Source organism: Panthera pardus, unplaced genomic scaffold (genome assembly GCF_024362965.1).
Source record: "Panthera pardus isolate Hobbes unplaced genomic scaffold, ASM2436296v1 HiC_scaffold_7, whole genome shotgun sequence".
Taxonomy (NCBI): domain Eukaryota; kingdom Metazoa; phylum Chordata; class Mammalia; order Carnivora; family Felidae; genus Panthera; species Panthera pardus.
The window spans coordinates 72,700,549-72,944,341 of record NW_026527002.1 but is presented as its reverse complement, the minus strand read 5'-3'; the positions used below and the strand labels follow the sequence as shown (position 1 = coordinate 72,944,341).

The 243,793-nt window shown below is 44.6% G+C and overlaps 2 protein-coding genes and 1 long non-coding RNA gene across 5 annotated transcripts; 2 read left to right on the top strand and 1 right to left on the bottom strand.

Annotated features, from left to right (window-relative positions):
* The first annotated feature begins 347 nt into the window (after positions 1-347).
* Positions 348-30,648, top strand: OC90 (otoconin 90). The gene is made up of 15 exons (XM_053896169.1): positions 348-390; positions 4,473-4,514; positions 6,873-6,938; positions 8,239-8,295; positions 10,170-10,344; positions 12,858-12,970; positions 14,843-14,971; positions 15,136-15,177; positions 16,668-16,718; positions 18,681-18,728; positions 20,589-20,642; positions 24,488-24,604; positions 25,627-25,798; positions 28,255-28,361; positions 29,793-30,648. The coding sequence occupies exons 1-15, from the start codon at positions 348-350 to the stop codon at positions 30,125-30,127; spliced, it is 1,551 nt and encodes a 516-aa protein (XP_053752144.1). The 3' UTR covers positions 30,128-30,648.
* Positions 30,649-34,232: 3,584 nt separating this feature from the next.
* EFR3A (EFR3 homolog A) lies at positions 34,233-139,695 on the bottom strand. 3 transcript variants are annotated; one of them, XM_019459830.2, is made up of 24 exons: positions 139,462-139,695; positions 101,479-101,555; positions 96,705-96,832; positions 95,077-95,227; positions 92,333-92,454; positions 87,479-87,628; positions 86,774-86,911; positions 83,911-83,989; positions 79,416-79,551; positions 77,563-77,730; positions 72,561-72,675; positions 71,561-71,612; positions 68,838-69,010; positions 68,317-68,392; positions 63,387-63,548; positions 62,372-62,503; positions 60,934-61,001; positions 59,837-59,964; positions 58,809-58,859; positions 51,486-51,577; positions 46,568-46,616; positions 42,633-42,736; positions 41,599-41,648; positions 34,233-36,636 (listed from the first exon to the last, which is right to left on the bottom strand). In XM_019459830.2, exons 1-24 carry the CDS (start codon positions 139,469-139,471, stop codon positions 36,531-36,533), a joined length of 2,517 nt encoding a protein of 838 aa, XP_019315375.2. In that variant the 5' UTR covers positions 139,472-139,695; the 3' UTR covers positions 34,233-36,530. The 3 variants fall into 3 exon arrangements, with proteins under 3 accessions (XP_019315375.2, XP_019315376.2, XP_019315374.1); XM_019459831.2 differs by lacking the exon at positions 139,462-139,695 and having other exon boundaries at positions 101,409-101,533; XM_019459829.2 differs by lacking the exons at positions 58,809-58,859; positions 139,462-139,695.
* Positions 139,696-187,793: 48,098 nt separating this feature from the next.
* On the top strand, positions 187,794-190,482 carry LOC128775301 (uncharacterized). Its single transcript, XR_008419931.1, has 2 exons — positions 187,794-188,426; positions 189,082-190,482. It is a non-coding gene; the product is annotated as an uncharacterized LOC128775301 (long non-coding RNA).
* Positions 190,483-243,793: the final 53,311 nt, after the last annotated feature.

The window sequence follows — 243,793 nt, the reverse complement described above, 5'->3', positions numbered from 1 at the left end:
GCGATGTGCCTGTCGCAGCACAATAAGGGACCATGGGGAAAATGAATAAATGACACCAGATCTGTGGCCTCAAGGAGCCCGGGTTCAGATTCCATTTTACAGATGGATGAACTGAATCTCAGGGAGAGAAGGTGATCTGCTGAATGTCATTAGTTGATGCTGGTTAGTGGCGAAGCTGGGACAGAAACCCTCCTAGGGCTTTCTCCTGCTACCTCAATGCGCTATGGGACAAAGAGCTCGTGGGCGTTCTTCCTGGGATTTCCGAAAGCGTACTCATCATCTTCCACCGACTTCTCTCCCAGGAGGCTGTTCCCTGGATGCCTCAGCCCCTCCTTTGCCCTCGCGCTATGATCGTGCTTCTCCTGAGTATGCTGATGGCCCCTCACGGCGGTGAGTAACGGTATTTTCCACCGAATTTCTGGCTTGTTATGTAATTAACATGAACACTGGGGAGTGTTGTCAAATGTCATCTTATTTGCTTGTTACTACTTTTATCCTCTTGCCTGGGAGGGATGGAAGTCAAACAGTAATGACGGGCCACAGATTTAATTCAGCTGATATTTGAGGACTTTGCCCGGGGCACGAGGTGCGGGATGGGCGATGAGGAGGAGATCCAGGGAGAGCAGAAGGCAGGGTGGCCACTCAACCATTCCTCCCCCACCCCGGATGGTACATCTCATCTTGCCTTTGCTCACCGGCCGCTGGCCCGTGTTTCGCTCGTTTCTTCGGAGTGTGTCAGTCCTCTCCACATGCGACAGGAAACACCCCTGTGTAGGTGTGTCTGCTGCAAAGGCACCTCCACCCCGCACCGGGGTCCCGTACCACCAGAGCCTGAAGACATCTGAGCAAGCTCCCTGGCAGCCCGGGCACTCATTTCCAGTTCACGTGCAGTCGTGATGATTCCGAGACTTCTGGCTCCCTCCTTTCTTGTTTGCACATTGGTGCAGCTCTCGAAGCCCCCCACCTCCTTCTTTCCTTCCTACGACTGCTCTGGCTCCCGAGTGACTGACGTCACCCGTTTACCCAGCCATTTCTTCCTTCCCTCCTCATGTTCGGGTAAACTGGGGACCAACACGCTGAGCCTCCCTCTGCAAGGTTCCTTTCCAAACACAGTAGTGAGGGTGTCAACATTATTGAGAATTGGTCTCGACCGTGACCCGAGTTAGAGGACGCGCAGAGATCTGCGTGTTCCCCGGAAATCGGTGAGCACCTGTTACAGGGTAGGCACTTCACGGAGGACCCCGAAGCTCTCCTGCAGCTCTGGGTGCTCCTGAGGTCTGCCCCAGACCTTCCCTGCACGACAAAAGAGCACTCCCACTTCCAGAAGTTGACGGGCTGCTATTGATTATTTAGCTCCTTCGCGGATGATTTTTTTTTCCTCATTAAAGCCATCTTGTCGTGATTTGGGTCCCCAGGGCCAGCGGCTCCACCTTTACCCAGACCCTGACTGTCTTCTTCAAATTCCAACTATGGCCTTGGTGTCCGTCATTTTTTATGATAAAACTATGAAATATTCTATAGCTTTTCAATCTCTTCCCTATCCTTTAAAATGAGATCACTTCAGGGCACCTGGGTGGCTCCGTCAGTTAAGCGGCCGACTTCGGCTCAGGTCATGATCTCTTGGTCTGTGAGTTCGAGCCCCGCGTCGGGCTCTGTGCTGACAGCTCGGAGCCTGCAGCCTGCTTCAGATTCTGTGTCTCCCTCTCTCTCTCTCTGCCTCTCTCCTGTCCATACTCTGTCTCTCTCTCCCTCTCTCAAAAATAAATAAACATTAAAAAAAAAAAAATAAAGCCATAGTTGGGGCACCTGGGAGGCTCAGTCGGTTAGGTCACAATCTCCCGGTTCATGAGTTTGAGCCCCACATCAGACTCTTTGCTGTCAGCATGGAGACCACTTTGGCGCTTCTGTCTCCCTCTCTCTGCCACTTCTCCGTGCACACCTTTGCACACACACACTCTCTCTGACTCTCTCTCAAAAATAAATAAACGTTAAAAATTTTTTTAAAAAATCAGAGCCATAGAAAGTTGCACACACACTCTCCCTCTCTCAAAAATAAATAAACGTTAAAAATATTTTTAAAAAAATTAGAGCCATAGAAAGTTGAAGTGCAAACATATACGTGCACGTGTGGATTTAAATGTCCCATACCTGCAGCCCCGACTTTGCAGGGGTGAGTGTGTGACCACCACGGATTCTACGCTACCCAGCCAACAAATTCACCAGGTTTTGGTCCAGGCGTTGCGGGGCGGGGGGGGGGGGGGGGGGGGGGGGGGGGAAGGTCTGTTTTTTGTTGTTTTGTTTTGTTTTTTAATTTTTTTAAGTTTGTTTATTTTGAGAGAGGGAGAGAGGGAGAGAGCACGAGCAGGGGAGGGGCAAAGAGGGAGGGAGGGAGAGAATCCCAAGCGGGCTCTGCCCTGACAGCATAGAGCCTGACTTGGGGCTCGAACTCACGAACCATGGGATCACGACCTGAGCCAAAACCAAGAGTCGGGCGCTTAATCGACTGAGCCACCCAGGCGCCCCCGTCTGTGCTTGAGGCCTCCGCCTGCACGCCTAGTCTCAAAGAGGCAGGAGTGGTGCCTTGGTCTGGGTCGTCTGGGAAACGGATGCCCGGACTGCAGACGTCCTTGGAGGAAACACCTGGGGGATGGCAGGACTGCAACCAGGACAGGAGAGGTGGGTGCGTCCTTGACCACAGCTGGGTCTGAGGAAAGTCTGGCAAGGCCGCTAGGGAGGAGTCCATAAGCAACGTCCCGTGTGCCCCAGGAAGCTGGGCCACTGGGGTACACCTGCTGGGTCATGGCCGGGAACAGCCATGGGGGACGTGAACTCTGTGCAGACACCCCTCGGGCTTTCGAGCACCGCAGGCACAGAGCCGGAACTCTGCCGGGCGCCTTCTCGAAGCCGCACCCCCAGGGCCGTCTGACTCAGACGTCGAGGCAAGGCTTTGGGGCGTGCGGACGGGGTGGAGTGTCTCTGTGCACTTCCACGGCTCTCTCCGGGGTGTTTCTTCACCCCTGTGGCAGGGGTGGGAGCGGCCCCCTCAGCACACCCGGGGCCAGGTTGCCCTCTCTCTTCTCTTCGCTGAGAGCTGGCTCGTGACTCCAAAGTGTTGGCCGGTGGGATGGTGGTCAGGCCTGTTAGGAGAGGGAGATACCCTTGAACCTTCCCTACCAGGGAGCTCGACACAGGCCCCCATCACACAGCAGAAGTGGTGCCCATTCCCCACCGTCCTCTGTGCGTCCACCTGCCAGAACCTGCGGGAGAGGCGGCTGGACACGGGTGGGGTTTGTGCATTCCCGGCTGATCTTCTGGGCAGAACACTTCATAGTAGGAGACACCGCTCATAACCGCCGACAGACCTCACCCTTCCACTCTCTAGAGATGGCTAATTTTGCTTAAAGGTTACAAGGCGATTCCACTGGGCCGTCACTCACTGGCTGATAAGTTGGCCATTTGATGGCATAGTTCAACCACGGGCTGCTCATTCGTTCACTGCAGAGATATCTGCTGAACCGTGCTTACATTTGTCAGCGTTCTTACCCTCAGGAAGCCCCTGGTTTAGTGGACGCAACGGTCACCGACACAGGTCATTGCAACCCGGGGTCACAAGGGCAGCGAGAGAAGGGCGTCCCGGCGTTACGGGAGCCAGGGAAGGTGTCCCTAACCCAGCCCGGTTTGGGGGTCGGGTAGGCCCTCTGGAACTCTGGGCAGGACGTGAAAATGTAAGGGCCAGTGACACAAAGGGGAGCAGGCGTCTGAGGCTCGGGGCACCGCACAAGCAAAGCCAGGACAGCAAGAATTCGTTTGGGGTCTGGAAAACGATAAGCATCCTGGAAGCATCAGCTTCAAAGTCGGAGACGTTTTGGCAGAGTGAGGAAGGGGCAGATCCAGGGAAGCCGTACGTGTCCGGGCGGAAGCAGCTAGACCTTCCCTCCATGGGTCTCGGCTTCGGTGTCTGTGACACGGCCACAGCGAAGGGGGCCCCACGGCCCCGGGCGCAGCGCCGGACTGGAGGGGATGCCTGCAAAACAGATTCCGGAACAGAACGGATGCCAGCTGCCTTCCCTTCGAACAGCGCGCTCACCAAGCCAGAATCCATTTTATTCTGCCGAGTGTTGTCCCCCTCGTCCCCTCGGACCCCCCACCCCCCGTCTCCCCCACTGCCATCCCTCTGGAGTGGGCGAGTGAACGAATCCAGTCCTCTGGGATCCACAACTGAAGAGCCACGGCGACTTCTGCAGCTGCTAATGAAATGTGTGGGTGTCGACACCCTGAGAGGACTGGGAGTGGGGGCGGGGGGCACGCATGCTTGGGAGCACTTCTCCGCGAGCGGAGCACCTCTACCCGCCAGAACACCATGAGCCAGCGAGCGAGGACCCAGCGGCACTTTACTGTTGCCGCAGAAGTGGGCCGCAGATGTTCTTAGCCGTCGGCTGGCACACCGGTGAAATCGTGTCCGAGGCAATTAGACCAAACGTGGAATGTGCCAGAGCAATCACGTGGGCTCCTCGGTAGGACCCACCTGGAGCTGAAGGAAGTGCTGGGTCTCCCCAGGTCGGAACGTCTGTCCGCGGGTCAAGTCCTCGTACAGCCCATGGCTCTCGGGCTGGAGGGAATGCCCCTCGGTGGGAACAGGAATCCGGAGGGCTGGAGAGGACACGCCTGGCCACAGCCACAGAGCACGTCCCGCTGGGAGTTGGGACGAGCTCATCGTGCTGAAGTTCGTCGTGCGAGGAGCCAGGGAGCCAGGCTGCGTCCCCTCCAACCCATCCCTGGAGGGCCTGGCCGCAGAGGGACCCAGCGCGAGCCCACGGGGTTGGTAGTGGGGGGGGCTGCTCCCCCGCAGACAGGCACCTGCTAACGATGTCCCTGGGATAAGTCCACGGGGGCGATGATGAGGTCGATGATGAAGGTGAGGGCCAAGCAAGGCAAACCACTTGTTAGTGTGGAGGGGAAAGGGGGCAGCGAGGGGAAGGAGTTGCTCATAACAGCACTAATGGTAATAATTAATAATGACGAATGGCTGCCGTGACATTTGAGCGTCCACGGTGCACCGGCCAGTAAGCCACGTTTTCCAGGCTTCACAGCGCCTCTCTGATCCACGGGGTCAGATCTTGCAGATCCAAGTTCATCTGCTATCACGGCCTTTGCTTCCACCCTTCCGGAATCTCGTAGACCCCCTGCTTCATAATGAGGATTCCAGGCCCCTGGGGAGACAGCCAAGGCTGGGAAAAGGCCAAGTCCAGCTGGCTCCCTGCTGAGTAGCTCATGCAATTCAACATTTGCATCCCTTCACCGTGACTCCCCTGTGGATAAGTGCAGGGTCGGGAGCTGAGTCTCGGGGTGCACAGACCCCTGGCAGTCATTGGTCATTTTGGTTGCCGACAGAGAGGGAAAGCCCTGTCCTTGATTAGAGGCTTCCTGGGGTGGGGTCCTTTCCTTGCCTGTGCTTATTTCCCCCTATTTTTCATCTCAAGGCACTCCAAACGTGCAACCTAAATCAAAATGGTATGCTTTGTATGCAACAAGAGCTTCGAGATGAGTCCCCAAACCTCTCTATCCCGAGCCAGAAGACCATTCTTTTTTTTCCCCCTTTTTTTCTTTTCTTTATTTTTCATTTCAGGAGCAGACTTTAGTGATTCATCACTTACGTATAGCACCCAGTGCCCACCCAACAAGTGCCCTCCTTAATGCCATCACCCATCTAGCCCATCCCCCCCCCAACAACACCCCACCAGCAACCCTCAGTTTATTCTCTTCATTTAAGAGTCTCTTTTGGTTTGCCTCCTCTCTTTTTATCTTATTTTTCCTTCCCTTCCCCAATGTTCACCTGTTTTGTTTCTTAAATTCCACATATAAGCGAAATCCTATGATATTTAACTTTCTCTGATTGACTTATTTTGCTTAGCATAATACACGCTGGTTCCATCCACATTGTTGCAAATGGCAAGATTTTGTTCTGTTTCATCACCGAGTAGTATTCCATTATATATATATATTACTATATCTTCTTTTTTTTTAAATGTTAATTTACTTTTGAGAAAGAGAGACAGAGTGCAGATGGAGGAGGGGCAGAGAGAGAAGGAGACACGGAATCTGAAGCAGGTTCCAGGCTCTGGACTCTCAGCACAGAGCCCGACACGGGGCGCTCACCCACGGACCGCGAGATCATGACCCGAGCCGAAGTCGGACGCTACATCTTCTTTATCTGTCCATCAGTTGATAGACATTTGGGCTCTTTCCATACTTTGGCTATCGTTGATAGCACTGCTGTAAACATTGGGGTGCATGTGCCCCTTTGAATCAGCATTTTTGTATCTTCTGGGTAAATACCTACTACTGCAATGGCTGGGTCATAGGGTGGTTCTATTTTTAATTTTTGAGGAACCTCCGTAGGGTTTTCCAGAGTGGCTGCACCAGCTTGCATTGCCACCAACGATGCAAAAGGGATCCTCTTTCTCCGCATCCTCGCCAACATCTGTTGTTGCCCGAGTTGTTCGTTTTAGCCACCCTGACAGGTGTGAGGAGTATCTCCTCGTGGTTTTGATTTGTATTTCCCTGATGATGAGCGATGTTGAGCATCTTTCCATGGGTCTGCTAGCCATCTGGATGTCTTCTTTGGAAAAGTGTCTACTCACGTCTTTTGCCCATCAGAAGGCCATTCTTAAGGCCAACCAATGTGAGACAGTAGGGCCACCTTATTTTCAGCAACAGCTACCCCAGAGACCCGGCATAGAGTAGGTCCTAGAAAAATATACGTCGAACTGAATTTACCTGCGTCCCCTCATCCCCTTGCCTGCTGGCCGCCCCTCCCAGCAAGTGGGTTATGACACTGCCCCTGCTAACACTGCTGTCCTCCTCGATTATAGGGGGCCATCCTCTGGACACCCCACACCTTCCACGGGAGCTGCCTCCAGGACTCGCAAAAACTATCAGTAAGGATTTTTTGAACTTTTCTTGGGAGACCTAGCTGGGAAGGAAGTTGTCTGGGATACTGGCAGAGAAAATGACCCTTTCTAAATACACCACTTACTGCTGTGGCTCTTGTAGGCACAGTGATTCAAATGGGGCTCAAAACCTCTCCCTCAACTGTCTCCCCTCATGTCTGACCCACCATGGCTCTCTCTTTGGAGACAGAGCGCTAAAGCTCCCATCAAAAGATAAAGGTCAGCTGAAAGGGGGACAGGAGATGGAAGTAAATGGGTTGATCATGGGGGTAATATGGTCACGGTATTTTAGCTCCAGGTTGAGCTCTGAGACTCCTAGAAGGCAAGGTAAAGAGAGAAAGAAAGACAATGCATTCCAGGGCTCAACCTATAAGAAAGGAGGATCCATAACTGGTTTTTTGGGAGGGGGAAGTCTTCCTGGTGAGACAGGGTAAAGATTTCTCAGGTGGGCTCTTAAACCGGGTACCGCTGAAGGACACAATGCATAGCGAACCAGCCGGCCACACTCGCCCCCACCTCAGGGTTCACTTCCAGCCTTTCAGAGAGGCGAGCTGAGTCAACCAAATTATTTGTGCATGAGCCCATGCGAGCAAAGCGATCGGTGCCACCCAGACCCAAATGACAATCTGGCCCCTGTCCAAATGCCATAACCCCGCGGCCAAGGGCGATGCCCAGTCCGGGGAGAACTTGTCACAGATGCATAGACTCACAGCGCATGCTTGGCACTCGATGGGAACAAGGCCGGGAAACCCCGTGTGGCAGCAGGCCGTGACAGCCCTTTCTCTCCAGCGAGAGCATCCCGGGCGATCTGCGCATCAGGATCCCAGGAGCCCCCCCAGGTAGCAGCTCAGATGCAAGGGAATGGGGCTCACGGAGAGCGCCCACAGGACCTGCCCCGGCCTAGAAGCTTTATTCTCTAGTAGAATTAGTATCTCCAGTAACGATTTCATAGGTACTGTTTCCAGGATGCCCAGAAGAGACATGCTCGGTGGCAAGGGTCATCACACCGAGGGAGTCCCCACACGATGACTCCCCAGTAGGTATTTATAGTTCACCCGGGGTCCCCGCCCGTCCAGATACACCTCGTCCTCCAGGGGCCGTGTTGCTTTACTAACACACTTCCATTGCATCTCCATGGTAACCCGCATTACTAGAAAGGTAGTCCGAGGTCAAATCCATCCTTAGAGAAAGAGAAAGGGTTTTACTTACTCTTCACAGGGGCGGGGCGGGGCGAGGAGGCAGGGCAGGGGAAGGGCCCCCCGACTTGTTTCCTCTGCTTTCCACTTAGATCTCACAGCCTTCCAAGGGGCGTTTAGAAACGCGGAAAGTGTGGCCGACATCTTTGGTAAGTGAAATGCCAAACTGCTTCTGTCTGCCGGGTGTCAGGGCGTGTCACTGGGTTGCGAGGTGCCTGCATCGTCCTGACTTTGTTAGTCCTGATCAGTCCGCAACCCGGGCGGCGGGGTTGGGGGGGAGGGGGCGGGGAGAGAATGGCGCCCCTGTTGCCCAGGCTAGGAATCGAGCCTAAGAGAGGTATGTGACGTGCCCAGGTCACAAGGGGGACGCTCCCCTCTGAGTCCAGAGATTAGTGGTTGGCTCTTCTCTCCCCAGCTAATAAATACACGTAAAGCCTAAGAATTTCAAAGAGGGTCAAGGGCTCCATTTATCAATTACGTATCTACCCCGTGACTATCGATTGCTGGGACCGTGATGGTTCCCACCATTGCTTGCTGAAAGTACCCCCCAAATAAGGCTATCCTGTGATTGACAGGGAGCAAGGAGCTCTGCACTGCTGTGGGATTAGACAACACGGGCAGAGGACTGCACTGGAGGTGTGCATGTGACCCGGTGCAGGTGCCTGCTGTTTTTGAGTGAAAATGCATATTTATATAAACACACACACACGCACACACGCACACACACACACGTGAACTTTAGAGTAGCTTTTTCCCTCCGTACAGAATCATTTCTTCGTTTTCCGACGAGGCCATGTGAAAACAAACCATGGGAATGGAAGTTTGAATGGGGTAGGAAAAACGCGAAGAGCCTGGGAGGGAACAGTCCTCACAGACCCCTCGTGGACCTCCCCAAGCTCCCACGGGTGACCCTGTGCATTAGAATCATGGCTGTGGGGTCACACCCCCTTTGGTGCTTAACCGTCTTGCAGCCAGAAAGGCAGAGAATGGGGAGGGGGGGTGTGCCGCTCGAGGTCAAAAACCTGGAAATTGCTCTCTTGCCAGTTTTGCTCGCAGGAACGTTCGTGTTTAGGGCAAATCGTTGGTTGCTGGTTGGTACCTCGGGCATATCTCTGACCTTCAGTTTCTTTACCTATGAAACAGAAGTGACAGAGTGGCACTGCCTTGTCGGATTAACGGGAAGGTTATGGGATCGTGGGCCAAGCGAATGCTTTCTAAGGCATGACTCGCTCTCTCTCTTAACTATTGTCCTATTTAAAGCACATAGCAGTTTCTGGCACATAATAGGGGCCCCCAAATTATTAGTGTCTGTATCCGTTCTCTAGGGCCACGACTGTATCATTTGGGGTCCACTCGTCAGACTCATAGTGACTTAAATAACAAAGGCATTTAATCATCTCACAGAAGCCGTCTGAAAGCCCCAGATGTCGGAGGTATCAGCAGGTGTCAGAGGCCCATTCTTCCTCCACCGCTCCAACTAAGCACGCTGGCTTTTCGATATTAGGCTTGGGGCCGCATGGTGACAAGGTGGTTGCCACAGCCCCAGCCAACATATCCTTACCCATATTCAAGGAAGGAGAAAGGTGTAGATCCAAAGGATGTCTTCCATGCCTTTGTCCCTTATTATGAAAGAAACAATTCCCAAAAGTCTCTAACCGACTTCCCCTTGTTTCAGCCAGATCTGGGTCACATGCTCAGCCCTAGGCCGCTCACTGTAATGGAAGCCGGGATTATTAGCATGACGAACCCAGAATGAGCATGACACATCCCCCAGGGATTGGCGGAAGGGGCTCACCTTCGCTGAGCGCCTTTCAGCTTTGTGGGTAAGGAGGAAAGTACGTGACTATTGGAGGTGACCGGCAGGGACCACGGCTCACAAACCTGCCTCCCTCCCATTGTCCAGAACGACCCTGAGTACACAGTAGGTGCTTAGTAGGTTGCCGCGGTGCAGGAAGTCCTGGGCACAGGGGCTCCTTCCCAGACCCCGGTCCCCAGCGCCCGGCCTGCTGTCCCCTCCCCGCAGACTGCCTGGGCTCCCACTTCACCTGGCTGCAGGCCGTCCTCACCAACTTCCCCGCGCTCCTCCAGTTCGTGAATGGCATGAAGTGTGTGGCCGGTCTCTGCCCCCGGGATTTCGAGGACTACGGCTGTGCCTGCAGGTTTGAGATGGAGGGACCGCCCGTGGACGCGTCTGACAGGTGAGCTCTGGGAGGCCTGGCTGATACTTGGGAAAGCTGTCAGGAGCTTAGTTCTCCCCTGCGAAGCGACTGGTTTCCTCATCTTTCCATGGCTATGTATCACGTCCTGGGAAGTTGTCAGGATCCTGGCTCTGTCTCACATGCAAAGCGTCAGAGTAGTGACTCTCCGAGTGGGGTCCCCCTGTATCAGAACCACCGGGATGCAGATTCCAGGGGCCCATCCCAGACCCACCGACTCAAGACTACCTTTACCTACAACCTGAAGTCTGAATTTTAAACAAGCTCCCCAGGAAAATTATTCTTTGTTCAGAACAGTCCTGGCCAGCAGGGGTCAAGTAACTACGAAGGTTTCCGTTTAATTTTCGCACAAACGTGCGCCAATCCCATAGGGACACTCTGCTTAATGTAACAGAATCCTAGCGGCGCCTGGGTGGCTCAGTCCGTTCAGCATCTGACTCTCGCTTTCGGCTCAGGGCTTCTTGATCTCACAGTGGGTGAGATCGAGCCCTCCGTCAGGCTTCCCACTTACAGCAGGGAGCCTGCCTGGGATTCTCTCAGTGTCTCTGCCCTTCTCCCGCTCTCGCTCTCTCTCTTAAAATATATAAATAAACATTTGACATATACACACAGACAGAATCCTATCCCTGCTTCAAAGACGTAGGTGGCTAGTGGGGGTTATAGAGGAGACACAAGGGGCCCCATGACAGTGCGTGCCCTCCCTGCACACAAGGGAGGGGAAATTACAACAAATCCTCTATTTTTACACATCAGGTTAGGAAGAAAAGTTAAAATGTTAGATGCATCAGGTGTTGGCAGGGATTTGGCAAAAGGTTTACTGGCAGCGGGAGGGCACCTCTACCCCGGGATCCATGTCCCCACCCACTCGTGTGCACCTGTGCCCAAAGCCAGCGTGACAGAGTGTGTGCTCTCATAGAAGTGGGAAGGACTCCCCTTAGTAGCAGATGGGACAGCCCGTTGTCTGCCCCGGAGTCTCTCCATTAGGACACCCTCTTTGAATGCAACCTCCATGCTCCCCAAACCTGCCCTTCCCTGCCCTGCACCCGCCACGTGGGACAGCGCGTGCGCACGGTCTGTCTCACGCTCCACTCAACAAACTCTAAGCGGGAGGGTGGGGGGGGGGTGGGAGCTGCACCATGTCATGTCTGTGCGCCCCCACTGCGGACCACAGCACTGGGCACATAGTAGGAGCTCAGCAAATTAACTCCAATTGCTTTTCGGAGATTAAAAGTAAGTAATTACATAAAAAGTGAAATATCCTTGTTGGAGCAGGAAAAACAGCTTCGGAATCAAGCAAGAGATCTCTCTCATTTCCACGTCTCCAACAGAGGATGTCAGTGGCCTCTGCACCAGAAGGGCACTTTCCCAACTTTGGGACCAGGAGCAAACTGACTCCCAGAACCAGCTCACTGACATTCCGACAGAAAGAGGCTGATCCGTGCGGCATGGTGCTCGGGCCACTTCTGGGAACTTATTTTCCTTTCAGGTTCTCCCTTACCACTTCTACTTATTAGAATTATTAGAATGCTTAGAACACCTAGCCAGAAGTCAAAGAAATGAAGCAGCATTCCACCACAGTCTCAATGATGGAAGAAGTGATGGCCCCCGAACCGGTGGAATGACGGGCCACACCCAATTTCAGTTACTTTACACAGTTCAGTTGACGGGGGTGGGGATCTCCAAACTCCTGGAGGACTGGATGTTTCTACTTTGAACCTTCATAGCAGATTCCAAGAATAATTGCTATCATTTATTGAGTGCCTACCTCACGGTAAGATCTATATAGATGTTTTCTTTTTTTTTCAACTTTTAATATTTTTTCAGGTTATTTACTTATTTTGAGAGAGAGAGGCAGACAGAGAGAGAGACAGGGTGCAGGAGGTGCAGACAGAAGAGAGAGAGAGAGAGAGAGAGAGAGAGAGAGAGAATCCCAAGCAGGACCTGCCCTGTCAGTGCAGAGCACAATGTAGGGCTTGAACTCACGAACCATGAGCTCACGAGCTGAGCCAAAAACAAATGTCGGTTGCTTAACCAGCTGAGCCACCAAGGCGCCCCTGATGGATGTTTCCCTGAATCCCCCAAAGTTTTGAGTTAGGCAGTTGGAGAAATTTCGTAGCTGGCCCAAAGCTATGAGCTGCCTGTGTACTTTTTTTCTTCTTTACATTGGTCTCCACTGACCTCCTGTGTGCATTGCAAGAGCCTCCTGGCCCCCGTTTTAGTGTCAGCCTCACTCTGAGATTGACTTCGACCTTGGCAAGTTACTGAGCCTTGTACGGCTCAGTCCCCGTGTATATAAATGCTCATAATGATAATAGCACCTGCTGCACGGGTAACATAACCCAGATGTATGTGCACGCATGCGTATGCACGTGTGTGTGCAAAGAGCTCTATCGGAAACATCACCGCCAGGAATCCTCCAGAGACACCACAATGGCAGACTCCCCTCTCTTAACCTTCCCCCACGCTCTCACCTTGACCTCCCCCGCCTGCCGCAGCTGCTGCTTCCAGCATCGCAGGTGCTACGAGGAAGCCGCCGAGATGGACTGTCTCCAGGACCCTGCCAAGCTCAGCACAGATGTCAACTGCGTCAGCAAGACGATCACGTGTGGTGAGCATCCCCCGGTGTCTCGGGGAGCCGGGCTGAGAAACGACAGCTCGGGAGTCCCAGGCCCAGGGCTCCCAGGGTCCCCCCTGATCATCACTGCCACGGACAACATCATCGCCTCTGCTCCGAGCCCCTCGAGGGCTGGATCTATGGCATCCGTGCCTCGCATGGAGTCGAGGCACCATAAATGCTTCTTGACGTGAAAGAATAGCCCATCCGCAGGTTGTGTGATTTATGATTTTATACTGTAGCCACCCTGGGAGCTTGGGAAAGCAGATGGCTTGCAGCTCCCACACTGTGTGATGTTGGAACAGTCACTCAACAAGTCAGAACCTCTGCCCGCGGAGGAGAAAACCCCGTGCAGAGATCTGTTTTGAGAATTAAGTTAAACAATGCTTCAAGGTAAAACAGGGGTACCTTTGTTAAACGTAAACAGTGCTCCCGTGTGAAACAGATACCACGGTGACTGGCCTATGTTAAGAAGTCAGCAGTGGAAGCGTAAGAGAGGCAGTGATGGACGGATGAGGTTTGTGGTTGCTGCTGAGTCGGTTCAAATCTCAGCTCGCCACCCTGCTCACCATGTCACTCCAGGGATTGTATTTCACGTCCCTAGATGATCCCGGCAGAAGAATTAGAAGAGGCAAAGGCATGGGGGGGAGCACGGCACCTTGGGGGCACGGTACATTGGAGCCGTTCTTTACGGGCACCTATCATGTGCCAAAGGCTTTATACCCAGGAGATGCGATTGTCCTAACAATCTTATGAGATGGACTCATTATTCCCTGTTTTCAAATAAGGGCAGGAAAGCTCAGAGAAATTAAACAACTTGCCCAAAGTCACATAAGCGGCTAAGTAGCAGCGTCAGGGTTTGAACCCGGGTTCCACTGACCCCAAAGTCCAGCTAGCGAGGACTGGCTGAAGTGTGGCGCGTCGGGAAAGGAGTGAGGAGGGGCACGAGCCTAAATCCCTGCACAGTGAGCACGGAAAACACCGTCCATCCATCCATCCATTCATTCGTTCAGCAGGTGCATACTGAGCACCTACCTACACTGGGAGCACCTACCTACACTGGATATCTAGGTCCTGGGGATACCCTGACCTTCTCAAATCTCCTCGTGGCTGCCAGGCACTGTAAAAATACCAGAACCAAGTGCTAGAGTGTGTTAGCGACAGGAGCCGTGGAGGGAGATAAAGCAGGGGAAGGCACAGGGAGGGCTGGGGGGGGAAGGCCCCCTGAGAAGATGCCCGCGGAGCCAAGACTGAGGCACAGCAGGAAGCAAGCTGGCGGCCGTCCCGGAGGTGGGCACCGCCATGCCAGCGGCTTGTGGGTGTGCCTCGATGTACGCGGTGCCCCCCGTGCTTGGGAGATAGGCCAGACAGTCAGAAAGGGGGTGAGGAAGCAGGAAGGAGATGAGCTCCGAGCGCAGCTTTTACGTCCATTGGGAAGTTGTCGGAAGGTTCTAAACCCCCGGAAAGACATGGTTTGCCCTGAGTCTCGAAAGGCTTGTCCTCAATGAGCGTGGACAGGGCAGTAGGTTTGGGGTCGGGGGCGGGGGGAGGTCACTGACAGAGCCCAGGCACGAGCAGATGGGGGCTTGGCCCAGGGAGGGGTGTGGAGGTGGGGATATGTGGTCACACTGTAAACAGGTCGAAAGTAGAGGCCCGACGGTCGGGGGTGAGCGTGAGAGGAGGGGGCACAGAACCCAGGTTGGGCCTGCGCAGCCGAAGCTCACGGAGCCAACAGGGTGAGAGCAGGACGCCCACAGGGGGAGCGGGACCCTGGCAGGCAGATCGGGGTCAGGGTGGAAGGTCGCATTAGCTCTTGGGATTCCCAGTGACATCCTCCCACCTGCTCTGCCCTTGCTCCGTGCACAGAGTCCGGGGACCCTTGCGAGCACCTGCTGTGCACCTGCGACAAGGTTGCCATAGAGTGCTTGGCTCAGTCCAGCATCAACTCTTCCCTGAACCTTCTGGACACTTCCTTCTGTCTGGCTCAGCCTCCAGGTGGGAAGAACCGGGCCCCGCGTCGGTGGTGGGGCCTGACAAGCTGGGGCGGGAGCCGGCACGGGAGCCTTAGTTGCCGCGTGTCTTCGGATGCGAGTCCGGCCCCTTCCGACAGTCCCCCAATCCGCTGCCCTGAACAGGCTTCCCAATGTGTTTCTTTGCAGAGACGCCCAGCACGGGAGAGCGGACCACGCTTCCGCCCAGAGGTAAGGCCTCCTAGGGAGGCTGCTCCTCGGCCCACAGGGGCCAGGCTACAGCTGGAACTAGGAGATACCCCCCCACCCCCCCGCCGGGCCTGCCTGAGTGACCCGTGGCACTGGAGATGTCCCCCCCCTACCTTCCCCTGCCCAGGAGACAGCATGACTGCTGAGAAACCCAGTTCAAACATCCAACAGCAAACGGCCCTCATGCAAACATCGTTCTTTGCCACGTGGACAGGGGTGCGTTTAATCCAGTTAAGGTGTAGACCCCGGGTGCTTTCTCTCTTGCTCTAGAGTCAGGGCCCTGGTGTACAATGAGGGCAGGACAGGGTCCAGTGCTCTGTAGGGGAAAAGGCTCCTCGTGGCTGGGTGAGCTCCTGGCCGCGGAGGCCTCCAAAGAGCAGACAGGCTTCCTCCCTCCTCTGCCTTCCAGAACTTACCGCAGAAAGGGCAGTCTGGGCCCAGACAGGGGCTCCTTGCAGGGGAGGCTATTTTTTGTCCCTCCTCTTAAGACAGGCCGCCTACTGAAGCCAGCAAGTATTCATTCCTACTCTAAAACATGCGTCTTACGGGAAAAGCGAGGGTTCAGCTCACGCCGGGCGTTCCTCGTTCACCAAAGATTGCACGGCCTCTCCGTCCCGACGCCACGGGTGCCCGGGGATGGGAATTTCGAGGTGCGCTTTGGCAGAGCGCCCCTCCTTTCCTGGGGCTGGGGTCTCCCTCCCAGCCCCGCAGCGTTTGTCAAAGAAGCTGAGGTCAACGCGCCCGCGCGTGTGAGCGTGCACGTGCGCAGGAGTGTGCTGGTGTAGGGCGTGCGCACATGCGTGGCTATGGGTGTGTGTGTGCGTGTCCTATTTCGATGTATCTTCTGAGTCTGGTTCGCTTTCGTCCGTGCCGTCTGCCTCCCTTTTTTTTTTTTTTTTAATTTTTTTTTTGTAACGTTTACTTATTTTTGAGACAGAGAGAGACAGAGCATGAACGGGGGAGGGTCCGAGAGAGGGAGACACAGAATCCGAAACAGGCTCCAGGCTCTGAGCCGTCAGCACAGAGCCCGACGCGGGGCTCGAACTCACGGACTGTGAGATCATGACCTCAGCCGAAGTCGGCCGCTTAACCGACCGAGCCACCCAGGCGCCCCCGTCTGCCTCCCTTTTGAACGGAGGTCTTTCTAAGTCGGGATATCACAGTTCACAAACCTTCGAGGTCTGTAGGCCTTTCACTGCCACAGCCTGGGTCTGCTAGGGTCATCTTCCCCGGCCAGAACCCAGCAGGGGCTGCAGTCCCTCCTGTGCTGGGGCCCCGTAAGCATCCCATGTCCCGGGAGGTGTAGGGGAGACAGGGAAACCCTGAGACAGGACGAAAGCCCTTGTCTGGCAACAGCTCTCGCGGCCCCCTCCCGTCTCGGGCCAGCAGTCCCAGCCTGTCCTCTGAGACCCGAGGCACTTGGTCTGGGCACAGTGTTCCATCAGTCATTGCTTCGGGGCTTTCTGTTTCAGTGGTTCCTGTGGACCCCGCAGACACCAGTGCGATGGCCGTTTCGGGAGAAGGTGAGCACGAGGGGCCAGCGTGTAGCCCAAATACCCACGCTGTGGTTGTGCCATCTGCCTGCCTGCTGGGACTACTTCCCCTAAAATGCCCCCTGCCCGGGATTGCATTGAGACTGCTCAAGAACATTCCAGAGCCACTCAGTTCCTCCCGACCCCTGCATCTCTTCTCTCTTCACTCTGCTTTCTCCCACACCCCTCTTCCCACCTCGGTAGAATTGTCAGATGCAGGATAGTCACCCTCGGTCCCCTGACGCTGAATTTCAGATGCGCCACAAATACTGTTTTAGTAGAAGTATGTCGCAGAATTTGCACGGGATATACTCATACCGAAGAGTGATCTGTCACTCGCGTGAAATCTGAATTTAACTGGGCATCCTGTATTTTTTATTTGCCACACTTGGCAATTCTATGCCTCAGGGGGATCGCCCTGCACCGCCACCTTCCCAGAAGTTTGAGCCTTTCTCTCCTCCGCGGCTGCTGCCGTGAGAGAAGACGCACGAGCTCACTGTGCAGCTGATCCCCGGCTGCCCTCCACGTCCAAGGGCATCTCATCCCCAACAGCTCTCGGGCAGCCCGTGCCTTGGACTCCAGGTCTAGGAGAAGAGGCAATGGCACCCGAACCCAGCCAAAGCTTCACCATGTGCCCCGCCCGCACGGCAACCATTCCCCGCATGACCCACAGTGGCCACTTCCATCAGGAACCGAGCCTGCGCCTCGGGCTTCGCTGCCCACGAGACAATCTCCGAATCACCCTCAGTTGGCACATTTTCCACTTTCTGCAGCCTCAGCCATCATCACCCTGGGCACGGTGCAGAGAAAACACGCTTCGTAAGGAACCTAGAGTCTAACTGGCAAAAGAGAGTTCGTGCCCTCACACGTCGGTCCCCCAGCACTTAGGCACACACACCCATGACCTAGCAGTGCCCACAAATGCCCTCCAGGAAAGGAGGGAGCCTGAATGCAGGAAGAAGCTTCAGTCACAAGGGGAAAAGACAAAGGGCCCGTGACTGTTCTCACCATCGTGTCATGCGACAACCATGCTTTGGAGTCCAGCAGCTTTGGGATGGACTCCTGGCTCTCCCATTTTTCAGCTGTAGGACTCTGAAAGCATGGTTCGCCCTCTCTAATCTTCCATTTCACTTCAGAGAGCCGCGACTGGCCTTTTTTTTTTTTTTTCTGTCAAGGGCCAGATAGTAAATATTTTAGGCTTTGTGGGCCATATGGTCTCTGTCACAGTGACCCAACTAGGTCATTTGGACTGGAACCATAACATCGGTACCTGGATGGGTGTGAACGTGTTCCGCTAAAACGTTATTTGCAAAAACAGGCTGAGGGCTGAGCCAGGGTTTACCAGCCCCTGGAAAGGGACGGTTACACCAGTCCTCCGGGGTGACAGGGGATTAAATGAGAGAGAGCGTGGGAGGATTCTGGGCCAGCGTCTTCTTCGGAAGTCTGGTGCGGCTGTGAAAAAAGCAATGCGGGACACTGGACAATTTGCTTCAAATATTAAATCTCATTTAACGCTCACACAACCCGATGAAATCATCAACCCCACACAGAGATGGTAAAGTGAGCTGGAGAGAGAAATTGTCCGAGACATGGAGCTGGGTGGCGGACTGGGGTTCGAGGCCTGTATGGCGTTCTGTCCTTACCGCTAGACTGCACCCCTCCTTCGGGTGCCTTCCCCCGTGGACCTGCTCCAGCAAGGGGACATAGTGTCTCGTTCTCCCAAAGGGGCCATTGGCTGGTCTCTTTGCCTACAAACAGGCCTGGTGCTAATGTGGCCCCTCGTCCACTTGATGGAGACCAGCGTGTCCATATTCCTCATCAGACCGCCATGGGCTTCCTCTCCTCAGCCCCCCAGTCCCTCGGCCCCCAAAGCTGTTTTGTTTGCAGGCGACCCCTGCCTGGCTTACGTGCTGAGCTGGGCGGGTAATTGAAGTGAGTGGTTTCTTTCCACAGTGGCTCCTGAGACCAGAGCCGACCCGCTGACCACGCCCTCCAGGACAAGTAAGCAGAGAAGACCCCGCAGGAGGACAGCACGGGATCTGGTGGCGACATGCCATCTAAATATACATGCTCAGTTCTGATGACGGCTCTTTGACGGGCCCCGGAAGACACATTAGTATACCCACTTTTCAGATGATGTAGGAAACGGGGGCTCCGGGAGGTTAAAAGTTACAGGTGGTTCAGCACCAGACTCGCTGGACTGGTCTCTAACCCAGTCTCGGGTTGTAAGACTTGTCCCGTCTCGTGTCGTTCCGTCTTGTTCCGTCTTGTTCCGTGTCGTGGTGACTCACGGAGAACAGCCTCGTCCCTAAAACCATCTAGGCCAATGTGTCCTCGGAAGAAGTAATCCAATCATTTACTTTGCTTGTGGTGATGAATAACCATGGACTCTTTACTAATAAGCATATATCTCTCATAATAACCATTGACTAATTACTAAGAATGAATAAACAGATTCCTTGGTTAACAGGCAGTGACATCACAGAGGACTTCAATGTGTCGGCCCGTTCCTAAGCCCCTACGCCCATCCTCTGGGTTCATCCCCCTGGTCCTAGGAGGCCCCATTTGACAGGTAAAGGAGGCGCTCTGAGGGGCAGTCGTTTGCCTGGGGTAAGACAGCGTAGTAGTCCGTTCGTTCTGAACCTGCGAATTTTACTTTGAAGGGAACCATCTTTCCGGCTTAGAACCTCGGAGGTTCTGTGTCCACTTTTCTGTGTCCACAGCAGTAGACTCGCGAGCCCGATCTCGACGTATCACCATGGCAATCTTGACCCTTGACACACTGAATTTAAGGCAGTTTCCTTCCTTCCCCCATGGTGCTGGGAGTTACCACCACTGGCTCTCTGTAGTACGGCCAGAAGTGCAACAGCCCCCTAGCTCAGTGGTTAGGACAGCCACCTCTGGCCAAGTGGCCCGGGGAACTGCATTCTGTGACTTCCTGGCTCCATGACCTACAGTAAGTGACCTGTCTTCCCTGTGTGCCCCCGTTCTCATCTCTGAGTGAGGGTGAGCACAGTACTAATTTGTGGGGTTGTTGTTTAGGACGAGCAAAGCACTGAATACTGTGTCTGGGTTGTAGTAGGTCTTAGTCTGTTCCTGCTGCTACAACAAAATGTCAGTAGCCTGTGAACAACGCAATTTATGTCTCATGGTTCTAGAGGCTGGAAGTCCAAGCTCAAGACACCAGCATGGTCAAGTTCAGGGACGCCTGCTTCCTAGACAGCCACCTTCTTGTTGTGTTCCCACATGGTGGAAGGAGCCAGGGAGCTCTGTGGGGTCTCTTTCTAAGGGCACGAATCCCATTCATGAAGGCTCCATCCTCCTGACCTAATCGCCTCTCAAAGTCCCCAAGCTCATCCCGCTGGGAATCAGGTTTCAACACATGAGTTTGGGGGAAGCACAAACACCCAGTCTATAGCGTAGTAGGAGCCTAATCGCAGTTAAACGACAACAATCTCATTTCGCAGGGAACCGGGGCTCAGCCGTCTCCCGGAAGCCACATAGCAGGCAACTAGAGCCCTTCTGCTGCCTTGTTCTTCTTCGTTCAAAAATACGTGGTTAAAAAAAGGTTTTTGTTGGTTGAAACTCTGGAGAAGTCTGCTTTCCTCAAGTAGCTCAAAGATGCACCTGCTTCGAGACCTGCAGGTCGCGGCTGCTTTTGCCAGCAAGCCCGTGTCTGGGGAGGGCAGTCTCTTTGGCTTAGCAGCGACCCAGCCATCACCACCAGCTCCTGGGAGGTAACCAGGGGCAGAGCAACGAGCACATTGCCTCCTGTGCCCCTGGGATGGCAACCACTTCTGGAAGCCAGGGTGGGACAGACGGGAGTCAACACTGATCCTATCTCTCTTTTTTTGTGGGCAGGCGCGGGCCAAGGCCAGCAAGGCGCAGAAGCCGCTCGGACCATACCCGCTCTGGGTAAGCACACCGGGTCCTCCCGCCTGCATATAACCGTCATCCCTATACGTTTATGAGATCTGGTGTCTTCTAAAACATGGAAGAACCATGGAAACCAATTCCCTTTTACACCCTCTCCCAAGAGCAGACAAAGGAAGTTAAAATGTAGGTCCATTTCGAAAGAAAGGGAAGAAAAGGTAGAAAGGGAAGCCTACCTGATAAAGAGATGCTTTTAGAAAAATATAGAAAACTGTGTATTGTTTTCTATTTAAATCACCTGTAATTTCACATTATATAGACAGCCACTTTCAACAGCTGGAGGCATTTCCCTCTACTGTCTCCCCAGCGGCAGGGCAGCTCTATGACCTTAATTAACATGAATTAACATGAACCAAGATCCCTTGGTGCCACGGCTTTGCAAGTCTGAGCTGTTATCACTTAAAACATGAGGTGACGGGGCGCCTGGGTGGCTCAGTCGGTTAAGCATCCGACTTTGGCTCAGGTCATGATCTCACGGAGGTTCGTGGGTTCGAGCCCCGCGTCGGGCTCTGTGCTGACAGCTCAGAGCCTGGAGCCTGCTTCGGATTCTGTGTCTCCCTCTCTCTCTGCCCCTCTCCTGCTCATGCTCTGTCTCTCTCTGTCTCAAAAATAAATAAACATTAAAAAAAATCTTTTTAATGAGGTGATACTCCCCTGATATTAAATATGTTCCTATAACATGATTTTGAGTGGCTGTACCACAGTTTCTGGTACGGAAGACCATAAGTGTATTTAGCCAATTATCTCTAACATCTGTTATTGTGAATAATAGATTTAGGCTTTAAACCCACTACTTTGGATTCATTTGTCACCACAAATGCCGAGAAGCTGAATTACTGAGGGCATGATCCTTGTAGGGCTCACCCCATGTTGCCAAATTGCCCTGGAGAAAAACTGGCCCTCACCTGTGGATCCCATGACTAATACCGTGTACTATTATTTAAAAGCAAGCAAACAAAAACCTCTATTGTTTTAATAGAAAAAAAGACCCACGGTAGCTCATTTTTCCTCCTTCTCCCCTCCGAGGAAAATTGAAAGGAGTGGTTTCTGTACCCAAGAGTGGCTGGCCTCTCACTCCGGGAGCTTTGGACCAGGCCTGGACAGAATTCTCAAATCTTTTTTTTTTGTTTTAAGTTTATTTATTTTGAAAGAGAGAGAGTGCAAGAGGGGAAGGGGCAGAGACAATCCCAAGCAGAGCTCTACGTGGGGCTTGAACCCATGAATTATGAGATCATGACCTGAGCCAGGATCGAGTCAGACACTTGACCAACTGAGCCACCCAGGTGCCTCCAGAATTCCCAAATCTTAACCGAATTTATGGAGGTGGGTCCCCAGTGTCAGAGCTGAGGGCATTGAGACTTGGACCGACTTTGCCCTCAGGTGCACAGTGACCTTCTCAGCCTGGGAGTTGGGGAGCGAGAGGCATTTGGGGTGGCCGTTCAGGCAGGGTGAGGGATGCCACAGGCCCTCCTCTAAGGGGATGAGGTGGGGGTCTCATGTTTGATTAGCACCAATGATCCAGAAAGTTCTTCCTCAGAGGGGGAGGGCTTCTAGCAGGACGCTCAGACTCAGCAGAGAGACAAACGGGCTTCTGGGGCTCCATCTGCCGATAGAGTTTTCCGCCTGGAGAGCCTCCAACCCCAGACCAGATGTGTCATCACCCTCCCCGAGCGATTCTAACGGCTGCTGTAGACCGTTGCCTCCTTGCTAGGCATTCGGCTAGAAGGATTATTCACACACAAAACAGGTATCATTGGGGCGCCTGGGTGGCCCTGGGTCCGACTCTCAGTTTCAGCTCAGGTTATGCTCCCGCAGTTTGTGAGATCGAGCCCCGCATCAGGCTCTACATTGACAGCTTAGAGCCTGCTTGGGATTCTCTCTCTCTCTCTCTCTCTCTCTCTGCCCTTCCCTTACTCGCATGCACTCTCTCTCTCTTTCAAAATAAATAAACATTTAACACAGGTATTATTAACATAGTTTTAGAAATGGGGAAATTAAGATTGAGAGAGGCTAGGGATGCCTGGGTGGCTCAATCAGATTAGCATCCAACTTCGGCTCAGGTCATGATCTCATGGTTTGTGGGATCGAGCCCTGTGTTGAGCTCTGCACTGAGTGGGATTCTCTCTCTCTCTCTGTCTCTCTCCCTCTGCCCCTCCCCACCCCCCACCAAATGGATAAATAAACTTAAAAAAGTGGCAAGACAAATTTTATTCAGGTTTCCGCAGCGGGGAGGGGAGACTCCAGGGTCCCTGAGCTTGGCTGGGATCTGGGTGGAGGTGAGAGGGCCTTTGAGAGGGCGAATGGGAGGGCGGACAGCTATTGGGAGCTCCAGCAGAATCAGGGAAGCAAAAAAATTCCAAAATGGGGGGAGGGGGCTGTTTTCTGAAAACGTAGGCAAAGGCAAGTGTTGGGTCAGCGAGCATCTCAAGCTGTTAAGTTCTCTTGGCTGCCCTGCGCTTTCTCAGGCAGGAAGTCAAGGGGAAGTGGGAGGCTGGGTCATCCTGGGGACACCAGGCTGGGGTTGGTGAGCGTCTCCTTAGTGTGGGGGCAGGGCATGGATGGAAGAGTTTGTGCCGTGAATTTGAAGTTCTCATAGGTCAAGGTCGAGGCCTGGCCGAGAAGAAGGCCCAGAGGAGGCCGGCTAGAGGCTGGTCAAGGAGAGAATCTGTCAGCTCCCAGCAGTTTGGAACACGATGGAAAGAAACCCGGTCGTGGGTTTCTGTTTATGGGATTGGAGAGGGGGCCACGATGTTAGACGGAGGTTACAACAGGGCTGCTAAGGCTGTGTGCCCAACCCCCAGGGAACGGAGTGCTGAGCAAGGACACAGAAGCCCAGGGATATGAAGCAAACCAGCATGGAGGGTCTGGGGAAAGACTGCAAGTCAGGGGGCCCTTGAGATGCCCCAGCCTCACCCAGCGCTCTGGGTCCACAGAGGGTGGGGGGCGGAGCCCACGAGGCTCCCTCTGTCTGGACCAGACTGGGTTGGAGACATCCCCACCTCTGGCCAAAAGAATAGAGGGGGCAGACACAGAGCAAAGGGGGATCTGGATGGTGCCAGGGAGCCTGGGGGTGGGGGGATGGGCAGGGCCAGACCCCTGGCCGCCTCACGGCCACAGCAAGGACCTGGCACCTAACTCTGAGTGTGGCGAGAAGCTGCTCCCGTATTCCGAGGAGTCCGAGGCGGGGTCCTGCTCGCCAACACTGCTGAGGACCAGGGGCTGGCTTCAGGATCCACTGTGCTTGTTACCCCTTCATTTGTTGTTGTTTTTTAATTTTTTTTAAACGTTTATTTTTGGGAGACAGAGAGTCAGCAGGGGAGGGGCAGAGAGGGAGGGAGACACAGAATCCGAAGCAGGCTCCAGGCTCGGGGCTGTCAGCACAGAGCCCGACGCGGGGCTCGAACTCACGGACCGTGAGATCGTGACCTGAGCTAAAGACGGACGCTTACCCGACTGAGCCCCCCGGGCGCCCCACTCCTTCACTTGTGAACACCATGCCAGGCCCCCCCAGCTTGGCAGGTGCATGGCGGTTAACACAACACACACAGGCCTGGCAGGCTGTGACAGTCCTCGTTGTGGGAGGTCATCCACGTGGCATGGGCTCCCGTCCGCTTCGAGGTTATCGCGGGGAATTTGGAAATTCCCACGCAACATCCGCGGATCCCCAAGACTCAGCCCTGACGTCTGCAGACCCAGATCGAGGACACTACCCGAACACTTTGTTCTCCTGAAACGCCTGTCTGCATTTGGCCTTGATCGTGTGTCCACCTGCAAATGTCTTCTTGGGCCACCTTTTGAACATGAGCCGTCACGCTGTGCGTTTGCAGGATCCGCAGAGACGGCTGCCTCGGCACCCGGTGTAACCATCGTCCCCGCTGGCTTGAAGTCTCTGGGCTTTGCTGCGTCATCCATCAAAAGTGGCCCAGGGGAGACAACTGGAAAAGGTAGGCAGGAGCAGGCAGAGAAGCACGTGGCCTCTCTCGGCCTTGAGATCCTCCGCGTGGGTCGGGAGCAAAGCCCTTCGGGCCACGGTATCACGCTGTGACCTCCTGTCGGTGCTACCTCAAGGGGCCGCTCCTTGCCAGGTGAGCTCGGGAGACACAGACGGGCCCTGACCTGCCTGTGGCCACTCAGCTGCTGAGCCGGGGAAAGGGGCCCGCTGGTCTCGTGCTCCCACCCCTCACGCTGGCCCCCGGGGGAAGAGCGTGGGTGGCACTACCCACACCGCGGTTGTTGGAAAGAAAGAAACACCGGGGTGTTCCTAACCGTCCCTTTCTCTCCCCTCCTCCCAGCAGGGCAGTGGAGAGAGCTGCATTTGAGAGGGAGCCCAGGCCGGGAGCCCTTCGCAAGGCCCCTGGTTCCTCGGTCCCCCTCCCCCCCGACCATGTGGTCGCGGGGTTTGCACGGTGGACCGTAGCCTAAGTTGGCCAAAGCTACAGGCAGGGGAGGCAGGGAATGGGGTGGGGAGGAGGGTGCAGGAGGAGGGCAGAGGCGGAGGCAGAGAAAGAAATTCCAGGCCTCTGAAGGGAGAGCCCTGGCGGAAGGCGGGGGTTCCTGGTGGGGTCAGGAAGCCTGGGAGGCCGGCCAGGACGCCCCCAGGACGCTGGGCCCCTGCCAGGGCCTCAGGTGGACACAGTCCCTCCACTCCGTAATCAGATGTGGCCGAAAAGCACCTGGAGTCCTGACCAGCCCCCTTACCCCTCAGGGGGATTTGACCAGGAGCCTGGGCGAGGGCCGCAGAAGCCTGGAGGGAAAGGCTTGTTCTCTGAAACACAACTCGTGCCACACAGCAGACAGGGCGGTGGAGGGGGCATGGGGGGGGGGGGGTGTACTGGCGGTGGCGATTTTCCCAGGAAACGCGGGAGGCGAGGACACAGAGTTTCCCCGGACCCTCAGTACCCACGTGAATCACCGTGAATGCTGTCCCAGTGTTTCCTGCTCTCCTGACAGTCCTGCGTCTCGCCAGCCTGTGACAGGGTCACCTTCCTGCACCTGGGAAGCAGGAACATCACGTGGGCGATGCCTCAGCTGGGAGAGATGCTCTTTTGTCTGACGTCCCGATGCCCGGAGGAATTTGAAGCTTATGGCTGCTACTGTGGGCAAGAAGGACAAGGCGAGCCGAGGGATGCCCTGGACAGGTAGGGACGAGCGAGGGTGGCGGGACAGCGGTCACTGAGAGGGCCCGCTGACCGCGGCTTCACAGAGAAGCACTAGCCCACTCAGGACGGCTTGCTGCCATCATGGGCCCAGTTTCCTGATGAGCAGTTGAGGCTCAGCCTTGACTGAGGCCGTCCAGCTACGAAGGGGCAGACCTCCACGGGTCCGGACCTTTCCAGGTGGGGAGTCTAGAGCTCTTTTAGCTCTGCCCCAGGTACTGCCCTGCTGCCCTAAGAGAGTCCATCTGCCTATTTTGCAACGACCCCAAATCTGCCTATTGTGCAACGACCAACACGTCACATTGGCAGCCCCCCTCCCCCCCCGGCTGAGGGTGCCCTGCAGGTGGCCATAGTGAAATTCAGCTTCTCAATAACTTTGAAGTCTAACCGCTACGTTTTATAGCTGCCACTCCTGGAAGAATTTTCAGCGACCTCGTGCATTGATGAGTATGTCCATTCCCTCGCGTATGCACCCAGCCCGCATTTCTTGAGCTTTTGCTCGGTGCCAGGCACCGTGCTAGGTGTGGGAGACGCACAAATGGTTACACCCGAACCAAGCAGATCGAAACACGCGGCCAGTGCCATTACAGCAAATGGTGCTGCACCGGGCATGAGACGGGCAATGCAACAAAAAGACCAGCAACGCGATAAATGCCACGGAGGAGACGGAGGAAACGGGGCAGGAGCCGACCTAGACAGGAGTTGCAGGAATATTCTGAGGGCAGAGTTGATACGGCGTTAACGACTGCACATGAGGACTGCCCAGGCCCATGGCCGGCCAGTGGAGAGCTCGGCGCTCAAGAGGCGTGGGGCCCCTTGGGATGGGGGGCCACCGAAGGGAAATCGACAGCCACAGACCATCCTGGAAGCAGGGATGGCAGGCACATGGGGCATGTCACCTGTAGGTGCGATGGTGTCTGGGAGCCCGTGTCACTCACCTCCACAGGCCCTTCTGCCCTCACCCCGTCATCGAGCTCCACTGCAGGGAATCTCGTGGGGAGGAAGCGAGGGGCTCGGCTGCAGAGGCCACCTTCCGAACTTCCTTCCCACCGGGTGACACGGAAGACGTGTTTATTCCAGCAGAGTGTATAACAATCATAGATTGTCTACACTCGGAAGTTCAACAGCTCGCCCTCCGCTCTCCAAGACAGAGAACAACGTAAATACTACTGTCCCTGAGGCCACAGCACTCAGGCAGATGGGGCAAGGGGTAGAAACCTAGGGTCCCATGGAAGGATAGGGGGATGCTTTTGGAGGCCTCCTGACCACCGGCCATATTGCACAAAAACATGAGGTACGACCAGGCATATTGACCAAGGAAATCAATATGGCTTCCTTGACATTCACAGGGAAGGAATCAACACTGCCAGCCATAGTCTTGACCGAGGAAGAGGTTCTCAAATTGATACCATTTTCCGCAAGGGGGTCTTTTCAAAACCACGTATGCTTTACATTCTGGGCAACTGGGGTGACTTTTAAGGGCATTTTGATCATACGTGATTTCTGATTCATTCACTCACTACCTTCAGATTTTAACAATTATTTTAGCTACCCACCACCCCCGACCCCGGGCAGGTGCACGCACCAGACAGTGGGGCTCAGCTGTAACAACAGCTGAGTGGGGCTGCCTACGTGGACCTCCAGCCACCAGCTAATGTGACGGGCACACTGGGGTTGCTGGCAACAGGCACAGCTGATACCTTGGCTGAGCACAAGCGTTACCAAAGGCTGTGACTGGGCCCTGCTCTGGCTGTGGTCTCCAACAGCACGTGAGCACCATTTAAGGATGGGACGAGTTGCAAAGGGAGGATTTCGGGGGAGTGGCATCTCCTATGGGCTGGAGGTGTCACAAGATGCTTTCAGATGTCCGTGTGGCTAGAGGACACTGGCAACTGTGAGGCTTTATCAGGCTAAAAAGCAAGACACTGTTTCATTCATTCCCATATGGTTACCGAGGTCTTGCTCCGTGTGGGACACTTTTCTAGATGCTGTTTTTTATTTATGCTCTGCTCTCTTTCAAGGCTGGGGGCCAAGGGGGTGCCCTATGGATGTGGGATTAATTATTCTATTATGTAAAAGGTTGGAGGCAGTGGGGTCACTGCCATGCGGTTCCTTTGTGTAAACGAAAGACAGCACCCCTTCCTCAAGACTATTTCCATCTGTGGGCAAATTATTGTAATAAAAAGGAAAAGCTTTGCAGTCAACAGAGTTGTGATAAAAATACAAAAAAAGAACATTTTTAATAGTAAGATGCATACAGCGTGACTGACACGGTCTTAGATGTGGCATCTTTGTGCAGTGCACAACTTAAACAGCCACACATGGTGGTCCTATGTGCGTTGGAAAGGCGGCCTTGGCTTCTCTCACTGCTGTAGGGATTGTGGGAGAAGCAGGCCTTGAAGGAGCGCCTTGGGCAGCTGGGTTGTCTTTGGTCTTAGGTGCTGTTTTTCCCACCACTGCTGCCTGGAGCAGGTGAGAAGGCTGGGCTGCCTGCTCGAGAGGCTTCCTCGGTCACCGGCGGAGTGCGTGGACGGTACAGCCAAGTGTAAGTGCCGCGGGCCCGTGCAGCGAGCCGTTCCCTTCGTTCACGTCAGCGTCACGTACGGCTCATGCCTACTGATGCTCCCCCCATCACGTTTTCGTCTAGAATGTGATTTAACACTCTTAACCGTGAGGCACAGTTAGGGCCCTATACTGACGAGGGCCCTGAAGTTCAAGAGGCTAAGTCACCAGCTGCCCGCAGAGCTGGCGAGGAGGGGACCGGGGATAACATCAACAGCCCGTGCACACGCAGTGCCTACCACGTACTGGCCTGAGCTCGCAGGGTGTGTTAACGGTTAATACGCCCAACTATCCTCTGAAGGGGCGCCGAGTCTCCCCTTTATGAGGCGGTGGCCAAGGCCAGGGTCACACAGGCAGAAACAAGTCAGTGGCAGGAGTGAGGCCCGGAAAACCATGTTGCCGAGGACCGAGGACAGAGTCCTCGTGCTCGAGTGCTCAAGGGTCTCGTGGCATTTTTCTTCTCTTCCTAAGAAGCAGAAATCTTTCCCCAAGTGAGACCCCCGGGGAACCCCATAAAAAGGGAGAGCCCTGGCCGATGGGAGAGATGTGCCTACGGCCCCCTCCCCCCTCCCCCGGGAGCCTCGGCGGGGACGTCTGAGAACTGGCGTCCCTGTGAGCGAGCGTCACTCTCACGCGCCTCGAGCCCGCTTTTAGAACTGGCTTCATTTCCTCATCACACACATGATATCCACCCCCAACCCCACGCCATGCAACATTTGAGAAATCGGGTGGGGTTGCCAGACCTAGCAAATAAAAATCCATGAACTTGCATTTCAGATAAACAAATAATTGTTTAGTGTAAGCATGCCCCGAATGGACATAACTTATATGAACACATTTGTCTGAAATGCACATTTAACTGGGCATCCCGTATTTTGTCTGGCAACGTTAAAACAGATCGGACAACAACTACTTCCATTTGACGAAGGCAGAAAGTCTGGCCCAGAGAAGTAACGGTTCCTTCCAACAAATATTTCCCGAGTGCTAACTCGGCAAATGGGTATCAGGGATCGACTTAACTTAGGTGCTTGAGCACATGGGCTCTGCCAGCAAGGTCCTCTGTCCAGCAAGAGGGGAAGGTGGAAACAGATGATTAATGCACAACGTCATTAACACACAACGTGCTGGAAGGTAGAACCATAGTTAGGATTTGATGAGTGTCCACAGGAAAGACCCCCCCCCCCTTTACTGAGGGGCGTCAGGGAAGCTTTCTAGAGGAGCGGATGCCAAGGGGAGTCTTGACAAACGGGTAGGAGTTAACCAGGAGGAGAAAGCGAGAACATTCCCAGCAGGGAGATCACGTATGCTGGATGCCAGGAGGTAACAAGATGGCGGGTGGGGGGACAGGGCCGAGGGCCAGACAGGCCGGCCACGTCCTTCCCTCACGTCCGCTACTCTGTTCTTGCCCTCAAAGGTGTGGGGCAGAGCCTGTGCGCGAAGCTGTTTTGTGCCTGTGACCGGACGGCGGCCGAGTGCATGGCCTCTGCCTTCTTTAACCGAAGCCTCAAGTCCTCGGGCAAACGAGAGTGCCAGGGCCACAGGCCGTCCTGTGAGGACAGCTCGCACGGAGGGCCTGCGGCCTCCTCCCTCAGCTCCAGCTCTGAGGAGAACAGCGAGGAGGCCACGCTCCACGTGGAGGGCCTGAGAAGAAGCAGAAGGTCTCCGGGGAAGCCGCCGGGTGGTGTGGGGACCAGGCACCAACATGGCCCCAGACAGATCCCCAGAGGAAGTGACGAGCACACCCTGTAGTTTCCTCCCGTTAGGGCATCCTCCTCTCTGTCCTCAGCACAGGCTCAAGGGGAAGAGGGCCGGGGCGACCCTGGCACGGCAGTGTCAGCCCGCATGGGAATGCGCATTTAGAGGGGGCGGACGAGGGCTCTGTATTTCCTTCAGCCCACCTTGGCATCTCAATAAATACTCCCATCAGTGTTGGTTTTGGTTTGGTTTTCATGACATGTTGTAGATACCGGTGCACGGGTAGATGTCAAAGGTAAGAAGACAGAGCCACGGAGCAGACAATTATTATTATCTCCACTCTATGATAACTGAAGATGACTTTTTCTTCTATTAAAAACAAAGGAGCGTATTTAATCGATCTTATGACCTACGGGACACCAATGACCCGCCGGGGATGTCTACGAAGAACTGAGATAACACACCTTCCGGTAGGAGCCCTGAAAACATACCTGCCGTTCTAGTTGTTACGAGTGGCCATGTGTCATGGGCCGTGGCCACCACCAGGAAGGATCACTGCTCACGCTTGTCTCAGGTCCTGGACTTTTTGTCTGTTTGTTTTTAAAGGGTTTATCCCAGTGGCTGGAAGTTTTGGGGGTTTAACTGCCCATGCTGACAGAGGCAAATCAGTATCACGGTAGCTGTAAAATTTCTGAAACGCTAGCCATCCTTCCAACCACCCGCTCACCTGACCGGGTACCAGGCAGAAGGCAGTGTATTACCAGAATCCCCCCCAATATTTGGTAGGAACACAAACTCCTTGCTTCACATCACATCCTAGGTTCCCAATCCCCCACCAACCACGTGTCTGGTAGGGAGATAAGAGTCCCTGTCTGCTCCTCAGGACCCGCTAGAGTTCAGCGCTGCTGACCTTCTCACGGCAGACAAATATTCTGAAGTTGGGAGGCCAGGGTAAGAAATTGAAAGGTTGTGGCGTGAAGCCAACAGCGGACATCCTTCCCTGCCTTCCAAGGCAATCACGTGAGGACACCTTTTGATGAATCCAACACACCGGCACCTTTTCAACCAGGTGACTTTAGCTAGCAGCCAAAGTTTGGGTTCTCCCAAACTAAACTTTGGGTTCTCAAAGCGAACCCTCTGACAAGAACTTGAGAGCAAGTTCCGTTGGAAAGTGAGGGAAAGCCTGACCGGAGACCAAAGAAACAGGACAGGAAAGATAATGAAAGGTGCCTTAGCAAACCAGGTACAGCTGGAAGTAGAATACTTGCACGGAGAGAGGAGCGAGATCAGGACGTCAGCTTCTAGCAGATCAGCCAATACTCCTGGGGAGGGGGAGACTGCCCTCTGGCCTGCGGCACGTGGGAGCGAAGTGGGCTCCGGGGCCCAGAGAAAGCCTTCAGGCAAAGAAGTGCAGGTGCTAGCGGCTGGCATCGGCCAGCACGCATTCGATGGCAGAGGCAGGCCGGTCGCTGATGGCAGTTTCTCCAACTACTACGTTGCTGGCTTGTTCCTCCTTCCTTTAGCCCAAAGCGATTTACCAACTGTCTGCTCCCACTGGCAGTCGTGGTGCCAGCCTACCACCTGTATGGCGACCATCTGCCTTCACATCTTCACCGGAGGCGGCTGGTCGTTGCTCAGGGAAAAGAAAAACTGACGTGACCCACCTCACTCTCGTAGTTCACAACCTTTAAACCTCATGCGGGCGCTCAACCTCTTCTTAAAAAGTTGATGTTCCTGCTCTCCAGGACAACTGTCTGGTTTTAGCTCCTCTCTTCAGACCTCCCCACACCTTCCCCTCGCACTCAGCTCATGACTCTGGAGGACCGTGAAGGGCCTGAGATCTCACCCTCTTTGCAGCTTAGTTGATGTGCACTGCAAGGGTGCTGGCAGAGGACACGAGACACCTGGGTCAGAGACAAAGGACTTCATTACCTACAGTAAAGGCAGTAGCCCCAGCAGCATTTATGCTGCTCCCTCGAGCCCTGATGCAGACCATACACACACACACACACACACACACACACACACACACACACACACACACACACACACACACACACACACACACACACACACACGGCTTCATTACATGGGAGAACCCTGAGTTTAGGTAACCTAAAACTATCCTGGTTGTAAGCCCACCTGACCTTTATCCCAGAACACATTCTCTTTCTACATGAGAGTGAGCAGGCCTGCCCTTGGCTTCAAAGGGAGACACCATCCCTACCTTCCCATGGTCTGTTTGCTATACTACATTCTGGGGGAGGTGGTCCAGGCTAAATAAAGGCTGTTGGTGTCTGCATGCTCACAGGACAAGCACGGACACAAGAGGCAGAGAGAATCGTCCAGCAACAATGGTCTCAGCTGACACTCCACTTTGAAAAAGTGAAGGTTTCTAATGGGAACGCCCTCACTTTCCTGCCAAAGCTACAAAATTACCTGCAGTCTTTCTCTTCCGTCTCCTTACAATGAAGTGTTCCTTAATCTGGATCAAAGGTCAATCCCTCCCGTAAGGCCCTGTGTACAACACTCTACAGCCTTCTCCAGGGTTTGATCCCTGTACATGCTTCCTTTTAAAATCAATTTATCCCTTTTCTTCTATGACAATCTAATCAACATGCAAACGTGCCCTAAAATCTCCCATCTTTAAAAGTCCCTCCCTTGACTGATTTAAAGGAAGTGTAAAATTATAAATCTGATGCTCCCAGCTTAAATACCAAACTAGACAGTACTCTGTTGAACACCTTTTACCTGACTCTACATCATCCAACCCTACCTCTTAACCCGCACACCGCGGTGACAACCGGTTCCACACAGGCTTGCTTCCACCTGCCTCATTCAGAGAGGTGGGGGTCCGACATCTGCCTTCCGAACTTCCATTCTCCTCGCGATCTGACACAGTACTCCTCTGAGAAGGAAGCATGGGGCACCGTGGGAAACCACTCGGTGCTCAGGTACACATTCCAGAAATGGGGGCGGGGCAGGGGGTAGTTACTGCCCACAGGCCACCCTGGAAAATGAAAGGCACGCTTCCCCGGCTTTCATCACCTGGGTGGGCAGTGCTGAGATGGACCTCCGGTCACCTACAGTGACACACAATTCATAAATGAATCCCCCTAACGAGCTCTTCTCCTTGCATGGCACTGTTCCGGGCCCTGGCCGGGTTTGCTGGGACCGCGGCCCAGAACAATCCCCGCGTGTAAGCCTGTGTCTTAGCCCGGGTTCTCCTACAGCAGCCTGTGACCGTGCCCTCCTCAGAGCCTGCCTGTGACTCAAAGCACAAGTACAAGGCAAAGACAGCGGAACAGAAGGCAGGGCTTGATGCTCTGTCTTGGCTCTGCTTTTTCATTCATTTGAACTTGGTGCTTGAGATCAGTATTCATCAGAACGGCTGACAGGATCCAACAAGTTAGGGCTAGAAAGAAAAGCAAGTGACACAGCACATAACACAGGCTGCTCCTTCTATGCAGCAGCTTCCCGGAAGTAGCATCAGCGAACCAGGGGGCGGAGGGGCCTGGAGCCGCTCTTTTTTTCGGAGAGAATTTACACGACAAGGAGAGATGCAAACCAGAAGCCTGGTGCAGAGAGGGCAGCGAAGCTTTCCCGGCTCACACCGAGAGCTCCACCTTCGCCGCATCTCGTCACGACTGGCAGTTGCCGTTCTGGTTCTTCGACGTATGTGAGGATGCGGCCCCCTGGCAACCTGATTCCTCCTAAGAGCTCTTCATTTTTAACGAAAGCAAAATATTAAACAAACTTGACTTGGTAAATGCAGTCACTATTATACATATGTACTTATACGGAAGTAATCTGATTTTGTTTTACTGCTTCCACAGGAATTGCAAAGGGAATTTTTACATTACAAGAAGCTCACTTTGTTACATTTGCTACATATACTGGCATGAATAAGACAAATCGGTTCCATTTTTGGACAGAAAGAAGAGAGATGCTAATTGCTGGTGAAGTGTAGTATTATTCTAAAAGATAACGAGTACAGAAGCATTATGGGGTGTACCGTGTGTGTGTGCGCACGCGTGCGTGTATATTCAGGTCAACTCCAATGACAATCAAACTCTAAGCAGTCAGAGGCAACACAAATCTAAGGAACATTTATATGTTAGCTATTCAATGTCAAGGGAAAAAAAATGAGGCAAGTGTATACAGCAAAAACAGAATGATTAACAGTTTATTAAGAGTTTTAAATATCTACAAAAATATAGCCATACAAGTGAACTTCAACAAATCGTAAACTTTCAGTCTCCAAACTGGCTTGGATGTGACCCCCTACCCGCAGGATCTCCTACGGTCTCCTAGAAGGGACAAATAAAGCAAAGATCCACTTCTTGGGAACCATTATTTATCTAGGATATATAGAAGTCTACCGTGATTTAAAAACAACAAGAAAAAAAAACCCCGCAAAACCCACATCAACAGTTTACAAACAGACCAAGAGAAAGGGGTGAGAAACATTAATTCAAATGGTTTCCCTTTACATGCAATGCATGCATTTTTAAATCACAGAGAAACATGAAATTTTGTAGAGCAAAGTTTGTTTTGCACTGAGTGCAAATGAATATATAACTCCTTTACTTATACCACTAAATTATATATATTTTCATACAAAAGCACACAGTGTTCATCTATAAAATGACATCCAAGTGGATGATGGTTGTTTCTGTGTGTCCCCCTGCTCAGATGTTTTTAAATGCACAAAAATTAACACCCTTCTTTAAAAATAGAGAAGAAAAAAAGGGGAATAGAAAACATACAACTTGGCCTATTATGTGGTGACACATTTTACCTGATCAAGAGGCAAAGTCCCAGTGACAGCTGAAGTAAGGTCATCCAACCCCCGTGCCGACTGCACTGCTATCCTGCAGATAAACATTCACGACACCGCCCGGGGAGGCCCGAGTATCATTTTATGGGTCTAGACAGCTAGGACCTTTTGCAAGAGGCTTCGAGACCCCGTACGTCAGTTTATTAAAAAACTGGAGGCATGCTTGTTCTTTTGCCACTTCCGTACATTTTTCTGTTCCTTGCAAAGGTGCCCAACAACCATATACACAAACCTCTAACATGCCATTCTCAACTGTAGTTTTTCAAACAAAAAAGGTAAGAACTGAATTGTTTTTTGAGCTACAATGTTTGATATGTATATTGTTCTTCGTAAAAAGAAACTGAATCTGAAAAGGCAATATAATTATAAACAGGTTATTCTATAAAAATGACCTAAGAGAATTTTATATGAGTTGCAAAGAAAGTTGCTCACTTTCTCTGTGTGATGGAATTCACTAAAATGCACATAATTTTAAGGAAACACTGTGGGGCTGGGAGCACATGTTACACGTGTAGTCTCGGTGGCCTCAATCAACAGAAGCTTCCGCTGACAATCCTTAGCACGCTTGATCACTAAAGCCATAGGCACTCTTTTGAAGTGTAATATAACAAATCCTAAACAGATGCATACAAGTTACAGTTCAAATCTTACAAATTAAAAGCCCATTTGGAGAATCTTTTGACTACGAAGATTTAAAACAATGCACAATATAAAAATGTAAATAATGCGCTTTGGAAGAAATCAAAATGTACACACTCTTCACAGGTGAACTAGTAGCTGTTTTAAATGTCTTTTTTTTCTTACACTAAATACAGATCTCATTTAATTAATGGAGCCACAGCAAAATACTACTATAGTTTCAAAGTATATTCTGTAAACTAATACATCTTATGATGTAAAAAAATATTGCACGGTTTGGTATGCCAAGAGTAAGCTCTAAGCTTCTCTCAAGTAGAATGGTCAACTCTCGGCACACAACACAGTATTACGAACACTAGACGCTTTTTAAGTATGGCGATTTTAGGGTTGGTCATATTCTAGGAATATTATTCAAGAGATGTCTTCTTACCATAAACACGTTGAGGTATGCCTAGCACATGTTACTACAGGTCACAACATCTAAAACATGGGGACAACAAGCCACAGAACAGTTTTGCAGCCCCAAGATCAGCAATATATTTGTACGTATTTGCTTTTGCAGATAACCAGACACAAAAGCAATTCTATTTCTAAGCAGTTGTGTAGATGTTTAAGAAATACAGTAGACACCTGATGCATCTTCAACCCTCCGAAAGCACAATCTTTTAAAATTACCTGTTTGTGAAAAGTTTAAAATACACTGTTGAACTATGGAATGATGGGAGGCCAATACATGTCCAACTCTGGAAGCCAACAGGAAGCTCAAAAGAAACTATCGTGACAGAAGCCGGCCCTCAAAAGGACTCTCAGCCATATACAGCTCCACCGTTTCTAATGCGGTATGTGCCAAGATTTGGCTGAAGAGAAGTCTCACCGTTATTCCCAGGAAGCATGTTAACACACATTAAGTACCCTGAAAACTCAGCGGGGCCTTCATTTATAGGCTTTAGATCCTATGCTGAGGTCTTCATGAGCCACTCAGTACACACACAGATCTGGAAACTTCATCTCATAGACTGGGACAGACTGGTACTGGGCATGCCCAGAAGTAATGGTCAGTGTTCCCGACGGACTAGGAGGAGGGCTGTAAACAGAAGAACAAGCCACTGTCAGCAGGTGCATTTAAAGGCCGTTCGTTTCACCGAGCATCCCAACAACTACCCGCGAACAGCAGAGTAAGACTCCTCCTGTCACACTGCCGGCCAGCTACAAGGCTAGCTGGGAAAAGAGGTGGGGATACCAAGCTGGTTTTAAGTCTCAGCCCGACGTGGCCTCTTGAATATATGCGGATGTGATTTTTAATAACAGCATGACACATGCCCATTCTGGTTCAAACTTGCTCTGTTTCCCCAGCAGAAAAATCTTTCTTATGTACACATGTTGTCCTCTTTTGCTGACAGCACGGTATCTCATCATGTGGATACGCTGCAACTGATCGAATCCGGTGGATAAATGCAAGTTCATTTCCACTTTCCATTACTATAAATAATGTTCACAGGTCGTATACATACACAATTTTATCCTGTCTCCAGGTTTACAAGGAGAATTTCTTCATCAAAGCGTACTCACAATTCTGACTTTGATACATATTGCCAGAATACCAGCAATTCGTACTTCCACCCGGAGTGTACCTGTTCTCTTTTGCTTCTGTTGTTCTTGGTTTTAAATCTTTGCCAATCTGGATTTTTAATTTTTGGGTTACTACCAGTGCTAAGTATCTTCGTAGATTTTCTGTTTCCTTTAAAATAAACTGTCTCTGTGCGTGCACAGCCTGTTGTACTCAGATGTTTTTGTCTCTTTAACATGGGAAACTAATTTTTTGTGTGTGTGGAAAACAAACACTTTTCCACAGTTTATTTTTTGAGTCTCAACCTTATGTTTTGGGTTTTGTTTTGCTAAATGCTTAAAAATCTTACCAAAGAAATCAATACGATTTTATGACTTCCAGGTTTTGTGTATGCTAAGGAAAACTTTCCCTACACTAAGATCATAAAAAAAATTAGAGAAAGACAAATATCATATGACTTCACTCATATGAGGACTTTAGGAGACAAAACAGATGAACGGAAGGGAAGCAAAACTAATGTAAAAGCAGAGAGGGGGACAAAACATAAGAGACTGCTAAAGCTAAAGAACAAACAGGGTTACTGGAGGGGTTCTGGGAGGGGGGATGGGCTAAATGGGGAAGGGGCACTAAGGAATCTACTCCTGAAATCAGTGTTGCACTAGATGCTAACTAACTTGGATGTAAATTCAAAAAAAAAAAAAAAAAAAAAAGTTAAAAAAATTTCCTGTATAAATTCTAGTATTTCTATGTGTATTTCTAAACAATGGGTTAAAATTTTCTATTTTGGTAAAACTCGTGAAGAATGCCCCCATGCTCCCTCCTTTGCTGGTCAACAGTCTTTAGCAGTTGCCCACACAGGATTTATTAAGCATTTTGTTCTTTTCCCTGAAAATCTAAACTCTTGTCTTTGCCACGGATATTTGTATTTCCAAACCCTTCTCTGGAATTCCCCCTACCTGCACACAAGTCCAATCCTCTGTCAGTACCAAAGATCTAGATCATGTCTTCCTACCCAGCAAGCTCCCTGTTTTCTTCCACAGCATGCTCCCCACTGCTTTATACTGGAGTCTTTCCACACTGTCTTTGGCATCATTTGTCCAAGAATAAAAAAATGACCGTGTGAACATTTCTGACTGAAACTACAGGTTCATCTGAAGAGAACAATGTCTTTAAGATACTAACTTTCTATTCAAAACAAGTATGAGTTTCCATGTGTAAAGTGCTCTTATGTGTTTTTCAGAGATTTATAATTATTTCATATAAGTCATATACAGTTCTGTTGAGTTTGTTAGTGATTTAGAGTCATGAACATACAGAAATAAATTTTAATTACATCCACATGGTAATGAATTTAGTTAACGTACGCACAAATATTATCTAACTGTAAACAGTTCTCAAGTTATTCAGTTGATTCTATTTTCCTGGTATATTATTCTATTTCTGGGAACTAACAATTACTTTGCAATCACCATTCCAGAGTTGGTGACATCCCTTTATTTTTTACTGAGAGTTAATTTTCAGAGTGAAATGCAGGTTTTAAGTGTACTGTTTAACAAGAATTGACAAATGTATACCGTGGTGTAAGCACACCCCAGTAAAGATACTGAACACTTTTGTCATTCAACAAAAAGGTCCCCCGTGTCCCTAACCAGTCAGTTTCTCCCTACTCCCACGTGCCCACATCCAACAACTATGTTCTGATCTCTGCTACTGAAGATTAGTGTTGCTGGTTCCTGAATTTCACACAGCCTGTAAAAATGGTCCACACAAGCTATACTCTTTTGTCTGGTTTCTTTTGCTCATTTTTGTTTGTTTAAAACCAAAGAAAACGCGTTCCTTTTTACTGAATAGTACCGCACTCTATTAAAGATAGCCCTATTTGTCTCTTGTCTCTCCGCTCTCCTGTTGAGGAACATTTGGTAATTATGAAAAAAGCTGCTAACACATTCACGTACATGTCTTTCTGTGGAAATAAGTTTTCATTTCTCCCGGTAAGTACCGAGAAATGGGATTACAGGGTCAAGAGCAGGTATATGTGTAACTCCGTGAGTCACCACTAAAGTCTTACCCAGTGATTGCACATTTTCTCTCCCGTGAGCAACGTAGGAGTGTTCTTCTATAATGTCCAATATACTGTTAGCTCATCCTATGAAATTTTGTCTTTCACATACTGTGTCACTCCGTTCTTGCATTACAATCTGGTTCTTTTTCAGTTTCCTTTTCTCCGCTCAAACATGTATATCTTTTCCTTTAAATTCTTTGGCGTGTGTGTGCGTGTGGCACGTGTGCATGTGTGTGTATTTTTAGGTTCTTGTCTACTAATTCCAATAACTGGATCACCTGTGGGGCGATCCCCACAGGTGTATTTTCACACTTCTTTGCATTTCTTGTAATTTCCTTTCATTGCACTAAGGTCAAAGGGAACGAAAGAACGATGGAGTTTGAAGTGTAAGACTGTCCTGTTTCTTTTCTTGAGAATACAAATCCTTTCCCCTGTCCGGTGATTAGAGTAGGCAAATGAACAAGGAGAAATATATCAAACAAGACCAAAAACTCTGGGGGGTGCCTGGCTGGCTCAGTCGGCGAAGCGTGCAACTCTTGATCTCGGGGTTGTGGGTCTGAGCCCCACAGTGGGTGCAGAGATTACTTTAAAAAAATAAAATCTTTAAAGAAAAACAAAACCAAAAACTCTATTGTGTAAGTTATCCAGAAGTACGCCTTCCTAATTAGGTAATCTTGGATGAATTACCTAACTTCTACGTGTCTCTTTCTATACTTGTCAAGTAAAATTAATCACTAACCTTTTAAAGGTCTGTTATAAATATTAAATGAAATAATGTACTTAGCACAGTGCCTAGAACAGCATAAGCGTTCCATAAATTTAACTATTAGTAAGGGTTCAATAAATGCTATTAGATTTGCAATGCCAATGAAAGAGAATTAGCCATAATCATTATTCTAAAATATTAAAGCCACACAGCTAGGACAGTGTGATTAAATGTAATATGGTGGGTCCTAGCAACATTCCTTTTAAGAACATGAGTTATGGATATGAATTCTGATTTTTCCACTCAGTAGCTGGGTGACCTTCAGCAAGTTACTGGATTTCTCTAAAGCCTCAGTGTTTTTACCCAGAAAATGAAAAAATAGCCATTTACCTAAGCTTTTCAGGGCTGTCGTGACAATTAGCAAAAGGAACAGATACAAAACATGTAGTGTAAGATCAATTACAGTCTAGACAGTTACTGTTATAATTAACAGGCAGCAGGTAAGTAAGTGCCCACATACATCGATTTTCTCTGAATCTAAGGTATGTCACATACTGCATATTACTGTCTGAGTCTCTGCTCTGAAATTCTGTGAATGAGGAATTCGTCGCTTAGTGAGGGTGGCAGGAATGGTGGGGGGAATGCCTAGAATGAGATGTGATACTGATGACAACATACTTTGCATACAATGGCAGAAAAAAGGCTGAACTAAAAGAACACGTGGACCACACAGCACGTACCTGCCTCTCCTGTTTACAGAACACTGGAGTTGAAGCAAAGCAGGCTTAGCTAATCAAGTTAAAATATAAATTATACCGCTGATGTACAAAAAAAATTCCGAAAGCACAGCTCTGAACTCTGGCTCCAACACGGTGCCACGTCAGACAAAGGTCCCCTTCCACACTGAGGTCAGCAGAAGAACGTGAGTAAGCGCTTTTGTCTGCTTAGACCGAACCTGCCACTGCCTCTCTGAACCTGCCACTGCTTCTCCGTCTTGGGCTTTGCGACTTAATAACCAACACAAGCAAGTAGCCGAGTGACCAAATGTGTTAGGTACCAAATGTTTAGGACATAAAATAACTTATAACAGGACTAAAAGGGATACGACTTAGGACCACCCAAGGAAACTTTAGCAATTGTAGTGAGCCATCCACACAGGTACAATCGGTCTTGCCCTGGAAAGAACTGTGAGGTTGAACCGTATGAAACTGCAGTTTTTTTGCAGATCAAAATGGTTAAATATGACAAATTATCTGGTTAAGTTTATCATTAGAATATGAGTCTCCCAAATTACCCAGATCTTTTGGGACCACGGGGAGGGAGGAAGGAAGGAAGGGAGGAAGGAAGGAAGGGAGGGAGGAGGGAGGGAGGGAGGAGGGAGGGAGGGAGGAAGAGAGGGAGGGAGGGAGGGAGGGAGGGAAGGAAGGAAGGAAGGAAGGAAGGAAGGAAGGAAGGAAGGAAGGAAGGAAGGAAGGAGGGAAGGAGGGACCTAAAAAGGGAAGCTAGGAGAGGCAGAAGACACTGGAAGCAATGCTCCCAAGGTCTGTCCAGGGAGCAGAATGGCTACCAAGATGGAGGCACCTCTACGATCTCATGTTTTCCCTGAGTGAAAAGCACAATTACTTAAACATAATCAGCCACAACTCTACAAGGGTTTAACAGTTTCTATTTTGTTGTTACTTTATTGCTCTTGTAGTAATAAAATCCTTACCGTATGGTGAGTTCCAGTATTTGAGCAAGTCTGTCGTGAAGCAAATTTGCCTATAAGGGAGAAAAAAAAAAATGTTAAGAAAGGATTATTTTAGGGGCGCCTGGGTGGCTCAGTCGGTTAAGCGGCCGACTTCGGCTCAGGTCATGATCTCACGGTCAGTGAGTTCAAGCCCCGCGTCGGGCTCTGTGCTGACAGCTCAGAGCCTGGAGCCTGTTTCAGATTCTGTGTCTCCCTCTCTCTGACCCTCCCCCGTTCATGCTCTGTCTCTCTCTGTCTCAAAAATAAATAAACGTTAAAAAAAAAAAAAAAAATTAAAAAAAAGAAAGGATTATTTTATTTCCCCAATACCCACCTGTAATAACACAAATGCAATTTAAAGGACAAAACATATGGGGCGCCTGGATGGCTCACGTGGTTAAGCATCTGACTCCTGATCTCAGCTCAGGTCATCATCTCATGATCTCATGATTCATGGGATCGAGCCCCGCATCGGGCTCTGCGCGGTCAGTGCAGAGCCTGCTTGGGATTCTCTCTCTCCCTCTCTCTCTGCTCCTCCCCCACACGTGCACATACTCCCTCAAAATAAACAAACATTTAAAAAAAAAAAAAAGACAAAGCATAAGTACAACCATGAGGCTCAGGGCACAGAAGGCTTTCATGTTTTGGTTTTATCTCACATGCTGGAACCAAATGTAAAGTTTCTTTCATCCGTTTCCTAGTCTCATTGGTAAAAACAAACCAACAGACGCACAAGACAAAATACCCACAGCAAAATCCCGGAGAGCCACTGCACAACAAGTACCGCGGCCACAGGAACCACCCATGTGTGGTTTGCGATCTGCCATTTCCATCAGTTTGTGTTACATGAAGACATCACTTAGGCTTTGTGGCCAGGCTGCCAGCCCTCAGTCCCTATCTGACACATTACCCCGTGCCCCACTGATCTGCGTAAAGTTCAGAACCTACCAACTAATTACCAAAACGTCACAAAAATCAAACCCCACCCCCAACCCCTTTACCAACTGTTCACTTACTTTGGATTCACACTGTGCTGCTATTTCTTCAAAAGGTGCTTTCTGGAATTTCTCTATCACAAGACGCCTCTTTTCCTTTTCCTGTTCTTCCATTCCACTGGTATCTATAGAAATGTTTACAAAGACCCATTAAAGGGAATACAGACTTTTATTGAAACTTGTCAATAACCAGAAAAGCAAATAATCTATAAATCAAAAATAAAGGTAATTTACGGGACTAATTTTAAAAGAAAAAAAGCAAAAACCCAACCTCCATGAAATGTCTAGAAGGCTAGAAAGCGCATATATATAATTGTTTTTTCTTAATCTAAGGGTTAAAGCCACATAGTAAAAGACCCTTTGTCAAAGACTCCCTTTGTCTCTCTTACCAAAATAGGAGGGTGACAACTCCCTCCATGTGAAACAACTTCAAGGTCCTTCCTGAAAGATGATCCCCTCACGAATATTCATGCCCTCATACATATGAGATACGAAATTAAAAGTCTGCTATACTTGATACTGAATGGCACAACTGAAATACAGAGTCCTTTGGAACCACACTGTTGTAGCCTTTTCCATTTATTTACAATTTGGAAAGACATTTTATCTTAACATGCTGGGTGGTCCGACCAAAGTTTGTGAGACAGTCAAGTAAATAAATGCCTGCCTTGATACTACTGATTAGTGTGTATATTTGCTGAAGAATATGAAAATAGGGACACTTTATGGCTTCTTATTAATGGTCTGTTTAACGCCCCATCAATTCTTCAGGTTGTTGTTTGGCTCCCCTGGTGGAGAATTTCATAGAACGAAATGCATTGTCTTCAACATTCTTTAAACCAGCCTGCTTTTCAGGTAGATAACTGCGGATAATAATTAGCTAGTTTTAAAAAGTGGAAACAGCATAAAGAGCAGGTCAAAAGGAAACAGGCATTACATACTTTCCTTTGAAATTGTGGTAGATTAACCAAGGTGAAGAATGTATATACTTCTGAATGACTATCAGCAGAGAACTATGACCACCTCTCTGCTGTTCGCTAGACTGGGGCAAGCAATTCAAATGTGCCAGAAGCCAGGCAGGAGACATACATGTTTAAATCAGGTCAGGTAAAAGCAGCAGAAAATAAGGGGGACTTGGGCAAGATGAGGCATATACAACCTGGTCTTAAATATTCAATTTCTGCGAATATTTCCACCTAAACTTGGCCTGGAGACAGCAAGTTTGTTTTCCATGCTCATTAGGCAGTTCTCAAGCTTTCTGGCTTCAAGAGTCCTTTTTACATCCTTGAAAGTTACAAGGAAATCAAGTAGTATTCTAAAAATGTATTCTATCCATTGATATTTTCCATGTTATAAAACTGAGAAACTTTAAAAATATTTAATTCATTTAAAAATAAACCATTTAAAAATAATGAAACCATTATATGTTAACATAAACAAGATTTGCTTAATGAAAAAAATGACCATCCTTTTCAAAATGAAAAACTGAGTGAAGAAAGTGGCATTGTTTTATATTTTTGCAAATCTCTTTAATGTCTTGGCTTAACAGAAGGCAGCTGGATTCTATCTGCAAATGCAGCCAATCCACTGCAATGTGTTATTTTCGTTGAAGTATGTAAAGAAAATCCAGCCTCACACAGATATGTATTGGGAAAGAGTATTTTAACAGCCTTTCACAGAACTGTAAGAATTTCTTCTTGCACACTCCAACAGTCCTCGAGAAGTGGTAGTTTTCTTAAAAGTGAGTTGCGATATGGGGTTTCTAGGTGGCTCAGTTGGTTAAGTGTCTGACTTGATTTTGGCTCAGGTTGTGATCTCCCAGTTCATGGGTTTGAGCCCTGCATCAGGCTCTACGCTGACAGCACACAGCCTGCTTGGGATTCTCTCTCTTGCCCTCTCTCTCTGCCCCTCCCTGTTTGCCCTTCTCTCTCTCTCTCTCTCTCAAAATACATGAGTATGAAAAAAAAAGTGCAATATGAAATGTGAAATCTTACTAATACATTTCTTGTAACTGGTCATGGTAAAATCTATTCATCTATTTTGCACTCCGAATAATCCTCATTTATGCACGACTTTGTAACATCATGCAACGCTCATTTGGAATAATGACCCAGTGATTTATGCAGGTTCTCTAAATACAGACGTGTTTCATTATACAATTTTAAAAATCATATTTGTTAGTTATTACAGCTGATCTCATTGGAAATGTCTTTAAATAACGGGGACCTGTCAAACTCTCCAGCGTAGACAAAAGTTTCAAAATTTTAATTTTGTTCAAAGTGCTGATTTTATCATAAGAAGCAAATACAGTGAGGATGGTTTTGTGTTTTCTCTTGACGTCACAGCTTCATTTATTTTCCAGAAAATGTCTGCCAAATACCACAGGTTTTCCATCAGTCTTTTTTTAAGTAAAAATGGTGTTCCTTATAAAAATCGACTAGCGTAAGCTTGCGTATCAAGGCAATCCAAGTGCTCTATGTGTACTTCCCAAAGATACGTACCCATGCGCTGAGATTTAATAAAATAATTTATAATTAAGAGCATTCCTAAATAAAATCTCGTTTTAAAATAACCGTGTGTGCTGAAGAATACGACCAATGCCGGTCCAGCGTAATGCCACTGCCTGTACTCATGTTGACCGATGCAGTATGAGGCTAACGGTGCCTTAATGTTAGGATGAAAATACTTTTTCACTTGAACGGTCCCCTGAAAGAGCCACCACTGGCTATCCAGGAGCCACAGTCATACTATGAGAACCACTGCCCTAGACTGTACATTTCCAATGGGGGTTCAAAGTCGCTTACGGAGTTCAATTTTATTTTGGCAAATCTGCCATGGTCTTACAGTCACAAAAAAATCCTCTCACGGATTAAGCCAGGAAAGGTCAGATTTCATGTCATGTATGATGGGTGCTAGAGCACTCCACGTTTCCTGGACACCGATTTTCTTAAACTAACATCTCTGAGAGCCAATTCCCACTCTATACTGCTTTGCCAATTAGAAATGAATTGTGAACAAGGCACCATTCGCCTAGTGGTAATTTATATTAATACCTAATTTAGGGGCGCCTGGGTGGCTCAGTCTGTTAAGCGTCTGACTTCGGCTCAGGTCGTGATCTCACAGTTCGTGGGTTTCAAGCCCCACATCAGGCTCTGTGCCGATACCTCGGAGCCTAGAGCCTGCTTCAGATTCCCTGTCTCCCTCTCTCTGTCCATCCCTCCCAAGCTTGTGCTCTTTCTCTCAAAAGTCAGTAAAACATTAAAAAAAACAAAACTTAATTGAAGGAACCACTTCAAACTTTTAAAAAAGAGGCAAAATACCAGATATAATTTATTTCCATAAAGGCCAAAGAGGAAAAAAAACCACAGTACTATGTTATGTGAAGTAAAAAGATTAATCAGTGAGATGTGGGTATGAAAGCTGGCGTCAGCATTTACTAGCCATGTGACCTCAGGAGAGTTTAATTTCTCCGCCCCAATGTTCTCGCCTAGAACACCGCACGAGTTAACATGGTGCTATCGTGCCTGCTGACGACCTCAGGCCACTTCTTTCTCTCACCCTGTTGGAAACACGCTTGTCATTACATGACAGGCCTGTTACAAGTTACTGTTTAATTTTCTCAGGTCTTTTCAGAATTTTCATCCCTCTCTCTCCTACAAAAGGAAACATGCTGTTTTCGTGAAGTTCTTGAAGCCCGCAAGTTGGTCACCAGGCAAGGGTGGCATCGAAAGAGTGATGTGCTTTCAGAATTCTAAGAAAGTCACTCTTTGCAAAGAAAAGAATAACCTATGACAAGACAGGACAAGTGTAAAAGTCTAAAAAACGTGGCTGAATAAATCCATTACACAACCACACAGAAACGCCATGCCGTGTGTGTTCACACTGGCACCTAATCCAGTAAGGGGACAGCGGTGAGCCAGCCGGCAAAGCATCAGGACAGTGAACGAAAATCTCACCAATTGCTTTCTTCAGCGCTTCAAAGGTGATTTCTTCAGTGTTACTAACCTAGGGAAAAGTGATTTGACGTAAAACAAAGAGTTACGAAAGGTCAATACAAATAATACCTTCACCCAGTTACAAGTATCTAAGAACAGATTTCAACAGATTTTTTCCTTCTTTGTGTTCGCCGGGTTTGTGATTACATCCACTCTGTCCCTGGTGGTGACAAGGGTCTACTGCAGTGACTACTGCGAGGCTGGCAGCATCAGCCCCCTCCCGGCAGCCGAAGCACCCCTGAGTCACAGAACTCAATCCCCAATCGCCGCGTGGGCAAGGCCCGAGTCCCGCTGGCTGAGCCAGGCTTCGTAGGCAAACAGTGCTTGGAGGTATTCAAGGCAGAGACCATGTGTACATACGGTCCAGCTATGTAACACATGAAAACCAAGGCCTCTCCACTGTCTAGATTATCGGTGCCACGTACAGTTTACTATTCAAAAATAAACTGAAAATTTTAACATGGTTTAAGAAAAAGCAAGAATCGCTACTCGGGCAAGTGTTCAAGGAGTATAGCTAATCAACATCTTAAAATAATTACATTCTGGATGTTCTTAGGTCAACCACCAAGACCTACTCTCCAAAACTACCCTTTATAAAAGGCATGAAATCAACCGCCTTATGATAAGAAGGCAGTCATAGTTTTTATGGCACGAGTGCATTTTCGGGAGTAACACACCCAGCTACTACGGTACCTCCGAATGAAAGTGAAGAAATGATACCTGCGTACTTGCCTGGGCCTCTGGTCGTCCCTAATTTTAGCTCACGAGCGTCTTTCGCTAAGGCTAAGGCGGCAAGACTAACGAAAGCAAGACTTCGTGCCGGGCACCTGAGCTTCTCTGTAACTCAAAGGCTTTAGCGGGAAATCAAGCAGCAAGGGCTCCACTACCTCCGTTTTCCCACTGAGGGCTCATATTTCTAGGTGAAGTCAGATTAAACTTGGGAATCTTCAGTTGCTTTGTTCTAGATATTTGGAGCAGAGACACAGGATTAGGCTCTGGCTCGTTCATTACTGGTACTTAGAAGCAATCTAATATCTCAATGAAAAAAAAACAACACTGTTATTCTTACAACTGGTCAGGAGTTTTAGGCTTTTGAGGAACTGCTACAGTACAGGGGAAAGAACACCGAAGAAGATACAAGGCCAGCATTCTTGTGACACATAATTGGTCACGATTACCTGTCTGGTCCCAGGTACGTGAAAAGCTGAAGTACTTTATTCCAAAAACCCTTCTTCTCTGTGGGTTCTTGTCTTCCCGAATTCACGTGATCATGATGTCCCTCTCCTTTCTTTTTTTTAACCTCCTTTCTCCGACTCCTTTTAAGTCACCTCTTGGCCCTGCCCATTCTGCTCTAGAACAGGCGACTGCCCTCCTGCCTCCGTATCTCCAGCCTGCCTACCCCAGGCCCTCCTTACCCAAGGTGGAGACTATTAAAAGGATGTACTAATTGGCCTCTCTACTTCCAGTCTCTTCTTTCCAGTTCAGCCTGGTCACGCTTCTGAGATTCCTCTCATGAAAGCATAGCTCCGATAACGACACTGCCCACATTCCAGGGTCTCCCTACTTCCTGCCAGATTACATACAAAGCCCTCAGGTGGGTGTCAAAGCCTTCTGTAATTTGGCTTCCATCTTGTTTCCCAGCTTCCCTTCTGTGAATCTGAATCCTATTTAAAAAGGAAAAAGGACCAACCGCTTTATACCAGTGTTTAATGATTCGTATTTTTCACACAGTTAGTTCTAGCCTAGAAGGGAATGTTATTTTGCCTTCTCGTACTTGAACGGTCATTCCTAATATGCAAAATCAGATTCCATAATGGTAAACGAGCCTGAGACTCCAATGCGCTCAAGTAGCTGTTGAAGACGAGCCACCCCTTCACCGGCGCCCAGCCAAACTCCAGTGTGTTTGCCTTCGCACACACGGCTTGCACTGGGGCTCTGCAGAAACGGTGCAAAGGCACCAGCCTCGGGGAGTTTCAACACCCCTTTTACTCTTGGTAACCTGAACCTTATTCACGATCTGTAACTCTACCCTAGACTGTACAACGCCCTCGGGGCTGCGTGAAATCTGCTGTTTGTCTGGTCTTCTTCCAATCGGTCCAGGTGCTCTGTTACTTTCACGGACACCTTAGTAATTTTATGGCACCTAGGAGAGCAGCCTCTGACTGATATTACACCAGACTCGTTTTGTTAGCACACATGCAAGCTTCTTTACTTGCATTTGGGAAAAGGCAGGGTATGAATATGTAAAATAAGGGTCTGTTGTTGGTCCTGGACTAAACAAGAATTCTTTGCAGCCAGCCAGCGACTTAATTTTGTATGAAGAAAACTTCGATATGCACTCAAAATGCAATGTTACACATACAGCCTCCCATCCATTCCCCCAAATAATCAAGCACCGACTATTATCTTTTAGAGAGAAGAACCAAGTGGTGATTTCAGGTTCTACTCATATCCATTATGCATATCAGTCATGCCCATAATGCTCAGAGATCAAAGAATCATGTCAATGCTGCTTTATGCTATTAGTCAAGCTGATAATTTTATCTCAGGAGGCAGAGGCATTTCTATTCCATGTTAGCCATTTATCTTCTTGAATATTTTTAGATATCTCTCCATCTATAGATCTCCATCCATATATCTATATAGATATATAGATTTCTATATAAATATACAGGTAAGGATATATAGATATCTCTAATCTATCTATCTATCTATCTATCTATCTATCTATCTATCTAGGGCAATTTTTAGATAAAGTTCACTATCTATCTATCTAGGGCAATTTTTAGATAAAGTTCACTAAGTGATTTATGGTGGGCAAAGGTTTGAATTGCAAACATTACTAGTGACAAACCTCAAGTAGCCCAGGTATTTCAATAGACTACTGCTAACAATCTGAGTCCTTATTTAGGGAAACAGAAGTTTGCTAGGATCTCAGCTATATAATCTGACTTTCTGAAAAAAGTTACAAGCTCTAAAAGCAGACATGGGATATATCTGAGGATGAACCGAGATTATGTACATAAAATTTCAAATAATTATGATCAAATACAAGAATGTTTTTTAATGAGCGATTTTCTTATTTGATTGTTAGCAAATATATTTAACCATAGTTTGATATTTTGTTACACCATCAACTGTTAGGTGAACATGTAACTGATGCGAATTTCTCCTGTCCATACTATGAAATTAATTAGTTCTGGCCTAGAAGGGAATGTTATTTTGTCTTCTGGTATTTGAACAGTCATTCCTAATAATGCAAAATCATATTCCATAATGGTAAACGAGTTTGAAACTCCAAAGTGCTCAGGTAAATCTTCTAATAACCTGTACTTAACTTTTGAGCTCAGTGTGTAGCATATTTGACTTAGGACTTAGAGCAAAGAGAAAACAGGATCTTTAACAAGTTAACACATGTATTAATGGACTTTTAATTGCAAAATTTATGTGTAAGAATCTTACTATAGTTAACTCTTTGTACAAATGCTTCTTCAGTTCATTTTATCAAAACAGATGGACTCTTTAGAATAATCTGAAGTGCTATATATATACGTTTTTAAATAAAAATGGTTAACAAAAGGAGGATGGAATACTAGTGAATAAAATGTATTGCACACTCTTGATAAAATATATAAACTAAGGCTTTGGATTGATTTCTTCCCTCAAAAGGTAACAGCAGGAAATTCATGATCATTAAAACACAGAGCTAGCACAATACCTTCCTGACTAGTAAAAAGTATATAAATTAAAATGGCTTTGAAGAGGTGAATTTAGAAAAGATGATTTTTCTTGAGCCTTAAACTGGCAAGAAATTACACGTGCCACATTTCAAAATGAATACTAACTGCCTCTTCAATTGCTATTGACATTCTGCTTATAATTTCTTAATGAAGCTGATTAATTCTACTTACTGTGGGGCACTGAACAGCATAAAAAGATGTAAGCCAGTCAGCTGTGGCCTGGCCACTAATAAGTTTTAATTCCCGAAGGTGAGCTGACAAGGATTGGGAGGGGGAGTGGGGAAGAAGGAGGTGAAAGCATGAATTCAGGCAAATTCCTTCCCCCTTTCTGAGACGGATGATCTCTTCTTTATACTGTATCATGAGAAATAATGAAATACCTAGGAAGGCAAGCAAGCCCCAAGGAGGAGGCTGGCTTGACATGCTGATATTCCGGCATTTCTATTGGACTATCAAAAAATTCTCTTGGCGATTTGTGTGGAGTAAGTCGTAGCCAATACTAGCTGCTTTTTCTTCCTAAAGCACGGGAGGGTACACTTTTGTGCTCCATTGAAACAGGAGGAGAGCATCAAATCTGACATTTCAAATAAGCCACAGTCCTTACATCTGGCATTGACACAGCGTAGCCTAATGAAACTCATTACAGTTACTCTCAAATGATAAAAAAACTTTCCCTTATAGATGAGGCTTTGAAACCTTTCAGGTATATTTGCCTTCGCATGAGATTGTACAATTTCGTTTATTCTCAAAATTTGTGTTTCATAAATCTTTAAAAATAAACAGGATCTGGAGAGCTTCCTAATTTATAATAACAGTCCTTATGTGGTATTTTTTACTGATAAAAAAAACTTAGTTCTGTTTCACGGATCCTTTTAGCACACTAAATTACAATGTAAGATCTAATGACATCATAATACATACTGTTAAGTTTATGCATCTTTACCGATAGCTGAGTTTCATAAAATAAATAAAAAATAAGCTCAAGGCTAAATCAGATTAGTGTACTAATAGTTTTGTTGAGTTGGGGGGAAATTTAGAGTCCTGTTTGCTCCTGTTCAAAAGTCTGGAGGGGCACAAAACTCTTTTACACTGACGTCTCTCTCAAGAAAGCACTCTGCCGGACACCTTCAGCAACTTACCACATCATCAGAAGGGATGCTGTTGGGCAAAATATCCACCTGAATGGAGACGGTGTCCACAATACTTTTTCTTCTAGAAAGTCGATCTTCATCTAAAATAAAAATTGTATTTTCCCCGTTATTTGCTAGTGAGAAATAGTATGTCCTTTATAAATTCTACTTCAGATTTCAAAAAACTTTAGAAAGTTAAAGACAGTCTGTTTCACTCTTTCTAAATAAAAGCACTGTGTTCTCAGACTCCTAAATTTCAACAAGCAGATTAAAAAAATAAAATTGGTGGGGTGAACTGAAATAAGGTTAATAGTTTTATTTTTCAATAAGGGGCCTTCAGAACAGCAACAGTACCATTATCTGATAATGTAATCAAAACTAAAAGTCAACACTGAAGGGAGGGATTACAGAATCTAAACGGGGTATGTTCATTTTTACTGAAAACTCCCAATACTGCCCCTGTAGCTCTCATGTTTCCTCAAAAGCGCGAAAGCTGTGCACTAACTGGTTCCAGGGGGCAACTCGGGAGCCCACGTCTGCGAGGATGCCACGTGAACCACACTTGTGGACCAAAAGGGCCTGCTGCCCCGGGTAGGAGCTCCTTGCCACCCTTCCCGGCCACTCCACTCCACTGGCTCCTGACCTGTTGCTTAAGGCAACCACCTGGTCCGAAAACCCTCCCTTGGCTTCAATGCTCCAGCGCAGCCCCCTGCCCCTCCCTTCTGCACACCGGCTCACTTGCTTGGTCTCGACCAACTGTTCTAATCTTCCTTCCGCCGCCTCCTCTTCTTAGACCGAGTTACAATCCTGCCCTCAACTGCTCTTCTCGGGAGGCCTTTTTTCATAAAAATCCTGTGTCTTCCTAACCAGTCAGTTCACCGGCTACTCCTTGGCCCCCTGCCTGCCTAATTACTTCATGGAAATTTCAATTTTTTTTTATTATAATCTCCTTCCACACATGCTTTCCTACTTCCATTTTCTCTTTCCGCATTCAGCACATCTATTAAGTGATTAGGCACCATGTTCGCCGTGAGGGGCAGACCGCCGAATGAAGTCCACTCCAGACTAAAGGCGAAGACCGAAAACAAACAATTACACAAATGATGAGGTGTGATGGACAAGCACAGGGTGCTAGGAGAACATCCGATAGTCATGGCTTCATCAGAAAAACGGAAGCCGCTTTGAGGATCCCGATACACAGAATTAGAGGTTTATTCGACCATGGCTGGAATTGGACAAGTACATTCTCTCTTCTGAGCTCCAGCTCACTATTTCCAATTTTCTATTCATCAGTTCTATTCCACATGTTCTAAACCCAATTTTAACATCTCTAATAAACTGTCTTTATCTCACACTGACCTGTGTATTTTCAAGAGCGCCGTCATTAATATCCTTCATCTTTTTCGCCTCAATTCTTAGGATGGCTTCCTAGATGATCTAACTGCTCTCCCTTCTATATGAACAGCTATGAGTGCTGTTTCCAGAGTAAATCACTTTCCGTCTCTATAATTTTAAAACAAATACGGCTCACTGACTAACGTAAAGCTTCCCAAGCTTTTGAAATTGGGCTTAAAACATGTCAGCGATAGGCGGAAGAGGCTGCCTCCACCGCAGGCTCTGGTGGCCCCAGGACCCACTCAGCTACCGGAAGTGCCGAGGAGATCAAGATCCACACACCGGGAATGTTCCCAACAACAGCTGGGAAGCTCGGGTCTAGAGCCCATGTCCAGCAGCACAGTCACTTCATATGCTGGCAATACCCCATCTTTCCAACCCTATTTTGTACAGACTGTGGTTTTCTTCTACTGAAAGGGTCAAGAATGAAGAACTAAATGAAGGCCGGCAGAGAGGAAGAAACTGCTTTCTCTCTTGGTTTCTCTCTTACCGACTACTCTTCTACTCCAAGGGAGCTTTCCACGGTAGTAATTAACAGTTAATCCCATGTGGTAGTTCACCCTCTTTGTAGGCAGATAGGAGGACTGCAATTCCAGCTTCTCTGTGGTTTGGAGGGACCACGAAACTAGTTCTGGCCGATACAGTACAAGCAGTGCTCCAGAGAACAGCTGCCCCATTCGGCTCGGATTCCGAATGGGATCATGAAGTCGCACACAGTCAGTCTGAGCAACACATCTTTACTTTAAACCACCAAGACCCTACAAGTTTGTTACCACAACATAACTTAGCCAGGGTTCAGCGCTGGCGCCGACACTCTGGGCCAGATAATTCTCGGGCTGGGGTTTCTGTGTATTGCACAATGTCAGCTTCTCCCACTAGAAGCCAGTAGGGCTACCCCACCCCTCCTTGCCCCAGTGGTGAGAACTAAAAATGTCCCCGGGACTCACAAATATTCACTGGCATGGGCAACATCACCCTCAGTTGAGAATCACTGACCCAGTCCATCCTGACCGATCGCAGCCCTTTCTGCAATGTTCCCTGTATGTCACCATCACATAAGCTCCTTAAAACACTAACCACATCGCTCCGCCAAGCTACCCACCTCTTGAGGAATTAAAAGGCCGTTCTGGGCTTACCAGCAGTAACTTCAACTGCCCCCTAATTTATCTAGCGTTCAAGTTAAATGTGCTATTCTCCCATCTCCGAGCATACTTTGGCCTATCTACCTTCCATACTTTCCTACAAACAGAAACCCCTACTGAAAATACTTTATTACCTGCCCTTCTTTATATCCTCACCACTATACAAATTCTCGTCTTTCAAGGCCTACTTGAATATCACTTCCTTAAAATATTAAATATTACTCCAATTATTTCTACTTACCCCTCTTTCCTCTACCTATAAAATTTACTATCCATTACGACTGCTCTTTCCCCATCACCCTTCAGTCATTATTGCCCTTCTAACATTTCCCGGGCCTTGTACTAAGACATGTAAACAGACACCTTCTCTCATCAACCACAGCAGGGCTCAGTGACAGACTCTGTGCTTTGCATCTGCCACGCAGATATAAATTAGCAAACACGATGGCATCAGTGGCACTGTCACGGCTGACTTGCTTTTGCCCTCGAAGCTGGCCAACTGTCAAGGTCTCCTCAGAACTCACAACGAGGAACAACCTGCTTCTCACAAAGAACCCCATAAAAGGATTTCTAGGTTAAAATATACAGGCTGATACATGGTATGGAAGAGTCAGCTTTAAGCCCAAGATAAAAATAAAAGGGGGAGAGAGGCATGGGCGCAGGAAAGGAATCACTGAGTGGCAAAATCAATGAGAACATAGTCCAGAGGGAGTGGATTTAAGAAGATTAAACATTTTTAAAGGGAAGAAAAAAAAAAGTAACGGGAAACTCTAATGCTGTATATTCACAACTTTTTTCTTTGGACCTACACAGTCACCTGCTTACAGGTGCCAACTGTAATCAGATCTCATATACAAAGTTCCCAGGATGGAAGCTGACAGGGATGATGCCCTCGTTCGTCCCCATGGGCCACCTGCATCTGCTCCTGACCCTTTCCCAGCCTCCTGAAATGCTACCTCACCGCAGCCTCTCGGACGGACTGTTCTGCTGACTCCAGAGAACCGCCTTGTCACCACCTCAGTGTCTTGATATATACACCCTTTGGAGAGGCCCAGGCTTCCCCTCCTCAAGGGGGGCTGGGGCGCTCCCAGACACCGTGCCCTCTCCACTCCCCCATCCCGCCTGCTACTCTGCACCCTGGATCTGCTACTCACGGTGGTAATCATCATCTCTTCTTTTTGTTTTTAACTAGAACTTGGATGTTAGAAGCAATTCTCAGAGCTATGCCCAATTTCCTTCAGTGATGTTTTGCCGCCACTTGGTTTATCTGTGTATAACGTACGTAACTGCACTGAAATGGCTAAGAAACAGAGGAGACAGTGTGAATGCAAGAACGGCACAGAACTACATGAAACTGTTCTCAATGTAATTTCCCATGGCTCTATAAAAAAGTAAGACACAGGAACTGACTTCGCTGTATGTATTAAGTCACAAATGTAATTAGAGCTGCTATACCACTCAGATTCCATTACAAATCTACCTGTGGCAAAATGAAATTTCACACGTAATTTACACAAAATTCAAAGTGTCACAGTTTAATGCTAATACGACTCATACAGATACAACTTTCCGGGCCCTAAAGAAAAAACACAAAATTCCATCTAGAGCTGATGCATATTTACAGAATAAAAACAACTAAAAAGTTACTGTCACCATGGAATAAAAAGTCAGTGTGATATAGAAGACAATCCCTTTTTAAAAAAAGATTTTAAACCAGAACCTCTACTATTTCTCCAAAGGAGAATATACTTTTATAAGCATATACTGATTGATACATAACAGGTTTTGATAACGCAGATAAAGGTATTCTTGTGTTATAAATGCTTTTGATCAATAGGACAAATTAACAAAATTCAAAATCCCGACTAAAAAATGAAGAAATTGAAAAACGACTAATACTATTCTTATGTTTATGTGGCATTTTGTTGTTTTTAAAAGTGCTTTCACGTATCTAACCAATTTAAGCCAAAAGGCTCAGCTACAGTTCCTGCTTCACAGATGAGAGACGAGTGGACAAGCCCAAGGCCGTGTGGCGAAGGCAGAGCCAAGCCCGCGTCCTCTTTTTCTCTTCACTCCTTCACCCCGAGAAGGCCTCCTCCCTGGGCCTCCTGCAAGCGTCCCCTATTCTGCTAATTTCAAAATTCTCATTACAACCTCCGAACTCCCACACAAACCCCAGCCCTGACTCCGACTACAGGGCCCCCGACTGGGATGGCGTCGAAGATACTTGACAAGAGGCCAATCCCCTAAACTAGCCACTCTTTCCTATTCGTTTGTTAATAAAAACTCCTTCCTCCTATCATCCGAGACCCAAAACTACACATAGACAGTTACATCTGAAATGCATGGTTTCTTCTTTCTTTGCTTAAACTCAGTCATATCACCCAACCCTCCAAAACAAAAGCAGATGACAAAAATAAATGAAGCAGCAAATTTGCTCCACTCTTGCCCTCAGGGGGGTGCCACCTACCCAAGCGTCCAAGGCAGAAACCCCGACAAAATCTTTGGCTTTCTCTTTGCCCCCCTGTATTAATCGACTGCTTCCAAATTCTTTCTTGTACGTTTTTCTAGAATCCACCCACTTGGCTGTACTCTGTCATCTCTCCTGGAGATTAATACAGAGCATTCTAAAGACGGTGCTCCGTCTCCACTGTGCTAAGCTACAACAGAGGAATACTTCTACAGTGCCTACCCCTGTTGACAATCACTCAATGACTCCCCACTACTCACAGAAGAGTGCAAACTAGTCGACCTGGTTCTACAATTTCCAACTCTATGCCGCCAATTCAGTCCAAGTAGACTTATTTCATACTAATTCCCTGAAAAAGCCATGTTCTTGCCTCCCTCCACTCTTTCATGCGTGCTGTCACTTCTGCGGGAAACACGTGTCTAACACTCGCTTCAGGCTCAGCCTAGGAATTTCTCCCTGTGGAAGACATCGCTGGCCCATCGAACCTGGACCGAATGCTCTCCTCACTGCTGCCTGGGACCCCTGAACTTCTCTGATCGGAGCCGTTAAGGTCTGTTGTGACTGCCCAGTTATTTACCCTGTTGGGAGACAAACTGTATCATGAATTAGCTTCTTTCCTATGCACGTGGCACAAAACTGGTAAAACACCATCTTGGGAAAACTGAGAAAAGAATCACTCAAATCCTCTTCCATGTTCTGTGGTCCAAGATGAAGAACCCCATTGAGGAAGACTATCAGTTTTGTGTAAGTAGAGGCTTCTACCTATCTCGTTCATTCCTGTTTCTGTTTGCACAGAAGCTAGAACTGTAAATACTCATAGGTACTTAATTAGACAAGTTTACTACAGCCACTGGCACCTCTGATTGATCTAGCTGAGGGGTATTAGTGTACCCCTCATGGAGGAGCATTTCACACATGCCTAGACATGCACTATTCACTCAAATTCTGGGTTGAGATAGAAGAAATATGCTGTAACTACCTAACGTTCATTGACCGCTTACTAGATGTCAGTCACCAATGGTTCGACAAACTTTAGGCAGACCATTCTTCTTTCTTTCAAACCAGCTGCCATTCCATTTCAATCATGTGTCTGCCTTCTCTGCTAGATTTTAATCCTTATATTATCACTCTATCTTCAAAAATCCCCATGTTTGGTATATAGTAGGCAATCAGTCAGGGTTTGTGGAATGCATGAAAATCTGGATCAACAGGGATGACTGAACAATGTTGATGTACGTGGAAAAGAGTTAGCAAAATCAAGAGATTAAGCACCTAACTGAATAGGCAAGGCAGTGCATTCTAGTGGTGTTACCTCATCAAATTATTTCATTTCAACCTCATTATTCTCATTTGTAAACGAAGATAATGCTACCCTCTTCATCATTTTTAAGATTAAATGAGAAAATGAATACAAGCACTTATCTTAGTGACTGGCATGGAGTTAATGCACACTAAACAGCTGCTAATATTTTAATGATGACAGGTATACACGCATGGTACACAAGAAACTAAACACGTTTTGCGTTCTATTGAAGGTATTACTCTTAAATCCCCTACTTTTAAAAATAAATATCAGATGGTTACACAACACAAAGAAATTTTAATAACCAATTGATTATACCAAAAAGTATCCCTGCATCTTCGGACTCTTTCTGCACTAAGGCAGGACGTATGTGCCACAGACTGTTTCTAAACCATCAAAGTCTTGGGACACCTGGGTGGCTCAGTCGGTTGTGTCTGACTTTGGCTCAGGTCGTGACCTTGTGGTTCGTGAGTTCGAGCCCCGCGTCGGGCTCTGTGCTGACAGCTCAGAGCCTGGAGCCTGCTCCGGATCCTGTGTCTCCCTCTCTGCCTCTCCCCTGCTCACACTCTGTCTCCCTCTCTCTTAAAAACTATCAAAATCTTTATAAATTAAAAAATCTTATTCATACTGAGGGATTTCTATGCAGTTACATAATTAAGTATACACTGAAATATATTCAGAATTCTTCCAGTGAATGGTAGCAAGGCATTAAGAAAGAGAATATGTCTCTTGGAGGGTTAGGGGGGAGAGCAAACCATCTGTTAAAAAAACCAAAAAGCACCGTAATTTTCATTAAAAATTGTTACTCATTACAGAGTTAAAGGAACATGGTAAAAGGAAATAGCAGGGGGTGAAAATACACTATGGCTACTGGGAAGGTGAAGGGAAACTTAATAACTGAACTTATAACCATATAAAATGTACAGGCCACTGGCTCCATTTCTACAAGGGAAATTTTACGAAGCTATTTTCCTAGAGGACGGGGAGGGAAGGGCAAAAGCCAGACTGACACTTGGATTTACCTTTGCGCTTGTGCCTGGGTTTGTGAGGTTTTTTGCCTGAAGGAAAGAGAGCTAAATCCAAGTTATAAGAATGAAATATTTTAAAAGTCTTTTTAAAAAAAAAATCTTTTGAATTACAAAACGGTACTGATGTTTTATTCTTAGCACTTTTATATCCGCAAGGACTACAGAATGAGGTATAGAATCTTTTACAGTACAGAACGTAAAAGAAAATGCAAAAGCATTCATTAACATCTCAGGGGATCATGAAATATCCTTGTAATAAATGTATCTATTTTGGATCCACATTATAAAAAAGACAGCTGGTTACCAAGATTGTACTACTTTTAGTGACTAATCCAGAGAGCTACCTAACTCAAACCAAACAGTTCTCATATACAAGAGAGGCATCTCCAAAGCAAGAACTAGTTGTGCTAGAAAACTGAATGTTCATCCAATTATCAAATGAAAATGGAGGCATAGGACAGAAATGCTTGGATTTCGTTTTTAAGGTAAAAATTAAATGCAAGATACCATGCAGTTTTGCCTTCAAAACAAGAATTATTTCAGGCAATGAGAGGAACAGAAAGAAATATACGGCACACACAGGAAAACCTATTAAAGCGTCTGAAGGTTTCTTCCACAGCAAACAGTCTGCACTCTTTCCAATAACCACAGTTGGCTAATTCATTCAGCTCAACAGGCACAGATCGCAAATTAAACAAGTTACATAAATTTCCATAAGCCAAACACAATATGGGCTAATGAGGAAAGATTTCCATTTGCTTCTTCGTCTGAAGTACGACACTGATGTATTAAGTATAGTCACAATCACGTGAGGCCTCAAACCGCTCATGATAAAATCACAGGGCTTTAAGAGATTGGCTAAAGGTTTTCAAGCGCAAAATTCTAAAGCGAAAATAAAACCTCTTAAGCATTTGAGAAACCTCTTAAGCGTCTGTAACGTGAGCACCTTGCTAACTGAGTTCATGGAAACGTTACTGAAACGTCATCACCAGAGTCGGGTTCGAATTGCCCTCCCCTTTTACCTGTTACTTGCGGCACATACGGTACCGACAACCTCTCGACACTGTAACCGCTTCCGCCTAGTGACTCCGCGATCTTGTTGGTCAAAAAGCATAAACTTTTGTCATGCTTCTCTAAAGATTTCGGAAGCCTGTCAGGGTGATCAAAACAAAAGTCGTGCAGAATTATTTAAATTACTGAGCACAAATAAGTTAACACGCAAGCACTCCAGATCAATGCCTAAAGACAACGATAAACACAACTTAAACTGTAATTAGTAACAGAAAAATCGGTGTCGTTTTGGTGACTAATTGGACCATAAGAACACACGGCCTGTGGTCCCATATGTTAAGCATTCGGCTGGGATTCCTTCTCCAGTAACATCCCAATGGGGCAAGTCAGCCTTAATTATTCTGTGGGTCTTCACACATCAGATGATGAAAAGGAATCAATTCATCTTTAACTTCCATGCTAATTAAAACTGAGAGAAGAAAATCAGAAGTGCAGCTCACTGATGATGAGTGAAGCACGTATTACGATGCTAAATGCTAGGAAGCACTTGCCCAAGAGGAGCATCCAGGTTCACTTTCTGTTCAAACTGCCAGATACTATCTTATGCTAACGCTTTCAGCATCGCACTGCTTTGGCAGCCTCAAGTTTGAATAAAGTATTGTTCGCATATATCTTTCATTTGAAGAGCAAGGGAGAATGCAGGGCATAACACTGATTCTCCTTAAAACATTCTCTCTCCCACCATGCGACGAGTACTGTTATCTTTTACTGAAAGTCTCGAACAGGGTATTGTATTCACTTAAAGGCTGGCTTATTTATCTATGAGAACATGTTATATTTTAGAGATATATCTCCATATTAAAAAAAAAGGCAAGGTAAGGTTTTTCACCAAGGATAGACTCCATGTGTGCATGAGTCTACATTTATAATGTACAAGAACTTTGTTATAGCAAAGGAAGAAGTCAGATGCGTTAAATGACAGAAATCCAAAACGACTGTTATAAACCACCAGAAACCATCCTAGCAGGAGTGTAATCCTTGACAATCGCCATTGGTTGGTTTCTAAGTCAGTAGTACCCCTTCCTTAAAATGTAAAGAATCAACATACATGCACTTCTCTCTGAAAATATGCTCTGGTAGAAAATAAGGAGCTTCCATAGTTCGAATTTCAATCACCTGAAAAATATCCAAAAACAAACCAAAACAAAATGAAAACCTTGCCCCTCACAACCTGGCTCTGAAAATTCGGGAAACTAAAAACAGAGAAATTAAACATTTATTAAAAATACTGGCACTTTATTTTGGAATTTAAGCTACATTTTAGAGCCCAAATGCTCATTTTATTTTCACATTTATTATTTCAAATTATTTCAAATTATTTCACATTTATTATTTCAAAACTTCAGCTGGTCTCAAAACCATGAGAATAAAATAATACACATAGTAAAAAACAACAAGAACATATTACATTTGATTAAGCCTACCACAACAGGATAAGAACACCTATTTTCTCAAATGCCACTGCCCTGGACCAAGCACTGGGCCCTCAGCACCCTCACTCTCCTGTGCCATCTTCTGGGGCCCGTGCATGAGGTCTCAATGCGCTTCTGGGATCTGTCCCCTCCACCCCACTGGGGGCAACTTGGAGGGGGCAATCTGCTTTTGTAACATTTGTATCTCTCATGACAGGCATCAAATATTAGCTCAAACAATTGCTTAACAAATCAATGTTTTCTTTCTTAGAATGCACTGAACACCTACATTTTAGCGTGGACTGGGAGATGTGCTTCCAATATTATAAAAATAAGGCTCTCCTTGACCGATATCTTTAAAGAATAAAAATTAGAGTGGACTCTCTCTGCCAGGTAAGTGAAACATGTATTAAATTGTGCAAGTAGCTATTAAATGAGGTACTGCTGAAAAAAGCTGAATATAGTTGAACGTTTTCTCCAATAATTCAACCTGTGGAGGCACACCTGGGTGGCTTAGCTGGTTAAGCGACCGACTTCTCACGGTTCGTGAGTTCGAGCCCCACACTGGGCTCTCTGCTGACAGTGTAGAGCCTGCTTAGGATCCGCTGTCTCTGTCCCTTCCCTGTGCATGTGCACATGCTCTCTTTCCCAAAAATAGACATTAAAAAAAACATTCAACCTCTGAGATCTGGCTCAAACAGATTGGCTTAAAACAATAACTAAAATAGTATAAACCAGTATAATAAAAAATGATTTCGATGCTAAGATTCATAACGGTTTAAAGGGAAAACAATTATGTAAGAATTCACATGACTTATTCTAGAAGAAAACCACGTATTCTACTTGACCACCACACAAAAAAGTTCTAATAAAACGACAGGCACCAAAGAAAATATAAACACTAGCTGTAGTTTGAGTTTCAATTAGTCACTACTAAAAAAGTGATGCATATTTTTACAGCATTATCTTTATAATTTGACACACGATCATCAAAATCGAAAATCATCATCTCTGGAAGAAAATCAGTCATTTTTATATAGAAATCAAGTTGAAGAACTTTCCTAAATACGTTACCTTGCTGACGTGCTGGCAAAACGCTGGGACGGCTATCATCTGACTTACAAAGTTGAGATAGGCCGCAACCAGAGCCATGATTCCACAGCGATGGAACATGGACAAATTATCCTCATTGATAATCGCACTGTCCTTTAATAAAAAAACAAACACGGCTGACAGATCAAGGTCTTACGCTCCACCAGCATTTTCTCTATGACTATGCTGAAAAACGGCAGGTCGTCTGGAGTGCTGATAAAAATGTCACCTTATAAGAAGTTATTTTTTAAAGAATTCTAAAAGGAAAATAAATGTCCATATACAGAGGCGTTAAATCTCTCAAATAGCTCTGTCTTAGGAGAGTCTTTTGGGGTCGGGGGCAGGAAATACACAAAAAGACACACGTGTATATATATGCACACATACACGTACAAGTATCTTATATTAAAATACACATCTGATACGTATTCCCATTACATGCCGTCCTTTCAATACATAACGCTTACACTCCGATTAAACAGCTACACTCGTAACGGCTATGGACTGACCCTCTCCCCCGCCAGACCGAGAGCATGAGCAGAGGGACCGTGCTGTTCTTTCATCACCGTATTCCCATGGCTTTGAACAAATTTAGCACACAACTGATGCTCATTCGGTATTTGTTAAAAGAATGAATGTGATCATAACCTTGAGTATTTCAGATTTAAAAGTAGACGCCTCCCTTTTAAACTTCATGTCCTTGCGGCACCTGGGTGGCTCAGTCGGCTAAGTGTCCGGCTCTTGATTTTAGTTCAGGCCCTGACCTCACGGTTCATGAGTTCGAGCCCTGAGTTGCGCTCTGCGCTGTTAGCACAAAGCCTACCTGGGATTCTCTCTCTGCCCCTTCTCCTCTCCCTCCAGCTCTCAGAATAAATACACAAACTTAAAAAAATAAACATGAAATTAATGACGTTGGATAAAGGCAACACCACTATAAAGATGGTATCTGGTTCATAAAGCAAACTGTTTTCTTCAGTGAAAGATGACGAAAGCATACCTGTAAAGCAATGGCTAATCGAATGAGATCAATAACCACTTCCTCATTGGCCAATTCAATAGTGATGAGAGCAAGAGAAGTATAAAGTAGCTCATAGTTTTTCTGAACATTGTCTTCCTCTTTACAGCCCAAATATATGTGCCGATATAGTTGTTGCCCGTTCTGAAAAGGGAAATGACAGAGGAAGAAGGTGACTTTGCTTAAAGTGTAGTACAGACAGATGTCCCATGCCCAGAACCGCGTACACAGTAGCCCTTATTACATAACTGAACATGGAAGAGAAACTGAAGCTGATAACCAGATGATCATATTGTATCACGACTATCAATACCAACAAACGAACTACGAGCTAACATCAGAGTTGAAGAATGAATCATAAATAAAAACAGCAAGTAGGAAACAGTTCTAGTGTAAACAATGAAAATGCTTTTAGTGATCATTTGAAAAGACAAAAGCAACTTATGGATTGATTCGGGAAAAAGGTGAAACGGCTGACAGAATCATGGGAGAGACTTCTGCAACGCAGCCTTGGCAAGGATAAAAGAAAACAAAACATCTGGCTCCGGGGAAATGCGCTCGGGCTCCTGGCCTTCACAGGCAGTCTCCTGTGAGGCGGCTTAGGGGCTGTCAGGGAGGAGCGCCCGCAGGTTCTGCTGTACTCTGGCATGGAGGGACCGTGGAGGGACGACGGAGGGACCAAAGGCCAGCCCAGAGCCCTATACGAGGGAGAGGTTATCCCACTCCAGGGACTGCAAAAGGGTCCCCCCAAACGAAACTAATCTAAGTAAGTTGATACAGGATACGGAAGCTTTCCCTATCCAAAGCATTCCTGGGTACGGGGCCAACTGCTAAGTGAGAGTAACAAAAACGGGAGCGTGTTTCCCATTTAAAGTCACCGTGTGGTAACGAACTCAACTCGCTGCACTGATTCTCCACACGAACTGCAGCTACAACCCCTGGGAGACTGGAATGACCACTGTGTTTCTACCCTCCCCGCTGCCCATCCCAACATGGTTTATGGTTACGAAGCCCAAGCCTCGGTATTTTTTTTTTTTTTTTTTTATATTTATTTTTGGGACAGAGAGAGACAGAGCATGAACGGGGGAGGGGCAGAGAGAGAGGGAGACACAGAATCGGAAACAGGCTCCAGGCTCCGAGCCGTCAGCACAGAGCCTGACGCGGGGCTCGAACCCACGGACCGCGAGATCGTGACCTGGCTGAAGTCGGACGCTTAACCGACTGCGCCACCCAGGCGCCCCCCAAGCCTCGGTATTTTTAAAGCACAGGGCTCCCCGGGTGATTCTGACGTGCAGCCGGGATTAAGAACACTAGGGGCTTAGTCCTTCAGACGTGGAGGGACTTGACCTGAACACTCCGGACTTGTTTCTCAGCAGATTCATCTGGTTGTTCACGTCGGGGAAAGAGCCGATGGGCAAGACCAGCACAGTCTCCTGAGTCCAGAGTCTGTCTCTCTCAAATGGTTCTATACTTGGGCGTGTGACAATGGTGTATGCACTGGGCCCTCCCCGACCCTTTCCGGAATCCTGTGGCTCCCGAACACGATCAACGTCAAAGCTCGCACACGTGGGAGTTTAGATACCGGGCTCCTTAAGTGATTCAAGGTGGTTTTCGACCTACTGCATACGCATCATGTTAGATAACTTGAAAGTCGAACAGCACGTACTAGGATAACAGAGTGCAGATCAGCGTGAGGACTTCACGAAGCGGTTTGGCAGGGTCTAGCAAATCTGAAGAACCCATGACCCCTTACTTGGCAAGGCCTCTCCTACGGGCCTCAGAGAAACGGGCTGCCCACAGCACACCACGCGTACAGTAACGCTCACGGCAGCCCGGTCCACGACAGCCCCAAACTAAGGACCATTCAAACGTCCCCGACAGGAGAACGCGTAACTTAGTGCGTTCGTGGTCCGCAACACTACGCGGCTACGCATGTGAACAAAATTTACCAAAGCGGAGCTAAACGAAAGGAGACCTAACAGTACACGTGACACGGTCTGGTTCCTTTCCTACAAAATACAAAAACTGACAAAACCCTACTACTGTATTGTTCAGGGAGCTACAGATGAACACGTAGGTGGCAAACCGTGAAGGGGGGGGGGGGAAGGCAACGAGTCCGTTTTCATGAAAGAACAGGGATTTCCCGCCGAGGAAGACACGGGGCTGTGGCGGGCCGGGCGCGGCGGCGCCTCCGCCGTTGGGCCAACCGGGCGGTGCCCGCACCTGCTACATTGCAAAACAACTCGTACTTTCTTCCTCCGCGGGATTCCCTGAGCTGCCGACACCGTTCCCGAGAGCTCCCCCGTGTGGCGACATTCGGTCAGGAGTAGAGCTTTGGGCACCAGATACCGAGCGGCGACGGCTCGTCCTTGTGCCCGGAAGCGTCAGGAAATGAGAGGCGAAGGAGCGCCTCCCAACGTCAACTGTGAAGCTTCCTGCCTGGGACGCGGTTCTCCAAACACAGACCCAAAGCCTAAGATGTCCCTCAGGCGCGGGGATGGAGCAGTCTTGGGCTGGGTAGTGCTATCCAGAGGGCGATCCATCATCCCCTGACTAGACAGCCCCAACTTTATTCCCTTTAGGCCTCTGCTGATATCGCCACAAGGTGCCAGTTAAAGCTGCATAAGAAACCAAGCAACATTTTGACTCACAGAATAAACTGGAAGGTAAATGAAAAAGGCTGTCCAGTTATAAAAATAAAATTGAATTTGACAAAAATGAACAGATCACACCGCGATACACCAGAAAGAAAAGGTTCATACTAACAGTACCAAATGCTCTGCCAGTTATTTAACATTATAAAATGGAAGGATAACTAATCCAGAGAACTTTAAAAATTCAAAACTTTTAATAATTTAGACATGGAATAATAGTCTAATCTTTCAGTCCAACTGGACCCTTCCAAACTGGTTGGCTCGCAAAATTAAGCAATGAAAAGGAGTATTTGTTACTGTCATACTAGATAAAATAAAATGAATCCAGTCCTTAAATTCAGGATTGCTTAATGTCATTACATAAAGTCAAAACCTAAAAGTTAACTATCAATGAGTTTTCAAAATTCATTCTATTTATCATGATTAAAATTTCTTCAGTGATGAGAAACAACTTCTTTCGTTAACTGGATAATATAAAGAAATACTGAAAAAGTAAAAGCTGGAAAGAGTTAATGCCTTTGCCCTATTTATTAACCACTTTTTTCATATATAACATAGCCAAACAAAGAATCATTTTACTCACATTAATTCAGTGACGGTATTTCATTAATCATTTTTTAAATTATTTTAGAAAGAGCATACACATCTGTGAGTGGGGGAAACGGGCAGAGGGAGAAAACAAGAGCGAGAGCGAGAGCGAGAGAGAGAGAGAGAGCGTGTGCAAGTGGGGGAAACAGGGAGAAAAAGAATCTGAAGCAGGCTCCATGCTGAGCAGGAGGGCTTGACACAGGGATTGACACAGGTCAATCCCATGACCCTGGGATCGTGACCTGAGGGATAAAGAGTCGGACGCTCAACCGACTGAGCCACCCAGGCACCCCTATAAATCATTTTTCAAATGAAGGGGTTTTTTTCAATTTTTAAAATGTTTGTTTATTTTTGAGAGAGAGACAGAGCGAGCGAGCCCTCAATGAAGTTTTAAACTGTAGGGGCATTAACTTGAAACACAGCAATCAACAGTAATAGCAAAACAAAAGATGGTGACAGGGACAAAGCATGGCCTAGTAATGAGCCAAAAAAAGAACGGGTGTTATAGACGTCTGCATCTATCTTCCTATGGGGCTGTCTGCTGTTCCCTGCACCTCTAAAGACCAAAGCACTTATCCACCATGACTGGGATTATCTTGAAGCCAGCTGGCATGTTTGTGTCATGGAGACTGTTGTACCTCTCAATGTGGAGCTCAGAATCTAGCAAATACTCAAGCTTTGGATGAAGAATACACAGAAAAATTATTCACTATGCTAAATAACTTTTAAGTGTCATGATTTTCTAAATTCAGCTACCAGCCAAGAAACCTACAAAATTTAAGCGATCGGGGGGCGCCTGGATGGCTCAGTTGGTTAAGTGTCCAACTTTGGCCTCAGGTCACGATCTCAAGCTTTGTGAGTTCAAGTCCGGCATCGGGCTCCGTGCTGGCAGTGCAGAGCCTCCTTGGGATTCTCTGTCTCTCCTTCTTGCTCTCTGCCCCTCCCCCACTTGCACGTGCGCTTGCTCTCTAAATACATAAATAAATAAATAAATTTAAGTAATCATAATGAAAATCTAGTTAAGTATGATTTAGAAGGGCAGAAATCCTGCCTACCTCATCTTCATATCCCAAATCATGCACAGAATAATGCCTAATACAGTAAATACTCATTATATTTATTTCTTCAATAGTGATAAGTATTTTCAAAAACAAGCCATTAAAAGTGGAATCAGTGTGTGTGTTTGGGGTGGAGAGGAGTGTGGGACAGAAATTACAGAGAGACATTTTACTCAAAGGAAGAATTTAGAACTACCGTAGCATCCAACAATGCTTAAACACAGGCTAGAAGAGATACCCTCAAGATAGGTGTGGTAAGGTGGGAGGGCTAAAGATGGCTTGGGGGCGCCTGGGTGGCTCGGCCGGTTAGGCATCCAGCTTCGGCTCAGGCTCAGGTCACGATCTCGCAGTTTGTGGGTTTGAGCCCCGCACTGGGCTCTGTGCTGGCAGCTCAGAGCCTGGAACCTGCTTCGGATTCTGTGTCTCCTTCTCTCTCTGCCCCTCCCCCCATCTCAAAAATGAACTTAAAAAAAAAAAAAAGATGGCAGCTTGAGACTTCCAACTCCAAACCTGAATGGCTTCCTTTTAAGGTCACAGATCAATGTATAACTACCTAACAAGTCAAACAGCTATAACTTTTATCATGCATTATTTTTATGAAAATAATCTTACCTTTTTCATGAAACTTGTGTCTTGTCTACAAATTTTTTCTCTTTTTATCTTTAGGTCAGCTACATCTGGTATTATTCTAGAGACAACAGATCATTTTTCATGAATAGCATATTTAGTTATAAAATTGTACCTTCTAGGGCATATCATAGTTATACTTAGGAATTCGAACTTTTCAACACATTTCAATGAGCATTTGAAATAAGCCTATATGTAATGATACTACTGAATTACCAACCTCAATTAAGGGGAATTTCATAAAATCATCTTGACTCCTGTCATTCCTGAGTTTAAAGCAAAGCCAAAATAAAAGTCACATGACTAGCGATTACTAATAGACAAGATCTCTGCAAATGCATTAAAAGACCTTTAAACATTTCCTCTCTTGATTAATAATTAAATTGCCTCAATACCAATTAAACTTTGAATAAATCTTAAAAATCTTAGATTAAAAAAAATCACAATATTAAATACATTAAATTTAAAAACATTATCATTAAGCCTATTTCAAAATGGCCCAATACCTGATCCCTCGAAGTTTTGCCCTGTTGTCATGGCGATCCATGAGGTTATGCATTACTTCCAAGACTAACTGTCTCAGTTCATAGTCTTCCATGAGGGATGGTGATAACAAAGGATCCAGAAAAGACCCAGGCAGTGCAGTAACAATGGTCTTTGCTTTATATCCAGAGGTCACCTGATTACAGGGAGGAAAAACAAAGCAACAAAAAACCTTTGTCATGAATCCTTCTTTGATAAAATGCTCAAACTGTTTTATAAGAACCATAAACTTAGGGAAACAGCAATTATGAACATAAGCCTGAATGAAAAACAACGAGGAAACTTCTAAGGTAGTGAGGATTTTACTGAATTTACAAAAATACCATAATGAAGAGAATAAAATTAATACAAGCACATGCTTACCATGTGCCAGGCACGGATCTAAAGATGCACTGTATGAGTATTAACCTCATCTTCTCCTCATCCCTATGAGCAGGCATCAGTGTGTACCCCCATTTGGTGAAGAAAAGAGGCTCAGAGAGGGTTAAGAATCTATGGGACAGGTAGTCAGTACTAAATGGACACAAGGTATTAGGTAGCAAATAGTACAGGTAAGACCTCAAAATTTTGAATTTAAATTGGCAAATTTTTCTTCTAAAGTAAACAGTTTAGGTTAACAGGAATACATTTTTATTTTGGAAAGCTGTACTTTATTCATTACTTGCTCTGACATTTCCGGATGTTATCTCCATGTTCCAAATTTAAAGCTTTTAAAGAGAAAATACTTAAATGCTATTAAACATTTTAACCATACCACATAGGCATTCATTCGGGTGACTAAGTGGTACAATTAGGATTAGAGACAAGATGATTTATTCAGGGTACTTGTTTTTAATGAAAAGGCTTAAAAACAAAAGAAACTCCAGGTGGGGAATCTCTACATTCAGGATTACAAATATGAACATCTGACATTTACATTTGGGGACTTACTACAATTTGAGGTGATTTTATTTAGTTTTAAATGTTTATTTATTTATTGAGAGAGACAGAGAGACAGTGAGAGGGAGGGAGGGAGGGAGGGAGGGAGGGAGAGAGATGGAGGGAGGGAGGGAGGGAGGGAGGGAGAGAAAGAGGGAGGGAGAGAAAGAGGGAGGGAGAGAGGGGAACGTGGGCAAGAGAAGGAAAGAGAGAATCCCAAGCAGGTTCCACACTCAGCTCAGAGGCCAACACTGGGCTCGATCTCACCAACCGTGAGATTATGACCTGAGCCGAAATCAGGAGTCAGAGGCTTAACTGACTGAGCCACCCAGGCGTCCCTCAGACGGAGGGGATTTTATAAGTAAGCAAGGAAATTGGTAGGACATGCTACCCACCTAGAAAAGTTAAAAATATATCCAAGTCTCACATCACAGACAAAAATCAACTTCAAAGATGCAGCTATGGAAAACTAAATTTTAGGGGCACGTGGGTGGCTCAGGTGGTTAAGTGTCTGATTCTGATTTCGGTTTAGGTCATCATCTCATAGTTTGTGCGACTGAGCCCCACACTGGGCTTTTGCTCTGACAGCATGGATCCTGCCTGAGATTCTCTCTCTTTCTCTGCCCCTCCTCTGTTTGCTCTTAAGCACGCACTTTCTCTCTCTCTCTCTCTCTCTCTCTCTCTCTCTCTCTCAAAATAAATTTAAAAAAAAAGAGCCAAATTTGAGAAACTTTCATAAGAAAATATAAACAAAATGCATTAGTATCATAAGAGGGGGGTAAGGGTTCTTTTTCTTTTTAATTTTTTTAATGTTTTTATTTATTTTTGAGACACAGAGAGACAGAGCATGAGCAGGGGAGGGGCAGAGAGAGAGGGAGACACAGAATCCAAAGCAGGCTCCAGGCTCTGAGCTGTCAGCACAGAGCCCAATGCAGGGCTCAAACCCACGGACTGTGAGATCATGATCTGAGCTGAAGCCGAACGCCCAACTGACTGAGCCACCCAGGCGCCCCGAGGAGGTAAGGGTTCTTAAACAGCATACAAATAAGAAGGCACAAAACATATGAAAGGACTGATAAATGTTGGCATATTTTGAAAACTTCTGTAAGGCAAGCACAATAACCAGAATTAAAAATGAAACACAAAAGATATTCCTAATCTCTAGGTATGAAATATTTCTTTTAAAAACTGGGATCATGTGTATAATGAAGATTTCCTAAAACAGATTTTAAAGATCTTTAAAGATAAAGATTTGGAAAGGACATACATTCCAAATAATCAGCTCCTAGTTTGTTCTAGATAGTCAAATCAAAGATGAAAATAATTACTATAAAATATTCAGAGGACTTCACATATTAGGTATGCTTTTCCTTTTTAGCTATTTATAGCTGAATTGCTATCCAAACAAGAAGTCATTATTTGGTCAGTGTACGAAAGAAATGGCCTGATTTGTAACAAGAACATGGTTTCACATTCGAGTTCTAGTCTTCAGCTCCAAGCCTCTGGGCCCAAGCATCTTCGTGTATGAAACACAATACTTTCTACCCTTTATATGTTTTGTCATTGTGGAGGTCAAAATAAGATGACAGAAGTGAGGAATAAACAGTAAAAGAATAAAATAAAATATTTAAGAATATAAGCCATAGGGAAAAGACTAACCATAAATAGATAGTATCTTACAGTACAAGAAAATGTTGATAACGTCAAGCTGTTCTTTTAACCTCTTCAATAATGGAAGTGTATTCTTCACTTATCTTAAATGCCTTACCATAAGTAAAGATCTCAGCAACATTATCTGAATCCGCCTGGTTCCCAAATCCCTAAGATATACAAAATACTGGTATTATCTTATTAATAGTTATCGACATTAACATTATTTCCTTTATTGGTTAATTTTAAAACTCTATTTTGGTTACAGACTGTTTTCATACTAGCTAAAGTCATGGCTCACTTTATATTCAAGTCAATTTCATATAAATTAAAGAGTTCTATGTAAAACACAAACACAAAAATTCAAACAGAAATTAAAAAGCTATTAGCTAGCTCTCAAAGAAAACAGACCAATAATGTAATGATATTCAATCATATGAGCCCACAATGAAACAACCCCAGTTAAAAGATGCTACAAATTGGAGAATGTATTTATCTTGAATATAACTGACATAGTAACTATTTAACATGTACCAATAAGCAGGAATGGACAGATGATTCAAAAAAAGAGCTAACAACTGGAAAAGGTTATCTAATTAATGGTCAAAGAAATATAAATCAAATCGAGACTATCATTTCTTTATTAAATTAAAAACACAAAAATATTTACAAACTAAAGCTGTAGCATGTTGTAAAATCAAATCAAACTATAAAATGAGGAAGCCAAAACATATGATCTTTAAAATCACTAAAATTCTAGGAATAAGTCAACATTCTGGCAAAAGCGACATTCATCTTTAAAATTATGACAGGAAATCTGAAGTGTTACCCTACATCACGTAGGTACATAGATAATGTCCAAGCTAAATAAACCTTCAACCTAGTCAATATAAGACATAGAAAACTTGAGAATGTATGATATTTTGAAAACGGATTCTAAAATCACACAATGTTGATGCAACTGGTTAGCAATCTAGTGCCATAAAAACAATGTTTTCCACAGGATTTTTATTACTAATGATTAAAAAAAAACCATTTTATAACATCACAATGAAATTAAACCCAAGATTAAATTAAAATTTATAGATTGAGAACATAGGAAAACTACACAATCATACCCTAGTTGACTGATATCCAAAGTGTGAGTGGATGTTCCAAAAACGGGTACTTTTCCCATAATGAACATCATGATTTCTGACCTCTGATAATCTGGTAGGTTACTTCCAAAAAATCCTATGAAAATATTAGGATCAAGTTAGGATAAATCTTACACATTGAAAAGGTTATTTTTCCATAATACAAAATCATAACACATTTTTAATCAAAGCTTTCAATATGTGGTAAAACAATGTCTTTCGGTTACATATAACACTAAAAATATTATTTTTTTTTTAATTTTTTAATTTTATTTTTGAGAGAGAGAGAGAGAGAGAGAGAGACAGAGACAGAGTGCGAGAGGGGGAGGGGCGAGGGTGGGTGGGACACGGAATCTGAAGCAGGCTCCAGGCTCTGAGCTATAGGCACAGAGCCTGACACGGGGCTCGAAGTCAGGGAACATGTGATCATGACCTGAGCTGAAGTCGGAGGCTTAACCAACTGAGCCACCCAGGTGCCCCTAACTCCAAAGGTATTCTAATTTCTTTTGTCCAAAATCACTTAATCATGTATAGAAGATGTGCAGTACAGACTAATACTTAGATAAAACAGTAAACGTCTGACAGTCTTTTGCATATAGTTTACAGTGGCAAACCATCATCGATTTGAGTCGGGCCTTTAGAAAAAGGACGGAAAAAAAAAACCCTTTGGTAGTATTTCTGATGAAATTCTTGTTTGCATATTGTGAACCTAACTTCTTTTTCTGGTAAGGAAGTCAGTAATTAGGCCAATTTTGGTAATTTTGGTGAAGAAGTAAAAAATTTGGTCACTACTCTGGCTTCCTAAAATTGCTGAGATGTTGCAGAATGTCATTACAAAGAACCAGATTTACATTTTAACCCAGTGGGTTAATTCAATACGTGTAACTCAACTAATGCAAAAAAATAGTAATAACTTATTTACTTGTCATTTTTCTCATGCACTCTTAGGTCTTGTGGATATTTTAAATTTATCTGCTGTGGCTTTTAATGGTTTACTTCCTAGTTTAAAAGACTTAAGACATTTAGTTATCACTTACTCAAACTTCAAACTTTGTTGTTTCTTTGAAAGACCAGAACAGGTATCAAATCATGCTAGTTTTGTTCAGTTCTTAAAATGCAACATAATCATTATAAAAACCTTCTCATTTTTAATATTTCTTGAAGAATAGTTTCTCAATTTAACTCTTCAGTTTCTATAACTGGAATTTACAAACTATGCAAACTCAAACTGTTCTATTTATCATCTGATTGGATCTGGGGATAAAGTCCTTCCCCATTATCATACACTTCAGCAATCAAAAATCTCATGATCTTAACACGGCTCAATCTGTATAAAGTATATCATTCTAATACTTCAAGAGCACATATTTAAGAGGTATTTGGATCCTCACACAACCTGATGAGTCTAGGTACTGTTATGAACCTTCATTGCCTCTCGTGGAAATGAGGAAATGAGAGGTTAAGCCCTCAAACAAAAAAAAATTACACACCTAACATTAAGGCCTGGGTGAGGGCTATTCATTTCCAAAGCCCATGTTATTATTACACTCTCCTCCCTCCCTGTAAGGTCCTTTAACTTTCCAAGAACCCAATTAGATATGTTCCTAATCACCGTATAAAAACAGACACTGATTTTCTGTTCCAAGCAAGCCAGTCATTACCACAAGGGCAGGAAGTCTCCAACATACTCAACTGGGAGGACAGTCCCGAAAGGAACTCATTCTCTGTAGCCACTGTTTGTATCTGAACCGAGCAGAAGTGCTAAGGGGCCCCCAGGAGGAACATGGCAGGGAGCTGCACTCTTGATTACCATAAAAAAGGAGCTGACAACAGCCTGGCATTTTCAAGTGCCAAAGGCACAGCAGCCCTGCTCCCTAGTCCAACAGCATGATCCACGTGACCTGATAAGTACCGGAGTACTGAGAACTTCTCAAAGAAAATATTGAGGAAATCAGAAGTGTGACTGAATACAAATCTTACTCACCGTGCCACACTGCATTTCTTTTCTCTCATGTTTTAATTTTCATGTTATTCTGAATGTGTCATATCACAGAAATATTGCTTGTGTCTGTTGTATATTTACTTTGTAACAAAATACTTGAAAAACAATAAATTAAATATTCTAGAGTGAAACAGTAACACTGAATTAGTCAGAAGTCACAATTTAATTAATTCTGTGAAAACAAGAATTGATTTGATATACTATCTTAAAATATCACAAAAAATCCGGGGCGCCTGGGTGACTCAGTCGGGTAACTGTCCCACTCTGGCTCAGGTCACGATCTCATGGTTCCAGAGTACAAGCCCCACGTCGCGCTCTGTGCTGACAGCCCGGAGCCTGGAGCCTGCTTCAGATTCTGTGTCTCCCTCTGTCCCTCTGGCCTTCCCCTGCTCGCACTCTGCAACCCCCTCTCTCTCAAAAACAAATAAATGTTAAAAAAAAAATAGATCCTAAAAATCCATAAACAAGCCAAATAAATTTAAGAGTCATCATAAAAGCTAGGTTTACCATACACTGATCAAATTGCTTTAAGCAACATCTAGAATGTCTCTGCTGTATTGAGATGCCATGGTAATTAATACTGGCCTCCATTCTATTTGGTCTTTTCACTCCCCAAAATCTTAAGCACCTACTATGTGTCAGCGTGTTGAATAAGACACACATGGGCCCTTGCCCTCATGAAGACGATTCCCGCGCACATGATAAAATCACAGCTAGGTGGAACAGGTACTACACCAAACAGATAAACCATATTCATCCACAAGGGGAGAGTCACATGCATCACAAAGCCCTAGTACAGGGCCTGGTGTATATACACGCTCAACAGTTAAGTGCAGAATGCAGACCCATAATGCACATATACACGTCCATAAAACTTTAGAAATAAAATAAAAAAAATAAACTTTGTATTAAACATTCCAAAGGACTATTATAAATATAAGTAGCTTACTCTAAGGAAAATTACCAAGAAGGCACAACCGGGGCTCCAGAATAAATTTATATATGACTCTATTTTTAGCAGAAATCATTAGTAACCATCAGAAATTAGGTGCTAAGCCCCAGAAACAAAACTCAATTTTGAAATTATTCTAGCAATCACACAGTTACATTAAAACATGATCTGGAAATTCTAAAGATATTAGGAGGAGGTTAAAGTAGAATAGGAATTTGCTTACTTTACTTTGTATTTAAATACAGTCAGATCATTTTAGTTCCCCCCAAAAATTCTCATGGCTGTTTAAAAGCTTTATTTATTTATTTATTTATTTATTTATTTATTTATTTATGAATGAGAGCACAAGTGGGGGAGGGGCAGAGAAAGGGGGACAGAGGATCTCAAGCAGGCTCTGTGCTGACAGCAGTGAGCCCGAAGTGGGGCTTGAACTCACGAACTGTGAGATCACGAGGAGCCGAAGTCGGACGCTCAACCAACTGAGCCACCCAGGTGTACGATGTTTTTGGTTTTTTTTTTTTGAAGTAAGTTCTTTATCCTTTTACCCTTTGTACATTAACTATGTTTAACAACAACAACAACAACAACAACAACAACAACAACAGACATATGAAATTAAAGCCCAGGGTGTCAGTGAGTACCAGATCTTGGTTTCTAATACCACTCCTCACTAAAAGAAACCACAGCTCTTTGAGAAATGATGGATTCCATGGCTGGGGCAAGAAATATAAAATGAGTCGTTAACAGCTTAAACCAGTAAGGCGGTGCTCAAAAGAAATGGGATGTTACGAAGACCTGGAAAGGGGAGTTCCCGTTGGCCAAATCTGGGACAACTTCAGCACCAAGATGTAATAATACAGAATGAATTATGCAGCATGAAAACACAAGTCCGTAAGCTCATACCAACAAAGATATAAATACCTGCACTCCTACCTACATACACAGGGGAGAAAAAAGGCCCGCTCACCACAGAACACAGAGTGCCACCTGACAGACCATCCACTTGCAACATTACGGTAAAGACTGGTTCAGTAGGAATGACGAACGGTTACTAAATTCAGGGGGAGGTCTGGGTGAAAAGCAGAACATCTGCATGGTCTAAAAGTATATGCTCAGAGACCGTTTATTATTTGCAAGGATAAAAACTGAAACCGTACAGCAGAGAGACAGAACACTTTGAGTGATCAAAACGAACATCACCAATGACTAGCAAAAGCACACTGTGCACCTCTGTGTGTAACATTCTGAGAAGAACTTTCTCTCTTATGGAGCATCCAACCAGGAATGCACAGACAAACTTAACCATGGGCAAACACTGGACAAACCCGAATGGGAAATTTTTTTTTTTTCTTTTTACAAAGGGGGTGGTGTACAGTGAAAAACTCACATTTCATAAATGAATAGTTCCAGGCTAAAGGAACCAAAGAAATATTACAAATAAATGCAATTTATGATCCTAGGCTGAATCTTAGACCTAAGGAAAAACATGCTCTGAAGGACATTAGGTCAAATGACAAAACTGAAATACAGCAGTTTGATTATAGTACTGCGCCAATGTTAAATTTATTGACGTTAATAACTGTACTCTGGTTATATAAGAAAAATATCTTATTTTTTGGAAAAATACTCTGTGGTAAAAGGCCATAGTGTATATGCACTTAATATCTAATGGGTTAGGGAAAAAAAAACAAGGATGTACGTACCTACCTCTCTCTACATGTCTATATTTGTATATGGACATATACGTATATATGCACATGTACACGCATGTGTGCACACACGGAGAAATGCAGGGAGGGAGAGTAAATGGTAAAATAAATAGCATAAAATATTAACAGATGAATCTGAGCAAAGGGTATACAGTGTTCTCTGTCCTATTCTTATGTTTGCTTATTTTCTGAATATGTTTTTTAAAAGTCTAAGGTCCCATTCATCCACCTTTGACTAATGTACCGTAAGAGACCACTCTCAGCAAGAGCTTTCTTAATCACGATTTTACACGATAGTTTTGAGAAGTGAAACATACTCACCTATTGTTTGGATGATAGCATTCTGCACAATCTTCTCATCATTGTCTTTGGTACTGGTGTTTAAGTTGGCACTGCCTACAGATCCCCCCTGTAAATCATTTGCTTCAAATTCAACACTGAGACGCAGGTGCTTCAGTAGGGTGTTAAAGACTTCCAGCACCGTGGGTCCTGGAAATGAACACTACTGTGAGCTTTTCCAGTATTATGTACTCGAAACCAATTCTCCTATTTCTCAAATTTTTGGGTATTTCCAGAGTAGTGAAAAGGTAAATGAGAAACACCTAAATAAGAAAGTTTCCCAGTTATTCCAGCAAACATTTACTGGGCATCTCTGAGCAACTCACCGCTTGAACCTCTGGTACAAACCACACAAAATGTGTATGTGCATATAAATATTACCAAAAAGTTTCCATCCATATAATCGTGTGTACTAGACAAATAATGTGTATTAGGACAATATTTACCTTAACTGTTGTGTCAGAATCCACGGAATTACAGTACTATAGCCCACTGTAATGTTGGAAATTTATTTTGCAACTTTTGAGGCTGAAGAAGGAATTTGCCTCCATTATTAGAAACTTGCCAACTCATCAGATTCAAGTCAATGAAATTTGCTCTCTGCTTTCAGTTCTATAAATACTCTGCACATATGTGTCACTGCATCTATCACACTATAGTTTAATCAGTGTTTTTATGTGCACCTTCAACTCTTAATTACAATGTTCTTTATCTAGGACATGGAGCCACGTTCAAATACCTCTTTAAATGTACAGAGCTTAGCACATGGTACCTCGTACATAATAGACAGTAATGTGTTAAGTCAACATATTATGTTTCATTTAATGTTTCAAATTAAGTAACTTTCCAGTTAAACGGCTGCTTCCATCTTTTTGAGATAAATTACAAGATGAGCAATAAAAAGTCCATATCCAAAAGGCCCACTCCCTAGCTGACACTGAACGAGCATTAGAGTTTTTGAGTAGCAAATGTATTTCTACTTTGACTTTGAAGCAACGAAACCATAACCAGATTCTCCTTCTAACTTCAGTAATTCTACTATGGACTCTTCCATTCTTCAAATGACATGACCTGTCCCTTCTCCTTATTACCCCTGTAGTCAGTCGGTTATTGAATCCTGTTTACATTCCCGTTCCTGTGCTGCCCTCCAAGGTCAAGTTCTTTCCCTAGTGCCTACAATGATGACAACCACCTGTTATTTCCAAAGTGCCCTACGTTTTGCAGCCAGATGATCTATCCTATTACATATCTTTGATGATTACAGTAATTCTCTTAAGAGTATCAATCAACGGTATAATTATGTCCACGACCTGGCCACAACGTTAAAGCAACTTCTCTGACTTCCTCCATGCTACCACACATTCTAGCCAAACGGGCTACATAAGATTTTGCTCTTACCAACCTGTTTTCCATTCCTGGTTTGCATTCTGGTTTTCTTACTGTATGTGAACAAATTCTGCCTTGAATTATAGCCTTAGAGAGAGTTGTCTAACTCCAAGTAAACCATAAGTGTCTTAAACCTAGATCCTCCCAAACGTGTAACATATAATTGGTTTTCAAAAATCTTTATTAGAAAAAAGGAAGAAGGGAAGGAGAAGCTGATATGGAGGAAAATGCTCGCATGTACACTAAAGAAGTCTGAGAATCATGCGACCCCAAAATTTCAAGAGAAATTACAGCACATTTAAAAACATTAAAAAAAACACATTAAGGTATTTTTAAAGAGTCTTCCATACACTGCTATACCTACTAAAAAAACCTCTGGAACAGATTAATGCATTAATTTTTTTATTTGAGCTTTTTGTTTTTTTTGGGTTTTTTTGGTGGACACTCACCTATGGAACCTTTGGCAGCAATGGCAACAGCCTCTAATAGAACCTGAATGATACCTGCTCGGACCCGTGGAGAATCTTTTTTACGAGCATCAAGGTGTCCTAGAATTTCCTGAATTACGTGGTGAGAATACTGAGCCTAAAAGAAGCAAAATAGTATAGAAAAACGTATGAGCAGTTATACGCACACTGGCGGAATTCTCAAAGAGTGAAAAACCATGTGACACTTAAATCTCCAATTACAGGAGGCTGGGACTTGTGTTACGAAACAATATGGAGCCATTAAAAACCATGCTTTTTAAGAACAAACAGGGATACCGGAAAATATTTATAATACCCTGGATGAAAAAAACAAGTTGCAAAATACTATGCTTAATCAAATTTAATGTTTCTTTAAAAATACATAGAGAACTAGAATTATAGACACCTAAATATCAACAGTAGCCAGGATTCATGAGAGGTTTTTATTCTCTTCATACTTCTCTGTAATTTCAAAGGCATTTATATACTCTTATAATCTGACAATAGGACAAATACAGTATTTAAAAATAAACAAGATTATGACATTTATAGCACTTTTCTCTTACCCAAACTCGATAAATATTATTTCTCCTTATGGATATCTAATGCTAAACAGTCAAAACTTCCATCTCATCAAAAGCCAGTATCAAAAGGAAAATGTTATCAATGTACACATGATTAACTTTAAATCCAGGAGATATCAGAAGCTTTGCGATTTATAATTTACAAAGGAAATTTTATCACAGATAAATCTGATCAATCACAATGAATGCTACTGGGACTTAAATCTAAAATAGAATATATAGAAAGTGTTTAACTACATACTCTTCGATTTCTTTTTTTTTTTGTTTAACAGAGTAGCAAAGCTGTGTTTTTTAAATTAATAACTATACCCAGGAGTCATGAGTGGGTCTACCGCCAAGTTGTAAAAAAACAAAAACAAACAAATAAAAAGGACTATGGCCCTGAATCTCCTGGTCTGTGTTTGCCTTCTGATAGGCGTCACCACTCTCTGAATTTTCAGACTGCTCACCTTTTCCTCCTTTGGAATGGGTGGTTTTATACTAATAAGCAGTATTGTGTTAGCCCCACATTATGGCTACTCTGCTCAAAAGCAAAAAACAAAACAAACAAAACAAAACAAAAAAACTTCTTCATCTCTATCAATAAAACCGAATTCGTCTCCGAGTATTTCTGGCATTTCTGTCACAACACATCTACTTTTACAACAACCCAAGGTAAACATTTTCACCTTTACTTTTTGCTATGTTAAAACAGGAACGCCAAAACTTACGCAAAACACAAAAGTGAACTTCTCACACGGGAAGCTGGGTGCTTCTGACGCGTGAAGCTCACTCAAGTAAGAGTTTGTCTTATAAACAGGACGGCAATTTGATCTGTCCAAACCCGGACACTTCAGAGAGTGAGTGAGTATTAATCACCACATACAGCGGGGCTATTCTAAGCAAAGCCAAGCGAAGCACCTGTTCACAACCGCTTGCGAACACCACCTTGGAAAAGGAGCACAAACAGCAATGCGGTGGACTACACTTCGCGTCGTAAGTTTCTGACGCTGGTTTACTGGGCTATCGCGTACCTGCCGCACAACTCACCTCACGGGGAATTTTAAAACAATATTAACGTATGAGTAGCTTTAAGAAGCAACAGGATAGAGTGGCTAAGTGTGTCAGATTTGCCCAAATTCAAATTCAGCCTCCATCACTTTATACCTTAATAGCTTATAACTTAAGAGAGGACTACTTTGGGGCACCTACGTCCGGGGGCTGGGGTGGCCTAGTGAGCGTCCGACTCCTGATTTCGGCTCCGGTCATGATCTCACGTTCGTGAGATTCAGCCCTGTGACGGGCTGCGGGTTATGCATGGACGGCGCGGAGCCTGCTTGGGATTCTCTGTCTCTGCCCTCCCCCACTTGTGCGCCCACACTTGCTCGCTCCTTCTCTCAAACTTTAAGCAAAAAAGAGAGAGGACTACTTCACCTCTCCGTACCTCAGTTTTCCTCACCCACAATATTCAGAAAATAAAAACAGTTATTTCATAGGATTGTTGTGGCACTTAAATGAGTTTGTTTGTGTAAAGAACCTAAAATTGTGTCTATCACAGGAAACGTGCTCAATCTAGCCACTACCACCATTTAATCGGTGACTCGTGGGATCACATATTATTACAACATTAAGCATAACAATAATGACAACAGAAAACACTTGATTCAGAAGCAGGTGCCAGGCACTGTTCTAAACACCGGATGTGTGTTATCACATTTTATCCACACCAGGAAGCAGCCAAACGCAATCACTCGGCGCACTTTGCGGCGCGAGTGAAGCAGGTCACACAGAAACGCTAAGGAGGCCGAGCTGTGGATCTTGGTCCAACTTCAGGGCCTGGTTCTTAATCACCACATCTTATTACCTTGAACAAGTCAATTTAGAACAGAAGATGAGCTTTAAATATTCTCCCTTTACTACAAATGTCCTATTATATGTGAAACTATTTGAAACTACGTCTATTGTAACCCCTTAAGAATATGAACTCTGGTCAGACTAGCTAGTTTAATATTTTACGGAAAGAGTTTGAAATGTCACCTAAGAATGATTCCTATAAACAATTCTAAGGTAAACAGCAATGAAAACAATTTTACCAGAAGTTTTAATTATATCAGGATAGTTTTATTAAACAAATTCCCATTCTACTAGGTACGACCATTTAATTTTTGATTAATGGACTTCATAAAACATATGCTATACTTCCGGCTATTTCCAAAAATATGCTGCGGGTCAGCAGTTTCTTAACATTTAATCAGCAAGTGTTCATTGAATTCCCTAAGTTTTTTTCACTTTATTAATTTACTTCTTGCAAAAAACAATTTAATAACAAAATGTGAACGAGGAGGGCAAATGAAGAAATACAAGACTACAAAAGACAGGAGAATAGTCTTAATTACGTCCACAGATTGTCAGATCAACTTCTAACCTACTAAGTAATTAAATTAAAAAAAATCTCAAAAGTTCTGATAAGGGGCGCCTGGGTGGCTCAGTTGGGTAAGCGTCCAACTCTTGATTTCAGCTCAGGTCATGATTTCACAGTTTGTGAGTTCAAGCCCCACATCGGGCTCTGCGCTGACCGTGCACAGCCTGCTTAGAATCCTCACTCTCCCTCTCTCTCTGCCCCTCCCCTGCTCTCTCTCAAAATAAATAAACTTTAAAAAATAAATAAATAAATAAAATAATAAAATGTTACAAGAAAGTTCTCACAAGATGGAAAAAACACTATGTGGGGCAATGGATCTTGAATAAACTACAGCGGTAATCATTTTACAATATATACGTATACCCAATCGTTATGTTGTGTACCTTAAACTTACACAATGTTATATATCAATTACAACCCAATAAAAGCAGAAAATAAATTTTTAAAATTATCCTACCACACCCCAACCAGCTTTATTGTAACTACCACTTACCGAAAACTCACATTTGGAATGCTAACTTTAACTTCATGGTTGGTTGATTTAGACCAAAACTTGTGGAACAGAATGGCCACAGTTTCAATCCTGACCTCACTTTCTACCTGCGTGCCCGTGGGTGAGGTATCTGACCTCTCGAAAGATTAGTTCTCTGATCTGCGAAGGCGGGATAGTAACAATACCTACTGCTGTACAAAATGAGGATCAAAGGACAGCACATAGGTTACTGGCAGAGTCACAGGACACAGTACAGCCAGCACTTCATAAATGGTACTTCTATTTTAAAATATAAATGAATTATTCGGTGCCTGAATATAAGTTTTGTTTGTTTCAGAAACGAGAAACCTAGAACTCAGAGGGACTGAATAATTTGCCCAAGTTCACACGACCAGTAAAGAGCACATCTAGGATGCAAATATTCGTATGACCTACAGTAAAAGCTATGCTGCTTCTTACTACCGTATCTCCTTTGAATTAAGGGTGACTTTTTAAAACAGAAAAAAAATGCGGATTGTGTAAAAAATAAAAAAAAAGACTTAAAATCCCCACTTGAATTAACAGCTACCTGGGTCTGTTCAGGTTTTGGGGAAATCTAAGGTGTAGTCCTCTGCAGTCGAGTCGAGTGTCTCATCGTCAGGTTCTATAAAGGCTGGAGGAGTTGATACATGCACTATCCTAACAGTATAAACTCAATAAATGTTAGTGATTATTACCAGCTATATGCTGCTGTGATGAATTTCAATTCCATTACCAGTTTATCAGTGAAACATAAATACACAATATATTTAAATATACGCACCATAAACATCATCACAAGATATGTTACTTTTTATTAAATATCTTTTCATCTTGACAAATAAGAAAATAAGTGGTAAATTAAAATGAGACAAAAAACGAAACTAAGAACATGTTGTATACCTACCTCTAATGGTATGCTTATCAATACAAAAACAAAATTACTTACATAAATATGATAAATACTTAACCAATTCTTACCTGAATGGAATACATTATAATTTTAAAGCAGTGAACTGCAAATTCATTGGGATCCCATAGTTTGTGATGGTCTAAATGCCTGTAATTAAAGAAAGTCAGTTTAAGAGTTTTTTTTGATTCTGCTTTCTTCCTCTAGAAGCTGACAATATGCAAAGCTTATCATAAGAATACTATCTAAAAGAAAGTTCACGTCTCCATTTTCAGAAATATGATACATTTTCCCCAACTGCCAGATCCTTTCATAAAACAACAACAATAAAAGGCTGGAATATAGGACTCTGAAATACCTAGATGAGCTGGCAAGAAAGGAAAGTCCCTCAGTTCAAACCCCGCAGAAGGCAAGAATCTGGAGAGGTTAGGTTACAGTGAAGTCAGCAGCTGTCCTAGGTGTATCCTAGATCTCTGGTGGCTGACGGCCAGTGACGTAAAGGGTTATATACACAGGAGACCGGAGAGCAAGCTTAGGGCCCACTCAGGAAAGACAAGCCATTAGACCAGAAATCCCTGCATCATTTTAGGACCCCTAAATGATGACAGCCTCAGGGAACTTTCTGTTGTAGAAAACTATCGAGAAACTAGCACGCATTGGCCTTGGCTCTGAGGGGAACCATAGAATTCTCTCCCAAGAATTCAACCATACACCCAGTACTCAGGCTTTCACTGTGGTTTACCAGAATTCACGATATCCATGTGGATCAAAAAACTGAGGGATGTAGTTCAAAGTGATGCCTGCAGAACACCTGTGCCTGTGCCTTCAGCAGAAGCAAAATAAAGCCTCTTATGGAGGAAACACCACAAATCCAGGCTTCAAAGAAGTCCCACAAATAAAAGTTACATTGAATGTGAGCTCAAACTTAGGATTTCAAGAGCCACTTTGAAGGAGAGGCAGAGTCTCATCTTTGAGGACTGGAGGTATCACTGGAATTAATGGATTCGAAATTTAAAATAAGTTCACTTTTAGGATGAAAGAGTAAAAAAAAAAAAAAAAAGGTGACAAAAATTTGACAACTGAATAAAACTCTACCAAAGATGACAGGCAGATTTGAAAAAAAAAAAACAACCAAATACAACATTCATTTATAAAAGATACAGGGCCAAACTAGAAACTAAATACCAGTTTAAACAGCAAATTAGGCAGGAAGAGAGAATTCGTGAGTAAATCTGGAAAAGTACCTTAGAACACAGCACAGAGAAGCAAAGGAATGAATGATGCGTTAGAGAGCTCAGGAGCCAGGAAGTAAAAAGGGAGAAGACCTAAAACAACTACGGCTCAGGTCATGATCTCGAGGTTTCTGGGTTTGGGCCTCACATAGGGCTCTGTGCTGACAGCTCGGAGCCTGGAGCCTGCTTAGGATTCTGTGTCTCCCTCCCTCTCTCTGCCCCTCTCCCACTCGCGTGCACTCTCTCTCTCTCTCTCTTTCTCAAAAATAAACATTTAAAAAAAATTAAAAAAAAAAAAAAAAGATTCTCTGCCTCTCCCCTGTGCACACACGTGTGCATGAGAGCACTCTCTCAAAATAAACTTAAAAAAAAAGTTTGCTGAAGACGAGGACAGTTTTATTTATGTATCTATTCCCCCAAATACATGGTATCTTAGGCATTTACTATTTAATTAGCTAATTAATAGCTAATATATAATTAACATTTAATTAAAAACTTAATTAGCTAACATTTGATCAGGATTTAAGTCCACTAAGTTCTACATACTAAAAATAAACCCCACTTCAGGTTACCCAACTCAAGTACAGTTAATTTAGTAGCTTCTTCTACAATCACTCTCTAGATTTTTAAGGTCTTATAGATTACCTCTCACTTAACAAGAGTATTAACATAAAAACCAGAATTCCGTTATTAAATCAGCATGTCTGGATACTGAACAATAAATCTGCCTTTAGTTACAGCTGACATCATTTTGATTATTTCCTCAGTAGCATTTCCATATGTCCACAGAGTCATTAAACACAAAATCTCAATTTTTCTTTTTCAGGCAGTGGAAGAATCAGAGATCCCTTTGGAAATCTAATGATTCTATGATTTTTAGTACAATTTCGTGGTTTATAGACTCTTATTAACTAAAGCTCAACTTTAACCTAAATATTTGCCTTTAATAAAGAATTCCATGTGTTCCAGTAGTCTGTATAATGTCTAATACCATAGTCTAATCGGTAGTCAAATAATGTCTGTGAAGACATTATTAGTTGGGAAGGGAAAAGGATGAGGCAAACGATGAACAAAAGACTAGCAAACACGGCCAGAAATTACACAGCCTATTATACAGTCGATCTATCATCTGATGACCGTACGAAGGCTTGACAAGGCCTAAGCGATAATGTTTCTGTGGAGAAACTCAAAGTTCACACGTGTATTTTCCCTGGGGGGAGAGTCTAAGTGCCCATGAGATATTTAATAGTCCTGCTCTGACCAGTCACCAGGTGTAAGATGAAATTTAGAGAAGAGCACGTGCACTAAGGCAATCCAGCCCCGGGAAAAAGCAAGCCACGAAACAGAACCAGGGACTAGGAAAAATGACCACAGAAGTTACTAAAAAGAGGTACATCACATTTGGACACTGCTGAATATTTTACTCTGCATATGCATCTCAAGGCCTGGGAGAAAAATTCACAACGAATGATGCATATGACATCACGCACTGACTGGATTTCATTTTTCAGGGGAGAGGCTGGTACAGTGCTGGAACGGCACTCAAAAATACGGCGGCCGACTCACGCCTATACCCCTCCCACAGTGCTACACTTTCCACCAGTAACGCACTCATGCCAGCAAAATGTGTCCTCTGTAAGCGAATTAGCACAGAATTGACACGGCACGATCACAAATAACCAGGACAATATCAACTCCTTACGCAAAAACTGGTCTAACAGCGTTATTCATATTCCCAAAAGTCGCTCGACCCAGCAGCTCCCTGAAGCAGTTTTCAGCCAGCACGGCAGGGTTCTCTTCTTTGTCAGCAGCAGAAGGAGAAGGAGGAGGGCCTATGCGACTGGAGGAGAAAAGGAGAAATGAAGAAAACCGTATGCAAGAATTCCGACACTAGTTGTAACAGCTAACAGACTTGAGTCCTCGGCAACGTGCAAATGTCTTCTCTGTATCCCCAAATATCTTAGAAGAATAAAGGAAATAAACCCAGCCTAACCTTTTGTTTAAAATGGTGAATAGCGGTTATTGTTACCATTATTATTTTGGTTAGATCTAACCCCCTTAGACCATCCTGGGGGTCTACAAAATAACAGATGTTCGGCTAGAACTTCTACTTCTCACACTTGCAGCTGTTAGTACGACTGGATGCTCAATAATAAGCAGCAAGTGTAAATTTATTCTAAAAGAAAGAAAACCTTAAGTGTATGAGTAATAATCTGTGGTCCACTAAGCCTAATGTGATCACTAAAGATGAGTAATTTTTCGAAAGAGCACATATTTAAACTCCCTCACATTTATGAGACCACTCTTTATGTAACACTAAAGACACAACTTTCTTATCGGGCAAGCAAGCACACATGCACATGTACAAAAGTAACACACCCTCAACCTGAAAATCTTTATTAAATACCTGTCAACCTCTTCTATCTTCTGCATGTTAAATAACAGGGACGGAACAATTTTGTCCATGTGCTGGGGTTCCCAAATGGTAGCCCGAAGTTCATCATTAACTGTTTTGCGAACCACTCCCTGAATACCCCTGATTCCAGCAATTCGGATTCTACAAAAAAGAAAAAAAAAATGAGTCATGAAAAAAATGATTTCTTTTTAACATTTTAAAGTTTATTTATTTGAGGGGGGGGGAGAGAGAGAGAGAGAGAGAGAGAGCGAGAGCGAGAGTGCATGGGGAAGGGGCAGAGAGGGAGAAAGAGAATCCCAAGCAGGCTCCTTGCAGGAGCTCCTTGCAGGCACCTCCCAAAAAAGTTATTTAAATAAGTCTGCTCTGGCTGTCTAGTTAAAAGAATCAAAACCAAGTAAATATTATCTCAAGTCAACAAAATGAAAAATAATACAATCAATCTAAAAAATTAAAATCTCAAAAATCTAAGACAGAGGTATGGCAGTTCCAAAAAAGATTTACTTTATTTTTTTGTTTTTTTTTAATTTACTAATGTAATGTCTAGCCCCAACGCAGGGCTCGAACTCACAACCCCAAGATCAAAAGTCTCGTGCCCTACCAACTGAGCCAGCCAGGCACCCCAAGATTCACTTTGAATAACATCTTTTTAAAATCTGCACTTAAGTTTAAAGGGACTATAAGATATACTAATATCAAGTCTATGTATTATTTTTCAATAAAAAAGAATGCAATCAAAAAGCATTAGGCCTTCCTAAGGGACAACAATAATCCAAACTAATGTGAACTAGATTCTTTTCCTTTTTTGCCTAGAAATCTCAGAAGCTGAGTGAAAACAGGATTTCTCTCTTCCCGAACACCCTTCAGCGCTTCCTCAGACCTGTTCAGGGTTTCTCCCAAAGGGCCTCTCCCTTCCTGCAGTCCAGGGAGATAGAGAACTAAGCTGGTTCCCATAAAGGTATTGTGACACATGAGAGCTATCATGACACGAGTACAAACAGCTCAGCCATTTTAAACACATCCCGTCCATGGGTGACTGAAGATCTACCCACACAGTGCGAGATGGCTGCCTTCCCTTCCCCTCCCCACCCACAACCCTCAACTTCCTCAAGCTCTTCCTCACTCTTATTTATTTTTTTAATCCTATTGGGGGCACCTGGATGGCTCAGTAGACTGAGTTTGGCTCAGGTCATGATCTCACCATTTGTGAGCTGGAGCCCCACATCGGGCTCTGCGCTGACAAAGTGAAGCCTGCTGGGATCCTCTCTCCCTCTCTCTCCACCCCCTCTCCCGCTTGCACTCTCTCCGTCTCAAATAAATGTTAAAAAAAAAAAAAAAAAAAAAGCCTTTAGATTTAAGAATGAGAAGAAAAATGACTAGAAAATAGGATACAAAAGCTGAGGAGGAAAAATCTCACAAACAGTGCTAACCTGGTCACCCAACTGCTCAAAAACAACTTCCTTTGGGCCCAGTCTGACTGTTATTTACTTCCTTTTTTGCTACTACTGGAAATACTCATCAACAGAGATTTATTCAGCTCAGTCAGCAGTCTTCCAAAAGCTGTAGGTTTTAAAGAATGAAAGATACCGGGAAGGGGGTGACCACGCTTTACAAAGCCATGGGGATATAACACAGGCATTCAGGAATGGCAGATGGAGAACAGGATACTGAACAGATAAGAGAGTGAACAGGAGACATAAAGACAGATTTTGCCAGGGTGCCTGGGTGGCTCAGTCAGTTGAGCGTCCGACTTTGGCTCAGGTCATGATCTCAAGGTCTGTGAGTTCAAGCCCCGCATCGGGCTCTGTGCTGACAGCTTGGAGCCTGGAGCCTGCTTCGGATTTTGTGTACTCCCCTCTCTCTGCACCTCTCCTGCTCACTCTCCGCCCCCAAAATAAATAAAACATTTTTTTTTATTAAAAAAAAAAAGACAGGGGCGCCTGGGTGGCGCAGTCGGTTAAGCATCCGACTTCAGCCAGGTCACGATCTCGCGGTCCGTGAGTTCGAGCCCCGCGTCAGGCTCTGGGCTGATGGCTCGGAGCCTGGAGCCTGTTTCCGATTCTGTGTCTCCCTCTCTCTCTGCCCCTCCCCCGTTCATGCTCTGTCTCTCTCTGTCCCAAAAATAAAAAAAAAATAAAAAAAAAAAAAAGTTGAAAAAAAAAAAAAAAAGACAGATTTTGCCTATTTCAAAGCTGTACCTACACATGCCACTCTCTAAAACAAAGTCCCGAGAGACTCTTACAGAGCTACGACAAGTGGGCAAGCCCAGCATTACTACCACAGTGTCTGCTTTGTGTGCCTGCCGCTACCCGCCCCCCCCCCCCCCGCTGATGAGAAGACCGAGCAAAGGTGGGACAGAGCACAGCAACAAACAGGACGCCAGGAGGAGGGGGGGTCGGTGCCTCGTGACACAGCAAGACCCAGCAGATGGCGATGCCCTTATTCAAAGGAGGCGTCTACAGCTACACAGCTGGCCTCCCATTCGGATCTAGATCTGGCCTAACCAGCCATGACCTTAAAGGAATTTTATAGGTTCCCTATCAGTAAAATAGAACTTGCCTGGGGCACAGGAATGTTATAAGGATATAAATGAGCTCATTCACATACCGTGTTTAGCCGATAAAATGTTAAGTAAATTGGCACACGGTAGTTACCCGGTAAGTGTTAGCTGCCCCTACTACTAATCATCATTTTGATGACGATGATGATGATTGCACCCTTAACTGAAGGTTGCTCAGGAAATTAGAGCTTACGATTATGATGTACAACTTTACAGGTGGGAACCATTTCTACAAGGCAAATATCTTAAGAAAATCCTGAGTGTTCAGCCCCATACTCTAGCCCCCCTGAATTCTATTTGATACAGTTTTGCTAAAAATAAAGGAAATTATAAGTAACTACACGAGAAGCTGAATAGGAATACTAATATGCCTAAAAAAAACCTAAAAAAGTAAAAAGGACTTTTACTTGCGGCAAAAAAAAAAAAAAAAAAAAAATCAAACCCTGTTTCAGGATTCAAACGGAATGTCACTGTGGAATTTCAAATATCATATAATTCTGGAAAGACCCAGAATTAGAAAAATGTACCCCAAGGCTTTTCACTTGTATTTACAAAACTTCAAATTTCTTTTTGTAAATATTAAAGAAAAATGTTATGTGAAAATATGTTCACAAGACAAAATCTTTCACTAGGGGGCAGTAAATACTTAAAAATAAGACACCATAAATAATAAATTTTTGAACTTCTTAAATGTACCCTTTCATAAATATTATGGATATCACAAACACATTTCACCTAGTTTATATGTAAAATTCACTTCAACCAAAATTTGAGAAATGTCTGTGTAGAGGTTACTAATATTTATAATACCAAACCAAAAAAATTCTGCATTATGCAAATTTACTTTATTTTAAAAGAAAACAAAATGGGCAAAATCTTGAAAAAAAGCGTCCTTTTCTTTAGCCAATCTATAACTTTTTGCCCCATTAACAAGTTAATGTCAGTCTCTGAGAACAGGGACAAATTTTATAAAACACTTTTTAAATGTCCTTCATCAGGTAGAAAAAAAAAAAAGATTTTAATCATGGTTGGAAGAAAGAGGAAATTAACAAGACGATTACTGTTATCTCTACCTTTCTAAGGCTTTACACTCCTAATAAAGGTATAGCAGCAACTTTAAATGGCCAATACTAAACTGAGGAAGAATTACACATACAGTGTGTCAGACAGCATGTTTGTATCTGATAAGAGCTATTAAATCACCTCAGCTTTCTTTCTCCAAGTTAAAATAACTTCTCACATTTGTTTTGGTTTGTGTAAACAATATAGCATGCACACTAAAAGCTAGTTCCTTATATTTTCACACACTCACTTATTTTAAAAGTAAAAATTACAATCGAGCTGAATCTTGACTATAAACTGCCTATAATAACTGTCTGAATTCGGGTTAGTCTGTATCAGTGTAGTATGGTAAAGCTCAAACTACTTTATGTATTTACCAAGGTCATTTTGATTGTAATTATTAACTTTAAAGCTTCTCATTTCCACATAAATATCAATCTATAGACTGTGTTTGTAGAGAAGTATTTGATTCCAGGTTACTAGGAAGTATCTAGAAGAAATGTTTAAAAACACCCAAATCGGTTGTTATGATAACTTCAGACTGACAACATTCAGTAACAGACATTCATTCATTCAGTTCACTTATGTATTCCTTCAAACAGTACTCATCGAGAGCCCCTTGTGTGCTCAGCACTATGCAAAGTGCTAGTGATAGAACAGCCCTCAAAGCAAGGACTCCGTCCTCCTGGAATTCATACTCTATGGAGGAACAGAAACCGAGATGAAAAGAAGAGAAAAGAGGAACCAGGAATGGGATGGGAGGGTTGATATTTAGTAAGTAAAAGGTAAGCAGGGGAGGACTCTCCTGAGGAGGTGACATGTGGGCAGGAAGCTGAGCAAAGTAGGGTGGACAGCCCCATGGGTAGCCGGGGTATCATTCGAGGCAGAGACCACTTAGTCCAAAGGCCCTGAAGGGGAACTGCGCCCGATGTGTTCAAGAACAGCAAAGACACCACTGGTTGGATTAGGGCAAAAGGAACAAGAAATGATGATGGGATGGCAGGGGAGGGGGGAAAGGGCATTCCAGGTGACAGGGAAGACTGCGAAGTTTACTCTGAGTTGAGAAACCACTCTTTCCACCCAATCCTTCAAACAGCCACAGAAAGTCATATTTTAGGAAAAAAGCATGTATAGAATTTTCCCACTTCCTTTGGTAATCATTATGAAATATACACACACAGTACTCATCAATAAACCACTCCCTATGTCCCAGAGTAAATACATACTCTGTTCGTATTTCTGGATCACTATGACAGGAATGACACATGGCACTGAAGCGAGATACAAAAAAGTCGTAACGTCGGTGATAGGACGGTGTGTCTTCTTCGATATTTGCAAATTTGACAAACTAAAAAACAAAACAATAATATAAACATGTTATCACCTTTTTGAAAGTATGGAACACATTTACTTTCATCCAATATTTGTTACGTTAACAAGAACTATCCAAGTAAGTAGCAAATGATATAAAATCTCACAAGTGCCACATACATACAAAAGGAATTTTTTTTAACTTTATTATTTATTTTGAAAGAGAGAGAGTGCAGGAAGGCCAGGAGGAGAGGAAGAGAGACAGAATACCAAATAGGCTCTGTATGGACAGCACAGAGCCAGACCCAGGGCTCAATCTCACCAACTGCAACATCATGACCTGAGATCATAACCTGAGCCGAAACAGAGAGTCGAACGCCTAACCACCTGAGCCACCAAGGCGCCTCTATTCTGGCTCAGGTCATGATCTCGCAGTTTGTGAGTTTGAGCCCCGCGTCGGGCTCTGTGCTGACAGCTCAGAGCCTGGAGCCTGCTTCGGATTCGGTGTCTCTCTCTCTGCCCCTCCCCTGCTTGTGCTCTGTCTCTCTCTCCAGAATAAATAAACATTAGAAACAGAAAATTAAAAATTAAATTAAATTAAAATTAAAAGTTCCTTTTGGAGGCGCTGCGGTGGCTCAGCCAGTTAAGTGTCCAATTCTTGGTTTCGGCTCAGGTCATGATCTTGCAATTCGTGGGTTCGAGTCTCACGTCAGGCTCTACACTCACAGCACAGAGCCTGCTTGGGAATCTTTCTCTGCCTCTCTCTGTCCCTCCCCTGCTCGTGTTCTCTCTCAAAAATAAACTTAAAAAAAAAAAAAAAAAAAAAAAGGAAATTTTTAATAAACTTTAGAAAATCAGGAATATAGCATTATAAGTATTAAATTTAACTTTTTAATCCAGTTTGAGTGAGCCCAGTCTCTGACAGAAGGAAAGGTCTTCCTCTAAAGCTCTTCTACATTTCCTAGATACAGACAGTGCTTCAATGATAACCTCAGTTGGGCCTAACCAAACCTGCAGAAAATTTTACTCCTTAATCATGGACACCAAGTCTTCCTTGACAGTTGTGACATAACACCTGCATGAGTAATACTTATACCAATTAGATGAGTCAAGGAAAGGGAACATAAACTGAAAGAAATGTACACTCAACAGAGAAGAAAAGTACTGAGATGGTAAAATTTATTCTACCTCCTTTCTAGACATGAAAAAAAAAAAATCTATGTATTTGGGAAGTTTTAAATATCCTACATGTTCACAGACCTGGCCCTAAGGTTCCTTATTGTGTACTTTGTTTTCTCATTAACTTTCCAGTCACTCAGTGATGTGTTACTTCTGGGTACTAGACCGCCCAAAGCAACACTGTGACTTTACTGACAAATTTAAATATATATGAACACCTGCCAGGATACAGACTGATGGCTCGAAAGGCTGTCACCAAAAGAATTATTCAACCAGATTTACCAACACTTTCCTGAAAACTAAACTGAAATAAGAATAGAACAGATGTGAGAAAATGAAATGATACCAAGGCATTTCTAAATTAATTCTGCCGGAGCTAAGTCACCAGTCTTAAATGCTAATTTTATGATTCATATTATCTAGAAAAGGGCCACAAATACTACTCCTCGTTGCGATTAAACAGACATTCATTACCTACTCTGTGCCAGGGACTGTGCTAGGTGGTTCACACAAGTTCCCGTTTAATCATTCAAACAGCCCCATGAGAAGGTATCCTTCTCCCCATCTTACAGACAGCAACACTGAAATTCAAGAGGTGAAATCATTTGTCCACACTGACATTAAGTGGTGACGCAGGCATTGGTGGGTAGGGGTCGGACTCCAATTTTCAAGATTCTCACACTACACACTGGCTGCGTGATGTTCCAGAAAAGATTAAACTGAGTATTTATATTTTTCATAAAAATAAACCTTAAATTACATCAGGAAATGTTAAAAAAAATCTAAGTGGGAAAAAAACCACACAAAGTCTATCTATAACATGTTCCCCACTTTCTAATACATATTTTAAAAAAAGAAAAAGACTGAAGGATTACTTCCGGAAACTGGAATTACAAACGTCTTGTTTACTCTTTCATATTTTCTTAACTTTCCACATTTGCTACGATAAGCGTATCACTTTAAATAAATCAGAAATTGTTTAAATGACCATTCAAAAGTTGAATGTTCTGGAAAATTTTTAGAAGGAGAAACTTCATTCTCTTTCCATTTATTGCAAGTCACAAGTTAGAGCACAGACCAAGCGGCCATTGACATAAGCAGCTCCTGCTGCCTTTGAGTATAAGGAACTTTTACGACTTTATGGCCAAAAGATTTCCCAATGCTCTTTACGATCAGGTGGTAGTGCAGGTTTCACAAGGAGCAACAAAAAAGATAGAGACGGTGCTATTTCTTTTCTTTTTTCTTTTTTTTAAGATTTTATTTTTTAAAAGTCTCCATACCCTCCCTGGGGCTCCAACACACACGCCGAGATGAAGAGTCACATGCTCCGCCCACTGAGCCAGTGTCCTAATCCTCCACATCTGTGCTGTCTGTCCCACCGCCCTGACCAGAGCAGGTGTCTTTCCCAGGCAAAAACATTCTAAGAGACCAATTCTCAATATGCTTATTAATCTGAAAGTTAGAGAATAGTTTTACTCACAGAATTTGTTCCAAGCACTTGAAGCTTTGGTTCCCCGGATTCTAGCAGCTTTGCTACCATATGCAGAAAGCTTTCTACAAATGGCTTGATGCTTTGAGAATGGCAAGCCATCAGAAGTTGGTCCAAGGCTTCCATAGCAATTAAAACATACCTAAATAGAAGAGAAGAATAATGTCAGAGCATTTCTAGCTCTCCAAATTCTCCTAGGTGCTCTTTACTGGAATAATTAAATGTAAATGCGCAGGACAGAGAAAGGCAAATTTAGTAGTTTCTAAGTGAAAACTTACTTCTCACAAGTACTAACGATCTTAGATTATACAATAACCCTCATGCTGAAGTATACAAAATGGTACCATTTTCCCTCCTCTCCAAACTCTTCCAGAGCTTCAACATTAGCTTTGTGTACATTTTTCTTTGTAAACATGGACATCTACCATTTTCCAGACTTCTAACCATATTATCTCTGTATCTAACCCAAAATAGTTACTATAAGCAATGTGCCTAAAATTTCCAATATAATCTACTTGTATTTGTAAATGTAAGCGTACAAAAACATTACCAGCAACAACAGAATATCATCAGTAAACAGCTCATAAATTCGACCCTATAATTCATCAGATTTTAAAGCTCATACCAAAAATGAAAATTGACTTTAGATACCTTTGCTTCAATAATTATAGAACTTTTTGTATCAAGACTCACTATAGTGTTCTAAGCAGTTAATAATTTGGAAGCAGAGAAAACCAGTATCACTTGAAGGACGGAGTTCTCTAGAAAACTAGGATCATAAAATGAATATGGAAAACTATTTATAATCCAAACTATCCAAGTTAGTACTGTTCATCCACAGAGACTAGATTAAGAAGGCAGACCTTTATTTACAGGTAGGGATACAGTCAGCACAGTTTCAAATCAGCATGCTTACATACTCTGGACCTTTAATATGTAAGCCTAATGTAGTTCTCATTCATTATCTCCTTTATTATTCCACTGATAGATAAAAATCGGTTGGTTAACAGAATCTTTCTGTTTGTTTCAAATTTAGAGACTGATTTTTAAATTATAATATCGCATCAATACACTAAGAGAGTCAATTTCTACTATCTCCATTAGAGAAATATTAAAATATCAAAAATTAATGGATGTTTAAGCTAAAGGCCACTCCATTAACTTGCATGAGTCTATTCTTAAAACATGACCATCAGGGGGCACCTGGGTGGCTCAGTCGGTTAAGCGGCAGACTTCGGCTCAGGTTATGATCTCACGGTCTGTGAGTTCGAGCCCCGCATGGGGCTCTGTGCTGACAGCTTGCAGCCTGGAGCCTGCTTCTGATTCTGTGTCTCCCTCTCTCTCTCTCCCCCCCACTCACACTGTCTCTCTCAAAAATAAATAGACGTAAAAAAAAATAAAAATAAAAAAAAACAACAACAAAAAAACCCATGACCATCAGGAAAGTAATGAAAGCTGCAAACATCTATATGGGATGACATATTTCCCTGTAAAATATTACAAAGTTTTATCCTCCACAGAGCATCTCTGTGTGACTAGATGACAAAACAATTCATAGCATGATTTAGCCTAGGAAGCATTTTCAGAGATACAGTATTAGCAGCGATTAGTTTTCTTACCCAGAACGATGTCTGACAACATCCCTGCTCAACCTTTCTGCTAAGTAAGAACCAATTCGATCCAACTTCTCTGGAGCAGATACTGCATAAAATGTCAATTTCTCCATGTCTGCTTTAACGAGGCCATCCTAAAAGTTAAGAAGAAGAACGAGGTAAGTAGGCTGTCTACATCTTCATAGATACTTTTTTTATTTCTAAGCATTGCTTGCTTCACATGCCCCCTTCTGGATTTGTGATTAAATCCATCCTTTAGGCTGAACCTTTCTGGCGATAATCTCCTTTTATGGCATTCTGGATACAGAATTCTCAGAAAGTTAAACAAATGTCCCATTTAAGTAGAACATTTAAATATACCTTCGTAAGTGATGAATTACTGTAACACCTTCCTAAATAGAGACTGCTCAACTAACTGCAATATGCAGGGAATGAGATGTATTTTAAAATGGGGAAAGATTTCAAACAAATTTGTTTCGATTTTAAAATTTTACAGTTACGTTAAGTCGATTTTACTCCTTTACAAAGATGACAGTGAACATGTTGCTAAAATGATTCAAAGTTGCTGATATCATTACAAAGCCTTAATTAATAAATGAGAATGTATTAAGGACTGCGTGTTTCTCTGCTCATCCAACATACTAAAAAAAACAAGAGTCCCCTGGTGTGGGATCAGCAAACTTTCGTTTGTCTCTGCCCTCTACAGGGAGACCCAGGCCACAGGTCTGACGGTTCTCCCCACCCTTAGACAACAAATCAATTCTCAGCCTAAACTTTTTAGTCATATATAGCCCAAGAGACTAAGCGTTCCTTAGGACTGTCAGAGGAGGTGGAAAGGAAGACAGAAAAATTATGCTAGGGGCGCCTGGCTGGCTCAGTCAGAAGAGCACGCGACTCTGGATCCCAGAGTCATGAGTTCATGCCCCACATGGGGTGTAGAGGTCACTTAAAAAAAAAAGAATTATGTTAAATGGTGAATCTACAACTAAAAATTTTATAAGTCTGCACTTTCTACTGGCCCCTCCATATTCTCTGGCTTTTTGCCTTACTACTGCTCCATCACCAATGGAGTCAATCCCTCCTATTTTTACCTACTTGGTTGTCCTCAAACTTGCTCCTACGGCCACCTCTCTTCCCTCTCTGACATCAAATGAGCTCCTCTCCTCCTTCGCAGAAGATGGAAGCCATTGGAGTAGAATTTACTGGCAACCCTCCACCCCCGTTTTCTCAGTGCCCTCCAGACCAGTGGTTCTCAACCAGGGAGACTGCACCCCGTGGGGCAATGTCTGGAGACATTTTGGGTTGTCACAGATGGGCAGGGGGTGTACCAGCATTTCGGGTAGAGGCCAGGGATGCTAACAAACATCCCACAATGCACAGGATAGCCCAACAGCAAAGAACTAACTAGATCAGAAGGTCAATAGAACCTGAATTAAGAAACCCTACCCCATGCAAAACAAAAGACCCCTATTTTCAAAGGACTCATCTTAGAGAAACGTTTGCTTATGCTCTGTCTGCCTCATACGGCCCAGGATTTGACTCCATCAGTTAGCCTCTTTCCTGGGTTTTTGTTGTTGTGGTGATTTAAAAAAATTTTTTTAATGGTTATTTGAGAGAGAGAGAGAGAGAGAGAGAGAGAGAGAGAGATCGATCACTAGCGGGGGAGGGGCAGAAAGAAAGGGAGACCGAGAACCACAAACAGGCTCCGTGCTATCAGCACAAGGCCGATGGGCTTGAACTCACCAACCATGAGATCATGACCTGAGCCGAAGTCAGATGCTCAACAGACTAAGCCACCTAGGTGGTCCCTCCTGGTTTTTTGACCTCTCCTTCTGTATTGGTTCCTCCACATCATCAGCTAAATATGACTGCCTCTCATCCATTTTTTTTTTAATCCCTCACTGATTTTATTGAGGAATAATTTATACACAATACTCTACACCCAAGGGACGCGTGGGTAGCTCAGTCAGTTAAGTGGCCGACTCCTGGTTTTGGCTCAGGTCATGATCTCACTTTCGTGGGATCAAGCCCCCCATCAAGCTCTGCTTGGGATTCTCTCTTCCTCTCTCTGTCCCTCCCTGGCGCACTCTCTCTCTCTCTCGCTCTTTCATTCTCTCTCAAAATAAACATTAACATTTTTTAAAATAAGATAAAAAACAAACTACACCCAAGTATATAATTTGAACTATGAGAGTCGTAGATCTATGAAACCACCAGTAAAAAAAAAAAGACACAAAACATTTCTATCATTTGCAGAAGATTCGTCATGTCCTCCTCTGCAGTCCTCCTCCCTCTCCAGGCTACCACTGCTCCGCCTTTTAGCATTATAGAAAGCAGTCTGACTGGTCTGTGGACTCCTGTCACTCAACTCACCTCTGCCTAAGGATGCCTCTCTGACTCACCGGGATGACTCACTCCTACTCATCCTGCAGGTCTCAAAGTCCTCCCAAAAGCCTTCGGGGCGCCCTCCCACCCCCCTCCCAAGCCTGGCTGAGAGGCCCCTCCTGCACGTTCCTTCGGCTCGGCACACTCATCGCTGTGTTCCGTCACTCTGTTTTTCACTCGTGAAGCAGATACTAATCAAGCACTAACCATATCCAGGCACTGTCATGGGCACGAGGGAAGAAAGGGTGAGCCAAGAATTCTATTAACTCATTTAATATCCACGAGACCCTTATAAAATCGGTACTATTTGTAATTTCCATTTCAGGATGAGAAACTGAGGTACTTGCCCAAGATCACATGGCTAATAATGATAAGAAACAGTTTGGTTATTTGTCCCCCTCACTAGATTGCTCTTTGAAGGCAGGGACTGTAACCTGTAGACCCCTGCACTCTGGGCACCTACTGCCTGATCTGTTTTAGACACACAAGATCTTTTTTTGTTGTTGCATAAATTAATAATAACAAATAAGGTCAACTGGGTTATGATTGCCACATGTATGCAAGGTTCATGTAAATTTTTTTAAGTCTCCATTTAAACAAATCTTATTTAATACTTGGCAATCAATCAATCAGTCAATAGCTGGCAAAAATACTCTTTATATAACCATTCTCTACCTGTCATCACTAATCTAATCCATCTATCAGCACTCCCGTGATCAAAAGTCCCTCACTGCCTATGAGGAGTTAAAGCAGACAAAGTAGAAGCCTGGTCTGTCATTCACATTCCTCTATAATCTGGACTCCACCTTATCTTTAGTAACCATATGTCCCAGACTCCTCAAGGAAATGACTTGAATATTCAGTCTATTAAATGACATGTCTGGAATTTCAGATCAGAAATCACGGTCAGCACGATTACCACCCATTACCCTCTGCAATGAGGCTATTTAAACCTTCACTTCAAGGGTCTTCACCTCAAATGTACCCCTTGCTTTCTCCTGCACTCCTCTGTCTTTTCTCTTCAGGCCCCTCACTTGCAACAAAGAGACTAATCTCACTTCTCCAGATGGCATACATCCTTCAAAGCTCAGCAAATCTCATTTCCTCTGAGAATGCTTCCCAGAGACTGCCAACCCACAGCAAAACCTCTCTGCTTGAAAGGCAAAAACTTTAACACCTGTTTTACTTAACATTTTGCTTACTAATTTATGCATTAGGATTTAATATTTAGTATGCTTTTGCTTTATGTCAGTCAATGGATGGAAAGCTATGTAAGGCAGGTACCGTATCATATCTTAGGGCTTTTACCTGCCACAAATTATCCAGGATATCTGGCAGTCAATAGTATGTAACTGATTAACCTCTTCTAAATGGCTGAATGTTTAAATCGATTTCATTAAAATGAGATATCTCATATACCATGAAATATATAAATTAATGTTAAGATCACCACAGGTTTCTGTAATTAGCTACATTTTAATTTTTTTTAAGATTTTTTTTTTTAAATTTTTAAGTGATCTCTGTATGTAACATGGGACTCGACCTAGAACCCCAAGATCAAGAGTCACACGCTCTCCCAACTGAGCCAGCCAGGCACTCTGACTACATTTTAAAGCAAATTTGGGAAATCAAACCCATGTAACATTTTTCTGTTCATATCCATTTAACCCTGGACTAAAGGAAACTTAGAAAATTCAGGACGGTGTCAAACAAAATCATTCAAATATAGTTGCTTTCAAAACTGCAATCTTCCATAATAAAGTTTAACGGTTATAAAAAATTTTAAAGCATTTAAGTAAAAAGAGAACAAACTCTGCCTGGAACATGCTTCCTTTACTTCTCAGTTCTCTTCTGAATACTGAATGGCCAACCCATTTATTCTTTGGATCTTAGTGCAGATTTTATTTCCTGAAGTCCTCTGTTCTCCAAGCCCACGTAGGTATCATTCCGACCTGCTCCAGGAGCATGGCGTGCTTCATCATAACATTCTTTCACACAGCACCGTAATTGCCAATTTCCTTGTCTGTGAGCTTGGCGAGAGCAGAAAACCTGGTCTGTGTTCACAGCTGTATTCTTAGCATTTCGTACAAATAATCCGGCACCAGCTCATCAATTTTTGTTAAGTGTTACTTAAATATAGGAACTATCTAGACAAGAGAACGCCATCTGTCCATCATGCCAAATTTAGACTGATCTACGAAAAGGATCAGTGAAAATTAGACAAGCAAGCATGGGTCATTTTGAAGTAGAAAAAGAGAAATATAAAAATAGCAGTGTACATGATGAGATTTAGGAGTAAAAGTAGAGAAATGAAATTAGGGAAACCTTAGGGAGGTCAGCAGGGGGGAAGGATGGGTCAGCAAAGAGAAGGATCAGTAGATGTAGATCAAATTACTTTTGGATCCTCAGGGAATATGTTGTCCACCAGGCGTTTGTAGCGAGGACGCAAAGCAGAACAGCAGCAACACACTCCTGTTCGAAACAGTAAAAACACAAAGTACCGAGATTATTCATATTGTAAACGGACCTAGAAATTCAGGCTTCTGAATATCAATGAGTTATTTAAAATAAAACCTTCAAACTGGCACTAATAATAAAAAAAAAAAAGGCACGTGAATTCAATTACTGATTAAGAAATAAAAAGTTAAATCTCCTCTCCCCTTCCCAAAGTCACCACATCAAAATGAATATATTAATGAATCATTCCAAAGTTCCATTTCAAATCATTTGGGGGCAAGTGTGTGCTTGTACACACACATACACAAAACTTACCAAATTCACCCTTTAAGCAAACGTATAATCCATACCCCCATTACCCCTTTCTAATCTCATCTCCCACTACTCTCTGCATTGCACACCCCACTCTCCCACTGCCTGGCCCAATCCACCTACAGCACCTGTCACAGGGGTGTTGAAAGATGGTCTGCTCCTAGTGGCTGGCAAAAACAATCCGTATGTGTTATCTACACAAGGCATCATATGAGGAACTACATTAGTGAGGGAAAAAAACCTCAAAGGGAAGTCCAGGAATTCCAAAAATGCTCCAAGCCTGCTCTATTATAGTTTCAGGTGTTGGTATCTTGGAAAGAGCAATGGATCGGGATCCAGAATATCTGGGTACATTCCAAGTCTTACGCTTAAGTGCCTACATGGCCTTGGGTAACGCACATTAGCTATCTGGAAAGAACCATGTAAGTGAGAGGGATCAGTTTTCTTGTCCTGAAAGCTAGTAACAGGAATGTTGGTCTGGAGGCACTATAAAATTGTTCCCATGATTTATGAAACTAGGGTATGTGTGTCTCTGTTTATGTGTACATTTGTATGTATTTACAAACCAAAATATAGTATGAAAGACTGCTTGAGCTAGAAGTTAAAAGAACTAGATCTAAGCAGACTTTTACTACTATCTCATAGAGTAAGATTATGCAAGAGACAACTTCTCCAGATCTCACTTTGCTCATGAAGTATGTACCATTCGTGCATGCAGTCATATACTAAATGTCAACGGAGTACCCAGCACTGGCCAAAACAAGTAAGACTGAGTACTGATTTGCAGCACAGCAGAGTCAATAAAGCACTGATGAAAACAAGACTGACTTAAGCTCTGCACAGCATCTTTAGTGATCACAGAGTACTGTGCATACATTATGTAACGCTTCCAGCAAATTAGTGAGGCATTATTACCATTACTTTACAGGAGTGGGATGTACAGCAGAACTGACCAAGTAACTTACTCAACAGCAGTGGCTAAGTGAGCATCCCACGTCTAACTCCGTAACCCCATGTTCTTCCCGCAACACCACAGATACCCGTGGTCAAATCAGTCAACACCCAAATATTTCATTTGTACCTACTATCTGCCTAAGACCATACCAGATGCCACACATACAAGAAAGTATAAAAGAGAAAAGATCCCTGCTCTTGAGTTTATAAACTTACTTAAAAAATAGTTTATTAATTTCACCAATATATACTTGGCACTAGGTGCCGATAATGTAAAAATGCTATTGTTCAGAATGTTTTCTACTTCAACAGAAGAAAAAAAATTCTAAAGAGTCCGAATTTTTCAATTAACTAACACCAAAACACCTGAACTCTTTTTAGAATCCTAAAGCAAAAAACACTGGTCCTATTATTAGAGGAAAAGAAGTGGGGAGGGGAGGGAGGTGAGAGCCAAGTAAGCAAAAGTTCTACTTCTGTCCGCGACAATATAAAAATATTTCAGATAAATATTAACACACTGAAGAATTGAAATCAAATACGTATCGAGTGCTTATTATACAGAGCACCGAGCTAGGGAATGCAATGATGAAAAACGCCCGTGACCCGGTAAGAAGATCAAGATGAGCGCTCTGCTAACGCTTACTCGAGGCCAAAAATAGCACACTCCAGCTGCTATGGTGGCAAAGAGACTGGCAGCGGACTGAAAAGCAAGTCTTACTGCTTCAAGGTCCCCATCAAAATGGTACGTTGCTACTTTCGATAAGATTCTCAATACCATTAGGTTTCACTTACGCTGACACTTTTGGGTAGTACACGCTGCTTTTACAGAGGCTTTCGAAAAAATGTGAACTTGGAATACACACAAACTCCAGTTTGTCCTTTCAGGAAGCTCAGGTCCACTGCAAGAAACCGGAGTAAAAAAGGAAAATGCCCAACGGGCCATGTGGTGTCACAGGGAGTGGGCTTTGCAGTCAGACAGGCCCAAGGTGACCGCAGGGTCTCTTCCTGTCTAGCTGGGTGGCCATGTTACTTTTTCTTACTATGCCTATGTTTCTTCATCAGTTTAATGGTGTAATAAATGCCTTCTTCATACTTACTGGTAAAATTAAAAAATGAAAGATTTAATATATGCCAAGCATTCAATAAAAGGTAGATATCATTAGTAATGCAATAAGAGAAGTACTACGATGGGTAAGCAGAAGGTGCCTGAGGGCCCTAGAGATAATCTTAAAGACAGTATGAAAACCTTTGCTTGTAAACCAATCGTTCAAAAACACACCAAACGGGCGCCCGGGTGGCTCAGTGCATTAAGCGTCCAACTCTAGATTTTGGCTCAGGTCATGATCTCCCAGTTCGTGAGATCAAGCCCTGCTTGGGATTCTCTGCCTCTCTCGCTCTGTCTCTCAAAATAAATAAACTTTAAAAAAATCTTGGGGCGTCTGAGTGGCTCAGTTGGTTAAGCATCTGACTTTGGCTCAACTCACCATCTCTCAGTTTGTGAGTTCAAGCCCTGTGTCGGGCTTTGTGCTGACAGCTTGGAGCCTGGAGCCTGCTTCAGGTTCTCTGTCTCCCTCTCGCTCTGTCCCTCCCCTGCTCACTCTCTCTCTCTCTCTCTCTCAAAATTAAAATAAACATTAAAAAAAATTGGGGTGGGGCGCCTGGGTGGCTCAGTCAGTTAAGCGTCGGACTTTGGCTCGGGTCATAGTCTCATAGTTCATGGGTTCAAGCCCTGCATCGGGCTCTGCTGACAACGTGGAGCCTGTTCAGATTCTGTCTGTCTGTCTGTCTCTCTGCCCCTCCTCCACTAGTCTGTCTCTGTCTTTCAAAAATAAATTGTTAAAAAAAATTTTTTTTTAATTAAAAAAAATCTCAACAAATTCTGCATATGGTTCACAATAAGCTTTCATAACAGTATCAGTACCAGTTCGGCGGGGGGGGGGGGGGGGGGGTGGGAGAAAAATGTCATTTTCTGAACATGACGTGTGCAGCGTTATACAAAGTATTTTACAACATTCCTCACTTACTCCTACACCCACTTGCTGAAGTGGTTGCCATCTCCCTTGGATAAATGAGGATACAGGCTCAGGGAGGCCATCTGTCCAATAGCACCCTGCTGGTAAGGAATGCAGCGGAGCCGAGATTCCAGCCCAGATCTGATGGCCTCAGAGGGTAACAGCCACACTACAATCAAGTACTAGACAGTTTCTAAACCAAACCACGACCCTGACTGCAGGAATGAGTGTGACGAACAGACCAGGAATGCGCAGCCATGCAGGCAAAGAAAGGATCACAATGAGTTTCTCCAGAAGACCCAAAATGATACAAAAACAGTTTCTTGACTACTTACTTACTATTAATGAAAAGCTACCAACTATAGAGACGACATAGGAAACCAGGCTTCAAACTTTGAATGTACTCATATTTCTACAGAACATGTTGAAGAGAATATAATGTCAAAATGACTGTGGCAACAGTAATCACAAAAGAAGTAACATGAACTACTTTAAGGAAGAGAACACTGTACTTGTAAACATCACAAGAAGCAAAGTAAACTGAAATCATCGACCTACTCAGCCACAGAAACGGGGTTGACTCCCTTGCCGAAGTCAATTCGTAGGGCTTTTCGAATTCAGCTGCAGGTACCTGAACGTAGTCTCTCATGTCGTAAGAGACTACTTCCTAGTCGATCTTTGTGCTTCTGGATCCTTACACCACTGTTCAGGACGTGCCTAGTTCACATCACTTGCAATTAATTAGCAGAGGGCACTAATGCACTGTGACTTATCTTACTGGCTGCTGACATCAAGTGTAAAGCTATCAAGAACTTGATAATATCCATATCAAATTCTGCTGCCAAGACCAAAGAGTTTGAACAAGATACTACAAAAGTACGTGTGGCTAGTTCAATGAAAGCAGGTTTTCAGAGTTTAAGAAGTAAAAAAATAAAGCTACTTACACGCTTTTTTCCCTTAAAGCGTTCCTTCAATCTCTCTCCATCCTCGCTTCTAATCCCTTCCAATAAACTCGTCTGAACCCCAGACCACCCTATTTTTAACCCCTTCCCAACGTTCTCTTTCCAAAGGACTAAGCGTATCACAGAATGCCTCAAGCAGTTGGCAAATCTGAGCAGTCAACAGGATTCTCCCTTTATATTTAATTCTAGTACAAAAGGAGAAGGGAGTCCACTATTCTCCTGGAGCAGAAGGAATTCAGAACTTTACTTATGATAATGCTAGTACAAACAGCACGTCTCAAGTGAGAGAATTATGGGAAAATGGAACATGGGTGCAGCTGGAAACAGAAAAACTGACCCCAAAGAAGTGCCAAGCTGCATGAGAATACAGGCAGGCTCATGGGGCTCCCTGATTAATGGGCTGAGTACTAGCTCTCAGGGTTAGGGGTACTATAATAATATACATAAGCAGTGCCTGCAACATAGAAGCCACGTAAAAACATGTAATATATTTTTTAGCAAATTCTGCATACTCCTAAATTAACCATTTCTTCTTTAAAGGCACCCCAAGATAATGTCTCCTCAACTCCCTACTAACATCATTCTCATGGGGATTCACCGATGTCCCCTGGCCCTCATCTCAGGCAGGAGTGAGGTGCATTGACCTCTGGCAGCCTCCTTCTTCTGTGTTAGAATTTGATGGTCAGGTGTTAGAATTCATTTCCAACCCATCCTTACCCACGGAGGCATTCAGGGAAGGACCTGAGTAGCTAGTTGAACAGAAAACCTCACAGCTGAACTAAAAATAGGTCGAATCAGGCACACGAGCACACAAAGGTGCCGGGGGAATTCTGCTTAATGGGACAGTATTCCAAGTGGCTGGCCCACCAGTGAGTACTTTGTGACAACATTTGCTTGCTATGCGGGTGTGAGTTTGGGGGTGGGGTGGGGTGGGGGTGGGAAGGAGTTCTGAATAATTAATAAAGACTCCTTTTCTTTTTTTAAGAGAGAAAGCAAGTATGATCAGGGGACAGGGGCAGAGGGAGAGACAGAATCTCAAGCAGGCTCCACGCTCAGCACAGAGCCCAATGCAGGGCTCAATTCCACGACCTTGGGATCATGACCTGAGCCGAAATCAAGAGTCTGACGCTTCACTGACTGAGCTACCCAGGTGCCCCAAGACTCCTTTTAAAATAAGCTACTTATTTCAATAAACTATATTATCCAATGATAAGTTAAATCTAACCAGAAATATTAATGTCTCCATTATTAAACCATTAATGTCTCTATTATTAAACACCAACACAGCACTGGGTACCTGGGATAAAGCCATCCTCTAAAACAAAAGTAAGTCACTACTAACACTGACACTGGAGTTGAAGAACGCTTAGACCCTATTATGAGAACCAACTGTAGGACTTTAAATTAGGTTTCTTTTATGATCTACAGAAGCAGAATATAATAGTATCTGCATCTTCTACACAGCAATTACATTATCTCAATTCTTACAAGTAATACACTGGGAATTCAATGCCATGTTTAAGGCTTACTAAATTTCATACTTTTAAATGGGAACAGCTATGATTACAGGATTTTGATTCTTTATGCCTTCAATGTATATTTCTACAACTGCAGTAATTTACATATTTATCTACATGTCGGCCTTTACCACCAGAACAGGAGTCCCTCCAACAGAAAGTCCACACATCTTACTCATTGTTGTGCATGTCTGGCATATAGCAGATATTTATTAAAAAATTCCTTCACTAAACGAATAAGGACCCAGAGTTCACGGATAGATAAATAAATTTAGGATCTGCTCACATATGTGCTGAAAGAATCAAAATTATCATCAAGAAAGTATACTGTCCACCACAAAACGCTAAATACATGCCAAAACAACAGGATTTCTCCAACACACAGAGGCCAATGTCAACTGAATCATTTTAAACACTTCATGCGTTATTTTTAGGCCTAGAGGAGGCCATCCATAATCAAGGTGAAAAGGGACAGACTGTTTTTCTATTAGAAGATTCTAAAAATCTCTCACTTCAATAACTGTAGCTCTATGTATCCAGAATCCTTTAAGGGTCAGCAACATCACATAAAATTTTCTCCAAGGTTAAAATTAAAATTCAAGTTATGTATTCAGTTAGTGTCAGAATAAGATGTTTGCTTCATACAATTAAAAGGACTCAATATCACAGTCCCACTCATACATACCCGTCCCAAGTACCAGAAACTTGATATAGAAATATACATATGCACATACATGTACATGCTATATACAAAGCCTACAACATGGATGTTATGCCTGTATTTCAACGTGTACACAGCCACTGTGTGAAGAACTACATGGGATGAAAAATGTAACTATCGGGGCACCTGAACGGCTCAGTCGGTTGAGCTTCCGACTTCGGCTCAGGTCATGATCTCACGGTCCGTGAGTTCGAGCCCCGCGTCGGGCTCTGTGCTGACAGCTCAGAGCCTGGAGCCTGCTTTGGATTCTAAGTCTCCCTCTCTCTCTGCCCCTCCCCATTCATGCTGTCTCTCTCTGCCTCAAAAATAAATAAACATTAAAAAAGAAAAAGAAAAGAAAAAAGAAAAATGTAACTATCTACTTAAGAAGACAAAGGCAAGATTTGGACAACATTAAAGGATAAGGACAAGGGATCTCCAGTGTGTAAGGGTCACCCACAGAGGTTCAGAAAGCACTTGTAGCTCACGTGAAGAGAGGCTTTATGCAGGACACGGACTTCAGCCGAGAGCTGCCACGCAGAACCAATGCACTCAATTATAAGGATAAACTGGGGACGGTGAAGGACAATTACAGTCCGACGGAACAATGCAAGAGTTCACTACGGAGCATGACACATGGGAAAACCAAAGTGCATCTCCTAATGGCCCACGGCTTTTAGAAAGGAAGGAATGTGGGAGGCGGCACAAAGGAAGCATCAGAAGGGTTTGGTGACTAATTAGATACGAGGTCAAAGAAACGGGAACAAAATAGTCTTATCTTCAGGAAAGTGTTCCTTTTAAGAGGATTTTAATCCATTAGAGGAATATTTTATTACACGACTCTTTCCACTTGTAATTCTATACCTTCTCTCCTTTCATTCTCCATTTCACTACCTGTCCTTTATCCCCAGGCACAGAACCCTCGTGGAAAAGAGGACAACAAAGGCAATACTGGGACTAATGGCCCAATTAGACACTCTCTCTCTCCGTTACATTGCAATACTTGGTCTACAACAAGCGTCACACAGACACATCTCTGACATACTTTCAAAACTACATGGAGACACCCACTGTCCACAGGAAAAAACAGCTTTTCTCTGAGTCAAATGACCAGTCTACACTTAACAGGTTTCCCCCCGCTGTCACAATTTCTAAAGAAAAAATGTGTATTAAACATTCTCCTACTTAGTCAATTTATGGACTGATACTTACATTTAACTTTACAGTATAGTACACTATCATACTTAATTCGAAACGTATTCCTCAGCAGTTACCCAAAACAGAAGCAATAAAATATAGAATAATCCTGGCTCTTAGTAAATGCAATCCTCCAAGATTCCATTTGAAAACCTCCTGGAATTATCATACGGAAAAAAATTACCACAAATATTAAAATCAGAAAATGCAAGTATCTCTTCATTTCACCGGACGTTGGCTTCCACAACAAGAAGGATCCAACGGATGACACGGAAACCGGAGCTGCCTCCAGGTAAGAAAAGTACTCACACCTGTCTCCACCACAGTCAGGATGTAGCATGTGGTCCATCCCTACTTCTAAGACCACATCCTGGGCCCTGCACACCACAGGCCTTCCTCAAACGTGCGCAGGTGGCAGTCTTGGAAGGGGAGCACAGCACTCCTGCGTCCCAACATCCAGAGGTAAGTAATGAGATGAGGCAGAATTGAAAACTGAAATGGTACGGGATTCCCTTATTTGATGTGTAAAATATTAGGGCACCTGGGGTGGCTCAGTAGATTGAGTGAGTGACACTTGATTTCGGCTCAGGTCATGATCTCATGGTTGGTGAGATTGAGCCCTGCATTGGCCTCTGTGCTGACAATGCAGAGCCTGCTTGGGATATATATTCTCTCTCTCTCTCTCTCTCTCTCTCTCTCTCTCTCTCTCTCTCTCCCCCCCCCCCTCCTTCCCTCCCTCCCTCCCTCCCTGCCTCCCTCCCTCTCCCCCACTCCTGCTCAAGAGCACTCACTCTCTCTCAAAATTAATTTAAAAAAATTAATTAAAAAAAGATTCTCTCTCTCCCCCTCTGCCCTTCTCCCCCACTCATGCTCTCTCCCTCTCTCAAATAAAAACCAAATAAATACATATATAAAATACTAAATATCCTCTATGATCATGTCAGTAGTACTGCTAAGAATTACAAAAGAGTGGGCTGGGCGCCTAGGTGGCTCAGTTGGTTAAGCGTCTGACTTCAGCTCAGGTCATGATCTCACAGTTCGTGAGTTCGAGCCCTGCATCAGGCTCTGTGCTGACAGCTTAGAGCCTGAAGCCTCCTTCGGATTCTGTATCTCCCTCTCTCTCTGTCTCTTCCCGCTTGCGCTCTGTCTCTCTCTCTCTCAAAAAATAAACATTAAAAAAAAATTTAGATAAAAAAATTAATTTAGATAAAAAAAGGAATGTTTTCTCCATGTATAAATGTTTTAAATAGAACAAAAAATATGTGAGCAACAATCTTCCTCGTCTAAACCATGGTCCTATTATATTGATATTTACTGTGCACAATTAGTAAGTTTCAGGGGAGGGGAGAATTTTATAGTGATTGAAGGTATATTTAAAAATCATGGTTAAGAAGGAGAAAAACTGAGGAAGGGCAAATGACAAATCGGACTATGTATAACTTATAATGGAACTGAGAATGTAAAATACTAATAAGCACTGATGTTTTAAGAGTGTCACTTAAAACAGTCGAACAAAGACTCTAGCTGACACCCCCCCCCCCCAAAAAAAAAATCCCCTAATCTTCAAAAGGAGATTGTGCAGCTAGGGAAACATGTGGCCAAGTTACTATGGGTTGTGACAGTTTTTACTGAGTATAGTTCAACAAGTCAATTGCTGGAGTCTTCCTACAAAAACTTATTTTCTACTCCTCAGGGTAAATCTTGGTAAATATATAACAAAGCTAGGCAAAAAGTACAGAAGCATCTTACTTTAAGGAGAAAAGGTATTCTTCAAAGATAAACAAAAATGGAGATCAATGTATATCTAAAGGACTAGTGACAATTTCCTTTAATTTGGAAGAAGACAAAAGGAACTGAACTTACAACTTCCCCTTTAGTTAGAATTCCTTATAAAGAACCCTTAGCATGAACGGGTGTTTACAAACACCATGGAATATTGTTCTTCATGCCTTTTTGAAAACTGTTGTCTTACCAATGCCTACACAATAAGCAAATGACCCAGGAATTCTTACCAATTTAGAAACCGTTCTGAAAGGGCAAATTTTTTTTGAGACAGCCAAAACTTTCTACACTTCAGAAATGAGATTAAAACAAATTAAAATTCCACATAAAAAACGCAAAAATTCTCATTAAAAATAAAGATGCTAGGGGCACCTGGGTGGCTCTGTCAGTGAAGCATCCAAACTCTTGGTTGCAGCTCAGGTCATGATCTCAAGGTTTGTGGGTTCGAGCCCTGCACCAGGCTCTGCGCCGATGGCACAGGCCTGCTTGGGATTCTGTCTCTGTCTCTCTCTCTGCCCCTCCCCTGCTGGTGCTCTCTCGCTCAAAATAAACTTAAAAAAATAAAAAAATAAAGCTGCTACAAGTGTTAGTTGTAAGAGAATGCTGGAACATGGGGTCTAGGATCCTCACCTTAGAAATCAAAATACAGAAAGAGGTGTGACATTAACATGGCAAAGATAAGCTCACGGAGCTGCTGAAGGACCTCTACCTACAAGTGAAGGCAAGAACTCAATTTGCCAATCACTGAATCAGGGGCTTCTAAGGTCCGGGGGTGCTTAGTAGTTGAGAATCTTTCGATTGACCCAAGATGCTATTAACAATTCTGCCCAGACCAGTGGTATAGATCTTGGCCATCCCAGGCAACCTAACACCTATGATTTTCCTACTTCATCTCTTAGAGTGAGTACTGGGACATGTCTAAGGGCATCAAACAAAGTAGTCAGGTTTTCAGGTATAGCTACAAAATAAGGGAAAGGTAGCAACAATCCAGCCAAGGAAGATAAAGATAAAAGAAAAAAAGAAACAGAAAACTAGTAAAAAAAAAAAAAAAAAAAAATTGAGTATACCTAGCTTTAATTTTTCTAGTATATGATAATTAATTACAACCTTAATATCTCAATTGTCAGTTGCAATAATTTTTGTATAAAGCTCATTAACTGATAAATTTCCTGGACATTTATAATTAAATGTTTTATAAAACGCCTACCACAGTCAATGTTCTAATAAGCTAGGCATTGTGAGATGTGTTAATTCACAAAATTGGCTAACATCAAGAATTTTAAATAAATGCAAGATTATAAGGAATTCATGTTACAGAAACAAGAATTCTTTTACTAAAAACGAAAGACAGATGCACACAAAATCCTAAGGACGGCAACAGACCGAATTCACCTTCAGTCTCTGGGGAGGATTACGTATACCGTTATGCTGCCTTTTCCACCATACACATAACACTATCACACCAGAAAACTACTACCACTGTCCTCAACTCCCCTAACAAAGTCAACACTCACAAGTCGTCTACTGTGTCAGTGTGTTTATTCTCTTCATAAGCTCACCTCACAAGAAATCCTAGGAGAGCAAACTAGGTTCCCACAGTACAATCAATGCTTTTCTTAGGGTGCTTTACAAGCCAGCTGAAGAAAAATCTCCTGGAGTACTGTTTTTAACTGAATACCCTCTGACCCCACCCAGGACTTCCGAGTCAATCTCTAAGGATGAGATACGAGAGTTCCTATTTTTTTTTAATGTTTATTTATTAAGAGAGAGAGGGAGAGAGAGCATGCGCACAGGGGGAGGGGCAGAGAGGGAGATTCTCAAAAGGCACCAAGTGCACACACATGCGCGCTCTCTCTCAAAAATAAACACTAAATAAAAGAAAAGAAAGAAAAAGAATGACTTATTTTACTGGGGAGTCTGGATGAAGGAACGAGGCATGCCCTAAACATAACCCCAAACCCGCATTCTTAGCACCACTGACACAGTGAGCGCTCCACATCTTATTTGTTGAATGAACAAATGTACTCTTGAGGGTCTCTCTCCAGACTGCATTCTGCAAGCCACTCTTCCTGCTTCTGTGTGATATTTGGTATCACACAGAAGTGTATTTGGGTCGGAAACCTGTTTCCACATGGCCACACGGGGTCACCAAGAAGCTGGAGTCAGGATGCCCTTCCTGAAGAAGGCTCAGTATGCCTGCTCTGCCCACCTGGGATTGCCCCTTGGACACACCGTGAAAAAGTCCAGATTTGGAGGGCAAGTGACAAGCCTGACGACAGACAAAAGTCAAGTCACATCCTCTGACCCAGCTTTACTAGTAACAGAGCTAATATATTGACTTGCATTAGAGTGAGTTTTAGATTTCTCTCAGTTGGTTCCCAACTCAGAGGGGGACAAAGGTGCCATTGCAACCCTCTTAAAATCACAACAAATACATATGCCTCAGAAATGTATCTGATTGGGAAAAACCTGTATACTCGATCCCATGTATTCTTTTAGCAAGCTTATAATGAGGCCCACCACGCCCCAGGTACCAGGCTGAAGGCAGGGCACACAAACCCAGGCCACAGTCTCTGGCCTTCAGCAGCTCATGCTCTAGTCATCAAAGACCATCACAGAGAGAACTGTTACCTTGTGTAATGACTGCTATGGCACACCAGGGTGCTATGGGAGGACAGCAGTGCAACATCTAATCTTCCCGCAAGAAGTAACGACTCCGTTTTGAAGAAAAACTAGGAATTAGTCAAAGAGGGGAGGATTATCATCCCAGGTGGACGGAGCCACACATGTGAAAGCTCTGAGGTTTAAACAAGAGTGTGGTTTTAATTTGCAAACACACAAAGTTCCGCAACCTCAGAGAGAAGGCTAGACAAACCTATGAAGCCAACTTGGAAACCAACTGAACACAGAAGGTAAGAAGGAGGAGTCAAAATAACAAGGAGATAGGACAGTTTGGACACACGACTGGATGGTGGTGTCACTGACCAACAAGGAAGAGAGGAAGATACATCCTGGGATGGGAGGAGGGTATCAAAAAGGAGAGAAAAGAATTTTATTTTGCACAGGAGTCCAACTCTTGATTTCAGCTCAGGTCATGATCTCACAGTATGTGGGTTCAAGCCCCATGTCGGGCTCTGTGGGATTCTCTCTCTCTCCCTCTCTCTGCCTCTCCCCAGCTCACAGTGCTGTCTCTTTGAAAATAAATAAATAACCTGGGGTGCCTGGGTGGCTCAGTTGGTTAACCGGCCGACTTTGGCTCAGGTCATGATCTCACAGTTCGTGGGTCTGAGTCCCACATCGGGCTCTGTGCTGACAGAGGCAACTTCAATAATGAGTGACAATTAAAATACAGAGTGAGGGGGCGCCTGGGTGGCTCAGTCAGTTGAGCGTCCGACTTCCGCTCAGGTCATGATCTCTCAGTCTGTGAGTTTGAGCCCCACATTGGGCTCTGTGCTGACAGCTCAGAGCCTGGAGCCTGCTTCGGATTCTGTGTCTTCCTCTCGCTCGCACTCTCTCTCTCTCTCTCTCTCTCTGCCCCTCCCCCACTCACACTCTCTCTTTCAAAATTAAATAGACATTAAAAAAATTTTTTTAAATAACAAATAAACTTAAAAACATGCAATAGCAAAACAGCTAGCTGGGAGTCACCAAAGGAAAACAGGAGGGAGTTTGGGAGAACGCTGGTAAGGCAAATGTGTAAGGGATGATCAGCAGAGGAGGAAGTGACAGAGACAACGAAGTAACGAAAAGAAAACTATGAAAGAACAGTGTTAGAAAAACAAAGAAGTTTTCCAAATCTTGTACCTTCTACAAAAGTACCAATGACATAAATAAAGGACACAAGAACTTCAAACAACACTCTACAAGATCATTTCTAAAAACAAAAAAATCTCAGATTCAATGGTAATGCGAATTAAAGTTTCACGATAGATTAAACATTTTGACCAAACACAAATGACACCAGTGGCGAGTACGAATATCCAGACTACAAATACTGCCCAGGAGACTGGACATTTGAGGTAGGAGAGAGACTGATCCCATGGTTCACGGTTGTAAACTTACTAAAATAGGAAGATTGTACTGTTCAGTAAGATTGTAATCTTACTAAAAATAACAGATAATATAAAATATCTCTCATAAAGATCTAGTTAATACTTCAACAGTTTCATTTTTAGTAACATACAAATCTTTTACCTAAAATGTAGAAATGGATTAGGTTCTGAAATTTTGAGTAAATAACGAAGAATAAAATAATTGACTAGAGGGGCGCCTGGATGGCTCAGTCGGTTAAGCGTCCCACTTTGGCTCCGGTCATCTCACGGCTCCCGAGTTCGAGGCCCGCGTCAGGCTCTGTGCTGACAGCTCGGAGCCTGGAGCCTGCTTCAGAGTCTGTGTCTCCCTCTCTCTGCCTCTCCCCCACTGGTGCACTTGCTCTCTGTCTCTGTCTCTCTCTCAAAAATAAACATTAAAACAATTTAAAAAACAAAAATTGACTAGAATGAGACAACTGCAAAACAGAAGTTCTACTAAAATAAAGATCAGAAGGAAATGTTACCATGTCTGCAGAATCCCTACCCTTCATTTAGCACTTAGTGTTGAACACACGATAAAAGCAGGCCGTTCTTCTAATAAGGTCAAGAATTAGGCACTCATCCGACTCTAACAAGAGGTACAGTTTAACAGAAGGGCCACATTTGAGGAGTTCTTCCAGGACAGACATTCAAAGAATATTTTAACTATTTCAAATGACTAGCCAACCAACCAAATTAGGTTTATGAAGTATCTTCTGCTTGTAAGGTGCCAGAAATGCAAGAAGCGTGTATTCAAGTTCTTAATCTAGAAAGGTAAAATTCAAAAGACTCTAGTTGTCACACTATTTTTCATCATCAAAGACAATTTTAAGACTGTGGTTACGAACTACTGTCAGTAATGTTCAGGAAATGATGATGAACAGGAAGTTCTAAAAGGCTGGGAACTGACAAGGCTTTCACAGCTTTGTAATTTCACATCCGTATCTGTTCCCGCACCTACTTCCACGTATTGGCAGTAGTTTGGTTTCTGAAGACTGGGGGTTATCTCTTACTCATCTACCGAACAGTGCTCACTTTTTTTTTTTATTGAAATAACGAACACATGAAAATTAAATTTCCAATTGAGATCTAAAAGTACAAATCAATAAATAACAACCACTAACAAATACAGAATAATTTAACTGAAGATTTGTGAGTTCTTTTCGTTTTTAAGTTTTTATTTATTTTGAGAGAGCATGCTTGCAGGAGCAGGGAGAGACAGAGAGAGACAGGGAGAGAGAGACTCTCAAGCAGGCTCCTGCTGTGAGCTCAGAGCCTCAAGTGGGGTTCAATCTCACAAAGCATGAGATCTTGACCTGAGCTGAAACCAGGAGTCAGACACATAACCATCTGAGCCACCCAGGCACCCCTGTGAGTTCTCAATACACCTATTCTGGCTCCTAAGACTATGTCTCACCAAAAGCCATTTTATTTTGTATGTGAGCATATGTAAGATCACCTTATGACCAAGTAACATCATACGGATTTTGATGCCCATATTTGCTTCTGTGTCTAAAGCCTTACAGGCCCCAAGTAACTGTCTAAGGTAAGAATAGTAAAGTTTAAATGTAATTTTTAGTATGTGGCATCATGTGTATGGCATGATACTTCATTTTGCATAACTCTGGCACAATAAAGCTTTAAGGTTTTGATTCCATGATCATACAAAAAAATAAGGTACAAACACATTTTTCTTTCTTAAATTTCATCGCTGTCAATGTGACTGTCTTTAAAATGTGGCACCATAACATTAAAAAAAGCTGTATCGCAGTCTGTTGATCTTAACGATATATACGTATGTACATATACGTATATACGTATATATGTATATATCAACAGGCTTATAAGGAAGTTAAGTAAACTTGAAATCACAGAAGGGATAAATAATAGCCTTTTAAAATCAATATAATAGGTGTGCCTGGGTGGCTCAGTCGGTTAAGCGTCTAACTCTTGGTTTTAGCTCAGGTCATGATCTCAACGTTTGTTAAGTTTGAGCCCCGCATCGGGCTGTATGCTGACAGCCTGGGGCCTGCTTTAAATTCTGTGACTCCCTCTCTCTCTGCCCTTCCTCCACTCGTGCTCTGTCTCTCTCTCTCAAAATTAAACATTAAAAAAAATTTTTTTAATAAATAAAATCAACATAATACATCCTGAGACTCTGTGACTAAAACACTGTAATCTGTGATCAACAAACTAAGCCTCTGAAACAGCCATCAGAACTGGGGGCGCCTGGCTGGCTCAGTCGGTGGAGCATGTGACTCTTCATCTCCAGGTCGTGAATTCAAGCCCCATGTAGGGTGTAGAGATCGGCCCCACGGTGAGTGTACAGATTACTTAAACATAAAACTTAAAATAAACAAGAGCTAATATTTTTGTTTGAGAAAGCACAGGTGCATGAGTAAGCGTGGGGGGGGGGGTACAGGGGGAGGGAGGGAGAGAATCTTAAGCAGCCTCCATGCCCACCACAGGGCACAACACGGGGTTCAATCTCAGGACATCTCAGCATCATGAGATCACGACCTGAGCCGAAATCAGGAGTTGGACGCTTAACCGACTGAGCCGCCCAGGTGCTCCGAAAAAGAATATTGAGCTAATGTTCCATTCTGTACATTTCTTGATTTTCAAAGCATGCATAATTTTGAAGTCATGCTGCCTAGCAACATGACCCTGGTAATGTTCACGGTATACACTGCTGATCTCTGTTCTGTGCCTTATTAGCAAAGTCTGCAGAAGGAGAGAAGATTTGAAGGTTTTGTTTGTTTTAAAATTTCTTCTGCCACACAAAACAAATGACTTGTTCTTGAGAATTCTTCCATTGGGATATTTGTAAAAGTATATTTGTATCATTTTTGTTTCTGTGTTTTCTATTTAATGAACTTTGAAATCAAATCAAAATTTCTTCATAAGCATTTCTATAGCATTCTCTGGATGCTTGTCATCACATTTTAGTCAGAAATGGGCACAATGCATTACCTTCCTGCAAGAGCCATTAGGCATTTTACTGTTAACTGAAGAGAGTTTTGCCCTACTTCACAGATTCTGCAAAAAATAAACCACAAAAATAAACTGGTTTGACCAACTGTGGATGGACTGTGGCACTGCATATTTGAAGCTACTGAATGCAATTCATATATCTTAACAAAAACCTTCTAGTTAAAAAAAAATGCTTAGCACACAATATCAAGCAGTAAATGTTAAAATATCAGGTATTACTCAAACACTGAAAGGACATCATGTAAAAATGATGCCATCATGGGATGCCCACAAAGAACAGAACTCAGGACAGAAGTAGGCAAAATTAGATAATTCCCTGAGAGCTTCCACGCAGGATAATATACCAGCTGCTGTCGAACTAAAGGTCAGTCTAAATAATCTAACGTTTCTTTACTAAATGCACATGACGTTCTTGCCCAAATGCAAACAAACATTAATGACTACCAGGTATTTGAAAGGTACTATAAAAGGTACTGCAGAAGGTGCAGAGAAGACCAGCAACGGAAAATACTACGTAACAAGAACTCATACATTTGAAAGGGTAGAAGAAAGACCTACACGTAAACAGTATTCGCAAAATATAAGCGAAATAAGAAATTAAATTCCAACTAGAAAAGCCTAAGGTTGCTTCTCAGAGGGTGAGAACAGTGAGCTCAGCCAAGCATGAACGTAAAATAAGTAGAATAGGCAATTCCGTGGAGATCAGAAGAAGAAAAGAGTTTTGTGAGCTGAAACGATTAGGAAAAAGCTATTCATTGCGGAAGAGCTGAACTATGAGCCAGCCTTTGAACAGGAAGAAAATAAACAGAGGTAACAGGGTATTCCAGAAAGGCTGAGGAAAACAAAGGCTGTCCTAGAGTAGCGAAATCACTAACCTTCCTGATTCAGCTGTGGAGCCTAGGAGAAAAAAACCAGTAAGATAAACTAGCAGCAGCTGTACAAATGCACATGTTAATACACTCTCTCCTTGAAACTTCAGACCTTGGACACAGGGACAAGAAGTTTCACTTTGTACACAATATGAACAATCCAAAATGTGTCGACAGGGAAATGGCATTATGAAACTAATGTAATTATGAGTGTCGTCTGTGGACTGTGCCAAAGGATTTAAAAAATCACTTGGATAGGGCGCCTGGGTGGCTCAGTCAGTTAAACGTCTGACTTCGGCTCAGGTCATGATCTCACGGCTCATGAGTTCCAGACCCATGTCAGAGCCTGGAGCCTGCTTCGGATCCTCTGTCCCGTCTCTCTCTGCCCCGCCACCTCCCCCCCACCCCGCCCCTGCCCCACTCACTCATGCGCATGCTCTCTCTCTAAAACAAATATTAGAAAAAAACCCATATAATTTAAGACAACTGTACCTAAAAGCATTTAATGTACAAAACTCAGCATCAAGAGTAAAGTTTTAAAAATATAATCAGAAGGTGCCTGGGTGGCTCAGTTGGTTAAGCGTCCAACTCTTGGTTTTGGCTCAGGTTATGATCTCACGGTTCATGAGTTTGAGCCCTACATCAGAGTGCAGAACCTGCTTGCAATTCTCTCTCTCAAAATAAATAAACTTAAAAAAAAAAAGTAATAGAATCAGATTTTCAGATTTCTATTAAAATAGCTTTAGTTTAATTAGATGTAAATTAATATCATTTCTGACTATACAAAATTATTGGTGGCAGGATCTGGAAATTATTCCCATGGTATAAAAAGCTAATAATCATACTTCAGTAATACTGGTCCTTAGTTCTCATGAGAAACAATCTACTAAACATTTTTTATATGTTTACTTATTCTTGAAAGAGAGAAAGACAGTGTGAGCACACACACAGAAGGGGCAGAGAGGGGACAGAGGATTCGAGGCGAGCTCTGTGCTGACAGCTTCAGCACTGACAACGGCGGGCCCCACGCGGGGCTCGAACACACCAACGATGAGATCATGACCTGAGCTGAAGTCGGACGCTCAACTGAATGAGCCACCCAGGCACCCTTAAACATTCTTTTTTATGACCTACGAAGGGCTATGTGAATAAGCAACTCTTAGCACGATACAGCAATTACAGTAAAGCAGTCAACAGGAACTTAGAACACAAGCTAAATGTTCAAAGTGAACACAAAAATGTTCACTGTGCTGCAGATTTTAGATTTTTAGTTACTCAAAGAAAAGAAAAAACTACTAAATCTACAAAGGACAATTTCAGAGTCTATTTCATTCATCTACACTCGCGACTCTTCCCACTTCCTTGTAAGTCAAAGGACACGGATTTCTAAGGAAAGCTGAAGATACGGCTGGTTTAGAGGACGCAGTGCTTCCCACACTGCACTCCGGCGAAGAAGGTCGGTTAGCTGACCTAGTTAGCTGATGTCGGTTGCCATTTTTTCCTCATTTTCATGCTTTAGTATTCTCCTTCTAAATTAACTTGCCATGCAGGTAACAAGAAAGTCTACTGAAGTTTTTGGTTCAAACCCAGATTCACAGAAGCAGCCTTTATTCCTCCTCAGAAGTTGTCTGTGACATTTTCAGTTTGTAAAAGTGGGAAAAAAAAAAAAAGAAAAACTGACATTTTCCATATGCCTTTGAAAAGGCTGTGAAATTATAAGGCAAAATGAACACAAAGAACATATGAAATATTTCACTGTACGTCAGAAATATTGAGAATATACTGGAAAAGATGGCTAATATAGTATCCACAATTAGACAATTTATAAGACAGTTTAATCAGAATACACCAAAAAAATCCAAATCACTCATTTATAAAACAGACATGATTAATTTCATAGCCTATTTTAGCTATACACACATATTTATTTAAAGATTTTAAAAAGGAAGTCAGTTGAACTTTGCCAAAATAAGGATCTAATTTGTTTATGCTTCATTGCCAGGTTGGTCTTAGACACAGTCTCCATCTTTTCAGCCTTACTTTCCAAATAAGTAACATCTTTCACAATAAAAACTGTGAATACTCATAGCTCTCAAATCAAGCCCCAAACTTTTTCCTTCCCATTCATTTGTTTATGCCATTCTATCTATACAGAATAATCCATCTTAAAAAATTATAGGCATTCAGTAGTCAATATGCATTCCAATTACCAGACTCCTGGAAGTGAAATCTATACAGGTTATAAATGAGGAGGTTCAATAATTTCAAATATAACTCATCACACTGAGTTGATAAAGAAAGCATGAGACAAAAGAAACTTTAAAAGGAATTTGCAACATGGGCACCTGGGTAGCTCAGTCAGTTCGGCTCAAGTCATGATCCCCAGGATTGGGGTCAAGCCCTGAGTGGGGCTCCAAGCTGAGCTTGAGACTCTCTCTCTCTCTCTGCCCCTCTCCCCTGTTTACACTCTATTTCTCTCAAAAGAGAAAGAAAGAAAGAAAGAAAGAAAGAAGGAAAGAAAGAAAGAAAGAAAGAAAGAAAGAAAGAAAGAAAGAAAGAAAAATTAAAAAAATAAGAATTTGCAACAAACGGTTAAAACAGTCAAAAAATGAACCCTAACTCTCTACCTGGAGAACCCAGGCAATGGGTTAGCAGTCAGGACAGTGGACAGTTCCGAGTTATCAGGCTGAAGTACATTAATTTGTGGTAACAAAGTTGTCCATTTACTAGTCAGGAATACTTAAAAGATTAGAGAAAGAAATTAAAAGTAAAGCTAACTTTTTAAAGCAATGAACAAATGCTGTCGGAACAACTGTGTTCCCCCCAAAAAAGATACGTTGAAGTCCTCACCCGATGCCTAGGAATGTAATCTTATTTGGAAACAGGTTTTGCACAGCTAATCAAGCTAAAATGAAGTCCTACCAGATTAAGGCACGCCCTTCATCAATTTCCAGTATCCTTATAAAGAGAGAAAGACGTGGAGACTGACAGGGAAGAAGGCGAGGGGAAGACAGGAAGGGATTAGTTATGCTGCCACAAACCAGGAACTCAGGCCTGCCAACAAGGAGCAGAGCTAGACAAAGCAAGGAAAGATTCTTCTTCGGAGCCTCGGGAAGCAGGGCCTCGCCCACACCCTGATTTCAAACTTCTAACTTCCAGCACAGTGAGCATGTTCTGTTGTCTAAACCATCCCGTTGGTGGTACCTCGTTCCAGCGGCCTTGGGAAACTATCACAAGTAAAATTTCATATGGCATGTACACCCGTGAGTTTCTACTTAGCAGCGATGTGCCCTTTCTGAAATCGATTCCAATGCCAAAATGACCTGAAGTCAGCCCCCGAGAGTTTGTAATTCATTCCTTGATATTCCAGTCATTCAAACTCATTCTTTCCCCATCCCAGCAGAAGCATACAAAATAACAGATATGAAAAGAAAGAATTTTTGCTCAATTCCACCAATTTTCTTCTGGAGCCAAATATACTTAAGTTTAAGTAAATGACTGTTTGGTCTGGGTAAAAGAAAAAGTGACTATGCCACCAGCTTACATCAAAGTTTATTAGATAAGCATGGTTTTAAAAATGGAAACTTACAACTAAAAAAAATTTTCACTTTCATGTCTCAAACATACCTATTATAGGTTCAAATGTATCGCCCCTAAATTCTGGTGTTGAAGTCTAACTCCCAGTGCCTCAGAATGTGACTTTATTAACAGAGTCCGCAGAGGTAATTAGGTTAGAATAAAGTCATCAGAGCAGCCCTAATCCGACAAGTATCTGTAAAAGACTGGTATCTGTAAAAGAGGTGAAACTCAGAGACAGACACACATACAGAAAGAACTCCACGTGAACACGAAGGGGGGCATCTACCAGTCAGCGAGAGAGGCCTGGAACACACGCTGCCCTCACAGCACTGGGAAAGACCCTGCCAACACCCTGATCCCAGACTTCTGACCTCCGGAACTGTGAACCAATAAAGTGTTTATGCCACTCAGTCTGTGCTCCTCTGTTACAGCAGCCCCAGGCAAACTAACACAACACCCACTGCTAAATGCAAGGTCCATGAGACACAAATTCTGGTTTCAAGGATATAGTGCAAAGAGTAGAAAACCTAAAGACCTAACCAAATGACTATGGGGCCTAATCTACCCCAGGATCCCTGCTCTTATTCCTTATCTGCCAGTCTGATTCTTTCAAAATGCATTTAACAAATATGTGAATATCTACTATATTCCTGATTTTATCTTCCTTAATGTTCACAAGAACCCTATTATGAATCATCAACATTTACAGGTTACAAATAGGGGATCACAAAAGTAAGAGTCCAGGGCGCCTAGGTGGCTCAGTCAATTAAGCGTCCGGCTTCGGCTCAGGTCATGATCTCACGGTTTGTGGGTTTGAGCCCTGCACTGGCCTCTGTGATGACAGCTCAGAGCCTGGAGCCTGCTTCAGATTCTGTGTCTCCCCTCTCTCTCTGCCCCTCCCCTGCTTGTGCTCAGTCTCTCTTGGTCTCTCAAAAATAAACAGAAAGAAAGAAAAAAGAGAAAGCAAGCAAGCAAGCAAGAAAGATTAACCCAAGGTCACACAGCTAAAACCGCTGGATCCATTTAGGAGCCTGTGCTCTTAACAGTTTATGCACCGCACTGTCTTCCTGAAATGGCTTTAAAAAAAAAAAAAAAAAAAACCGAACCGTTTAGTTTAGAGACTAAAGTAACACAGTCAAAATATTATGCAGCTGCCAAAAGACTATACTATTGTTACCATGGTACAAAAACCAAGTCAGATGGCAGAGAATGGAGAAGTGACACCCAGCCTGAGAATGTGTCGTATTACAAAACATTCCACTTCTAGAAATTATCTTCTTTTCCTACTTATACGTTATTCTGAGCTCTAAAATGTCTCTAAGAAGCAGCTCTTTCTGCTCATGGGTCCTTTCCCCGTGCTATAATAAAAACAAACAAACAAAAAAAGGAAATAAAATGCCCCTAAGAATATAAGAATATGTAGGGGGAAAGAAGGAGACGCTTTTGTTACATTTTTAGAGCGCCTCCACAAAAAGTCACTGCTAAATTTCCAGCACACCAGAGACTAAGCAAGAGCTGCATGGAGGACTCAACTACTGAGAAAAGGCGGGGAGAACCCCAGGACTTCACAAACAGCCAAACGATGACCACTGCCCGGGATTCCTTAAAAGGCTTTCCTATTCACTGTGCACTTGAGTTTCCGCTTGTAACAACACCGCGCTCTGGCACAAGTGTCCCCAAATCAATAAGGAAAATAATGGAAACGATGCTGTGCAACCTTTCCCCAAATCCTAGCAGCAAACCCGTACTTTAAGCAATATCCGGTTTTGAAGCCAGAGCCCCCACTACTTTGTTAGCCATAACATGGGAATCCTTTGCTTTAGAGACAGAGCAGGCAGAGAAGAAAGTACAGTGATTTCTCCCCTCGGTAACTATGACTATACTGTGATTATGGTAATCTGATACTGGATGATTTCAGAGTTTTAAACTTAACGGTATACTATGCAAGTTTAAAAACGCACAGATAAAAATATCTTCTTTACAATGAGGAGATTAAAAAGAACTGGAATTTCAGACCTTTCTTATTAGCAAGTCTCCTAGTATTTATCAAAATGTGAGTCCTACTGCAACAAAATCTGGAGGGGAAAAAAAGTGGGGCATCTGGAAATTCATGTTCATAATCACTGCTCAGGTAATTCCCAGGGTTTTTGGTTTATATAAAGATCCAGTCTTTCTATACACTTAAAGCAGGTAAACTTTATGGGATGCAAATTATATCTCAATAAAGGTGTTTTTAAAAATCAATCACTTCCCTCATTAGACCTATTGTGATCTTAACATGTTATCTGTAACACTAAGGTCATGGTTTAAAACCCTACTGCTACCCTACTGTACAAAATGAAAACACAGATAACGGAAAGTGATAGGAGTGATGGTTTTTGAACTTTTTGAAGTAAGCTCTTTTCCAAAAAGCACCAACAAATACCATTTCTACTTTTAAAAACTAAGGCACTATAGTCTAGAAAAATAAACCCTTCAATCAAAACATAATAATTTGTCACTCTTAAGAGCAAAAAGAATCTACCAGAGACAATGACTGAAACTTTTTTCAGTTTAACTAGGTTGATATGCATTATTTTTAATTAAAACCCTCCGAATATTTCACAAGGAGGATATAAGTTATATCAAGCAAAATTCAAATCAGCTTTAAAATCCCACAACTACTTAAATTTTAACAAATCCCTATTTCCCCATTAGTCATAGAGTAACAAAAGTGTTAAATCTGCTGGAGATGTTTGTAACTTCCACAATTACAAATACATTTAATATACCAACAGCCCTGAGTCTTATAAATTTCACAACACCCACAGCATCTATGCCATATGTTAAAGATTTTCATCTGAATTGAGATGATTACATTTTCTGATTAAACAGTAAAGGAAAAGACGGGTAGCGCCGTTAATTATGTACCTAAACAGAATGCATACTATAAGTTATTTTTTATCCCAAGTTTAAAGAGAGCAAAATATACCACAGACTTGTTGATAAGCCTTGCTAATAAGTAAAAAGCTGAATAAAAAAATATTAAGCTCCTAATTTAAACCTCCAAGTTTCAGTGTTTGATATAGTCTCCCCAAACTTCTAACTAAAGCAGAGACTCTAAACATTTTGTATTCACTCCAATCATGAGATTTTAGTAACACAAAGTCAAAAAAGCCTAAGACTTCTTTTAATTTATCACACACACATTATCATCACAGTCAGTATATACAATTGATTTTTATGTTAATCAAAATGCTAAGAGGGCAATCTAATCTTTTCTCACATTTTTTTAGTGAATCATAAAGTAAAATCTGACGCCCCCGTAAGACTTCCAAGGATTACTAAATTTTCGATTTCAAAAGTAAGACATTATGGGCACCTGGGTGGCTCAGTAGGGTTGAGCATCAGACTTGGGCTCCGCATCAGGCTCCCTGCTGTCAGCGCAGTGCCAGCTTTGGCTCCTCTGTCCCCCTGTCTCTCTGCTCCTCCCCGACCTGCACTTGCGCTCTCAAAAATAAACATCAAAAAAAATTTTTTAACCAATTTTTTAAAACTTTTTTTAATGTTTATTTATTTTTGAGAGAGACAGAGACAGACAGTGTGTGTGCACACAGGGGAGGGGCAGAGAGAGAGGAAGACAGAATCTGAAGCAGGCTGCAGGCTCTGAGCTGTCAGCAGAGCCTGATGCAGGGCTCAAATCCACAAACTGCAAGATCATGACCTGAGCTAAAGCTGGAGGCTTAACCGACGGAGCCACCCAGGCACCCCCCCCCAAAAGAAATTTTTTTTTAAACATTATTACTAATGCATGGAAGAAAAAATACCAGCAACTTTCTGTGATGTTATACACCAAGAACCTGTAAATCTGTATATATTTGTACTAGTCACTTTATTACTGCAACTGCTGAAATGTATTTATATTTTTTTATATATTTATAAAATATATAAATTATATTTTTATATTTATTTATGTTTAATTATACTTATACTGGAGAATTTTAAAGAATCAATGGAAAATTATCTTTTATGGAAATACTCAAATTGTTTAGCAAGGCTGAAATACAATGCAATTTTAGGTTAAAAAAAATTAAGGATGGTGGAATCAACTGCCATTCCAACAAAAGCTCAGCAGCCAAACCACACTTAATTATATTCACCCCTTCCTAGTCCTCAGAACCACTGGATACAGAGCTTTTAAAATTGTTCAGCCCTTTAAAACTGTACCCCTATGTTTATAGCACTATGATTTATAAGAGCCAAATTATGGAAGCAGCCCAAGTGTCCAGGGATAGATGACTGGATAAAGAAGATGTAGTATGTACGTATAAGTACACACACACACACCATGGAGTATTATTTATCCATAAAAAAGAATATCTTGCCATTTGCCATGACATGGCTGGAGCCAGAGAGAATTATGCTAAGCGAAATAAGTCAGAGAAACACAAATACCGTATGATTTCATTCATATGTGGAATTTAAGAAACAAAACAAATGAGCAAAGGGAAAAAAGAGAGAGGGACAAACCAAGAAACAGATCTCTAAGCAAAGAGAACAAGATGCTGGTCAGAGGGGAGGTGGGTAGGGGGCGGAAGAAATAGGTGATGGGGACTAGGTAGTGCACTTGTCCTGATGAGCACGGGGTGACGTACGGATTTGCTCAATCACTCTACTGTACACCTGAAACGAGTACCACACTGTATGCTAACTATACAAGAATTAAAATTCTTAAAAGCTGTTCAGCCCTTAACCAGCATGCTGCTGTACCCTATCAAGGCAACAAAAAGAGCAGCGATATTTCTATGCTGCTGAAATAAAGAACAGAGGCTGCAAGGGGTGCTGGGTGGCTCGGTCGGGGTGAGCATCCATCCGACTCCTGATTTCTGCTCATGATCTCAAGGTTGTGGAGTGGAGCCCCGCGTCGGGTTCCACGCGGAGCACGGAGATGCTCGGGATTCTCTTTCTTTTCTCCCTCTGCCCTCTCCCTCACTCACACTCTCTCTCTAAAAGAAGAATGGAGGCTGCTTACTGAGTTGCAGTCGGTAAATACACAGAAAACAATGGACGGAGGGAAAAAAGAGCAGCATTAGCTGTGTAAGGGGAGAAAATCGTGTGGAGAACTCAAAGAGCTAGTGGAGGCTCTCGGGGGACAGTTCAAGTGCAGACACCTCTCACGTCTGAGAGAGAAAGCAGTTCATCGGCAAGTCTACGTGAGCACCGGACCTGCCGCCAGCAAAGCATTCAGTTCTTTCACGCACACACATAATAATGAGACTCCAAAAAAGACAACAAGAGACACGTTACTGACAATTCAGTTCTACATGAAAATTTTTCTATTACATATGTGGAGGTGCCTTCATTTCTCCTTGCAAAGTGCACAATTAAGCATGTTTGTGCAGGAATCACAGAACAGTTCACGTCCTCTCAACCTAGAATGACGATCCCTTCCCCCAGCCAGAAAGCAGTGACAAGACAGTGAAGGCCTTAAGGACAGGACGGTACATACCATGGTTTCGATACACAATCGTCTTTCGGTCCCTAAGCTTTAAATTAAGATTTCTTTCCTAGCACTTCACAAACTGTCGTAGCATCAGCTCAAACAGTAAGACACTTTTCCCCCTTTTCGTGCTATATTGGAATGTTTCAGATGCTACTATAAATCAACGGGCCCTCATCTGAGTCTGACACAGCTCTTGTCATGCACTGGTTGCAGCGGTATTAGATTTATGCGCCACCTGCTCCCTCTTTGGTCCCTCTGCCTATTTAAGCCGTAAGTGGACACATTCCTCAAGGATCTGCCCTGAGCCTCTTTACAGCCTAGCCTTCGGTAATCTCACCCACTACAAACGCGCCCTGAATGTCCTTTCAGGCATCACACACTTATCACAGCCCAAAACGGACTCAGGTTCCATCCTCATTTCCCCAATTGCTCTTTCTCCAGAAAGTCCCTATACGACTTTCCGTTCACCCCAGGGATCAAGCATGAACCAGAGCAGTTCACCCCAGGGATCAAGCATGAAACTCTGGAGGAATTCTGACTCCTCCTTCTCCCTCAACCTCTCATCCAATTAATTCTATCAACTGTACTTCCCCAGCAGTATACAGACTGGTCCACTGCAATCTACCTCACCACCATCATCCAAGTCCAAAGCCCATCGCTCAGGCTACTGTACTTTAATAACCTCTAACTGTTCTCCCTCCAACCTTGCTTATGTGCTTCCATAGCAACCTGTGTTTCTCTCAGTAATTTGAGTTACTCTACAAACATACACGGAATGTGTATCACGGGCCAAGCGCTACATCAAAAGCTACATACAGTGGTAAACGAAACAGGTACAGGTGCTCGTAAAGCTCCCTGCCCGGTCAGCGTAATTACGTGCTCTGGACTTGTCTTCCCCTCAAGACTAAGCTTCGTGAGAGCAGGCATGACATCCATGATGACGCCCATTGTGCCCAGTATGAGCATACTGCTGTACCCTCAGTGTCTATGAAAACTGACTCGTAGTAGGGACTGAATAAATGTGTTGATTAAAAGACAAAATTACCAAATACGCGCACACACACACGCACACACCTTCAAGTCTTCACTTTCCCCAGTATCAATGACTTACTTCAACTGGCTGCTAGTTATTTCCCCCCATATGACTCACCTCAAACACTTTCCCCAAATCCATGCTTCTCCTATCACTTCTCGGGCTTCTGATGGCACCTTGCACTCACCTTGCCCTTGCAGTCTCTCCTCTAGACTCCACAGCACCATTTTAGGCTGCTTACCACGTCCTTTGTGTTACAGCCATCTACACAAGGTTCTATTAACTTCTTAAAGCTAGAGACTGCTTTATTCATCTCTGTATTCCCCACCCAGTAGTGCCCTGCCAACATAGGCACTAAAATAATTTGCTGAATGAATGAATCCCTAAGAGAAATCCAAAGGAAAACGAGAAAACCGAAAGAGAACATTTGTGACTCCAATAACACACTGACAGCACCTATGACTGTATGACTGAAACGACTACAAGGAGAAAGCAGACAGTTCCACTCCTGGAGGTCATCAGAGCAAAAGAGGTGAGACGCCATCAGGTCGATGGCTTTGGTTTTTGCCTCTCAGTTCCTAAGCTTTTTTTTTTTTTTTTTTTTTAATATTTATTCATTTTTGAGAGAGAGGAACACAGAACACGAGCAGGAGCGGGGCAGAGAGAGGATGATGCAGAATCCAAAGCAGGCTCCAGGCTCAGAGTTGTCAGCACAGAGCCCAACGCAGGCTCCAGCGCACGGATCACGAGATCATGATCTGAGCCAAAGTCGGAGGCTTAACCGACTGAGCCACAGGCGCCCCTCAGTTCCTAAGCTTTTAATTCTAAAACATCTTATGTTTTTGTCTGAGGGCATATTCTACTAAGATTATAAATTTTAAATTTCTAAAAAGCAGCCAACATGACTTCCCTACAGAAATCGAATGCAGAATCCCACAATAAAAAGCTACTCCAGCTGTGGCTGGGTCAGGTAGAGAAGCCCACCTGCTCGCTCAACAGTCCCTATTACACATTCATGGAAGACACTTTGAAAATTTTGGCTCTAAAGGTAGCTCGAGCTTCCCTTGTGCAAGCCTCCGATGTGGATCAGTAACATGGATTCTTAGGAACCAACAAGGAGAATCTGTGCCAGGGAACGGAGCTTTTGTAAAGGTAACAGAAACAGAACTGAACTGAAGCAAACGTACATCACTCTCTTCCTGCCCCTGAATCGTTCCATGTCACGCACCTGGTGCAGTAAGACAAACCTGGAGAGCCTCCCAAAGGTGCTCCCATCCTCAGAAGACCAAGCAAAGAACCAGGATGGAACCAAGAGAAAAGGTGAACCAGGGAGTGGACAAGTCATGTAAGCTGTTTCTACTCAGGGCTGTGAACTGCAGAAGAAAGCGGACCTCTGACATTCGCACGGTACAGCCCAGCTATGAGAACAAGAGAAGGTCCCAGGGGCTCAGACCCCAAATCGCAGCCACTACCCATCTGCCTGGAGTGCTCTCTTGTCTGCAGAAGCCCTCCTGGAACCTCAGACAGCAAACGGTAATAATCCAAGAAGCACCTACCTTGCCCTTACACATACTGATTCTAATAACACGTTCACGAGGTATTTCTACCTCTAAAGCACAATTACGTAAGTTCTACTGCATCTAAATATCCCTGAGAGGTATTATCATTTTCCACTTATCAGGTCAAACAGCTAGTAAAAATACTTATAACTAAGTTCATAAGTCCATTTGGGTCATATTCATAAATGGGCCGCTCCTTTCAACTTCCAGGCCGGTCCTTCAGCCTGACACAGTACCTTCCACAAAGTTTATGAAGTCCCAGCAATTGACAATGGCAGACTTGAACACCTTGTACTTCATTTTCTCTGCCCAGCAGGAGTGAGATCCATTTAAAGTTAAGTGCATCCACAGCACAGAGAACTCTGTAGCAAATTGCCAAGACAGCTGTTCAGAAAGTCAATTAAATAGCAGGGGTGTGAAGAACACTTAGCATTACCCAGAAAACTCCGGCAGCAGGAATACCCTGGAGTTCAGCTAGTGAAAAGAAAAAGGTACAGCTGAATAACCCACTAGGTAGGAATAAAAACAAGCTAAATAAATAAATTAATAAAAAGCATTTAGGAGGACAGAGGTCTTTTTGAAGACTGCAGAGCAAAAATTTAATGCCTAATTTTAGAACACAGCAAACTCTTAATTTGGAGGTACAATGAAAAAAATCTGAGTAGTGACTCCTTCTTTAATAAAAAGAGAATCATGCTATCTAATAATCCCTGAAGTTAAAGAGCAGTAAATAAATATACAGAAGGAAGAATATGACAGCCTACATGGAAAGAGTAAAAGTAACAGTAGCTCCTGTTTGCTTTAGAGCATATGCAAGAACAAGCTCATTTCAAGAACTGCACGAAGCCGGCAAATACAAATGAGAGAATTTTGACAGGTTTGACATCTTAATCATAGGAGGAATTGCCAGCGTTCATTTTACGATCATACTTCCCTAGAACTGTATTCATTCTAGAACACACAATCATTCCCCGCCCCCACTCAAAAAGACCCTGCAAACTCCTAATAAATTGAACCCACACATAATGACTCATCTTAACCTTTCAGGTTTTCATGATTGAAACCACCACTTAATAAATCAGATTATTTCTTCCTCCTTTCAGACTAAAATACCAATGATTAAAAAAAAAAAAAAAAAGCCCCATTATTTTACTTCCTATTTAAGAACATTATTCACCAACCACTGTTCAAAGTAATTCCCAGCATTTTACATCTCCCAGCATAGGACAGCAATGGTAGTCAGACAACAAACACAATGTTCTCCTAAGCCAGATATATATACAACCAACACTATTTGATCAATCAAAATTCTTTTCCGTGGACTAAAGCAAAAGCCAGTTCAGGGCAGTATTTTAATGTTTCATTTCAGTTTTGTGAAAAAAATTTAAATTTTTTTTAAAAATTACGTTAAAGCTGTGAAGAGCCTTAAGCACCTTCTTCTGATTGTAGACTATATGCTAACTATATAGAAAATCGGAAAAACACAAATTACAAAGAAAATAAAAATAATTCATAACCTCAGCACATTCAAAAGTATCATTTTTAATGGTTGCATTAATGTTCCTCATTCAATTTCACTTCCTCATTATTGGCTACAGAAGTTTCTGTGTTTTCACCATCTTATAAATATTACTGCGATAAACATCTCAGTGCAGAAACCTTGGTACAGTCTGTTTTCAGTAATTTCTTAGGGATAGATTCCCAAAAGTGAAATTACTGGGTCAATGAACAGAAGTATTAGAGCACTTGATAAAATATTGCAGATTACTTTCCAAAAAAATCTGTACCAATTTAAACTTCTACCTTTCGTACTGTACCTCACCACCTTTGCCTGTTATTATTAAAAAGTCTTTGGGAATCTGACAATCCGAAAATGATTTCAGCTTTTAATTTGCATTTCCTTATTAATGAAATGTAATCATTTCCCCCAAAATCTTTATCAATGTACGTAGACTTTTATAAGCATAGGTGTATGCTTTAACCACACAGAATTGGTGTTCTCCTTGGTTTATAAAAAAAACTGCAAATATCGAATTTTTTATGTTTAACATTAACTTTAAATCCTTTACCTCTTGAGCCACAGATTTTTGTAATACTTCCATCATATATCCTTCTATCCCATATGAAGGCAGTATGAAGGGTATGTAGCTGTGAACACCCCTCCAGGACTCAGATGACCCAGGTTCTGGCAGCACTCCATTACCCAGCTGACTGGCACACTTAACCTACTTGGTTTAACCTTCCTCTTAATGATTGCACTAAATGTTCTTTTTAGCTGTAAAATTCAATTCAATTTCATTTTTCCCTCTCCGGTGATCCTACAGTTCCTAAATGAACTCTCTTTATACATGCTGAATTTAGAAAAGCCTTTGTGAATATTCATCTACATTATAAGAAGAGGTTTCAGTCGGCTAGCTGAGAGGTAAGATAAAATTATAAAAAGCATGTAAAATAGGGGGCAATGAAGTAGAAGAAGAAAGTACTTAGAATATACACAAACATATACAAATATAAAACATATACAAGTGCATATAGTACATATAAAATATATAAACATTTTTTTAATTTAAAAAATAAAAATTAGAACCAACAATTCTAAGTCTTTACAAAATAATGACATGGGGGCACCTGAGTGGCTCAGTCAGTTAAGCATCAGACTCTTGGATTTCAGCTCAGGTCACGATCTGAGATCACCCCCAGTCGGACTCTGTGCTGGGCGCGAAGCCTGCTTAAGATTCTCTCTGTCTCTCTCTCCCTCTCCCTCTCTCTCTCTCTCTCCCTCCACCTCTCTCCCCCACTTGTGTCCTTACACACACGAGCGCACACACTCTCTCTCAAAAACAAACAAATAAAATTAAAAATGGCATGATATATTTGGCAAACGATGATATTCTTCTACAACCTGAATTACAAAGCTTTGGTCGAAGAACAACTGCCATTCTGGTGATCTCCATTTTTGCAGGGGACACATCTCAGTATGCTTTTGAATCTCTAGAAACTATGCAAAAGTTTATATGAAAATCTGCTTTCATCAGATTCTCCACAGGGTTTGTTTTGCAAAAATATTGAAGAAGCCCTAACCTAGACAAACAGCTCACATCTTATCTACTGGTCGACACTTTCCTCCTTAAAGTGGGGGGAGCCATACCGGGATTTTCTGTGCCCTCCTCTCCATTTCTGAGAATGCCAGGAACCTGTTTCCTTCAACATCAATAAAACCTTCTACTAACACTATCGGATAAGGAGGTACTCATTGTCTACACAGGGACTCCTCCAAAGGAGTTTAAAGTGGAGTTTGTAACAGAACTAGCTGTTCATACAGAAAGACTGTCTGATTCATAAGTACAATAAAAATACCTACACAGTGATTCCTTCTTTAGTAAAAATTGGAATCATGTTATCTAACAATACCTAAAGGAAGGTGGACAGCAGTAAATAAATACGCAAAGGGAGGATATGACAGACTACATGAAATCAGATCTGTCCACTGCAATCCATCCCATGCCTACAGAAGGCTGTTAACGACAACTGGGTCATTCCATACCAAAGCAGAGCTATGTAATGGGTAATTTGTAGCTTTCTCCTAACATAGTACCTTCATTGGACTCAGGAAAAAAAGGGCCTCTGCCTCCCAAAACAAAGGACTTTTTTTCATTTAGAGGGATTTGTGGGCTAGCGAGCGGAGAGGCAATATTAGAAATCACTGCCAGAGAAACCAGAGAAAGATGCACTTGCTGGTTCAAGTTGCTCACTCCAGATCACCCACCGTGGCAGATAAGTTCTCCAGAAAGCTGGGCTTACTCCTCCCACCTACCCCTGTATCCACATGGTATAGCTCTGGAAGGTACTTAGAACCGTGTGGAAATCTTGAGATGGAAAAGCAAGGTATGGGCAAAGGGGAACCTGCCTAGGTTCCCCAAAGTTGCCCGACAAGGTCAAGGGTCTTTCCTGACCCTGACCTGACCTTACAGATCACTACTGACTAGATCAGACTGCAGGTTCCTTTGGGCCTTCAGGTTGAGAAGGCAACGTCTACAGGGACCTTGGATAGGAAAGCAGTGGGCTGCAGGAAGAGCCTGATCTATAATATTTAAATATTTAAATCAGTGGTTCTCAACCCAGGGACAATGATGACTCCCCCAGGGGACATTTGGCAATGTCTGGGTACAGATTTGACTGCCACAACTTTGGGGAACAGGGAGATTTACTACTAGCCTCCAGTGGGTAAAGGCCAAGTTGCTGCTAAACCCCACAAAGCACACAGCAGCCCTCACCTCCCCAACAAAACATTCATTATCCAATCCAAGACATCAACAGAGCAAAGTTTGAGAAATCCTGATTAAGACTACAATTTTCAAGCTTCCATCTGTATTCTTAGCCTGACAAATGTTAGAGGCAGGCCTGCTAAGAACCTAATCATGAATTATAGAACTCTCATAACACTGTTTTAATGGGAAAAGGTTTAGTTCAGGTTTTGGTATCCAAAGAATAAGTTCTGTGACTCCAGTTAAGATTCACTGATTCAACGTTTACCAAGCACCTGTTATGTAACTAAGCACAGTGCTGAGCAAAAGTAATGGTGAAACTGATAGTATCTGGTAGACCCAACTCCTGCCTGGCTCAGAACAGTGTAGGGTGAAAAAAAGCTAGGACTCTGAAGCCAGACCCACCTAGTTCCAATCCCACCTCTACCATTTACTGGAATCAGGCAAACTGCTTAACTCTTCCTGGACTTCAATCTCTCCATTTCCATAACATGTCAATCAGGGCTTCCCACAAAGTAGAAAATAATGAAATAAGGTATTTCTCATAAAGCACAAAGTATACTGCCTGGCACACCACAGCACTCAATAATTAATTCTCTATTACTAACAGCAGGTTTTAAGTTTCTATAAAGTGATCAGTCTATTGGAAATGGCCAGTACGCCTATAAAGAGGACAGTCAGTGACTGTGACCGCATGAACACAGTTTTGGTCAAGTTCATTCATGGCATACAAGATCCTTCAAGTTCTGGCTCCTATCTCTTCCAGCCTTACCTCCCACCATCTACACCCTCTTCGATGTCCCATGCCCCATGAGTGGGGACAGACTGAAAGTTGAGATCTAGTAGTCACCAGTCTCAGGCCAAAGGTCACTGTGAGAAAGAAAATTCTTCAGTTGGGACTCTGGCAGTACACATAGGTGCTGGGTGGAAGGGGGAGGAGAGGTGCACAGAACCAATGAACACAAAGAGCTCACAAGCCAGGAATACGTCATTTGCTGGTAATGCATTCTAAATGGAACCTCTCCACCCAGCATGCATCGTTCGCTTCACAATTCGTCAGTACTTTGCACCTCTTTCATAACAACAGACTGAAAAATAAGTCAAATATCATCAGCCTCATCGGTGGGGAAAAAAACAAACATGAAGTGACCACATTACCACAGCTTAACAAATCTGACCAGATATCAATGCCAACATCTAAATGAGAAAAGAAAGCATTAACCACAAATTACTGAAAGTATAGTTTGTAGCAAACAATGCTTACGAGTTTCAGTTCCCCTTAGCCAATATACAATAATGTTACATAGATAATAAAAGAGCAGGTTTTACTGAACCAGTTTCGAGGCAATTGTCAGCTCCGGAACCCCTTTCACATAAGCAGTTTACCAAAACGGGAAGGCTGTGCCTACAGAACCAAGTATCCGCTGAATACACCAGTGAAACCCTCAGCCTTCTTTGCCCAGAGTCCTGCGGCAAGACAGAAGCAAAGGCAAAAATGTCAAATTTTCTTAGAAGTTTACATGCCTGACTTAAGTTTTGGCTAAACTCACTTTTATCTTCATGTAATCGCAGGGAATAAAGGGGGGAGGAGGGTAAACTACTATCATCGTGGTGCTGGAACACCAAAACTAAACCTCATCTACACTCCTCGCGGTGAAGGATTCTAGGGACTGGATGTGTGCTGGAGCCCTGGCTCTGTTCCAGGTGTGACCTCAGCCACGTCACTGAGGCTCGTGGGGGTCTCAGTCTCCTGAAACGAAAAAGAAAATAAAATGGCTGGATTAAGCTGTAACATCGCTTCCACTCCAATTCCGACTCAGGGTTTGAAAATCTTGAAGATCAAAATGTTTCTGCACGGTCCTTCAAAGGAGAAGCTGAAATAAAGGCCTTTAGAGACATGATGTATCAAATTGTAGGCTTGTAGGTTTGAAAAGACCATTTAGTGAAACATTCTTAAAATCTGTGCTTAGTGATTACTGCAAACGACTGGCTGAATATAGTGACATAACCACAGAATTATTCCTGTCGCGGCAGCTTCCTGTCAGGCATCCTTCCAGGTAGCTGCTTTCTGCAAAAGAGTTCCCGGCTCTTCAAAATAATTCCAACGAAGCTACTAGTTAACATTCATGTGATAATGCAATTGCTTAGCCTTCAGGGGTATACCACGCTCCATCAGATTCTGCTTATTAACACCGGTTTCAATGACTGAGAGTATCAATATTCCAAATTAGCAACCAAACAGCAATAGGAGAATAATTCGATGGCTGAGAGCAAGGGTCACTTTTAGAGTTCTAGTCTGAGAGACCCTAGTGTTCATCCCCAAGAGAAAAGCAATACATTCATTCACTAAAGCTTTAAAGGATTAACGGGTCCAGCTTGCAACTGAGCCTCTGAACTCATTTGACATTTAAAAAAGATAAATTAAAAAGTTCAGTTGATTTGGAGAGAGATTCCTTCCTAAAAACATCCCCAAAGAAAGCGCCTATGTTGACATTTATTCTCCACACAGGATTTCTAAGAAGTACCACGGTCCACTGAACTATCCCAGCAATGCTGGTGGTTCTGGCCACGAAGAGGGACAAAAGGCAACGTGAACTCAACCACTTCACCTGAGTCTTGCCAGCTGGTACTAGGTGTTTACGCAATCACAGAAACTGTACCACAATAAATACGACCAACGATAATGAGAGATAACTCAAACATTTCACTAGCCTTCCAATCAGGCCATAAAATCCGCATCGTTAACTATGCAAATACGCCATGGTTCATCCTTGCCTCATTTTGCATTGTAAATCATATATTTTTAAAGACACAAGTTTCCTGGGGCACCTGAATGGCTCAATCAGTTGAGCATCCAACTCTGGGTTTTGGCTCAGGTCATGATCTCCTGGTCCCGAGATTGAGTGCTGCAGGGAGCTCTGCTTGGGATCCTCTCTCTCCCTCTCTGCCCTTCCCCCCCACTCGTGTGTGCAAACACAGGCACCCTCTCTCTCAAAATAAATTAACATTTGGGGGAAAAAAAAAAGAGAGACAAGTTTTCTGAATCCACCCCATGAGGCTAGATAATCTTAGCACTAAAAATTTAATTTCACAGCATAACTTATATTGCCATTTTACCAATAAATTCCACTTGAAGCCTTAACTTTCAAGAGTAGGTGTTTACACCGCCTCTCCCTTTTCCTTTCTCAAAGTAAGATTAGCACAATGCTCATCTCAAATATTCCTGGATAACAAGAACATACATTCAGAAATCATAAACAATATAAAAGAAATAACAATGATGATGATGATATTCCTCCAATCTAGAGGAATACAATTAAGACATAAATTGACATATTTAAGGAACACAAACTTCAAGACCATGAGTTAAGGACACACATTACTGTGTTCAGAACACAAAATCCACCTTACCCACATAAATAGGGCGAGTTAAAAGTAATCGTTCCATCAAGATCATCTAAAGATTTGCCACAGCATTACATAAACCTTTTTCAATATCCGGAAAAAAATTCCTCTTTACCCACCAGAAAACAAAACATGCATTTGAGGCTGACCTGGAAATCCAGTGTCCCTTATGTCTACCAAAATAAGGACAGTTAGGAGTTATGAATTCTAAAAAAATGTGAGCTAACTGGAAGCGTATTTTCAAGTGTTTACAGATTTTACAATATGAAACGCTTACTCAAAAGAGCCCTAATTGAAAACAGTTTCAAATCAATCATCTTCATGCTTCCTCTCCGTGCAAAATTAGGGAATTTCCTTAGTTTGCACAGACACATATGGGCCACTAGGTTTCAAGTCACAATGCAATTCTCCGGGTCGTTTTAAAATGGGTCATTAGTAATCCTGTCCTACCCCGTCTGTCCAAAATGTCCCCAACATGCAATGTTCTTCAAACTTCAGAGTCCCTCAGTAACACCTAGGCCACTTATTAAACACGCAGATTCCGGGGCCCGAGCTGCAGGGTCAAGGTGCCTTGGGAAGAACCCCAAACAGCACTTGCAATCAGCAGCCAAGTGAATCCGAAGCAGGTGGTCCAACAGCCACACTTTGGGGCACAGAAGCCTAACAAGTTCCCAAAAGAGCACCTACTTCAGCCACCTCGGCGAGTTACCAACGGGGAGAAATTCAAGCTGCTGGGACTTCGCGAGCCTGGAGGAGGAGGGGCTCTGGGCCGGGCCGGACCCGCCAGGAACCCCGCGTCCCACCAGGCGACGCCTGCCCCCCCCCCCCCCCCCCCCGCGAGGAAGTCAGCTGGCGACGGCGCTGCGACCGCGGTGACTTCCAGCATTTCCATAAAGTCGCCCCAGCTCCGTCGGGAGCTGGGGACAGAGCCTAGACTTCGAAGTCCCACAGGTCTAGGTTACTCCGGCTCTCCCACTTACTCCCCGGGCATGCTTAACGCTCGGGCCTCAGTTTCCCCGTCCGTGCAACGGACTCACGCCTCCCCGCGGGCAGGCTGAGCCGAAACGAAAGTAACTCGCCGGGCGGCTGGCACTTCCTGGCTCTCCCCGGCTCTCCCCAGTCCGGCCCGGCTTCCCCGCCGCCGCAGCGGACCACCCGGGAGCGCGCGCTGCGCGGGCCGCCGCCTCCCAACGCCCCCCGCCCGGCCCGACCCTCGGCCGGCCACTCACGGGTGGGCATGGTGACCCCGAGCCGCGCTCGCCGCCGCACCCAGGCTCAGCGGGGCCGCGCAGGGCGCGCCGACGGCACCATGGCGGGCCGGCGCCGGGCCGCGGAGGCCCCGACCGGGCGCAAGGCGAAGGGCGGACGGAGCGGACGCGGACCCCGCGGCTCACGCAACGAGGCCAGCGACAGCCGCCACCGCCGGCCCAGCCGCGCGCCGGACGCCGCGTTGGGCGTCTCCACGCTCTGACGTCAGCACGCCGCCGACGCCCCGGCCCCGCCCCCGCCCTACGGCCGAGCCCCGCCCAGGAACGGACCAGAGCGGCCGGGCGCGGGCGGAGGTGGGGGACTTGGAGAGAAAGTGTCGCCTAGAGTAACTTCGAGCTTCGTTTTGTCGTTTGCATGAGTCCTTACTCGCGGTACGTCAGCGATATTGGTTGCACCGCCTTATGATGTTTGTGAGGGTGTGCGTGATTGCATCGAGGGCATGAGTAGACTTTTTTTTTTTTTTTTTAAGCAAACTGTTGAACTTGCAGTGCGTTCTGATTCTCTGAAAGCATGATTGGAGAAGCACTGAGGTCGTTCGGGGTGATGGCTGAGCACTTTTTTTGAGAGGACAGAAAATGTAATTTCCTCTTGCTCCTACTGGTGACTTTCAGAGACATTATAAGCTTCAGGAGGCGTTATACGCCACTTGGCTGAGCCACTTTTCTTGACTCTTGAGTGCCATCAGTAATCGTTGTGTCTAATAGTCACCAAACTGAGCGGACAGCTGGAGCCTAGAACATTCGGCACAGCACGTAGACTTTGCTAGGCCCCGTGGGCAGTGGACCGTATGCATGGAGAAATAGAAGCAAGCCACGGAGGTCTAAAACACATTCTCAAAGAGGTTCAGGATTTTTTGATGCCTGATTCACTTGGGAACCTGTCAAAAAGCAGATTCGTAGGTCTTGAACTAAATCCACTGAATGACACGTTTCAAATAAGTATTTAAATTTGAGAAACTTCTTCTTTGAAAGTAGTGCCAGCGTTCTAAGGTTCAGTGGGTCGTGCATGGGACTTCAGGTCATGATCTCAGGGTTTGTGAGTTCGAGCCCTGCATCCAGCTCTGGGCTGACAGTGCAGAGCCTGCTTCGAATCCTCTGTCTCCCTGTGTGTGTGTGTGTGTCTCTCTCCCGCCCTGCTCTCTCCCCCCACTGCTTGTGCTCTCTCTCTCTCGCTCCTTTTCAAAAATAAATAAATAAACATAAAAAAGAGCCAGTCACAGAAGCAGATGAGAGGAGATTGTATACAGTGGATATACACCAGACTGTCTCTTGCTAAAGGGTAAATGCCAAACTACCAAGTACTTGGAGGACACTTCAATACACTGGTGCATATTTTTATCATCTCTAACAGCTTTCCTGCTCTCAGTTTTTGCCCTGAGCCTTTCACAGTATCTTAACTTGCCTCTCCACTTTCCCCATTGACTCCTAATTAAACTGCCATCAGTGCTTATAGTCCACCACCGGACTAGGCACGTTTCAGAAACTGGCAAAAACCATAGTCCGTATTTATGTATCCCCTGCCTGGCACACCGTTTGGGGGCTAGGACATTTTAATTTAATAACTACTTAACAACGTCCATATGTATTCGGTGAATATGGGGGGAGAAAGCAGGTAAAATAGAACTAGTTAATGAACAACTTTGCAAGCTTGAAATTTGTCCTTTAGGAAACCATTCTAGGTTCTCTGTGAGAACAGTGACATGAAATAATCAGAAGCCGAGTTCTGTGGAGTATACACCATGACATTAACCATGGAGGGGAGTCCTTAGGACTGACACTGAAGGGAGCATTCGGTGCCTCGTCTTAGTGGTGGCTGTGAAAAAGGAAGGAGCTGAATCTTACTGCAGCAGAAAAATCCCTGGGATTTGTCGGCTACTGGCTTGGGACCAAAAGAGAGGCATCTGTTAGTTATGTAACTTCAAGGCTGGAATAAGGAAACGAATGATACTGGGAGAGCAGTAGACAAGTTGGGAAGGAACGTTGCTTTGGGGAGGGGTGTGAACAGAGGATGTGAGTTTCTCTTTGACACATTAAGCTCGATGTGGCATCTTTGCTTAGTTCTGAAGGCAGTGAATAGTTCTGAAGGCAGCTGGGCATACCAGGCTGAAGCAGGTGGAGGGATCTCAAGGTTGGAGATTTGGGAAGCTTTGGCCCACAGACAGGAGCTAAAGCCAGGAGTCAGAGAAAGCCTGCCGAGGGAGGGTGTGGAGCCAAAGAAAGATAGAAGAGATCCAAAGGGCACAGTGCCCTGTAAGCCGAAGGAGGATATGATTCCAAAGGACAGACATCTCTGCTTACATTACTCAAAAATGATGCAAATCCCAAAGGCCCTGAGAGAGTCTGGCCCATAATGAGTTTGGTTTTTTTTTTTCTTTCTTTTTCTTTTTTTTTTTTTTTTTTTAAATCCCCTTGGTCTTTTGGTTTGTATTGTTGCCAGGAATAAAATCAGCAGCCAAAGGATTCAGAGGAAGGACAGCTGAAAGTCAGGAATAATTGCGTCATAATTATAGGATCACATGCAACATACATAAGTGTTTTTCTGGTTTACACGTGGGCTTTTGGTAACACGGTTACCATACAGACCCCCGTTCCCTTGCAAATCCTCTGTTTCACCTTCTGCCTGTGCTCCTTTCTGCCCCTTTTTTCTGAGAGGGCTGATTCTGCCACCCCCTTCTTTAGACTTGATCTAAGTGTGGTACCCTCTCCTGGACCACTCCTTCTGTTCCCCCTTTGCAAACGCCCTTCCATCCCCTCTGCTAGTGCTCCCCTTTTGAAGCCCAATTTGGGCTGGTAGGAACTGGGCTTTATCCACCTCTATCCGTCCCCACACTGCCTAGTGCTTGTACGTGCACATCACGTCTTGCTGACACAGAGATGGGCTGCTAGATTCCTCTTCCAGAAAGAACGCCTGCCTGGTACTGTCAGTTAAAGTGATATTGGGAAGATCATCATTGACATCCCATTGGAACATTAGCTTTTAGCCAAATTGCCCAAAATAGCTGCTTCCAGTTTAGTCTGCTATTTGTTCCAATTTCTAAATCAGGCACAGAGACCATGCACTTTTAATTAGCACATGTTTTAGTGGTCAAAGGTAATTGCCAGCAGATTGGCAGCTTATAGGAATTAACTACAAGGAGGCTTCTCCCAAAAGTTTATTCCCAAAAGGTCATCGTGATGCAGTGTGATGCTCTCATTGCTTCGTTTCCTTTATTGTTTAGTATTTATATCAATGACGTGCCCTTTTTGTGTCATTTTGTTCCATTTTATTTCTGCCATTGCTTAATAGTGACTTGGGCCTTTCCAGTTCTTCTGAGGCATAAAAAAGCACAGACGTTAGACTTAGAAAACCTGAGTTTGAATCCTGCCTTCCCCCTTCCCTGACCTTTTGACAATCCATGACCTCCCTGGACTTAATTTTCTTCAATTTCAAAATCAAGAGATATTCCCTTGTGTTGTAACGTTCTGTGGATCTCCTCAAGGCAATAGTTCTCAGGCTCGACTGAACTTTGGGAATCACTGGGGGGCGGGAGAGGGGGGGCTTTAAATAAGCCCCATCCCTGGGTCCTACTCCTGAGAGTCTAAAGTAGTTAGTCTGCCGCATGGCCTAGGCCTGGACCGAGATTAAAAGCTCCCGGGTGTTTGTAAGCAGCCAGGTTGAGTTCCGTTGCCTTAGGGAAGAATTAAGCAAGATGAGGCTCTAATTCAGAGTCATATACCTCATTGAGCCCTTTCTGATGCCAGTTAAGCTCATGCATTTTGAGATCACTGCCCTCTGAATGCTAGAGTAAATTTCGCACTCATATGCTACCCAAACTAGTTGCAAACATGCATGAAAACAAATCAAAAGGACAAACCTCTAATCCAGAAGGTTATTACCAACCCTTTCTGTGCCAACTAGAACACCGTGCGAGCCACAACCTCCCTATCATCCCATTAGCCGACTATCATAGTCCTCTGTGCATTGTAAAGACATTGCCAATGGATAGGGAGCAAAATCTGGTGATAATTAAGAGCTCTTGATTAAATCAGCCAAAACAGCTGGAAACCGTTCCTTAGAAACACTATCATTTTAAACAATTAGAGGAAAGCATTCTCTTATTGTCACTTACCGAAATGCTAGCTAGCTTTAGCATTTAACACAGAGTGTAGTGGTGCTGTTAAAAGAGAGAAAAAAATTACTCCTTTCAATATGGTGGCACCGTAGGCAGTGAGGTCCTTTCCAAGACCTTTGTGACAACTGGAATCAAATCTTATTCATTGCTGTATCTCCTTTACGTTGAACAGATTAGGTGCTCAGTAAACAACTGAAGGAGAAAAAGAAGAAAACACGGAAGGAGTGAAGAGAGAAACCTCAAGGACATAGAGACAAGAAGCAAACAGGTAAATCAGAGTTTTGGAAGAGGCTTTTTGTGGTAGATTGGAAAAAACAGCCTCAATTTCTTCCCCTGGCTGTATGCATTCTCGCAATTGACTTCTCCCAGAAGTACATTCTTTCTCCAGTCAATCCGGGCGGGCCTTGCAACTTTGGCCAATGAGACAATGACAAACGTTGGGCAGGCAGAGACATAGAAAATGTGAAGACTGGGCTTCCTTTTGGAGGAGACGCCCCAGTCATTCCATCCATTCCAGATGAGGCCACCATAAGTCAGCCAAACCCACCAGCTCAGCAAAGATTCAAGAATGAGTCTAGCCCAGACCAACATCAGACCACCCCAGTGAGACGAGCCGTAACTGTCAACACAGAGGAGCGTGAGCTAAATAAAATAGGTATGTTAAGGCCACTTATTTTAAGTTTGGGGTGGTTAGTTATGCACCCCATAATCACAATTGCTAATCATCGCTACATAATTATTAGTTATTAGTTATAACTATTAGTTGTAACTATTATTAGTTACCGCGACAACTGTAGCTAATTAATCCCGTTGTAGAAAAATCATCGTGGGAGGTACGATTTATCAAGATCTTCATTTGTGCCAAGTAGCGTGCTGAGAACTTTACACGCATTTTCTGACATGATCCTCACAAAAATTGAGTAGATGAGTATCTCCATTGCTTTAATATGTGAAGCTTGGAGAGGTTGAGTAGGTATAATGGCCCTGGAATTTGAACTTATGTTCATGGGCCCCCAGGCCCAAACTCCTAACTGCATCAGTCCAAAGAGTCAAGCACGGAGCCAATCAGAGGGCCTGGCAGGAGATGGTAGAGGTGAACAGAAGGTGACGACAATTCTGGCCTCTCTTCCAGTCTGCTCTGAAGGAACTGTGACGCCCTTCAGAAGAGGAATTATGTTTTCCAACCGTTTCAGAGACTCTTAGGAAAGTCAGTAGGTTTTGTATCAGTTCTCATTTGGGGGAGAAATTGCGATTGTAATTGTAGACGGGTGCCAGGTTGCAAGGGCACCTGGTTCCAGGGGTCCCAAACAGACCAAATTCAGCCGCTCGCCATGGGACGAATGGAGGTGAAACCAGAAAGGAATTTGTGTCAATGAGGCCCACACCAGGAAGACCGCGGACTAACATCTGTCTCCAAAGACAGTCTCCAAAGTGCCAGAAGTAATTCCAGGTTTACAGGAAGAAAGTGTGGGACACAGGTCAGTGAGTACGTGCAGGTAGGCAGTGAAGGTCAAGTCGATCCGTGTCTTGGGGTCACATGCAGTCTGGCTGGCTCAAGGCAGTCCTTTTTGTTTGGCTGGGTGGTTTCTGTTCCCATCACAGGATGCTTGGCCCGGAGGGTCTTTTGCCTGAGTTAAGAGATAAGCTGCAAAGAATCAGTTAGGAAGGTTCCAGGTCCAAACAGAAGTAGGTGAAGTCCTCTTTCATGGATCACCGCAGAGTTGTCGGATTTCCTCTTGTGTTTGAGAAGATGGAAATAAACTGTGACGGTTGAATACTGTTTTCAAGTAAGTTAAAATAATTCTTAGGGACACCTGAGTGGCTCAGTCTGCTAAGCGTCTGACTCTTGGTTTTAGCTCAGGTCGGGATCTCGCGGTTTGTGGATGGAGCCCCACGTCAGGCTCTGTGCCGACAGCTCAGGGCCTGCTTGGGACTCTCTCTCTCCCTCTCTCTCTTTGCCCTTTCCCCTCTGGCGTACGCTCTCTTTCTTTCTCTCTCTGTCTCTCTCAAAATAAATAAACTTAAAAACTTAGTTTTAAAAGATTACATCCCATGGGACGTGCAATGCTGGTGAAGTTCGTAAAGGAAATCTTTGTCCGTAAACTGTGCTCTCCCAGTCTTTGTGTAGCAGTTGAGAGTGAGAGACAGAGACATCTGCCTCTTGAATTTGTCTCAAATAAGGTAACAGAGTTGCAGTTAGACAATATCGCCGCTAATCAGACTTACCTTGAGCCTTGAGTGGGGGGAGGGGTAGCTGGAAACAAAGCCAGAACTTTAGGCCTTTGAAGCAGGAACCTGGTGGCAGCCAAACACAGTTTTTTATCCAATGAAATGAAGGTGGGGAGGGGCAGATCTGTTTGAAAATGATGAGAAGAATAAAAGAAAAAAGTCCCGCAAGCAGGTGGCTGAAGCTAGTTGTGGAGGAACACCAGAATGCTGTGCGATGCTGTTCTTCCTGGTGACTCAAGGAGTCTGAGTGGCCTGTAGGTGTCTCTGTGTCTTGGATTTTCAACTGCAGAATGTATTTGTTTTAAAAGAGCAAGAATTAGGACAAACCTGGCATTTTAGGAACCACTGGTGGAGGGGAGGGAGCATGGGAGGGTTTCCCCACATTGACGAGTGGTTTTCTGGACACCAGCTGGGGGTCCCACAATTCGGCTCAATTCTGATGCTACCCCGAGATAGCGACAGTGTCCTTGGGCGAAGAGCTCGGTCCTACAAAGTGCCGCTGCCATGGCACGCCATCCCTGGCCACGGACACGCGTCCCGAGCCTAGACTTGCGTCCTCTGCTTCTGCCTGACACAGGGAGACTAGAGGGACTCCATGAAAAGCCGCTTTTTTTTTTTTTTGCTCCTTTTCCCTGCTCCTACTCTTTTTTTTTAAGTTTATTTATTTTTGAGAGAGAGAGAGAGAGCAGGGAAGGGGCAGAGAGAAGAAGAGAGAGCATCCTAGGCAGGCTCCACACCATCAGCACGGAGCCCAATGCAGGGCTCAAACCCACGAGCTATGAGAAAGGCCCCTGAGCCAAAACCAAGAGTTAGACACTTAACTGACCGAGCCACCCAGGTGCTCCTTCCTGCTTCTATTCCTGCTAGGACCTACACCCCCACCTTATGCACACCTTACAGGGCACATAATGTCCTCCTTGTCCAGGTCAAGGAGTTAATGATGTCTTCCAGCATAATAGGTAACATCTTGACCAGGCAGGGTCCCCATCAACTTCCCAAGACAACCGACTCACCAAGAGCTCTGGATCCAGGGTACAGGTGACTTATGGCGGACACCTGAGCACTCATCTTTGTTCCCGAATGCCTGAGAAGACGTGTGCACCAGACAGATCACAGGCAAAAGGGAGACCTGCTCTCCTTTCCTTTCTGACCCTCCCAGACACTCTGTGTCTCCACTCTCTCTACCTCCAGTAAACTCCGCTCTTACTTCCTATCGGCTCACGTTTGATTTCTATCCCGCCCAAAGCCAACGTCCTACGGGACCTCCTCTGGGTCCTTGGACCCAGACAACCTGCCTCACGACCACGCGGCTACAGATTGGAGGTTCCAGCGACCCCTCCTTGGCAATTCAATTCAGATGCCAGTTGCAAGCCTACCCTGTCATCTGTACTTCCGACCAACTGGCCATAAGTCAGAAGTTTCCACAAACCCCGCCTTTAGTTTCATTTGCTAGAGACGCTCACGGAACTCAGAGGAGCGTTTTCCGTACGGCTCACTGGTTTACTATAAACGGGTGTAACTCAGGAACAGCCAGATGGACGGGATGCATAAGGCGAAGTGTGGAGAAAGGGCTCAGAGTTTCCATGCCCTCGCCAGGCACACTACTTTCTTCACACCTGCTCGTCTTCCCCAACCCAGAAGCTCTCCAGACCGTGCCCTTTGGGGTTCGTATGGAAGCTTCATTGCACAGGTATGGTGGATTAACTTATTGGCCACCTGCAATTGAACTCAGTCTCCAGCCTCTCTGCCTTCCCTGGTGGGGGGGGGGGGGGGCAAGGTCTGAAAGTCCCAATCCTGTATTTACGTGGCTGGTCCTCCTGGCCACCAGTCCCCACCCTTGGGTTTCCCTGGGGCTTTCCAAAAGTCACCTTCCTGGGGCGCCTGGGTGGCTCAGTAGGTTGAGCATCCAGCTCTTAGTTTTGGCTCGGGTCTGATTTCATGATTCCTGGGATAGAGCCCCGTGTTGTGTTCCACGCTGCCTGTCAGGAGCCTGCTTGGAATTCTCTCTCCCTCTCTCTCTGCTTCGTCCCCACTTGTGTGCTCGCTCACACATGCACGTTCTCTCTCCCTCTCTCTCTCAAGAAATAAACTTAAAAAAACCCACAAAAGTCACCTTGTGAACAGAACAAAATACATCTTTATCACACTCATCACAGGAAATTCCAAAGATTCTAGTAGCCGTGAACTAGGAACCACAGACACCCACCAAATACAATATATTGGTCATGTGAATGACCAGATACGTATTTCCTGTGAATCACAGTCTCACACCTGGAGACACGAATTCCCTGTATTTTTGGCTAGTGCACGATTCGAACTACCCTGCTGCATCCAAAATGTGCACAGAAGCTAGTACAGTGGTGCTGGGAGCATCAGAGAGAACATACATATCCTACCTTGGAGGTACCTAATGTGAGATCAGGAAATGCTCAGGGCTCAAAGAGTTAAGCTATAAAATCAGAGCACCAGATTTGCTCAATGCTAAGATGTATGCTTTTTGCTTTTGAGTGTTTCTGGAATAAGGATCTTTTGATGTCAGCTGAAACTGGCCAGCCTTGGGAGGAGCGGTGTAAGTTTCTTCCTGAAACAAGTTGATCCCAATGGACTGTTCCGGCATTGCTCTCCTTAATAGGACCACATGTGGTGGAATTTTAATGTGAATGTGCATTCCTGGTTGTCGCTTAAATGAGCTCAAAAGGACCAGGCTAGAATGCAGCATTAAAACAGAAGTTATCAGGGTTGCTCAGTTGGCTAAGCGTCCGACTCTTGGTTTCAGCTCAGGTCGTGATCTTACGGTTCATGAGTTGGAGCCCCTCATGAGGCTCTGTGATGACAGTGTGAAGCCTGCTTGAGATTCTTTCTGTCTCCCTTTCTCTCTGCCCCTCCCGTGCATTCTCTCTCTCTCAAAATAAATAAATAAACTTTAAATAAATGAAACAGAAGTTACCACGTGTGCAGGTAATAAAACTAAAAACAGTAGAAATGGCCAATCTCCGCATGTAGATCACACATCTGTCTAGAATATTGATAACAACAACAACGAGAATTTGCAAAGCTAGGAGAATTGCTGTGACTAAATCATGCAGCAAGCCATCATTCATCATCCACAGTTCCATCTGTAAATGCTCCTGACTGGTTCTAAGAGAAACTGTTTTACTTTCAGCAAGAGTACATTTAAGTGAAAAAATATGTGACACACACACACACAAACATGACGCTCTGAACTTAATCAAATAACGAATGTAGCTAAAACTCTTGTATACTTGGATTAGCCTCCAAATAATGCTATCAAAGCAACAGTTGCAATAGAGGCCAAGATGAAGTTCATGAAAAAGCAGCATGTCTGCATGATTATACGCAGAGCTGTTGAGAGACACATGTGATTCAGAAGAACCTTTGGGTGCTGAATGTGAAGCAGGCTTAAAGTCAAACTTAGATTGTGAAATTAATGTGAAATACGCTATAATTATATAGGTCGATATATGTTCTGTTGATTGATTTTTAAAATACAGTTACATTCATTGAGTTTCTTGTTTTTCCCCAAAACACTATGATTAAATCCATAGCTTATCTTGCAATTGATGGCATTTTACAATGGAAGAAATGCAATGCATGAACTTACATTGGTAAAGTATATTAAAGACAAAAGTTTGGGGCGCCTGGGTAGCTCAGTCAGTTAAGCATCTGACTTCGGCTCAGGTCATGATCTCACAGTTCGTGGGTTTGACCCCCACGTTGGGCTCTCTGCTGTCAGCATGGAGGCCGCTTCAGATCCTCTGTCCCCCTGTCTCTGCCCCTTCCCCTGCTCATGCTCTTTCTATCAAAAATAAATAAACATTAAAAAAAAAAAAAAACAGTTTTATTCGGCCAGGATGCCTGGCTGGCTCAGCGGATAGAGCATGTGACTCTTGATCCCAGGGTCATGAGTTCAAGCCCCATATTGAGTGTAGAGTCTACTTTAAAAAAAAAAAAAAGTTTTATTGGGCCAAATATAGGAAAAGCAAATTTACCTATGACCTAATTGATGCAATTGTTGATCTTAGAACTGTTGTTTAAGTACCTGCTCTATACAAGGTAATTTTCTAGATTAAAAAAAAATGTATCTAAACAAATCTGATTTGCAAGTATCAAAATCACTTTAATCTAGTTTAAACACGCACACACGAAGAGGGAATTTATTATGAGAATACAAAGGCAGGATGCAGCAAGCTCAAAATGACTTGGAATTAAAAGGAAAGTCATCAGGGGGCACCTGGGTGGCTCAGTCGGTTAAACGTCTGACTTTGGCTCAGGTCATGATCTCAGGGTTAGTGGGCTCGAGCCCCGCATCGGGCTGTGTGCTGGCAGCATGGAGCCTGCGTGGCATTCTCTCTGTCTCTCTCTGTCTCTCTCTTTCTCTCTCTGCCCCTCAAAATAAAGAAATAAATTTTAAAAGGAAGGTCATGAGGAACATTGGAAGTCATGTACCTTCCTCACGGCTCTTGCCTCTCCCTCTGCAGAAGGATTATTTTGCTATGCGGTTCATGTGACTACAGATGGTCATTCCACAGCTCTCAGATTTTATTATCTGCCGTTCTCAAAATACCAGCAACCCGCGTTGAACTCTTCTCTGTTCATTCTAGCCCCACATTCCCAGGAAAATACACGGTGTGGTTTGAGTCAGATACACGTCTTGTTTCAATCAGCTGAGGTATCCAGATGGCCCAGCAGTTATTCTTGCTATAATAGTTCTACAAACACACCGCCCCAAACCTCAGGGCCTTAAAACAACCACCATGCTTAGTTCTCATGAGTTTACGTGTCCCCTGGATGGCGGCACTGATCTGGACCGAGCTTGACTGAATTTGGCTGGGTAACAGCCCTGTGGACAGTATACATCTCACGTCTGAGGACCACGCCTGTGGGTGAAAGGCACAGTGAAGGTGATTGTTGTGAGCTGGGCCTCTCAGTCTTAAAACAGGCTAATCTAACACCATCTGTCACTGAATTCCCGCAGTCCCCCTGTGAGATGGGTGTCATTTGTCTACTTGTTACAGATGAGGAAACTGAGGCAGGGAGCTGTCAGGGCCGGGATGCTGTATCAGTTCTACCTGACCACACGACCAGTAGTCATGCCGTCAGATTCAGTTACAAGAGAATTTTTAGCCCACAGAGGAAACTATCAGCAATATCATGTAGAAAGAGGAGAACCAAAGAGGAATTTTTGGTGGATTCATATAAAATGGTCTTGGGGCGCCTGGGTGGCTCAGTCGGTTAAGCGGCCGACTTCGACTCAGGTCATGATCTCGTGGTCCGTGAGTTCGAGCCCCGCGTCGGGCTCTGTGCTGACAGCTCAGAGCCCGGAGCCTGTTTCAGATTCTGTGTCTCCCTCTCTCTGACCATCCCCTGTTCATGCTCTGTCTCTCTGTCTCAAAAATAAATAAACGTTAAAAAAAAAAAATGGTCTTAAGGAAAGGGAACCAGACTCAAAACTCAAAGATTCAAACACTCTTTGTGTATCCTTTTGCAGAGATGAGGCATTGCTCCCACCTGTCCATTCCCTCCCTTCCCCCAACCGTTAGGGACTTTTTCCAAATAACTCACCATGCTGTATGACTTATTTCACATGTTTAATGAGTTAAACATTTGAAGCATATATCAATTCTCTTGGCCCCAGTCCTGAGGTTTACTAAGCTACCTTGGTTTGGTTTCTCATCTATATTTGATACAAGAAACATTGCAAACTCCTGCCCTTCCTGATAGTTGTATTTCTCACCTGTGGACATTTGATTTATATACTTCCATCTCTCATGATTTTAATTAGAGTAGATATATTGGTCAGGGCACACCAAGTCATGCCACATCACTGCTTTATTTTTGGATAAATTAGAATCTTACATTACATTATCTCATCTGCGCTCCCCTCTCCCCCCACCCCCCCACCCCCGGCCACTGCTAACTGAACAAGACTTTAGCTTGTTCATTCTTGCATGTGTTCATTCATTTTAAAAAAATGTCTTGAGTATTTGCTATATGCCAGGTATCCAACAGGTGCTGGGATAGACACAGCCAACTATCACCAGTTCACGGTGATTGCAGCATAGTAAGGTAGACAGTAAGAAAGTACGTGAACAAATATCTAGTTATGAATTGTGTTAAGTGCTGTAAAGCAAAGGAATAGTGTCCTGTGATAAAAAGAAATGGGAATAGGGAGAAGGAGATCTGCTTATGAGTTAGAAGGGCTGGAGAAGGCCTCTCCGTTGGCTTACCAAAGGCCAGGCCGTGGGTGGCTGTGTTTCATTGCAGACGCAGGCTAGAAAAAGAGGCATTCTTTGTAGAGGACTTGACCACAATGAAAAAAAAATACTAAAAGTGCGTTTGCTTTTATTATCACCACGTGCCAGCTATTATAAAAAAGTCAGTGATAAAATGCCCTCTGAAAAAGTTTTTTGTCTAAGGTCTAATCAATTTCTGTGGTTACTGTGAGTTCTAGTAATTTACGTGTAATTGGCACATTTTTATTGCTTACAATAAAACATAGTATTCAATTTGGAATTCTTTAAAGAGCTCCCAATTATAAAAATCAGCCTCCACGCATACGGACACAGCTACACACACACATTCAGAGAGTGGGTTCAGAGCGATTCCAAATTACTCGAGCTAGCTTCTGGTTCAGTTCCCATCGCCAAATCCTGTGTTACGACACATCTCCGCGATTAAATAGTAAAATTGAAATAAATGATAGTGCGTTGACTGTGAACATTAAGAGGCGAACTTGAGGGTCTTCAATTCTAAGTGACAACTTGTAGCTTTTATTTGTGTCTAAATTTTAAAACAGCAAATTGTGAACTCTGATACATAATATTGTTTGGAAAGGCACATCTCAGTTTATACATGAACAATTTTACATTTCAGTTTATACATGAACTATTTTACTGATTTTGAATGATATTTTAATTTTAAAGATCTTTTTTTAAATTAATTGCTTTATTTTTTTAAAAGGCCTTATCTTAATTTCTTCCTTAGCCCCCAGAGCAGTCATACTGATGTGGTTTTTTTTTTGATGTTTATTTATTTTTGAAAGAGAGAGAGAGAGTATCAGTGGGGGAAGGCAGAAGGAGAGAGAGACACAGAATCGGAAACAGGCTCCAGGCTCTGAGCTGTCAGCATAAGAGCCCGATGTGGGGCTTGAGCCCATTAGCCATGACATTATGACCTGAGCCGAAGTCAGACGCCTAACCGATTGAGCCATCCAGGCGCCCCTTGCTTTATGTTTTTTTAAAGATTTTATTTTTAGGTAATCTCTACACCCAGCATGGAACTCGAACTCACGACCCCGAGATCAAGAGTTGTACCCTCTACCGACTGAGCCAGGCAGGCACCCCTTAAATTAAAAGTTAAGAAAAAAAAATCAATCAAGATTATATTTGATTTTATTGATTATTAGATTATTACTAAAAGGGGCACCTGGGTGGCTCAGCGAGTTAAGTGGCCAACTTCAGCTCAGGTCATGATCTTGCGGTCTGAGAGTTCGAGCCCCGCGTCGGGCTCTGTGCTGACAGCTCAGAGCCTGGAGCCTGCTTCTGTTTCTGTGTCTCCCTCTCTCTCTGCCCCTCACCCATTCGTGCTTTGTCTCTCTCTGCCTTTCAAAAATGAATAAATGGTAAAAAAAAATTTTTTTTAGATTATTACTAAATGTATTTTTGTCATATAGAGAAAGAGACTGTTAAAAAATGATTGGCTCCCGGTGAAAACACAGACACCACTGGGTCTCTCTGAGATAAGCATCTCTCAAAGAGGAAGGTGAAATTTAGGAGAAGGTAGGGCTTACAGGTCCAGCTTGCCCAACCGTGTGAAGTTTTCCCCTCAAATTGTCAACCTCAGGAATCTGAGATTGGGGTGCCTGGGTGGCTCAGTTGGTTAAGCATCTGAATTTGGCTCAGGTCATGATCTCACAATTTGTGAGCTTGAGCCCCGAGTCGGGCTCTGTGCTGACAGCTCGGAGCCTGGATCCCGTTTTGGATTTTCTGTCTCCTTCTCTCTCTGCCCCTCCCCTGCTCGCTCTCTCTCTCTCTCTCTCTCTCTCTCTCAAAAATAAATAAAATAAACATTAAAAAATATTTGAGATTTGCTTTTTAAAGGAAGATGATGTCTCATTTACAGAAGTCTGTAATGGGGAAAGGAATAGGTCCTTGATTTTGGTGATTAATGATCATCATTAATGGTGAAGAGAGAATTTTTACCTGAGCAGTTTAGAAATGAAGAAAAGGTGAGGTGGAGAGGAAAGAAGCCTGCAGGAATAGATATTTAGCAGCAAAATGAATAGGAATCTTCTTTCCCCAAGAGGGGATTAGCTGGCCCCAAACCCCCATGATTCACGAGGAATGGCAAATGGAATCCCTCATTTTGCTATTAAGCTTAGTTTGCGACTAACTGTCCAAAACCACAGTGAAGTTTGTACACTTTTAAATGATACCAGAAAAGGCAAGCCTGGGGGGATGCATAAGTATGAGCATAAGGGACCGGGAGATGACTCAGATAAACAAACACAGCATGAAGAATGAGCCATGGAGGAAAAGGAAAGAGAAATGTCATTGATTTTGTTGATATGGTTGTTCATTCACCATGGAGGTAAAGTAATACAATTTTCTATAACTAGACAGGTGCCAGGGTTTACACATTTATTAAGTCAGTTTTAAAATTGCCCAATTTAATTGCAAATCTTTTAAGGATAGTTTCCCCTGTAGTTATTTATTCTAATATTCAGTATAAATTGTTCTTCACATAATCTGACCTTCTTTATTTGTTTTGTAATTGTGCTAACAATGAAATAAAACACATCTTCCCCGTCATATTAAGACATTCTGTTAATAACTTTAGTATAAGCCCACATAAACCAACTACAATTTCCAAATGCTGTTATAATGATGCAGACTAGGAGAAAATAGTTTTTGATCGCATGAACCAAAAATCTTTGTAGGTGCCAATGACTCCAGCTGGAGAGGAAATACAATCTGTCTAATGGAAAAGATATGTTTTTAAAAGACATACACACCAATCATAGAGAATCTGAAAAACGCAGAAGCTAAATGTATAAAGAAGAAAATACCAGTGATGTCTAATTTATCTCCCTCTGACTCAGAAATAACCTTTTGCTTTAGTATCAGGAGAAGGTCATGCCACGGACTTCAAGGGACTCTAATGTGCAAAAGACAACAGAACATCAAACGTGTGTTTTCATTAGCATTTGGTTGATATTACGCTTTCTTGACTGTAAGTTCCATGCAGGAAGTAACCATATCTACATTTAATATTGTGAGCATGCCAGGGCTCCTGGGTGGCTCAGTCAGTTAAGCGTCCGACTTCAGCTCAGGTCACGATCTCTCGGTTTGTGGGTTTGAGCCCTGCGTGGGGCTCTGTGCTGACAGCTCAGAGCCTGGAGCCTGCTTCGGATTCTGTGTCTCCCTCTCTCTCTGCTCCTCCTCCGCTTGCACTCCATCTTCCTCTCTCTCTCTCTCTCTCTCGTCTCTCTCTCAAAAATAAATAACATTAACAAATTTGTTAAAATTATTGCGAACATGCTGGGCACAAGATCAGCATTCAGTATGTAAATGCTGAATGATGAGGTCTGTTTCCTTAGCAATGAGGCATTTAGGTTCTCGTGACCTTCGTGCTTTATACCCCTCCGGATGTGATGTCTCTTCTCTTGCCCAGTTCTCATTATGTCAAGGCCCATCATCATTTTGGCCATCTTCCTCTCCTTCCTCTGTCTTTTCCTTTTCCTCCTCTTCTTGCCCCTCTTCCTTGTCCTCCTTCTCTTCTTGTTGTTCTACATCTTGTGATATCTCTCTTAGAGCACAGTGCCCCCAACTTGCTCCCAGTATTGCCCTGGATGTGACAGTCATCAAAGGTGACACTGATTTACTCCTGTGCAAGGAACCAGACACAATACTCAGGATATTGCCTACATTCTTGTTTTTAGGCTGCCCTGCAACCCTGGGATGTGCATACTAACATTTTGTCTTTTTTTTTTTTTTTTACGTTTATTTATTTATTTTGAAAGAGAGAGAGAGAGTGAGAGCATGAGTGGGGGAGGGGGAGGGGCAGAGAGAGAGAGGAAGAGAGAGCATCCCAAGCAGGCTCCGTGCTGTCAGCAAGGAAGCTGAGGCAGTACTGGATCCCATGAACCGTGAGATCCTGACCTGAGCCGAAATCAAGAGTCGGCCACTTAAACCAACTGAGCCACCCAGGTGCGCCCATAACATTTTGTGTTTTTATTTTTATTTACTCACTTGCTTATTTACTTATTTTACACTTTATTATTTATTTTGAGAGAGAGCGAGCGTGTGTGTGAACGGGGGAGGGGCAGAGAGAGAGGGAGAGAGAATCCCAAGCAGGCTCCACGCCATCAGCGCAGAGCACGAGGTGGTCGCCTGCAACAAACTTTGTGGTCTGGCTGTCACTCACTACATCTTTCCACAGTCCTTTCACCAAAAATGGGATGGTCTGCTGATTCTTGCCATGAGGCTTTTAAAAATGGATGGGGAGGGACGCCTGGGTGGCTCTGTCGGTTAAGCGTCCGACTTCGGCTCAGGTCATGATCTCACGGTCCGTGAGTTCGAGCCCCGCGTCGGGCTCTGTGCTGATGGCTCAGAGCCTGGAGCCTGTTTCAGATTCTGTGTCTCCCTCTCTCTCTGCTCCTCCCCCGTTCATGCTCTGTCTCTCTCTGTCTCAAAAATAAATAAACGTTAAAAAAATTTAAAAATGGATGGGGAAAAGAATGGGAAAGTGATGCCGTGAACCTGTGCTTCCTGAGCCTCTGTGTCGGGGACTAATCACGCTGGGAAGGTCCAGATTAACTAAGGAAACCAGTTCTAAGTTTCCAAAATTCAATTTAAATTGCAACTAAGAGGCATTTACACATCCTGGAGAAAGCAGAAAGGCAGCGTCTGGACTGCTTTTGCTGTGGAGGCTGTGAGTCAGTATTATGTCAGGGGGTGTGGGAAAGTCAAGGCTCAGGAGACACCCCGCATCTGTGGAAACATAATCCAACAATTGTTACACGCACAGGCTGACGCGCCACAGAAATGAAACAATGGGTCCCTGCAGATAGCATTTTTTGCGCCTAATTCATTTGGTTTCAATCTTGACAATGCTCTGTGGATGCTTGTGGAAGAGGTCCCTCTGGTCAACAAATAGAAGGCTTTTAATTATACCATTAAAATGGGGGGAAAGTAGGCACAGAACCCGACATGGTGTTACCTGACGTGAACAGAAGCATGAAATGGTTTTGAATAAATGAAGAAGTCTGGGTACTTCCTGCATGTACTTTCCCATGTATTGGCTTTCAACCGTAGGGAAATAATCTGTGGAGTGTGTAAACAGGAGAAAATGATTTTTAGAAGCAGTTGTTAGATAAAAACATTCAGTTCATTTCGGACTGACATGCATTGCATCCAATTTGTTCTTTTTACTTGATTGAAACTGCAATCTGTCCAAAAAGCGATTTTAAGGGAAAATCAGTAACTCCCTCTGTGCAAAAAGTTAATACCCGTTTCAAGACGGGGGTTCAGAGATGGAACAGACCCCTATCTCTGAAGATGCTCATCACACAGAAGAAGAGGTTGTATGTATCAGTCAGTCAGCTCTTAGTTGCGAGAACAAGTCGTTTGTTTGGTGATCTCTTGTTGTAGAATAACTCCCTTGGGGCGCCTGGGTGGCTCAGTCGGTTAAGCGGCCGACTTCGGCTCAGGTCATGATCTCGCGGTCCGTGAGTTCGGGCCCCGCGTCGGGCTCTGTGCTGACAGCTCAGAGCCTGGAGCCTGTTTCAGATTCTGTGTCTCCCTCTCTCTGACCCTCCCCCGTTCATGCTCTGTCTCTCTCTGTCTCAAAAATAAGTAAACGTTAAAAAAAAATTTAAAAAAAAAAATCTATTAAAGAATAACTCCCTTAAAATTTAGCGGCTTAAAACGATAATTTGTCGTTACTGCTCATGGTTCTACGATTGACTGGTCCAGCCAGGGGGCCTGGCCTGGTCTCTCGTGTAATTACGGTCAGATATTGGCCGGGGCTACAGTCGTCTGAGGGCTTACTGGGCCTGACATCCAGGCTGGCTCATTCCCACGGTGGGCAGCTGGCTGTCATCTGGGACCTCAGCCGGGCTGACAGAGCGCCTACTCCTGGGAAATACAATTAAAAACAAAATCTTCGAACCCAGAGAACCTCTCTGTAGAGGTAGCAGGATAAGAAAACAGTCTTGTTATCGAATAAGCTCCAAGGCAGAACGTGCTGCACGTCGACGCATTCTGCTAAGTGATCGCGAGCAGGGGTCTCACCCTCTTACACGGCCAAGCAGATGCCACCTGTTACTTGCCTGTTCTCCAGATAAACGACAACGACTAGGCCCCAGGTCAGGGGACTTGATGGCACCATTTGGCACACATACTTCATGCTGACTTTACGAGGTAATTGGGGCGACCCTCTGCGTTAGCTAATTGGTTTTTTCCAGAGGAATAACAAACTTCTGATATCTTTATGACAGGAGATTATTTTACAACTTGGAAAAAGGCACCCACTCAAGTTAGGTTCCCACCCTCTGAGAGAAATAGAGAGAGGGAGACAGAAGGGGCTGGGGTGGGACCTGGAACAGGGGTATCCCCCTTCCTGTTTACACTACAAAGAAAGGGCTCCCAGGTCTTTGAGAAAGACTGTTCTAGGTCATAAAGCTGACAAAAGACCTCTCTAGTTTTCGAAAGGGTTTATGTACACTTCAAAGAGTGGAGCATGTACTTACCTTTCCAAGTTTTTTTTTTTTTCTTTAAAAAAAACCCTTTTTTTTTAAATGTTTATTTATTTTTGAGAGACAGAGAGAGACCAAGAATCCAAAACAGGCTTCAGGCTCGGAGTTGTCAGCACAGAGCCCCATGCGGGGCTTGAACCCACAAGCCATGAGATCGTGACCTGACCCCAAGTCAGATACGTAAGGGACTGAGCCACCCAGGCCTCCTGCCAACCTCTGTATTGCTGAATTTCTGCTACTTTACTCTCAAGTTTCTCTGGAAAAATAAATTCCATGTGCCGGTAGCCTCCTTCTATTACTCACTTTTTCTTATTTGTTTGTTTGTTTGTTTGTTTGTTTTGTTAGGCTCCATGCCCTAACCTTGGCTTGAACCCATGACCCTGAGGCCAAGACCTGAGTTGAGATCAAGAATCAGACATTTAGCCAACTGACCCATCCAGATTTTTTTTGAACTTTTTAAATTTATTTTTGAGAGAGAGAGAGAGAGAGAATGAATACGAGCGGGGGAGGGGCAAAGAGGGAGACAGAATCCACAAAGCAGGCTCCAGGCTCTGAGCTGTCAGGACAGAGCCAGATGTGGGACTCGAACCCGTGAACCACGAGATAAATGACCTGAGCTGAAGTCAGACGCTTAACCAACTCAGCCACCCAGGCCCCCCCCCCCCCCCCCCCCACTTCTCACTTTTGAATAGACATCTTGTTCTGGAGCATCTGATTGGTGGTGCGTAAGTCACGTGGCTGAGTCTAGCTGTAAAGGAGGCTGTGAAAATGAGGTCCTGCCTTCTTTCTTGGGATGTTTCTCGGGATGCTGGAACACATAAGGGGTTTACCTATGTTGGATTACCCCAATCAGATTTCTAGAGGTCTGCACCTTCTATCGTCCTCTGCCTCCACATCCAGTCTCATGATCAAGCCATATCGATTTTATTGAAAATAACCATCTTTGTTATGCCAATGGCGAAACTCTTTATGCACGCATGGATGAAACTTGTCTACTGAGTAGAATGGTAGGATTTGCTGCTTTTAAATTTGCTAATTTATCCTATCATTTTAAAAACAAAGAGTAGAGGGGCGCCTGGGTGGCGTAGTCGGTTAAGCGTCCGACTTCAGCCAGGTCACGATCTCGCGTCCGTGAGTTCGAGCCCCGCGTCAGGCTCTGGGCTGATGGCTCGGAGCCTGGAGCCTGTTTCCGATTCTGTGTCTCCCTCTCTCTCTGCCCCTCCCCCGTTCATGCTCTGTCTCTCTCTGTCCCAAAAATAAATAAAAAAACGTTGAAAAAAAAATTTAAAAAAAAAAAATAAAAACAAAGAGTAGAAATAACTCCTTGCCGTTTGGTGGGTCCATCCTATTTGTTGAACTTGAGAGAACTTTCCTTTGCCTCGGTATCCCCACTGGTTGAAAAAAGGATGTGGACTGTGTGTCCTCTCAGCTTCTTCCCCACTGCATCAATGAATAGATTTTTTTTTTTTTTAAACACTAGAAAAGATGGGGAAAAAACAGGAAATCTGTGCCTGAGTCCTTATAGATTAGACAGTCATGAGCTCTGGAATGCAGGGATCTGGTGTATTAGTCAAGCACCAATCCCCTTTTCACGGAGATTGGAACTGGACGCACTTCAACCCTGCCAGCTGAGGCCATGGCTTTTTTGTGCCTTGCAGTAAATCAGTATTGTCAGGATTTCTGATTATCATAACCTCCCAAAATAGAAGCTCATTATTCTCTTCCCATTCCAGGCTCAACAGAATTGTGCCTGATTAAAACTTTACAGGGAATACAGGGAGCCTTTGGCAATTTTTCTCTCCCCCTGCCGTTTACTATGTTTGTCTTTTTAAAAATTTTTGTATGCGTTAGAACTATTTTGTTTCTGCATTCCTTAAGAGGCGGCTTGCATATGTTACGAGAGATGGTTGCAGTATTAAGGTGTTGAAAACCCTTGATGGCCCTGGTGTGCTATAGGAAGTTAACACAGTGTCTTACAATGATTCACTGAGAGCTGTTGAACTCCATGGAAACTTCTTTGTAGAAGAACAAAAGCCTAAGGGCATCTTTGTCGTCAATATGTTCTCACCTTCAAGTGAATGAGAAGAAGGAATGAACCCACAATAATGAGAGTACAGCCTCACGGCATTTTTACTCTGAATGGTATTTCAGAGGATACTCTGGAAGATCTCTCTCCACACCATGCACAAAGATATTTTTAGACTGTCTATGTGTCTGTAATCTTGCTACAATATTGCTGCACCATGAACAACAACCATGAAATCTGACCGTGTTTTCACAATGGAAATCTCGAAGAACTTCGTAAAAGCATAAGGAGCGTTTGCTAAGGATGCTGGGATTCAGGGATACTTCAAAAAAATTTTTCTTCTGTTCTCTAGAGGGAGACTTGGTGGTAGGTGATGTGAAATGTTGGGGTCTGGGAGCGAACAGTCAGGAAGGAATTCTTGAGGGGTGCCCGGGTGGCTCAGTCAGTTAAGTATCTGACCCCTGATTTTGGTTCAGGTCAAGATACCAGGGTTTGTGCCTTTGAGCCCCACCTCAAGGGAGGATTCTGCCCCTTCCCTGCTCTTTCTTCCTCTGGCTCAAAATAAATAAAACTTAAAAAAAAAGAAAGAATTCTTGAGATGTCTTCGGTGCAAACAAGGTGGTTTTATTAAAGCACGGGGACAGGACCCGTGGGCAGAAAGAGCTACACTGGGATTGTGAGAAGTGACTGATTATATACTTTCAAGCTGGGAGGGGGTTAGAGATAGAATAAGTCTCTAAGGAATTTGTAAGCAAGGTTTCCAGGCCCTTGAGTGGCTTGCTGCTATTGGGACAAGGTCATTTACTACTGTCTCAGTCATGAGACCCTTCATATATGTATCAGTGGGGCCATATGTTTGCAGGATAATTGTTAACGTACATCTCGGGGCATAGGCAGAGATAAAGGCAAGTCCGAAGGGATTTTTATATGCTGAAGAAGACTTACTGGATCCTGGAGGTCAGGTTTATGTCAAGCTAAGGTTGCCTTTGCTGCTAGCAAAGTCTTCACATTGAGGCAGCTGAGTTCTTGGAGGAAGGTCACTTGGTCTGTCTCAAGTATTTGTCAATGGGATGTAAGTTACAAAGAAGTTTAATATTTGTATTTTTTTAAGTTTATTTATTTATTAGAGAGAGAGAGAGAGAGAGAGAGAGAGAATGAGCTGGGGAGGGGCAGAAAGAGTGGGAGAAGAGAATCCCAAGCAGGTTCCACACTTTTCAGTGCAGAGCCTGTCTTAGGGCCCCATCTCACGAACCGTGAGATCGTGACCTGAGCCGAAATCAAGAGTCGATGCCTAACCGACTGAGCCAGCCAGGCGCTCCAGAAAGTTTAATATTTTTCTGTATTTCTTTTGCCTTTGTTCTCCACATCAGTGGGGATGAAACTGGGGAGAAGAGTCCACATCACCCAGAAGCAGTGTCGGTTGCTTACAGTAAAAGTTGGGTTTGTACTGTGCTCCCAGAAGTCACGTAATTTTCCAGAAAAGCAAAAGTTCCGGATTTCTTTTAGCATTTATTTATTTTTGAGAGAGAGAGAGAGAGAGAGAGCGCCTGAGCAGGGAAAGGGCAGAGAGAAAGGGGGCTAGAGGATCCGACGTGGGCCCCAAGCTGGGACAGCAGTGAGCCGGACGTGGGGATCAAACTCATGAACCGTGAGATCATGACCTGAGCTGAAGTTGGATTCTCAACTGACTGAACCACCCATGAGCCCCTGTTCAGGATTTTAATAGATGTCCAGTAACCTACTAATTTTTCAAAAAAGCGTATTAGCTGAGCCTCACGGGTGGCTCCCTCTGGTTCAAACTGGTCAAATCTTTTCACAAAAGCATATTCTCCTTTTACATTTCTCTTTTGACAAGTATTTACTGAACACCAATTATGTTCCAGATACTGATCTAGGTACTAGAGGAACAGGAGTGAAAAAACAACCAGATGTGTTCTCTGCCCTCAAGGAGCTCATAGTCTAGCGGATGAGAAAGATAGTGAATAATTAAGCATTTAATAAATACGACCATTTCAGATACTGAGGAGTGCTATGGCAAAATAATAATAATTATTATTATTATTATATATAATTATTATATATTTATATATTTTTATAATATATATAATATATATTATATAATAATGTATATAATATATATTATAAAAATATAATAATATTATATAACATATATTATAAAAATATAATAATATTATATAACATATATTATATATATTATATATAATATATATTACATATATATTATATATTCTGGTATATTCTGGTATTATTCTGTATTCTCACAGTCCGTGAGTTTGAGCCCCGCGTGGGGCTCTGCGCTGACAGCTCAGAGCCTGGGGCCTGCTTCAGATTCTGTGTCTCCCTCTCTCTCCGCCCCACCCTTGCTCGCACTCAGTCTCTTTCTGTCTCAAAAATAAGTAAACATTAAAACAATATTCTTAATTAAAAAAAAAGAAAGAAAAGAAAAAAGAAAGAAGTACTTCCCTAACTTTGTGTCCTTATTTCCAAAGGAAGGATTTTACTGTCTACTAAGTAAGAGATGGATGAAAAGACCCTGACCGTAGTAAAAGAATAAACACACACACACACACACACACACACACACACACACACACTTTGTAATAATCCTATTACCTCAGCATGAGATTGAAGCAAAGCATGGACACAGATATCCAATTTGTGCAATCCAGTTTTGTGCAAATAGCTGTAATTTATCAAGGTTCTGCTACAAAGGCAGTAAAAATAAAAGCACCAGAAGTGGCTGTTGACCCATGAGAACACCCTACTCATCGCATGCTTCACTCACAAGGGGACACTGGAGACACTAGCCAGCCCCTCCATCACAGGCCCAAGAAATTCACTGCTGCCCTGGACGGTCCCCAACTACACACATACGGGGATATTTATTGCCCATTTACTCCTAAGCGCCAGGCACCATGGTCGGCATTTAATGTGCACTCTTTCAGTAAATCCTTGCAGAACCCCCCGAGGCAGGGAACATAACCCCCCTTTTGCAGGTAAGGACCTTGAAGCCCAAAGCCTGACAACTGACCTCACACATGGATAATGAGTGACAAGTGTGAGACCAGTCTGTCTAACTCCAAAGCCAACTGCTTTGTCCAGGCTGAGGGCACAAGAAGGCTAAAAACATCCAGAGCAGGGGGTCTGGGACTCTCGCAAGGTGAATTAGCGGTCTACCAGTACAATAAGTCTTTAGCCTACTGTAGCTTCGATGGTGACCAGTGGGTCTAGCAGCATTTTAAAAGGTGCAGTAAGTAGGCACTTAGAATGATCTGAATCCCTCTAGCCTTTTGGGATTAAAACTACATCTAGGAAGGTGATGAAGTTTCGGAGGGAGGGTGGGGGTCAGGAGCCGATGGCCAAAAAGGAGTTCCTAAGAGGTCTTTAGTGCAAAAGATGATTTATTAGAGCCCGGGGACAGGACCTGTGGGCAGAAAGAGCTGCACTGGGGTGGTGAGGGGTGACTGGTTAAATACTGTGGAGTTGGGGGAGGGAAAGGCAAAAGGGAGGTTTCCAAAGAGAAACTTCCCGTGCTAAAGAGAACTCCTGAGATACTGGAGGCCCAGCTATTGTCAAGCTAAGGTGGTTTTTTTCCCCCTAGCAGAGCATTAACATGAAGACAGTAGGGAGTTGCTGGAGAAATGTTCTACTCCACCAGCCTTCAAGCATCTGTCCGGTGGGCTCCAGTTTACAAAGGAATTTAATTTCGTTTACATTTTCTTCTTGTCTTCTTTCCCCGCATCACTGGACGGGAGGGTGATGTTAGGGCTTCAGGAAACTGTGACTATAGGTTTCTGGAGATTGCCTGTTTTGTTTTTTTTTGTTGTTTTTGTTTTTGTTTTTTGTAAATCATTAAGTTGCAGACTGATTGAGACTCATCCCGCAGGACTGTGATCTCTATCAGTTAACCACTTGTTTTTCCCTTTCCTTTGTTCTTGGGTAGCCAGGAGAGCCTGAAGAATGTCACAGGTGTCCCACCTGGTGTGGGGGGGGGGGGTGTGTGGCGTGTGAGCTTGTGCTTTGTCCTCAGCTTGCCTTTGATGCCCTCATCGATAAGCTTCTTTCATTCATATTTTTAAAAACCTCATATATTGGGGCATCTGGGTGGCCCAGTTGGTTAAGCTTCTGACCCGTGGTCTCAGCTCAGTTCTTGTCGCAGGGTCTTGATCGCAGGATTGTGAGTTCAAGCCCAGTGCTGGGCTCCATGCTGGGTCTGAAGCCTAATTAAAAAATAAAGAAAAACTAACAGCCTCGTGTATTATGAACAGCTTACTAAGACAATAAATATTTGTATACCAGAATTAACATCCATAAACAGAGTTGCAGTTCAAAAGTAGTCACGTGTTTATTTGCTTATGAATTATCAAATTGCTTTTTGGAAAGCTGGTACTAATTTATTCTCCCATGGACTGTGTGACAATCCAGTTTCCCTGTATTTTCACCAACACTACATTATCTTTTATTTTGCTGTTTTATTGACCCCAAATATTTTATTATGGTTCTGATTTGCACTTGTTGCTTGAGAGGATTATCATTGTTTTTTTCCCATCTTCACATGTGTTAACCTGTGCATATCTTTTATTCAGAATCTTTTTTGAAGAGTTTATCTATTTGTAAAACCCTCCATTTTGTCTTCTTTTATTTATCTTTTGTAAAACTTCCTTTAAAAAATATTTTTTTGATGTTTATTTTTGAGAGGGAGAGACAAAACATGAGCTAGGAGGGGCGAAGAGAGAGAGGGAGACACAGAATCTGACGTGGGCTCCAGGCTCTGAGCTGTCAGCACAGAGCCCAATGCAGGGCTTGAACTCATGAAATGCGAGTTCATGACCTGAGCTGAAGTTGGACGCGCTTAACCGACTGAGCCACCCAGACGCCCCTGTTTCTTTCTCTTTCTTTCTTTTTTAAAGTTTATGTATGTATCTTAGAGAGAGCAAGCAGCGGAGGGGCAGAGAGAGAGAGACGGAGAAAGAGAATCCCAAGCAGGCTCCACACTGTCAGCACAGAGCCGGATGTGTGGCTCGAACCCACAAATCATGAGATCAGGACCTGAGCCGAAATCAAGAACCAGACGCTTAACTGACTGAGCCACCCAGGCACCCCAACACTGTTTCTGAAATACAGGATATTTCTAGTGTGCGAGCCCAAAGGAGCATTTATCTCACGCTGGAGAAAGAGGTGGAATCAGTTGCTGCATAAAATAAAGCTCATGGTAGGGCACAGACAGGCTGCTGGTGTGTGGATGTGTGGCCTAAAACTGTGAGCTCAGCGGCCACAGAGCTGGTTTCTGAATGGCACGTACCTGGAGGCCATCCTGTGTGAAATTCCACTGTTTTCTTCACAGCGCTTCCTTGGGTCTGGAGTCTCTCTGATCTATTCTGCCTTTACCCTGCTGAGGACAGATCACCTTGAGCAAAGTGCAGCAGGACTGGTTCGATAACTCGAGTCTTTAAAAGGAAGGTAAATGGGAACTTCTTGTCTCATTCTCATACTTTACGGATCTATAAAGGCACAAAACCATGGTTGTGTAATTTTGCCGTTAACACAGATAAGTCATGTTTACACTAGACAGTAACAACCGATTGCCATCAGTGCGTCTGAGCTGTTTTCGGAGACCAGTCTGTTCCCATGTTATCATCTAAACGCGACGTCGGGGCAGGGAGAGTTAAATTGGGGAGAACAAAACAGTTTTTGTAGGGTTTTCCGACTACTACAAGGTATCCAGCAGCCATGGCACAATTTTGATTTTCCCACCAATCTTGACCGTCTCCAGCAGGTGTCTCTTGTGTGCTAACAAAGGCAATCATAAGGTCACATGTGGTCAGCCATGTTTCTTCTGCTTCTGGCTTTGGGCAAAGTCCCCATCTGGGACTCTCATTTTAACCCCTGAGCCCTAAGGCATAATGAGGTCCACCGTGAACTATCATGAGATCCACCCTGGGACTGGACTGGATGGGTGAAGGCACATCTTTGTGTTATAGCCATCAGCTCCCAGAGATTGTGCAGTTGGGTTGGAATGCTATAACTTGGCAATAAAAAGATTACATGGAGCAGAGAAAAGTGTGGGTGCTGGGACACACATGAGGTTGTTAATTTGGTTTATCTTGGGTATGAAGGAAAAGAAGAGAGACAAACCTTGGGGAAGAAATGAAAGTAAAAGAAAACAGTACCCCCCCCAAAACAAAAACAAAAACACACAACAAATGAGAAAACCAAATAGAAAAACAAAAAACTCTTCCTCCAGACCCCAAGTTGTATATAATGGCATTTATATGAAATTATATTTATTTACATGCACATGCATGTAAAATTAGGAAATAGGTGAGATGGACTGGTCTCAGCTGATTTTTAGCAGTACCCGTGCTTTTTGTGACAAAAGCGGGTGTATTGTAGGAATCTTTTGATAGAAACAAAGACAGAATCCGTGGTTGTGTGTAGATACGTTGTAGGTGTAGATGAAAGCGAGGAGGTAGGTGTGGAAAGATACAAATGTGTATTAGTCTGCAACAGCTGCTATAACAAAGTACCATATACTAAATGGCTTAAGCAACAGAAATTCACTTTCTCACAATTCTGGAAGCTAGAAGTCCAAGACCAAGGTGTTGGCAGGATTCGTTTCTTCTGAGGTCTCTTTCTTTGCCTTGCAGATGGCTGTCTTCTCGTATCTTCACATGGTCTTCCCTTTGTGTGTTTGTCCTAATCTCTTCTTATAAAGACACCAATATTATTGGTTTAGGGCCCACCTGTAGTCCTCATTTTGACTTAATTACCTTTTTAAAGATCCTATCTCCAAATAGAGTCACATTCTGAGATGTTGGAACTTAAGACTTCAACATAGGAAATTTTGGGGAGACACATTCCAACCCATACCAACATCCAACTGTTAATATTGGATATTTCAGAAGATAGGATGAGAAGGAACATAGAAGCAGCTGATTAGCTCTGTCTTATGTATTCTTTTACTATTTCTCATGTTTCAACAAACATGTATTCCTTTCCTAGTTTGACAAATATTAAACTGGTTTAATCCATAAAGGGCGTGTATTCGCTTGTAGGACAGCAAAGTTCAGAAGTTGTGCTTCAGGCAGTTTGTTCCAGGGGGTTGTGACATCATCAGGGCAATTCTCTGAACTCTGTCGTTTTCTATATGTTGCTTTGCCCTCCACATGCCACCCTGTACTGTTCATTCTTTAGCTTCTGGATGCCATGTTTGCTGCAAGGGTTCTGGAACACACAGCTTCAACCTGGCTATCCACAGGAAAGCGGTTCCTTTCCTTTAGTTCCTATGGAAAAGAGAGGCACTTCCTGCCCAGAAGCTTCAACAAATATGTCTTCCTGCCTTGCTAGTTTGAACTGAGTCACATGTTCTACTGCAAACCAACGTTGGTGGCCAAAGGGTCACATGCCGATCGCTTCCGTCTATTGAAGCGCGGCTCCTAGAGCTGAAGGTAGTATCGATCTAGTGTTGCCGAAATTGGAGGGAGGGTAGTTCTCCAGTAGAAAATCTGTGTTCTGTTGGTGTGTGTGTGGGGGGGGGGGGGAGGTGGATGTGGGCAAGCAACCAACCAAAACCTTCTCCGACTCACCAGGGTCTCCATGGTGGTCTCTCAAGTTCAGTTCTTGTCTCAACTCTCAGGTCCAGCAACACTTCAGCACAGCCTCTGCATTTCTCACCTCTGAGTGTATTCACTTCACAGTTAACAAAAATGTCCTCTTAGAACGTAGGTTCCTGCAGGGCAGGTGTTTCCACAGCACTGGGAACGGTGACTGGCATTTTAAACGTATTTGTGGGATAGATGAACACACAGGTACTGAGTGTGAGCTGGGTGCTAGACTATTCTAAACACAGAGGATCCAGTGATAAAAACCCTATGTCTCTGTTTTCCTGGAGTTTACATTCCAGTGGAGGGAGCAGTACGCAAATAAATATATCATCAGACTAGCCCTATGTGCTACGAAGGGACGTGAAGTTTGGGTCGGAATAGACTGTGATGGGGAGACAGAAGGGCGCCATTTTATTTTCTTTCCCAGTTGTATATCACTATGATTGACAAATAAAAACTGTATATATTTAGGTTCTACAATATGATGTTTTGATGTACATATACCTCGATTACCACAATCAAGCTAGTTAACAAATCCATCATTTCACATAGGTACTTTTTTGTGTGTGTGTGTGTGGTGAGAACACTTGAGATCCATTCTAGAAGGTTGCTATTTCAGAGAAGGTGGTCAGAGAAGACCTCTATGATAACAGAGACACCTGATCGGAAACCTAAGTGACGGAAGGGAGCAAGGCTTCAGGATATTTAGAGGACAAGTTATTTCAGATAGAGCATCTTCAAAGACTGTTCTCTCATTTTATCCAGTAGGACTTTTTAGTTTGCCCATACAACAAAAATTAACTGAGATTATTTTAAGCAACCAAAGAAGAATTCCTCATAAAGTGCAGAGGGGTTACTTAGGACCCAATGGCAGGTATGTGGCAGGGTCAGGAGCAGGTGAATTAAGAGCTAGAACAACAATTAGGACCCAGAAGGAGCTTTCTGCATGCACCCATCTACTCCACTAATGCATTAATTAGCTAACCAATTGGTTAAAATCTCTTCCCCATATTCTAGCAACAGTTGGAGGTGGTGGTGGGGTCAAAGCCAGACGGTATACAATCTAAATAAAGAAAATCTGTAGTGTGTCAGATGGTGATAAGTTCTAGGAACAACACAGCAAGGACAGGGGGTAGGAGATATTATACAGCGTTTTAATTTTTAATTGGGGAATAAAGAGATCTCACTGAAAAGTTGATATTTGAGCAAATCTTTTCTTTTAAGTTTATTTATTTTGAAAGAGAGAGAGCACACGTGCGGGGGGGGGGGGCAGAGGAGGGGGGGGAGAGAGAGAATCCCAAGCAGGATCCTCACTGTCAGCACAGAGCCCAACTTGGGGCTCGATCCCACAAGCCGTGAGATCATGATCCAAGTTGGAATCAAGAGTCTGACATTCAATGGACTGAGCCACCCTGGTGCCCTGATCCTCGAACAAACCTTAAAGGGGTGAATGCCTGCGTTACCAGCCCTCTGGCCCTCTGGAGGAAGAGATTCCAGGCTGAGAGCAGAGGGAACACAAAGGCCCTGAGGCAGCATTTCCAGCAACAGCAGAGAGGCGTGGGGGGAGGGGCAGAGTGAGCCAGAGGGAAGTTAGCTGGAGATTAGATCGGTGATTCTGGGGGAGGCCATGTGGGTTTTTTGAACTGTTTTAGGTCTCTACTCTGAGGTCTGACGCTAGGACACAGTTAAGGAGGGACTGAAGGAGTCTGGTTAGAGTCGGGACGGAGTCACCTCCTGCTGTAAAGGAGACTGAGAGGGGCGAGGGCAGAGGCAGGGACGCGTGTTAGGAGGCTCCTAAAATAACCCAGGAGAGACACAACAGTAGCAGAGAGGTGCTAAACCGGAATGGAACTTTTTTTTTTCCTCCTGAAGACTATTTCTCTTCTGCTTCACCTGCACAGCCAGTCCTGGCTTCTTGACACCTCAAGTTAGACGCCTTTCTTCCCAATCAGAGACCCTGAAGTCTCTGTTCTAACGCCCCAGCTCAGGCTGGGTAATGTGCCCCCTCCTAGTCCACTCAGCCCTGGCTGGGGCATGAGGGGATACGGTACAAGCTGTGCGGCTGGGGCCTCCCCATCAGTGATTTGGGGCACCCCCTGGATGACCCCTGCTCCGATCTACACCCCTAAATATATCTATTAATCCCCACAAACTGAACGCCTCTTTCATTCCCTCTTTTTGCCTTTACCTGTCTAGCTTTTTAAGAACTGTACTCGGAGACCCCTCAACCTTCTGTCTTCTTTAGGCTCCCTTCATGCTCTTTATAATTGGGTCACATGATCACTCTCTTTTTTTTTTTTATTAAACAGTTTAAAAATATTTATTTATTTTTGAGAGAGAGAGAGAGAGAGCGCTAGTGGTAGAGGCACAGAGAGACAGGGAGACACAGAATCTGAAGCAGGCTCCAGGCTCTGAGCTGTCAGCACAGAGCCCGATGCAGGACTTGAACCCACAAGCTGCAAGATCATGACCTGAGCTGAAGTCAGACGCTTAACCAACTGAGCCACCCAGGCGCCCCCTCACTCTGTATTTTATTTAATTTAAAAAAATGTTTTTAATGTTTATTTATTTTTGAGAGAGAGAGAGAGAGAGACAGAGGCAGAGCATGAGAGTGAGCAGGAGAGGTGCAGAGAGAGAGAGAGACAGAATCTGAAGCAGGCTCCAGGCTCCAAGCTGTCAGCACAGAGCCCAACGTGGGGCTTGAACTCACAGACCGCGAGATCATGACCTGAGCCAAAGTCAGACCCTCAACCGACTGACTGAGCCACCCAGGCGCCCCTCTCACTCTGTATTTTAATTGTCACTCATTATTGAAGTTGGCTCTGTGATGGTAAAACACTGTATCCCCTTCAGTATGATCAGCACCTAATAACACTAGGCACATATTGCTGGGCTCGATTATTGCTTTCACATTGAGTTAAGTTTAACTTTGATATATTCACAAATTGATTTCTTTGCTCTGATGTCTCTTCCTGCCCTCCTAGCTGGAAATAAGATGTCTCTTAGGTTGCATGTGTCACTTGCACTTTGGCATGTACAGTGCTGATCTCTATTTTTCTTGGTTGCGAAGGAGCATGAATTTTGTAGGATTCCTACAGGGAAAAGATCTCCTGGGTAGGAAGGCACCTCTCTGGACCGGCAGGTGGCGCTCTAAGCAAGACAGAGATGTGCAGAACGAGTTTCCTGCTCTTGGCCACGTGTAGGGAAAGAAGCCTGTTCGTTTTCACAACAGATACCTATTTCCTCCTTCCTGAAGTGTTCCTGTGATTATCGATTAGGATGTGGAAGAATCTGCAAGTTCCATCGTTAAAAGCCGAGGAATTTTTAAATGTGTCTTGTGCACCAGCCGGGAAAGCACAGGTGCTGTTGAGAAGTATCTTTGGGGTGGAATCAGCCTGGTCTTCTGCAGTGACAATGCCTTCTGAATCCATTAGAGGCAGAAAAACAGCAGATTGCTCTCAGAAAGTGCAAGAATAACCTTTCTTGCTGTCTGTAGTAAATACCTCCCTGACCTACCGTTTTCAGCCACAGCCTGTGAACACCCTCAGGGACACAGCCTGCAATCTCAACCCATGGCTCTGCAGAGAAGGGTGATTGGCAACAGAAAGTATGCTGTCTCCACCTGGGCGTAACCTGCTCGTTCTTTGGGAGGTCTGGGTGATCTGCCTGTGACAGCTGTCACCCACTGACATCTCGTAGTAAGTCATTTATCTGTCTAGAAGGAGGGGTACATACATCGATCAGTCCTCACTGCTCCAAGCACATCCATCTCGAGTTATTTCTTCAATTAAGGGGGGATAGAGTTCTTCAGCCGAGAAAATGAAACTCTTACCTCTTTTAGATCTAGCTCAAAAGTCACTTGCCCAATGACACCTTCCCTGAAGCCTCCTCTATAACAGGAATTCACATTTAGTGAACATTTTTAGGTGTTAGGCGTTGTGTTAGGTTCTTTCACATACAGTTTTTAATCCTCGCAATACGGTGTGGTCATTATTACCATCATCATTTTCATGGAGGAAACTGAGGCTCGGAGAGACTTAAGGTAACTCGTCTGGGGACCCACAGTGAGGGAATGGTAGAGCTGGGAAGAGGACCCTGTTTGCCCGGTCCCTTATACATGTCAAGTTAATTGCTCCCTTCTTTGTTTCCACAGACCTTGATGTTTACTTCCAGCTTGGGTTTTTTGGCATAGCTCCCTCTTGTGTCCCCTAGGCCTTAGCACAATGGACAGCTCACTACACACGTCCCCTTTAACCTTGCCCAGTTGAATGACAGCCCTCTGCAAAATTAGAAGCCTTTGAGATCTCCTGTGTGGGTTGATTGCCTCCCTTGACAGTCTCTGCAGGGCTGTATCCTGACCCATAATTGGAACCCTCAACACCCTCTTACCCTCTTTTTCTTTTCCAATCCATCCTTCCTCTCTCCAAGCATAAAAGGAATGACTGCATCATTTATTCTTGGCAATGAATCAACTGTTTATACGTCAGCCCAAAGTCTGTTTTAGCTGAACGAGATTCTCAAATTCTTTCAGTCGTGAAATGTTAAAAGCTAGATAGGTGCAAGCTGCTGAACGCTAGGTGGTACTGTTCCTCTTCCCTGGGATCCCAGTGACCACACACAGGGTCCCTCTGCTTCCATACTGTGCTGAGTCCTGAGACCCGCCTCTGGTGCCCTGCATAATTTGTTCATTTTGTAAATAAATGCTGCTGTTTCTACTGGGACACAGGAAAATCACTGACACATAAGCATCCCCTCCTGTGCCCTTGCCTGTAATGAATGACCCTATGGCCTTCCCATCCTTTTCATGGGGATCTAGTGTCCATGGGGTTTCTAGTTTCCCTCAGCCTATGCCTTCCTTGCTCTAAAAAGTCCTACCACTTTCATGCAGATAATTTTCCGATTTCAAGAAGGTCGAGGCTGCATTTACTGCTTTTTCTCCCCTTATTGCCTTCTCTGTTTTCCTTTCTTCCTGTGAATTTTCTTCATTTTGTCAAAAAGTCCTTCTAATGCCACCTAGTGCATTTCTAGCCTTCTCCCAAGGCCCCCTTTAGTCTTCCAGGGATCTCTTCTCAGTCAGTCTTTAAGTTCTGTTCTTCTCCACAGCACATTCTTGGCCCTCAGTGATCATGCATAAGAAGGACACATAGAAGGTGTAGAGGAGTCTAGAGGAGTCAGATGCTGTTGGAGGAACAGGTAAAGTCTACATGGTGGTGATGGTGTTAGAGCTGCACATGGAGGTATGGGTAGACTTAGTTCTTCTGTAACTTTTGTGTTTCTTTTAAAATGCTGCTCTGCCCTTTTCACAGATGAGAATACTGAGGCCCACACAGGTTTAAGTTCTGAGTTAAGACTGTGAAGCTAGGAAGTAGCAGAACTACTGATGAAGTGACTTAAGTGGGTTCTTCCATCATCCATCCACCCATCATCCATCTATTCATCTACCCATTCATCCTCCCTCCATCCATCCATCTGTCCACCCACCCATTATCCATCCATCCAACCATCCATCCATCTACCTACCCACCATCCATCCATCCATCCATCCATCTATCCATCCATCCACCCATCCATCTATCCACCCACCCATCATTCATTCGTTAGAGGATTTAAGTCCTGCTTAAGATTGCAGAATTAATAAGTAGCAACCCTTCCACTCTTATAACTTTAGTGAGTTGTTTTCACCATTCAGTCATCCATCCATCATTCATTACGTTCATTCATTCATTTCTGCATTCAACACTATTATGTGTTGAATAATATACGCACTAGACATATGACAGTGAGCAAAAAACTAAGTCCCAGGGGGCTTACAATTCGGTGACAGGAGGGGGGTGGGAAGCAGACAACAAACAACAACAACCAATACATAGTATGTCAGAGATGATGATGTCACACTCTGATGTGTGTGTGCGCACATGCGTGTGCTCCGTTCATGTGTGCGTCATCTTGGCAGGTGTCAAGGAGGTTAGGGTGGGAAGGACAAACATGTGCCCCAACAATTGTGATATCGACCTTTTCCTTATTAGTCGCCGTATGCTGGGAGGAAGGAGTGAGAGAGGAGTCGGCCAGTGTAGGCCTCCGGAGGCAGGAAGTTGTTCACCATAAACTGCTCTTAGAGAAGAACCTGGGGATCATTTATTTTTATTAATTTTTTTAAAAGCAGGCTCCACGCCCATTATGGAGCTTGAACACATGACCCCGAGATCAAGAGTCACATGCTCTATCGGTGGAGCCCGTCAGGGACCCCTGGGAATCACTTCTTGACAACAGTCTCTAGGGGTGCCTTGGTGTCAGTTAAGCATCTGACTCCTGATTTCGGCTCAGGTCAGGATCTCACGGTTCATGGGATTAAGTCCCACATCTTTGGGATTCTCTCTCTCCCTTCTCTCTTCTCTCTCTGCCCCTCCTCTGCTCTCTCAAAATAAATAAGTAAAAAATGTTTTCCTGATGTGGGTGTGCTTTCATCCTCCCCCCGCCCCCTTTTACTTCAAAATAAAGCGGGAAAAAAGTCTGAGAGTTGAGGTTTCTGTCAGTGGTTCGCACTAAGATTTCAGCATGCCTTGCGGAGGACATTCCTTCACAGATGGCCACGTTACAGAGTGAGGGAAGGGGGGCATTGCCGGCAGAGGAAGCAAATACTTGGGGGGAAAGTCGGTGCAGATAGAAGAAGAAAGGCGAAGGCATCAGAGTGGTAAGAGGAAAAAGCAGTCATGTTGGGGCCATGAAAGTGGGCAGACCTTGATGGCGTTCTAAGGCAATGAGGGACCATTGGTTGTTTGAAAATTGGGTGCCTCCCTGCTTTACAGATGGACAATCTGACCCAGAAAGCTGGCCTCCAAGCCACTCACTTGACTACTTCTGCTCTTTGGTCCCCAGGATTAGACAAAGGAGAGAGAAGGGTGGGGGAAAGAGGCCCAGATTTCCAGGGAGAGACATAAGGTCGCCTGGTAGATGCAGAGCATTACTGGGGCAATCTCCGACACCCCACACTTGGATCCTGAATAATACCTAACGTAGAATCAGCCCAAACATGCAAAACCCTCTGTTTTCCTCTCAGAACACAGGGTATGGTCACCTGCCATCACGGACGTCAAGCCCCTACCTCGCCATCCATGCGGTCCAGATTCCTCAAAATTTCTGCTAGTTCCTAGAGACTTGTACTCTGTCTGGTCACGGCTGCCCCTGAGGTTTGGCTTCTGGAAGACTCTTGTCTCTAAATTAGTCTCACCTTCTGGGTTGGTTCTTTACTCTCTGCCCTCACTGACTCTTCTCCACAAACATGTGTTCCAGTCACACTGGTCCCGCGTGTGACTCTGGAGGAGGGGTTGTCCCCGTTACTACTGCCATGTCACAAACCGCCTGGAACTTAATGATATGAAACAGCAGTAATTTTATTATGGTCATTGTTCTTTTAAAAAATCAGGAATGCGGGCAGTGCCCTGTGGAGAGGGTTTCTCTACTCCCCAATACGAGAGGCCTCAACTGGGGGTGACAATTTCAGTGGAGTGGAGTAGGGTCGGGGGGTTCCCTGAATCATCTGCGTGTGACTCAAAGGCTGTGCCCAGCTAGGACTGTCCACTGGGGCGCTTACCCACGGCCTCTTCACGTGGCTAATGCTTCTCACAACAAGGCTGGATTCCAAGAGGGGGGATCTCTAGAGCAACCATTTGAGACAAGAAACGTCAGAAAATGTAAGATCGATCTTGTGTGATCCAGCCTCTGCTCGGAGCACCCATAAGCCTGCACTTACTCAAGGATGGGGAACATAGACCCCTACCTCTCAATGGGAGATATGTTAAAGAACTCATGGCCATTTTTGTAACCACCAAAAGAAGGCTATAGTGCAGTGAGGCAATGATAGAAAATTTAATTTTATTCACCCTTAGAAGTCTTTAGCCTTCTCTGTTCCCAGGGGTTTCTCCCTGGGCACGTTTCGCCATAGGCTCCTTCCTGCCTCATTGCTGTTCCCGTTACCCACAAATTCCTATTTATTTTTATTCATGCGTCTGTGAGTTCATTCCTGCATTCAACAAATGTTGACTGAGTGCCTCATATGTGCCAGGCTCCATTTCAAATGCTTAGAATTCATCAGTGAACAAAAGGTGCCATAGGTATTTTTCTTTGAGAGGTTGCATTCCAGGCAGAGGGAAACAAAATATAAACATAATAAGTAAATTTCACAAAACGTTAGGTGGTAGTGCTACAGAAAAAGAAAGTGTAGAACATGGTGAGGGAATATGGCACTTGAGGGGGGCGAGTGCCATTTCAGATAGACGGCCATGGTAGGCCTCGCCAAGAAGGTGGCATTGTAGTGGAGACATGTGGGGGTGAGGAAGTGAGCCAGGGACCTATGTGGGCGGAAATAATCCAGATAGGGGCAATAGATAGTACAGAGGTCCTGAGGCGGGAGTAGGTCTGGAATATCTAGAGAAGGGCAAGGATGCTATAGTAGCGGGAATAGAGAGAGCGAACAAGGTCAAGGGAGTGACAGAGCCCAGATCAGGAAAGGTCTTGCAGGAGGCTAGAGTAAGGACTTTGTAAGAATTCTAAAATTGGGATCCATAGGAGGACTTTGAGCAGAGCAGAGATTTAATCTGACTTAATGTGTAAAAAGGGCCCCTCTGCTTCCTGTGTCCAGAATAGACCATCGGAAAACAAATGCAGCAGAAGGAAGATGAGTTAGGAGATTATTAAAGCCATTCAGGTGTGAGGAGATGGCGGTGCATGTATTTTGGAGGTAGAGCCGGTAGGATTTCCTGACATCGGAGAGTAAAAGAAAGGAGTCACGGGGAGCTTTAGTGGTTTTGGTCTGAGAAATCACAGTGACGGGGTTCCCATGGATTGAGGTAAAGAGGGCTGTGTACGAAAGCACATTTTTTTGTTGGGGGGGATTGAAAAGATGAGGAATTAAGTTTTAGACATGTTAGTTTGGGAAGTCTTGTACAAATCGGTGGAGTTGTGAAGTTGAAAATATGAGTCTAGCGTTCAGAAGACGGGCTTGGGCTGGACATAAGAACTTGTGAGCTGTTGGTGTATAGTTGGTATTTGAAGCCACAAGACGGGATCGGGATCACATGGGAGTGAGTGGAGACAGAAGAGAGAAGGAAATCAAGGGCCAAGCGCAGGGACACTTCAGGAAGAACATGTAGGGAGCAAGGAGCAGAGACAACTGAGCAAAAATGATCACCCCTTTAGATAGAAACACAAAAGGGTGTGTGGCGTCCTGGAAGCCAAATGAAGAAAGAGGTGTCAAAGTCAAGCAGGAGGAGGTAACCAATGGTGTCAGCCGATGCTGACGGGTCCAGTAAAAAGGCCGAGAACTGACCAGTGGATTAACAACGCGAGTATCTTTGTGCAGCCATGAAAAGAACACTTTCGTTGAGGGTACCAGGAGCTGAAATCTTGATTGGAATGGATTTAAGGAGAGGAAATGGAGGCAGCAAATAGAGTGAACACTTTAAAGGAGGTTTGCTGTAAAAGGAAGCAAGGACATAGAGCACTAGCTGTTGGAGATAAATGGTCTAGAGAAGAGAGAAGTTTCATTAAATAAAGGTGGGAGAGATGTTGTCGAGAGGGATGCGGTCCAGAGCACAAGAGGAAGACTTTGCCTTGGATAGGATTGTGGGAAGCCCATCCATAGTCACCGCCTAGAGGGAAATGCAGATGTGTACGAGGGTGTGGGGTTTCTCATCTGATTACTTCCATTTTCAACACAGAAAACAAGCTTATCCACTGAAAATGAGCTTAGGAGAGGCAATGACAAAGATTTGGTGAGAGAGGAGTTTTACAATAGTGATCTAGGAGTGTGGAGGAGTGAGTAGAGCAGGGAAGGTTGAGATGATTGCTGAGCAGTGTTAAGGCCCCTTTTGAGTTCCTGGTGTTAGACTGATTGATTGATTGATTGATTGATTGACTGATTTTTCCTGGTCATAGATTTAAATCGACATCAGTCGATTTAACAATTTAACAGTGGTTGGGTGTTTTCTCCCCAGGCATGTTCAGTTGCACAAGGGCAAGCATGAATGGATTGGTTGATTTTTGTGGTTTTTCTAGCAAGTGAAGTGAGGGGTGGTTCAGAGAGGTGAAGGAACCACAGGTCTATGCTAACTGACTGTAGCGTTGAAACTGGTTGGGAGGACAGAATTTTTTTTTAATGTATTTTTTTTTTAATTTTATTTGGGGGGGGGTAGGGAAAGAGGCAAAGGGAGAGAGAATCTTTTTTCTTTTTTAAAGTGCATATTTGTTTTTGAGGGAGACAGAGAGAGAGAGAGAGAGAGAGAGTGCTACTGGGGGAGGGGCAGAGAGTGAGGGAGACAGAGGATCTGAAGCAGGCTCTGTGCTGACAGCAGAGAGCCCCATATGGGGGCTTGAACTCACAAGCCATGAGATCATGACCTGAGCCAAAGTCGGATGCTTAACCGACTGAGCCACCCCGGAGCCTGAGAGAGAGAAAATCTTAAGCAGGCTTTGCACTCGGCAGGGAGCCAGACTTGGGGCTCGATCCCACAACCCTGGGACCATGACCTGAGCCAAAATCAAGAGTCAGATGGGTGCCCCTGGAGGAGGACAGAATGTTAAGGGCTGAAAGTCAATGGGAGGGTCAGTGGAGTGGACACTGTGGAGGGGGAGGGGGAGGGATTGGATGAGTGAGTGGAACTTACAAGGTGGCGGTCGGAGGGTGGGGGCATGAACTAATCGGAGTTGTTCATTATGGGTGATGACGAGGTTGAGGATGAGCTCCTAGGCTTGAGTAATGAAGATGGGATGGGATCATTGGAGGAGAGACTTTCACGAAACTAAGAAACCAGTATGTTGGGGGGGATCATCTAGATACACCCTGAAGGCGCCAAGGGTTGAGTTCTCCTGTCCTGTAGGCACATCTCTTAGCACCATTTATCCTATAACAAATGTTCTAGGCATATACTTCTTATCTTATTTGCCTGCTTATCTAGGGATGGGATATGCGTTTGTGGAGTTGAAGGACTACGTGGTGGTTGGTTTCACCAGTGCCTGCCTTTCCCGACTCTGCTCACATGTGATCACCGAGGCTCTCCAGCACAGGGTCCACTCTGCTTGCTGCAGCCAACTCCTCACCACGCCTCTGCTCTGGGTTCCAACGCATTGAGAAGAGATGAGGAGTCAAACGGTGGTCTCACCACTAGCTTTAATCACGTAGGACAAATAATTCCCTAGCAAAGGATGAGACATTGTGTCTTTGTGTGCCAACTATTCTGGGTTGTGTCTCAGGGTATTTCTGGTTGAGAACAACATTGAAGTGTGTAGACTGAGAACAACCAAAAGCCTGAATTGATCAGAAGGAGTAAGAAAGAATTCTTTCTGCCAGACAGTCTTTGAGCTGGGATATTGGTCATTTCTTGCCTTCAGATTCAGACTCGGATTGGAACTTATACCATTGGGTTTCCTGATCCTCGTGCCTTCGGACTCAGACTGAAACTGTACAACTGGCATCCTGTATTTCCCCTTGCTGACTGCAGCCTCTATAATCTCAGCCTCTATAACATGTGAATCAATTCTTTCAAATAAACCTCTCTCTTCCTCTGCCTCCCACCTTCCTCCAAATCGAAAAGTAAGGACCTGCCCATGGATTGGATCTGTACCCTTATCCATCCAGGTGTGTGGAGACTTGTTAATCTTGTCTCACAACCCATTCTCAGACAGAAAAAACAACAAAGAGGATGGAAGAAAAAGTTAGAAAATAGATCTTTCTGGTCTAAAACATATCATGCTCTTTCTAATCTCCCAACCTCCTGTGGAGGGAGAGATTGACCAGATCAGATGAATTTTCTCCAACATTTCTGGAGTTGGGGGCAAAAGCGAAATTCTCCTTGTCAGCGTATGGACCTAAGTAGAAAAGTAGGCTGAGAGGTAGTTAATGTCTTCCTGCCTGAGGAAAGAGGACATTGACAACTCTATGTTCAGATGGGGTATGGATTGATTCTGGGGCCCTACTTGGTGCCTACCGCATTTCACATGCATGCCAATTGTGTTGTCACAGCACCCCTTTCCCCAGCCAATCACAAACACGTTTCTGTCCCAGAGTTCTGACTCCATGATAGATACTCACGGTCCAAGGGGACAAGGCTGTCATGGGCCAATGCACACGGGGCTGTGGAGAGAGGCCCACTCTGCCTGCATAGGGCCAAGTGATCGAGTCACTGCAACATTTTCGTACTTCAGAGATGATTACGTGTATGTTGTCTCACTTGATCCCTATGCCAGCATGGTGAGAAACTGACATGCATTATCCTGTCTGTCAAAATAATAATATTCATGATGACAATTATCAAGAGGTAGAGGAAGGAAGGCAGAAAGGGAAAGAATGTTGAGATATAAAATTCCTACACAATAACTGTATCACACTGGCATCGTAAATGTATTTCTTGAGATACAATGCCTCTCCACAAACTATTCTGTTGCTTTGTATTTCATATAATATCTCATGCTTATAAGAAGAGGTTTTGTGACTTTTTTAGGAGTATTGAAGAAAAGCTAATCTTCACAAAATAGTGAGTCAGTGAAATGGTAAACATAAAAAATGTGGAATTAGCTCCAAGGTCTGTGAAGCTTTTTGCAAGAAGCTGATCTAATGAGCCAAAATGACCTTCTTAGTTTTCTGTCATTTTCCCCAAGATGCTAATGTTTTAGATCTATGTGTAAATGTTACATGGGCTCTATCATTAGGTAGATATTTGCTGCTGGATGATAAAAAGGTACATTTTTCTCCCGAATTTAATTTGATTCTATTGCAACCATGGGCAGTGAGGAACAGCCCTTGGAGATGGGTGTTGCCAAGTGTTCTTATGAATGTGACATCTTGTTATATGGGGAAAAATTGCCAACAGTCTTAAAAGTAATAGACACAGAATGGAAAATATTAAAGGCCATCTCTCAGACTATAGTATTTGCTAGTAAAACTCACAAACTCTTAGAGCTTAGAAAGTTCCATACTCCGTTCTCTGGTTTGCTCCAGCAGCTTTCCAGACCTCTTTCAAATGTTGAACTCACTCTGGGGCGCCTGGGTGGCTCAGTCGGTTAGGCATCCGACTTCAGCTCAGGTCATGATCTCGCTCGCGGTCCATGAGTTTGAGCCCCGCGTCTGGCTCTGTGCTGACAGCTCAGAACCTGGAGCCTGTTTCAGATTCTGGGTCTCCCTCTCTCTCTGACCCTCCCCCATTCATGCTGTCTCTCCCTGTCTCAAAAATAAATAAACGTTAAAAAAAAAAAAAACCGTTGAACTCACAAACATAAATATCCCAGCACAAAAGTATAGAAGTTTTTCGTCTGCCATTCTGCATGCCTAGGATGATGTGTCCATCCTGGATTATCACCTGCAAATGGTCCAGCGTTCAATACAAAGGTATAATGGGGCAATAACTCCATGTTTTCTCTTTGCTTCTCTGTGTCAGCCATCAACTTTGCAAAAGTCCGTCGTCAGCCCTCGTTCTCTCTTCTCCCTTAATGTGTTTGAAGCAGCGCTATGTGTTTGGCCTGAACGGTTTCATTTTCTTCTTGGGCACGCAGGAAGACCATATTTCCAAGTTTCCCTTGCAATTACATTAAGACTCTGTGCCCAAGTTCCACAAGTCAGAATGTATGCAGAAGTGTTGTATGCTATGTCTGGCTGTATACCCTTCCTGCTCATAGGATCCTTTACACACTCCTTCTCTTTTGTGGCAGTTCTGAAGACCAATTGTTGAAGATGGTCATGCCACAAGGTGCGTGAAGCCTGGATACATAAATGACTGTGTGGATCAGGACTCCCTGTCTACCATATTGGACTACAAGGTGAGCAAGGGAAAGTGGTTATTGTATTAATCTGCTGGCTTGTTTCTTGTTACAGTGGTTAGCCAATCCTAATTAATTTAATATTGCACCCCTCTCGTTGGTATTGTACTACATATTTGGACTAACAAATTCATAGGGACCCATTTACTCTGGGTAACAGCCTTCTGATTTTAAATGTTTATGTATTTATTTTTGAGAGAGAGAGAGAGAGAGAGAGAGGGAGACACAGAATTCGAAGCAGGCTCCAGGCTCCGAGCTGTCAGCACAGAGCCTGACATGGGGCTCAAACCCACAAACCGTGAGACGGTGACCTGAGCCAAAGTCAGACCCTTAACCGACTGAGCCACCCAGGGGTCCCAAGCCTTCTAATTTTAAACATATGAAAAATCTGACCAAACCTAATAGCTATTCGAGTCATCTGGGTCAAAGATGGGACCTTGGCATGTCGCCTCACCAATAGAGTACCAGCATCTGAGTTCTCTTTCTTGGAAATAATCTGGGGCATAGGTGCTCAACCATTAAAGACCTTCAGAAACAGTAAGTGGAAAACTGTGGAAGGTAGGTCACCAGTGATAAAAGAACCTACAGCAGAAACTATTCTTATCTTTGCTGTTTGCTTTTCCCTTGTGACAAGTATTTTCCTAATTGAAAGACTGCCTCTTCTTTTATCGAAGTGACAGGTGGTTAGGATTGTTACATTTTCTTTTGGCAAACCTCATAGAGAAGATGCAAATCCTCATGATTTGGAGCCGGGGATTGCACTAAATATAAAGATACGGTCGTAAGCCTTAGCAGCCACAAATAGATACAACCTCCTACCACCGCCCTTCCCTAATCCTTCACCTGTGATTCAGTAATACCCAATTACTTGGAGTTTCCCCAAGAACTCCGTGGGCTCATGCCTCAGCATCTTGGTTCATTATGTTCTTTCCACCTTCCTGATTCAGGGGGTGCCTACTTGTCCTTCAGCCCTCGGATTGGGCAGTATCCCCTTCAGGGAGCCTCCTCTGACCTCCAAGCCAACAAAACCTTTGTACATTTTTCCTTTTGTGCTCTCATGGCATCTGTAGTTAACTACTATTGTAAAAGTTATCAGTCCTCATGATAAATAATCGTCTTTCCAGGAGGCTAGAAACTAGCCCTGGGGTATAGGGTTCCTGTTTTATTTATCGCTGCATTCCTAGGACTGGCAAATATCTGGCTTATTGAAAGTGCTCAGTAAATTCTTACTGAATCGAGTTGAGCTGACCAGGTAACAGAAGTCCCAGAAACAGAACAATTTTAAACGTGGTGTGTGATCTGTGGACAGGGGAACCTACGGCATGGGGCAATCGGAAGAACACGACACAGAGGTGTAGCTGCGAGGTCTCTATTATGTAAAGAGGGGCTCATCTTGATCCCAAACTACAGCCATGCTGTGATGAGATGTAACTGCCCTGTCTAAAGATCTCTGGAACATGCCCACGAGCATTGTAAAGTCAGCATGGACTAGGAGCCTCTTGGGGAAGATACTCTGAGCAAAGACAGGGTTTGGACAAAGGATTTTGTCTGGAATACAGTGGTTTATACAGGAGTGCAAGGTCATTTTGAAAAGTGCCCATGTCTGCCACTGAGCTTGTTCATGACCTACCTACCACGCTCTTGCCTGATCCTAAGAAGAGGGGACTGAGGATAAAACCTGAAAGAACTGTTCCAGCAAAGCACCATACAATGTGGAGTCCCTAAGGTAGTGCTGTTTGTAGGCTGCTGTGGTGGAGAGTTGCGTGGGGACTGGGAATTTTCCCGGTCCCGAGTTACTCCCGAGCACAGCACAGACCCAGCCACCTGGGAGCTAGTCGAACTAGCTTTTATCTCAAATGGAGGAGTGGGTGTTAGTGGGTATTTAGCGGGTATTAACAGAACCACAGAAGACATCAGGCAGCTCCATGATGGCTCCAGGTCCAGAATCAACAGGAGATATCAGAGCAAGGGGAACAAAGGAGGAAGAACATGGTGGGTCCACACGGTAGGGCTGGAGGACTTGTTTGCAAAGATCTGAGGCAACCTCAGTGACCCCCAGGAATCTGGTGTGGGGGGCAATTTGAATTAGATGGAGTCTTACCATAATTTGTGAAATAGAAGTACACGACTTTATTAGCGTTAGGACAATCGTGTTTTAACCGCAATGGTGGCACGGCCTGGGGAAACCTAGGTTACATTTTAAGTAAGTGGGATCATCTCAATCAGCAATATTGTATTTACCCAAGGACCGGGTGGGACATTACAACCACGAGCAGCGATTGTAAATGATCCATGAAGACTGGGCAACATGGACAAAGTGAGGGAAAGGGGCAATTTAAAGTCCATTTGCATGAAAGGAGAAAAAGGTTAGTGTGGCGTGATATAGGTCCATCAACCTGTCATACCGTGACACAAATAAACAAACAAACTGAATCTATCACCAGAAATCAATTCCTAGGCAGCCATAAGAACACAGGGTTTGGGGTGAAAAAGCCCTGTGGCTTTGTGAGAATCGATACATCAAACTAGTCTGTTTTCTTTCTGTGACAGAGTGATAGAAAAATTGAAAACAGAGCATATATTTGGACTTTGCTGAGACTTTTTATTTCTTTTGAGGAGAACTTCTCTGCAGTAAGGAGGATAATTCAGCAGACATTTTTGGAATGCTTAGTGCATATGGTAGGTAACAGGTATATTGTGATAACCCTCCTTCATCTGTGAGACACGGAGACTCTTGTAGGGGCAGAAAGACATGGGCAGGATTAAAAACTCAAGGTTTAATCCAGTCATGTGCAAAGGACTATCATGGCACAAATCTAGAGCCCCTAGAACTTTCTGAGGAGGTGTCAGAAACCTCTTTTACTAAGGAAAACCTTGAGTAATCGTTAGGAATCTGATCAGAGAACAAGGGGAAAGGATTGGAGAGTTAGGGAAAAAAGCACGTGTCTCTAATACTTAGAACACTCACAAGAACACGCAAGAGCTGCCAAAGGCCGCCTGGAGAACATCGCCATTTTCCTCCAAGTCCTAAGAGTTCCATCTTTGCAACTAGAGGAACGGCCATGGTTTTCAGTTCAAGAAAGTAAAGTGGGTGTGGCTAGTAAAATACAAAACAAAGAAACCACCCTCATATGAAGTATTACCCTGGACTTCTTTGAGCATTTGATGTCCACTGCAGTCCTACAACTCCAAGCAAGCAATCAGTCAGCTTTGCAGAGGATAGCTTCTCATACAAGTCTTTCTTGGCTGTCTAATTGACGAGCTCTTCCTTCCTTGCAAGCAAATGAAAGAATATGATAGCATACATTTCAGCCAACCAAGGAATAACTGCCAGGGGTCACTTCTTACGACGGCCATCTGAGTTTGCAGACATGACATAAATGATGTAAAGACATTAGTTGAAGATGTTGGTGTCAAGGGATATAAATACATATATCATCCTGCCACTGGAGCCCTGGCCTCTGCATTTCCTCTTACGCTGTATTTTGAGGGACAGATGGCAGACGTACTGAGTCCTGTACGGTAACAGCTGGAACAGGGTCGCGTGGGCAAGGCACCAGCAATCCATGACAAGTGGGGACATAGCTTTGCTGTGTGTTTAATTTTTTTTAATTGCATTGATTTATTTTTGAGAGACAGAGGGAGACAGAGTGCGAGCAGGGGAGGGGCAGAGAGAGAAGGAGACACAGAATGCGAAGCAGGCTCCAGGCTCTGAGCAAGTGTTCAGTGCAGAGCCCGATGTGGGGCTCAGATTCACGAACGGTGAAGTCATGACCTGAGCCGAAGTCGGACACTTAACCGACTGAGCCCCCCAGGCGCCCCATTTGTTGTGTGTTTAACATTTTTGTTGTAACAACGGTCTTTAGCTAAAAATAATATAATTCCTTTAGCTTAAGTGATTGAGGTGGTTAGGGTTACTTGAGTTACTTGAGTTACTCCTAAGAGGAAAAGTAAATCCACATAGTTTAAAAGGAAGTGAATAGGTTCAAACTAACATTGGGACCTTGAGTTACTCCTAGGAGGAAAAGTAAATCCACATAGTTTAAAAGGAAGTAAATAGGTTCAAACTAACATTGGGACCTAATCCTTTGGCCGGCATATCCTGAATGAATTCAACATCATACCCTAAGGGGTCAGGAAATGCAAGGTAACTGAAGAATCTGCAGTGAATTTGCAGAGAACGCAATAAAATCATCTGTGTACGTCACGCTGAATCGTTATGTGTGGCAGGACACGGCGTATGGGAGATTGAAGAAACGAGGTGAGAAAAAGTCTGAAACAGCTGGATTATGGAGGTCCTATGGAGCTACACCATTCTGGGTCTCTTCCAAATCCTGGTCTTTATTAAATCTTCCTTTTACTGTGTTCCATTGCTTTTGTTTGTTTGCTTTGTTTATTTATTTTGAGAAAGAGAGAGAGAACATGCAGGGAAGGGGCAGAGAGAGAGAGGGGGTGAGAGAGAATCCCAAGCAAGTTCCACGCCATCAGTGCAGGGCCCGACGCGGGGCTCCATCTCATGAACCGTGAGATCATGACCTGAGACGAAATCAAGAGTCTGACGCTCAACCCGCTGAGTCACCCAGGTGCCCCTGTGTTCCATTGTTTTTGATGCCTTCATTTGTTCGTTATGTATTCATTTCTTTTTTTTTTATTTTTTTTAAGTTTATTTATTTTGAGAGACAGGGAGCGAGCGGGAAAGGGGCAGAGAGAGAGAAGGAGAGAGGGGATTCCAAGCAGGCTCCCCGCTGGCAGCATAGAGCCTGACGCGGGGCTCGAACTCACAAACCGTGAGTTCATGACCCGAGCTGAAGCCAAGAGTCGGACGCTTAACCGACTGAGCCACCCAGGTGCCCCATTATGTATTCATTTCTTAAGCCTTTTTTGTTGATATAAAACATGTATATAGAAAAGTGCAAAACTTGAGGAATTTTGAGAAGTTGGGTGGGGCCCATGTAAACATCATCAAGATGAAGAAACAGAACCGGAAAAACACCCCAAAGCTCTCTAGAACTCTCTTAGTTATTACCCCTCACGAAGAACAATCACAGTCCTGGCCTCTAATGCCATCCATTAAATTATCTTTCTGTGAAAGGAATTGCACAGTATGTGCTACCGTATCTCTGGTTTCTCTTGTTTCGGGTTATGTTTGCGAGGCTCATCCATGTCGTTACGCGGAATCACAGCTCACTTGGTCTCACTGCTGTACGATATTCCATTACATAAACACGGCAGTTCGTCCACTCCACTATGGCTGGGCATGCGATCCGTGTCGAGCTTTTGGCTATCATGAAGCGTCCTGCCGGCGCGTATTTGTTTTCCTGTGTACACGGAGGCATTTCTGCCACGGACATGCCTAGGAACGGAACTGCGAGATTACTGGCTCTGTGCGTGTTCCGCGTCAACAGATACTGCTAAAGTAGTTTCCAAAACGGGTGTGCCACTCACGGCCCCGAGAGCAGTATATGAGAGCCATTTATTCTTTAATGAATTTGTCACATCTTTATGCAAGTCTGTGCTGTACGTGATGTTCATCTGGGCACTGTGGGGCAGGAGGAAAAGAAAATGAGGTAGGTACCTGTCCTCAAGGAGCTTAAAATTTAGTCGGGGACCCAGACACCCAAGCAGTTAATAACCAGGTCATGTGGAGGGAACTAACTGCCTTTTTTTTTTTAAGTTTATTTATTTATTTTTGAGAGAGAGAGAGAGAGAGAGGGCGCACGAACAGGGGAGGGGCAGAGATAGCGGCAGAGATGAGAGAGAGAAGCTTAAACAGGCTCCGCACTCAGCACAGAGCCTGATGCAGGGCTCAATCCCACCGCCGCGAGTTCATGACCTGAGCTGAAACCAAGAGCCAGACGCTCAGCCAACTGAGCCAGCCAGGTGCCCCAGGAACTAACTGCTTTGAAAGAGGTACAGCAACGTGGAGGGGAGAGGCCCCTCAGAGAAGATGAAAACAGTAGCTCACCTTTTCATGGAGCGCTTGGCTGTTTGCCTAGCACTTTTCATATGTGGTATTTTATTCACTATTTACAGCTCAGTACGGGCATGACTCTGATTCTTTTTAAATGAAGAAACAGATTCAGCGGTCAGACGATTTCTCATGGCGGAGCCGGTGGGTGGTGGAGTCCGTATTATCTACAAGGGCCTATGAAGGCAGTTCTCATATACTTGCTCTATGCATATACTCTGTTGTCTCAACAAGACACCTTGTGCAGCACCTGGCTGGCTCAGTTGGAGGAGTCCCCCCAAGGGACTCTCGATCTTGGGGTTGTGAGTTCGAGCTCCCTATTGGACGTAGAGCCTACGTAAAAAAAAGAAGGCACCTGCTGAGAATCATCTGGAAGCAGAAGGTAAGCGTGTCATGAGGTGGAAAAAGCGTAAAAGATCGAACCATACAAGTTAGATTTCATGCACTAGGTTGAGATATCTTAGCTTTCTACGCGATCTCTTTTCTTCTCCATAAGAAGAGAACGACAGGAATGACTGCTTCAAAGAACAGTTGTGAAAAGTAGACGCGTTAATACTTGATATGTAGTCGATGGGTGATAGCATTGCCAACAAATGGCATTCCAACCTGAATTTGTTGAACCTGACCAAAGACAGATTCTTTCCAATTAATATCGAACTGGGTGCAAAATAAATGCTTGGTGGTTATTAATTCAGTGACTCACTCACTGGCTGCACTGTCAAGGGAGAGTGAATTTTTTTTTTTTTTGTTCTTTTCTGGAGGCTTATGGAAAAGAACAGACAAGGATTTTTCTGGTTTAGCGTTTGAGTTGGAAGATGACAAAATGATCTCTTGTGTCCCTTCTCCAGCCCCCAGACTTGATGATTCAGAACCATTTCAGGGAAATATGATTCCATTGTAGCCGATTTCTTTAATTAGTGATTCTGCAAGCTTTCTGTGTACCCCTCCCCCCCCCCATTATGGTTCTATACTGGGGAACTTCAGATTACATAGTTCTTTCAGAAGCTTTATTGATTTTTTTAATTGAATCTTTACAGAATTTTTTGGTTCGCACACATAAAAACAAGCAGTGAAGTGCAATTTGTCTTCCGTTTTTAATCTTTACCAAGCATGGGAAAGGAAAGAAAAAAAATATTTTATGAAAGTAATAAGCTTTCCTGAGGCTCTTGCTAAGGGATTTATTTTTCTATTGTTCTGGAGAAAAAGCACATTCCTCCTAATATAACTGGCCATTTGACTGCTCATTCCAGAGCCAGATCTGTGGACCTTTATTATACCTTCTTCAAGAACTTTAGAGAAATCGACATTATATCAATCTCTGTGTCTCCTGCCTGCTAAGGATCCCTGGTCCCCAGGCACAGAGGTAGCAGACATTTCCCTTTGCCCAGTTTCCAGACTTCATGCTAATGGAAACCACGGTTTGGTGCTTTGACTCCATGCACTGTGTCCATTTGCAGAGTCATGGGACCGATGCTCCCTGCTGAATCCTGGATGCCAGATGCAGAGCCAAGAGCCTCTGAAACACGCTTTAGGAGTTTGCAGGGAGGAGCTGCCAAAGTCTGTTTATCCAGCTCAGGGACAAGATTTTACTACCCAACGTGGTTGCTGCCAGATTTGGGGTCTCATCTTATATTTGTTCCCTGTGGATGCCAGTTACCACAGACTGAGTGGCTTAAAACAACCGACATACATTCCGTCATAGCTGGGGAGACCAGGAGTCCAAAAATGAAGGTGTCGGCAGGCTACCCGCCTTCCAGAGGCTCTAAGGAAAAAAATCCCTTCCTGCTTCTTCTGGCCTCTGGGGGCTCCAGGTACTGCCTGGCTTTGGAAAACAGCGTCATCTCTGCTTCTGTCTTTACGTGGCCTTTTCTCTGTGTTTCCTCTTCTGTCTCTTACAAGGACTCTTGTCATTGGATGTAGGGCCTGCCTGCATACTCCAGGACGATCTCATCACGAGACCCTTAATTACATCTGCAAAGACCCTTTTTACGAATAACGTCACATTCCTAGATGCTGGACGTGGACGTATCTTCTGTGGGGGGCACCACTCAAACCACTTTAGATCAGAGAAAAGGTAAATATGGTAAGGTGCAGGTTGTGTGTTGTGTATGGTCTGCAGGGAAACGAGTCCAGAATTGTATACTGGCCAGGGAGGAAACTCTGATTCTTCTCATGCCTTCCATTTATGCACTGTTTTCAGTATTTCTCACAAGCACGTCATTTCCTAACGTGTGACACCTATGATGAGAGGGGAGATGTTTTTAAGCTATAGATAGCCATTTTTAAAAATTCAGTAGTTGTGTACTAACTTTCTATTGATGATTGTGATATAAAGTTTCCTTTTAAAATGATATTATTTAGCTAAAAAAAAATCACAAGTCAGGCTATAGAAAAATCTAAAGAAAATATTAGGAAAAAATAAAAATAAGGAAAAACCATGAGGTGGTACCTTAGTCACTGAAGTTGGACAAACACTGAATTATCTCATTCACCTTAATCTTTGTTAGTTTCTTTTTCTTTTTCTTTTCTTTTCTTTTTTAACTTTTTAAAGTTTACTTGAGTAATCTCTATACCGAATCTGGGGCTCAAACTCAACCTTGAGATCAGGAGTCACACATTCTTCCAACTGAGACAGCCAGGCACCCCAAACTTCATTAGTTTCATTAAAAAAATGAATGGTATAGGGTGTCTGGGTGGCTCAGTTGGTTAAGCATCTGACTCTTGATTTCTGCTCAGGTCATGATCTCATGGCTTGTGAGGCAGAGCCCCGTGTTGGGCTGTGCACTGAGTGTGGAGCCTGCTTGAGGTTCTCTCTCCCCCTTTCTCTCTGTCCCACCCTCACTCACACTCTCTCTCTCAAAATAAGTAAATAAGCTTTAAAAGTAAATAAATAAAAAATGAATGATATCAGTACTATTATGTTCATTTTACAAATACATCGAGGGCATACACTGTTTAGACATGGTAGATGAAATACTGTTTGCCTTCTGGCCACTAAAATTAGAGTAAAAACAGATCTGACCCACGAAGGACCAAGAGCACATAAACAGAGATGACGTAGGGATGCCAACGAAAATTCAGAAGGTGGATAGCAGATGGCGAGTGTATCTGGGGGGCCATATCAGAGAGAGCTGAATGCTAAGTATCCATAAAGGAGGAAGCCAAGGCACAGGTTAATTTGTGCAGTTGAATCCTGGCTGGAACAGCTTGGGAAGTATAAGCCACAGATAGACTCTCTCTCTGCTCCTCCCCTGTTCACACGCTGTCTCTCTCTCAAAAATAAGTAAAGATTAAAAACAATTTTTTTTTTTTTAAAAAGGGGTGCCTGGGTGGCTCAGTCAGCTGAGCGTCCAACTTTGGCTCAGGTCATGATCTCAGGGTTCGTGAGTTCGAGCACCATGTCGGGCTCTGTGCTGACAGCTCAGAACCTGAAGCCTCCTTCGGATTCTGTGTCTCCCTCTCTCTCTGCTCCTCCCCTGCTCACATGCTGTCTCTCTCTCAAAAATAAATAAAGATTAAAAAAAAATAAGAAAATAAGCCACAGATAGATAAACTGGTAGCAAAACAGTAAAATTGGTTAAAAGTGTTTTCTTACTTTTCTTTTCTCCTTTCTTTCTTTCTTTCTTTCTTTCTTTCTTTCTTTCTTTCTTTCTTTCTTCATTCTAGAATTATTTGGATTGTTACATTTCCCCCCTTCCTAGCCAAAGACAGTTAGTGATATACTCTCTGGGGGTATTTAACCAGAGGACTTAACCCTGGAATATCAGGCCTGATTGAATTCAAGGATGCTGGTCTGAGACAAGAGGAATTACATGAAAGTTTTCATCCTAAACAGTAAGACCTCAGTCTACTCCCCACTTAGCTGTGAGAACGCTGACAGCTGGGCTTATTTCTCTCAGGCAGGAGATTGGGGAATTTATCTCTGGGAAGACTGTCTGCCACAATAACCTAGAGACAGTGACAGTTGGCGGTCCCACGTGGAAAGTCCAGGCCCTTTTCCGTTACCCTGTTGAAGGCTACCACCCAATAAGCTTTGCCCAGTTACCTTTAGTGCCTCATTCTTCAAGTGAATGAACAGCCAAAGATCACCAGGTTTTAAGAAAAGCTCAGACTAAAAGAGGCACAAGAAGAAAAGTGAAACTTGGAGAAAATAGTCAATTCAAGGAGGAGAGAAAGTTTAAAAGAAGCAAAAGTCATAAGTTAATATTCTCAGAGAAATAAGTAAATCAACACATCCATGAAATAAGAACAGCGTGCTTTGAAAAGCTAGAAGTTAAAATGAGAAATCCGAAATAAAAACTCCGAGAATAAGATTGCAAAATAAAGTTGAAGGAGTTTTCCAGAAACTAGAGTAAAAAGAAAATAAGAGGGAATTAGAAAAGATAAGAAAATAAGTGGAGTTAGACCAGCAAGTCCCAAATATGAATGATAGAAAGTTCAGAAAAGGAAGTGAGAAATAGAGATGAGGAATTTACTCAAGGAAATTTTAATACATTTCCTAGGAAGGATGAGTTAATATTCCAGATTGAAAGTGATCTGGGTTCTTAATTTTTTTAACATTTATTCATTTTTGAAAGACACGGAGCACGAGTGGGGGAGGGGCAGAGAGAGAGAGGGAGACACAGAATCTGAGCCATTAGCACAGAGCCCAACATGGGGCTCAAACTCATGGACTGTAAGATCATGACCTGAGCTGAAGTCAGATGCTTAACAGACTAAGCCACCCAGGAGCCCTGAAAGAGATCTGGATTACTAAAAGAACCTAATAGCATCTAAAAATTATACAGAAAACAAATAGACAAAAGCCCTCAAAGCAGTTTGCATAAAGAAAGAGGTGAAGAATCAGAAGGGTGTCAGAGTTTTCAACCTCAGAGCCAGTAGTTAATAGCTAATTGGATAATATATTTTTTCTTTTTTTTCACCATACAATATGATTACAGTACCATGGACTGAACTCCCTATGCTGTAATATTTTCACAAAATCTCTAAAAAAGAATGATTTTCCATTTAGAACTTTCTTTCTTCCTTCCTTCCTTCCTTCCTTCCTTCCTTCCTTCCTTCCTTCCTTTCACCCAGCAAAACTACCAGTTAAGTAGAAGAATAGAAAAAAGGCATTTTTGGACATTCAAGTTCTGAAAAAGTTGCTTTGTATGACTCTTTCAGGATACAATTTGAGGATATTCTCCCCCTAAATGAGAGTGTAACCCAAGCTTTAAAAAGATATGCAGTTGAGCAAACAGGATTCAACAATGAACAGAAACAAAGACAATCTCCATGTTGATGATGAGAGCCCGTCCCAGGATGATATCTCATTAGCAGGCCTGGAAAAGCGATTTCTCTAGGTTGGACCAGGGAGTAGAGAGGGCTTTCACAGAGATGGCTCCAAGGGAAAAAGAAGCTTCTAGATCACCTGATGTGTGACCCATTGAAAGATGAATATACTTGTGTCAGTGTTTAAACCTGAAAAATTAGGCATTAGTGCATAAAACCAAGCACATAAAAATGAGAAAAAATAAAAAGTCGAACAACCATGAAAATATAACTGTCCCATATACAATGAATTTCATATATATGTGTGTGTGTATATATATATATATATATATATATATATATATATACACATACACACATATACATATATACTTTTTGTGGTAGCTTCCTGGCTCAGTCAGAGTAGAATGAAACTCTTGGTCGTGGGGGGTGTGAGTTCGCATTGGTGTAGAGATTACTTAAAAATAAAATTGTTTTTTAGAAGAATAATATATATACGTGAGTGTGTGTGTGTGTGTGTGTGTGTGTGAGAGAGAGAGAGAGAGAGAGAGAGAGAGCGAGGCAGGGGCAGAGAAAGAGGGAAAAAGAGAATCTGAAGCAGGCTCTGCACCGTCAATGCAAAGTTTGATGCAGGGCTCGAACCCACGAACTGTGAGACCAGGACCTGAGCCAAAGTCAGGTGCTCAACTGACCTGAGTCACCCAGGTGTCCCAAGAATAACATATACATATTTTAAAGTAAGCTCTAGGCCCAATGTGGAGCTCAAATTCACTCATGAACCTGAGATCAAGAGTCACATGTTCTACTGAGCCAGCCAGGTGCCCCCATTATTTACAATGGTATTTTGATATCAAACAGAGTGCTCATTTAACCAAAAGTTGAGACATGGGTGGTACAGAGGGGGTGAGTGTCTCTGTATCTGGGAGTGGCAGGGGGATGGGGCAGGGAAACAGAGACTGGCCATATGGGGGGAGGGAAATTGACATCTTCCTGAGTAGGAAGTCAAGTCGGTCATGTGTCAAATGGGAGGAATTAAGAACTTTCAGGGGTGCCTGGCTGACTCAGGCAGCGGAGTATGAGACTCTTGATTTCAGGGTTGTGGGTGTGGAGAATACTTAAAAATAACATCTTTTTTAAAAAGTTAAAAAAAAGAAGAAGAAGAAAAAAAAGAACTTTCGATGTGGCCTATCCTTTGGAAATCGAGAGGTAAATGCCCAGAAAGGTGAAAGTGGTTTCCTTCGGGAATGGGATTAGGGAGAGAGCAGCTAGATAGTTGTTAGCGGCATGAAACCATCAGGCTTCTTAAGCGCGTTCATTATGTGGCTTAAAAACAAGCAAAGAAATAAGTGAGAAACGAGAAGTCGAGAGACCAAGTGTTAAAAGGGTCATAGGTCGCAAGCGGCAGGACGAGATCTGGAGCGAGGTGCAGGGGACTTCACAAACCCAGACTGTTAATCTCTGCCTCCCCCACTTTGTCCCCTTCTCTCCTCTCTCCACTCCCCTTTCACCCCTTTCCCACATTCCGTCGCTCATTCTGTCTTCCCATTCTTCCCCAGACCCCCTCCTTCTCCCCTTTTCCGACTTCTCTTTCACCTTCTCCCGTATCCTTGTCCCTTTTCTCAAGTGCGTCTGAGCTACTGACCTTTTGCAAGGCTCTCTGTGTGTCCCGCCCGATGGGTCTGATGACCTCTCCGGCCATCGTAGGGCCTCTGCTCGGTTATCTGCCACCCTCATCCGTCCCTGCACCCGGCACGGTCCATGCTTGTAAATTTTCACAGCCTGGTGATTTTTCTTCTTAAATTTGGGGTTGGCTTTTCTCACCGGTGAAGTCTGAACTCTGCGGGGTATTATTTTTAGACGTTTCATTTTAGAAGAAGGCAAAAGCCCTGCTCCTTTTGGGCGGATTTCACGAATCCCCTGGAGTACCCAGACAAAAAGCACTAAAAGATAATTCCACTCTTGAGTGATTTAATAGTTTCTTGGCTCAGCAGGTGCATTACTTTGGTAAATTAGAAGGAAAAACTCCTTTTCTTCCTGATAACAAAAGTAATAATTTTTTCTTGTAAAAAAAAAAAAAAAAAAGGAAGTACAAAAAAGCACAAGGAAGAAAATGGAAACATATGGAATGGCACCTTCTGGAGATAACCTGACTTAACTCATTGCTGTACCTCCTTTGAGCCTTCTTTTTTTTTAATAAATTTTTTTTTCCAACGTTTTTTATTTATTTTTGGGACAGAGAGAGACAGAGCATGAACGGGGGAGGGGCAGAGAGAGACGGAGACACAGAATCGGAAACAGGCTCCAGGCTCCGAGCCATCAGCCCAGAGCCTGACGCGGGGCTCGAACTCACAGACCGCGAGATCGTGACCTGGCTGAAGTCAGACGCTTAACCGACTGCGCCACCCAGGCGCCCCAAGCCTTCTTATGTATATGTGCACAAAAATCACTCTTTCACAAAATGGGAAACGTGCTCTCTATATTATTTTACAACACTTCCATATTAATATTTTATAAACCTTTTCTCTAATATAACTTTTAATTCCTACCTAAGATTTAGGGACATGGATATTTTGCAATTTGCAGTAATTCGGTACATACTTTAAATGGCTTGAAGACATTATTTTTGAAGAGTGGTAAACATTGATAGCACTCTAAAAAATATACTTTCTCTCAACGACCGTGTGGCAGAGATGATACTTAATGAATTCAACAAGTCCTGCTTCTTAGTCTTCCCTTCTAGGGCTATGGAAATTTGTATTTCCCGGTTCCCCTTGAGGTTAGGCGAGGTCACGGAGTGGTTCTGGCCAGGAGTGCGAGTGGAAGTGAAGTGTGTTACTTCTTACTGTTACAGGAAAAAGCACCTTTGAGATTCTCCGATCTTTCTTTACATTTTTTTTTAAGTTTATTCACTTTGAGAGAGAGAGAGCACACAAGTCGGGGAGGGGAAGAGAGAGAGAGAGGGAGAGAGAATCCCAAGCAGGCTCTGCACTGTGAGTGCAAAGCCCGATGTGGGGCTTGAACCCGCAAACTGTGAGATGGTGACCTGAGCCGAAGTCAGATGCTGGACCAGCTGAGCCACCCAGGCGCCCGTCCAATCCTTATTTTAGTGCCATGGTGATCACAGAGGCCTTGATTTGAGACAGTGAAGTCACAACAAGAAGCATCCTCAATCACTGGGTCACCACATGGAGTACAGGTGCGCTGGAGAGTTGCCCAGCCTACGATCTATGGATAACTCTGGATGAGTGAGGAATTAATAGGGGTTAATACCTGAGATTTGGGATTGTATGTTTCTTAGTACAGGGCTAGTCTCTCCCGACTGACACAGACCATATATAGAAGTGATCTAAAACGATTTAAAGCGTTTCTTCTGTGATATTCTCAAGATACAGAAATGTACTGATTATCATTGAGCATTTACTGATTGAGGATCCCATGTGCAGACAGAGTGTCAGCCCCTAAAAGGACACAAAATGGTGAGAGACATAGTCCTGGCCCCCAAAGCAGCCAAATTGAAGATGGCATAGATTGTAGAAATTACACAGTGGAAATGCTTTTGTAGAGGACACACAGCTTATAGCATCACAGCAGGTAGGATAACTTTGGGGAGGGATCCTGAGAACTTCACGTATTGACTAGGAGATGTATACGTGGTGAGAGACGGTCTTTCTAGGGAAAGGGAGCAGCATGTGTGAGTCACAGAGATACCTGTGACATAGCATGGCATATTTGGAAACCCAATCTGTCCATCGGCAGGGGATGGAAGTCCATGAAACCATGTTAGTTCCGATAATGGGAAGCTCACTGCTTTTCAAGATTAACAGTCCCGTCATTAAATGGATCTATTCAGTAGGAAAAGTCTTTCTCATGCAAAACAAAAATACGTCCTCTCCTAATTTTTCATGGCTTGGCCTTCATTCTCTTCTCTGGAGATGTCGAGATGAAAACTACACTCTTTTGGGGGCACCTGGCTAGCTCAGTCGGAGGAACATGGAACATGTGACTCTTGATCTTGGGGTTATGAGTTCGACCCCCACATTGGGTGTAGAGATTAATTAAATAAAACTAAAAAAAAAAAAAAAGCTAAACTCTTTTTATGTGATCGTTCTTCAAATATTTAGGATACTGTTTACATCCCCTGAGTTCTGTGTTGCTTTCTTTCTCAGGCATTAGCTCCAATCTTTTAAAGGTGATGTGTAAAGTCTTGCGTGAAATCTGGCATATGGTACTTCCTCAGCATATGCTGGATGACTGAATGCGCAGGTCAGTTCAAAAGTAGTCAGCAGCAGGGGTGCCTGGGTGGCTCAGTCGGTTAAGCGTCCGACTTCGGCTCAGGTCACGATCTCCTGGTTTGTGGGTCCGAGCCCCGCGTCGGGCTCTGTGCGGACCGCTCGGAGCCTGGAGCCTGCTTGCGGATTCTGAGTGTCTCCCTCTCTCTCTGCCCCTCCCCCGCTTGTGCTCTGTCTCTCTCCGTCTCTCAAAACTAAATAAATGTTAAACAATTAAAAAGAAGTAGTCATCAGCCATGTGCGCTCAGTAGAAAATTGTGAAGGACGATCGTTTATTATACCTAGTGGTTAGCATTTATTGAACCCCTACATTTTTGCCAGGCAATTTACCGAGTTCTCTACTTGCACAGCAGCTCGCTCGATGTGATCACCACCCTGTGATGTGGGGACTCATACTGTTCTGTCTTGGGAGGAGGAAGAGGTTTGCAGAGGTGTGGCATCTTGTTCCATCACATAGCTCAGAAATGGTGGAGTCGGGATTCGAACTGAGGCCTGTTGGACGTCAGAGCCTGTCTTCAACTGTTTTCCAAGTGTCCTGTGCGATCTCATCTGACTCCCCTGCCGACACTGTCGTGGCCATTTCACCTCATTTTTCTTTTTCTGAAGACATACATTTGATAACACTTTAATTCCGGTGTAGTGAACATACAACATTTCACCTCATATTTTTCACAGCATTTTTTAAAGTGTTTATTTATTCTGGAAGAAGAGAGAGAGAGAGAGACAGAGCATGAGCGGGAGAGGGGCAGAGAGCAGGAGACCCGGAATCTGAAGCAGGCCCCAGGCTCCGAGCTGCCAGCGCACAGCCTGACGTGGGGCTCGAACTCATGAACCTCAAGATCATGACCTGAGCTGAAGTCGGACGCTTGACCGACCAAGCCCCCCGGACGCCCCACATTTCACCTCATTTTACACTTGCATGTTGTGATGGTCAGCAAAGCTGAAACACAAGGTCACACAGCTTGCTTGGTTCGGGGCTAGGATTTGTCAAACTTCAAAGCCCATGCCTCCTTGATCCTTCCCTGCGACTCCACGGAGAGAGTGATTTCGGTAGTGATCTCGCCAGGATTTTTCTGACCAAGAGACAGAACTTCACCTTTCCTTCCCTTTTCTTATTTCATTTGGATCAACCACTCGGGAGCAAATTAAAAAAACCAGAAGTGCAGCAGCAGCTAAATGTCGTTTTTAAGGCTCACAAATATCTGTGGTGAAGTTTGGATTGATCATCGCCTTGTCCTGGTGTCCTTGGGTTTGCCTGCTTCCAGATGGCCCCTGTCAGGTTGGGGCAGGGCGGCTTCTCCAATGCTGGAGGAGTTGAGGCACAGCCGAAGTCACCCCTTATTCGCAGGAGGACACTTGAGGTCTCCTCCTTGAATGCGGATTATCTGCCAAGGTGCTTCCTGATTTCATTCTGCAGTAGGAAATTAAATAGTTGGAATGTATAATCGTAGTTACCAGCTATTACCTGTTTTAGTATTTTTTTTTTAAGTTTATTTATTTATTTTTGAGAGGGGGTGGGGAGGGGCAGCAGAGAGAGAGAATCCCAAGCAGGCTCCGCACTGTCAGCGCCGTGAGATCATGACCTGAGCCAAAACCAAGAATCAGACCCTTACCCGACCGCGCCAGGCGCCTTGACCTGTTTTCTGTGTAACACACACTTTGCTAAACTCTTGATATGAAGTCTTCACGATAACCCGACGGAACGATCGGAGGAGCTAAATCACCTTCCCGAAGCCATGTAGACAGTTAGCAAATGAGATCCAGCCGTGGCCGCAGTGGCACCAGTGGGCTGTGGGTGGGGCCGCATTGGACTTAGGTTGGAGCACTGTGGTTGGAGCCTGGCCTCCACACTCGCTCTGGTCCAAGCAGCTCCTCAAGGCTCCGCCCCTCACCTGCAACATCGGGACAGTAGAAGAGCCTACGTTAGAGTTGTTTTTCCAATGAAAAGAGAAAATATGTGTACAATTCATAACTGTAATGCTTAGCTCATATCAAGTTGTCAAAAACATTAATCGCTATAATGAGCGGTTCTAGAGCAGTGGTTGAGTGGTTGCTAACTTTTCTTTTGGTCATGAATCTAATGAGAGACGTCCAGTGAAAAACAGAGATCTGAAAAACAACCTTACATCATGAACTTTCAAGGATGTATGGTGGGGAGAATAGGCCATCTCTGAATACTTCACCTCAGCATACTGATTATTTTGAATTAAAGTTACCTACGAAACAGCAGATACAAGGACACTGTGACCTCCTTTGTCCCTTAAAAGCTGGAAATAAATCTGCCTTGTGGAGGTATCCTCCCTGTACCAAGAGGGGAGAGAGCATCCGTTGCCTGAGACAGAGAATTTGAGGGAATAAGGAACATTGCTACTTCTTCATTCATTTGCCACCCCAAGCCCAAAGCCCTCTGTTTTGTCCAGTCTTCACGAATAATTGTTTCTTGGTCTCAGAGGCACAAAAGTGGCCTGTTTTGGTCACTTCTTTGAGTGTCGTGTTTCCGTGAGCTCCCATACGTACAAAATTAAATTTGTTTTCCTCCTGTTAATGTGTCTTATGTCAATTTAGCGAGTAGGCCGATCGAAGATCCTAGGAGGGGAAAGGGGAAAAGTTTTCCTCCCTTATGGTGGATTCCAGTACATCTGTAGGCATCCAAGGGTTAATAAATCCAAGGTTAATATTTCGTGGGAAGACAGAATCTCCCAGATGGGGGATTTTTAAAATTGATGTTTCTGTAAGTGTTTCTCTTTCTTCCTTTAAGGCAGTGGCTTAAAACAAAAACAAAAACGCAAACAGAAAACAAAAACCTCCTGTAGTAACTGCCTTTTCTATCAACAAACAACACTCATATCATCCCCTGGGGGCCTGAAGTCTCTGGCCACCTGGAGCTCCGTGAAATTCCCCAGTTATTATGTGCTTACATGTTCAGCCACCATTCCTGTATTTTCTGCCTCAGCTCTCTCTGCATAATTATCTCCACATATTATTCCTACCCCATAAAAATGCATACAACCTGTCAGTGTGGAGCGAGCAGGGCTGTTCTGTGCTGCTGGGGTTTGCTGCGCAGATATTTTTTTCCTGTTGGTGGAAACGCTGAGAGCGACAGGGAATTTTTGGTTCAGGTGCCACCCTTCTCTTTGGTGGGGGTGGAATGGGGATGGGACGGAGAGTGAGCCGGAAATTCTTTTTTTTTTTTTTTTTTTTAACATTTTATTTATTTTTGAGACAGGGAGAGACAGAGCATGAACAGGGGAGGGTCAGAGAGGGAGACACAGAATCCGAAACAGGCTCCAGGCTCTGAGCTGTCAGCACAGAGCCCGACGCGGGGCTCGAACTCACGGACCGTGAGATCATGACCTGAGCCGAAGTCGGACGCTTAACCGACTGAGCCCCCCAGGTGCCCCAAGGAAATTCTTATCATTACGACCCCAAGGACAGAGGCGAGACAAAGCAGAATTCGAATAATGGTTGAATGAATGATTTTAGTACATAGGCAAAGGAGGCCCAGTTACTCTCTGACTTCCATTTATTCCCCCAGTGTCAATAGAGAGGTTGTGTGTTATTACTCTGCCTTCCATTGGAGGTTTAGCTTTGAACAAATACATACAAGGTCACAGCCGACGGGGAGCGTTTAATCTAGTGTGTGTATCCATCAGATATTATGGAATCAACAGACCCGGTTTTCCTTAGCAAAGTATAAGGCAGAGGCAAAATGTGACCGTGATGGTGACTGTCTTTACCCTTCCACTCATTTATTTATTTATTCCTTCAAATGCAAACATTTGTTGACAACCCGCTCTGTGGTATGTTTGGGACTGTGCCAGGCTCTCTTTGCCGCTATCTGTGATTGTGGTGATTCTTTGCTGTGGGCGGCTCTTCTGTGCCATGGGGGACGTTCACAGCATCTCTGGTGTCTACTCACTGCATGCCAGAAGCGCCCCGACTTGTGATAACCAAAGATGCCTGAAGTATAGCTCAATAGCCCTCGGGAGGCAAAATTGCCTCCAGTTCAGGACCGCCGTTCTCACGAATAAGGCATCCCCTCTGACATCAGTGTTAAAATAACCAAGAATATTAATAACCACACCGATAATCACAGTGTACGAAAACGCCTCCTTTCCGTCCGGTTTTGTGCCGGGCACATCACCTTCTTTCATACTCACGACAATCTTATGAGTAAATATTTCTTTATGGATTTCTGAAGATTTATAATGAATATGTCTAATGCCGGCTGGCCGGGTCTGAGGAACCAGAGGGGGACCAGCCGTAGGACTGGTAGGACCAGCCAAGAGGGTCCTTGGCATGGCCTCACGCGGGATGGAAATCAAATGCGAGCCAACAGGAGGTGAAAGCAGACTTTATTGAAGAGATGGAGAGAGCAGATACAGATTGACCAACCGGGAGACTCGGAAAGGAAAAGAGCATGAGTCCTGTCTTTGTTCCGGGCCTGGGGTTTTTATTGAGGTTGGCGGTCTGGTGTACATTACGTGTCCTCCGGGGCATCCAGGAAATGGTTAGAACCCTGACAGGGGCCCAGGTGTTTCTTCTTGGAGCCAGAGGGTCTTGGTGTAGAGATGTCTAGCTCCCGTGGTCTGGAATACGCATATGATGGCTTCGTCAGGTCAGGTCTTCTCACCTGGTCCTTCCTTAGATGTTATCTATTTTAGAGAAATCACCAGCTTCCTGACCCTTACAAGGGGGCATACGCTATTTGCGATAAAAGGCATGTATGGAGTGGGCTGGGGGTGCAGGTCCTAGCAAGAAAAGCAGAAAAAGAAACAAAGGAGAAAAACAGCTACTTCTCTCCTGGGGTCCCTTCCTTTTGCCTGTGTCAACCCTATTCACAGTTATTCCTGGATGTGGGAATTCCAAACTTCTCAAAGCAAGAATCAATGTTTAAGACTAGAGAAAATATGGAATTTGTGTTCTTTGGGATGGTAGAGGCTAAAAATGGAAAGACTATGCTTTCTTTTTTAAAAAAATATTTATTTATTTATTTATTTTGAGGCAGAGAGAGCGTGCATGCGCGAGCAGGGGAGGGGCAGAAAGCGCAGGAGACAGAGAATCCCAGGCGGGCGCCGCACTGTCACTGCAGAGCCCAACGTGGGGCTCGAACTCACAAACTGTGAGCTCATGACTTGAGCTGAAAACCAACAGTCGGACGTTCAACTTGAGCCACCCAGGCGCCCTGAAAGATCGTGTTTTCAAAAGGTGTTAGGTTATTCGATCTAGCAGAAAATGCTGAAGCCAGCATTTGCTTCAATATAAAGCAAACATAAAGGAGAACATACAGGTAGCTAGCCCTTCCTTTCTTTGCGCTGTTAGTTTATGTTGGCTAAACTCTTCATTTGATTCTCTGTGTATTTCTTTTTAATTTTTTTGGAAGCATACGTATTATTTATTTTTTTTTTTTTTTGTATTTTAACTGAGTAAACCTTTACATTTATGCTTCCTATCGCTAATAACAGGATGTTTTCTGGGCTCCAGAACAATAATTCATCATTGGGTTTCCGAATAGAAAGTCATCTTAGTTGCATAGAATCCAAACATCCACTTTACTGTTGAAGAACCCAAAGCTAGGTAAAAGGAGCTGAATTGCTGTAGGTCAGGGGTCTCCAAACTACAGCCTGTAAGTCAAATTTAGCCGTTACTTGTTTTTGTAAATATATTTTTAGTGGGACACAACCACGCTCATTTGTGTTTATATATTCTCCATGTTTGCTTTCAAGCCACAATAGGGTTGATTAGACTCTCTGTCCCTCAAAGCCTAAGATGTTTACTGTCTGGTCCTTCATAGAAAATATTTGTCAGCCCCTATTCTAGGTCATACCACAAACTAGGGCTGGAAGAGATCCGGGCAGCAGTGTGGTGGAGGGGAAAATCCCTGGGCTCTAGAATCAGGACAGGCTTTGCATCCTGTCTCCGTCATTTGCAAGCTGTGTGGCCTTGAACATGCAACTTGATCCCTTTGATTGAATACAATTAGGATGAATATATTTTGCAATTTTGTTATGTGATGTATGATTGTCTGATAAAGTCTCTGGCACATATTCAAAATAGATGATATTAAAATACAGCACCCTTTCTACTTAATAATGGTGACTATTTTACTCACTCATTCAGTCAACATTTATTGGAACGCCTGGATGGCTCAGTTGGTTAAGACTTGGACTTCGGCTCAGCTCGTGATCTCAGGGTTCGTGGGTTCAAGCCCCGTGTTGGGCTCCGTGCTGACAGCTCAGAGCCTGGAGCCTGCTTTGGATTCTGTGTCTCCCTCTCTCTCTGCTCCTCCCCTGGTCATTCTCTCTCTCTCTCTCTCTCTCTCTCTCTCTCTCTCTCTCAAAAATAAATAAATAAACATTAAAAAAATAAAAAGAAAAAATAAACATTAATTACAAACCAGTTACCTTGGGAGGGATTGAGGGCACAAGACTTGGCGTCTGAACTCAGTCAATTTCAGCCCAGCAGAGAGAGTGGGTGGGAGAGGCACCTCTTCCCGCAGGAGAGGACATTTTATCCGAGACCTTAAAGAAAGGTAAGGGGTAGCTAGGCACAAGAGATGGGGGTGAGCTAACGAATGTTTCAAGAGAAAGGAAAGAAGAATAATGAAGGACCTAAGGTTAGAAAGACACGGTTGATGGGGGGTGGGAGGGAGGGGAAGGTGGGTGATGGGTATTGAGGAGGGCACCTTTTGGGATGAGCACTGGGTGTTGTATGGAAACCAGTTTGACAATAAACTTCATATATTGAAAAAAAAAGGCACGGCACACTAAAAGTGCTTAAAAAAAAGAAGGTTCAGCACAATTTGGGTAATTCAGCCTTGGGAGGAAGTGGGGAGAGATGTGACTGAAAAAGTGAGTAAGATCCACATGCTAAAAAGCCAAGGTAAGCAGACACTCTGAGTTGCTCTCCCCACGGCCATGGCCTTGTCTTTACCGAGAGAATCATGATTTCGTACGAGCAGCAACGTGCCCACCTTAGAGGACACAGTGGTTATGGCCGCGGTTGGTCCCAGGCGAGCTCGTGCCTGGCATCTGGCCAAGGAGATGTAAACAGAAGAATCCTGAGGTCTCTCAGAAAAGGGTTTTCCAGCTTAAAAACATTGACGGAAAAGTCCTCCTCCTCTCTTCCTTTCTGGCTTTATTTTTTTTATATGAAATTTATTGTCAAATTGGTTTCCCTACAACACCCAGTACTCATCCCAAAAGGTGCCCTCCCCGATGCTCATCACCTATTTTCCCCTCCCTCCTACCCCCCATCAACCCTCAGTTTATTCTCAGTTTTTAAGAGTCTCTTATGTTTTGGCTCCCTCCCTCTCTAACCTCTTTTTTTTTTTCTTCCCCTCCCCATGGTCTTCTGTTAAGTTTCTCAGGATCCACCTAAGAGTGAAAACATATGGTATCTGTCTCTCTCTGTATGACTCATTTCACTTAGCATAACACTCTCCAGTTCTATCCACGTTGCTACAAAAGGCCACATTTCCTTCTTTCTCATTGCCACGTAGTATTCCATTGTGTATATAAACCACAGTTTCTTTATCCATTCATCAGTTGGTGGACATTTAGGCTCTTTCCATCATTTGGCTATTGTTGAGAGTGCTGCTATAAACATTGGGGTACCAGTGCCCCTATGTATCAGCACTCCTGTATCCCTTGGGTAAATTCCTAGCAGTGCTATTGCTGGGCCATAGGGTAGATCTATTTTTAGTTTTTTGAGGAACCTCCACACCGTTTTCCAGAGCGGCTATACCAGTTTGCATTCCCAGCAACAGTGCAAGAGGGTCCCCGTTTCACCACATCCTCTCCAGCATCTATAGACTCCTGATTTGTTCATTTTGGCCACTCTGACCGGCGTGAGGTGGTATCTCAGTGTGCTTTAGATGCCAGTCAGGTGGGATTATGCCTGGACCCGCTGTAGCGCTTCTGACCCCGGCAGTAAAGGTCAACAGGGCTGAGGGCGGAGGAAAGAGGAGTGGGGAGAGGCAGGGATGCTTCGTTGGATCAGCACTGGCATTTGGGGCCGGTCGTGGGTCGCCATGCTTCCTGTACAGAAAGCAGGGTGAAATCACAGAAGCCCTTGGTGCCCGGGTCCCCCTCACCTGCAAACGGCTGAGCTCTAAATGGATTAGATGACCATATGTGACAAGTAGTTAGCCTCTGGGGGAGGCCTCAGTTTCCTCATCTGTAAGATGGAAGTGATGACAGAACCATGCAAAGCATTGCTGTGAGGACGAAATGGTACAGACATTGAGAGAAGTGTAGGGCCTGGTACCTAGTATGTGCTCTAAACGGTGGGCGGTATTTCCGTTGTCGTCGTGTCGTTATCCGTAAACTTAAGTTTCTTGATGACTTTGGCATTCCTTTTTTTTTTTTAAGTTTGTTTATTTATTTATTTAGAGCGCAAGCAGGGAAGGGGCAGAGAGAGAGGGAGGGAGAGAGGACCCAAAGCAGGCTCTGTACGGTCAGTGCAGAGCCCAACATGGGGCTCAATCTCATGAACCTTGAGATCATGACCAGAGCCAAAGCTGGACACTTAACTGACTGAGCCACCCGGATGCCCCGACTTCGACCTTGCTAAAGATTACCTCGTGCTGGCATGAATCAGGATCTGTCATGGGTATTGCACAGGGAACCGAATGAGATATTCTCCATAGCAGTTCTGTCCCCCACCCCGACTCCCACCCCCCCCCACCCCGTCACAAACTGTAGGTTGTGATCCGTTAGCATCTTGAGAAATTAATTTATTGGGAAGTGAAAAAGAATAGAATAGGTTAAAATAGGCAATATTAGAATGTGTCGCATGTAGTAAGGATAGACGTTATTTCTTAAGAGTTTTATGTATTTCCTTTATTTGTATGTGTATGTGGAGTTGCACTTGGGAAGTGTATTTCCTATTGTCGATTGCATCGTAAAAAATTTTTTCTGTTTTTTTTCTTTATATATATTTTTTAACGTTTATTCACTTTTTTGAGAGACAGAGACAGAGTGCAAGCAGGGCAGGGGCAGAGAGAGAGGGAGACACAGAATCAGAAGCAGGCTCCAGGCTCTGAGCTGTCAGCACAGAGCCCAGTGCAGGGCTTGAACTCACGAACTGTGAGATCGTGACCTGAGCCGAAGTCGGACGCCGAACCGACTGAGCCACCCAGGCGCCCCTGTAAAAATTGTTCCTAAAAGACTGCTGTAAGGGGCCTTCCAACTCCAGATTCTGTGGTTATTCTCAGATGCTGTGGCTCATTCCGGCACTGTGCCTTCACGTTACACAACACTGTGATACCCTGCTGACTCACAGTCAGGAAACAGTTCCCTGGTCGACACGGGGGTTTTTCTCCATCACTGTTCATTCTTTTCTCTATCGGTCCTGCTTCGTTTTAAACAGGTGCTCAGGAAGATGAACATCTTCTGTAGAAGGAACTCGTTGCCCGCCAAACTGAAACGGATGCTTAGCTGGTATCTTCAGAGGTCCCCAGTGGGCTCTTCTTTCCGGTCCCTGGGAGGGTGGAGTCACAGCCAAGAAGGCAAATGGGCCATGTCCTAGGAACGACTTTGTAGATTTTGTAGTTTTCGGATGGATTTCTCTACAGGTTTAATTCCCTCTTCTAATTGTAGTTTCTAGTGTTGACATCATGGACTGGGGATTTGGGCAGCAGATTTTTACTGGGAAACATACCAGACAACTTTGATGTAACCTTTTTTTTTTTTTTCCTGAACGCTTAAGAGAAAAAAAAGAAACTAATGTTAAATGCATCCATAGATACTGATACAGATCACACGCGGTACCTGTTCTATTCCTGGCACTGCCCACTGCCAACTATAGATGATTACCTAAGCATTATAATTGGGGCCGTCTAGAAGGAGACAGGATTAGCATCAGAGACTTTGGCGTGCCTGCTCTGTCCACTGCTTGCATGACCTTGAGCAAGTCACTGACTCATTCTGAGCTTTGGTCGGTAATAAAAGCTGCCTTTGAGGGAGTACTTAACCATGCATCGGGCACATTATAGATACTACTTATCAATCTGAGACCAATCCTGGGAAGTAGTTGCATACATTCAGTAACTGAGTTAGGACCAGGTTGCTGGTCAGAGCCTGGATCTAGAGTTGGACACAAGTCTGGTTGGCCTCAAAGCCCACGGTCTTTCGTTACATTTCTGTGTTTCCTCCTAAAAGTGGAGATAAAACCAAAAATGCTTGCCAACCCTGAAGGTTGTCTTAAAGTTGAAATCAGCTAAAATAAATGTGAAGATTTTGAGTGCTGTTAGTTCCTGTGATTATGACCATAATTTGTGTGATGATGGCAATTATTCTTTTTAGGAGCCCTAATAAACCCATACATGCTTCTTGTTACCACAACCCTTCTTACAGGCATACTTGACTAGGTTCTATTTACTTTTCGGTCTCCTGCACTAGACTGTGAGCGTATTGACAGAAGGGATCTTGACTTAATTGGTTGTATGTTGCTAATAACTGATACAATGCTTGCCACAGAGTTAAGTGCTCAGTGGTTGGTATACTGCAATGAAAATATGTCTAATTTCCAGTCTGTCACTACACAGAACATGCTTATATTTAAAGCCATTTCTGCATGTTAAGAACTCATCTTTTAAATTGGAAAAGTTAAAAAAGAGGACTGGAAAACTATACAACCACACATTAATAGGAATTATGGGAGAATTACCTTTTTCTTTATATTTTCTAATTGTCTTTAGTAAACATGTTTCATTCATTCAATTAAGAGTTTGGGTTGTGTTTATTTTCTTTTTCTGTGTGTGTGTGTGTGTGTGTGTGTGTGTGTGTGTGTGTTTTCACTACAAGGGGTGATGTATTGATTCACCCAAACCCAGAAACATCAGCACCATTAACTGATCAAGTAAGTTCTGAGCTCCTGAGTCTTAGAAGAGGTGGAGTGGAAGATGAACAAAAAGAAAAGGCCATGGCTTGCTGTCTGGATTGGGACAAGGAATGGGAGTTTCCTGGGCTGCACCGTGACCTTTATAAATTGTTGAATTTCAAATCTGTAAGCAGGAGTTGAAGCCAACCCTTCCATGGCGTTACCTTACAAAAAGTCTTCCCAGAGTCTCTGATAATGGTTACATGTCTTCTGCTTTAAGATTCCATGGGATGCAAACAAAGGAAATCCCATTTCAATATTGATCAGAGTGGATCATGACAATGCGCCCTAAGTGGAGTTAAGCATTTGCCCCTCCCAAGTTTCAACTATTGGCTCCAGTGCAAAAGAGAATAACAGAATATTATTTTGACTTCCCTGAGTCTTATCTAGACCCCACTGAAGACACTCCATCTATTAACCAGTCTTCAGATGTACTGGCTGTCAGGTCTGTCACAGTTTTTGTTGCCGATTTCTGGATATAGTCATGGCATAAGTTTTGGAAGCACGTGGCTGTGAGTCCTAATATGAACTATATCCCCAGTGAGCTATGTAGAGACCATTTAAAGTGACATTAAAAAAATAAAATCATGATAAATGAGGAGGGTGGTAGGAATAATAATTGCCAACATTTTGGGGTGCCTATTATGCACCAGGCACTGAGCAGTGGGCTTTACGTGCAAGATAACATTTCAGCCTTGAATTCCAAGTGTTGGCTTCTCAAAGTGTGTAATATGTAATATGTGGATAGTAGGAGTAACCCACACGGAGTGATGGCATGGTTTCGATCCCATAATGTATGTTAAGTACTTAGAAGAAAGCTGGCACATGATGAACACAACCTAAAGATATAATAATCATGGCACCCACAAAGGGCCATGATACCCTAAGTGAGGCCAGTCCTTTGCAGAATACTGTGGGGTATGAGCTCTTCTACTAGGACAGCAGGGAGTTCATTGGTGTGAGTTCATTGGAGTACAAGTTTATTGAGAGGAGGCGGGGCAGAGGGGAAGAAGTTTTCTCATTGATCTGTGTAGCCATTTTGTCTGGAGCCAGGAGCTGAAATTGAGTGTTTTAGAAGCTTTTTTTTTTTTTTGAAAGAGAGAAAGTGCAAGTGAGCGAGGGGCAGAAAGAGAGAGAGAATACCAGGAGAGGCAGAGAGAGAGAGAGACAGAGAGAGAGAAGTGGGGTTCACCTCAATAAGGATTGTGTTTACCCGAAGGGGCTCATGTTCACCCGAGGCAGGGCTCAGGCTCATCCACCGATGTGGGCCTTGATCTCATGAACTGTGAGACCATGACCTGAGCCAAAGTCAAATGCCTAAGGACTGAGCCCCCCAGGTGCCCTGAAATTGAGTGTTTTAATTCATGACTGTCTTTTAAATTAGCTTTTTCAGAATAATCTCCTGGGTTCTGATGTGTGTGTCGGTGGCACCCTAGAATGTCTTCTGCCAGCGTAGTGAACGGACTCAGTAATATGAGCTCTGGAGCCAAATCGCCCAAGTTCAAATCCTGTCTTCAGAACACGCCAGCTGTTAAGTCTGAGCAATTTCCTTAACCTCTCTGGGTCTTAGTTTTCTCATCTATAAAACAGTGATAATAATCGTATGTACTTTCTTGAATGTTTTTGAGGATTAAATGGGTTAATAGGTGCAAAATACCTGGGAGAAGGCATGAAAAATGTTGGCTATATATGTATGTGTTTTTTTGTAGAATAAAGGAAAGACAAGGTTGGAATGATTCTCCCTGGACCAGCTAGCTCTTTGATTAAAGAGCTTTAAATAAGCCTCAGCATAACACACACGTTTGCATGTGCGTGCGTGCACACACACACACACACACACACACACACACACACACACACCCCTCCAGCCTCTCAGCTGTACAACAGCCACCTCTTTCGAAGATGTCACATCCAAACTACCCTAAGGTCTCGTTGCATTGTAGGGCCATTCATTATTGAAATCGCCTCTCGCTGCAGGAAATCAGGATGCGGCAATATTGAAATGCCTGTGTGAGATAGAATATGAAGTGTAGGTGAGAAGGCAAGAGTCCTAGCAAAAAGCCGGCGCATATTCAGAGCACAGCCCTCTCATCCTATTAGGAGATGGTTCTATTTCCATGTTGCAAAGAGGCAAAGAGCCTGAATTAGATTAGTGGGAATGTTAATTTATCTCCTAATACTATAGCCTCAGTGTGGAGTGTGTGTGTGCGTGTGTGTGTGGTGCATTTTTCTTAAATTTATATTCAAAAGTCCTCATGATATTGTTCGAGATAATGGATGATAGAGGTGTAGGACATTTCTCAGTAATACACAAACAAAGCCAAACTCAAATCATGTGAATTGCTTCATTCGTGGGGATAAAACTAAATTGCTCGGCAAGGCAGGGAGTCAGAAGAGAACAGAAAAGGTCCAGAGGGAGCAGTGGAGGAATGTTCAGTACATTCTCCTTGTTATTTCCGCATTTGTCAAAATGGAAGGCACCCCCCTCCTATTTTATATTCTTAGTTCTATACACAAGGCAATCGATGGCATTATAAATAAGTCTATTTTTGTTATGGGTATGAGACTGCTAAGGAAATGGAACAGAAAATCACTTTCCAGTCTAGCCTCAAAATCGATGTTTTCCAAATTATTTTTCTTACAAAACTTCTATTTGTCTCCTAGAATTCCCTTTCATTTACCACCACCCCTGTCTTTTTTTTTTTTTTTAAAAAGGTGTTTCACTATCACTTTTGACACTTGTGATCTCTATCATAAACTCAAACCCTTAATTCTGTATTGATGCTTTTCTCATGAAGGCTCTAAGATCCCTGGAGGCAGGGGCCATTCCTATACTTTTCTCTCCCCTGGGGAATGTGGCATAAGTTCAGCAAAGTTCTAGCAGACGAGGAAGCAAGTTCCTCACACTTTGCAAAGCACGATCATGCAAAAATCTTAGGTTGAATGCCTGTTATGTGTCAGGGAGGGAAGTAAATGCTTGATGTCCTTTGATCTGGACCCAGCACGGTTGCCCCAGGGCTTGAGCTGCCCCTAACCCTCTTTTCCCCAACCCGCTGTCCCCGGGCCATGACAGATTGGTTTGGGGAAGAGACAAACCAAAGCTGAGCCAATCAGATGCTTCCTCATGGGAATCAGCTGGCACTGCTCTGGGAAAAAAAAGAAGCCGCACAGGACCTCCAGCTGGGCGGCCCTCTTCAGCCCACCCAAGAGCTTGCTTCAGATTTGCTTGTTTTGGTTTCCGATAGCCCCCACCTCCAGTTTTGGGGAGGTATTTGATGTAAGCTGTCGAGTGATTTGCCCCCAACCCTGTGGACTGGGAGAGCAGGTCTGATGGCCCCCCAGATCCACTGGCTTCGCCACCGTGTGCCCAGCAGCTCTTACCTCAGCCTCACAAGAGCCCCATAAAACCCGGAATCCTCCGCTTCCCCCCTGCAGCGTGAGATCCGGAAGCCCACAGCCTCCGTGAGGCTCGATGTCACAGGTTGGTAGCTGGCTCCACTGGTCCAGTTTCTAGCTTCTCGCAGCGTCCGATTCAGAAAGGAGTTATTGGCTCTTGACTGTGTTTCGGACCTTACGCGAACGCCCACGAGTTAGTTCAGAATTAATGCCTACGAAAACCATCCGTTCCGTGCAGATCCGTACCGTCCCCATACCTTCCAAGGAGCCTGGACCTTTCGCCCCCTCTCCCCCTGTGGCAGCCCGGTCCAGGTGGCTAAGTCAGTGAAATGACATTGACCGGAAAAGTACGCGTGGTGCCTGCCACCGGGAATTTGAAGCTGGCGGTTAGAAGTGGGAGCTGAAATGTGTGGGTCAGGATGTGGAGAGGGCACTGGGAGGCCACGATGGCCCTGAACGACCTGGAGTAAGCACCTGAAGCCTTATTTGGAGGAGAACGGGACCCTCGAACTAGCACAGGGAACGAGGAAGAGTCAGACACCATCATACGCACCCACACACAGCTGCATCTGTTCGGAAGAACCAACAGCCTATTTTTCGTATCATTTGTAATTTTCTCACAGTCCACGTAATGAACTCTGGTTACGTTTCGGTGACAACTCTCTTCCAGAGTAGTTTGGTTTCGTTTTCGTTTTTTTAAAGTAGGCTCCCCACCCATCGTGAGGCTTGAACTCACGACCCTGAGATTAAGAGGCGTGTGCTCTAGGGGCACCTGGCTGGCTCAGTCAGTTGAGCGTCCAACTCTTGATTTCAGCTTTGGTCATGATCCCAGAGTCGCGGGATCAAGCCCCATGTCAGGCTCCCCATGGAGCCTGCTTAAGATATTCTCTCTCTCTCTCTCTCTCTCTGTCTCTCGTGCGTGCTTGAGCTTTCTCTCTCTCTAAAAAAAAAAAAAAAAAAAAAAAAAAGTCACACACTGAGCCAGCCAGGCACCCCCGGAGGTTTTTCCCCTGGGAACAGGGAGGGGTAACTTTACTACATGAGTACATGTGGCCCAGAACTTTGTGCAAATGAAGTATACAGCAGTGTGATCACTTAATTGTATTTACACAAAAACAAACTGAAAAAAAAATGAGCGCGGGTTCTAGGACTGGGTTTCTTTTACCGATTTAGAAACAAAACATAAAAAAGCTGTGCCTAAAATGAATCTTGTTTTTTTTTTTTGTTTGTTTGTTTGTTTGTTTGTTTTTTTAATAAGTGGCCACCTGGTTCCAGCATCCCATAAAATCCAGGCACTTGACCCTTGGTATAGCTTCTATTCACCTTTCTATCATGGGAATGAATCGGTCTGCTTTCTCCGCCCTTACCTTGAGCCGGTCACGTACAGGGTCCCTGGCCAGTGGACTGAGGCTTTGTCTAAAGCAACAAGGGCAGCTCAGGGCATGTGGGGGAGGGTGATTCTTTCTTCCCCGTGGTCCTTTGAGGCTTTCACCTTCTCTGGGTGAAGAGGCTGTTTATCCTTGTAAACACAAAACGTTTTAGCTTTTTGCCAGTTTTCTGTTAATGGCGAGACAATGGAAGCAAATAAAGTTTTATTGAAACTGGGCGAAAAATAAGGACAAAAGAACCAGGGTATGAGCAACAAGAACGGAGGCAGGAAGACTGCTACCTGAGCACGTCCTGGGGCATCCATGCTCCCAGGAACACTCTTCAGCCATTGAATTGCAGGGAGGTCCAGAAACTTACAAAAGAGTCCAGCGGAAAGAGAGGGGGGCTTGGGCTAGGAGGGTGGGATTTGAGGGAGGCTATTTATTAACCCGTCTGGGTGCTTTTCAATGTTTTCAACCCCGATGGTCACAGCAGTGTGTATCCCATGTGCACCACACCCACCCCTCGCTCCCACACACGCTCGCGGAAGCACACTTGTCCATAATGTGGCCTCGACAATTGAGAAGCGTAGCTAACACCTTCATCTAGGAATCCCTGATAACTTTTTACTTTCAAGTTGCAGCTCCATTACATGCAAATTCTTATACTATTCCTCCTCCCACCTTTGTGAAAAGATCCGGCCACCAAAAAAGGCTGAGAAATCAACTGGGAACATGTATAATAAGAATAACAGTCATGGCTCTGTGCCAAAGCCCTGTCTTTACTTCTAATGTCTGCTCTCAGAGCCCAGACTGGTTCTTCTTTTTCTTTTTTTTTTTTTTTAGGTCTATTTATTTATTTTGAGAGAGACAGAGAGAGAGAGAGAGAGAGAGAGTGCAAGCTGGGGGTGGGGGGGTGGGAGGGGAAGAAAAAGAAGGAGGGAGAGAGTTTCCCAAGCAGGTTCTGTGCTGCAAGCCCAGAGCCCAATGCGGGGCTCAAACTCAGGAACTGTGAGATCATGACCCGAGCCGAAGATCCAGAGTCAGACTCTTAACCGACTGAGCCACCCAGGCACCCCAGCCGAGAGTGGTTCTTAACATTCAGTTTGCAGTGGGTTCAGGGAAGGCATTCTCAGATTGCACTGGCAGGTGTAATGAAATCATTTGAGTTGTGCTGTGAACCTTTCGCCTGTGCACAGCCATACTTTGTTTCATTGTACCTACCTTTATTGTGCTCCATGGATACTGCTTTTTTTTGGTTGTTTTTTTTTAACATACTGAAGGTTCGTGGCAGTCTTGCGTCAAGCAAATCTATTGGCATCATTTTTCCCGACAGCATTTGTTGGTTTCCTGTCTCCGTGTCACATTTTGGTAATTCTCACAATATTTCAAACTTCTCACTATTACTATATCCGTTACGGTGATCTGTCGTCAGTGATCACGACTCACTGAAAGCTCAGAAGGTGGTTGCTATTTTTTAATTGAGGTATGGACGTTGCTTTTTCAGACATAATGCTATTGCACACTTAGTTGTCTACAGTAAGCTAAGTCACATAAACATAGCTTCAATATGCCCTGGGAAACCAGAGAATTCATTTGACACACTTTACTGTGGGGGTTTAGAACCACGCCTGCAACAACTGCAAGATATGCCTTATAGGCTTTAAGGCTCTGGAACATTGTAGAACTTGAATCTATCTATCTATCTATCTATCTATCTATCTATCTATCTATCTATTTATCTATCTATCTATCTATCTCTCTGTCTATTTTGGAGAATTACTATGTGGAAAACTGTCCTAAGCCACGGAGAAACGAAGATGAATGAGGCATGAGCCCATCACTGAGATGCTCACAGGCTGGTGATGGTAGTCAAGGGGGAAGCAGAATTGAAAACGACCAAATGCATTATCTCGTGATCTGTTAATGAAACAGAAATGCAACAGAATGTGTTTGAAAATTTTAGAATAGTTCTCCGTTGGGAGGGAGATCAGGTGAATATGAGGATAAAAAGGAATAAAGGCATTCATAAAGAGGAAAAAGGAAAGAATATATTAATGAAAGGGAAGCCATTTCACTTAACTGTTCCAGTGTAAGCAAGAGCAGTGGAATAGCATTTATTTCTATGTTTGCAGAAAGCTTGTAAGTTTCAGCAATGACTCTGACACAGTTGAAGTCAGTGCTGACAGCTGGGCTTGGAGGCACAGAGGGAGGACTGGGCAGCGGCCGCAGAAATGGACGTGGACCTGGGACAGATCGCGCCCTGCTATACTGGCTAAGGGTATAGGTCTCTGCACTTGTGAGGGGGAACGAGCAGGTGATCCATACCGTGCTCCTCTGCCTGTGACCCCTGTATGTTATTTGCTATGTTTTCAGCATATTTCAGTATGTTCCTGCTCAAGGTTACAATTTGATCTCTATCTACAGACTGATTCATAGGGGTTTCTTTTTTTTTTTTTAATTTTTTTTTTTCAACATTTTTTTTTTTTTAATTTATTTTTGGGACAGAGAGAGACAGAGCATGAACGGGGGAGGGGCAGAGAGAGAGGGAGACACAGAATCGGAAACAGGCTCCAGGCTCCGAGCCATCAGCCCAGAGCCTGACGCGGGGCTCGAACTCACGGACCGCGAGATCGTGACCTGGCTGAAGTCGGACGCTTAACCGACTGCGCCACCCAGGCGCCCCCATAGGGGTTTCTTTTGATAACCCTGAGCTTGAAGAGCTCCTTTTGTGTCAACTGACATTGGTATCAGTTCCACATTGTGTGGTATTCAGGGACCTTGTTGAGATATTTTATTGGGTAAGTGGATGGGCACAGACTCAAAAAGAGTACCAGGAAGAAAGGAACATGTGTTGAGTGTTTGCTCTGTGGCATCTCGTTTATTTCTCAGACAATTGCAAGTTTTGCTTGTCTCATTTTCACACGGGGAATTTGAGACTCACAGAGGCTAGTTCATTTGCCCAGCACCATAAAACTCATTAATAGTGGTCCCAGGATGTGAGCACAAGCTTATCGGTCTCCAAATTGCACGCTCTTTGTACTAAACCCAGAAGGAAGATAATGATGCCCATTGTCTTCCCGGAATTTATGCCGACACAATATTGCGATTTCTTCACCAATTTCGGGGCACCCCTGACCACAGCTGTGGACAATTCTTAATACTTTGAGTCAATGCTTCTCTTTTTTTTAATAATTATCATTTTATTTATTTATTTTTTAATATGAAATTTATTGTCACATTGGTTTCCATACAACACCCAGGGCTCATCCCAACAGGTGCCCTCCTCAATGCCCATCACCCACCCTCCCCTCCCTCCCACCCCCCATCAACCCCCAGTTTATTCTCAGTTTTTAAGAGTCTCTTATGGTTTGGCTCCCTCCCTAGTTTTCTTTTTTTCCTTCCCTTCGCCCATGGTTGAGTCAATGCTTCTCAAACACAGCCTCCTCATTCCCATAGCTGTGGCTTTGATTAGATAGTGAGCCTGGTCATAATTTTCTCCTTCGTTGTCTGCCTCCACCCGCCGAAATTTCTGAAACTCTGTCACAGTCCCATCTTTTCCCCTTACCGCTCCTGCCCCTATGGCCTCAATCTGTTCTGCACCTTCAATCCCAAATATACGTCTTTGCAACTAACGATGTCCTGCTTTAAAACATCCTCGAATTTATTTACACGTGTAAGTGGTCTCTTTTCAGCCGTACACAAAATGCACCACTTCGTATCCTTGATCATCTGTTAAGTGTCTCAAGTTCCACCTATGAGTGAAAACATATCATATCTGTCTTTCGCTGACTGACTTATTTCACTTTGCATAATGCCCTCCATTTCCATCCATGTTGTTGCAGATGGCAAGATTTCATTCCTTTTCATCTCCAAGTAGTATTCCGTTGTATATATAAACCACATCTTCTTTATCTATTCATCAGTTGTTGGGCATTTGGGCTCTTTCCATGAATTGGCTATTGTTGAAAATGCTGCTAAAAACATTGGGGTACCAGTGCCCCTGTGAGTCACCACTGTTTTAATTTTTTTTAAGTTTATTCATTTTTGAGAGACAGAGCACGAGTGGGGGAGGGACAGACAGAGAGGGAGACACTGAATCCGAAGCAGGCTCCAGGCCCCGAGCTATCAGCACAGAGCCCAACGTAGGGCTCGAACTCACGAACTGTGAGATTATGACCTGAGCTGAAGTCAGATGCTTAACCGACTGAACCACCCAGGTGCCCCTGAAGCATTGTGTTAAAAGCAAAGGGAAGTCAGTGAGAACTGGAGAGATGAGTAGAATTTGAATAATTAAAGGCAGGGGAAGGGCATGAAAGGGTGCTTTCCTAGAGAAGGGTTTCTGGCAACCCCTAAAAGCCAGAGCTGGCTGTTTGTGCTGGGCAAGCTTGGGAGTTGGTAAACTGGGAACCAGCACTGGAGACCTAGCTCAGGCATCCCATAGGATGTGGCTTCTGTCCTTCCCCTAGCTCTCGCCTTGTGGACATTGATCTGGGATTCTGTTGAGATAAGGGAATTTGCAAAACATCTGTCTGTCTCAGTCACGTTTTAGGGAGAGAGAAGTGGTAGGACGGAGAGACAGCAGAGCCTGGTGCAGGTGACGTTTTGTGTGGCATCTTCTTGTCCACAGCCGCACGTCCACGTTTCGGCCTGTTGTCAGCCGTGGCCGCACAGAGTAGGAGGGGGTACAGCAGGCGGGAGGCTATAGGAGGCAAGCCTTGTCTGGTGGTGGCTCAGTCGGTTCAGAGTCGACTTCAGCTCAGTGATCTCACAGTTCTTGAGTTCGAGCCCCCTGTCGGGCTCTCTGCTGTCAGCGCAGAGCCTGCTTGGGATTCTCTGTCCCTCCCCGCCCCCCCCCCCCCCCCCCCCCCCCCGCTCTGCCCCTCCCCATGCTCTCTCTCTCTCTCAAAAATAAACAAACATTAAAAAAAAAAAAAAAAGGCTTGTTCCAAAGAGCCCTTTGAGGAGTACAGGCAGTACCTCCGTTGTGCAGTAGGTGGTGCCATTGCCTCTGTGTCCTGAGGTTGAAGAACCATTTGACAGACTTGTTTCTTCTTTGCTCCAGGGGGGTCTCAGTCTCAGGACTGATGATGTCGTGTAGGCTGCGCGGGAGAGGGAGAAGGGGGTCTAACAGGTACTGAGAGATACGCTTATGTGCCAGGAGGGCACCAGACGGTCTGCGCGATGACTCTGGGGCGCCCCCTCCTCCTCCACTCCTGCTCCCGTCTGTTCTTTCTGCCCCCGACCCCTCCATCTTACTTTTCATTGTCACCATTGCAGCCCCCAGCCACTGAGGGCTGCGAGCCAGACGCCTGGCCGAGCCCCTTCATGCATGATTTTATTTAGTCTTTACCCCAAACTTTGCTGGACCCCATGGTTGTCCTTCCTTTGCAGAGAAGACAGTTGAGCCTCAGAGAGAGAAAGTAGTTTTCCAAGATCATACAGGTAAGAAACGGGAGAACACAACTCTGAGCCTAGTTCAGCCTTTCTCGATAGTACGTATCTACCTTTTGTTACATCATGTTTGTTATTTAAATTTCTTTTGAGAGAGAGAGCAAGGGAGGAGCAGAGAGAGAGAGGGAGAGAGAATTTTCTGGCAGTGCAGAGCCCGATGTGGGGCTCGATCCCACCGACCACGAGATCACTACCTGAGCCAAAATCAAGAGTCAGACGCTTAACCGACTGAGCCACCCACTCGCCCCCATCGCGTTTATTTTTTAAGGTTCAGGTTTGCAAATTATCGCATACTGCGACAGTCAGGGACTGTTGTCCTGTGCTGTACACCTCCGACCTCCCCACGGTTACACAGTGAGTCAAGAACCAGAGCTGAGCTTAGAAGCCAGGGTCCCGATGGGGTCCAGTTCTCAGCACCTTCTTGTTGCCTCCAGACGTTGGCGACTGGCCTTGTTACCACCCACTCGGCTTCCTTCTCCCTGGAGTGTGTCCTCGCCTCTTTCCTTCCCATCCCTTCCCAAGCGTGTCCCTCTTCTCAGCTGCGTCTGGGAACACTGGCCTTTCTCTCCTATTACAGAACTGAACAGCTCAGGCTCGTCTGCTCTCAGGCCCGAAGGTGAGTTCCTCTGCATCCCTGTTGGTCCCTGGTGGTATATGTGCACACAGGCATCGTTCCCTCTGCCAGGGGTTTTGGGGATTGTAGCTGATGTTCCAGCACACGGATACACAGACACAGACACACAGCCACGCTCTAATGGCTGAAAACCCATCCTTTTCTCCTTTCTGGTATTTACGTCTCGGTAAGTTGAGAGTGAGTTAGGGAATCCCTAGATCAAACTCTACTTGCTGCAAACAGGATTGTGGGTAGGAACCGAAAGAAGCCTGTGTGGGCTAAGTGAGGGTAGGCATGGGACCCAAGTCAGGCAGACCTGGGTCCGTGAAATCTACGGACGCTTGGACAAGTCAGTGAGTTCTCTGAACGTTTGTTTCCTCATCTGTAAATCAGAGCGAAAGAGAATGACAAAACTCCATCTCAGCGAGCTGCTGTGATTGGACTCCCCGACCCCCACCTCCCTCACCTCTGATCCATCTTTCAAATCAGCACCGTGGTCCCCCCTCTGCTCCCCACATCACCTTTCGTGACTTCTCATTAGCTTCACAGCAAGGTCCAAAATCTCAGCACGGCGCGTCTGACATTCAGCCTCGTTCATTCTGTAAGCATTTATTGAGACGGTGCACAGGGACTGTGTGTGGTAAGCACTGGGAAGCCTATAAGAAAGAATGCCCGTCCTTTTTCTGAAGGGACTCCCCATTTCTGACCCTTTTCTACAATCCAGCCATGCAGAACTGTTGAGGGTCTCAGATTTACCATTATGTCGCCACCCCGGACCTTTGAACATGCTATTCTCTCTGCCTGGCATTTCGCCACCCCTTCCCCTGTCTTCCCGGAACACTAAGCTCTCCCTTCCTTATTTAGGTGCAAACCTTGTCTGTAAAGCCCACCCTGAACACTTAGGCCCTCCCTCCATCATGCACCCCTTTACTGCTCCCTCAGCTCTACCCCCACTAATAGCGGTGATTTACTTACATTGTCTTCCTGCAGAGGATAGGGGTGCAGTTTATTCAGTCACCTAACTAGCATCTGGGGGGTGGGTGCTTCACTCTTCCTTTTACCATCAACCACTGACGGAGTGCTTGCCATGCGTTAAGTCAAGTTTATGTACTTTATCTCATCCAATCGTCCTTAGCAACCAAATGAGTCTGGTACGCACGCCCGTTTTACGGATACGAACATTGGGCCCGCAAATAGTTAAGGAACTTGTGAAGGTTACCTCGTTGCTAAATGTCCGAGCCAGGATTTGGACCCACGCATTCTGACTCTGAATCCTGTGCTCCTGCTACCAGACACGCCGCCCCTGGTGAAGGCTGATAAACGTGTTGAGTGAGCGAACGTTGAATCACAGCGACTGTTCCTGTACCGTTACGTAAGCGAAGCCCCTATTCAGTGCGTTTCAGAATACGCGTAGTGAGGATTAGGTTTGTTTAAGTTCCCATCTTCTGCAGAACAGTACTTTCGTACGTTACAATAAAAAATGAATTACTAGAGGGGCGCCTGGGTGGCTCAGTCGGTTGAGCGTCCGACTTCAGCTCAGGTCGCGATCTCACGGTCCGGGAGTTCGAGCCCCGCGTCGGGCTCTGGGCCGATGGCTCAGAGCCTGGAGCCTGCTTCCGATTCTGTGTCTCCCTCTCTCTCTGCCCCTCCCCCATTCATGCTCTGTCTCTCTCTGTCTCAAAAATAAATAAATGTTTAAAAAATTTTTTTAAATAAAAAAAATTAAAAAAAATGAATTTCTAGAGAAAAGATCACATGCTAGGATATTGTAATGATATCAAATTGCCTTAAATATTTCGAAATATTTCCTCTCAGTTCCCATCCTTAACATGTGGACCGTCTTTGAACAGCACTGCTCTATCCGACTGCCGGCTCGGACTGGCCACGTGTTGACGCATTGCAGAATGAATCTGGATCGTATAGCCGACGGTTTTGACGAAGAAAAATGGAAAGCTGAACATCTTGTGGATTTTTACCATGAGTCACATCCTTTCCTGGGCTCTGTGCAAAGAGAACCGTCTCGTTCTCCAGAGGCGATGCTGCGGCAAGGGGTCTAGGCGAGACCTGTACCCTAGCTACCACTTGGCCGTATCTTCTTATATTTGGAGAGGCAAATAGGCCAGAACGTTAAAACAGCCCAAACTACTATTTCAAAAGACTGTATTGCCCTTTCGTGCTCACGTTTGTTTTTGGAAGGGGATTGATGAACTGTTCTATTGATTCAGTAAGGCAGTGACATTATTCACGAGTTCTCCGGTAGAACATTATATTCTAAAAAAAACCCCTCTCTATTGGAAGTTTTTTTCATTGTATTTTAACACACTGGTTACTTTTCTAATGTTTACTGTTTTGAGAGAGAGAGAAGGGGGGAGGGGAGAGAGAGAGGGAGACACAGAATCCAAAGCAGGTTCCGGGCTCTGACCTGTCAGCACAGAGCCCAGCACAGGGTCTGAACCCACAAACCACGAGATCATGACCTGAGCCGAAGTCAGACGTTTAACCAACTGAGCCACCCAGGCACCCCCATACAGGTTATTTTTGATGGCCAGTATGGATGCTGAAGCAGTGGGGTTGGGGAAATATATCAGATGCAAAAGAATAAATAACATCAGACATTGCACCTTGAAAGAACCCATAGAGTTCTGGCTCAAGGGTCCCATTGTATAGGCGGGGAAACCAAGCTCTTGGGGATGGGACTTCATGCCCGGAGCTACAGATATACAGTGTTTGTTAGTAAATGAGCTGGGATAAAAAGCCTAATTCCTGGCTATGTCAACCAAACCTTTGGAACCCCAAAAGCCCCAAGGGTGACAAGGGGGAAACAGAAGCTTCCAGTTCTCTGTACGTTGCTGAGCTGGTAAAGCATCCACCCCACTGCCATTCCCTGAGGGATCAACACCATTTACTTTTACATTCTTCACGGGAAAGTCCCAAGGAACTAGTGAAACAACATCCAGAAGTGGTAATTGGCCAACCACTGAGCTATTGGCCAATTCCTCCAGGCATGAAGCCGCGACTGTGGCCTGAATAAGTAAGGTTTACTAAATAAAATATATGATTAACTATTCTTCGAATATAGATAGATGCTACTGCGATCATTCACATGGTTAGGTTGTGTGCTATTAGAGTAGCTCTTTTTCATGTGTTTACTTATTTATTTATTTATTTATTTGGTCAATGATACTAAAAAGACAAGTACACCCATATCGGGATCAACAAAATACGTAGACATTAAAACGGAGTTGTCTTATTTGAAAGATTAGAAGGCACAGGTGTAGAGAACTGTGTGTTGAAAACTGCCCTGAACTTAGGGAAACGCAAAGTACTACATCGCTGTTATGCTCAGGCCCGATGAGAAGCATAGGGGACAGTGGAGAGGACCAAAGGCTTCCAAGAACTGTGTGTAAGTTGAGTTAAGCCTAGTGGTTAGAAGCACTGGTTTTGCAGTCAGTCAGGTGCTCTGGGGCTTTACATTCTTCCTCTTTCCACTCACTACTATCTATGCTCTTGGGCAAGCTGTGTAACCTGACTCTGTTACCTTATCGGTAAAATGGGGCTTATGATACACGTTTCATTGAGTTGTTGTAAGAATTAAATGAAATAATGGGGCTAATGCAATGCTGGGATCATAATAAACATTTTACATATGGTGACTATCCTTCCACCTCAGCCGCTACCGAAAGCACTACGACAGCCACCATCACCACCCCCACCCCCATCACCATCACCATCACCGTTACCATGACTACCACCCCCATCACCATCACCATTACCTCCACCCTAGAGGCTACAAAATGTAACCTGGTTAATTTCCCTGCAAGTACTCTCAGCGCTTCCTTATAACAACCTCTTGACTTCTTTTCTAAGATCAATATGTCCTGTGGGAACTGGCCGAGGCGTTTGGGTGTATGTTGCCCCTGAAGTCCCTTGCTTTGCCCCTTTCCATACTTGTTACTTTTCAGCTTCAACCTTTTTCTGCCCATCTTCCCACCATGGGGTTTGGGGTTGGGCACCAGCTGCAATCCTAGGTTGCTTGAGTTCATGAGTTGAACCCAACAGGGGCAGGCAGTATATCAGAGGCCTCAGTCCAACCATCTGTTGAAGTCAGTCTCTGCTCGCGAACACGGTGTGCGTATGGTAGGGTGAACTTTGGCTTGCCGTCTTCACCGCCTCCAGGCTATAGCATCTGTAGGCCCCAACATCTGCTCTCTTCTCAAGGTCTGGCACTCCAGTGCCTGGTGAGGACTGCATGTCTTCTGGAAACCAAGTCTGTTTGGCTAGGCCCTGATGTCCTTGCACAGTCAGGACCAGACTCCCATTCCAGAGGCCTGGACTTTTCCTTCCTTGAGGAATAAGCTTACCACTTGGAAACTAGGTAAATGCACAAAATAACCCAAATCATGTTGCCCATGCTGCTCTTTAGGCCTTTTCGTTGTAGGTGGCAAAATCTAAATTCAAATACACTGGAACCAAATGAGTTATGGTATAGTCTCTTGCAACTGAACAAACACTAGGAAATACTGACTTTGGGCTTGGCCAGATCTAGGTGCTCACACATCGTCTTTGGGAGTTTCTCCGTCTCTCCTACCTTGACTTCTTTCTCAGGCAGCCTCACCCTAGTGCTGGTCCCAGTTGTGTCATGTTTCTCCCCTGTCTTCTCAGTGACTTGAGGTGAGATGAGAGGGAGAGAGAGAGAGAAAGAGAGAGAGATCCTCTAACAATTCCCACAAATGTTCTGTGATTGACATCTATTATACATGTCCCTCCCAGCATCAGTCGTGTGACCAGCCTGAGGCAGATGACCATCTCTAGAGCTGGGGGCAGGGGTCAGCCCCGGTCAAGCCACATGTCTAGAGATGGGGAGGGGCGTTCCCCACAGGAAAATCTAGGGGCTCATATCTGAAGAACGGAAAACTGACGCTGAGGAGACAAAAGGAGTAGTTATCTGTTGAACAGTCTGCTTTGACTGGCCCCAGTCAGCTAAACTTAACTGTAACCAGAACTCGCTGGGAATCTTGGGAAGAGTATGGCTTTGAAGCTAAAAGTCCTGTTTGAATGTTTGCTCTCTCAATTCCCAGCTGAGTGATCATGAGCAAGTTGTTGTACATCCTCAAGCCTTGTACTTTTTCCCTTAAAATTAGATGATAATGCCTTCCATTCAGCATTTGTTTGTTTGTTTTTAATTTTTTTTAACGTTTATTTATTTTTGAGACAGAGAGAGACAGAGCATGAATGGAGGAGGGTCAGAGAGAGAGGGAGACACAGAATCTGAAACGGGCTCCAGGCTCTGAGTTGTCAGCACAGAGCCCGACGTGGGGCTCGAACTCACGGACCGCGAGATCATGACCTGAGCCGAAGTCGGACACCCAACCGACTGAGCCACCCAGGCGCCCCTCAGCATTTGTTTTGAGACTTTACCTGTGTGACACACAGTGCCCGGCCTGGGGTAAGTATTCAGGTGACAGCAATCCTTCCCTCCTTTTTATGTTGATACAGCCTGACCCCCACTTGGGTTTGCTGCACCAGGTAAATACTTTTCATCAGAACCTTGGGCTACCACAGAGAATCTGCCTTCCACGTATTTTGCTTTGGCTTCCTCTTTATTATAATCCACGGGTATCAGAGGATCCATCCGTCCGTCCATCCATCATCGTAACTAGTCGTACTAATGATAAACAGAGCAATAATTCTGCCTTTGTCTTTTGCCGGACCTGTTTCTGCCCAAGCCTCTTACATTTTCTCTTCACCAGAGGAAAAGCAGTTGATTTGGTTAGGCAGAGACGAAGTCACAATGGCCCACGGTTGTATTGGAAAGACCTCTCAGCTCCACTTCTTGCCCAGGGTCTGTGCATAGCAGCGGGTCCCTAATGCTCCCTTCCACTCACGGGGGGCTCTGTGCATCAGTCAACCCAGAGCTTAGTTGTACAGGCCAGGTTATATTTCCACACACTTTATCGTCTCAGAGTGTGTGGTTCTAAGGTTTACTTTCTGGGGTAGGAAAGTTGGGGTGGTCATAAAGGGAGGAGAGGTAGAGGATCTGTCCTACACGAGCCTAAGTCGTGTGTCTTTTTACCAGAGCCCTGAGCTGGGATTCCAGGAGGCAGTACAGTTCTCAGTGGAATAGCACTGTACTTAATTTCCCGTTTGCCACGTGTGTCTCTGTGTCCCTGGGAACTCTTTGGAGAGGTAGGAACGATAGGAAGGGTGGTATATGATCACCTTTGCTATCGTGACCTTGATACCCTCAGCCCTCGCCTAGAACACGTAGCAGTGGCTATTTATTGAGCACTTTCTGCGTGCGAGGTATGCATGCCATTTGCCCATCTACCAGTGTGTCCACCCATCTGTGTATCCAACTACTCAACATTTATTGGATGTCTCTTCTGTCCCCGGTGTGGGTAGACACTGCCCCAGAGAAGCCCACACGGTCCAGTAGGGTAAGGCTTTCTCGTCCTTCACCCCAACGAATCCTCATTTGCCTCCCTCCTAAATAAGTACGATTGATGCACCAGACCTTCCCTCTACCGCAGAGCCCTTGGGGGTGCAAAGAGATAAAGAATGCGGTGAGCCTCCACCACCGCAGGATTTCGACAGACGTGGAAGGCTGTTCTTTGCTCAATTTTTGGACCCGAGAGGAGAGAGCTGGGCCAGCGCATGGTCTCTTATTGCTTCTGTAACAAATTGCTACAAATGTGGTGGCTTAAAGTAATATAGCTCTATTACGTGCAGTTTTGGGGGTCAGCACAGGAAATGAAGCTCATGGAACTGACCTCAAAGCCATGTGGGCAGAGTTGTGTCCTGGGGAGGATTCAGGGGATGGTCCATTTCCTTTTCTAGCTGCTTCGGCCCGCGTTCCTTGGCTCATGGCCCCCTCTGCCAGCTTTGAAGTCAGCAACCACTGCCCTCTGCTTCTGTTGTCACATCTCCTCTGACTCTTCTCCCTGCTTTTCCCCTATTTTAAGGGCCCTTGTGATTACTGTTGGGCCCACCCAGATAATCCAGGATAATCTTCCCATTTTGAGATTTCTTTTTTTTTTTGTTTTGTGAGAGAGAGAGAGAGCATAATCGGGGAGGGGCAGAGAGAGAGGGAGAGAGAGAGAGAGAGTCCCAAGCAGACTCTGAACTGTCAGCGTGGAGCCGGGCGCGGGGCTCGATTTCACCTTGAGCCTTGAGATCACGAGCTGAGTCGAAATCAAGACTCAGACACTCAACCGACTGAACCACCCAGGTGCTGGACGTCTTTGGGAGCTATTACTCTGCCAACACAGCCACTATCACTGTCTCTGCTTCTTTGGGGGAAGTCGCTCAGTCTCAGGTTTCCCACCTGAAAAATGAGCCTCATAACGGCATCACCAACACAGAATTGTTGTAAAGATTGAATGGGAAAGTACTTGTGAAGAATACAGTGCAGCGGGTGGTGCATAGTCAGTGCTCCTTCAATTATAGATGTGGTTATTATTCATTATGAAGTCATTGTCTTTCAGCTTTCATGGGGGGTGGCCAGAGGGACGAGGGGCAGACAGAGAGATGAATAGTTCTCCAGTCTTCTCCTATCTCTCCTTCTAGTATAATTCCAGACGTTGTCTTTGGGATGGACTGGTCTACAGTGGCCCTTTTCTCAACCTAAGGACTTAGACCGATTTTCCAAGAAAGAAAAATAATTGCTTGCCACTATCAGAAATAGAAATTGAGGTTCACGAAAGCATGCACGTGTCAGTGTGTATGTTGGGGAAGCAGAGGGTTGGGAAGGTGTGGGAAGCACTATAAAATGTCTTTGCCTGGAGGCATAATGGTTATGACATCCAGAGCTTGAGTGCTGAGTTTTTTTCCCCTTTTTTGTCCACATAGGAAATATCTAAATCTGCCAGAGCAATTTGGTTTTTCATTTGCAGGAACCACAGGTATCACTTCCACATATTGTTCAGAATAAAACTTAATTGAAAACGTAATCAAACTGGAAAATTGCTTGACAAGCTGGGGTCACATTCGTAAAGGGATGTTTGTTTATCCCTCAGCCGTGATGGGGTCTGTGCTGGCACACGAGGGGACGGCTGGCACGTTGCTCGCATCGCTCACAGTCCCTGCTGGGAAGGAGCCCCCTCAATCTGGCTGCACTGCGTTTGCTTAAAGGTCACCTGTCAGAGAAGCATAGAGCAATCCCTTACTGAGGAGGCACCAGAATAGATCCCTTTTGATTTTACTGCAGGATCCCGCTTTCTGTGAGTTCAAATTGCTTGTCAGACAGCGGAGGCTTCACCGCTTCAGAAAAGGGCTCTTCCTGTATCCGTTATGTAAGAATTACTTGAGTGCAGTCACTAGTCTGGGACTCTGATAGCCTAGACTCTTCCCCCGTGTCTCCTCCTTGAAGCTAGGCTGTGCCAAGTAGAAATCCAGAACTCTGGGATGCTAACCCTGAGAAGGCTGTGCTAGTTGGTGTTATTTGTGGACAGGTAACTGTGTCATTCTTGGAGATGCTTGATAGAGACAGAAAGTAACATAGGTCCAGAACCTTAAAGACTGTTATGGGCTGAAATACATCCCCCTAAAATTCACGTGTTGAAGTCCAAACTCCTGGTATCTCAGGATGTGACTGTATTTGAGATAAGGTCTCTAAAGAGGTGATTAAATTAAAATGAGGTTGTTGGGGCGGGGGGGGGGGGTGCTCCTGAATGGCTCAGTCAGTTAAGTGTCCGATTCTTTGATTCTTTGGCTCAGGTCATGATCTCACGGTTCGTGGGTTCGAGCCCCGCATCAGGCTCTGTGCTGACACCTCAGAGCCTGGAGCCTGCTTTGGATTCTGTGTCTCCCTCTTCTGCCCCTACCCTGCTTGCACTTTGTCTCTCTCTCTCTCTCTCTCTCTCTCTCTCTCTCTCAAAAATAAACATTAAAACTTTTTTGATAAAAAAATAAAAATAAAATGAGGTCGTTAAGCATGAAATCTCCAGAGTAATGAGTGTCTTCTTGAATGCTAATGAATAATGAAGCGACTCCTGGTGGGCCCTTCCATAGCTTCAGGTGGGGGCTGTTTACGACAGAAACCAGACCAAGGCAGGATTAGAGGGTTGAAATTTTCAATGCCATCCCTCAGCCCTTCAGAGAGGGGTGAGGGGCTGGAGATCATGATAATCACCAATGGCCAACAACTTCCTCCATCATGAGTATATAATGGAGCCTCCCCACAGAAGCTCTACACAGAAGGGTCTGGAGAACTTCCAGGTTGGTAAACGCATTCATGTGCTGGGAGGGTGGCATCACCCAAACTCCGCGGGACCGAAGTGTCTGTGTTGTGCGCTATGTACCTCTTTTTCTGAATGTTCGTTTATACCTTTTATAATAAACCATAATAATGGGCTAAAAAATGAGGTCATTAGGGTGACCTAATCCAGTTTGACTGGTGTCCTGAGAAGAGGAAATTAGGACACGGGTACAGAGGGAAGACCATGTGAAGACACAGAGGAAAGATGGTCTTCCACAAGCCAACGGGCGAGGCCATGGTAGAAACCAAACCACCCCGGCCCACACCTTGATCGCAAATTTCCAGCTTCAGAAATGTGAGAAAATCACTTTCTGCTGTTCAAGCCACCCAGTCTGTGATACTGTCTTATTGCACCCTGAGCAGGCTAATACATAGACCCAGAGCTCTTCTGTGTAGCATTAATTTTGGCTCCATTGTATAATGCTAAGCAGAGCACTAGATTTCTCTGGGTCCCAGTTTCCCTATAGAAAAAAAACGTGGTTAAAAATAACCCCTGTTCTGCCAGATTGACAAGGTTAATGGCGAGGGCTGAATAGGATGGAGATTCTGGGAGGGCTTCCTTAACACGCCTCTCATCTGGGCCGAGTGGACCAGCAGTGAACAGCTTTGGGATTTCTTGGCTGGCCACCACCCAAACCTGAATGTCGAGTGGATGTCATTTCATGTGCCGTACTTGAATAAGTGGCTGTGACGTCTTCGGGTGGTGAGATAGGTTATAAGAATATGTGAGGGGCGCCTGGGTGGCTCAGTCGGTTGAGCGTCCGACTTTGGCTCAGGTCATGATCTCGCGGTTTGTGGGTTCGAGCCCCGTGTCAGGCTCTGTGCTGACAGCTCAGGGCCTGGAGCCTGCTTCCGATTCTGTGTCTCCCTCTCTCTCTGCCCCTAACCCACTCGCATTCCGTCTCTCTCTCTCTCAAAAATAAATAAACATTAAAAAAAAAGAATATGTGAAAATTCAGGGGGAAAAATGCCTCCGTTGAGTTGAAATGGGCATATTGTGAATTTAGGAGGAGTGGGAGGTCATCAGTACACTTTTATTTTTCAGCTGAAGTTGGAGGCCATATTCTCGATGACATCTTCCATTATGAAATCAGTTGACATCTTTCTTTTTTTCCTAAAGTTTATTTATTTTGAGAGAGAGAGAGAGAGAGAGAGAGAATCCCAAGCAAGTTCTGTGCTGTCAACGTGGAGCCCAATGCAGGACTTGATCCCACAAAATGTGAGATTATGACCTGAACTAAAATCAAGAGTCAGATGTTCAGCTCACTGGGCTACCCAGGTGTTCCAGCACCTTTTTTTTTTTCCAAAAATTTCTGTAGGGGCGCCTGGGTGGCTCAGTTGGTTAAGTGTCTGACTCTTGATTTGGGCTCAGGTCAGGATCTCATAGTCATGAGGTCCAGTTCCTTGAATCGTCTCGAGAGAGAGGATTCTCTCCCTTCCTTTCTCTCTCTGCCTTTCCTCCACAGTCTCTCTCAAAATCAATAAACTTAAAAAATAATGAAAAATTTCTCTGGAAACTTTTAGCATCCATCTTTCAATTTCTTAATCTTATTATTTGTATTATTTTCCCATGGCTGCTGTGGCTTAAAGCAACATAAATGCAGTATTTACAGTTCTGGAGGTCAGTTTCACTGGGCGGAAGCTGAGTGAACCAGCTTGATAGAACCAGGCATGCCTGGTTCCCTCTGGAGGCTCTAGGAGAGAATCCATTTCCTGGCCTCTGCTGGCTGCCAGAGGCTGTCTGCACTCCTTGAATCTTTCTAGAATCACTCCAGCCTCTTGCTTTTGTTGTCGTATTTCTTACTTCCTCCTTTGACCTTCTTGTCCCCCCCCCCCCCCACCGCACACTCATGATTATGTGATTACATTGAGTGCTCACCCAGATGTTCAGAATAATCTCATCTCAAGATCTTTAGCTTAATCATACCTACAAATCCCTTTGGCCAGATAAGGTCACATTCACAGGTCCTGGGGATTAGAACGTGGGTATATTTGGGGGACCATTATTATCCAGCCTCCCACAATAGTGAAGAAGCAACACAGAACAATGTAGAGAATGGGCTTTCCCCCTAATTTCTCTAGTCGTGAGCTTTGTGATCTTGGCAAAGTCACTTAACCTTTCTGAGTTTATTTCCTCACATGTAAAGTGAGTGCAACATTGCCCACCTCACAGGGTTGCTGTGAACAGTTACATGAGAGGCTATGCAGGAACAGGGAACATCTTTCCAAGGACTCAGCTGGCTCTTAGTGAATGGTAGCTATTTTGTTTCATCTTTTGTTCTTCCGAATTTAGATTGTTCCAACTTAAGTTTTCTGTTTTCCACAGGAAGAGAGAACCATCTCAAACCAAACTACCCCTTGTCTGCTGAGCTTATCCCGCACAGGGGGTCTGAGCCGCCCCACTCGGGCACGGAGGGTGTGTAGGCAGGGGAACGTCTTTAGCCTCAAGGAGATCGAAGCTTGTTTAGCCTTTTCCTCACTTATCAGAGGCCAGCACAGCCCTTGGCCAACACGAAGGACTTTGTCTTATCCAGCATACCATGTAGATCATGTCTCATGACTCTAATAGCTGAGAGCTTGAGACCTGTGGCTCAAACTCTAGTTACCAGGACCAGTCTTGCCTTAAATCGCGGAGTGTTTAACTAGCCCTGCATCTGTGGTACCCACTGTTCATGCTCAAGATTCTCTACTGCTTGGCTGATGGTGCACGGCCTGTACTACAGCTGAGACTTCTGCCTTGAACTTCTTCCTGAAGTTGCCTTCTGGTTTTGCTTCTTTCCTTCTCTGGTGAACTGCCTTCTACCTCAGTCTTTTCCTGGCACTAGTCCCTGCCAAACTCTTGCTAGCTCTACTCCCAGACATTGGGACTTTGCCCTAAAACCCAATTCAGGAAGTAAGAGAGATTCCTTCCTCCTTGATAGAACTCTCTGATACCAGCTACCTGCTTGAGATTCTTGAGCCTCAGAATCTCCTTTGGCCTTTCTGTTGAGAAAACATTTATCCGTCCATCTATGTTTCCATGGATCCATGTATACATCCATCCATCCATCCATCCATCTATCCATCCATCCATCCATCCATCTATCCACTATTTCTTGAACTGTTGTCATAACCCTGGCTGACACAGAGGTGAACAAAATAAAGTCCTGGCCCTGGAGGAGTTTATACTACAGTGGAGGAGACAAAGGAGTGAATAGTTACACAATACAGAGTGAGACGTTCGTCAGTTAATACATGAAAGAAGTCGTGTATTACATGAGAGGCTATGCAGGAACAGGGAACATCTTTCCTGGACGAAGTACTTGGTTTTGAGGAGAGAGGTTAGAGGAGTCTTCACAGAGGAGAGAAAAGCTAGAGCTGTTGAGCCTGATTAAAAGGTGTTTTTTTTTTTTAAGTTTATTTGTTTATTTTGAGAGAGAGAGTGTGTGGGAGGGGCAGAGAGAGGGAGAGAGAGAGAGAATCCCCAGCAGGCTCCACACTATCTGCACAGAGCCTGAGGCAGGGCTCGAACCCACGAACAGTGAGATCATGACCTGAGCTGAAGTCAAGAGTCGGACGCTTAACCGACTGTGCCATCCAGGTGCCCCCTGAGGAGGAGTTTTCTAAGTGGACAAACCAGGGCATTGCTCTGCCAACTGCCTGCCTAGCCTGCATCCCGGGTCCTTCCAATTCCAGACTGGTTCCCTCTAATGCTCAACTTTCTCAAAGAGTAGCTTCTATGGACTGAATTGTGTCCCCCCCAGATCCATAGGTTGTGAAGGGTGTGGAGAGGTGTGAATCTCTTACACCCAATGTGACTATATTTGGAGATAGGGTCTTTGGGGGGCACTTAAGGTTAAATGAGGCCATAAGGGTGGGGTCTTAACCCAACAGGACTGGTGTCTTTATAAGAAGAGGAAGGGGCTCGAGAGCTGTCCCCACTTTGTGAGGACACACCCACACCGAGAAGGTGGCCATCTGCAGAACCAAATCAGCTGGCACCTTGAACTTGGGATTCTAGCCTCCAGAGCTGTGAGGAATAGATTAGTTTTGTGTAAGCCACCCAATTTACGGTATTTTGCGATGATGGCTCGAGCCGACAAATATTGCAGCTGAGGGAAATTTGTCCTTTTGGCTATCCGCCTACATTGTAGGTGATGAATAAATATTTAGCGGAGGAGCACAGGCTAAGTGCTTTCAGTAGGTCATCTCATTTAATCTTCATTGTGACACAAGGAAAAAGGGATTATCACCCCCCCCCACCCGATTTCACAGATGACCAAACTGAGGCTCAGAGCGGGTCAGTGACCTACCTGAGGGTCATTTAGTGAAGCTGGAGTTTGAACTCAGGTCTGTCTGGTGCAAAGCTGGAGTATGTGCCCTGCTCTCTAGATAAGGATTATTTTGAAAAGTACTGGGGCGCCTGGGTGGCTCAGTCGGTGAAGCGTCCAACTTCGACCCAGGTCACGATCTCGCGGTCTGTGAGTTCGAGCCCCGCGTCGGGCTCTGGGCTGACAACTCGGAGCCTGGAGCCTGCTTCCGATTCTGTGTCTCCCTCTCTCTCTGCCCCTCCCCTGTTCATGCTCTGTCTCTCTCTGCCTCAAAAATAAATAAACGTTAAAAAAAAAAATTTTTTTAAAAAGTACTAAAACCCCATGTCCTGTCCCTTGATTCCATTCAGCAAGGGTGGGTCCATCCTAGGGGCCAGAAGGATACGGAGGCAGGAGCAAGCTCTATCAACTTCAAGTTCTCTTCCTCCGTGCCCCGCCCCCCGCCACAATCAACCCCAGGGCTCCTCCTTCCACCGTGTGCATTCAGGAGCACACCCCATAAATCTCAGGAATTGAAACACACACTGAAGCAAATAACTCACCCTACCTGAGTCTGCTGTTTAATAACTGAACTGGCACACGTGATGAATGGCTACAATGTTATGCCACAGGAAGAAGAAATAACAGACACAGTCATCTTTAGAGACGTTATAAATGAGACCCATTCCTTCCTGTCTCTGCCTTAAGGCCACTGTCGAAGGAGTCCGTAGAGGAGAGATGTGCCCGATTTCGTCATGGCACACGTGCATTGAGCACCTGCTGTATCCTGGGATGGGCTCTGGGAAGTCAGGGAAGAAGACGATACATTCTGCCCCCACAAGCGAGCCTCTGCCTGAATAAATACGTGCGCCCCTGTACGTGGCTCTGTAAGAGCCGCGTGCCATAGTGTTGAAGCCTCAGGGTGCCGATGGGGAAAACGAATCCGAAGATCCATTCTCCACTGTTACAAAACAGCCTACGGGGACATGCCCAGTGTGTGCTTGGCACATGGGAGGTGCCGGTGCATCTGTGTGTCCCATAAAGGGGTCAGAGTTAGAGACGGGGCTGTTGAGCGTGAGGGGGGAGTTGGTCCTGGAGCGCCCCGGGTGAGAGCTCAGCTCTGCAGCCTCGCACAGTGGACGTTCACGGTCCCTTGCAACTTGACTGTCGTGTGCCAAGCTCGATATCTGGTCCCGTGCTGAGACCAATCTGGGTGTAGAAAGGTAATTCAACACTTCAGTCAGGAGGTTTTGTAATCTGTAGGTGAAATGCTGCCTTGATTGATTTTCATAGCCCAAAAGTCACTTCCGACCGTGTGCGCTTTGGGAAATGACCTCAAGCATTCTGTTTAAGATCGTTGTCTTGTAGTTTTGAAATAGTGGGATAAGAAACAGAATAAAGGTCTAATTAACCACTTGACTTAGGAGTCCGTGTTTAAACTCCAGGTCCTCTCTCCATTAGCTGTGTGACCTTGGGGTTCCCTCGCCACCACTCTGAGCCTTCCTTTCAAGGTCTGTCAACAGCAAACAAGCCAAAAGGGATTATAGTATCCACTAAACCAGTTGTCGTAAGGCAAACGTTGACATTATCTGTGTAGAGTGCTTAGCACATGTGTCCAGCCCTTAACGATAGCAGTTCTTACTAAGAAAAGAAGGGAGTGAGCCAGGAAGGATGGGAGGGAAAAGAGAAGGATGGGGAGAGAAAGAAGATGGAAAGGAAGGACAGAGGTGGAGGGGCCGACCACAGCACTGTCTTCCCGTATTTGAAGAGCTGTGCTAGAAAGAAAGTGAGAGACTTTGCTGAGGACCCGTCTGTACAAGGGGAGGGAAGCAGGTGCTGTCTAATAGGCCCAGTTACTGTAGCAGGTGCCATCGAGGGAAAGGCTGGACGGAGATGAGCTACAGACAGGGACGCCTGGGTGGCCCAGTCCGTTGAGCACCCATTCTTGGTTTCGGCTCAGGTCATGATCTCACGGTTCCTGAGATCGGGCCCCTCATCGGGCTCTGAACTGACAGCGTGGAGCCTGCTTGGGATTCTCTCTCTTGCTCCCTCTCTGTCCCTCCCCTGCTTGCGCTGTCTCTATCTCGCTCAAAAATAAATAAATAAACGTTAAAAAAAAATTAAGATGAGCTACAGACATTGAGAAAAGGGTCTCTCTAGAATCCTATAAGGGGAATCCTACTAAATTGGCAGTTTTGTACACCTAATGCAACTTTATAAATATATATAGAAACCTTGGTTCTGTGAATTATATCAGCAACCACGTCCAAAAACCTGAACCATCCGCCACGCCGGGTGCTGAGCGCTTTACTTCTTTTTGTTTAAATTTTGTGTGTGTGTGTGTGTGTGTGGCTTTTTTTAACGTTTACTTTTTGAGAGACCGAGAGAGACAGAGCGTGAGTGGGGGAGGGGCAGAGAAAGAGGGAGACGCAGAATCGGAAGGAGGCTCCAGGCTCCGAGCTGTCCGCACAGAGCCCGACGCGGGGCTCGAACTCACAGACCACGAGATCATGACCTGAGCCGAAGTCGGACGCTCAACCGACTGAGCCACCCAGGTGCCCCTGAGCGCTTTACTTCTAATACACATATTACCCCCACGGCAGCTCTATGAGAAAGATGCCGTCAGCCTCTCTGCAGAGGGAGAGGAGACTCCGTCCGGAGAGCATTTATTTTTGGTGTTAGGAACACTTAACGGAGCAGCTGTTTGGGATGCCTGGGTGGATCGGTTGGTTCACACACACACACACACACACACACACGTTAAAAAAAACCCAAAACATAGCAGCAATCCTCTTAGCAAGTTTCAAGTATACAATACCAACTATCTCGTCCCCATTTCCCCCACTCCTCTAGCCCTGCCAGCCACCTTTCTGCTCTCTGTACCTGCAGGTTGACTATTTTAGGTGCCACATCCACACCACAAGTTGGGTATTATTGGGTAAGTTATTATTATTATTATTATTATTATTGGGTAAATTATGAAGGGATACTTCCCAAACCCCACGACCTCCATTACGCTATTACCTGCGTGCTCTGTGATTTATTCGTTGACATTACATATCAGTTTATCCCTCTGGACTGTGGCCTCCTCAGAAGCACTCACACGGATCTATTTATCTTCGTATCTTCTGTGCATAGCAGCTCCAGGCAGAAAAGATGCTCAATCAGTATATTGTGAAAGAATGAATTTGTGAATTGGGATTCGAGGGAAACAGGAACACAAAAAGATGATGAGAAGGAGAAGGGAAACATTTTGTTAGTGCCTACGGGGTACGGGACTCGGAAGCACTGTACTTACACAGCCTCCTGCAGAGGCTAAAAAGCTAAAAGCTTTAATTTCAGATATACCTGCAGCTAACATAGGTCCATCCAACCTGATGCACTTGAATGAGATGTGGGAGGTGGGGCAGAGCTTACTAGAACCTTTTTTAAAAAAATATTTATTTATTTATGTTTGAGAGACAGAACGAGAGAGAAATTGGGAGTGGAGGAGGGGCAGAGAGGGAGTCAGAGAATCTGAAGCAGGCTCTGCACTGACAGCAGAGAGCCCAGATGTGGGGCTCGAACCTACAAGCTGTGAGATCATGACCTGAGCTGAAGTCAGACACTTTACTGACTAAGCCACTCGGGCGCCCCGCTTGCTAGAAACTTCATGATGGTGTCCTTACTCTGCCCTCTGATCTCATCTTTCCTTGCTTTTTCCTCTAAGCTTCACTCCAGCCATCCGGAATTTCCCCCACCTATTCTCCTATGTGCCTAGATCTCCCTTGATTCTTCACTGGGAACTTTGCTCTGCCTCTTAGTGGCTTTCTAGCTAACTTCTGAGCTCAGCTCACATACCACTTCCTCCAGGCAGCCTTGCGTGACTCTCTCAGCCTGGATTAGGTGCTTTGCTGTGGTAGGAATTCTAAAGACGCTCTCAAGATTTTCATTCCCTGGTGAGTTAGTCAAACGATAATCTAGGTGTTGCAGATCCGATGAAAATCCTATGTTAGTCGATTTTAAAGGGGGGGAATTTTCTGGGTTGACCTAATCTAATCACCTGTGTCCTTAAAAGCAGAGAACTTTCTTCGGCCGGTGGTTGAAGAGGAAGGCAAAAGGGGATGTTAGAGAGATTCAAAGACTCAAAGTGTCATTTCTGGTTTGAAGATGTAAAGAGCCACGTGAGAAAGGATGGCTCCAAGTGGCTTCCAAGGACAGAGAGCATCCCACCCCCGCCCCCACTCCCACCCCCACCCTCCTAGGAAAGCCAGCAAGGACACGGGAACCTCAGTGCCAGCACCACACCGAGCAGAATTTTGCTGCCAAACTGAATGAGCTCCGGATAAGAGCCTCGCCTGGTTGACACCTTCATTCTGTCCTCCTAGACCCTGAGCAAAGAACCTCCCAATCCACTGGGCTTTCCGACCTACAGAACCCGGAGATTATCCCTGCGTGCTGTTTTCAAACACTCAGTTGATGGTTAATTTCATACACAGCGATAGAAAACAGATACCTTCGTTATGTGTTCCCTTGGAACTCTGTTATTCTCTTATTAGCACAGTGACATTGTGATGGCTTATTAAATTATGTCTCCAACTCCATTGTGAGTGCCCTTAGGGCAGCGGTTCTGCTGTCCTTGCGCATAGCTGTTTCCCGATGCCAAGTGCAGTGCCTGAAACACAGAAGGCGCTAAGATAATGTCGGTTAAGCGAGTAAGTCGATTTCCACAAAGAGGGTCCGAAATGAGGTCCTAGAAGGGTCTGCCCATGGGCCTCAGTAGAAGGCTGTTCAGATGCTATTTTGTGGGAGACTGCCTCAGCCTACCAACCCAAGACATACGGCTGTTATGCTGACATGGTACCTGAATAATTGAGGGAACACAGTGCTCACCTTTCTGTGAGTATCTGAAGCTTTGCTGCTTTTCTTTCCTTTGGGCTAAAATGTTTCCCTTTCCTGAGAGACGATTTGGCAATTCTCAGCGGATAATTGGATAATTGGAAAGCTCGAACTTTCCAACCCTGGAGTGGTACATTCAAGGATCTGCCATAGCCTTGGCAGTGGGCACCAAATTGTGTGCCAAATTCATGCCTCAGATTCTTTGAGGACTTCTTCCTACACCCGTCAGTATGGTCTGATTTTTATCTCAACCCATGTGTTCGCCAGGACTCTTGGTTGAAGGTAGGCTTGGGTAAAATGAGGATTATAACTGCCTATACCTGGAATGTCTAAGGTTCAGAAATGTGGGTTCAGGAGTGATGAGATCCAGGGGCTGAAATGGGATCATCATGGATTTGTCTATCCCAACATATCCTTTTTCAACTTTCCTCCATGTGTTGATTTCATTCTCCAGATGGCTATCTTTACATGGCAGGAAAGATGAGCCACAGACCATTGGTTCTAGGACTATATGATCATCACAGCTCATTGTTTCCAAGGAAAAGTGGAATGCTTCTCTTCTTTTTTTAAAAAAAAATGTTTATTTATTTACTTTTGAGAGAGAGAGAACGAGCTCAAGCAGAGAAGGGGCAGAGAGAGCGAATCCCAAGTAGGTTCTGGGCTGTCAGCACAGAGCCTGATGTGGGGCTCGAACTCACAAACCATGAGATCATGACCTGAGCCAAAACCAAGAGTTGGATGCTTAACGTACTGAGCCACCCAGACACTCCTGGAATGTTTATTTTCATTGAAAAAAAAATTTTAATGTTTATTTATTTTTGAGCGAGAAAGAGAGTGTAAGCAGGGGAGGGGCAGAGAGAGAGGGAGACCCAGAATCGAAGCAGGCTCCAGGCTCCGAGCTGTCAGCACAGAGCCCGACGTGGGGCTCGAACTCATGGACCACGAGATCAAAACCTGAGCTGAAGTCTGCTGCTCACCAGACTGAACCGCCCAGGCACCCCCACTTTTTTTTGCAGTGTTTTCTAAATCAGGTCTATGTAAGTCTCCATCCTAGTTGGTCTCAACCTGTTTCTGTCCCGGTGTCTGGCCAGCCGGGGTCACCTGGCCACTTGGGTGGGGTGATCACAGAAGAAGTTAGCAGAGGGAGACAGAAGTGGTGCCAGACGGGCCACAAACAATGGTGAGCACCCCCGCCCGCAGTCCGCTTTCTTGAGACCCCTGGTCACTGTTCATTCCCTTGTGTCCACCAAGACATTCTCCCCCTGCTTCCTGGAGCCACCCTCACTGCTGCTCTCCTTGCTGGTGACTTCAGTCACTCTGCCCGTCGCCTTCTCTCTGTTCTACACGGTGTCCTCGTGGAAATCCCTGAGTAAACGTAGGTTTCCTTAACCAGGATTGCAGGTGCGACCCCTTAATTAAGAAGATCCAGGTAAAGGATGTAACGTCGAGAAGGGTAAATGGTACTAATTTACTTTGAGAAGACAAAATGATAACCTGCTCTTTCTGCACTCCTAGGGATGCTAATTGGCAATCCAGAGCTAATTTTCTGATGCCTGTTTTTCTTTCCTGGAGAAAAATGCAGGAGTGGAAATGGAGGTTAGAAAGAGCAAGTGGGTGCTCACAGAGGAGCTGGTCAAGGAGTGGGGTGTGGATGGAGGAGATGGAATGGAAAAGACTGGAATTGCCGGAAGGTCTTCAGAGAGCTGAAGGAAGAGACCCGGCTGGAGGACGACGCAGGACTGCCCCGTCACATTCAGGGAGGAAAACCGCACTCATACCGGGAAGCCATCTGAGCTCTCTGGTAGGTATACGTGGTGACTCACGAAGCAGCAAACTGTTTATTTTCAGAGGGATCCCAGCAGGGGCTGGATGTCCGCCTGCCAGAGATGCTACAGAGGGGAACCTGACAGTGTGCGAAAAGGGATGAGTTTCAAAATTCCTTGGAACTAGGGAAGTCTGAGATTGCCCATTCAGCCTGTTCCCTTCCAAACTGGAGGTGCGGTCAGAGCTCATGACAGCCTGGGAGCGAGCTTCAGCGATCGTAGAACGATTAACCCATGGTCGTGTCCTCATGGGACGTAGCTGAGAGTCACAATCTGCACGGCTGCCGAGAACAATGTGAATTCTTCACTCTGTGGCATGAGTTCAAACGCTTGCAGAAGTTTCCTACGAATTCAGGATTTCTACCATTGAAAATCCATTCCATTCAAGACTTGGGGCCAATCCGCAGCGGGGCCCCCACCAACAGTGGGCCTCGGGACGGTAACTCTACCTGACTTGACTTTAGCTGCCTTTCTGCACATTGGGAAGATGGATGGATGCTCTCTAAGGTCTGCTCCAGTTCTGAGGGTTCGTGGAGTCCCAGGGTTGCATAGATACACAGAAGAACCTTATGTAAATCAAGCTTGGCAGGGGCCCTGCCTGAGGCAGCAGGCCTGGGCAGGTGAGGAGGTGGAGGGATCCTGCATAGATGCGGCCAGAGAGTGCTGCAACATTGGCTTCCAGGCTGTTACTCCTGGGGCAACAGGTGCAAGTGGCAGAATAAACGAATAAATAATAAGTTCTATGAGAGGACATCCATGTTCCTTTGTAGACTTTTGTCTGTTTAGTAACTAAGTATCTAGTCCATTGCGGGCATACTGGAATACTGTTGAATCCAAAATTGCTTCAGTCAGGGGCGCCTGGGTGGCTCAGTGGGTTAAGCGTCTGGCATTGGCTCAGGTCATGATCTCATCGTTTGGGGGTTCAAGCCCCACAGCGAGTTCTGAGCCGACAGCTCAGAGCCTGGAGCCTGCTTCAGAGTCTGTGTCTTCCTCTCTCTCTGCCCCTCCCCTGCTCGCACTCTGCCTCTCTCTCGAAAATAAATAAAGCGTTAAAAAAAAAAATCACTGCGGCCAAACCAAATGACTCATGATTCCCAGAGCCTGGTACACATGATTCCCAGAGCCTGGTACACAGTCTGTGCTTCCTATGATGTCTGTGTGTCTCTGTGATTCTGATTTGGGTTCTTAGCATGTTCTTGTCAACCAAAGGTCTTTAAAGCCAGCCTAAGTCAAGGGGGAATCTTAGGAGACGTGAGAGGCAAGTTCATGGATGTCAAATGCAGGAAACAATGCACCGTTGGGCCACGTGGGCCTGGGAGCTCGAAAGTTACACACACGTTTCTGCCTCTCGCCAGGGTCTCCATGGTTCCCCATTTCCATTTGTCTCCATGGATGGTTCCAGTCTCCCTCTCCTGTCATCGTGCACTTTTCTCTGCTGAGCAAAATACTGAAGGCAGGGATTTAGCATCGTGGGTACAAGAACGTGGGACCCACAATGCGCCCTTCACACCTGCAGACGCTGGCATGCTGCCCCTTTCTTCAGGCTCCTGTGTCTTGAGCTGTAAATCGAAGACCATACCAATGATCGAGGGTCATAAAGAAAAGCAATACCACGAGTTCAGCACTTGGTCTGTGGCTGGACTGTTGATTTCTTGAAGCAGGAGGGTCTCTCTTGTAAGGAAGGCACAAGGAAAGCAGGAATCAGGACAGGAAGTGGCCCCTAAAACTACCTGGCACGGTGCTATTAGAATCAAACAATTCCCAAACTGAGGAGACCTTTGAGATCATGTGAGGAAATCTTGGCGTCCCGCACATTCCTTTCTTCCCTTACGTACCCGAGAGCTTTTTTCTCTTTGTCACACAAATGAGAAAAGAGCAGTGCCCGCACCCCAGGAAAACACATAGGAGTTTTGTTTCTAAACACCCTTCATGTGTTTAGCCTTATGTGGCTCCTGAGAAACTTAATCAGAAGACCAGCGGGGAGGGGCAGGGGTGGGGGGAAAGTTACAGAGAGGGAAGGAGGCAAACCAGAAGAGAGTCTTAAATACTGAGAACAAACTGAGGGCTGATGGGGGGTGGGGGAGAGGGGAAAGTGGGGGATGGGCATCGGGGAGGGCACCTGTTGGGAGGGGCACTGGGTGTTGCATGGAAACCAACTTGGCAATAAATTATATAAAAATAAATTAATTAAAAATAAATAAATAAGCGCCCTCCACCGCAGGTGTGAGAGCTGGTCACATTTTCATTCCGGCTGGGTTTACTCCCGTCACTGGTGCTGACACAGGAGTCACTCTGCTGGTCCCGGGAGCACCGCAGCGCAGTGGATGGATGGAGGCAAAGAGGCCAGTCCTGCCTTGTTTTCATCCTCGTGATGAAGCAAGAACATTGCCGGCAAACAGGGGCAGCTGGGATGCTGGTGGATGTTTCCAGGCAGGCAGGAAGCCAGGTTGAGCCACCTGGACCTTGAGTCTCTAACAGAACCTCCCGAGACCCCTTCCGAGATGGTTGCCTGCAGACCCGCCTGCCTTGTGTCTGTCAGCAGGAGCACATGTTTCGGCACACCTCTGTGGACCAGGCGCTGCCCTAGGTGTTTCACGGAATACTGACGTTAGCCCAGTGAATTCAGCCCTGATGTTCCCATTCGATGTAAAAACTAAACAAGGCCTCAGAGAGGTGAAGCCCCCTCGCCGGGATCACACTGCTGGTCAGTGGGGCAGCTGGGATCAAAACCAGATCGGTCCTGCACTGCCGGTGGGAGTGCACACTGGTGCAGCCACTCTGGAAAATAGCGTGGAGGTTCCTCAGAAAGTTAGAAATCGAACTACCCTACGATCCAGCAATGGCACTACTAGGTATTTATCCAAAGGATACAGCTGTGCTGTTTCAAAGGGGCCCGTGCACCCCGATGTTTATGGCAGCGCTATCGACAATAGCCAAAATACGGAAAGGGCCCAAATGTCCATTGACAGATGAATGGATAAAGAAGACGTGGTTTGTGGGGCACCTGGGTGGCTCAGTCGGTGACGCGTCCGACTTCAGCTCAGGTCGTGATCTCGCGGTCTGTGAGTTCGAGCCCCGCGTTGGGCTCTGGGCTGACAGCTCAGAGCCTGGAGCCTGCTTCGGATTCTGTGCCTCCCTCTCTCTCTGCCCCTCCCCTGCTCACATTCTGTCTGTCTGTCTCTCTCTCTCTCTCAAAAATAAACATTAAAAAAAAGAAGAAGACGTGGTTTATATGTACAATGGAGTATAACTCGGCATTCAAAAAGAATGCCATTTACAATAACATGGATGGAACTAGAGTGTATTACGCTGAGCGAAATTAGAGAAAGACAAATATCGTATGACTTCACTCATATTTGGAATTTAAGATACAAAACAGATGAACGTAAGGGAAGGGAAGCAAAAATCATATCAAAACAGGGAGGGGGACAGAACATAAGAGACTCTTAAATATAGAGAACAAACTGAGGGTTGCTGGAGGGGTTGGGGTAGGGGGATAGTCTAAATGGGTAAGGGGCGTTAAGGAGGGCCCTTGTTGGGATGAGTACTGGGTGTCCTACAGAGGGGATGAATCACTGGAATCTACTCCTGAAATCATTATTGCACCGTATGCTAACTGACTCGGATGTAAATTTAAAAAAAAAAATAAAAAAATAAGCATACATCTAAAATAGACAAACAACAGCAAACCAACACCAGATCTGTCCATCTTCAAAGTACAAGCCCTTCCCCGCAATAGGTTGTGCCTCCGAATGGCTAATCCCTTCCATGCACAACTGCATTTAACCTTCGTAAGAGCAGAGCAAGGTGACTGTTATCAAGGAGTGCGAGGCTCCGAGGCGTTAATTAAATTGTCCAAAGTCCCAGATTCATGGACCCTGCATTTCTTCATCTTATGTTGCTTTGCACTGGGTCCCGGGTTACAGCTGTGAATGACCTACGTGTTCTCACCTTCATGGAGTATCCTCCCTATTGGGGAGCGAGGTGTATTCTGCCACGTGATAACCCATGATGCGGTAGGAAGTGACATAATGGGACACACGTAGCGTTGTGACATTAGAATGAGAGAGGTGTCTGGGAAGAGGTCCTTGAGGAGGTGTGAGCCGAATCCCGGCTACGAAGGGAGAAAGCAGGTGCTGTGGTCTGAATGTTTGTGTCCCCCTAAAATTCAGTGTTGAAGCCCTAACCTTAGGAGTGATGGTATTTCAGGTCGGGACCTTGGGAGGTAA

What these genes read in the sequence shown, in the direction of transcription:
- OC90 (XM_053896169.1), top strand. Translation starts at nt 348, where the DNA reads ATGATCGTGCTTCTCCTGAGTATGCTGATGGCCCCTCACGGCG. An exon ending in CAGCAAGACGATCACGTGTG is followed by an intron (nt 12,971 to 14,842) that starts GTGAGCATCCCC and finishes CTCCGTGCACAG; the next exon opens with AGTCCGGGGACCCTTGCGAG. An exon ending in CCGAGGGATGCCCTGGACAG is followed by an intron (nt 25,799 to 28,254) that starts GTAGGGACGAGC and finishes CTTTGGTCTTAG; the next exon opens with GTGCTGTTTTTCCCACCACT.
- EFR3A (XM_019459830.2), bottom strand. An exon ending in GATCCAGAAATACGAACAGA is followed by an intron (nt 87,629 to 92,332) that starts GTATGTATTTAC and finishes TCTTTTTTGTAG; the next exon opens with AATCCGAATTGCTGGAATCA. An exon ending in GCAAAACTTCGAGGGATCAG is followed by an intron (nt 68,393 to 68,837) that starts GTATTGGGCCAT and finishes TGTTGTCTCTAG; the next exon opens with AATAATACCAGATGTAGCTG.